This window comes from Nycticebus coucang, chromosome 9 (genome assembly GCF_027406575.1).
Source record: "Nycticebus coucang isolate mNycCou1 chromosome 9, mNycCou1.pri, whole genome shotgun sequence".
In the NCBI taxonomy this organism is placed as follows: Eukaryota; Metazoa; Chordata; class Mammalia; order Primates; family Lorisidae; genus Nycticebus; species Nycticebus coucang.
Genome location: NC_069788.1, coordinates 134,760,818 through 135,049,175, shown reverse-complemented (window position 1 = coordinate 135,049,175; position 288,358 = coordinate 134,760,818). Strand labels below are relative to the sequence as shown.

General features: G+C 38.3%; 3 protein-coding genes and 7 pseudogenes across 3 annotated transcripts; 1 reads left to right on the top strand and 9 right to left on the bottom strand.

The window, feature by feature from the left end:
* Positions 1-4,689: 4,689 nt before the first annotated feature.
* On the top strand, positions 4,690-37,571 carry LOC128594817 (laminin subunit alpha-1-like; annotated as a pseudogene).
* A 52,871-nt stretch (positions 37,572-90,442) lies between these two features.
* LOC128594023 (ankyrin repeat domain-containing protein 26-like) lies at positions 90,443-147,898 on the bottom strand. The gene is made up of 4 exons (XM_053602524.1): positions 147,830-147,898; positions 135,328-135,530; positions 133,937-134,023; positions 90,443-90,714 (listed from the first exon to the last, which is right to left on the bottom strand). The coding sequence occupies exons 1-3, from the start codon at positions 147,890-147,892 to the stop codon at positions 133,957-133,959; spliced, it is 333 nt and encodes a 110-aa protein (XP_053458499.1). The 5' UTR covers positions 147,893-147,898; the 3' UTR covers positions 90,443-90,714; positions 133,937-133,956.
* Positions 109,584-110,414, bottom strand: LOC128594816 (CAP-Gly domain-containing linker protein 1-like; annotated as a pseudogene).
* Positions 114,891-116,976, bottom strand: LOC128594022 (succinyl-CoA:3-ketoacid coenzyme A transferase 1, mitochondrial-like; annotated as a pseudogene).
* Positions 147,899-148,182: 284 nt separating the features above from the next.
* On the bottom strand, positions 148,183-159,116 carry LOC128594815 (ankyrin repeat domain-containing protein 26-like). Its single transcript, XM_053603666.1, has 5 exons — positions 158,280-159,116; positions 157,230-157,382; positions 149,873-149,943; positions 149,432-149,525; positions 148,183-148,320 (listed from the first exon to the last, which is right to left on the bottom strand). The coding sequence occupies exons 1-5, from the start codon at positions 159,114-159,116 to the stop codon at positions 148,183-148,185; spliced, it is 1,293 nt and encodes a 430-aa protein (XP_053459641.1).
* Positions 158,877-278,026, bottom strand: LOC128594814 (ankyrin repeat domain-containing protein 26-like). Its single transcript, XM_053603665.1, has 14 exons — positions 277,973-278,026; positions 276,109-276,190; positions 273,624-273,694; positions 270,283-270,376; positions 262,945-262,970; positions 262,778-262,859; positions 259,270-259,343; positions 242,880-242,973; positions 190,593-190,666; positions 179,988-180,154; positions 170,619-170,652; positions 170,024-170,165; positions 161,917-162,130; positions 158,877-159,197 (listed from the first exon to the last, which is right to left on the bottom strand). The coding sequence occupies exons 1-14, from the start codon at positions 278,024-278,026 to the stop codon at positions 159,161-159,163; spliced, it is 1,245 nt and encodes a 414-aa protein (XP_053459640.1). The 3' UTR covers positions 158,877-159,160.
* Positions 199,171-201,524, bottom strand: LOC128593948 (protein lin-54 homolog; annotated as a pseudogene).
* Positions 206,156-231,169, bottom strand: LOC128593836 (protein MCM10 homolog; annotated as a pseudogene).
* LOC128593835 (protein lin-54 homolog) lies at positions 235,187-237,537 on the bottom strand (annotated as a pseudogene).
* Positions 268,647-270,164, bottom strand: LOC128593834 (docking protein 4-like; annotated as a pseudogene).
* Positions 278,027-288,358: the final 10,332 nt, after the last annotated feature.

Below are 288,358 nucleotides of genomic sequence, written 5' to 3'. Positions count from 1 at the left end.
TTCTACTAAAAATAGAAAAACTGCCGGGCATTTTAAGCCCAAGAGTTTGAGGTTGCTGTGAGCTGTGATGCCACAGCACTCTACTGAGGGGGACATAGTGAGACTCTGTCTCTTTTTTCTTACACAGAGTTCCTACCAAGGAACTCTCCAGCAATTTAGTAATTGTAATGTGAAAAATGCCCCAACCCCACCCTATAGCCTTCTGATTTCATGATTGTTTTTAAGCACCAAAGGAGTTAAGAAAAGCATCATCTTTCCCTGCTGCAGCCCTTTTAATTAAAGGATTTGTTCTGTAGAATTTGGATTCAGTCCAAAGGCCACACTTAAGGATCTAGAAGGCCACAAGTTTCCCTAAGGTTGCAGGTTTCCCACCCCTGCTGAAACCTCACGGTTAGAAAGGAAAATTGTTAACAGCAGTTTCCTAATCAGAACATTTTAATGTTTCTAATCTGGAAAATGTCCCCCTACTTTAGCTGTTACAATGTCCCCTATTTTCATTGTCATCTTCAGGGTTATTTTGAATCCCCTGACCTCCAGTTACAGCCCTGAGTGAAGGTGATGGTTGCTGGCTCTTTTTGTCTTTTGTTGGAAGGAGGAAGTCAGTTTTCTGTGTGGTCAGTTTTGTTCTCATTGAGACACCTGCCCCACAGATTCCCACCCACCCAGGGCCTTTGACTGATGAGGAGGAGGAGGAGGGAGCCTGACATGCTGTGTCCTCCTGATAACACACGGCCTGGCTTGTGGATAGAGGGCAGCTGCCACACTCAGCTGGTGGACCACAGAGACTTATCAGCTCAAGAAAACTAGGACTTCATTAACCATTTGATACATTTTTATCACAGTGGTTAACATAGCCTTTCTGGCGTTATCTCAGTTACCGTGCCAAAACATTTACATTCTACATTTACCAAGTTTCGCAAATACCCCTGTAAGATGCACCACAGGTGTGATCCCACCGATCCCCCTCCCTCTACCCACCCCCGCCTTCCCACTTCCCCCTATTGTTAAGTTGTAGCTGGGTTATAGCTTTCATGTGAGAGTCCCAAATTAGTTTCATAGTAGGGCTGTGTACATTGGGTACTTTTTCTTCCATTCTTGGGATACTTTACTAAGAAGAATATGTTCCAGCTCCATCCATGTAAACATGAAAGAGGTAAAGTCTCCATCTTTCTTTAAGGCTGCATAGTATTCCATGGTATACATATACCACAATTTATTAATCCATTCGTGGATTGATGGGCACTTGGGCTTTTTCCATGACTTAGCTATTATGAATTGGGCTGCAATAAACATTCTGGTACAAATATCTTTGTTATGTTGTGATTTTTGGTCTTCTGGGTATATGCCCAGCAGAGGAATTACAGGATTGATGTGTCAAATGGTTTATGAAGCGAGTGTATGATGCCCCATGATCATATCAATGTATACAGTTATGATTTAATAAAAAAAAATACATCCAAGAACCAGGTCTTTGGAAAAAAACAACAAAATGTACAAAGGTCTCTTTAAAATTACAGAGATTACTAAAAAAAAAAATTAAAGAATAAAGTAGAAATAAGAAAAAAAAAGAAAACTAGGGCTTGGTGAATTGCACTTTTCTGCAGACTGAACAAGTCAGCAGGCTATTCTTGTGTTTATTGGCCAACATTTCCAGTAATTGGTATTTGTAAAGAATACCAGTTTGGTAGGACATGAATAGATAGCCTATAATAGATATCCTGATCACGAATGTTTTGGAAGCACTAAGTTAAAAAATTAAACTTTTTTTGCTGCAAGGCTATCTGAGCCTGTATTTATCATTGGTGTGCTAATATGCATGGTAACCCAGTCCTGAGGATAAGGTGGAGTTGCAGAATTTTCCAAATGAATCGACCCTGAACCCTTTTTTAAAAGGAGCATGCAGAAAATACTTTAGCAGGTACTGATATAGACACAGATGGGGGGCTTTGAGTCTGTTTGTGAATGGATTGAGCTGTCTTCATTATAAACCCCACTCCCTTCCCCTGACCTTAGGCAAAAACTTTAGAAGGAATAACAACCTAATTTTAATAATAATTCACTTTGGCTGACTGTGATTAGAATTCATTTTGCATTTTTCCTCTTTGTGTAATTTACCATTATGAAATCATGAGGGTGCTCCATTGATATCCTTTAGATTTTTTAAAAAATTTATGAGTGGGGCAGGGCCTGTGGCTCAATGGGCAAGGCGCTGGCCCCATATAACGAGGGTGGCCGGTTCAAACCCAGCCCCGTCAAACCGCAACAAAAAAAAGCCGGGTGTTGTGGTGGGCACCTGTAGTTCCAGCTACTCGGGAGGCTGAGGCAAGAGAATCACCTAAGCACAGGAGTTGGAAGTTGTTGTGAGCTGAGATGCCACAGCACTCAACTGAGGTTGACAAGGTGAGACTCTGTCTCTAACAAAAAAAAAAAAAAAAGTTTATTAGTGTTAACCCATAAGTGTAACTCACATAGCAAGTCAACATGCTGATTTCTTTTTTATTCCTCCTTGACTACATTTTTACACTTCTTTATGTAGGATCACTGTTTATAATTGTGAACAATCCCTTAAATTCTAAAAGGATATTATAAAATTAATCACTAATTCTAACAGTTCTCATTAAAATGAATATAGAAAAACTTTTTTATTTAGTTAATGGGCACAATTCTTGCATTACTTAAGAGTGGCTGTGGTGACAGTGTTGGCCACCAGCTGACCTTGGACCAGGGCCTTTTCTTAGGCACTGGCTGAGTCTACATCAGCCACACAGTCTGTCTCCTGGGATAGCTCATGGTTAGGGAAATGGCCTGTATACAAAAAGCAGCTGTGAGGGGCTGTGCCAAGGTGTGTGAAGGGCAGCAGAGGCAGCAGCCTGAACACAAGGCCCAGGATTATCTCACACCCCACATCACCCCCACACACTTGCTCTAAGGTCAACACAGGATTATCTGAATCTCAGGAATGACAAGCTGGAGATTAGGGAGGGCTGGTGAGTCCTCCAGACTCACAGGACTGATAGCTGGGTTTGCTGACTATGTGGCTCCCACATGTGCCCTCAGAATAATGGGGACATTTCCAAATTCAAGAACAGAGCTATCCACAAAGTGCTGTCTTATGTCCCTCAACTGGGCACAAGGCTGGAGCCATCTTCCTATGGCCCCCTTGGGTACAGGCCCCGGGGCTAACTGGAGACTCATTTGAGCCTCTGGTCATAGAACAAAATCCTGCAGTAGCCCCTGAGAACCCGGGGACGTGGGGAGGCCCCAGAAACATGACACTGCCCCCAGGGGAACGAGCCTGCAGACAGTCTCATCAGTCATCATTTTATGTGAATTCATCCTGCACAGCTGCCTGGCTTGAACAGGCCCTGTTGAGGGAAGGGCTCAGGACTCACCTTCCTGAGAAAAGATTGCTTTCAGGGTCTGGGAGAGTAGGTGTCTGCACAGGGACAAGACAGATATCCAGAGTTTTCTTTGAAACTTCAGTTTCTTGGGGTGTGTCTGTGGCAAGGCATGTAATCTTTGAGGTGGCTTAGCTTTTAATAGGCCTGATGAAGGGAGTGTAGGGAGGAGCTCGGAACGCAGCAGAGTCAGAAGAGCTCATGTAGTGTGAGCATCTGCTGGGGGCCAGGCACCGGTTCAAGAACTTTATGTATTCTAACTCATGCATAGCACTCCCAGAGAGGTTCTATTATTAGAAATTTTACAGATGAAGAGAATGGGACACTGGTTAAGTAACTTTTCTGAGTTCTTACAGCTAGTAAATTGGGAAACTGGGATTTGAACTCCAGGCATCTGGTTCTGGAGTCTGTGACTGCAGCCAAAGGTTTTAGCACAAAAACTTCAGAATCAAACCACACTGTTTTAAGAATTTATGCAGAGTGCATTTCCTGGGAATTACACCTCCTAAAAGAGATCACATGATGGAAGTTTTTGAAAAAGCAAGAATGCAGGTAGCTGTAAATGTGAAACCTCAGGCTTACAAAGCACTGCTGTTCTTTATTTTGTTTTGTTTCCTCAGCTTGGGGACTCTTTCTTCTCACTGGATGTCCTGTCTTGCTGGGACATGAGGCACTGGGTTTGGTTGTTACACCTTCACTTAGGGAGAAGGTGAATTCTTACCCCCAAACCATCCTAATCCAGATTTTACTCTAAAGCCCTATGTTACAGTCCAAAAAATATTTTTAAAACATAACTCTGTTGTGTCCCAGATGAATTACTCTCAATGAACAGTGAGTCCAGTCAGCCTTTTGAAGTATAGGAGGAAGACCAGGGAACACACTTAACTGAGCATTGCCCTGGCCCTCCGGTGCAGGTCTGGTGTGGAACACGCTTACCTGAGCTGTGCCCTGGCCCTCCGGTGCAGCTCTGGTGTGGAACACACTTATCTGAGCAGTGCCCTGGCCCTCCGGTGCAGGTCTGTGTAAGCCATACATTCACCCCACAAAGTAAAGCAGGTCTTTAAACTCATCAGGCAGATTTTTGAGGATATCTATGATTTTTTCTTGTTTTCTTTTGAGACAGAGTCTCACTATCTTGTCCTTGGTAGAATGCTGTGGCGTCACACTCAAACTCTTGCCTCAGCCTCCCGAGTATCTGGGACTTCAGGCGCCGCCACAACACCCGGCCATTTTGTTGTTGTTGCAGTTGTCATTGTTGTCCAGCTGGCCCAGGCCGAGTTCAAAACCGCCAATGTCGGTGTATGTGGCTGGTGACGTAACCACTGCACTACAGGTGCAAAGCCTCAGTGATTTTTTAAATGATCCTTCTGGTACATGTTTGTTTTCCATATAATACTATTTTACCTGATGTATTAGTTAAAACCAGCAGAGGGTGGCTGGGCGTGGTGGCTCCCACCTACAATTCTAGCACTCCGGTAGGCTGAGGTGGGAGGATCCCTTGAGCTTAGGAGTTCAAGACCGGCCTGAATAAGAAGAAACCCTGCCTTTTCTAAAAATAGAAAAATTAGCCAGGCATGATGGCAGAAGCCAGTAGTCACAGCTACTGGAGAGGCTGAGGCAGGAGGATCACTTAAGTACAGGAGTTTGAGATTGTAGGCTAAAGTATTTCCAGGGCAATCTAGCTTGGGGAAAGAGTGAGTCTCTGTCTCTAAATAAATAAATGAAGTGAGTTAAAAAATAAAATGGCACAAGATGATAAATGCCAATATAAAAATTGTTCTGTTGAGGGCACTGGAATTAAGAGAAGATAGTTACATTGAAGAAAACTAGAACAAACAAACAAATCTAAATAAGTAGAAATATTTATAGCATTATCTTCCTGTGAAAAACTTTCTTCTTACTAGAGTGAACACTGCCTACATTAACTTGCTTTTCCTTATAAAGCAACTGGCTTAAACTCAGGCAAGCATGTGGTAGTAGACCTTCTGTAAGTTGACCACTCAAGAGGCTGCACCAAACACGTCAACATACGGAGGTGGTCAACATAAAGACCTAGGCCTGTTATACATTGAGTACCTGTGATGCATGTCTGGTGTATGAAAATTAGGGCAACTTAAGGGAGTGGTCAGTGTAGGGAGGTGGTGGACCACAGGACATGCACCACATGTACATATCAGTATAGTAGGCCTAGTTTCTTATGGTGACCACCTCTGTATGTTGACCAATTTGTTACACTCCCTTGAGTGGTCAACTTCAAGAGGTTCTAATGTATGCTGGTTTACCTAATTAATGTGATCAAAGTATTAATGTTATCAATTTATGACTAATAGCTCTACCGTAAATTTTGTGAGGGAGAAATCAATAAACCTATTGTTTGTTCTCTTAACTGTCTTGAAAATGGATTGTATCTTGTCTCTTCTGCTTTGCAGCTCCCAGAATGAAGACTCTTCCTTCCATTTTGATGGGAGTGGGTACTCTTTTGTGGAGAAGACGCTTCGGGCGACTGTGACTCAGATAATAAGGCTCTTCAGTACCTTTTCACCCAATGGACTTCTTCTCTACCTGGCTTCCAATGGCACGGTAAGAGTCTGGGCACAAAGCCCTCCCATGTACACACGTTTGTATTGCTATGAATTTACTTTTGTTTAGTGAGGATTTTCTAATTAAATCATACATTTGTACGCCATGCAAGTTTATGAACATATACTAATATATAGGTATGTATGTCATACAATATCCCCATTTTGCATCATTTATTTATTATGTTAATATGAATTTACTGTAGAAAAGAGCTTCTCAACCTTCCTAATGCTGCAAACCTTTAATACAGTCCCAAGGGGTCTCAACCCATAGGTTGAGAACCACTGCTATAGAACCTTTGGGACTGGGCGGCACCTGTGGCTCAAAGGAGTAGGACGCCAGCCCCATATACCAGAGGTGGCGGGTTCAAACCCAGCCCTGGCCAAAAAAAAAAAAAAAAAAGAAAGAAAAAGAACCTTTGGGACGTATAAAAGAGCACCAAGTGGAAACCAGTCTTCCAGTCATTACACATATCAGTTAAACATTTGTTATTAAGTTTTGAGTTCAAATAATATATTTTGTTCTATGTTCACTGCAACCACAGGGACCTTATTTAAATTGCACTCATAGGAATGTCATGATCCCAGCTTCCTCTCATGTGCTGGTAATTTCCATCTCTCCGTCTTCTACTTTTATTTTTTAGGACTGGCCCATTTATCAGTCTGAATAAAAAAGATCCAAAGAGATTCCACTTCTCTTATGAAAATTGTAGATTTTCATAGCAATGAGGATGGTTTCATTCTTATTTGCATAGATTTTCATAGCAACAAGAGTGGTTTCATTCTTATTTGTGTAAATTTTCATAGCAACGAAGATGGTTTCATTCTTATTTGTGTAGATTTTCATAGCAACTAGAATGTTTTCATTCTTATTTGTGTAGTATTCCAGAAAACCTTCATGGACATTTTTAGTTTTATAGCATAGACGTCTGGTGATGGGGCCAGATCCAGTTTTCTGAGTTTGATTTTGGGTTTCTGCCATTCCCGACTTGAAGGGAAAGGGACACGTGGGATCCAGATATAGCCATGGGGAAATGTGTTCTTTTCTTTACAGAAAGACTATATCCATCGAGTTGGTCCACAGCAGAGTGAAAGTTACTGTTTACCTGGGTTCGGGACCCCTTGCTCTTATTACAGACAGATGTTACAGCAACATGACCTGGTACAAAATTGCCTTTCAGCGAAACTGGAAACAAGGTAGGTGCCCAAATGGATTTGGCTGCTGCCCATCAAATTCTTCTAAAAGCAGCAATCCTTATTCTACTTTAGTTTCCTAGGCATTCTTAAATAATATTCTAATTGAAAGCCATTGTCTTTGGTATATTAAGCAACAAAATTCACAGTTTGCGGGAGGAATAGTATAATAATTAGCTGTGGTTTCCAATTACATTTTTTTGTTGTTGTTGTAGTTTTTGTCTGGGGCCGTGTTTGAACCAGCCACCTCCAGTATATGGGGCCAGGACCTACTCCTTGAGCCACAGGCGCAGCCCCCACGTACATTATTTAACATTAAATGCTGAATTGAGATCAAACATTGAATCCATTCTGTTTTCCTCCACACCCGTACTGCTGTCATTTATCAACGTGTATATTGGATTTATTGACTTTGGTCAAGAAGATTTTTCACTTGTCTTTTAATAGCCCAGAACATCAGCTGGTCAAATTTGCAGAATTTAAAAGTTGATGTCTTCGTAAATGAACTTTGTCAGCAGATGTGTGCATTTTACTTTAATATAGAAAGTGATTTTCATTTCATTGCCTCTTCCTTTCAACCTCCTTTTTGGTCTCCTAGCGGTCATCACTAGTTGTACGGTCATCACGTACAACACTAGTTACAAAGAGACTAAGCAAGGCGAGACTCTGGGAGTATCTTCTGACCGCAATCATCTAGATAAGGATCCCATTTATGTGGGTGGATTGCCTCGGTCAAGAGTTGTAAGGTATGATGTTAAACTGCAGCACTTCTGTGTCCCTCATTTCTACAACAGAGTGAGACCCTGTCTCAAAAAACACCAAAGGAACAAACAGAAAAAAATTTAATCTCTCCCAGTTCCATTTTGACATCGAGGTGTTGTCAGGGCTTTGTCCCTTGGAGGACCGTGGGAGAGAACCCACTCCACCCTCCTGGCTTCTGGTGGCTTCAAGGGATCTTCAGCCTGTGGATGACGTTCTCTTTGTGGCTTCACCTCTGTGCCACGGTCCCTCTGTGTCTAGATTTCCCCTTTGATAAGGACTCCAGTCACCCCCAGTCATCCTGGATCAGGACCTACCCTAATTCCCTCATTTTTAACTTGAGTAATTCCTCAAAGACCCTTTTACCAAATAAGATCACAATCTCAGGTTGTGAGGGAATTAAGAGGCCAAAACTGCAACATCTTTTGAGAGGACACCATTCAATTCAATTCAATTCAGTTCAGACTCATAACCCATCATGCTTTTATTCAAAGTACTCTACACCATATTAATTGGCAAATAAAGCAAGCCTTTTGCAAAAACATTAATTATTTTATATTCATTGCCATTAGAATATCCTTTTTTTTGTTGCTGTTGTTGAAATAGAGTCTTATGACATGATTGCAAGAGGGACTTTACCTAACAATTGCAATCAGTGTAACTGGCTTATTGTACCCTCAATGAATTCCCAACAATAAAAAAAAAAAGAAAAAAAAAAAGAAATAGAGTCTTATTCTGTTGCCCCAGCTAGAGTGCTGTGGCATCAGCCTTGTTCACAGCAACCTCAAAGACCCAGGATCAAGTGAACCTGTCACCTCAGCCTCTTGAGTAACTGGACTGCAGGTGCTGCTACAATGCTCAGCTAGGTTTTCTATTTTTAGTAGAGACAGAGGTCTCGCTCTTGCTTAGTTGGTCTCCAACTCCTGACCTCAAACAATCTACCTGCCTCAGCCTCCAGAGTGTTAGGATTACAGGAGCCTGGCTGACCAGTAGAACAGCTAAATATTGTTTACTGTGCAATATTTGGGGACCCCACTTGTCATACTCCACTCCCTATCTGGACATTTTATTTTATTTTTATTTTTGTAGAAACAGAGTCTCACTTTATTGCCCTCGGTAGAGTGCCGTGGTGTTACATGGCTCACAGCAACCTCCAACTCCTGGACTTAGGCGATTCTCTTGCCTCAGTCTCCTGAGTAGCTGAAACTACAGGCACCCGCCACAACTCCTGGCTATTTTTCTGTTGTTGTTGCAGTTTGGCCAGGGGCTGGTTTGAACCCGCCACCCTCAGTATATGGGGCCAGAACCCTACCCTCTGAGCCACAGGCACAGCCCCTGGACATTTTAAAGTAGTAGAATCTCTCTCTCTCTCTCTCTTTTTTTTTTTTTTCCTTAGACAAGGTCTTACTCTGTTGCCTGGACTAGAGTACAGTGGCATCAGCCTAGCTCACTGAAAACTCAAACTCTTGGATTCAGATGAGCTTAGGAGCCTCAGCCTCCTAAGTAGCTGGAATAACAGACATGCATCACCGTGCCGCCTACTTTTTTTTCCTTTTTGTAGAGATGGGGGTCTAACTATTGCCCAGTCTGGGGTTGAAGTCCTGGGTACAAGGAATCCTCTTACCTTGACCTTCTAAACTGCTGAGAGCCACCCATGAGCTGCCATGGCCAGTACAGAATAACAGAACAGTATAATTTCTTTCTTTCTTTTTTTTTTTTTTTTTGAGATAGAGTTTCACTATGTTGTCCTCACTACTGAGGCATCACAGCTCACAGCAACCTCAAACTCTTGGGCTTAAGCGATTCTGTTGCCTCAGCCTCCCAAGTAGCTGGGACTAACGGCGCCTGCCACAACGCCCAGCTATTTTTTTGTTGCGGTTGTTTAGTTGGCCCGGGCTGCTACTCTCGGTGTATGTGGCTGTGCCATAACCACTGTGCTATCGGCGCTGAGTCAGAAAGTAGAATTTCATTACAGGAAAAAAGTAATCCTGCTTTCCGCAAACTTCTCTGGATTCCCCTTTTGTGAGCTAGAATGAATAATGTACGTGGAAGTTTAAAGTCCAGCATCGAGAGCCCGGATGAAATGGGGCAGGGGAGAGACAAGGAATCCTTTGTAACAGTGATTCACGTTTAGCTCTGTGACTTTAATGATTTACCTAAACCCATTTGTCATTTGTGTAAGTCTAGCAATCAAGGCAAGATAGCTTCCGGGGAGTAGAGTCATCAAATGTCCAATCTGGATCACCCAGCCCAGTGGCTTCCAAATTATCCATGGCAGTGCCTTGTCTTTAGACCCAGTTCTTTTACAAAAGGCCGATGTGTGACACAGAGGAGCAGCCATACAGTGGCCGTGAGCAGCCCAGGGTCCACTTCCCACTGTGCCCCTCCCCTCTGCCAGGCATCTGGAAAAGGGCTCAGGAGAAACAGTTTGCAACCACAGTCACTTCCTGGTCTTAGACGCGAATACTGGAAACCTCTGGGGAGCTGGTCACTTGCCAAGTCAGAGCCAGGACCGTGGATGTCTCTGAATCCCACCCCAGGTGTCATTCCCTGTTCCTTCTGTGGTTAGTTTAGCCTCGTGAGAGGTGGCTACAAGGAATCAACATCCGAGTCTTCATCAGTGTCACGTGTGTCTGTACTTTGCCCACACGGCACAGGGTAGACACTGGAGAAAAGGAAAGGAGTTCAGACCCCAGACGTTCATGTTAGAAGACACCTGAGTATCTTCGTGGCCCACCTCCTTATTTACGTTGGAAGAAACAAAGATCCAGAAAGGTTGAAATTTGCCCCACATCATGCAGTTGCTTAAAGGTCCCCAGCTGATTATTTAACATAGACAGAAAAAAAAAAAGAGCTGTCATTGTAAGAGAAAACCACCTCACTTCAAAGCTTTCTTGTAACTAGCTGATGCGTGAAGTTTGGAGATGGTCAGCGGTCTCCGTGTTTGGAAATGAGAGCCTGACCCCGGCCAGGCATGGGGCAACTTCTGGAAAGAAAAATATGCTTTTGAATTGGAGGCTAAGAAATAGGGTCTTGGGCAATCTCAGACTTTCCCAAATGCAATTATTTCCTTTAGGACAGACTTCATGGGTGCATAGCATGGACAGAAACTCGTGACGTCTTTAGCCTCTGATCCTAGCACCCCTTACACCTATCCTCATGAGAGGCAAATGTTCTATTCTACATGATAACTGGATTATAACCTGTGGGCTATAATTTCCTTATGACAATGCATTGCCTTTATTATAATTGGACTGTGTTTTCATGAGTTTATTTAAATTGTCACAACTTAAAGTGAGTTCCTCTTAAAATATTAAATGTATTTGTTTGTAGGCAGCCATCAAAGTGGCCACATTCACTGGTCTAACTAAGCCCTTTCTCTAGTCCTTAGGAGAGTATTCCTTTGACCTGAAGTTCTCACCATCAATACCATTATTAAAGAGAGGCCTAGATGTTTCTGCTGCGTGGCCCATGGAAACAGATTTTTTTATAAATATAGGTCCTTTTTTATTCCTTCTTTCAAAAGTGGCATTATGAAATCCAAATTTCCTTATGATTTTTCCACATCCTGCCCTGTAGGGAAGGAATCACCAGCAAAAGCTATATGGGCTGTATCAAGAACCTGGAAATATTTTTTTTATATATTACTTTTTTTTTTTTTATTGTTGGGGATTCATTGAGGGTACAATAAGCCAGATTACACTGATTGCATTTGTTAGGTAAAGTCCCTCTTACAATCATGTCTTGCCCCCAGAAGGTGTGGCACACACCAATCCCCACCCCTCTCCCTCCTTCCCTCTCTCTGTTTTTCCTCCCCACAATGACCTTAATTGTCATTAATTGTCCTCATATCAAAATTAAGTACATAGGATTCATGCTTCTCCATTCTTGTGATGCTTTACTAAGAATAATGTCTTCCGAGGCGGAGCATGATGGCGGACAGGACGGACGTGTAGCCCACCTCTCCCAAGCCACCAGGTGAGGAAAGGCAGTCTGGACCTTCCCTGTGTGTGGATTATTGGAGTGGACAGACAGCTGGAGAAGCCCAGCGAACTGGCAGTTTGCTATATATGACGGGTAATTTAAAATCACACACTCTGTTGTAGAGAATCTTCCCTGCTCGGCCGTGCCGGCCAGCAGGCCCCTCCCCAGCGGAGGTCAGCAGCTTGTAAATGCTGACAAAATCCAATTGACAAGTAATTAATCCTGAACTGAGGGAGGCATCCGAAAGGAGAGCCACTCAAAACCACAGGGAGCTGGGCAAACTGCTGGACAATTGAAGGGAAGGGATCCTGCCCGGGAAACAGACATTTTGAACTACCCAAAAGGGCAGGCACCTTTCCCCCAGGTGTTGGAGGGGGCTGGCAGTTCAGACTGTGCAGCGAACTGGTGGCCGCCCATCCAAAACTCTGAACCATAAAACTCAGAATAAATCCCACAAGCGCTCCAACCACGGAACGGCTTGAAGCCCAGGACCGGCTTTGGCTTCTGGGGCCGCGGAGCAACTGAAGCTGCGGGAACCAGCTACAGGAGACACCGTGGGAACTCAGCACCACTCCCCTTATGGCCAATTGCAGTCGCCAGTTTGCAGGGGAACCTGGGAGCAGAGTGGAGGAACTTAGGAAGCGTGGACACCTGCACTGAGTGGGAGAGTCGGTCGCAAGTGCTGTCCCGAGGAGAACAGCCGAGGTTGCACAATTCTTAGGCGACAAACTTTTACAGAAACTCCAAAATGGCGATCGGCCATGGAAGGTGGTTACCATGGTAACGGTATAAACTATAAACCAGGTATAAGTCTCAAAACCACTCTCAGAGCCACCTGGTGTCCAGAAAGTATATTGCAGTATGAATATATTCCTACGAAAGTTGATCCCTACAGCAGACATATAGACATTTATAGGTATATTTCTACCACAAGAATATTTTTGCAGTTGGTGCCTTTTTTTTGGTTTTCATGGGTTTTTTTTTTTTTTTGCTGTTGTTTTCTTTTTGTCTGATTTTTCCTCACCATTTTCTTAGAGGACATTTCGATAATTTTTTATTATTACATTTTATATAGATACATTTTTTATTTCTGTCTTCTAATTTTAATTTCTTCTTTCTTCTCACTTAACATTCCTTCTAACACCACTTTTTTCTCTTTTTTTTTTTCCTTTCAATTATTTTACGATTATCACTGTTTTTATTGCAGTTGTTCTTACATTGCTGTTGTCGTGGCTATTGCTTGTATGTTTATGTGTTTCCGTCTATCTCTGTATCTATGGGCCCCTGTGCCTGGTAACCTTTGTATCTGTTTATTTGTTCATTTGGACTCAATGAGCTTGGTGTTATGACCTGTAACCCTGAGCTCCTAACACCCCCCCTCCTCTCTCACTCCGTGATCTGGAGACCTGCCCCCTCAGGAGTCCAGATTCTTGGCTGAACTCTCAAGAGGTATAGACAGGACCTGGACTGCAGCTGGCCAGTGCTGACACTGTAGCAAAGGAGCAAGAAGACAACGGTCGGCTGAGAGGGAATTAGACTGGAGCGGTGGTGCCCCGAGGTGCAGAGCAACAGCCATCTTCAGCAACAACAAGGCCCACCCCCAGATATCCCATAGCCTCTCCTCCTGTCTTCCTGGGCAACCAGATGAGGCCGAGCATCTTCTCAGATGGCAACCACCATGGAACGGACCTGGGACTGAAACACAGGCCCCGTGAGTAAAGGGTTTTCCTGAGACGGTACCGACCTGGGTGGAACACGGGGACTAGAAAACACACCCGCAGAGCCGGGAAACTCCTAGGGTAGGGCTGATCCAGAGAACTGCTCTACTGAGCCTAAGACGCACCTGGCCCTTAGGGGATCACCAGCCCATAGACAAAGGAGGTCAAGAGGCTACAGCCAACAACTGATCGTGCTGCGAATACAAACCCGCAGGACTAAAGACAGGGCCTGAGACACAGGTTCTGGGAACTCAAATCAGCCTCTCTGCAGAGGAATCTGGCAAGGTCAGAAACAAACTCCCACAGGGTTGTTCCCTTCACCCAGTAACATAAACTAAGGGTGGGGCTGGAACTGAGTGAACACCTCCAGTCTCCATCAAGTGCCCGAGGTTGACAGGCCACACCACTCCCTACTGGATAAAGACAGAGAATAGTGGCCTAGTCGAGCAGACACAGACTACCCTGTGACTTAGGCAGGTGCAAACCCCTGGAGTATCTGCTTACTGCAGACAACTGACTGGGTCACAGCCCTGTGCGGCTAGCAGAGACTGGGTGTGACAGAGCTGCAAGGAGGGGAAGGAGGCATCATTCTTCCCAGACTGATCTATTTACTGGTGGCTCTTCCTGACTCCACGCAGCACTGGAGCAAGCCTTTTAGAGCAGCCACCAGACCCCTGTGACCCAGTTCCCAGGGACTTCTTGAACTCTCCCACCCGAGGAGCTGCTGACTGAGAAAATTGACTTGGACTTTTTGAACTGAGTCACTCACCTGGGGACTATCCAGGTGGTGCCCTGGGTGTGTGGTTGTAGGAAGGTTTGATTTTCCTTTTCCATTTGTTGCCTGTGGTGGGTGGGGTGACTTAATTGCTGGTATTTCTCCACAGCTGAGACTTCAACCCAGAGTAACTGTTTCACTAGGGTCACATAGAAACCAGCTGAAAACAAGTCAGAACCACTTAGCCCCTCTACACCAAACAGGGCCCCAGTTTCTCAGGCCACAGCACTGTACGGGTCCTCGACAAAACACTAGAGGAAAATCAAAGGGAGTAAAACAAACATGGGGTGGAATCAGCAGAAAAACACTGGTAACATGAATAACCAGAATAGATCAACCCCCCCAAGGAAAGATACGGCAGATGTAATTGAAGATCCCATTCACAAACAACTGGCTGAGATGTCAGAAATCGAATTCAGAATTTGGATGGCAAACAAGATTAACAAAATGAAATTAGGAATTCCTGGAGAAATTCAAAAGCTGTCTCAAGAATTTAACGAATTTAAAGACAAAACCACAAAAGACTTAGACACACTGAAACAAGAATTTGCAGCCCTCAAAGATATGAAAAATACAGTGGAATCCCTTAGTAACAGAATGGACCAAGCAGAAGAAAGGATCTCCGACATCGAAGATAAAGCATTTGTACGCTCCCAAACTCTCAAAGAGGAAGAGAAATGGAGAGCAAAAATGGATCACTCACTCAGAGAGCTCTGGGATAACTCGAAGAAGGCAAATATCCGTCTCATAGGAATTCCTGAAACAGATGAAGTGGCCTCACTGGGCACAGAGGCCTGAAATTATGAAAGAAATTATGCATGAAATTATGAAAGAGAATTTTCCAGACATGCCTAGAGAACCTGAAATTCAGATAGAAGATAGCTTCAGAACCCCAGCACGACTCAACCCCAATAAGACATCCCCCAGGAATATCATAATTAACTTCACTAAAGTTAATATGAAGGAGAAAATTCTCAAAGCTGCCAGGAGAAAGAAATCTATTACCTTCAAAGGGAAGAACATTAGAATGACTGCAGATCTCTCTGCTGAAACTTTTCAAGCCAGAAGAGGGTGGTCATCAACGTTTAATCTCCTCAAGCAAAATAACTTTCAACCCCGGATCTTGTACCCAGCTAAACTGAGTTTCATTTACGACGGAGAAATTAAATACTTTAATGACATACGTATGCTAAAGAAATTTGCCATAACCAAACCAGCTCTTCAGGATATTCTCAGACCTATCCTCCATAATAACCAACCCAATCCTCTACTACAAAAGTAAACTCACTCAGAAACTTCTGATCAAACTCTAACTTCCACAATGGCAAAAGGATTAAAAATGCCCACTGGACTTTCAAAAAACTCAATACCCCAAATTTCACCAAACTTATCAATGCTCTCCATTAATGTGAATGGCTTAAACTGCCCTCTAAAGAGACATAGGTTAGCTGACTGGATACAAAAACTCAGGCCAGACATTTGTTGCATACAAGAGTCACATCTTAACTTAAAAGACAAATACAGACTCAGGGTGAAAGGATGGTCATCCATAATTCAGGCAAATGGTATCCAGAAAAAAGCAGGAGTTGCAATTTTATTTGCGGACACAATAGGCTTTAAACCAACAAAAGTAAGGAAGGACAAAAATGGTCACTTCATATTTGTTAAGGGTAAGACTCAATATGATGAGATTTCAATTATTAATATCTATGCACCCAACCAGAATGCATCTCAATTTATAAGAGAAGCTCTAACAGACATGAGCAACTTGATTTCCTCCAACTCTATAATAGTCGGAGATTTTAACACTCCTTTGGCAGTGATGGATCGATCCTCCAACAAAAAGCTGAGTAAAGAAATTCTAGATTTAAATCTAACCATCCAGCATTTAGATTTAGCTGACATCTACAGAACATTTCATCCCAACAAAACTGAATACACATACTTCTCATCAGCCCACGGAACTTACTCCAAAATCGATCACATCTTAGGTCACAAGTCTAACCTCAGCAAATTTAAAGGAATAGAAATTATTCCATGCATCTTCTCGGACCATCATGGAATAAAACTTGAGATGAGTAACAACAGGAATCTGCATACACATACAAAAACATGGAAGTTAAATAACCTTATGCTGAATGATAGCTGGGTCAGAGATGAGATCAAGAAGGAAATTGCCAAATTTCTGGAACAAAACAACAATGAAGACACGAACTATCAGAACCTCTGGGACACAGCAAAGGCAGTTCTATGAGGGAAATTTATAGCACTGCAAGCCTTCCTCAGGAGAATGGAAAAAGAGGAAGTAAGCAACTTAATGGGACATCTCAAGAGACTGGAAATGGAAGAACAATCCAACCCCAAATCCAGTAAAAGAAAAGAAATAACCAAAATCAGAGCAGAACTAAATGAAATCGAAAACAAAAGAATAATACAACAGATCAATAAATCAAAAAGCTGGTTTTTTGAAAAGGTCAACAAAATAGATAAACCTTTGGCCAACCTAATCAGGAAAAAAAGAGTAAAATCTCTAATCTCATCAATCAGAAATAACAAAGATGAAATACCAACAGACTCCTCAGAAATCAAAAAAATCCTTAATGAATATTACAAGAAACTATACTCTCAGAAATACGAAAATTTGAAGGAAATCGACCGTTACTTGGAAACACGTCACCTTCCAAGATTTAATAAAAAACAAGTGGAAATGTTGAACAGGCCCATATCAAGTTCAGAAATATCATCAACCATACAAAATCTCCCCAAAAAGAAAAGCCCAGGACCAGATGGTTTCACGTCAGAATTCTACCAAACCTTTAAAGAGGAATTAGTACCTATACTACTCAACCTGTTCCAAAAGGTAGAAAAAGAAGGAAGACTACCCAACACATTCTATGAAGCAAATATCACCCTGATCCCCAAACCAGGAAAAGACCCAACAAGAAAAGAAAATTATAGACCAATATCACTAATGAATATAGATGCAAAAATATTCAACAAGATTCTAACAAACAGAATCCAGCAACATATCAAACAAATCATACATCATGACCAAGTCGGTTTTATCCCAGGGTCTCAAGGCTGGTTCAATATACATAAATCTATAAAGGTAATCCAGCACATAAACAAATTAAAAAACAAAGACCATATGATTCTCTCAATCGATGCAGAAAAAGCTTTTGATAACATCCAACATCCATTCATGATTAGAACACTTAAGAAAATTGGTATAGAACAGACATTTCTTAAACTGATAGAGGCCATCCACAGCAAACCCACAGCCAATATCATATTGAATGGAGTTAAATTGGAATCATTTCCACTTAGATCTGGAACCAGACAAGGCTGCCCATTGTCTCCATTGCTCTTTAACATTGTAATGGAAGTTTTAGCCACCGCAATTAGGGAAGAAAAGGCAATCAAGAGTATCCACATAGGGTCAGAAGAGATCAAACTTTCACTCTTCGCAGATGATATGATTGTATATCTGGAAAATGTTAGGGACTCTACTACAAAACTCTAGAAGTGATTATTGAATACAGCAGTGTCTCAGGTTACAAAATCAACATTCATAAATCGGTAGCCTTCATATATACCAACAATAGTCAAGTTGAAAAAAACAATTAAGGACTCTATCCCATTCACAGTTGTGCCAAAGAAGATGAAATACTTGGGAGTTTATCTAACAAAGGACGTGAAAGATCTATATAAGGAGAACTCTGAAACTCTAAGAAAAGAGATAGCTGAGAATGTTAACAAATGGAAAAATATACCATGCTCATGGTTGGGAAGAATCAACATTGTTAAAATGTCCATACTACCCAAAGCAATATATAATTTCAACGCAATCCCCATTAAAGCTCCACTGTCATACTTTAAAGATCTTGAAAAAATAATTCTTCGTTTTATATGGAATCAGAAAAAACCTCGAATAGCCAAGACATTACTCAAAAATAAAAACAAAGCAGGAGGAATCACGCTACCAGACCTCAGACTATACTACAAATTGATAGTGATCAAAACAGCATGCTACTGGCACAAAAACAGAGAAGTAGATGTCTGGAACAGAATACAGAACCAAGAGATGAATCCAGCTACTTACCGGTATTTAATCCTTGACAAGCCAATTAAAAACATTCAGTGGGGAAAAGATTCCCTATTTAACAAATGGTTCTGGGTGAACTGGCTGGCAACCTGTAGAAGACTGAAACTGGACCCACACCTCTCACCATTAACCAAGATAGACTCTCAGTGGATTGAAGATTTAAACCTAAGACATGAAATTATAAAAATACTAGAAGAGAGTGTAGGGAAAACCCTTGAAGAAATTGGGTTGGGCGAGTTTTTTATGAGAAAGACCCCCCGGGCAATTGAAGCTGCTTCAAAAATACACTATTGGGACTTGATCAAACTAAAAAGCTTCTGCACAGCCAAGAACACAGTAAGTAAAGCAAGCAAACAGCCTTCAGAATGGGAGAAGATATTTGCAGGTTATGTCTCCGACAAGGGTTTAATAACCAGAATCCACAGAGAACTCAAACGCATTAGCAAGAAAAGAACAAGGGATCCCATTGCAGGCTGGGCAAGGGACTTGAAGAGAAACTTTTCTGAAGAAGAAAGGCGCATGGCCTTCAGACATATGCAAAAATGCTCATCATCTTTAATCATCAGAGAAATGCAAGTCAAAACTACTTTGAGGTATCATCTAACTCCAGTGAGACTAGCCTATATCACAAAATCCCAAGACCAGAGATGTTGGCGTGGATGTGGAGAAAAGGGAACACTTTTGCACTGCTGGTGGGAATGCAAATTAATACATTCCTTTTGGAAAGAGATATGGAGAACACTTAGAGATCTAAAAATAGATCTGCCATTCAATCCTGTAATCCCCCTACTGGGCATATACCCAGAATACCAAAAATCACACCATAACAAAGATACTTGTATCAGAATATTTATTGCAGCCCTATTCATAATTGCTAAGTCATGGAAAAAGCCCAAGTGCCCATCGATCCACGAATGGATCAATAAATTGTGGTATATGTACACCATGGAATATTATGCAGCCTTAAAGAAAGATGGAGACTTTACCTCTTTCATGTTTACATGGATGGAGCTGGAACATATTCTTCTTAGTAAAGTGTCTCAAGAATGGAAGAAAAAGTACCCAATGTACTCACCCTTATTATGAAACTAATGTAGGACCTTCACATGAAAGCTATATCCCAGTTATAACCTAAGAATAGGGAGAAAGGGGAAAGGGAGGGGAGGGAGGGGGGAGGGAGGCGGAAGAAGGGGGACTAATGGGATTACACCTGTGGTGCATCTTACAAGGGTATATGTGAATCCTAGTAAAGGTGGAATGTAAAGGTCTTGGCAAAATAACTAAGAAAATGCTACAAAAGCTATGTTAACTAATGTGATGAAAATGTGTCAAACGATATATGAACCAAGTGTATGGTGCCCCATGATCATACTAATGTACACAGCTATGGTTTAATTAAAAAAAATAAATAAATAAAAGAATAATGTCTTCCACTTCCATCCAGGTTAATATGAAGGATGTAAAGTCTCCATTTTTTTTAATAGCTAAATAGTACTCCATGGTATACATATACCACAGCTTGTTAATCCATTCCTGGGTTGGTGGACATTTATAATAATAATAAAAGAGAGAAGTAGATATTGTAATATTTTATATTATTTTTATTATAAACTTCTCAGTGAGCACCAAATATTTATTGATTTACCTACAGAGAAAGTGAAAAGAATGAGGTGTTAATCATTCATGCAGAATGAATTCATAAAGTCATTCTCATTGTAATATATTTCCATTAAAATGAAAAGGTCTATTAATTTCGTTGAGCCTTCTTCTAGGTATTAGGTTTAGAAAGTAGAATGAACTACTTGGCATTGAAATTAATAGCATGTAGTACATCTAGGATTAACAATATGAAAATTTGTTGAAATTTTTATTTTTTCCTTTTCTTATCTCCTATTATCTCATTTTTACATTGAGGTGCTATATTAGAATAAAAATTTCATGCTTTCCAATTTGCATTTTTCCTCCTAAGTTTGTGATAAATTCAATTTTCTCTATTAGAACAATCGGAGCACTAAGTATAGTTAATAAAATAATAAATATGTAGAATATAAATTACATTTAATTTTTTTAATTTAATTTTTTTAATTTTAGATTTAAAGGGTACAATTAGGTTACATTATTTGCATTTGTTAGGTAAAGTCCAGGTTGTAGTTGTGCCCCTCCTCCAGTGCATAATATACGCTTACATTGTGCCTGTTACGCGAGAGCACACCAATCTCCCTCCATACTCCCCCCACCATCACTTTCCTCCCCCTCACTTGAGTTTAATTGTGTTTTTCTCTCATGTGCTCGTGTATTTGTTCATCTACGGATTTCATATTAGTATTAAGTACATTTGGATACTTGCTTTTCCATTCTTGTGATACTTTATTAGGGAGAATGTTCTCTGACTCTATCCAGAATAATTTCCATTTTAAATTAATATTATGTATATAATATGCCTTTAATGCTAATAACATTATGCTAAATTCAACTTAATTTTTCTTAATCATAAAATACTTTGAGGTATATAATTATTATTAATATCAAGGTCATTATAATTAATATTTTATACATTAAAATACCAATTACAGCTTGATTAACTGAAATAAAGATGAGGAAAAGTCCATTTAGAAGCTAAAATCCAAATTATAATCACATTGATTACAATATTGTACAGTGATTTAAATGTAAGTTTATCATACTATTACTCAATATTTAAGAATACATTTATTATGCAACAGAAAAAAACAAGAACCTGGAAATATCCAGGTCGACCTTTGATTTACTCAGAAATTCCTATGGAGTGAGAAAAGGTTGTATGTTGGAGGTAGGAAACATTTAATTGATGTTGGAATGAGTTTTTATAAATATCCACTGATGTAGCAAAATAATAACATAAAAAAATCTAAACCAGTGGGGTGGATAGAATGGAGAAAATGGGGAAGCCCAGTGGCAATGGGGAGTCGGCCTGTGGCTGGAAACTCACGGCTCCTCTTATCCCCTCTGACCAGCCCTTCTGAAGTGTTAGCCTCTTAAGAGGCAGCTATGTTGAGTTGCCATCCAAGTCTTTGACCCCAGAATCGGAATTGCTGGCCATATTTGCCACCAAGAACAGCAGTGGCATCATCCTGGCTGCCCTTGGCAGGGACGTGGAGCTTCAGGGTCCTGGGCAGGCCCACGTGGTGAGTAGTTCCCCTGCCGCCCAGCTGCATGCTCCTAAACTTTTGGTGTGTTCCTGGTTGTTTATGAGTATGTATTTTTAATAAGTAAAAGTTACATCGCTGAGTGCCATTCCCTTATGAATCAGTGATGTCCTGTGCTGTGCAATCCATCCTTCTTGTCCAGTGACTTAGGAAAAGATACTTGCCATCCACCTATAATTTTTGTGAAAACACGTTCGGCGAGCACACACTGAGTTGTCCTCCATGCGTCATGGTCCTTAGTTTTCATTCTAAGGTGAAACAGCAGTCCTTCAGTGCTGTTCAGATCTTCAGTCTACTGCTCTAAGGCAGGGTTTTCTTCATCTGCTATAGTAGTGATTTTCAACCAGAGTACTGTGAAAAATTTTAAAGATAATGAATTAAATTATTTCCCAAAGAAGTTTAAAACACAGTGAGTATATTCTCTTTCTTTACTTTTCTTTTGATCAACATAATTTCAGTATGCCGTGGAAGTTTAACTATAGGTTCAAGTATGACATGAGATAAAAAAAGGTTGAAACACATTGCTTGAACAATTTGAAAGGATCGAAAGAGCAGCAAGGGGCGGCACCTGTGGCTCCATGGGTAGAGTGCCGGCCCCATATACGAGGGTGGCGGGTTTGAACCCAGCTCCGGCCAAACTGCAACAAAAAAATAAAAGGGCTTTTGATGGGCGCCTGTACTTCCAGCTACCCGGGAGGCTGAGGCAAGAGAATCACATATGCCCAGGAGATGGAGGTTGCTGTGAGCTGTGACACCATGGTGCTCTAGTGAGGGCAATAAAGTGAGACTCTGTCTCTAAAAAAAAAAAGAAAGAAAGAGCAGCAAGAGAGTCATAGCCTGTGATGAGCACATTGAGCAAGCGCCAGGAGAGGAGCGAGGACAGGGTTCCATGTTCATGTTGCCATATTTATATTCCATTTTAGGAGCGTAGGTGATACTTACCTTACCCTCTGCTCAAACTTGCACCTGTCACATGATTTGGAGAAACTTAGAGATTGCTAGTGTATTGTGTTAACGAAGTGGAGCCTGTCTTAACCGCAGTGTACTGGGGACCGTCTTTACTGTACAAGACACTTTACAGACATTGCTGCATAAGGATTATAGCCACCTGCAAGGCAGATGCTGATGCTTACATTTTGTTGAGGAAGAAATGGATTCAGAGAGCCCAGTTTATGTGCCCAAGGTCACACAGCTGTTGTGACATCTGTTTATAGACGCCAAGCATGTCACAAGCCACTTGGCAAAGAAGGGCTGATAAGGACTAACATTGGTTTGGGACTCCATTGATCATTTCATTTTAAAATATTTTTTCAGTTCTTCTTTAAAAAGTTGAACTGAAAAACTTTTTTTTTGTTTTGAGACAGTTTCAGCTGTCACCCTGTGTAGAGTGCTGTGGCATCACAGCTCACAGCAACCTTCAACTTGGGCTCAAGTGATCCTCGTGCCTCAGTTTTTCTATTTTAGTAGAGACGGGGTCTCGCCTTTTGCTCAGGCTTGTCTCGAACTCATGAGCTCAAGCAATCCCCCCACCTCAGCCTCCTAGAGTGCTAGGATTACAGGCATGAGCCACCACAACCAGCCTGAAATTTATATAAAATTAATCATTGTAGAGTAAATAAGTCAGTATTTAGCACACCCACGGTGCCACAAGGCCACCTTCTCTGTTTATTTCTAAACATTTTCATCACCCAAAATAGCAGTCTGGGACCATTAAGCTGTCACTCCCTGTGCCCCTCTCTCCCCACCCCTGCGTTTTGTCTCTAAGGATGAATTTGCCTATTCTGGATGTTCCATATGAATAGAGTCACACCACGTGTGATCGTGTCGTTCACCTAGCCCGTCTTTGAGTATGTCCACACTGTCATATGTAAGGTCTTAATTCTTCATTCTTTTTTTTTGGGCCGGGGCTGGGTCTGAACCCGCCACCTCCAGCATATGGGGCCAGCACCCTACTCCTTTGAGCCACAGGCGCCACCCAGATCTTCGTTCCTTTTTCTGGCTGACTAGTATCCCACTGTGTGAACCTCTCACAGTTTATCATTTGCTTCCTTGATACATGGGATTATTTCTGCTTTTTGACTATTATGACTAATGCTGCCAGGAAGTGTTTGAGGCCTTGTTTTCAAGTCTTCTGAGTGCATACCTAGGAGAAGAGCTGTTGGTCATATGGTAATTGTATATTTGACTTTTGGAAGACCTGCCAGACTGTTTCTGAGCCAGCAAAAACAGAGTAGTATCGTCCAGTAGTAACAAGGGTATTGTGAAACACCCCCATTCCAGTTCTTCTGGTGGCATTATGAATTGTTATACCTATTTTCAATATGGCAAAATGATTTTAAGAGCTTTAAACATTGTCAAACTTTAGTTCCACTTTTAGAAATGTTAGAAACAATTTCATGGGCAAAAAAATTTAAATATTCATGTGGATGATAATAAACAATTATTAAATTGAAACTACTTTAAATGTTATTGATTAAAGTGACAAATTTATAATGTGTCTACTTATTGTACATAATGTAGCAATAAAGAATCCCTGTGATGGCAATGCAGACATGGAAACATGTGGTGGTATGTGTAGTGGTAACAGCATAAGGCAGAATGTAAATTACATGAAGGGATTAGAAAGTAACACGATAAATTTAAAATAGTTGTGTTCAATGATGAGAGTCTTAAGGAATTGCTTGCTTGATGTTAATATTCCCATGTTACCTTGGTAAGATGGAAATTTTTTAAATCCTATACTAATGAGCTTTTTTCTGGCTAATTCTCTGCACACTCCTGCCCCCAGCCCTTCTCCATTCTGCTGATTCAGGGCCATGTTGAGGTTCACATCAGTCTTGGGGACAGGTCCAGCCTGAGGAAAGCCCTCCTACACTCTCCCACAGGCACCTACAGCGATGGACAGCCACATTCCATCTCCTTGTAGGAATCGGAGGTACTGTCCCCACAGCAAGGCGTGTGTCATGAGGGGGTGGGGACCTCACCAGGGCTTCCAGCAGAAACATTGTCCTGGCACCCTGTGCAGTTAAATGACTGGCATGATTAGCATTCCAAATAGTTGTAGAAGCCAATCCTTGCCAGACAGCTCCTTATGAGATGTTTGTGCTATTTCTGTAATTGAACAACTTTATCCTTGCCCTTTTTTGAAACTCAATATAAATTATATTGGATTAATTCTGTGGCAAAGAACATTGTGGTATCAATAAATAGTATTATATCAATAGTAAATAGTACAGTAGTAAGTAGGTTATGTCAACATTCCTGTATATTTCCCTCCAGAACTCTAGAGCAAACATTTTAAAAGTATACTGGACATTTTCATCATAGGTAAAGAGGTAAAATTATACTGTTCTCAAAAAAGCAGTCAAATTCAATGATTTTTGTTAACATTGCACTCATTACTGAAGAATTTTCAGTTGTAAGTTTTAATCTTTAAGATTCACCTTTTGTTCTGACATGTCATATTTAAATTTGTCTTCCAGGAACTTTTATTATTCAGTAAGAACTTTGCTGGGATTGTGTGTTAAAATGGGCCATTGATTTATTATAGTTAAAGATTTTCGTTTATTTTCTCCTTTGATCTTTTAGAATTATCACTGTTAAATTGGCTGAGACCAATCCTGTGGAAATGAACTTGGGTCCATTAGCAGAAAGCAGAACTATAAATGTGTCCAACCTGTACATAGGGGGCATTCCTGAGGGTGAGGGGACCTTGGTGCTCAGAATGAGAAGCTCGTTCATTCCATGGCTGCATCAGAAATCTGATCTTTAACCTGGAGTAAGTGAAACTGTGCTCTCTGCATGTTTTTGCATTTTCTGACCTTCAACAGTGAGTGCTAACGCTAACCTGCAGTCTAATTTTGTTGTTTGAGACTGCCTAAAATTTTAAAAGTTCCTGAAGAACATACGAACCCCGTTTGTCTATCATAGAAATCCCCACAAATGGACTTTATTGGATTCAAATGATTGACAGGTACAGTCACCTTACTTTCAAATAAAAGATGGAATCTTAGCTCCACACACAATTATCCATAAATAGCTGGGGTTAAATATATTTTTGATAAGCACTTAAAAGAAGATAGATTTTGTAATACAAATTTCTGAATTGTTTTTACAATTAGGCTACTAGCAGCTTCAGATTATTAATGGTTCCCCTGAAAGCAATTACTGTATAATTAAGAACTGGAAGCCTCCATCCCATGTGTGGTGGGCTTGTGATGATTCATTCCTCCTTGCTGACCCTCTGCCCACGGTCAGCGTGCTGAGCAGACCCAACACATGCTCTGCCCTGCAGGGCCATTGTCTGCTTGGGGGAAACTGGATGTGAGCTGATGAGATTGGGATCTCTCCCGCCGAACCACTGACTTGCCACTCGATCTTTAGCAAGGACTTGGATCTTTCAAGATCACAACATCTTTCCCCATGAAATTACCTCTTACGGGTCCCTGAACCGGGCAAGAATACAAATGTATTCATGGATTTCAACATGATTACAATGTCGGAGCCTTGGTTTAGCTATTTCTATAGACTTATATTTAGTCACCTGTTGTCTATTTATTCTTTCCCTCACTGGAGAGTCATCTTCATGCTCCTTAAAGCTGTGAGGCTGTGGACTCCACATCTCTTGTGGTTCCCAGGCATGTCCAGGAAAGTGCCACAGGGTCACATGCAGGTGCAGGACTTGGTGCTAGAGCTGCGTAGTGAAGGGGCGTGTGACGAGGGAAGCCCACAACCTCCCTTGAGGGGACATCAGTGTTCAGCTGAGGTCACTATGCAGACAGGTAGAAACCAGAGCATGAACGTGGCCATAGGGCAGCCCAGTGAAGGCTGCAGGAAGTGTGTCAGCTCCGGAGCGGCTCTCGCAGGGCGCACAGGAAGGGCCTGGGGTAGTGTTTCAAGAAGCATCAAACAAGAAAGTACCGGGTGTCCCAAAAGTCACCATGCATAGGAAAAATGGAAAATCATAGCTAAATATACCTTTGCTTAGAAAATGTTCATTACAAAATTTTACAAAAAGGTGGCCAACATGTAGAGAATATTTTGTAAATATTTTGTAAAATTGTGTAATGAACATTTTATGAATAAAGATGCATTCAGCTATAATTTCCTTTTTTTTATGTTTGATGACTTTTGGGACATCCCTGTGTATAACATGATCTATCCAGACTCTCAGGCATGCTGAAGGATGGTCACTCTGATCACTCCAAGAGAAACAGATTCACTGTTTCTTATGGATTTTAATTGTACACTAATTACATGACACAGTTTCTGGTTTGTGATATCCTAATTTTGAAACTCTCCCTTGTTTGTGCCTAGACTTTTGGATTTCACCAGTGCAGTTGGCTCTGAACAAGCGGACTTGGACACCTGCTTGCTTGCACAAAGGCCTAAGCTGGCTTTTCTTGGCGAGGACGGGGAGCACATACACCAGGGCTGGTGAGTTCGAATCCAGCCCGGGCCTGCCAAACAACAATGACAGCTACAACAACAAAATAGCCAGGTGTTGTGGTGGGCGCCTGTAGTTCCAGCTACTTGGGAGGCTGAGGCAAGTGAATCACTAAAATCCAAGAGTTTGAGGTTGCTGTGAGATATGACGCCACAGCACTCTACCCAGGGCGACAGCTTGAGACTCTACCTCAAAAAAAAAAAAAGAATGCAATGACAACTTGACCAGTTTGGCACAAATGCCTTAATTATCATCCTGTCACTAAGGCAGCAGCACTTTTAAGCACCACTGGTTTTACAATGAATAGTACAAGTGTCAATATGGTGACATGGGCAAACAGCATAGGGAGTACTACCCAGCATTAAAGTAGTTTTAACCTTGCAGGCCACTGAAAATCACGTCTAGGGCTTCCCTTACCTGTCCACAGATACCGCTGACTTATGTGCTTCCTATATATCAGACCTTGTGACTTCTGACTCCACTTAAAACTTAAATTTGGTATTCACATTAGCGTTTTACTTCTTTATAAAACTATATTTTTCTCTCTGAAACTCTGAAGTCAGAAAAATTTCTTTCCCAATGATCTGGGTGTTGCTGAGTTTGATACGTTGTTCTTCTGGTCAAAATAATGCTTGAGTCCTAACACCTCATAGAATTGTTCTTTAATTAATTTATGCATCTTCCAACTCTCAGTTTTACAAACAGAATGTTAGCCTTATTCAAAGTGGGTTTTATCCCTCTTTTAATTCCCACAAAATGGGGAGAGTCTCATCTCCCAGGCACGCAGGGTGGCAGAGCTCTCCTGTATCTCTGGTCCCTTGAAAGCAGATGTGGCTTAAAACAGTTTGGTGGAAGCACTTCAGACATTTATTAATAAGTATAAATAAATGTTCTCTGAGCTTAAGAGAAACGTTATTACCTCAGAATGAAAAATTTCTCTTAAATTTCTAAAGAGAACGATTTCTAAACGGCCAAGGACACACTGCTTCTCAGGATCACACAGATGAATTCTCCAAGGAATTGAATAAAAAGATTTCAGCATTCTCATTTTTCAGTCTCAAGTGCATTAACAACAATTCCTTAATTGTAAAATGGAAGTCCCACAAAACCGTATTTTACTAAAAAGACAGACTTAATTTCAGAAAATACATAAACAAAAACCATTTCTTACACACTCCATGAATGCTCTTGACAGTGCTAAAACCACCCCATGGTGCAAATGGACAGGTAACTCATTTGTGCAGTTAAGAATATATACAGGACCCATGATTGCATGTACACAGCTATAAATATATATATATATATATATTAAACTCATAATAATAAAAAGTGACTATTATATTGAAAAAAGAAGAAGAATATATAAAGGAAACACAGGATTCTTGAGACAAGTCAGGAGCTTACACAAGATTTACACAGAACAACAGGCGGGAGGCAGTAGCGTGCCTGTTGGTTTGGGAATTTTAAAATGATCTAGTTAGGGATCTGAGCTAAAGAAGGGACCAGAAGGATCTCAGGCTTGAAGAGGACATCAACCCAGATGAAAGAGCCAGTTTTGTAATGAAATTTGTGACTTCATAGCCAAAAGAGCACAGATCTCATCATCGCTTTGGTTTTCAGGTTTCAGATCAACTAATGATTAATTTTCCTACAGTACTAACAGTCCTAGAGTTTTTCAGGTGGCAGAATTTAGTTTAATAGGTTCAGAAAATAATTTGATCTTATATTTTATAGAGTTATTAAGTATAGGAAGGATTAACTGAAATATTGAGTTAAACTTTCTTGTAATTTAGAGGGAAGTTGTCTATGGTGATCATGATTTAAGGTATTGAAAAAATTCTTACAAATGGCAAGGTGGTCTTCTTTGGGATACAGAGAAGAAAGTAAGTTGAATGTTTAAAGGCATCTCTCTCTTTGCCTCTTCCACCATAGGATGTGGGGATCTCCTGAGGAGATTATCTTTCTTTTTTTTAAAAGTTTCTCCCAGACTAAACTGTAATCTGATGACCTAGAATTACAAATAAGACATGCCCATTCAAAAGAGTAACTCTTTTTTGGAACTTGTCACAATCTGGGCAAAGCATAAATAGTCTTACAAAGTTCTTAGAATGCAGATAACATGTCTAGCACCTTAAGAAAAAAATTAAACATCTAAGATAGTAAATCACCTGTAGTGTTTTATCTAATTTACCCAATCTTTTTTTTTTTTTTTTGTAGAGACAGAGTCTCACTTTATCACCCTTGGTAGAGTGCCGTGGCGTCACACAGCTCACAGCAACCTCCAACTCCTAGGCTTAGGCGATTCTCTTGCCTCAGCCTCCCAAGTAGCTGGGATTACAGGCGCCCGCCACAACGCCCGGCTATTTTTTTGTTGCAGTTTGGCCAGGGCCGGGTTTGAACCCACCACCCTGGGCATGTGGGGCCGGCGCCCTACCCGCTGAGCCACAGGCGCCGCCCTAATTTACCCAATCTTGGCACTGGCAGCAGGAATATATACCCATGTATGACGTGCCTGAGTAAGAGATAAGAAAACAAAGCCCCCCAAGGCTCTCTGTATAACCAGGGAAACAGCACACACATGTATCTGTAGAAACCCTGAGTTGCCAAAGCAGGACAGGCAAAGTTGCAGATTTATGCCAAAAATTCCAAAGTGGGGGAAAAAATTAACTCCTAGATATCTCTAGGCCTTCTAGCTCCCTGCTGCATGGTTTTTTGCTCTTCAAAGTGAACACACTTCTGCAGAGATGCAGTGGCTTCTGCCTAGGGGTGAAGACGGCCCACAAGGTCATAGTCCTTGTCTTCCAATCCTCTGTCCTTGTGTTTGGTCAACCAGCCTCTGAAGACATTCTGACTCAATGAATGGAAAGATGGCTTTGGGGCTCAATATGTACAATTTTCCTCGTTCTATTCTTTTGAGAAATGTCAACATAGAGAAGGCAACTAGAAAGGAGCTGCAAAGCAACAAGTCTGAGTAACTACCTACAGTACAGGTGGGCCTGGTGCTGGACAAGGAGACGCAGATGCCCCGATCTGTCCTGGACAGGCAGACGCAGACGCCCCATTCTGTCCTGGCACACAGGTATGATGGCAAAGCATGGCCTTCTCAGGGCCAGAGAACACAACTGGCCTTCACCCAGGCTTTCTCCCAGCTGCTGCTCTCCCTTACAACACTGAAAGAAATAGCTATCGCAGTTTTGTCCTTAAAGGAACATATTAGTGGTCATCATGAAGACAGGCATACAAAGTCCCCAGGGTACCGACTGCTAAAAGTGAGATATGTACTCTGTGACCTAATCACATACAACTAATAATAATGTGGAAACAGAGCTGTTCTTGTTTGAGACTTCAGTGGGCAGGATCTTCGAGAAGCTCTATCAAAAGAGTAAGAACTATGCCTGTCCCTGCAACATGGGGGACCCACACTAAAGCATTACATTGACACCTATTATTTTATTCTTTTGGCATCCTGATTATCAAGAGTAAAAACATAAAAAGCACTCTTCAATTTTCCATTGATGTACTCTAATTTGATATCTTGGTGAATAACGGCCTTCAAAGGAATTTCCATGCTGAATCAGCTAATGAGTTAATGGAGCTTTCTTTTATAACAAATGGTAGTTCAAAGTACCTGTAAGTGTGGCCATGATGCCTCAAGGGTAGGTTCATCTTCTTCTGGATCAAATTCGTTGCTGTCACTAGGAGGGAGAGTTCTGAATATATTGCAAGATACCTAAAAATAAACAAGCAGCAGAGTTAGCTGGAAGCATCTTCTGGACAGCTTTACATAAGGTCCTGAGGAGCCAGCTAATGGGAACCCAGGTAATGGCATGAGGGGCACCCTCAACTGGAATAAGGGCCCCTCGCTCCAGGCTTTGCCACCAGGATCACCTGGAGGCCAGGTGGGAAGGGAGCAAAGCAGCCCCTCCTGCTGTCTTGAATGCTGCATGTCTTGTCTCTATTTGGCCCTTTCCACCTTAAGTCCTCATGATTCTCTACCTTCCATCAAAGCCTGCTCTTGCTTGCTTACCTGTCAAGCCTGCTTATAATTAGCCAATTTCCACTAAGATAAAAGTAACTGCAAGGGGCTTCATGTCCTTCCCTTCTCAGGCTTATTCATAATTTGCAAATTTATGGTTGAACTAATGGTGAAATTTTAGATATTCACAAAAATGAATCAGGAGAGATATTTTAGAACCTTTCTATTACCCTTAAAAATATTCCTGATCTGTCCTCAATAAGTTCATTTACAAAATGGCAGGCCACGATGCCCAGGGTAAGATTATGTTTGTGATATAAACCTCTATAGGCCAGGGCTCTAGGCATTCCGTTAACGTAGGCATCAAATTACATGCCACAACAGCCATGACTGGTAACTCTTCTAACTATGTGATAGAGAGATGAGGATTCATTACATTATCTACTATTTCTGTCTACTTATGACAAGATTTCTATAATAAAATGCTTATTTTTAAAATGTTGTTAGGCCAGGCGTGGTAGCTCATGCCTATAATCCTAGCACTTGGGAGGCCGAGGCAGGTGGATTGCCTGAGCTCACAGGTTCGAGACCAGCCTGAGCCAGAATGAGACCTCATCTCTAAAAATAGCTGGGTGTTAGCCGGGTGTTGCGGCCGGCGCCTGTAGTCCCAGCTACTCGGAGGCTGAGGCAGGAGAATCGCCTAAGCCCAGGAGTTGGAGGTTGCTGTGAGCTGTGTGACGCCACGGCACTCTACCGAGGGTAATAAAGTGAAACTCTGTCTCTACAAAAAAAAAAAAAAATAGCTGGGTGTTGAAGGGGGTACCTGTAGTCCCAGTACTTGGAAGAGTGAGCCAAGAAGATGGCTTGAGCCCAAGAGTCTGAGGTTGCTGTGAGCTGTGACACCATGGCACTCTACTGAGGACAACAAAGTAAGACTGTCTAAATACATACATAAATGAATAAATAAATTGTCATTGATGTTAGGGTGCCTTTTCGATTTGTTTCCTGCCGTACTTACTAATAACCCAACTTCTCCTAATGTCCTCAGGTCTAAAGAATAAAACAAGCAGGGCAGGAGGAGAGTGTGCAGAGAAGTAGAGAAAGGCAAAGGAGGGAGACACTGGCACGAGAAGCCTTTGATGGACTTTCATGTAATATGGAAAATACGAGCTATAATATGTTTCTCTCAAAGAGGAAAGAAAAAAGGCTTTGGGGGCTCCAGACAATCTACATCTGTTTATTCATCCAACAAATACTTATTGTCTATTCTATGTACACATTATTCTAAACAATGAGAAAACGGTAGTGAACAAAGCAGGTAAAAATCCATGTCCTCGGCTTGGCGCCCGTAACTCAGTGAGTAGGGCACCAGCCACATGCACCGAAGGGGGTAGGTTTGAGCCCAGCCCCGGCCTGCTAAACAAAAATGACAACTGCAACCAAAAAATAGCCAGGCGCCTGTAGTCCCAGCTACTAGGGAGGCTAAGGCCAGAGAGTTGCATAAGCCCAGGAGTTAGAGGTTGCTGTGAGCTGTGACACCACAGCACTCTATCCAGGGCAACATACTGAGACTCTGTCTCAAAAAAAAAAAAAAAATCCATGTCCTCAGGGATGTATTCTAGTTAAAGCTATAGTTATCCCCATTTCCCTGGCTATGGAAACCGAGCTCAGATGTGTAAGGAAAAAGACTCAATTTTAACTGCAATGGGAAGTCATTAGTGGATCTTACACAGGGAAGTCACGTGATCTGAGATCTATACAGAATAGACAGGAAAGGGACAAATTAGAAGGCCGAGTGGCAAGGGATGGTTTGGACTACAATGGTGGTAGGGAAGACAAATAGATGGATTCAAAACACATGCGTTCTGGAGACGGCACTTGCCGCTCGCTGGCTTGGAAAAGACGGAAACATCATGGACGAGTCACAGATCCGAGGCCATTTACTGAACATGGAGATTACAGAGGACGGGAACCTCTGTTTGCTGTTTTGGTGGACAGATGCAGAGACCAACTTAGAGATGGATTAAAGGAGTAACAGCTAAGAAGTAATCAGACTGGACTCTGGACTTCTGAGTTGCACAGGTCATATCTGGAGATTCATCAGGATATAGATGATACTGAAAACCATGGGACTAATGGATCACCTTGGAAAGGAATAAACAGAAAGATTAGAGGTTCTTGGCACCCAACATTTAGTAATTAAGTAGAAGAGCCAAGAAGAGAAAATGAAAAGGAGCAGGGGGTCGAAGAAAAGAATTAGAGTTTGCAGTCTCAGGAGCTAAATGAGAAGAGTCTTTAAGATGAAAGAAGGGTCAAGAGTAACAAAAGCTGCTCAGAGGTTGACAAAGATGAGCACAGTACAGTATCTGTATCTAACACAGCACAGTAGTGGACTGGGCGGCCTTATCAAGTGTGTGCTGTTAATATCCCAATTTACCACCAAGGACACAGAGATCTCCACAGTGTTCTAGAAGAGCAGGTAAACCAACCCTTTTGCTCTTTAATTTAGATGACAGAAAAAAAAGATCCTAGAATATGTTTTTGCTATGGCTAATGACAGCATGCACAATTCTATTTTCTCTTCCAAAGATAATTAGAAATTATATTGATGAAGAAACTAGCTACTTTTCAGATAACCATCAACCCATGACTTTTCTTCAACCAGCCAGCCATACCGCAATCCATTAAGTCAAAGGTCCTTTAATTATGCAACTTTGAATCTTCATTAAATTATACATGTATGTCAAAAACTCATTGAACTTTCATCCCAACTAAGTTACTTATATTTACCATGCTCTTTAACAAGTGTTATTTTTCCTCTCCAAAGACATAAAAGTAAACCATGAAAGGAAAAGAAAGGCCTCTCTATAGTAAAAAATCTGGGTAAACAGAAACTTTTGCTCCTTTCTATTTTCTGACATACAAACTCTCTTCCAGTGTCTGCCACATGCTGCACAACTATCTGTATATTTGTCTCTCCCCACTAATCAAGAAATAATCAAGAATAGGCAACACATTTGTTTTCCTAGAACATACTGTGTTCAAAAAATATTCAAAAATAGAAGTTTGGCTATATTAATAAAGCTGTGTACTATGGTTTTGCTTTAATCAAAATTCAGTTGCTGTTTTTGTTTGTTCGTTTGTTTGTTTTTTGAGACAGAATCTCAAGCTGTTGCCCTGGGTAGAGTGTCGTGGCATCATAGTTTACAGCAACCTCCAACTCTTGGGCTCAAGCGATACTCTTCCCTCAGTTTTTCTATTTTTAGTAGAGACGGGGTCTCACTTTTTACTCAAGCTGGTCTCGAACCTGTAAGCTCAAGCTATCCACCGGCCTCGGCCTCTCAGAGCGTTAGGATTACAGACATGAGCCACTGTACCTGGCCCAGTCAATACTCAATTTAAAGTTTTCTGGGTGATTTAAATAAATCTAGGTTATTTATCAGGATGTTTAACTTTGTGTATGTTTCTACTTCTCTGATCTTATCAGTTTCATGACTCAGTTACCATATCAGAAGGCCAATTTGGGTCAATAAACCAAACAGCAGATCATTCTAAAAACACCCACATCTCATTTAGCTATATACTGACATTTCTTCAAATTTACCTTTCTGACATGCTTTTTGTTTACTTCTAAACATTCACCAAACACATGTCTATCGGGTTAGATAATTCAGAGCTGACTTGACTGGTTAAGTATTTCTCCCATACACAGGGAAAGAATGGCAAACCATATCAAGTGTCACGGAAATAGCCAAGCCTTTGACGCAGCCTGATATATAGTAGCTACTTAATAAAAACATTAACGAATAAACCATTACTTCCATCCTTGGGTATCTACCCTCAGAAAAAACTAATCCAAGACAAGACTGAAAAAGCAACTTAAAATTGTTACTTTCAATGTTCTCCAAAAAGTGTAAAATAGGACACAGCATCTATGGCCAGCGTTAGAGAGGAACATCAACTCAGTGGAGTGTGGCGCAGCATTAGAGATAGCAGTCAGTTCCTTTTGCCCTCAGTAGACGTGGTGTGGTAAGCACGCTAGAGAGGCTGCTCCTGGCGTGAGTTTTTCAGACCTGGGGGTGGTGCAGACTGTTGGATCTGGGCTCAAGGAGTCCAGGCTGATAGGCTGAGCCTGGTCATGCCCAGCTGGGATATCCCAGAGGAACAGGAATTGAAATGCTTCATGGAAACACCACTCTGGCCTTCAAGTTCTGTCACAGTCATAGTTGTAGCCAACTCCAGGACTATACTGGGTACTTACATAGCCTCCCGGGTGGTGAAGAAGGTACCTGCTGGGCACCATGACTGGGATGCAGCAGCCTGCAGATTCCGGGAGTAGTTACTGGCTCAGCAGCATCAAATCTACAAGCTTTGAAATAAGGGCGGCATCTCGGTCTCAGCTGCCTCCAAGCTGTTGGCCAACAGGGCGCATCTTTACAAAGACATGGAGCTATTGCCGGCCTCTACTATGTGGATAGTGAAGGGAACTGGACCTCAGGGAGACACCTTCTCTCTGAGTTCTGGCTTTGTATATGCTTATGGGGTCATGGATCAAGGTTACTCCTATGATCTGACCCATTGAGCCATCTACCAAACCAACAGAGATGCCTGCGCAGGAGGTTTGATTGACCTCTTATCACACGCAAAAGGATGGCTGGGTCCGAGTCTTCAGTGACAATGTAATGGCTCTACAGTCTGAAGGAGGGTGGATGTGGCTGCTTGCATTTCCTGGGGAGAATGTCACTGGCAATATGGATACAGCATCCCATTTTATCTATAGAGGAGGGTTCCTCAATTGTATTGATACTTACCTTTTAAAGCTCTAGAACACTGACCCCTATGTTTTCCCAGTTGGTAATGAGCTGCTGCAGAGGTTTGGTTTACTTTCTTGTAAATTAACATTACACTAATATTTGACCCAAAAAAAAAGGAAAAAAAAAGATAACAGTCATATGGAAGCACAAAAAGTCTATAAATAAAGATTTAGATGGGGAGGCGAGAGAATACTATGTGATTATAACTATAAATAACGTATGCGGGTACTAAAAGGAAGCAAGAAGGCCACGGACAACAAGCCAGGGAGGTCGCTGTTGCTACGTGTTTCGCTTAGGACACACCAAGTAAGTCTTACATCTTTAGAAAGCACGTGCTAGAGACACACAGTATGTGAGATAACGCTTCTCATTTCAAGATGAAAATGGACTCTTGAATCTGTTTATATTAATACTATTATTGCTGTTTGGAGAGAGTTAAAAATCAGAGCCTCCCACAATACCTAAGCTTAGTTCATGAATGAATGATTTAAGAACTGAATGAACAGACCAGTTTAACTATACAGTTGAGGTCCAAAATCATGAATTTAAAATCTGGTCATCCATCAGTGAGAGGAGGACGTCTCTAAAATCCCCTGAATTATCTTCAACAGATAAGAGGGCTGGTTGCCTTCATCAGATTTTCAAAACACTTTCCAAATCTAAAAATGGTTAAAAAACACTACTTTAAATAGTAAATTTATTTCTATTAAAACTTCTATCATCACTGGCAGTCACTTTTGAGTTTATAGCCTAGGCTTAAATGGAGTATTAAACAGGTAATGGCCACAAGTAACCCCTGCCCTAATTCCCCACCACGTGGTAGTTTAGTGAAGCATACAAGGGACAGATCAAAACACATTTGAATATTTCCAATCTCACAAACTGCCTCTCTTATATATTAAAATACAAGGCTTTAGCTCTAAGCCTTCATTTTATTCAATCTGAAATGAATTATCAAAAATGAACAAAAGGAAATTTTAAAATATATTAGAAGGATTTATTTATCAACTGTTTATTTTAAACTACACTGGTGTCAGTGCAAAGAAAAAAAAAATAAGAAACAAATATCTTCGAGGCAGTCTGAACCATTTTCCTTGCAAAGATACTGAATATTGGGGTCAAACAAAGGGCTTGAAGTCACAGTTGTAACCTCCAAAAAGTGGCTGGAAGGACAGAGCAAGACTGAGGGAATGGGAGGAAGGGTATCAAAACCTGGATAATGCCTCTTCAAAGACAGAAAGCCGGGTGTTAGGCCTCTGTTGTGTGGACGGCCTGATAATCAGATCATGTCCGAGACTGTCTCAGCCAGCCCCTCATCTAACCAGTGAGGAGCCTGAGGTGCAGAGTCTGCTAGTTTCTCAAGGTAAGGAATCGCCACGCCAGGCACCGAGGGTTCTCAGGGCTCCTTCTCTGAGACACCACAACCGAAGAAAAAGGATGGACTCGACTCTTTCTCTCATTTTCCTCTAATTTCTCCCATTCTCATTTCTTTTTATCATTTTTATTACTCTCTAGTTTCCTCCTCTCTCCCTTCCCATCATCCACTCAAAGGCACTTGCAGGCGCGGTTTTCCGACCCGGATGGCGTCTGGGTCTAAACAAGCTGATGACCTTCCTCGGCATTGATAAGGCACTGTAACAATCTCCTCACCCCCACTGTGGCTCGGACCCCCAGCACCAAACACATAGATTCCCGTGATGTTTTCCCCTCTCTGGTGTTCTCTTCTCCACATCTCTTCCTTCTTGCCTCTCCCAGTTAGATTTTGAGACCCTCAAAAACTCCTTAATCATCCCTGAACCGCTTGGCATCTAATATAAAATAAATAAAAACTGCTATGTGGGGTGGCTCACACCTATAATTCTAGTACTCTAAAAGTCCAAGGCAGGAGGATTGCTTGAGGTCAGGAGTTTGAGACCAGCCTGAGGAAGAGTTATTAGCTAGGCGTGTTGGCATGTACCCAGAGCGCCAGCTACTTGGGAGGCTAAGACAGGAGGATCCCTGGTGCCCAAGAGTTTGAGGTTGTAGTGAGCTATGATAACACCACTGTACTCTAGCCAGAGCGACAGAGCAAGACTCTGTCTCCAAAAAAAGTGAAAATATTAAAATTTTTTTTTAAAAATAGAAATAACTATGGTGGTCAAATAAAAGACCAGACCAGACACAAGTTAAATGTGAATGGACTGGTGATGTAAAGAAATGACAAATAGGGCGGCGCCTGTGGCTCAGTCGGTAAGGCGCCGGCCCCATATACCGAGGGTGGCGGGTTCAAACCCGGCCCCGGCTGAACTGCAACCAAAAAAAAATAGCTGGGCGTTGTGGCGGGCGCCTGTCGTCCCAGCTACTGGGGAGGCTGAGGCAAGAGAATCACTTAAGCCCAGGAGTTGGAGGTTGCTGTGAGCTGTGTGAGGCCATGGCACTCTACCGAGGGCCATAAAGTGAGACTCTGTCTCTACAGAAAAAAAAAAAAAAGAAGTAAAAAAAAAAAAAGAAATGACAAATAATTTCTTGGGTATAATCCTGTCCCACAAAGTATCTGGGACAATGTTAGACTAAAAAAGTATTCATTATCTAAAATTCAAATGTAACTAGAACTAGGTGCCTGTATTTTATTTGCTAACTCTGACAACCCCAAAACAATACTAATAATAATTAAGACCCTCCACTAAAGAGTCTCAAACAATGATTTTCAACCAGTGTGCCATGAAAGGATCTTAGGAGTAATATGAAAATTGTTTTTCAAAAGAAGTTCAAAGCACAATAAATACATTCTTTTTTCACTCTTTTCCTTTTTTTCTTTTTTTTTTCTTTTTTTGAGACAGAGTCTCACTCTGTCCCCCTCAGTAGAGTGCCGTGCTGTCACAGCAACCTCAAACTCCCAGCCTTAAGCGATTCTCTTGCCTCAGCCTCCAGCGTAGCTGGGACTACAGGCGCCTGCCACAATGCCCGGCTATTTTTTTGTTGTAGTTGTCATTGTTTAGCAGGCCTGGGCCAGATTCAAAACCACCAGCCCCGGTGTATGTGGCGGGCACCCTAATCACTGAGCTACAGGCGACGAGCCATTTTCACTCTTTTTCTTGTTCAACATAATTTAAGTGTGCTATGGAAATTTAACTATGGGTTCAAGTATGCTCTGAGATAAAAAAAAAAGTTGAAAAATACTGATCTAGAACTTCCTGGCTGTTTACTCTGAGGGGCTGGCTGCTGTGTTATTTTTCAGTACTTTAATTAACTGCTGACTAAGTTTAACTATGGCACAAAAAAAATAAATTTCATATTCTTGGCCTAATGTGACAGAGCAGACTACAAAGTTTCCAAGTTCATGGCCCAATAAGCAAAAAAGGAAGAAGTGTTTAGATTAAACAAGTTATTACTTTTTGACTTGCAATAGCAAAATACATCTGTTACATTTTTAAACATTTAAATTACTACAGAAAAAATAATTCACCATTCCCTACCCCTTTATCTCCATAGAAACCATGAATTTACGCCACAGTTTGCACAGACATTTCTTTGTTGTTAAGGAAATGATGAGCACGTTAAGAAAGAACAGAGTGGCCAGAACCCAGTAGTTCCTCACTAAATACGTGGATTAAGATTAAGACAGAAAAAAAAAAAAGGACAACAATACAGTGAGAGTTATTTTTATAAAAAATTAATAAGTATTTTGAATTTCCTTTAGTTATGTATGTGTTGAGGCATGTAGTGTGAGCAGGGGACCAGGACCACTTGAACTACAGTTTAACACACTGACTTAATTCATCTTTCCTATGCTTTAGAATATACCTTCTAGATAGTAAAGTATCATCTCTCTTCGAGAAAAGTAGATCAACTAGTTCACCTCAAGCATATTTTCCCCTTTTTGCCTGTGATGCTATACACTTTCATATAATTAGGCGATACTACAAGCTTATCAATTCTAAGTACAAAAATAATGGCATTAGGATGGGTGTGGTGGCTCACACCTGTAATCCTAGTACTCTGGGAGGCTGAGGCAGGTGATCACCTGAGTTCAGGAGTTTGAGAACAGCCTGAGCAACAGCAAGACCCCATCTCTAAAAATAGCCAGGCATTATTTATAATTTAAATTACTACAGTTGGGTGCCTGCAGTCCCAGCTACTCAGGAGGTTGAGGCAAGAGAATCACTTGAGTCCAAAAGTTTAAGGTTGCTGTAAGCTATGACACCATGGCACTCTACCAAGGGCGGCAAAGTGAGACTCTGTCTAAACCAGGTGTCCTCAAACTTTTTAAACAGGGGGCCAATTCACTGTCCCTCAGACCGTTGGAGGGCTGGACTATAGTTTAAAAAACACAAAACTATGAACAAATTCCTATGCACACTGCACATATCTTATTTTGAAGTAAAAAACAAAATGGGAACAAATACAATTCACACCGCTTCATGTGGCCTGTGGGCCGCAGTTTGAGGACGCCTGGTTAAACAAACAAAAAAACAAAATAATGGCATCAGAGTTTTAAAATGAATTTCTTGAGATTACATCTAAAAGATACATTTTCAGGCGGCACCTGGGGCTCAAAGGAGTGGGGCGCTGGCCCCATATGCTAGAGGTTGCGGGTTCAAACCCAGCCCCTGCCAAAAACTGCAAAAAAAAAAAAAAAATTAAAAGATACATTTTCTAACAAAAAAGGACCATAGGAGTTCTTTCATCATTTGTATGATGTTTTAAAAAGAACATTCAAATAAATCAAAAGGTACCATTATTTCTCAAGTACTATTTTCATTAAGACCTAATACAAGTAACAATTTCAATGATATCCCTGAGTTTTCTCATCCAGTTCACTCATCATGTTTTAAAAAGAAACCAAAATAAGTTAATCAAGCATTTACAACCAGAGCGAGGACCCCGCAAATGCAGAGTTGACACTAGGTCACCAGGTATCATTCCCATAACACGCTGTTACAAAAGAGGAATCCAAGTACATGTCTTAAAACTAGGTCTTCATCAACATCAACGATTACTGCCACTTTAAAAAAATAATTATACCTGAAATAAAAAATAGAACATAAGCAAGATCTACTTTAAATCTCTCAGACACTTGAACACATAATGGTATTTTCAGACACAGTAGAATGTATATGAAATATTCAACTCCAGGAATAAAAACCAATATTCTAACAAAATGTGCTCACATAAAAATAATTAATAAAAAAATGTGTATCTCATTACTTTTGTTAACACTAAATTAAAAAAAAAAATTTTTTTTTTTCAGGCAGAGCTTCAAGCTGTCGTCCGGGTAGGGTGCTGTGGCATCACAGCTCACAGCAACCTCCAACTCCTGGGCTCAAGCCATTCTCCTGCCTCCATATCCCAAGTAGCTGGGACTACAGGCACCTGCACAATACCTGGCTATATTTGGGTTGTAGTCATCATTGTTGTTTGGTAGGCCTGGGCTGGATTTGAACTCCCCAGCTCAGGTGTATGTGGTTGGCGCCTTACGCACTTGAGCCACAGGTGTGGAGCCTAAATTTAAAAATTATTAACGGTCCCAATGATAACCTTTCAAAACTGACCCTCAGTCCCTTTGAATTAAATACAGATAAATAAGCAGTGATAAATAAGAACAGAAAGAATGATACCAAAGCATTTGTAATTACGCTCAAGGGCCTGAAAATCAGAACAGATAAATATCTTTTAAGCTGATGGATGCTTTGATCAGGAAACAAATGGCAAAAAGAAGAAAAATAATATATATATTTTTTGAGACAGAGTCTTACTATGTCACCCTCTGTAGAGTGTCGTGGCTCACAGCAACCTCAAAGTCTTGGGCTTAAGTGGTTCTCCTGCCTCAGCCTCCCAAGTAGCTGGGTCTACAGGTGCCCCCCACAATGCCCAGCTATTTTTTTGTTATAGTTGTCAATGTTGTTTATTAGGCCCTGGCCAGGTTCAAACCTGCCAGCCCTGTGTATGTGGCCGACACCCTACCCACTGATCTACGGATACTGAGGCAAATGGCAAAATTTTTAAGCTTTCATTAACACTTAACTTAATTTCACTGTCAACTTGTTCATTCAATAATTTGTTTCTAAAGCCAAACTATGTCTTTTAATTACCACAATAAATCTACTATAGTTTCCACTTCAGACGAAGTATAAAGTGAATTTTTCTACGTGAGTGAACATAGCTATTTAAGTTATCTGAACTTGTGAAACCATTAAAATCCCTTATTCTGGGTGGTGTCTGTGGCTAAGTGGGTAGGGCACCAGCCACACATACCAAAGGTGGCAGGTTCAAACCCGGCCCTAGCCAAACTGCAACAAAAAAATAGCTGGGCATTGTGGTGGGCTCCTGTAGTCCCAGCTACTTACTTGGAGGCTGACGCAAGAGAATCGCTTAAACCCAGGAGCTGGAGGTTGCTGTGAGCTGTGTGATGCCATGGCACTCTACCAAGGGCGATAAAGTGAGACTCTGTCTCTACAAAAAAAAAAAAAAAAAAAATCCCTTATTCTAGCAGAAACACATGCCCTCAGCACCTAATTCTAAGGAGCATGTACACCAGAACCTCCATAGCTCATCACCTCCCTACACTTACCACCTCCTTAAACTGACCTCACTATCATAGGCCAGACGTGCACCACACGTACATATCCACACAGGGGGCCTCATGTTGACCACCTCTGTGTGTGGACCAGTTTGTTGCAGTTCCTTACAGGGCTTCTACTGTATTTAAATTTAAATCAGTTTGATAATTTCCTAGATTATGGGCCATCCACAGTAGTTTTAACTTTATTCTCTAACATATTAAACATATAACTGTCATTGTTATATAATCTTATCAATACAATTATAATTTTCAGGCAAGAATTTTCAGAAGTTATTATTCCAAACATATGACTCCTTGAGCTCAAACAATCCCCACAAAAGCCTTGTTTGGCATGACCGTGGGTCTCAGCAGCACAATGAAGATCGTCTGAGACTCCATAATGTGTAGGTGTGACCAAGCCGCTATGGCAAGGTTGTCCACATCTTGATCATCCAACCTCCTTTGTGTACAAAGCTTTCCTTCGAGGAAACATTCACTGAACCAAACACAGGGCACTGTTTACATGTGACGAAGAAGCATGTACTTGTGACAGTTATGAGCTTGTTTTACAACACCTGGAAATCTAGAAGAGGAAAATTTGAAAGGAGATTTCAAGAGTGATTACAACCAAATTATTGTTACCCATTCACTGCCATACTTTAAATCTGTATTAGAAGCCTTTCTAGTAACTTTTCTAGTAAACCCAATTTCTGAAATGAGGCAGAAGGAACATCTTAAAATGGTAAAAAGCCTAATAGGCAACTTAAGAAAAGGAATAACAAAAATGTTTAAAAACTTAGACTGGGGCGGCGCCTGTGGCTCAAAGGAGTAGGGTGCCGACCCCATATGCCAGAGATGGCGGGTTCAAATCCTGCCCCGGCCAAAAGCTGCAAAAAAAGAAAAAAAAAACTTAAACTGCTCCAGTTAGAAGTTTTAAATATACAGCCAATATTCCAAAGATAAATATTAAAGCAATAGAAATCTTGGGCATGTACTATTTTCCTAACACACAAGGAAGACACTTTATTACTTCTACTTCTTTCATTATGTATTTCTTTTTCCCTCTACTGAAAATACTCACCGTACAGATTTACAAAGTCAAAAAAAAAAAATGTTCTCATTGTTACTACTGCAACGGCTGTTGGTAGTAATAAGAGCTTTTAGTTGGTAACTGTTCTGATGAATTTATATAAGGTATCTGCAGGGGTGGGAGACCCATGGCCTTCTGATTTCTGGATTGTTCTTTTTTAAGCACCAAAGGAAGGAAGAAGAGCTTCTTCTTTCTCTGCTGCACCCCCTTTTTAATATAAAAGGATTAGTTGTATAAAATCGGGATTCAGTCAAAAGGCCTCACTTCAGGACCTACAAGGCCACAGGTTTCCACCCCACTAGGTTTCTAAAAGATCAGAGCATTCTCAAGGAAGAAGGGAATTGTCCAAGAGACATCAAGAATAGAGAATCCGGAGACTTAAGAATTTTGTCGGGTGGCGCCTGTGGCTCAACGTGTAGGGCGCCGGTCCCATATGCCGGAGGTGGTGGGTTCAAGCCCAGCCCGGCCAAAAAAAAAAAAAAAAAAAGAATTTTGTCACTAGGCAGTGCCCGTAGCTCAGTGGGTAGGGCGCTGGCCACATACACCCAGGCTGGCTATGCAACAATGACAACTCCAACGAAAAAATAGCTGGATGTCGTGGCAGGTGCCTGTAGTTCCAGCTACTTGGGAGGATGAGGTAAGAGAACAGCTTAAGGCCAAGAGTTTGAGTATGCTGAGAGCTGTGATGTCACAGCACTCTACTGAGGATGACATAGTGAGACTCTGTCTCAAAAAAAAAAATGAATTTTGTCACAAAAAAAGGAAGGAAAGGAGGGAGGGGGAGAGAAAGGGAGGGGAGGACGGGAAGGGGAAAGGAGAAGAGAATCAACAGAATTAGAATAGAGATAAAATGAAAATACAGATAGGGTTCTGAGGACTATATAAGCATTTCATTATAAGGGGACAGAAAGGAGAAACTAAGTGAAAGAAAGACTTTTATCTTTTGTTCCACTCCCCTTGACCTGTGGGATGTTCATCAGAAGACAAGAGACACCCCAAAGACAGAAAAAGAGAAAAAGAAAAGAGATCGGGGAAGGGGCTGGAGACAAGGATTTTATAAAAGGAAGATTACTGAGCGAGCTGTCCCTCTCCATGTGAGAAAATTAATAAAAGAATTGACAATAGCTACAAATTGGAAGCAAACTATTATGTATATAATGGGATATTATTAATAAATAGCCATGAAAAAGATCAACTATAGCTCTTCACCCTAAGTTGCATGCCTCTCACACACATTACTGAGTGAAAGAAAATAGACCCTTTCTCCAAAAAATAAAAATAAAAAATACATACACTGTTTGTTCGATTTCCATTTATGTAAAGTTCAAAATCAGGTAAAACCAATTAATGGCATTATCAGGATAGTGTTAGCAGAGAGGATGCATACCCAGAAACTCTGTGCTCTTAATCACAGGGCCATATTCAGTCGTATTTTATTTTATTTTGGAGACAGAGTCTGAGATTATCGCTCTCAGTAGAGTGCCGTAGTGTCACAGCTCACAGCAACCTCCAGTTCTTGGACTTAGGCGATTCTCTTGCCTCAGTCTCCTGAGTAGCTGGGACTATAGGCACCTGCCACAACAGCCGGCTATTTGTTGTTGTTGTTGTTGTTGCTGTTTGGCCAGGGCGAAGTTCAAACCCGCCACCCTTGGTATATGGGGCCGGCGCCCTACCCACTGAGCCACAGGTGCCACCCTCAGTCGTATTTTAAATGGGGACCCTAACTAAGTGGGCTTCCCTGTTGTGGGACTGGCTGAGCAAATTCCTTACCACCATCACCCTTTCAGGCTCCCCACCCTCAAACTCCCCTTTGTCTTCTCCCCAGAGAGAATCCTCTGCCTCCTGGCTAGAGAGCATAAGGGCATATAGGAGCAGAATGGGTTGGGGCTCTCCTATTAATGTAGTCCACTACTTTCTGAAAGATCCCCACTGTCTCTGGCGTGACTGATGCCCCCAAGTGCAGATTCCCTCAGGCTTAGCTTCTCTGGAGAGTTAGCCTTCAGTCTTTTGCTGGGATTTGAGAGAATCAGTTATGTGGCTACCTGGTTTGGGGAAAGAGGAAATTGGATACGGAATTCTAGCTACTTCTTACGCAGACTTCAAAAGCACATCTGTCTTAGCCCCAGCACCCCCTGGAGCTGTGTGTGAGCCAGCTGGTTCCGACTCCCCTGCTGAGGCTTCCAGTCTACCTGCTGGACTGACTATACCAAAGCTCGCAGAAGAGACATCTGGTCGACCAACAGGCGCTAAGGTGACAAGATCCCCGGTCTAAGGTCGGCCACGGACGTCTGCTCATCCACGGGGCACTGTGGAGACCCAAGTTTCCTAACACCCACATGTGCCCTACGTGGGTGTCATGCATGCCTGCCTGCCTGGCAGGAGAAGCTGGGGTGCTCATTCTTAGCTAGCTCCCGTGTTTTATATGCAGGTGCGGGGTCCAGGGGAGGGGGGATGTTACGAGGGAAGGAGAGAAAGAAAAGGGAGAGGGAGTGGAGGACGGATGGATGTGTGTCGCAGCATCTAGTTTAGTAGTTCATAGGCGTCATGATCATATGTTAGAGCACTAGTGAGAGATGTGCAATGAGAGAAACAAGAGATAAAAGAAGAAAAAAGAAACCCCGAAAGTGGTGCCTTGGGACACGCAGTCAGAACAAATCAGCAACCTGCAGACACAGAAGACCGGCCCTCTCCGCAGCCAATTTGAGGACGACAAGAGGTCAGGAGCTGGGGTCTCAGCGGGGGGTTTGTTCAGTTCAGAACCGCGTGTGCCTGTGAGTGGGCGCAGCCCCTGGATCCAGGATTAGGGCGCCGGCCCGATATTATACCGTGGGTGTTGGTTCAAGCCCGGACTCCGCCAGAACTGGAAAGCAAACAAACAAACCCATTTTCGTGAGCTCAACTCAGTGAGCTGAAGCGATCCGCCCACCTAGACCTCCCAAAGTGCTACGATTACAGGCCTGAGCAGCCTCACGTCGCCCAGCCTAATTCGATTTAATTAAGTATCCTTCTCCCACACCTGGTTTCACTGTATCTGGAGAGATGTATGTGTGTGGGGGAAGCTATTGTTAAGTATAGAAGATAACGGGGGCGGGGCCTGTGGCTCAGGGAGCAAGGCGCCGGCCCCATATACGGAGGGTGGTGTGTTCAACCCCAGGCCCGGCCGAACTGCAACAAAAAAGTAGCCAGGCGTCGTGGCGGCCGCCTGTAGTCCCAGCTACTCGGGAGACCGAGGCAAATTAATCGCCTAAACCCAGGAGATGGAGGTTGCTGTGACCTGTGTGACGCCACGGCACTCTACCGAGGGCAGTAAAGTGAAACTCTGTCTCTACAAAAAAGGAAAAAGAATACAAGTTAACGGGTGGCGACTGTGAGTGAAAGGAGTAGGTTGCCGGCCCCATATACAGAGGAGGTGAGTGGCGAGAAAAACTGCCCCCTCCTCAAAATGATTAGGTTGAAAGAGTTCGCCTGCGAGCACCCCCGCCCTTCCCCCGCATATATTGGAGGTGGCGAGTTCAAACCAAGCCCCGGCAAAAAACTGGAAAGAAAAAAAACAAGAAACAACGAAGGAAGGAAGGGAGGGATGGAGGGAAGGAGAAAGGATGGGACGGAACGATGGAAGGAAGGAAGGAAGGAAGGAAGGAAGGAAGGAAGGAAGGAAGGAAGGAAGGAAGGAAGGAAGGAAGGAAGGAAGGAAGGAAGGAAGGAAGGAAGGAAAATGAAAGAGTAAAAGTAGTTCAGTGCCTGTTCCTCAGAGGAGTAGGGCAGCGGCCACAAGAACCAGAGGCAGTGGGTTGAAACCGGGCCCAAGTCAAACACCGCAGAAGAAGGAAAATATTTAATAAATAAATAGATAAATAAATAGGCTGGCGTGGGGTGGGGGTTGGTGCATAGCACAGTGGTTAAAGCACCAACCACATCCACTGAGGAGGGTGGCGGATTCCGGACCTGTCTGACAAGTTAAACAGCAATCACAACTGCAACAAATCAAAAATACCCCGGCGCTGTGGCGGTCTCATGCAGTCCCAGGTACTTGGGAGGCAGAGGCCAGACAAACGTTAACGCCCAAGAGTTGGAGGTTCTTGAGAGCTGTGACACCACACCACGGCAATCTATGGAGGGTGACTCAGTGAAGGTCAGCCTCACCAAAAAAAAAAAACAAAAAAATTAAACGGACCAAAAAATAAATTAATAAATGTTAAAATAAATCTACTAAAGAAGTAAATAGACACGTAGCACAGTTCCTGGAACAGAAAACCTTCCTCTCCCCCAACCCCCGCTTTCAATCCAGAAAAAAAATTCAGTAATGAATTAAGCGTTTTTTTTTTTTTTTTTTTTTGTAGAGACAGAGTGTCACTTTATGCCCTTCGGGTAGAGTGCCATGGCATCACACAGCTCACAGCAACTTCCAACTCCTGGGCTTAAACGATTCTCTTGCCTCAGCTTCCAAAGTAGCTGGGACGACAGGAGCCCGCCACCATGCCCAGCTATTTTTGGTTGCAGTTCAGCCGGGGCCGGGTTTGAACCCGCCACCCTCGATATGTGGGGCCGGCGCCTTGCCCACTGAGCCACTGGCGCCGCCCCCTCAGTTAAGTTTTCGACATTTATTTCTGATCTGTTCCGTTTTACAGAAGAGCAAAGCTGCCAAGCACAGAGGCGCTGACCTGACATGACCTGACCGGAGCCCAGGTTGAAGGGAAGAACTCCTAGGATCAGTCCCCGCCCTTCTCCTCACCGCCTCCCCACTGGGCTTTGAGAGGACGGATCTGCCCCCGGGGAACAGCTCCATACACACCCAAAGAAGTTACGGGGTCGGGGGCGGTTGAACTCCACTCTAATGCTAGCATTCTGGGAGGCTGAGGCTGGTGGAGACAGGAGACGACCGCCCCACACCCCACCATAGTCCCACCTGTTCGGGGGTCTGAAGCAAAAGCATCCCTGGAGCTCAAGAATTCGAGCGTGCTGTGACATGTGAATGGCGCCACTCCGCTCTTCCCAGTGAAGGTGGACTTAGGGTGTATGGCCAAAAAATATATAAGTAAATAAATATATAATCCCACACACATATACTGTCCTAGCTTGTTGTGTAGACCTGAATGAAGAAGAGTTTGGTTTTGTTTTTTTTTGTTTTTTTTTTATAGGAATGACACACCCCCTAGGCTCACACGCTGCCGAGTTGGCTCCTGAGCTCTAGTAGTTACACAGGAGGCAAGCAGTGCATATTGTCAGAGCAACCGTTTCAGAATAAAGGAAGAGTGACAACGAGGGGGCAGAGAGACGGAGAGGCGGGAGAAAGAGAGGGAGAGAGGGAGAGAGAGAGAGAGAGGGAGAGAGAGAGAGAGAAGACGAACACGAAAGAAGGAACACGGGGTTTGGAGGAGCGAGGCGAGTCTCAGAGCCTCAGTGGAAGCACAATTTATACAAGGCCGCCACCTGCTGGACTAAGTAGGCCAAAGCACGCAGAAGAGACATCTGGTCGACAAACAGGCGCTAATGTGACAAGATCCCCGCTCTAAGGTCGGCCACGGACGTATGCTCATCCGCGAGGCACTGTGGAGACCCAAGTTTCCTAACACCCACGTGTGCTCTACGTGGGAGACATGCATGCCTGCCTGCCTGGCAGGAGAACCGGGCGTGCTCATTCTTAGCTAGCTCCGGTGTTTCATATGCAAGTTCGGGGGCCAGGGGAGGGGGGATTTTACGAGGGAAGGAGAGAAAGAAAGGGGAGAGCGAGTGGAGGACGGAGGGATGTGTGTCGCAGCATCTCCTTTAGTCGTTCATAGGCGTCACGATCATGTGTTCCAGCACAAGTGTGAGATGTGCAATGAGAGAAACAAGGGATAAAAGAAGAAAAAAGAAACCCCGAAAGTGGTGCCTTGGGACACGCAGTCAGAACAAGTCAACAACCTGCAGACACGGAGGACCGGCCCTCTCCGCAGCCAATTGGAGGCCGACAAGAGGTCAGGAGCTGGGGCCTCAGCGGGGGTTTTGCTCAGTTCAGAAACGCGTGTGCCCCTGGCTCAAGGATTAGGGCGCCGGCCCCATATTATACGTGGGTGTTGGTTCAAGCCCGGACTCCGCCAGAACTGGAAAGCAAACAAACAAACCCATTTTCGGGAGCTCAACTCAGTGAGCTGAAGCGATCCGCCCACCTAGACCTCCCAAAGTGCTACGATTACAGGCCTGAGCCGCCTCACCTCGCCCAGCCTAATTCGATTTAGTTAAATATCCTTCTCCCACACCTGGTTTCACTGTATCAGGAGAGATGTATGTGTAGGGGGGAAGCTCTTGTTAAGTATAGAAGATAACGGGGGCGGGGCCTGTGGCTCAGTGAGCAAGGCGCCGGCCCCATATACCGAGGGTGGTGTGTTCAAATACAGGCCAGGCCGAACTGCAACAAAAATGTAGCCAGGCGTTGGGGCTGCCGCCTGTAGTCCCAGCTACTCGGGAGACAGAGGCAGGATAATCGCCTAAGCCCAGGAGATGGAGGTTGCTGTGAGCTGCGTGACGCCTCGGCACTCTACCTAGGGCAATGAAGTGAAACTCTGTCTCTACGAAAAGGAAAAAGAATACAAGTTAACGGGTGGCGCCTGTGGGTGAAGGAGTAGGGTGCCGGCCCCAAATACAGAGGAGGTGGGTGGCGAGAAAAACTGCCCCCTCCTCAAAATCATTTAGTTGAAAGAGTTCGCCTGCAGGCACCCCCGCCCTCCCCCCGCATATTTCGGAGGTGGCGGGTTCAAACCAAGCACCGGCAAAAAACTGGAAAGAAAAAAAACAAGAAAGAACGAAGGAAGGAAGGGAAGGATGGAGGGAAGGAGAAAGGTTGGGATGGAACGATGGAAGGAAGGAAGGAAGGAAGGAAGGAAGGAAGGAAGGAAGAAAGGAAGGAAGGAAGGAAGGAAGGAAGGAAGATGAAAGAGTAAAAGTAGTTCAGTGCCTGTTCCTCAGAGGAGTAGGGCACCGGCCCCAAGTACCAAAGGCGGCGGGTTGAAACCGGGCCCCAGTCAAACACCGCAGAAGAAGGAAAATATTGAATAAATAAATAAATAGATAAATAAATAGGCTGGCTTGGGGTGGTGGGGTGGTGCATAGCACAGTGGTTAAGGCACCAACCACATCCACGGAGGAGCCTGGCGGATTCCAGACCTGTCTGACAACCTAAACAACAATGACAACTGCAACAAAGCAAAAATACCCCGGCGCTGTGGCGGTCTCATGCAGTCCCAGGTACTTGGGAGGCTGAGGCCAGACAATCGTTAACGCCCAAGAGTTGGAGGTTCTTGAGAGCTGTGACACCACACCATGGCAATCTACGGAGGGTGACTAAGTGCAGGTCTGCCTCAGCAAAAAAAGAAAAAAATCAAATGGACCAAAAAATAAATTAATAAATGTTAAAATCAATGTAATAAAGAAAGAAATAGAGGGGCGGCGCCTGTGGCTCAGTGAGTAGGGCGCCGGCCCCATATGCCGAGAGTGGTGGTTTCGGACCCAGCCCCGGCCAAACTGCAACAGAAAAATAGCCGGGCGTTGTGGCGGGCGCCTGTAGTCCCGGCTGCTCAGGAGGCTGAGGCAAGAGAATCGCGGAAGCCCAGGAGATAGAGGTTGCTGTGATCCGTGTGACGCCAGGGCCCTCTACCCGAGGGCGGTACAGTGAGACTCTGTCTCTACAAAAAAAAATAAATAAATAAATAAATAAAAATAAATAAATAAATAAATAAAGAAGTAAATAGACACATAGCACAGTTCCTGGAACAGAAACCCTTCCTCTCCCCCAACCCCCGCTTTCCAATCCAGAAAAAAACTTCAGTAATGAATTAAGCGTTTTTTTTTTTTTTTTTTGTAGAGACAGAGTGTCACTTTATGCCCTTCGGGTAGAGTGCCATGGCATCACACAGCTCACAGCAACTTCCAACTCCTGGGCTTAAGCGATTCTCTTGCCTCAGCCTCCCGAGTAGCTGGGACGACAGGAGCCCGCCACCATGCCCAGCTATTTTTGGTTGCAGTTCAGCCGGGGCCGGGTTTGAACCCGCCACCCTCGATATGTGGGGCCGGCGCCTTGCCCACTGAGCCACTGGCGCCGCCCCCTCAGTTAAGTTTCCGACCTTTATTTCTGATCTGTTCCGTTTTACAGAAGAGCAAAGCTGCCAAGCACAGAGGCGCTGACCTGACCTGACCTGACCTGACCGGAGCCCAGGTTGAAGGGACGAACTCCTAGGATCAGTCCCAGCCCTTCTCCTCACCGCCTCCCCACTGGGTTTTGAGAGGACGGATCTGCCCCCGCGGAACAGCTGCATACACACCCAAAGAAGTTACGGGGTCGGGGGCGGTTGATCTCCACTCTAATGCTAGCGTTCTGGGAGGCAAAGGCTGGTGGAGACAGGAGACGACCGCCCCACACCCCACCATAGTCCCACCTGTTCGGGAGTCTGAAGCAAAAGCATCCCTGGAGCTCAAGAATTCGAGCGTGCTTTGACTTGTGAATGGCGCCACTCCGCTCTTCCCAGTGAAGGTTGACTGAGGGTGTATGGCCAAAAAATATATAAGTAAATAAATATATAATCCCACACACATATGCTGTCCTAGCTTGTTGTGTAGACCTGAATGAAGAAGAGTTTGTTTTTTTCTTTTTTTTTTTTTTATAGGAATGACACACCCCCTAGGCTCACACGCTGCGGAGTTCGCTCCTGAGCTCTAGTAGTTACACAGGAGGCAAGCAGTGCGTATTGTCAGAGCAACCGTTTCAGAATAAAGGGAGAGTGAGAACGAGGGGGGAGAGAGACGGAGAGGCGGGAGAAAGGGAGGGAGAGAGGGAGAGAGAGAGAGAGAGGGAGAGAGAGAGAAAGAAGACGAACACGAAAGAAGGAACACGGGGTTTGGAGGAGCAAGGCGAGTCTCAGAGCCTCAGTGGAAGCACAACTTATACAAGGCCACCACCTGCTGGACTGACTAGGCCAAAGCACGCAGAAGAGACATCTGGTCGACCAACAGGCGCTAAGGTGACAAGATCCCCGCTCTAAGGTCGGCCACGAACGTATGCTCATCCGCGAGGCACTGTGGAGACCCAAGTTTCCTAACACCCACATGTGCTCTACGTGGGAGACATGCATGCCTGCCTGCCTGGCAGGAGAACCGGGCGTGCTCATTCTTAGCTAGCTCCGGTGTTTCATATGCAGGTTCGGGGGCCAGGGGAGGGGGGATTTTACGAGGGAAGGAGAGAAAGAAAGGGGAGAGGGAGTGGAGGACGGAGGGATGTGTGTCGCAGCATCTCCTTTAGTCGTTCATAGGCGTCACGATCATGTGTTCCAGCACAAGTGTGAGATGTGCAATGAGAGAAACAAGGGATAAAAGAAGAAAAAAGAAACCCCGAAAGTGGTGCCTTGGGACACGCAGTCAGAACAAGTCAACAACCTGCAGACACGGAGGACCGGCCCTCTCCGCAGCCAATTGGAGGCCGACAAGAGGTCAGGAGCTGGGGCCTCAGCGGGGGTTTTGCTCAGTTCAGAAACGCGTGTGCCCCTGGCTCAAGGATTAGGGCGCCGGCCCCATATTATACGTGGGTGTTGGTTCAAGCCCGGACTCCGCCAGAACTGGAAAGCAAACAAACAAACCCATTTTCGGGAGCTCAACTCAGTGAGCTGAAGCGATCCGCCCACCTAGACCTCCCAAAGTGCTACGATTACAGGCCTGAGCCGCCTCACCTCGCCCAGCCTAATTCGATTTAGTTAAATATCCTTCTCCCACACCTGGTTTCACTGTATCAGGAGAGATGTATGTGTGTGGGGGAAGCTCTTGTTAAGTATAGAAGATAACGGGGGCGGGGCCTGTGGCTCAGTGAGCAAGGCGCCAGCCCCATACACGGAGGATGGTATGTTCAACCCCAGGCCCGGCCGAACTGCAACAAAAATGTAGCCGGGCGTTGTGGCGGCTGCCTGTAGTCCCAGCTACTCGGGAGACCGAGGCAGGATAATCGCCTAAGCCCAGGAGATGGAGGTTGCTGTGAGCTGCGTGAGGCCTCGGCACTCTACCTAGGGCAATGAAGTGAAACTCTGTCTCTACGAAAAGGAAAAAGAATACAAGTTAACGGGTGGCGCCTGTGGGTGAAGGAGTAGGGTGCCGGCCCCAAATACAGAGGAGGTGGGTGGCGAGAAAAACTGCCCCCTCCTCAAAATCATTTAGTTGAAAGAGTTCGCCTGCAGGCACCCCCGCCCTCCCCCCGCATATTTCGGAGGTGGCGGTTTCAAACCAAGCCCCGGCAAAAAACTGGAAAGAAAAAAAACAAGAAAGAACGAAGGAAGGAAGGGAAGGATGGAGGGAAGGAGAAAGGTTGGGATGGAACGATGGAAGGAAGGAAGGAAGGAAGGAAGGAAGGAAGGAAGAAAGGAAGGAAGGAAGGAAGGAAGGAAGGAAGGAAGATGAAAGAGTAAAAGTAGTTCAGTGCCTGTTCCTCAGAGGAGTAGGGCACCGGCCCCAAGTACCAAAGGCGGCGGGTTGAAACCGGGCCCCAGTCAAACACCGCAGAAGAAGGAAAATATTGAATAAATAAATAAATAGATAAATAAATAGGCTGGCTTGGGGTGGTGGGGTGGTGCATAGCACAGTGGTTAAGGCACCAACCACATCCACGGAGGAGCCTGGCGGATTCCAGACCTGTCTGACAACCTAAACAACAATGACAACTGCAACAAAGCAAAAATACCCCGGCGCTGTGGCGGTCTCATGCAGTCCCAGGTACTTGGGAGGCTGAGGCCAGACAATCGTTAACGCCCAAGAGTTGGAGGTTCTTGAGAGCTGTGACACCACACCATGGCAATCTACGGAGGGTGACTAAGTGCAGGTCTGCCTCAGCAAAAAAAGAAAAAAATCAAATGGACCAAAAAATAAATTAATAAATGTTAAAATCAATGTAATAAAGAAAGAAATAGAGGGGCGGCGCCTGTGGCTCAGTGAGTAGGGCGCCGGCCCCATATGCCGAGAGTGGTGGTTTCGGACCCAGCCCCGGCCAAACTGCAACAGAAAAATAGCCGGGCGTTGTGGCGGGCGCCTGTAGTCCCGGCTGCTCAGGAGGCTGAGGCAAGAGAATCGCGGAAGCCCAGGAGATAGAGGTTGCTGTGATCCGTGTGACGCCAGGGCCCTCTACCCGAGGGCGGTACAGTGAGACTCTGTCTCTACAAAAAAAAAAAAATAAATAAATAAATAAAAATAAATAAATAAATAAATAAAGAAGTAAATAGACACATAGCACAGTTCCTGGAACAGAAACCCTTCCTCTCCCCCAACCCCCGCTTTCCAATCCAGAAAAAAACTTCAGTAATGAATTAAGCGTTTTTTTTTTTTTTTTTGTAGAGACAGAGTGTCACTTTATGCCCTTCGGGTAGAGTGCCATGGCATCACACAGCTCACAGCAACTTCCAACTCCTGGGCTTAAGCGATTCTCTTGCCTCAGCCTCCCGAGTAGCTGGGACGACAGGAGCCCGCCACCATGCCCAGCTATTTTTGGTTGCAGTTCAGCCGGGGCCGGGTTTGAACCCGCCACCCTCGATATGTGGGGCCGGCGCCTTGCCCACTGAGCCACTGGCGCCGCCCCCTCAGTTAAGTTTCCGACCTTTATTTCTGATCTGTTCCGTTTTACAGAAGAGCAAAGCTGCCAAGCACAGAGGCGCTGACCTGACCTGACCTGACCTGACCGGAGCCCAGGTTGAAGGGACGAACTCCTAGGATCAGTCCCAGCCCTTCTCCTCACCGCCTCCCCACTGGGTTTTGAGAGGACGGATCTGCCCCCGCGGAACAGCTGCATACACACCCAAAGAAGTTACGGGGTCGGGGGCGGTTGATCTCCACTCTAATGCTAGCGTTCTGGGAGGCAAAGGCTGGTGGAGACAGGAGACGACCGCCCCACACCCCACCATAGTCCCACCTGTTCGGGAGTCTGAAGCAAAAGCATCCCTGGAGCTCAAGAATTCGAGCGTGCTTTGACTTGTGAATGGCGCCACTCCGCTCTTCCCAGTGAAGGTTGACTGAGGGTGTATGGCCAAAAAATATATAAGTAAATAAATATATAATCCCACACACATATGCTGTCCTAGCTTGTTGTGTAGACCTGAATGAAGAAGAGTTTGTTTTTTTCTTTTTTTTTTTTTATAGGAATGACACACCCCCTAGGCTCACACGCTGCGGAGTTCGCTCCTGAGCTCTAGTAGTTACACAGGAGGCAAGCAGTGCGTATTGTCAGAGCAACCGTTTCAGAATAAAGGGAGAGTGAGAACGAGGGGGGAGAGAGACGGAGAGGCGGGAGAAAGGGAGGGAGAGAGGGAGAGAGAGAGAGAGAGGGAGAGAGAGAGAAAGAAGACGAACACGAAAGAAGGAACACGGGGTTTGGAGGAGCAAGGCGAGTCTCAGAGCCTCAGTGGAAGCACAACTTATACAAGGCCACCACCTGCTGGACTGACTAGGCCAAAGCACGCAGAAGAGACATCTGGTCGACCAACAGGCGCTAAGGTGACAAGATCCCCGCTCTAAGGTCGGCCACGAACGTATGCTCATCCGCGAGGCACTGTGGAGACCCAAGTTTCCTAACACCCACATGTGCTCTACGTGGGAGACATGCATGCCTGCCTGCCTGGCAGGAGAACCGGGCGTGCTCATTCTTAGCTAGCTCCGGTGTTTCATATGCAGGTTCGGGGGCCAGGGGAGGGGGGATTTTACGAGGGAAGGAGAGAAAGAAAGGGGAGAGGGAGTGGAGGACGGAGGGATGTGTGTCGCAGCATCTCCTTTAGTCGTTCATAGGCGTCACGATCATGTGTTCCAGCACAAGTGTGAGATGTGCAATGAGAGAAACAAGGGATAAAAGAAGAAAAAAGAAACCCCGAAAGTGGTGCCTTGGGACACGCAGTCAGAACAAGTCAACAACCTGCAGACACGGAGGACCGGCCCTCTCCGCAGCCAATTGGAGGCCGACAAGAGGTCAGGAGCTGGGGCCTCAGCGGGGGTTTTGCTCAGTTCAGAAACGCGTGTGCCCCTGGCTCAAGGATTAGGGCGCCGGCCCCATATTATACGTGGGTGTTGGTTCAAGCCCGGACTCCGCCAGAACTGGAAAGCAAACAAACAAACCCATTTTCGGGAGCTCAACTCAGTGAGCTGAAGCGATCCGCCCACCTAGACCTCCCAAAGTGCTACGATTACAGGCCTGAGCCGCCTCACCTCGCCCAGCCTAATTCGATTTAGTTAAATATCCTTCTCCCACACCTGGTTTCACTGTATCAGGAGAGATGTATGTGTGTGGGGGAAGCTCTTGTTAAGTATAGAAGATAACGGGGGCGGGGCCTGTGGCTCAGTGAGCAAGGCGCCGGCCCCGTACACGGAGGGTGGTGTGTTCAACCCCAGGCCCGGCCGAACTGCAACAAAAATGTAGCCGGGCGTTGTGGCGGCCGCCTTTAGTCCCAGCTACTCGGGAGACCGAGGCAGGATAATCGCCTAAGCCCAGGAGATGGAGTTGCTGTGAGCTGCGTGACGCCTCGGCACTCTACCGAGGGCAATGAAGTGAAACTCTGTCTCTACGAAAAGGAAAAAGAATACAAGTTAACGGGTGGCGCCTGTGGGTGAAGGAGTAGGGTGCCGGCCCCAAATACAGAGGAGGTGGGTGGCGAGAAAAACTGCCCCCTCCTCAAAATCATTTAGTTGAAAGAGTTCGCCTGCGTGTACCCCCGCCCTCCCCCCGCATATTTCGGAGGTGGCGGGTTCAAACCAAGCCCCGACAAAAAAATGGAAAGAAAAAAAACAAGAAAGAACGAAGGAAGAAAGGGAGGGATGGAGGGAAGGAGAAAGGATGGGACGGAACGATGGAAGGAAGGAAGGAAGGAAAATGAAAGAGTAAAAGTAGTTCAGTGCCTGTTCCTCAGAGGAGTAGGGCACCGGCCCCAAGTACCAGAGGCGGCGGGTTGAAACCGGGCCCCAGTCAAACACCGCAGAAGAAGGAAAATATTTCATAAATAAATAGATAAATAAATAGGCTGGCGTGGGGTGGGGAGGTGGTGCATAGCACAGTGGTTAAGGCACCAACCACATCCACCGAGGAGGCTGGCGGATTCCAGACCTGTCTGACAACCTAAACAACAATGACAACTGCAACAAAGCAAAAATACCCCGGCGCTGTGGCGGTCTCATGCAGTCCCTGGTACTTGGGAGGCTGAGGCCAGACAATCGTTGACGCCCAAGAGTTGGAGGTTCTTGAGTGCTGTGACACCACACCACGGCAAACTACGGAGGGTGAGTAAGTGAAGGTCTGCCTCAGCAAAAAAAAAAAAAAAAAAAAAAATCAAATGGACCAAAAACTAAATTAATAAATGTTAAAATCAATCTAATAAAGAAGTAAATAGAGGGGCGGCGCCTGTGGCTCAGTGAGTATGGCGCCGGCCCCATATGCCGAGGGTGGCAGGTTCAAACCCAGCCCCGGCCAAACTGCAACAAAAAAATAGCCGGGCGTTGTGGCGTGCGCCTGTAGTCCCAGCTGCTCGGGAGGCTGAGGTAAGAGAATCGAGTAAGCCCAAGAGTTAGAAGTTGCTGTGAGCCGTGTGACGCCATGGCACTCTACCCAAGGGCGTTACAGTGAGACTCTGTCTGTACAAAAAAAAAAAAAAAAAAAAAAAAATAAATAAATAAATAAAAATAAATAAATAAATAAATAAAAGAAGTAAATAGACACGTAGCACAGTTCCTGGAACAGAACCCTTCCTCTCCCCCAACCCCCGCTTTCCAATCCAGAAAAAAAACTTCAGTAATGAATTAAGTGTTTTTTTTTTTTTTTTTTGTAGAGACAGAGTGTCACTTTATGCCCTTTGGGTAGAGTGTCACGGCATCACACAGCTCACAGCAACTTCCAACTCCTGGGCTTAAGCGATTCTCTTGCCTCAGCCTCCCGAGTAGCTGGGACGACAGGAGCCCGCCACCATGCCCAGCTATTTTTTGGTTGCAGTTCAGCTGGGGCCTGGTTTGAACCCGCCACCCTCGGTATGTGGGGCCGGCGCCTTACCGACTGAGCCACTGGCGCCGCCCCCTCAGTTAAGTTTTCGACCTTTATTTCTGATCTGTTCCGTTTTACAGAGGAGCTAAGCTGCCAAGCACAGAGGCGCTGACCTGACCTGACCTGACCTGACCGGAGCCCAGGTTGAAGGGAAGAACTCCTGGGATCAGTCCCCGCCCTTCTCCGCGCCGCCTCCCCACTGGGCATTGAGAAAACGGATCTGCCCCCGGGGAACAGCTCCATACACACCCAAAGAAGTTATGGGGTTGGGGGCGGTTGATCTCCACTCTAATGCTAGCATTCTGGGAGGCCGAGGCCGGTGGAGACAGGAGACGACCGCCCCACACCCCACCATAGTCCCACCTGTTCGGGAGTCTGAAGCAAAAGCATCCCTGCAGCTCAAGAATTCGAGTGTGCTGTGACTTCTGAATGGCGCCATGCCGCTCTTCCCAGTGAAGGTGGACTGAGGGTGTATCGCCAAAAAATATATAAATAAATAAATATATAATCCCACACACATATACCGTCCTAGCTTGTTGTGTAGACCTGAATGAAGAAGAGTTTTTTTTTTTTTTGATAGGAATGACACACCACCTAGGCTTACACGCTGACGAGTTCGCCCCTTAGCTCTAGTAGTTACACAGGAGGCAAGCAGTGCACATTGTCAGAACAACCGTTTCAGAATAAAGGGAGAGTGAGAATGAGTGGGGAGAGAGAGGGAGAGGGGGGAGAAAATGAGGGAGAGAGGGAGAGAGAGAGAGAGAAGGTGAACACGAAAGAAGGAACATGGGGTTTGGAGGAGCCAGGCGAGTCTCAGAGCCTCAGGGGATCCACAACTTATACACGGCCTCCTCCTGCTGGACTGACTAGGCCAAAGCACGCAGAAGAGACATCTGGTCGACCAACAGGCGCTAAGGTGACAAGATCCCCGGTCTAAGGTCGGCCCTGGACGTCTGCTCATCCGCGGGCAATGTGTAGATCCAATTTTCCTAACACCCACATGTCCTCTACGTGGGTGTAATGCATGCCTGCCTGCCTGGCAGGAGAACCAGGGGTGCTCATTCTTAGCTAGCTTCGGTGTTTCATATGCAGGTGCGGGGCCCAGGGGAGGGGGGATGTTAGAAGGGAAGGAGAGAAAGAAAGGGGAGAAGGAGGGGAGGACGGAGGGATGTGTGTGGCAGCATCTCCTTTAGTAGTTTATAGGCGTCATGATCATGTGTTCGAGCACAAGTGTCAGATGTGCAATGAGAGAAACAAGGGATAAAAGAAGAAAAAAGAAACCCCGAATGTTGTGCCTTGGGACACGCAGTCAGAACAAGTCAGCTCCTGCAGACACGGAGGACCGGCCCTCTCCGCAGCCGATTGGAGGCCGACAAGAGGTCAGGAGCTGGGGCCTCAGCGGGGGGGTTGATCAGTTCAGAAACGCATGTGCGTCAATTTTTAAGGCTGAATGGTAATCCATGGTACACATATATCACATTTTGTTAATCCATTCATGTATTGATCTGTCCTGGGGTGGATTCCACATCTTGACAATTGTGACTTGAGCTGCAATAAACCTTCTAGTGCAAAAGTCTCTATGTTAAAATGATTTTTTTGTCTTCTGGGTTGGAGTGGAATTGAAGGATCAAATGAAAGGTTTACTTTTAGTTCTTTCAAAATTCTCCATACTTCTTCACAAATAGGCTATATTAGTTTGAAATCCTACCAACAGCGTAAAAGTGTTCCCTTATCTCCACATCCATGCCAGTCTTAGCAGCTTTGGGATTTTATAATGTATGCTATTCTCATTGTTGTAGATTATATGTCAAAGTGCTTTGATTTGCATTTGTCTGATGATTAGGGATGGTGAGCATTTTTTTTTTCATGTATTTGTTTGGCCATTTGTTCATTACTGTTAACTTAGAACATTATATTTTATGGCTGAGTAACAGTCCATGGTATAGTAAACCCCAAGATGTTTATCCATTCATTTATTGATTAATATTTACGTACTTTTGATTTTGTCTCGATAATGTATGTTGTAGTCACCCTTATGCTGAGACTCTTTATCTACAGCCTGAGGAACAAAGATGTGAATGGAGCCCTGGGAAAACTCCTCAGAATAGCAGCCCTTGTCTGTGATTAATTAGAGCCTCAGAAGTACTTGAACTCTTTGTGCAACTAGGCCAATGGGTGTGTATTTCAATATCCTATGTCTTTTTCTCTCCCAAGACATGTTTCTTGTCTTTTTATTGCCAAAAAAAATTTTGACTTTGTTTTCACTTGTTTTCATGTTACTTTTATTCAAAACTCCCTGTTTTATTTCTTTCTGACGTTTGTTTCCTATATTTTGTCCAGAAAATTCCATCTTTAGGCCATCTGCAGTCCCTCATGCCTGTAGTCTTAGCACTCTGGGAATCAGAATGGGGAGGATCACTTGAGAATAGTATTTGGAGACTAGTCTGAGCAAGAATGACACTCCATCTCTACAAAACAAATTAAAAAGTTAGTTATGTGTGGTGGTGGAAACCTTTAGTGCCAGTAACTCAGGAAGCTGAGGGAGGAGAGTCACTTGAACTGAAGAGGTTAAGGTATCAGTAAGCTATGATGATGGCACTACACTCTACCTAGGGTGACAGATTGTTACTATGTCTCAAGGAAAAAGAAGAAACATAGAAAATTTCATCTTTTGCCAGTTTTCTGACAACCATTCCTGAAATTTCTGACACATTTATAGCACATTTTGCATCAAATGCAGACATGATTTCCTCAAACACTATTCTTGTCAATGTTAATACTCTTCACCTTAGCATTTTTTCTCCTTCTACCAAATGAAATAAAAGTCATAGTGTATCATAAGCAATGTTTACAATATCAGGACTGTTTTGTTGCTTTACATGTATGACTTTAATACTGAAAACATTTATTCTAGCTATTTTCTGTCATTTATCTTTCTATCAAAGAAAGATACTGAGATTCAGGTGAACTATATCCTGGGAAACTGACACTTTGCCCACACTCCTAACTTTGCTGTCCTGCTGTTCATAAGAACTCATGAAGTGACTTTCAACTTCAAATTCAGAATCTAGATTTGAAAGCTCACAGAGTCAGATGGTTCCTAGCAATGTACAACCCAGGATAGCTCTGACCTGGTATCTCTTTATGGTACAAGCAGAAGTCAGAGTTGTGGCCTCCAGGAGCACAAATTCCTCAATCACTCACTGTTGGTAATCTTTGTCAGTGCCACTTTTGTTCCAACTCTATTCCTGGACCCATGTATTCTATATATTGAGGACATAGCATGTTGCATTTTTTCACTCTTTGGAGTACACATACTGCATCATGCATTTATGTACCAAACCTTTCCTGTTAGTCAAATGCCTGCAATAAGTATAATCTCTTTGAAATAAAAGCATTTTTATATCTTCCATTAAATATATTTTCAAACTTTCCTTCAATACTTCATAATCCTTGAGGTTATATTTTACCCCTGCCCTTTCTTTCCCTGATAAACTTTACAATTGGTTTATATTTGTCACGTCTATTTCCACAATACTCATTCCTTTCTTTTTTCTTCTTCATGAGACAGACTCTGCCCCACCCTGAGTGCAATGTTATCATCGTAATTTTCTTCACTTTCAAGCTCCTCGGCTCAAGTCATTCTCCTACATCAGCCTCCTAAGTAGCTGGGACTACAGGCTTCCACCAGCATGCTCGGCTAATTTTTCTATTTTTGTGTAGAAACAGGATCCCCCTCTTAACTTATATACATTCTGCAACCCTTTCCACCTGAATTATTTTTGCCTCTACATTTCTATTTATTTGTAATTTTTTCCATTTCTCTTCATTTGATCATTTATGGGGTACAAGTGCCATTTTTTTGCATGGATATATTGTATTATAGTGAAATCAGAGCCTCAAGTGCATCTATCACTGGACCAATTCACATTGTATCCACTAAGCAACCTCCCATGGCATGACCCTTCCCAGCCTCCCCACTTCAAGTTTCCATTGTCCATCATGCAACATTCTCCTTCCACATTTACACATCGTTTAGCTCCCAGGTATAAGTGAAATCATGCAGTACTTGTTTTTATGTATCTGCATTGTTTCACTTAAGATAATGACCTCCAGTTGAATCCTTGCTGCTGTAAAAGACATTATTTCATTCTTTTTGTGGCTAAATAGTATTTCATTGTGTATATAGACCATATTTTTTTTTACCCAGCACTCCACTGATGGCAACTTAGGTTGATTTCATATCTTTGCTATCATAAACAGTGCAGTAATAAACATATAACTTCAGATGTCTTTTTATACATTGATCTATTTTCCTGTGGGTAAATGCACAGCAGTAGTATTGCTGGATTGTGTGGTATTCCTATTTTTAGTTCTTTGGGAAATATCTAAATATTATCCACATCCTGGCCAACATCTTTTTTTTTTTTTAATCATAGCCATATTGACTAATGTAAGATAGTATCTCATTGTTGTTTTAATTAAAATTTCTCTGATAACTCTGATGGTGACATTTTTTCATACGAATTTTGGCCATTTGTTTATCTTCTTTTGAAAAATGTCTATTCATGTCCTATGTCCATGTTTTTTTTTTTTTTTTTCTCTCTCTTGGGCTCAAGTGATCCACTTGCCACAGTTTTTCTATTTTTAGTAGAGACAGGGTCTGATTCCTGCTCAGGATGGTCTTGAACCTGTGAACTCAAGCTATCCATCCACCTCCGTCTCCCAGAATGCTAGGATTACAGGTGCGAACCACCGCGCCTGGCCTACTGTATTATTTTTAATTTGTATTTTTTATTTTTATTTTTATTTTTTTTTATTGTTAAATCATAGCTGTGTACCTTAGTGCAATCAAGGGGTACAATGTACAGGTTTCATATACAATCTGAAATATTCTCATCAAACTGTTCAATGTAGCCTTCATGGCATTTTCTTAGCTACTGTATGTAGGCATTTGTATTCTGCATTTAGTAAGTTTCGCCTGTACCCATTCCGAGATGCACCGTACATGTGGCCCCACCCATGACCCTCCCTCCACCAAAACCTCCTGCCTCCCTTCCCCTTCCTTGGCCCTTTCCCTAGTATTGTGCTATAGTTGGGTTATAGCCTTCATGTGAAAGATATAATTTAGCTTCATAGCAGAGCTGAGTACATAGGATACTTTTTTCTTCCATTCCTGAGATACTTTGCTAAGAAGAATATGTTCCAGCTCCATCCATGTAAACATGGATGTAAACAGCCCTCCCATCTGAGGGCTGTAAAGAGGTAAAGTCTTAGCAGAGAGTCTTAGCAAAGTCTTAGCAAAGTCATAGCAGAGCTGAGTACATAGGATACTTTTTCTTCCATTCCTGAGATACTTTGCTGAGAAGAATATGTTCCAGCTCCATCCATGTAAACATGGCTGTAAACAGCCCTCCCATCTGAGGGCTGTAAAGAGGTAAAGTCTCCATCTTTCTTTAAGGCTGCATAATATTCCATGGTATACATGTATCACAATTTGCTAGTCCATTCGTGGGTCAATGGACACTTGGGCTTCTTCCATGACTTAGCAATTATGAATTGGGCTGCAATAAACATTCTGGTACAGATGTCTTTGTTATATTGTGAGTTTTGGTCTTTGGGGTATAAACCTAGTAAAGGAATTATAGGATCGAATGGCAGGTCCATTTTTAGGTCTCTAAGTATTCTCCAAACACCCTTCCAGAAGGAACGTATTAGTGTGCATTCCCACCAGCAGTGTAGAAGTGTGCCCTTTTCTCCACATCCATGACAACATCTCTGGTTTTGGGATTTTGCTATGTGGGATACTCTTACTGGGGTTAGGTGGTATCTCAAAGTAGTTTTGATTTGCATTTCTCTGATGATTACGGATGATGAGCTTTTTTTCATGTGTTTGTAGATCATGCATCTGTCTTCTTTAGAGAAGTTTCTCTTCAAGTCCCTTTCCCACCCTGAGATGGGATCACGTGTTCTTTTCTTGCTAATACATTTGAGTTCTCTGTGGATTCTGGTTATTAGACCTTTATCGGAGGTATAACCTTCAAATATTTTCTCCCATCTGAGGGCTGTCTGCTTGCTTTACTCACTATGTTCTTGGCTGTGCAGAAGCTTTTTAGTTTGATCAGGTCCCAGTAGTGTATTTTTGATACTGCTTCAATTGCCTGGGGAGTCCTTCTCATAAAATATTCACCCAGGCCAATTCCTTCAAGAGTTTTCCCTGCACTTTCTTCAAGTATTTTTATAGTTTCATGTCTTAAGTTTTAATCTTTTATCCAGTGAGAGTCTATCTTAGTTAATGGTGAAAGGTGTCGGTTCAATTTCAAACTTCTACAGGTTGCCAGCCAGTTTACCCAGCATCATTTGTTAAATAGGGAATCTTTTCCCCACTGAATGTTTTTAATTGGCTTGTCAAAGATCAAATAACGGTAAGTAGCTGGATTCATCTCTTGGTTCTCTATTCTGTTCCAGACATCTACTTCTCTGCTTTTGTGCCAGTACCATGCTGTTTTGATCACTACCAATTTGTAGTACAGTCTGAGGTCTGGTAGCGTGATTCCACCCGCTTTGTTTTTATTGCTGAGTAATGTTTTGGCTATTCAAGTTTTTTTTCTGATTCCATACAACACAAAGTATTATTTTTTCAAGATGTTTAAAATATGACAATGGAGCTTTAATAGGAATTGCATTAAAATTGTATATTGCTTTGGGTAGTATAGACATTTTAACAATGTTTCTTTTCTTCCCAGCCATGAGCATGGTATGTTTTTCCATCTGTTAACATCTTCAGCTATTTCATTTCTTAAGGTTTCATAGTTCTCTTTGTATAGATCTTTCACAACCTTTGTTAGATATACTCTCAAATATTTCATCTTCTTTGGCACTACTATGAAAGGAATAGAGTCCTTGACTGTTTTTTCGGCTTGGTTATTGCTGGTATATATAAAGGCTACAGATTAATGGGTGTTGATTTTGTAGCCTGAGACATTGCTGTGTTCCTTGATCACTTCTAAAAGTTTAGTAGTAGAATCCCTAGTGTTTTCCAGATATACGATCATATCATCTGCAAAGAGTGAAAGTTTGATCTATTCTGACCCTATGTGGATACCCTTGATCGCCTTTTCTTCCCTAATTGCAATGGCTAAAACTTCCATTACAATGTTAAAGAGCAATGGAGACAATGGGCAACCTTGCCTGGTTCCTGATCTAAGTGGAAATGATTTCAATTTAACTCCATTCAATAAGATATTGGCTGTGGGTTTGCTGTAGATGACCTCTATTAGTTTAAGAATTGTCCCTTCTATATCAATGTTCTTAAGTGTTCTGATCATGAAGGGATGCTGGATATTATCAAATGCTTTTTCTGCATCAATTGAAAGAATTATATCTTCCTTATTTTTTAGTTTGTTTATGTGTTGAATTACATTTTTAGATTTACGTATATTGAACCAGCCTTGAGACCCTGGGATAAATCCGACTTGGTCATGGTGTATAATTTTTTTGATGTGTTGTTGGATTCTGTTTGTTAGGATCTTTTTGAGCATTTTAGCATCAATATTCATTAGTGATATTGGTCTATAATTTTCTTTTCTTGTTGGGTCTTTCCCTGGTTTGGGGATCAAGGTGATGTTTGTTTCGTAGAATGTGTTGGGTAATATTCCTTCTTTTTCTGTATTTTGGAAGAGGTTTAGTAGTATATGTACAAGTTCTTCTTTAAACATTTGGTAGAATTCTGACGTAAAGCAATCTGGTCCTGGGCTTTTCTTTTTGGGGATATTTTGTATAGTTGATGCTATTTCAGAACTTGACATAGGCCTGTTCAACATTTCCATTTCGTTCTGGCTAAGTCTTGGTAGGTGGCGTACTTCCAGGTATTGGTCTATTTTTTTCAGATTTTCAGATTTCTGAGAGTAGAATTTCATGTTTTAATGGGGTTACTTGTTTTTGTTGTTGTTGTTGTTGATGAGCTGTTTGAGTTACTTATAAATTCTGAATATCTTATTTTATCCCATTCTGAATATTGCCTTTTCACTCTGTTGGTTAATTCCTTTGCTGTGCAGAAGCTCTATTGTTTAAGTTCTGTTTTTCTGTATTTGTTTTTGTTGTCTGTGCTTTTGAGGTCTTAGTGATGAACTCTTTGCCTAGATAATGTCTAGAAGAGTTTTCTCTAGTATTTTTTATAATTTCAGGTCTTACATTCAAGACTTTAATCCATTTTGAGTTGATTTCCATATGTGGTGACAGATAGTTATCCAGTTTCACCCTTCTGCATATGGCAACCCAGTTTTCCCATCACCACTTACTGAAAAGGATATATTTTCCCTGGTCTATGTTCTTCTTGACTTTGTTAAAGATTAGTTGGCTGTAAGTATGTGGGTTTATTTCTAAGTTCACTGTTCCATTTCATATACATATATTTATTTCTCTTTTTTTTTTTTCTTTCTTTTACTTTTTAGAAACGGGTGTCTTGGCTCAGCACTTGTAGCTCTGTGGCTAGTGTGCCAGCCACATACAATGAAGCTTGTGGGTTCAAATACAACCCAGGCCAACTACAACTAAAAAAATAGCTGGGCATTGTGGTGGGCACCAGTGGTCCCAGCTACTTGAGAGGCTGAGACAAGAGAATCACTTAAGTCCAAGAGTTGGACGTTGCTATAAGCTGTGACACCACAGCACCCTACCAAGGGCAACATATTGACACTCTGTCTCAAAAAAAGAAAAGAAAGAAATGGAGGTCTTCCTCTATTTCCCAGGCTAAAGTGGAGTGTGATGACTATAGCTCAATGGAACCTCAAATGCCTGAGTTTAAGTGGACTTCCCACCTCAGCCTCCCAAGTAGCTGGGACTTCATACAACCACACTTGGTTGTTTTTTTTTTCTTTTCTTTTCTTTTCTTTTTTTTTTTTTTTGTAGAAACAGGAGCTCACTTTATTGCCCAGGGTGAATTTGAACTTCTGGCCTCAAGGGATTCTTCCACCTTTCCCCCCCAAAGTGGTAGAATTATAAGCATAAGCCACCACCCCTGACCTATACGTCTTTTTTATACCAGTTACTGTAGACTTATAGTATACTTTTAAATCAGGCAAAGTGATGCCTCCAAATATGTTCTTTTTCCTCAAGATTACCTTGGAAATCCAGATGTTTTCATAATTGCATATGGTATTTATAAATGTTGTCTCTAAATCTGTGAAAAATAATATTGGTATTTTGATGGAGATTGCACTGAACCTTGCTTTGGGTCATCTGGCCCTCTTAACAATATTGGTTTTTCCAATCGAGGAACATAAGATGGGTTTCCATTTGTGGAAACAATGGAAGCAATTTATTTTATAAGTGTTTTCTAGTTTTACTTTTAGACATCTTTTTCCTATTTTATTTAATATATTCCTAGTATTTTTTTTTCCTTTTTGCAGGAAATAAATTGTTTTGTTGATTTGTTTTTTGCTAGGTTGGTATACAGAAAGGCTGCTGGTTTCTCTACATTGATTTTGTATCCTTAAATTTTCTGTATTTATTTATCAGACCTAGAAGTTTTTTAATGGAATCTTTAGGATTTTCCAAGCATAACATCATTGAACAAGAATATTTGTATCATTTTTATTTTTCTTTTCTTCTTCTTCTTCTTCTTTTTTTTTTTTTTTTTTTTTTTTGTCTGATTGCCCTAGCAAGACTTCCAAATACTGTGTTGAATAACATTGGTTAAAATAGACGTCCTTGTCTTGTTACACTTTTTAGGGGGAAATGCCCTCAACTTTTTCTCATTAAGTATGATGCTGGCTGTGCATTTTTTTGTATATGGCACTTTGTATTTTGAGGTATGTTCTTTCTATGCTTAGTTTATTGGGGATTTTCATCATAAGCGATGCTGAATTTTTTCTTTTCTTATGTTTATTGTACATATTTGGAAGATGATGGCCATATCAATTTTTTTAACATTTTATTTTTTTTAATTCCTTTATTTTTTTATTGTTAAATCAAAGCTGTGTACATTTGTACAATTAAGGGGTACAATGTGCTGGATTCATATACAATCTGAAATATTCTCATCAAACTGTTCAATGTAGCCTCCAGGGCATTTTCTTAGTTATTGTATGTAGACATTTGCATTCTGCATTTAGTAGGTTTCACCTGTACCCATTCTAAGATGCACCGTAGGTGTGACCCCACCCATTACCCTCCCTCCACCCTGACTTCATATCAATTTTTTTTTTAATTCGTAATTATATTATTATTTTCCTGAGGTCCTAGGAACTCGTTATTTGTACACCCTAATGTGGTCAATTCATGTACGAGTGTATTTATAATACAGGGAAATTAGTTTGTAGAGGATATTTCTTACCACAATGACTATCCATTAATGAATTTTGGAAAGTTCATTTTACTTTTTAAACCTACTGGATTACTAGAGATGCTGAATTATATTGAATGCTTTTTTTTATCTATTAAGATGATCATATGGTTTTTGTCCTTAATTCTGTTTATGCGATATATCACATTTACTGATTTGCATGTGTTGACCCATCCTTGCATCCCTGGTATAAAAGACACTTGACCATGACATAAGATATTTTTGATGTGCTGTTGCATTTGATTTGCTAATATTTTGCTGAGGATTATTGTGTCTATGTACACTGGGAATGTTGGTCTATAATTTCCTTTTCTGTGCGTGTTTGTTTGATATTGGTATCACGGCAATCCTGGCTTTGCAGAATGAGAGATAACTCATTTTCCTCTCTCTTTTGACACTAAACTGTCAAAATGGCAATGGATGTGGATCTGCAGTCATAAATGGAAGCATGTTATTTAGGCAAGAAGCATGGTAATGTGGTATGCCCACATCTCAGCCTCATAATAGCTCATTGAAGGGCAGTCAATACTATCTTAAGGGCACTTAAGATAGCCTTGTTCCTCTGTCCCTCCCTGTCAGGTAGCAGCTTAAACCTCATTATCACAAACTTGGCCTGAGAGTGTTGCACAGTCGAGCATCAGTCTTGCAAAGTGGCACCTAAGGCCTTTGACCAGCGAGGGCATCTCTACCACCACAGTCATGCAGCATGTGCAAGAAACTATGAGAAGTGCAATCTACTTCTGTCTTAATCTTAACCACAGCCAGCAGCAAGGAAGTGTGACCCTTCCCAGAGGTGCTTGAAAACATATGGTCTTCCTTCCTCCTCCTCAAAGCAGTGTTGTGGCAGCAGCTAAATCTAAAGACCCCTTTCTCAATTCCTCTGTATAGCCCTACTTAGAGGTAATGTATGACACTCTCCCTAATATCCACAAAGGCTTCCATGACATTTGCCAAAATCAAAGGATATTTTTCAATCCTCGTCTTGTTAGTCCACTCACAAAGTACCCCACAACTATTAACCACTTTGATTTTATTCAGAAAGAGTCTTTTTATCATCCATAACACTGTGAACACTAGATGATATACAAAAATCTCCAAAGATTCTTCAAGAGAGGCACATTGTAAAGAGATAATTTCTTAGTTTGGTTCCTTATATAAATCATATACCAATGTATTTCTTTCTTTTTTTTTCATGATCAAATGGAAGGTCTGATTTTAGTATTTTTGAGAATTCTCCATATTTCTTTCCATAAAGGTTGTATTACTTTGCAATCCTACCAGCAGTGCAAAAGTGTTCCATTCTCTTCACATCTATGCCAGCATCTCCAGCTGCAGAATGTTGTGATGTAAGCTATTATCACTGGGGTTATATGATATGCAATATAGTTTTGATTTGCATTTCACTGATGATTAGAGATGATTAGAATTTTTTAATTTGTTTATTGGGCATTAATCTGTCATCTTCAGAGAAGTTTCTATTAAAGTCTCTTGCTCATTTATAAATAGGGTTGTTTGCTCTTTTCTTATGGATTAATTTGAGTTTTCTGTAGATTCTAGTATACAGGCTTTTCTCAGATTTGTAGCATGCAAAAACCGCTCCAAATCCCATGACTATCTGTTTGCTTTGTTTGTGGAGCCCTTAGCTCTGCAGAAGCTTTTTAGCTTGATCAAATACTATTTATTTATTTTTGATGTTGCTGCAATTGCCAAGGGTTATTCCTCATAAAATCTTTTCCCAAGACAATATTTGCAAGTGTTTTCCCCACACTGTCTTCTAGGATTTTTATTATTTGACATATTTTTTAATTTTAATTTTTTAATTTTTTTGAAGAGTAACATTCAGTGCCCATCATGTACAATTCTTTATGTAGTTTCTTTCTCTTTTTAATTTATTTTTATTAAATCACAACTGTGTACATTATGGGTTATAGTGTGATGATTTGATATACAATGGAGAATGCTTAAATCAAACTGATTAACATAAGCATCACTCACTTATTTTTGTGGAAAGACATTTATAATTTACTCTTAGTTGTTTTGAAATGTACCCTTGCATTGTGTTCATTATGTAAGATCCCACCAATTGCCCTCACTCCTCCCTCTACTTGACCTCCCTCCTCCTCTCTGCTCCCTCTTCTCCCTTCCTTCCTGCTGAACTATTATTTGTTTTATAATTTGTATTAATGTGTAAGTGATTATATACTGGTTTCATGATAGTGTTGAGTACATTGGATACCTTTTTTCCCCCATTCTTGAGGTAATTTACTAAGAAGAATATCTTCTAACTCCATCCAGGTAAACATAAAAGAGGCAAAGTCTCTATCTTTTTATAGCTGCATAATATTCCATGGTATACATATACCACAGTTTTTTAATTCATTCATGAGTCCATGGGCACTTGGACTGCTTCCGTGACTTGACAATCATGAATTGGGATGCAATAGAGAATCTGGTGCAAATGTTTTGTTGTAAAATGATTTTTGTTCACCTGGGTAGATACCTAGTGATGAAATGACCAGATCAACTGGTAAGTGGAGATACTTCTTTCCAAAAAGGCCTTATTACTTTGCAATCCCACCAGCAGTGTAGAAGTATTCCCTTCTCTTCACATGTATGCACGGTTTTGTGATTTTGTGATGTGGGCTAATCTTACTGGAGTTAGGTGATATCTCAAAGTGGTTTTGATTTGCATTTCTCTGATGATTAAAAATGATGAGCATTTTTCATGTGTTTGTAGGTCTTCAGAAAAGTTTCTGTTCAAATCTCCTGTGCACAAAAAAAAATGGGGTTGCTTTTCCTTTTCTTATTGATTGGAGTTCTCTGTAGATTCTTGTTATCAAACCTTTATTAGAATCATAACATGCAAAAATAGTCTCTCATTCTGAAGGCTGTTTGTTTTCTTTAGTTATAGTTCCCTTAGCTATGAAGAAGCTTTTTATCTTGATCAGATACCAGTAATATATTTTTGTGTTTTTTTAATTGACAGAGGAGTCCTCCTCATAAAAATTTTCCTGGGCAAACATTTTCAAGCATTTTCCCTGCATTGTATTCTAGTATTTTTTACAGTTTAGTGCCTTAAATTTAACTCTTTTATCCACTGAGAATCAATTTTTGTTAGTGGTGAAGTGTGAGGATCCACTTTCAATCTTCTACATTTTGCTAGTCAGTTCACCCAGCACCATTTGTGAAATAGGGAATCTTTTCCCCAGTGCATGGTTTTGTGAGGCTTATCAAAGATCAGATAATGCTATGTGGCTGGCTTGATCTCTAGATTTTCTACTCTATTCCATATATCTATCTCAATATTTTTGTGCCAGTACCAACCTATTTTGATCACTGTAGATTTGTAGTATAGCCTGAAGTTTAGTAAGGTGATGCCTCAATATTTGTTTTTATTTTTATGTAATGTATTAGCTATTTGAGTGTTTTCCTGATTCCATAGTAAATGAAGTATTAGTTTTTCAAGTTGTTTAAAGTATGACATTGGTGCTTTGATAGGGATTGCATTAAATATGTAGATTGCTTTGGGTAGTATGAACATTTTAACAATGTTCATTCTTCCCGGCCATGAGCATCATAAGTTTTTCAATTTGTTAACATCTTCTGGTATTTTTTTCGTCAGGATTTCATATATTTTTTTTTTTATTGTTGGGGATTCATTGAGGGTACAATAAGCCAGTTACACTGATTGCAATTTTTGGTAAAGTCCCTCTTGCAATCATGTCTTGCCCCCATAAAGTGTGACACACACCAAGGCCCCACCCTCCTCCCTCCATCATATTTTTTTTTAATAGAGATCTTTTGTGTCCCTTGTTAGATAAATTCCCAGATATTTCATCTCATTGGCACTACTGTAAAGGAATAGAGTCCTTGATTATATTTTTGGCTTCACTTTGTTGGTGCATGTAAACGCTACCATTTTGTAAGTATTGATTTTGTATCCTGAGAAACTGCTATATTCCTTGATCATTTCTAAGAGCTTTGTAATTGAGCTCCTAGAGTTTTCCAGGTGTAAGATTGTATCATCCATGAATAGTGAGAATTTGACCTCCTCTGACCCCACTTGAATACCCTTGATCCCCTTTTCTTACCTGATTGTGATGGCTAGGACTTCCAGTACTATTTTGAATACCAGTGGTAACATTAGTCATCCTTGTCTAGTTCCAGATATGAGTGTAAATATTTTCAATTTTACTCTATTCAATATGATATATAGTATCTCAGGAATAAAAAATATATATATCCAATGTACTCAGTACTACTGTGAAAGCAATTTATAATCACTCACACTTGCATATGAAAAATGAAACACAATTATAGCCTTGGATGAAGGAGGGAATGGGAGGTAGAGGGGAGGGGAAGGGGTGGGTTGATAGAGGGAGGGTTAGTAGGGGGACCACACCTATGGAGCACATTGCAAGTACAAGTTGGATCTATCAGGTGTAGAACACAAATGTCTTCATGCTGTAATTGGGTAAATGAGGTGTAAGCTATGTTGATTAGTAGGATGTAAGCACTCCAATTTGTACAAATAACCAACACATCAAATCCCATAATGGCATAACTATATTTATGATCTATGTAAAAATGACTTCATAAAAATATGATTTTGGCTTTGGGTTTGCTCTAAATGGCCTCTATCAGTTTAAGAAATGTCCCATCTAAGCCTATTTTCTTCAGTGTTCTAATCCTGAAAGGATACAGCATCTTTTTATCAAAAGCCTTTTCTGTATCAACTGATAGAATCATGAAGTCTTTGTTTTCAATTTTATTTATGTGGTGTGTTATTTTTACAGATTTACATACACTGGGATAAAACCAACTTGATTGTGATGCATAATTTATTTTGTTATTGTTTGTTTAGCAGGCCCAAGCCAGGTTTGAACTAGCCAGCTCAGGTGGACGGGGCCGGCACTCTAACCACTGTGCATGTGTGCCCAACCAAGATGTATAATTCTCTTGATGTGTTGTTGAATTACGTTTGCTAGGATCTTACTGAGTAGTTTTGCATTGATATTCATTAATGATATTGGTCTATAATTTTCTTTCTTTGTTCTGTCCTTTCCTGGTTTGGGGATCAAGGTTATATTTGCTTCATAGAATGTGTTGGGGAGGATTCTTTCTTTTTCTACGTTTTGGAAAAGCTCGTGGAATGTAAGTAGTAGTTCCTCTTTGAAGTTTTGGTAGAATTCTAATGTGAAGCCATCTGGTCTCAAACTTTTCTTTTTTAAGAGATTTTGCATACTTGATGGTATTTCAGCACTTGATGTAGATCTACTGAAAATTGGTAATTCTTTCTGGTTGAGTCTAGGAATGTGGTGTGCTTTCAGGTATTTCTCCATTTCCTTCAGATTATTATATTTCTCACAATAGAGGGGTTTTTGTAATCATTGAGAATTATTTTAATTTCTGTGGTATTTATTGTTTTATTCCTTTATTGTTTCTCATTGACATTATGAAAGTTTTCACTTCCTGTTTCTGTTTAAACTAGTCAACCATTTATGAATTTTATTAATCTTTTCAAAGAACCAACCTTTCGTTTCATTGATCTTCTGAATAATTCTATTGTTTTCACTTTCATTTAATTCTGCTATGAATTAAAAAGAGGCTATAATTTTAATATAATATTATCTGCTATAATTTTTGTTATTTCTTTTCTTCTGCTAGGTTTAGTGTTGGATTGTTCTTCCTTTTCTAGTTGCTTGAAATGACCCATTAGGATGCTGTCTTTCTCTCTTTCTGTATTCTTGATGAAATCTTATAAATTATAAATTTCCCTCTTAGGACTGCCTTTGCAGTAGCTACTGCTTTTGATAACTTGTGTTTCTATTATCATTTCGTTCAAAAATTTGATGATTTCTTTTTTAATCTCATCTTTGACCCAGTTATAATTCAGTCTAAGTTATTTAGTTTTCACAACTTTGTTTGAGTATGAAGATTTTTGTTCCTGTTGACTTCAATTTTTATGCCTTGATGGTTCCAGAAGATACAAGGAATAGTTACTATTCTTTTAGATTTGTTGAGATAAGACTTGTTTCATAAGATATGATCAATTTTGGAAGATGAAACATAGGCTGATGGGAAGAATGTGCAATCAATTTAATTCGGCTAAAATGCTCTATAGGTGTCCATTAAGTCCATTTCTACTAGGGTCACATTGAAGTCTATTATTTCCTTGTTCAGTTTTTCTTGAAGGGTCTATCCAGAACTGCCAAAAGGGTGTTAAAATCTCCAACTATCATAGTGCATGAAGATATCAAATTATTCATATCCATTAGGGTTTACTTTCTGTATTGAGCAGCATTTAGGTAGGGTGCCTAAATGTTAATTATTGAAATTTCTTCATTTTGAGCGTTTCCCTTGACAAATATGTACTGTACATCCTTGTCTTTCCTTACCTTTCTTGGATTAAAAACACTTGTATCTGCCAATAAGATTGCACTCCTGCTTTTTTTCTGATTTCTACTTGCCTATATTATAGAAGTTTATCCCTTTACCTTGAGTCTTTTTTTATCCTTTGAGGTAAAATGAATCTCTGGTATTCAACAGATACATGATCTGAGGTTTTGTATCCAGTCAGCCAACCTGTGCCTCTTTAGAGGACAATTTAAGCCATTTATACTAATGGGAACTGAATAGGTGTGGTAGTGTTTTGGCCATCATGTTTTTCAAAAGTCTAGTGAATATTTTTAATTCTTTCATCATGTGGAAGTTATGTTTTCTTTGATAAATTCTGGGTGAGTTTACTTTGGTGGTAGACCGTTGTGTTTGTCTTTATGGAAAAATGGGTCTGAGTATTTCCTGGAAGGCTGGTTTAGTTTTGAAACATTTCTGTAACATGTATATATTCATAAAATATTTGATTTCTCCATCACAAATGAAACTCAGTTTTTCTGGATACAGGATACTAGGATGAAAGTTCGTTTTCTTTAGAAGATTGAAAGTCAGTAACCATCCTATTCTAACTGGAAAAGTTTCAGCTGAAAAATCTTCAGTCCACCTTATATTTCTTCCTCTCTGGTGATACTTTTCTTATGTCTGGCTGTCGTAGGATTTTCTCCTTTATACTAACTTGGGGGAATGTTAATTACAATGTGTTTGGGAGATGCTTTATTTGGATTCAGTAATACTTGGGTTCTGAAACTATCTATCTGAATTTTGGTATCTCTTGCAATGTTTGGAAAATTCATCTCCATAATACCTTGGGGTAGAGAATCTGTGCCTTTAGGACCATCCTCTTCTCTTTCAGGAATTCCTAATAAGTCAGATTTTTGATATTTTGGAATGGTCCCCCAATTCTGTAAGGAAATGATTTGTTCTTGTTTTCCATTTATCTGCCTCTTTGAATGTTTGGGATTGATAACAGCCTTCTCTTCAATTTCAAAGATATTTTCTTCCACCTGTTCAGCTCTATTACTGAGGGATTCTACTGTATTTTGAAGCTCCTCAAAGAAACTTTTTCATTTCCTTGAGCTATGCTCTTTTCTCATTATGTCCATATCCTTGTTGATTTTGTCTTTGAATTCATTAATTCCTTGAGACAATTTTTTTAGCTACTTTTGGATTTCTTTTTCCATCTTTTCCTTCATTCTATTCATCTTATTTGTCAATTATACTCTGAATTCCGTTTCTGACAATTCAGCCACTTGTCTATGAATGGCATCTTCCATTGTAACTCTTTTTACTTTCTTCAGGGAGTTGATTTACTCTGATTATTCATATTACCACTGTTCTTCTACTGGTTCTGCTCCATGAATATCTTCTGCAGTTTGTCAATTAAAACTGGTTGGCTGAGGTTAGATTCAGAGCACCTTTACCAATGAGCTAGGACTGGTGATTTTGACTTATCCCATACAGCCTTATGAAGGTCCCTTTCAGAGCTTCAGCCAGAAACTCCGAGGATCGCTTAGTGAGATATCACACAAGCTGGCTCTGTCTTGTAGTCAGCCAGCCTCTACCCAATCCTAACGAGTTGTGGTGTTAGGTTGAAATATTAGTTGTGCATTAGGCTGGGAGTGATACAAGCAACTGTGGTGCCCTGTCATCCACCAGAGATATCTGGACATGGAGAATCAGTCCCTCCCCACTAGACAACAAGCACAGCTCAACCTCACAGGGTCTCCAGGTGGACCACCAAGGTCTAGGGTTCTAATCCGATTTTCCTGGACTGTACAATCAGTGCTCAACAGGGGGAGTTTAAAGGGTCTCCTGCCACCCAACAGTAGGAATCCACAGTCAGTTCTATCCTGCAAACCTGGGGGGCTAGAGCCTGGTTCCCTTATGTGAGCAACAGAGTCAGCACCCACCAAAGTCAGTCCAGGGACACCAGTGCCTCTGCCCTTGCCATGCACCATCACCAGCAACCTCTGGTGAGTGAGGGAGCTAGAAAAGTTCACCTACCATAGTCAGAATAGGATGTCCACACATGTTTACTGTGAATTCCTCTCTCCTGCAAATCCTTCACTCTCCCTAACCCCTGATTCCACTGGTGTCACTGTTTCCACACAGCTGTTCAACCGGCCACACAATCACCAGGCCTGTCAGAGAATTGCCATACACTCTGGGCTCTGCAGGGGTCAGACATTCAGACATCCAGGCAAGGGTTGAAAGGTGGACTGGAAGTTCAGGATTGTGGGGAAAAATATTTGTTCAATTTGATGTCAGGCAGGATGATACCTAAGCTTACAATTGGGATCTCCCTGGAGAAGGAGGTTTAGTGTTTCTCAACTCCCTCCCATAGTGTAAAATAATAACTGCTATTATTCATTGCTCACTTACACAGAGCATCCCACTTGGGGGAGGGTTTCTCTTTTTATTGGTGATGGGCTTACTTGGAATTTGCTTTCTTGGATTCTCTTCTTGGAGTCAGCTTGCCTCAGGAAAGATGATGTGCTCTTGTCTATCTTCTTTCTAAGTTCAGCTCCCCAACTTCGCCTTCACCGAGTCCACTTCTCTCCAGTATCTCTCTCTCTGGACAGGAGTCTCTGGAAAAACCTGCCTCAAATTGGCCAAATTCCTTCCTCCTCCTGTTTTATATCTTAAATTTAAATATTTTATTCTGAGATAATCAATGTCAATGTTGAGAGCTATGGGTCCAGTTTCAGTTTATTAAACTGGTTTAATTTATTAAACAGGAATTATTTTGTGCATGCTTTATTAAGTTTATCAAACAGGAATTATTTTGTGCATGCTTTATTAAGCTTATCAAAGATCAAGTGACGATAAGTGGCTGGGTTCGTTTCTAGATTCTCTATTCTATTCCATAGATTTATATCTCTATTTTGTGCCAGTTCCATGTTGTTTTGATGACTATAGACTTGTAATATAACCTGAAGTCTGGTAATGTGATGCCTCCAGATTTATTTTTATTTCTAGGAATTGCATTAGCTTTTCAGGGATTTTCCTGGTTCCATATGAAATGAAGTACTATCTTTTAAAATTCTTCAAAGCATGACATGTGTGCTTTGATGTGGATTGCATGAAATTTAAAGATAGCTTTGGGTAGTATGGACATTTAAATGATGTTTATTCCTACACAGCATGATATGTTCTTTCATTTATTCTTCCATGTCTTCTGCTATTTCCTTTTTTTTTTCAGGTTTTCACAGTTCTCTTTTTTTTAGTAAGTAATACATACATCGATCATGAATATATTTATGCCTTTGTGAGATTCAATGTGTTGATTATTTGTACAAATTGGAGTGCTTACTTCCTACTAATTAACATAGTTTTTATCTCTTTTACTTAATCACAGTGTTCAGACATTTGTGTTCTATACTTGATAGATTTGACTTGTACCCTTGCAATATGATCTGTAGGTGTGCTCCCCCTACTAACCCTCCTTCTATCAAACCACATCCCTTCCTTCCCATCCCCTCTCTATCCCTCCTTCATTCCAGTCTATAGTTGTGATTCATCTTTCATATGAAAGTGTGAGTGATTATAAATTGGTTTCATAGTACTACTGAGTACTTTGGATATTTTTCTTCCATTTCTGATATACTTTACTAAGAAGAATATTTTCAAGCTCCATCCAGGTAAACATAAAAAAGGTAAAGTATCAATCTTTTCTTAATGCTGCATAGCATTCCATGGTATACATATACCATAATTTATTAATCCATTCATGGATCAATGGGCACTTGGGCACTTCCCGATTTCGAAATTATGAATTGAGCTGCAATGAACAATCTGGTGCAAATATCTCTGCTGTTAAGTGATTTTTGGTCTTTTGGATACACATCTAGTAGAGAAATTATAGGATAAAATGGCAGGTCTACATTTAAATCCCCGAGTGTCCTCCAAACTTCTTTCCAAAAGGAATGTACTAGCTTGCATTCCCACCAGTAGTGCAGAAGTGTTCTCTTTTAATCTACATCCATGCCATCATCTGTACTTTTGAGATTTTGTGATGTGGGCTACTCTTACTGGAGTTAGATGTTATAACAAAGTGGTTTTGGTTTGCATTTCTCTGATGATTAAAGATGATGAGCATCTTTTCATGTGTCTGTAGACCATGTGCCTGTCTTCTTCAGAGAAGCTTCTGTTCATGTCTCTTGTCCACAATGAAATTGGATCACTTGTTCTTTTCCTATTAATAAGTTTGAGTTCTCTGTGTATTCTGGTTATTAGACCTCTGTTGGAAATATAACGTGCAAAAAATCCTCTCCCATTCTGAGGGCTGTCTACTTGCTTTACTTACCGTGTTCTTAGCAGTGCAGAAGGTTAGGTTGATCAGATCTCAGTAATGTATTTTTGATGTTGCTTCAATTTCCTGGGGAGGGTCCTCCTCATAAGGTATTCTCCGAGGCCAATTTTTTCAAGTGTTTCCCCTGCACTCTCTCCAAGGATTTTATAGTTTCATGTCTTAAGTTCAAGTCCTTTGACTAGTAAGGGGCAATTTTTGTTAGAGGAGAAAGGTGTGGGTCTAGTTTCAGTCTTCTACAGGTCGCCAGCCAATTCACTTAGCACCATTTGTTAGATAGGGAATCTTTCCCCCAATTTATATTTTTGATAGGCATATCAAATATCAAATGATGATAAATGTCTGGATTCATCTCTTGGTTTTCAATTCTTTTCCATACATCTAACTCTCTGTTTTTGTGCCAGCACCATGCTGTTTTAATCACTATGGATTTATAGTGTAGTCTGAAGTCTGGAAGTATGATTCCTCATGCTTTGGTTTTCTTTCTGAGTCATGTCTTGGCTATTTGAGTTTTTTTCTGTTTCCATATAAAACGAAGTATTAAATTTTCCAGATCTTTAAAGTATGACAGAGATGCTTTAAAGGGGATTGCATTAAATCTGTAGATTGCTTTTGGTAGTATAGACTTTTTAACAATGTTGATTCTTCCCAGCGATGAGCATGGTATATTTTTTCATTTGTTAACATCTTTAGCTATTTTTTTCTCAGAGTTTCATAGTTCTCTTTATAGAGATCTTTCACATCCTTTGTTAGGTACACTCCCAGATATTTCATCTTCTCTGGCATGATTGTAAAGGGAATAGAGTCCTTGATCGTGTTTTTACCTTGACTCTTGTTGGTATATATATATAAAGGTTACAGATTTGTGAGTATTTATTTTGTATCCTGAAACACGGCTGTATTTCCTGATCACTTCTAGAAGTTTTGTAGTTGAGTCCCTGGGGTTTTCCAGATATAAAATCATATCATCTACAAAGAGTGACAGTTTGATCTTCTCTGATCCTATTTGGGATACTCTTGATTGCCTTCTCTTGCCTAATTTTGATGCCTAATGCTTCCATTATAATGTTGAAAAGCAGTGGAGAGAATGGGCAACCTTGCCTGGTTCCTGTTCTGAGTGAAAATTATTTCAATTTAACCCCATTCAATATGATATTAGCTGTTGCTTTGCTGTAGATGACCTCTTTTGGTTTAAGAAATGTTCCTTCTAGACCTATTTTCTTAAGCGTTCTGATCAAGAAAGGATGCTGGATAATATCAAAAGCTTTTTCTGCATCAATTGAGAGAATCATATGGACTTTGCTTTATATTTTGTTTATGTGATGTATTATATTTATAGATTTACATGTATTGAACCAACCTTGAGACCCTGGAATAAAACCCCCTTGGTCATGGTGTATAATTTGTTTGATGTGTTGCTGGATTCTGTTTGTTAAGATCTTGTTGAATATTTTTGCATCAATATTCATTAGTGATATTGGTCTATAATTTTCTTTTTTTGTCTGTTCTTTTCCTGGTTTGGAGATCAGGGTGATATTTGCTTCAGAGAATGTTGGGCAGTATTTCTTCTTTTTATATGATTTGAGAAAGGTTAAGTAATATAGGTACTAGTTTGTCTTTAAAGTTTTGGTAGAATTCTGATGTGAAGCCATTTGGTCCCTGGCTTTTCTCTGGGGGGAGATTTCAAAGGAGTAATCAACATTTCAATAAATCAAAATGTTGTTTTTTTTTAAAAGGTCAATAAAATGGATAAACTTTTTTGAAAAGGTCAATAAAATGGATAAAAGAGAAAAATCCCTAATTTCATCAGTCAGAAATGATAAAGTCAAAATAATGACAGACTCCTCAGAAATTCAAAAAATCCTTAATGAATATTACAAAAAAACTCTATTCTCAGAAGTATGAAAATCTGAAGGAAATAGTTGAATACTTGGAAACACTCCACCTTCCTAGACTTAGCCAGAAAGAAGTGGAAATGTTGAATAAGCCTGTATCAAGTTCTGAATTAGCATCATAGTTCTCTTAACAGAGATCTTTCACATCCTTTGTTAGACATATTTCCATGTATTTGACTTGCTTTGGAGACACTGTAAAATTTGATTTTATTGTCGTCTTGACTGTTATTAGCATATATGAAGGCTGATGACTTATGGACATTGATTTTGTATCCTTAAATTCTGCTGTTTCCTGAACACTTCTAAGAGCTTGGTAGTTGAATCCTTGTGGTTTTCCAGGTAGAATATCATGTCATTCACAAGGAAGAAGTTATAGTTGTCTGCAATTGGACTATTGCAACTATTTTAAAATGTGGTAAACAAAAAAGTTTATGGGAAGATGGAGCAAGATGGCCAAGTAGAAACATCTTCTTACTAGGCACTTACAATGAGACAGGAAAAAGAGAACTCTGTCTGGGAGAACCTAACCACAAACATCATTATGGTGGCATAAGGAAGCAGTGGTGGACTACAGGAGCCAGTGAGGTGGTCTGGAGTTGAAGAAAACTACAAGGAGGCAAGTGCCTGGGTAAAGACAGGAACTGCCTAGCCAGCTCACCTGCAGAGGACTGGTGATAGAAAACGGCTGTCCTGCAGTTTTTTGAATTTGAACTAAAATTGCTGGACCTGCACTGGAAGGTTTAAACAAATGAATGGACTCTAACAGCATCCAACTTCCTGGATTAAATACTGGGTGAGGTGGAGCTCCCATTAGTTTGGTGCCACCATTGTTGAAAGGCCATACCAGAGGAATGGTCCAGACTCTCAGTGCATGGCTGGCTCTGGTTCATCTGCTGAGCTTGGGCAATTATCCTTGGGGTGAGCTGAGCAGTCCCTGCACCTTCAGGAAGGCTACTTTGTTGTCAGGGGGCTCTATTTGATGTACCTCCTAAGAAACCTGGCAAGATGTTTAAGACCCCGATCTCACAGGGACTGAATGCTGATAAAGTGACCAGGCCCGACTGAGGGCAAATAAGTCTGGGAAAGAAGATGAGATCTCCTCTATAAGTAGTCAGTGGCTTCTGAACCGCAAAGCCATTGTGTGTGTTCTCCATCTCCTAAAACCAAAATGTCACCTGGTGTCCAGGCAATATGTTATTAAAGACAACATATTTTATTTATTTTCACTTTTTTCTCTTTTTCCAAATTTGCCAATTTATTCCTTAGTTTTTTTCTCTCTCTCTCTTTTTTCTTGTTTTTGTTTGTTCATTTGTTTTGTTTTTCTCTTTTGTATTGATTTCATTTTTACTCTCTTCATTAGCCAAGACTCCTCCATTTTTGCTATGGTTTTTCAGACCCTTTTATTCTTTCTTTTTATTTCTTCTCTCCTTTTTCTCTCTTTTGGTAGAGATTTTTCTACCTTACTTATCTTTCCTACATAAATTTCTCATACAACAACTAACATATTCCCTATTGCCCCATATTTCTTTCTTTAACTTAGATAAAATTATTTTTAACATTCTTTATCAATTTTGATTACCTTTTTCTTTTTGTGTGTTCTGGGATGTCATAGCATTTGGCTGGTTTTCAGGTCACAGAATTGCTTTGGCTCAAAGAGGTCACGTGCTTACAGTCTAGGGTGTCCTTCTAGATCTGGCCTTTGGAAGGATGGCATTGGTAGGTCCTGATGGGTACATGCTGCCAATTTTCTTTTCCTTTTTTCTGTATTTGGAAGATAAGGAGTTTTGCTTTTCCTCAAGCTGGTAAGAGTTCCTTACTTCAAGGGATGCACCCAACCAGGTTCCCCAAAGTCCTAGATTGTGGGTGTGGGTCCAAGTTCCCTACCAAACACCACTATTTCTCCTGTCACTCTCTTTCTGTCCTTCTTTCCTTTCTTCAGTTCTTTTGCCCCAGCCCTTTTCGTTCTTTCTTTTTCTTTTTTCTTTCTTTCTGTTTTTCTGATTTTTACTGTTTCTCTATCAATGTTTACTTGGTCTACTGTGCTTCTCATAGTCGCCCAAAGTTTTTGACACAGTATTTGTTTAATTTTTGCTATCTGTGCATCAGTTCTGCTAATTACTGGCCACCCCAAGCTCTCTTCATCACTGATGTTTTCTCTTCCGCTGAAAAAAAGTTTAATCCATTTTCACCCTGTCATTTGTTTCATGGGATTATCCTTACAAACTTGAACTAAAATTTTCCTGATTTTACTTCCACGCTTGCCAATTTTAACAAGAAATGTAGTATTTGTTTATTGTTCTAATTCAAGCTCAGACATTCCGGCAATGGCACACAAAAACACACAATAACAATAATAAATGCCACCCAGCAAGACATTGCAAAACATTTACACAAAAACAGCTGTGAGACACTGATATACCAAGGTTATGACATCTTACTGAGTTGTTTGTACAGTGCTGCCAACATAAGTGCACAGTGGCAAGTTTGCAAACTTATTTGTCAGACCTTGTACGTTATCATAGGTATAGTTAAAAACAATAAATTTGTATACTCAGAAAATAAGGAAAGATAACATATAAACAGAATGGGGGAAATATTTGCAACACATATATATGATAAGGGTCAATTATCCAAAATATATAAAGAACTAGTAAAAGTCAGAACCAAACGTGCAAACTACTAATGAAAAATGAGCACAGACTTGAAAAGTCATCTCTCCACAGAAGATACACTAGTTGCCAAGAAGTTTATGAAAAGATGTTCACTTTGTCATTTAGGGAAATGTAATGCAAATGCACAAATACATGCCACTTCACACACACAAGGCAGATATAATCTTTGCAAAAAAGGAAAGCAACAAGTATGAGCAGAGATATGAAGACAGTGTAACACTCATACATTGCTGGGAGGTAAATTGTGCCAGCTGCAATAAAAAAAAAAGTTTGGCCTTTCCTCCACTTATCACCTGACAGAGCAGTCCCACTCAGATATGGCTCACAAATTTTTTTTTAAGAAATCAAACAAATAAATGTACAAGGTTGCTCAATTCACAACAGCCAAGAGAAAAAAATAACCAAAATATACATAAATGGATGAATGGATAAACATGTTTATTATACAGTGGAATATTATTCAGCCATAAAAAAGAATGGAGTAGGCGGAAGGGGGAAAGGGTGGGGAGGGAGGGGGGAAGAGGGTAGAGGGAGAGGCATTGAAAGGATCACACCTGTGGTGCATCTTACAAGGGTATATGTGAGGCTTGGTAAATGTGGAATTTAAATGTCTTAGTAAAGTAACTAAGACAATGCCAGGAGGGCTATGTCAACTAATGTGATGAAAATGTGTCAAATGGTCTATGAACCAAGTGTATGGTGCCCCATGATCATATTGATGTACACAGCTATGATTTAATAAAATATATATATGGAGTAAGGAGCATTAACCCACAAAATCCAAGGGGGAAATAGTGAGGAAGTAATAAATGGAAGAAAACAGAAAGAAAGGGAGAGTAGAAAGAAAAGAAGTAGGAAGGCAAAAACCAAGGATCACAGGAAGATAACATATCAGAATTATCCTAGGCTGTGATATGTATCATGTTAACGAACCAGCTTTCAAATTGTTTGAATGAACCAGCTTTGATATTGACAATCTCATTGCTATTCCTGTGAAAGCAGGACAGCAAAGGTAAAAGTGTGGGCTCATTGTCAGGGTAGTGCATTACTGCCAATTTTCAACTCAGTCTTTGAGACGTGTTTTCTCTGTGTCTGGATGTTCACCAGCATCTTAGGTATTGTAGTTGAAGTAAAGCAGATGTCAGCCAAGTATAGGTTGGAGAGGAAGAAGTACCTGGGGGTGCGCAGGTGGAAGTCAGAGAATATGGCCAGGATGATGAGCAGGTTCCCCAAAACCATGACCAGGGACATAGACAGGAACAACCCACAGAGAAGAGGCTGCAGTTTGGGACCTTCTGAGAGACCCAAGAGTAGAAACTGTGATACTTCTGTGTAGCTTCTGCTTCCATGTAGCTGGCATGTGCTGGGGAAGGAGGCAAATGGAATATCTCATGAAAAGCCAACTGGTATTTCAGCTAGTTGTCACACTACAGTGTCACCCATGGATGGGTATTCAAAGACTGAGATTCATCTAGCCAAGTGGTATATTATTTATATTTTAAATGTGAGTTGTTCAGATTTCCTTCCATTTAGCAGCAATGTCTTTATTTATCATCTATTCACTAGATTTAATTCTCATATATGAACCTATGTGCATTAACTAATTTCTTCTTGGATAGAATCTTTCCATATTATTGCAAATATATCTCATCTTTTCTTGATAATCCCTACACTTCCTTCATTCCAATGGGTCTACAATAGTGATTAGCACATGGATTTTCAACTCAACCTTCTTTCTGTTACTTGATATTTCCTGTTGTGACAGTTGCCTCTTTTTTTGTCTTATTTTTAAAGATATGATCATTAGTATTACCTTGTGTGTAAAGTTAAAAACTAATTTGAATAGTCTCAATAAATAGTATTTGTAAATATTATTATTAAACTTTTCCATTTAGGATAATTATTTTTGGAGGGTTTTTTTTTTTGTTTGTTTGTTTGTTTGAGAAAAAGTCTCCTGTCACCGTCAGTAAATGTTGTGGCATCATCATAGCTCACAGAAACCTCAAAACCCTGGACTAAACTAATCCTCTTGCCTCAGCCTCACAAGTAGCCAGGACTAGAGGTGTCTGACACTACACATCAGCTAGTTTTTTTTTTCTATTTTTAGTAACACTGTTTAACCAGGGGAGTAAGAAAAAAACAACTTTATAGGATGAGAGAGCAGAATGCTATAGTGCATGCCTCTCAGTGGGCTTCATTGTGGGGACTTGAGGGATAGTGAGATGGAGAGCAGGGGATGAAGGTCAGCATGGCAGAGGTGTGAGCCCCACAGTGAGTATCCCATGATCTACCTTATGTCTGTAATTTTATTTTCATTTGTGGGTCTGAGGCTGGGACTATTTTTTTTTTCATTATTGTTGTTTCTAGGGATGTACATAAACTTTGTGCATGTCAGATTGTATGGGGCCAAGAGATGCAAATGTTGCATGTGAGACCAAATGTATCAACAATAACACACAAAAAGAAATAGTGAAGCTCATCACATGCCTGAATATAGACTCAAAATGGAATAGTGAGGTTAAATAAAATGCATTCATTTCCATTTTAAAGAAGTAATGAATGATGATCAAGTAATACTTATTTCAGGAAAATTTCATGGTAAGATGTTTGTTAACATAGTACATCATAGCTTAGGTCCAAAAAAGTTTCATTATCACAAAGCAAAAAATATATTTACATATATTTGAGAATATGCAATTGTCAGTTCTGTGTTAGCAGCCAGGGGAGAGAATCTCCAGACACACATACAGAACAAGAACAACTTCTTAATCCATTACCCAGGAAAGATTAGTGGTTTGAAAACCACAGCCTGCAAAATATTATGCATTAACATACCAAAACATTTGTGTTAATTTTATGATTAGGTGAAAACAGACTACTCCAACACAAATGATTCAATATTCTTCTAACCATTTAAAGAGATTGGTGAAAACCAATCACGAAAAAGGAAAAAAGCTTGAGTGCCAACTGTCAGAAATAAATGCATTATTTGCATTATATTGTGCACACTGGAATGAAAAAATAAGGTGACAACAATAATATAGAACTTTTCAGTATGTCAGACCCACCAGCAGCAATGGTTGAGTAAATCAGAAATTCCAATCAAATGAAGAAGAAAATATTCAATACCTGATGCATGAGAGGTCTTTCATGAGAAGTGAAGGAATTATTGATTGGATAAAGGGAATCTAACAGGGACCTACAATATTTGGGAGACATTGGAGGAGCTGTGAAGAGTGCCCAGAAAATGTAGCATTCAAGAAACAGACATTTCTAACTCTTTCTGGAAGGAGATTATAGATTCAAGAAAGAAAAGGAAACCAAACAAGAGCTGGAAAAGACCAGTCTCAGTGGAAAGTAAATTACCCTCAACATTCAGGGATTTTACCCTCACAGATTAAATAAGTAGAGAACTGTCTTTGTTTCATTACTGTAAAGGCAAATCCTGACACCCACTTTCCTTTTCTCCTTCTCACCCTACCAGCCCCCCTGCTCATACTGTGTCTGATGATGTCACTGAAACTTTCTCTTCTCCAAGGTCTGACTCTTGGAAGCCCAGTACAGGTAGTGGGCAGCAAGGGCATGTTTAACATTTCTAATTTCTGGAGGGTTGAATTCTTTGAGCACCTCATGTGAAGAGTGGGGTGTGAGGTGGCAAGGCCCCCACAGCCTGGGAGATGTTCAGGGAACAACCTCTAGCTGCTTTACTCCTGCTGAGTTAACATGTTTTTCCTTCTCTTAAAACTACGTTTTTTTCCTTCTTATGTTTTTGCCATAAGTCAATTATCTCTTTCTTTACCTGGTTAATCTTCAGGAGCTATGCAGAAAACTATGTAACCCTTCCCTTTTTATTTCTTATCTTTCACATGGTAATGATGTTATGCAGTAGAAAACATTAACAAAATATATTTTTCATGATAAACTTATTTATATTTTCCAGTCATATTGTAAGACCAAAAATATGTTTGTTTGTTTGTTTGTTTGTTTTTGTTGTTGTTTATTTGTTTTTAGAGACAGCGTCTCACTTTGTTGCCCTCAGTAGAGTGCATTGGTGTCAGAGCTCACAGCAACCTGCAGCCTCCAGAGTAGCTGAGACTACAGGTGCCCACCACTGCCCCCAGCTGTTTGTTGTTGTTGTTGTTGTTGTTACAGTTTGGCCCGGCCGAACCTGCCACCCTCGAATATGGGGCCGACACCCTACTTACTGAGCCACAGGCATGCCCCTACAAATATGTTTTTTGTCTATGCTACTTCTTCATAAAAACCCTGCTGAGATACAATAAAATAAAGTTGATTTTACATTTTGGGGTTGGCTGCAGTGTGTCTGCTCCAGACCTCCTGATCCCATCCTTGTCTCTTCTATCTTTTCTCTCATTCTCCACGATTCCCATCCTGGTTCATTTTCTTTCATGCTCGTTTGCAATAACCTCATTAAATGAACTGTTCCATTGTCTCTGCACTCTGCAAAGTAGTTTAGTCCAAGGGAACATATGTTCAGTTCCTTTGGGCTATAAAGCAGCAGAATACAATCTTTTCAGTCACTTTTGTGTCTAGGGAGACTGCTGTTGGGGAACTTGGATTTATTTTCTCCAAGGAGAAACTCTTTGCTTGGTTTCTTTGAAATGTCACAAGGTTTGCCCTAAGGAAAGTTTAATTTCCATGCACAACAGCACTCAGGCATCATCTCTCTGTGATGTGCCAGCATTGAGGAAAGATTGAGATTTTTCACATCTCTTGGTGTCCACAGATTTACTAAGGCAAAGATGTTTTTTCTTCTTAAATGTTGTTCGTTAACTTTTAACCAGTTTATAGATGTGTGATTGAAACTTATAAAGCTGTACATATTTAATGCATCAGGATACATCTGTGAAACTATGGCCACCATCAGGCTAAAGACCTATCAATCACCTGATAAAGTTTCCTCCAGAATTCTTTATTATTTATTTATTTATTTTTTATTTAATCATAGCTGTGTACATCAATATGATCATGGGGCATATTTTCATGTATGATAAAATATTTAACATAAAATGCCAATTTTTGGTCAATTTTTAGTGCACAATATATTATTATTAGGTAAAGACACTAAGCTGTATAGTAGATCTCTAAGACTAATTTATTTGGCATCACTAAAACCCCACAGTTTTATATTATCTTCCCATTTTTCCCTCCCTCAGTCCCTGGCAATCATCATTTCACTCCAAAGAGGTTCTTTCTGATGGGCACGAAATTGGATACCATTTTTGTTCATTTGAAAAGGACTTCCAAATTTTGGAGAGGAAAATAGCCCTTGACATTTGCTATTTGCAAATGGGAGCCATTGTTGAGAATAGGGCATCATTTATTACTACTAAATAGAGGAACAGGGCAATGTAACCTGGGTGGAGGTAGTAAATAGTGAGTGCAGAGGAAACACATGGGGCAAATATGAACCAACTATAAAGCTGTTCAGGGATGGGGAAAAGAGAAATTAAGCATAGCCTAAAAGAAGTATGGAGGTTTGGCTAATGTTTTTAAGGTGATTTTATTGGTGTTTTAAGGTGTTTTGAAATATATGAGCATGTTTAATTTCAAGGAGAATAAATATAATTAAGGTATGCATTGGAATATATAGGAAATAACAGCTGAATAATGTGAAGAAAGTGATATGCACAGTAAATAAATTAAAAAGTTATACTGTGCTATATCTCCAATATTCAGAACATATGTGTGCAGAAAGTAAGCACTGGGGGCTGAGCGTCTCTGCCTGACATTACTCCTAGGTAGCCACTTAGAGGGCATGCACTTCTGGTCTCTGTAAGATTTAGAAGTCTTTGACTCTGAAAGGAATGGTTCTTCTAAAGACAGGGCAAAAGTCCTGCACCATGAAGCTATGTTGTTGCCTGGCCTTCAATAGTCTCATGCTAAGAAAAGGAGTCAATACCCTGGGGCCCAGAAAGGAGCATGCTGTGGTCAGTCAGTATCTGGGAGCAGCCTGGGGCAACCTTGGCACCAACAGAGTGGTGGTTGCAGGTGCCCATCAGTTAGTTATGCTCCCCATAGACAGATGTTTGAGTGCCGTGACCACAGTGAAGCAGCCTCCTTTAGTTGACATCTGTCAGATATCCATGCTGCCCAGGACTAGAATAATCCCCAAATTCTGAGATCTATTAGTGGGTGTTGCAGCATAGCACTCTTTCCCTCTGCAGATGATCCATCTGGATTCAGCATGTCAGTTCAGGCAGCAGCACCTTCATGGTTTCCTGGGCCTTTCTTTAGGGGAGAGAGGTCAATGGGGTGAATTTCTTTCTAGAGAAGTATCAGTGGGGTCAATGTGCAACTTCTTCTACTGAAGGTCATCTCAAGGTCATACTCATATGCAATTTGTTCTCCCTTTTTTCTGTTCTCAATTCCCCTCACCCCTGAATATCACCTCTGGTAGTCAGGATGACTGACATTGTGGAGTGAGATTGTTCCTCATTCCTGAATTTTCTGAGCCTGGCCATCATTTCCATATGTGCTGGCTGCTGCATTTCTCCATCTATGGAAAAAATTCATAAAGGGACCATCACGAAGTGCTAGGTCAATCAGCTGCATGCAAACACTGTCTCCACTTCTCCCATGATATGCCCTTATCATTTGGGGTGATGGTATGATTTATCACAAAGACATATGTTATTAAATGTCATTAGAATGTCTTAGGAGGAGAATCATGGTACTGGCCCCAGGATTCTAGAACAAGGCTATGTCCCCACCAGTCCTCTGCTGAGAATATTTATGTTTCATGGAAAATGACTTCTGGTTCATTACTGAGTTATGGATTTATGAGATGTTTGACTGTAGTGCACCTACTGACCTCATATCTGAAATTTCTCATTACAAGACTACTTTTATTGAACCTGCTAAGTCATAAAGTCAGACAGGTTCAGCACTTTTCCTTGGTGGAAATGTTACCTTTCAGATCAAATCTGAATAGGAAAAGAGGTGTGGGTAAGTGACACAACCAGGCATCCAAGATTCATTATAATTGCACCAACACTACTCCTTTAGCCTAAACCTGTGGCTTATTGAGGGCAGGTGGTGTCCTGCACTACTAACTGACAGAGAAGAAAAATATACAACTTTGTTTTTAGATAGATTGGTTTGGTTTATGGGTAGAGACCAAAAATGGACCATGGCTTCTTTATAGCCAATGTCTGGTATATGATTAAAATGTCAAGCATAAGAAAGATACTTGCAATGGGAGGAGGAATAAATGGCACATCTGGTTATCCTTTTGTGAGGAAGAACAAGTGGCTTGAGGTGGTGATACTCTCTGTTCAAGTTCCTTGAAGGGAAAGAACTGGAGGAGTAGAGACAGGTAAATGGGTGGACGCAGAAAAATGGACATGACTTATAAAATATTTTTCCCATGTCAAACAAGACCAGGTAAGCACTCATTTGAACAAGTAACATTTGCCAAGCATCACCACTGGTAACCGTATGGTGTGATGGGCAGAGGAACAGTCTCTGGACATATTGGCAGAGACTCCCACTGATGAAGACCCCCCTAGCTGCTTCTGCATCTGAATGTCCAAACCATCAGCAGTAGAGACAATAACTGACCACACAGATGGAACTGTCCTTGAGGTGACCAAGGACAAGGCCTGTGTGGTGAGGTGTCCACATATGTCTCCTTCTACCTTGGAAAAACCAGTAGTTTATCCTCACAAGCATAGTCACCTACCCCAGGTATCAGTTTGAATTTCCTACTTGTAGACCAACTCTCATCCAACAAGTAGGGCTTAGAGAATGCTGGATCCACAAAACTGGATCCACAATGCTGGATTCCATGCATGGAATCCCACAAAACAAAGCATCCCAGGGGTGTACCTATCTCATGATGAGGGAAATGTGGGGTAGGAATGCCTATATTAAATTGAGAGAATTCTAGCTTCCCTCTACACAGTATTTTGAGTTTTTATTGATTTATTTTGTAAAAAAACTTAATTTTTTATATTAATATAAGGGCACATATGATTAGGTTACATGGCTTTCATTTGTTAGGAAAAGTCCAAGTTGCAGTTGAGCCCTTCACCCAGGAGATGTGCCACATACATTGTCCCCCATAGGTGAGAGCTTACCACTCTCCCTGTCCCCACCATCTTCTTGAATTTAAATATGTTTTTCCTCTCATGCAGGCATGTAGTTGCTCCTTTACTGGTTTAATATGAAGTACATTGGGTGCTTGTTTTTTCATTCCTCTGATACTTTACTTTCAGTTGGCTGGGATGTTCAACTCCTAACCTAAAGTTACACCATCATATTGTAACTGAAACAGCTAGAATCATCATTTGATGGGAATAATTGACCTTGATAAGAAGAAGGGGAAGGATGATTTTTTACACTGTGATATCAAGGAGATATACACATAGGAACCATATGGTGGCCAAAAAGTTGGTTCTTTGAAAAGATGAATAATACTGATGAACCCTTGGCTAGACTAAGGAGAAACAGAAAAATAAAATATCTAATAACGACAATCAGAAATGATATAGGGAAAATACAGATGTCACAAAAATACAAAAGATTGTCAATTATTATTATGAAACACTCTATTCCAAGAACTATGAAAATGTAGAGGATATGGACCAATATCTGGAAGCACAATACCATCTGAAACTCAGACAGAAAGTGTCGCAACTGCATAAATGATCACAGGAGACACGGATTGACAGTACACGCTGCAAGAGGTGAAGCTAACCAGAGGTGCAGGATACCACTGAGCACATCTTGCAGAGTCCTTTTATTGAGAAGATACTTAATGGTCAGAAAGATAACTAAGCAAAGACATGCAGGGGCTGCGTGCTCAGGGACCATGTGTTTTAGGGGCTATGTGCTCAAGAAAATGATCTCATATGGATAAAAAAAAGATGGTAAAAAGTTATGTACTCAAGGAAATTATTTCCAAAAATAATTTCCAAAAAATTATTTCCAATTATTTCCTACATGCAATTCCCTTTATTAATTCTTCAAGGAACTGCCATAAAATGTTTGCTATTTAACATCAGCCTTACTAAATCAGGTTTGAGCTTTCCACCTCTGGGATTACTGAGTTACTTGGTGGCTTGCCTCCAAGTGATAAGAGATTTCCAGGCTTGCCAGGAGAATGTCTTATTCTCAAGAATTCCTCACATAAGTTATGAGATTGATGGCTGTTGTAGTAAATATGATTTTTAATCCTCTACAAGAAAGAGTTAGAAAGCTTCAATAGACAATGAGAAACACTGAAATAACATCAATTACAAAAAAGTCCCCCAAAATAAAAGCTCTGGACCAGATGGCTTCACATCAGAATTCTATCAAACCTTCGAACAGGAACTAGTTCCTATGATGCATAAACAATTCAAAAATATGGAAAAGGAAGAAATCCTACCCCAAAAAAATTATATGAAGAAAGTATCACTCTGATCCCCAAACCAGGAAAGGAAACAACAACAACAAAACAACAACAAACTTTAGACCAATAACATTAAAGAATATGAGTGGAAATATATTCAACAAGATATTAACAAGAATACAATGACACATTAAAAAGGTTATACACCATGATCAAGTGTGTTTTATGCCAGAGATACAAGGTTGGTTCAACATACATCAATCTATTAATATAATACACTACATAAATAGAATAAAAAGCAAAGACCATATGATTCTTTCAATTGATACAGAAAAGGCTTTTGATGATATTCAGCCTCCTGTCAAGTTAAAAACCCTCCAGAAAATAGGCTTAGATGAAACATTTCTGAAATTGTTTGAGGCCATCTACAGCAAACTCTTAGCCAATTTCGTATTGAATGGACTAAAACTAAAGGCATTTCCATTCAAATATGGAAACAGATAAGGATGCACCCTGTCTCTATTGCTATTTAACATGTGTTGAAAAAGTTTCTGCCATCACAATCAGGCAAGAGAAAGAGATCAAAGAAATTTGAATGGGGTTGGGGAGATCAAACTCTCCCTCTTTGCATATGACATGATCTTATACCTGGAAAACCCAAGGGACTCAACTAAAAAACTCTTAGAAGGGATCAAGAAATATAGCAGTGTCTTGGCATACAAAATCAATAGCCACAAATCAGTAGCCTTCATAAATGCCAACAATTGTCAAGGCAAGAATAAAATGAAAGACTATTCTTTCTATAAAATCACCAAAGACGATGAAATACCTGGGAATATATCTGACAGAAACGTGAATGATCCCTGTAAAGAGAATTATGAGACTCTGAGAAAGGAAATAGCAGAAGATGTCAACAAATGGAAGAATATAAAATACCCATGGCTGAGAGGAATAAACATTGTTAAAATGTCAAAGCTAACTAAAGCAATCTATAGATTTGATGCAATCCCATCAAAGCAACAATGTCATACTTCGAAAATCTTGAAAAAATAGTATCAATTCATATGGAACCAGAAAAATACTCTCAACAGCAAACACAATTCCTACATATTAAAAAAAATCTGGAGGTATCAGGTTGCCAGATTTTAGGTTATACTACAAAACTATAGTAATCAAAACAGTGTGGTATTGGCACACAAATAGAGACATAGACCTATGGAATAGAAAACAGAGTCTAGAGATGAACTCAGCCACATGTTGTAATTCAATCTTCAATAATCCTAACAAAAACTTGAACTGGGGAAAAGAATCATTATTTAACAAATGGTGCTGGGAGAACTTGTTATCCACATGTAGAAAACTCTCAACCTCTCATCACTGACAAAAATTGATTCTTGCTGGATATAAGATTTAAATTTAAGACTTGAAACAATAAAAATTCTATAAGAGAGTGTGGGGAAAACATTTGAAGATAATCTGGGAAAATAACTTTATGAGGAATTTCCCCCTGGCGATTGCAGCAACATCACATATAAATACATGGTATTTTATCAAGATAAAAAGTGTTTGCACAGCTAAGGGTACCACAGACAAAGAAAACAGACAGCTTTCAGAATGGTAGAAGCTTTTTTCAAGTTATGATTCTGCCAAAGGCCTGATAACTGAAATATAAAGACAACTCAAATTAAACAATAAGAAAAGTGCTAAGAACCCCCTCTATAACTAGTCAAGAGACTTGAATAAAATCTCTGAGGATGACTGAAAAATGGCCTAGAAACACATGAATAAATGCTCCTCATTTTTAATCACCAGAGAAATGGATGGTGAAAGGAAGATGAGAAACTGAAAGCAGCTTTTACCTGAGGCTCCTGTCCAGAGCTAGAGATATTTGACTGAAAGGGACTCAGTGAAGTCAAAGGTGGGAACTAAGCATAGAAAGAAGATAGACAAGTGTACATGATCACTGCTGAGACACGTTGTACCTCCAAGAATTAGATGGAAAGAAAACAAAGTCCAGATATGAAGCCCTTCACCAAGTGGATGGGAGATCCCTCCCCAAGCCAGAGACCTGTTTGGGGCTCTCTGTAAGTGAGCATGGAACAAAGGACCTCTCACATTGCCCCACAGAAGAAAGCCAGTAAAGCTGGTCCTTCTTCTTCAGGGATGTCCCATCTGTGAGCCTAGGTGTCAACCTGCCTGGAATAAAAGGAATGAAATATTTTCTCCACAATTCTGAACACACAGTTCACCCTTCTCCACTAGCCTGGCTGCCTGAATGTCTACCCCTTGCAGAATCCATAGTGTTTGGTGAATTCACCCAGAGGCTCAGGAATTGTGTGGGCTGCTGGTTACTAGCAGGGAAACTGATTCATGTGGCACCAGGGGTGTGCGGGGAGAGAGAAAAAGGCAGGAAAAGAGGGACATGAAGTAAGAGAAGGTTGCTTGGAGATGGTGCATAGTGGGCACTGGGGCACTGAAAACTCAGTTTTGACTTGGTCAGACAAACTTTCCTGACTTCCCTACTCCCCAAAGGGACCAAGCTTCAGCCCCATGGGTTTTTCAGGTGAAATGTCTGTGGATATCTACTTACTGGGCACTTGAAACTCTTTGAATTCACTCCTGTGAACAGTTATTGTACTGACTTGGACAATCTGTTAGAACTTTCAAACTGGGATGTCCACCTGGGGACCCTCCAAGGTTCAGTGGTGATTGTTTTGTAGTGGAGATGGACATATTTTCCTCCTCCAGGTGTTGCTAGTGGGGCCCAGATGAGACTTCAGCCTAGTACAGTGATTCATTAGGATAGGGTAGGGGAAGCCTGACATGAAGGCAGAGCCAAATTGTGTTATTTCAGCAAGAAAGACCTCAGAGTCTTTGACTGCAGCTCTGAAAGAGACCACTGCAAGGCTCCAGGGGAAAAGCCATAAAAGCACAAGCCCCAGCTCATTGGTTAGGGGCTGGTTAGATCCAATTCTTGGGACACCAATTCAGTCTCACCACACCAGTTTTAATTTTCTGCAATATAATTGTCAAATTTCAAAAAATACTCATGGGGAGGAACCATGGAAGAACTCTTACAACATAAATAAATGTTGCATGACCGGAGATGCGAATGAACAGCAGCTTTGCCGTGGGTGTAAACTCGCTTCTGTAATTATTAAGTCAAGAAACAGACTATACACCGTGGGATGGCATATAGCAAAATTCTTTATTCCAAGTTTTAGTTTTGTACTCTTCCAATCAGGTCCACACCTAATCTATTATCTATTAGTTTCATCATCTTATCTTCTTTTTTACATAACTGTAATTTAACTTGAAAGGAAATATTTATCATATCAATGCAATCACCTGTGTAGTAAATCTCTTCCTCTAAACAGTGACTAGTTTCCCAGCAGGTCACAAAGACGAAAATAGCCATAGGGGAACAGAGTTGATAGAATATCTTCAAGCATTCACTCAGTTCACTCAGTATGAAGTAATGACTGTGTCCTTCCTTCAGGGCAGAGTACCTATAGACTTCTGACAATATGTTGTTAACATATGTCAACCCTCTGGCCCGTATCTCTGAGGAAGGGCGGCATGCCCTTGGATCTCAGGCTTCACGGGGTGTACAGCTTCAGAGAAAAAGCCTAAGGAATTTTACAACTCCAAAAAAGCCTAACTCTGTGAGTAACCCAGGAGGTGTCCAGATCTCTTAAGCCTCAGAAAGAAAAGCAAGTGATTTTAAACTCACACTGAATTTACTTTGTGTGCTTGATGTAGGATATGTTTATTTCTAAATATTATCCTACAATAAACAGAATAGATCAACTTCCCCAAGGGATGACAAAGAAAATATAACAGAAATTACCATACATAGAGAAATGGCTGAAATGTCAGAAAGGGAATTCGGGCAAAAAAAAAAAAAGAAAGAAAATTCAGAATATGGATTGAAAATAAGATGAATAGAATGGAGAAAAGGATGGAAATAGAAATGCAAACAGTAGTTCAAAAGTTATCTCAAGAAATTAATGAATTCAAGGACAATGTCACCAAGACTATGGACATAATGAGAAAACATAGCAGAGATCAAGGAAGTACAAAAGTTATTCATAAAGTTTCAAAATACAGTAGAGCCTCTCAGTAATAGATTTGAGCAGGCAGAAGAAAGGATCTCAGAAATTGAAGACAAGTCTTTTGAATGATCCCAAGCATTTAAAGAGGCTGAAAAAAGAAGAACAAGAACAGAACATCCCATGAGAGAGTTGTGGGAACATTTCAAACATCCAAGTTGTAGGGATTCCTGAAGAACAAGAACAGAACATTCTATGAGAGAGTTGTGTGATCATTTCAAACATCCAAGTTGTAGGGACTCCTGAAATAGAGGATGATCCTAAAGGCACAGATGTTGTACTCCAAGATATTATAGAGGAGAATTTCCCACGCAATGCAAGAGGTACAGAAATCTAGATAGCACATAGTTTCAGAATCCTAGAATGACTCAATCCAAATAAAGTATTTCCTAGACACATTGTAATTAACTATGCCAAAATTACTATGAATTAAAAAAATCCTGCAAGCAGCCAGTCATAACAAAAGTCTTACCTACGATGAGAAAAATATTAGGTTGACTGCAGATCATTTAGCCAAAAGTTTTCAAGCCAGAAGAGGAGGGTCTTCAACCTTCAATCTTCTAAAACAAAACAACATTTAGCCAAGGACCCTGTGTTCAGCTAAACTGAGTTTCATTTGTGATGGAGAAATCAAATACTTACTGATGTCCACATGTTGAGGACATTTGCAATTCCTAGACCAGCTGTCCAGAAAATACTCAGATCCATTTTCCATAATGAACACTACAATGTTCTACCCCAAAATAAACATACCCAGATTTGAACAGCAAAATCTAGCTTTCACAGGGGTGATGAGAAAGGGTACCCAAGAAGGGTGAGGTCTAGAAGAACGGGTCTTCTCAAGGAGACCACAAGGATACACATGCAGGGTCCTCTCCATGGTGACTCAGCTATTGGGAATTTGTAAACTTAACTTCCTGAAACTTGGAAATTTTCAAGTTCTGTGAAAACCTGTAGTTCTGTAGGGGCGGGAATGCCATCTCCTGCTTGATTCAAACTGGCCAATGAGAAACGTACCTGTGGGGTGGAACTTTATGACTTTCAATAAAAAGGGAAAAACCAAGACAATTGGGGAGCATTGCCATTTGGAATTCTTCTATGCCATAAGCTCCCGGCTGGTGAATAAAGCCCTTCCTCTTATAAACGTGGTGTTTGGGTGCTCTTTCTCTCTGTTGGGCCTTGTCTTCCTGCAACATTTTTGGTTCCCTGACTGGGAAGCGAGATCACCCCTGGAGACAACAGGCACCTGGTAGTTGCCACCAATCCTCTGAACCCCCACGTGGGGGCCCCTAATCGGCCTGGGTGACGTGAACCACTGAGCGTGCCAGTGAGACAGTTTGGCCTCTCTGTGTGGACACCTCGACTGGGCTGAGAAAGGACCCTGTCAGCGTGGTTTCAAGGAGTCAAACACTATGAGGAACTGGCATGCAGGAACGGGTACCTACACAGGGAGACATCTAAAGCAAGGTATGATTGATCTGGGAATCCCACTACATGTGTGGAATGTGGTGTGACTGAGAGAACTCCAAGGGTGGAGTTGGACTCCCTTCACAGGGCCTAGGGGAGTGTTGTTTTGCCTCCTATGGCTAAGTGGCAGCTTCAGTGGGAAATCGAGGCTGCCCAGTTTAAGAAGTGAGTTGGAATTGTGTGTATGTGAGTGCTTTGAGAATGACTGAGATGGGTAACAACAGATGGGGTTCCCCACCCCCACCCTCCGCCATTCATGAGGTGAAAGGAATGTGTGAGTGTGCCCTTCTTCCCTGCTCCAACTTTGTCCCCCGGCTGTTCTGAGATAAACTGGAAGTTCCAGGTTTTCAGCTTTCTGTCTTTGGTGGTGGCCACGTGGCCATGTGGGACTTGGGAGAAATGAAAAGACATTAGAAAGGATGTTGGTGTAGTTTTGTTAATGGAATTTCTTCAGTGAGTGTTTGGTCTCAGGGATTTGAGAATTGAGCCCACAGGCCACAGATCAGTGATAAAATGGCATTTTGTTGGATTGAGGGGCATGCAGAGAGAGTGGGGGGTACCAGAGCTATTGGCAGAGGGGTTGTGCCTTGAAAAGTGTTGCGGTTGAAGAAGTCCAGTGAGCTCTGGATGGCCCTTGAAAATCTGGGGAAGAGAGTGTAAATCTCGTGCTGGACAAGGCTGTATCCATATAAGCAACAGGTCTCCAAGGTGAATAGCCCCTGGAAGGGAGGAGGAGGCCCAGATCAGAGGTTTCCTGCATAAGTCCTTTTTCTATGGGTAAATAATTGGTCCTGAGAGATATTTTGGCCAGGACTTGGTAGATGGAAAAATACCTTTACAAACTGAAGGGGTGTTCTAGCAAATGAATGAATGAAGTGCCTCACCTTGGACAAGGTTATTAGGTCTTTGCTGTAGTTTTTGTCTGGGGAGGGGATTAGGGTGTGTGCACCTTAGTCAAGGTGGAGCTGTCCAAAAGGTTTCAGGCTGATTTGTCCATGAGCTTGCTGGGGCTCAGAGGGTTTGTGCCTGGAGATGGGAGTCTGATGTCTAAGCTCACCTGAGCCTGAAAAATGGTGGTTCCCTGTCCAGCCCTGAGTGGGAAAATTCTGTATCAATGTTACATCTCATAAAATGTCTCTCATTTGTAAAATGTAATAATTTTGTTGTTTAAATTGTTGGGGAAACTGACTCTTTGTCAAAGGATAAGATTTTTGCCTTTTAAACCTTCTAGTTATCAGTTTGGCTGAGTGAATGGGTAACTTCATGGTAAATTGGGATCCTGTTTTGTGGGAAGTGAGTTTTTGAGAGTAAGAGAAATTAAACAGAAAGGAAAATGGTATTGTGTAAAGAAAGAATCTTGCGTGATAATTTTGTCCTAAAACAGCATGGTTGTGTAAGAAAGTGGAAGGCAGGGCAAACGTTAAAGAAAGTTTAAAATGCTTGTAGATGGTCTGTGCAGGTTAAAAAAGCGCATAAAAGAATTTGGGAAAGAATTTACATGTGACCCAGTTGACTATGCATTTCCTTTCAAATCTTTTGGCTTGTAATTTTGTTTAAAGAAATGTTTTAGGCCTTTGATATTTGAGGAATCTTCCAAAATAAAAACGCTAAATCTGAGCCTTGGTGCCTGTAGGGCAGTAGTTGCAATGCTGGGCCACATGCACTGAGACTGGCGGGTTCAAACTTGGCTCAGGCCAACAAACAAACAAACAAACAACGACAACAAAAAACAACTATAAATTTGGTCTTCTTGAAATATTAAGACCACTGAAAGTCACGGAAAAACAAATTAAACTTATTTGATTTATTAAAAATATATAGGAAACATTGTCAAATATGAAATGGTGATGAATTTTATGTGGATTATGGTTTTATACATATATATTCCAATATTATAAAGCATTTGTCTGTCCTAATGTATAAAGCATTGGTCTGTCCTAATGTATAAAACATTGCTCTGTCCTAACATATATGGTTGGTAATAATTTTAATTCATCTTAAAAAAAAAAACTATTTCTTATGTAACTGGCTGAATCCAAAGTTCATCCTAAAAAGAAAAAGAAATATTAAGAGAAGCTGATGAATTCTCTCAAATTCAAATTTCTGATGTCTTTGGAAATTGAATACCTTTGGACTAAAAAGCCGATTTTTAGAACTTTCCTTGGAAAGTTAACATGTCTATGAGTATTGCTAACATAACTTCAAAAGAACAGAAATCAGTTACATGGAACTTGTCTAATGTGTAATGGCTTTTTGCTTGAATGATTCTTTCTGTGTTCTGTTTTCCAGAAATCAAGAAAATCTTTTTTTGTCTTTTGAGCTATTTGTAGCTTTTCAAGAAATGTATATATACTTATGATCAGAGTTTGAAACATGTATTTTTCTCTCTCCTTGATTTCTCTGGAATTTGAAAGCCATTTGTAAGTACTCTTACTTTCTGACAATATAGTTATTTGCATAAGTTCAATAAGGATCTGTTTTGTTCTATAGGACATGATGAAGGGACTGGTTATTTTACCAAAGCTTTGGCTGGAATAGCATTTCCAGAGGTGTGCAGACTGCATTAAAGAATTAAGGTTGACTTTATAAGGCCAATAAAAAAGCCCTTTGGAAAACTGGCCAGATACCCATCAGTAACATTTCCTGATCTGTGGTACGTAATGACAGTCACTTGCTAACGGGTCTGGGAATTGAAATGTGCTTGGGAACTTCAAGAGAAGAGGAATTTACCCAATGCATACAGGTATCTAAAGGCACAGTTGAAACCTGGGTTCTGAAAGGATTTCAAAAAGTCCAGCCTGAGATTCCTTATAAGAGGTTCCAGCAAAGCCAATTTTAAAGGAAAGAAGAGCCTAGATGTCTAATAATTAATTATTCTTACTGCACTTTATGCAAATAATCAGACCCCGTATACTGAAGGTACAGTTTATTTTGGCAAATAAGTTAGTTCTACTATAATTTGCCTTTAGTAAAAAGAGAAATTGGAGAGATAAAAATAGTTTAAAAGGAGGAAAAAGAGGCTGTGGTCCACCTGTATTTAGATCCCAGCCTTGTCTGTACTGTCAACTCATAAAATGAGACCTAACTGTTTTACTAAATTGATCTGTTAAATGGGACTAAGAGACTGGCCAAAGAGTATAGAATTACATGCAGTAGTTATATTTACTCTGAAGCCTTAAGACTCCACAAAGGTCACCTGTTGGCTACACTGGAAAACTTGTGCAGTATTAAATGTTATCTAGAATTTCCCAGTAAATGGTGTAACTGTAAACACTGTATCCTACTCTGCTGAATCTGCTGCCAGCAGAAGCCAAGTGGCCCTCTTGTATGAACTTAAAAGAACCCTTCTTCAGTATAAGGCTGGCTCTGGGAAGCCTGAGACTGTTTGTTTTCCAGTGGGAGAGACCAGACATGGAAACAGTACACATTGACCAGGTTGCCACAGGGGTTCAAAACACCCACAATTTTTGGAGAAGGGCTGGCTTGTGACCTCCAGAAATTCCAGGCTGAGGAATTAGAATGTGTGCTGTTCCAATATGTCGATGACCTCCTTTCAGGACATTCTACCCAGGAGGCCTGTGCCCGAGGTATGGACTGTCTTTTATGACATCTAGAGGTATGTGGCTATAAATTATCCAAACAGAAGGCCCAGATTTGCCAGCAGCCAGTACATTATCGAAGATTTACTATCCAGCAGGGGTAGAGGTATCTAGGCATGAAATGGAGGCGGGTCATTAATTACCTCCTCAACCCCATGAGCCAAAAGCAGATTTAAAAATGCTTAGGCCCGGTTGGCTTCCATTGTCTTTGGATCCCTAACTTTGCCGTTTTAGCTAAGCCCTTGTATGAGGCAACTAAAGGAGAGGAGAGAGTGCCCTTGGAGTGGGGAGGAAAAGAGGAACATGCCTTCTCCCAGCTAAAGATGAGGCTGATGGCTGTACCTGCATTGAGACTGCCAAACTTGGCCAAGCCTTTTACTCTGTATGTCTCAGAGAGTGATAAAATGGCTGTGGGTATATTAACCCAGCTGTTTAGGTCCTTGCCAAGGCCTGTAGCCTACCTCTCTAAGCAGTTGGATAGAGTGGCAAAAGGTTGGCCACCCTATTTACAGGCTCTAGCTGCTACTGCTCTCCTTGTGCAAGAAGCTCATACGCTGACCCTAGGGCACGATCTCAGAGTGAAAGTACCGCACTCTGTGGTCAATTTAGTGGACACTGAGGGACACTTTTGGCTCTCTAATGCAACACTCTAAACCAAGCCACGCTCCTTCCAGTTAGTGGAAGAGAGACTGAGCATGACTGTACAGAAGTTATAGATAATGTGTACTCTAGAAGAACTGACTTGTGTGACCAGGCCTTGGACAGATGCAGACTGGGACTTGTATGTAGATGGAAGTAGTTACGTGACAGCGCAAGGTGAGTGGCGGGCTGAGTATGCAGTGGTTACCTTAACAGAGACTGTGGAGGCTAAGCCTCTACTTCAAGGGACATCTGCTCAGAAGGCTGAGTTAATTGCCTTGACCCAAGCCTTAGAGTTAAGCCAAGAAAAAAGTATAAATATTTACACAGACTCTAAGTATACTTTTTTGACTCTCCAAGTATGCAGGACATTGTAAAAGGAGAAGGGACTATTAAATTCTGGGGGGAAAAAAAGACATTAAGTATCAGCAGGAGATAACTTCAGTTGCTAGAGGCAGTATGGAAACCTCGGAAAGTAGCAGTTATGCACTGTCGTGAACTTCAAAGAGATGCTTCCACCATCACTAAGGGGAGCACCAGAGCTGACACTGAGTCAAAGAGGGCTGCCTCCCAGATGTAACAGGTGTCACGAGTGGCTCCCCTCATCCCATGGGTCCCTGTGATCACCCCTATCTACTCCTGGGAGGAGAAGAAATGGTTAGCAGCAGAGGGGAATCAGGAAGCAGAGGGAGGATGAATAAAGATGCCAGACGAATGAGTAGCAGTCCCCCAGATTCTAGGAGCCACCGTGGTGACAGGAATATTTGATGAAGTTGCTTGGCCAATACTTCTACATCTCCCACCTGGCAGCCCTGGCCAAAACTGTCAGTCTACAGTGTGTCACCGGCAGCCAGTTCAATTCGTGCCAAGAACCAGCGGTACCCCCAGAGATCCATTCGTATGGAGCAATGCCCTTCAAGGACTTCCAGGTAGACTTTACTGAAATGACCAGGTTTAGAGGGAACAAGTACTGGCTGGTGATGGTCTATCAGACTTGGAATAAGTAAAAGCCTTCCCCATCAGGATAAAAAGGACTCCTAAAGAAGTAAAAATATTTCCCAGAGAAATCATCCCATGGTTTAGGTAGCCACTGTTTTAAATTTGACAATGGGCTAGCCTTCATAACAGAACTAGGACAAATAATAAGCTAAAACTTTGAATAATTAATAGGCCTCAAAGCTTAGACTGGGTAAAGTGCATAAACAGTACCATAAAAGCAGAAATTGGTAAACTCTGTCAGGAAGCAAAGCTTAACTGGCAGGCCTTGCCACTGGTGTTATTCAAAGAGGCCTCTGTCAATTTTCTGCAATTAAGCCGGAACTCCTAAAAGAACTTGGAAAGACTGAACTGAATAGACAAAAACCCTATAAAGAGTAACAAGGAAAATCTCCACCGGGGTAATTAACTGTGTTCTGTTTAGTCATTTGCGTCTTTACATCTTTTCTCTCTGGAAGATCAAGGGGACCAAGTATAGGTCTGGAATCAGAACTTGGTCCCCCTGAAACCAAGGTAGAAAGGACTTTACACCATCATTCTGACCACACGCACAGCAGTGAAGATGGAAAGAATCCTCATCTAGAGTCATCACAGCTGGCTGAATAGGGCTTCCCGGACCCTTGGAAAGTAAAGGTAACTTTTAAGACAATCAACATACCCTGCGACAATCGACATGCCCTGCTCCAGGCACATACTGGGAGCTGGCTGGTCAATGCATGGCTGAAGCCTGAGGAAACTCCTTGAGGGACTTATCTTAATTGGACTTTGAACTTTGGGCAAAGGGGGGAAATGTCACAGGGAAAAGTAAAAACTCATATGTATATTAGCGCACCACCATGGTACTATTAAGGCCTGAGTAGAGAACCCACCAAGAGTCACAGTCCCTAAAATCTCAGTGCTGAAAAGTAATTAATATTTGCACCTGCAGAAACAAGCTGATATTGAGACCCCAAATTAAAATATATTGGAGTCTCAAAAAGGGGGAATGAGAGATGATACCCGAGAAGGGTGAGATCTAGAAGAACAGGTTTTCTCAAGGAGACCACAATTATACACATGCAGGGTCCTCTCCACAGTGACTCAGCTCTTGGGTATTTGTAAACTTAACTTCCTGAAACTTGGAAATTTCCAAGTTCTGTGAAATCCTGTAGTTCTGTAGGGGCGGGAATGTCATCTCCTGCTTGATTCAAACTGGCCGGTGAGAAGGGTACCTGTGGGGTGGAACTTTTTGACTGTCAATAAAAAGGGAAAGACCAAGACAGTTGGGGAGCATGGCCATTTGGAATTCTTCTATGCCGTAAGCTCCCGGCTGGTGAATAAAGCCCTTCCTCTTATAAACGTGGTGTTTGGTTGCTCTTTCTCTTCATTGGGCCTTGTATTCCTGCAACAGTTAAATAATTAAAAATATACACAGGACCTTTGAAAAACATGACAGCCAATACACTACTATACCTATCAATTCTTCCATAATGTGAATGGCTTAAATTCTCCTCCAAGAAACACAGGTTGGGTGACTGGATAAAAAACAAACAAACAAACAAACAAAAAACTCAGACCATATGTCTGTAGCCTACAGGAGACTAATCTTATCTCAAAGAAGAAAGAAAGACTCAGGATGAAAGGATGGGTCATTCATTTACAGGCAAATGAAAATCAGAAAAGCAGGAGTTGCCATCTTATTTGCAGATATAATTTGATTTAAGCCAACTAAAATAAGAAAAAATAAGGAAGATACTACATATTTGTCAAGGGAAACACTCACTGTGAAGAGATTTCAATAATTAACATTTATACACCCTACCTGAATGCTCCTCAATTTATAAAGAAAAGACTAACTGACATGACTAATTTGATATCTTCCTGCAGTATAATAGTTGGAGATTTTAACACCCCTTTGGCGGTTCTGGATAGACCCTCCACGAAGAAACTAAAGAAGGAAACAATGTACTTAAACTTCACCCTGGGGAAAATTTACAGAACATTTCATGTTAATAAAACTGAATACACATTCTTCTCTTCATCCCATGGATCATCCTCCAAAGTTGATCATATCTTAGGACACAAGTCTAATTGTATCAAATTCAAAAGAATAGAAATGATTCCTTGTCTTTCTTCGACTGTGATGACAGAATAAAAATTGAACTCAACAGTAGCAGAAATCTTCATACTCAAGCAAAGTCATGGAAAGAATGATAGCTGGATTAAATATGAGATTAAGAAAGAAATCATCAGATTTGGCGATCAAATAATAATGAAGACAGAAACTGTGGGATACTGCAAAGGCAGTCCTTAGAGGGAAATACATAGTATTAGATACCTTCATCAAGAAAACAGAAAGGGAGCAAGTCAGCAACTTATTAGGACATCTCAAGAAACTGGAAAAAGAAGAACAATCTAATTACAAACCCACCATATGAAAAGAAATAACCAAAATTAAAGCAGAATTAAATAAAATTGAAAACAAAAGAATCATTCAGTAGTTCAGCATAACAAAAATTTGGTTCTTTGGAAAGGTGAATAAAATCAATAAATCTCTGGCTAGACTAACCAATAAACAGAAAAGTAAAATCTATAATAACTTCTATCAGAAACAAAAAAGGAAATAACAACAGATAACACAGAAATTCAAAAAAAAATCTTCAATGATTACTGTAATAAAACTCTATTCTCAGAAATATGAAAATGTGGAGGAAATGGACCAATACCTGGAAGTACGCCACCTTCCTAAATTCAACCAGAAAGAATTAGAGATTTCAAATAGACCTATATTCTGCACTGAAATAGCAGCAAGTATATAGACTCTCCAAAAAAAGAAAATCCTGGGACCAGATGATTTCACATCAGAATTCTACCAAATCTTCAAAGAGGAACTAGTACCTACATTACATGATATTTTCTAAAACAAAGTTAAGGAAGGAATACTCCCCAACACATTCTATGAAGCAAATACCACCCTTATTCCCAAACCAGGAAATGGCCCAACAAAGAAAGATAATTATAGAATAATACCATTAATAAATATTGATGCAGAAATATTCAATAAGATCCTATAAAAAAGAATTCAACAACATATTAAAAAAGTTATACACTACGTTCAAGTTGGTTTTATTCTAGGGTTACCAGTTTAGCTCAACATATATAAACCTATAATTATAATATGCCATATAAATAAAATCAAAAACCATATAATTCTATCCATTGATACAGAAAAGGATTTTGATAATATCGTTTCATGATTAGCATACTTAAGAAATAGGCTTAGAGGGGCTATATCTTACACTGATAGAGGACATCTACAGCAAATGCAAAGCCAATAGTATATTGAATGGAGTAAAATTGAAAACATTTCCACTCATATCTGGAACTAGACAAGGATGCCCACTGTCACCACTGTTATTCAACACAGTACTAGAAGTCCTAGACTTCTCAATCAGGCAAGAGAAGGGGATCAAGGTTATTCAAATAAGGACAGAAGAGGTCAAACTCTCACTTTTTCAGATAATCTTATACCTGGAAAACCCCAGGGACTCAAATATGAAGCACTTAGAAGTGATCAAGGGATATAGCAGTGTCTCGGGATACAAAATCAATACCTGTGAATTAGTAGCTTTTATATATACCAACAATAGTCAAGCCAAAAATATGGTCAAGGACTCTATTCCTTTTCCAGTAGTGCCAAAGAAGATGAAATACTTGGAAATATATCTAGCAAAAGATGTGAAACATATCTGTAAAGAGAACTATGAAACCTTGAGAAAAGAACTAGACGAAGATGTTAATAAATGGAAGAACATACCATGCCCATGGCTGGGAAGAATCAACATTGTTAAAATTTCCATAATACCCAAAGAAATCTATAGATTCAATGCAATACCCATCAAAGCACCAATGTCAGACCTTTAAGATCTTGAAAAAATAGTACGTCAATTCATATGGAACCAGAAAAACCCTATTAGTAAATAAAATTCTTAGAAATAAAAAGAAATCTGGAGGCATCACGTTGCCAAATTTTAGGTTATACTCCAAGTCTATCGTGATTAAAACAGCGTGGTACTGGCAGAAAAACAGAGATGTAGATATACGGACTAGCATAGAGTATCTATAAAGGAACCCAGACACATTGTCACTTTTCCTTTGATAAGTGACAGATGGTGAAGGATATTCAGTTCTTTCCCACTTCAAAACAACCACAGCTCAACCTCAGAGAGACCCCAGGTGGACAGCCCATGTCTAGAGTTCTCAACAGATTGACCTGGACAGTACAATCACTGCCTGCTAGGGAGAGATCAAAGGGTCTCTTAATTCCTAGATAGTAGAAATCCACAGACATTTACAGCCAACATACACAAGAGGATGGAGACTGCCCCCTCCTGTGTATGACCAATTCTGAAAAGATCACTAGCCATAGTTAGGACTAAGGCATCAGCACCTCCAGCCTTGTAAGTCTGAACTGGAAATCAGTTCATTTACCCTTCAAAGTCCAAACATGGTGTCAGTGCCCAGCCCTTTAAAGTCCAAACCAGGCATCAATGACTGCACCCTTTGAGAGTCCACACTCCCACAGGCAAAAGTCCCAACCAGGAGTCAGTGGCTTCACCCTTGAATGTCCAAATCACGGTCAGCACCCCCACCCATTAAACTCCCAATCTGAAGGTTTTTACTTTGATAATATCCAAGTAATGTATTTTTGGTGTTGCTTCAATTGCCTGGAGGGGTCCCCTCATAAAGGATACTGCCAGGTGAATTTCTTCAAGGGTTTGCCCTGCACTCTCTCAAAGTATCTTTATAGTGTGATGTCTTACGTTTAAATCTTTTACCTAGATTTGTTGATGGCATCAAAAATTAACATATGAGGGCGGCGCCTGTGGCTCAGTCGGTAAGGCGCCGGCCCCATATACCGAGGGTGGCGGGTTCAAACCCGGCCCCGGCCGAACTGCAACCAAAAAATAGCTGGGTGTTGTGGCGGGCGCCTGTAGTCCCAGCTACTCGGGAGGCTGAGGCAAGAGAATCGCTTAAGCCTAGGAGTTGGAGGTTGCTGTGAGCTGTGTGAGGCCACGGCACTCTACCGAGGGCCATAAAGTGAGACTCTGTCTCTACAAAAAAAAAAAAAAAAAAATTAACATATGAGTTCTCCTGAAGTCTGTACACACAATGCTGGTGTTAAATTGCTTAAACACTAACACGCCTGAAAAAGCCAAGTTCTTGACTTGAGGCTTCATCAGAAGGTCTTGTGGTCATTGCAGTTGGCTGCCCAGTGGCCAAACATCTCTCAGATCTCACAGTATGGGCGTTCCTCACTCTGACTGCCATGGTGTGTAGAGTGGGGAGGGTCATCAGACATCTGTGTCTGGGTAGGACAATCCTCTGTGTCATGCAGCTCAAAGCAGTCACAAATGTCACAGAAGAGGCAAGACTTCTTCTTAGACTGTTTCTCCTGGTCATCACTGTCATAATTGTTGAGCTCATCCCCATTCCCATTGAGGGCTGCTTCTGACATCATCTCTACCTTCATCTTGAGATCTTGATTCTTCCTTTGACGGTCCACTATTACTGAATTTAGGAAATCAATCTGACTCTCCTGGGCTCTTTCATCCTCTTCTGCCTGAGTATCAGTATTACCTGAGGAGCTGTTGAGCTGCCTCTTGTTTTCTTTGAGTTGAAGCTCCAAGTTCTTTACCTTGAGCTCAAGCTTCACCTTATCGGGCTCTAGAGACTGAACAACTGAATGCAAGGACTTGGCAGAGGCGTTTTCTCTCCTGAGCACTGTGACCTCATTTCTCAGTTTTTCCAGCTCTGCATCCTTTTCTGTGAGTAAGGCACTAGTTATACTGATGGATTTTTGCAAGGAGGCTTTTTCTTCATCTGCATCTTTTATGTACTTGGATTCTCTTTTTTTCATTTCTAACAACTGATTATTGAACACAGATCTTTCCTCTTCCAGCTTTCGATGACTTGTGACTTCGTCTATGCTTCTCCCCAGCTCCTCGGCAAGTTTAATGTTCTCTTCTTGCAATGCTGACTTCTGTGTACAGACTTCAGGAGAACTCATATGTTATTTTTTGCTGCCATCAACAAATCTAAGAAAATATTTTTTTCTTCACAAATCACACTTTAGTCTCCCCTTATAAGTTAGATTGATAAATTAAATAATTAGTAGGTGAGTTTTCACCTCTTATTTTGTTTTCTTAAGTTTGAAGACATTGCACCAGATGCCATTACATTCTTTGTCCCTCATAAAAAAAAATCCCTACCCATACAATACCTTATTTAAAGTAACTAAATTATGCCGTTACTTTTCGTATTTGCACTAAAATATTTCCAGGCTGCATTTGTATATTTAGGTTTTTGGTTAAGCTTTGACACTGGAATGAGTTGAAAAAATGTGCCATTTTGCATTTTAATCTACTCATTTAAAAGTATTTTATTCAAAGAAATATCTGAGCTTTTTTGCACTACCTGTTATCAGTAGTGCCTTTATTTCAGGCTTGATAATACTTAGGTGTGATTATAAAATCATGAAACAGGTAAAGGGAGGGGGAAGCCCCCAACTGCTGTGGGGACATTTTATAATCTATATGCTGCATCCACTTTCTATACTGTGTTTTGTTTATTGGTTTTGCATAATTTTAGCTTATAGATATATGTATATATTTTTTTAAAAGCTATATTTTGGGAAAAACCATATACAATGTGTCTTTCTTTTCAGGTATTTACCTTTATGAAAATGAAAACACTGAAAACGATCATCTGAACATAAAAGACTAGTCCAAAAAATAGCATCATAAGGCTTTGCAATTATTTTTTCCTTTTGTTTTCATTTTGTTTCTTTACCAAATTCTAATAACTGGAAGAAGTTTCGCCAATACATTTTTCCTTCTCTAGCAGATATCCCCAGCAATAAATTAATTTAATAATAAGCCAGTATAAAAAACCTAAATTAACCAGTTAATCTATAATCTACCTTTACAAGTTTAACTGTTTTTAGATGAATGTATGATGAGAAATTCAATGTTAATAATTTTGGATTTTCTTATCACAAAAAATAAAATGAAGGACCTCAACCAACAGAACAGTCTGTCAGCCAGTTTGAATCTATTTATCTTCATTTGAATGTCTTTTAGAATATGTAAAAAGTAATAAAATGCATCTTCCATGCTACATGTATAGTAAGAACTTCTATAATTGTATATATGCTTTTGATGTATTTTCCCCTGAAGATTATCAACTGTGTTTGACAAGTGAATATTAAGTTAATCTGTTAATAATTGAAATTTGGGGTTATAAACATAATAGGAGTTGTTTCACAAACAGAAAACATGTAAAACAGTATTGAAATTTGAGAAAAGAAGTGTTCTGTATCTACTTTAATAAACGGTTATGGTAAAAAAAAAAATCTTTTACCTAGTAAGATTCAATTTTTGTTAATCGTGAAATGTGTGGATCCAGTTTCAGTCTTCTACATGTTGCCAGCCAATTACCAGCACCATTTGTTAAATAGGGAATCTTTGCCCCAATTTAAATTTTTGATAAGCTTATCAAAGATCAAATAACAATAGTATCTTGGTTCATTTCTTGGTTCTCTATTCTGTTCTATATAGCTACCTCTCCATTTTTGTGCCAGTACTATGCTGTTTTGATCACTATAGATTTATAGTATAGTCTGAAATATGATAGCATGATTCCTCCTGATTTGTTTTTATTTCTGAATAGTGTCTTGGCTATTAGATTTTTTTTCTGATTCCATATAAAATTAGGTACTATTTTTCCAGATCTTTAACGTATGAAAGTGGTGCTTTAACAGGGATTGCATTAAATTTGTATTTTGCTTTGGATAAAATGTACATTTTAACAAAGTTGATTCTTCCAAGCCATGAGCATGGGGTATGTTTTTCCATTTGTTAATGTCTTCAGTTAGTTCTTTTCTCAGAGTTTCATAGTTCTCTTTATAGAGATCTTTCACATCCTTTGTTATGAATTCCCAAATATTTCATCTTTGGCACTACTGTAAAAGGAATAGAGTCCTTGACTGTTTTTTTCAGCTTGACTATTATTGGTATATATAAAAGCTACTGATTTGTGAGCATGGTTTTTGTATCCTGAGACACTGTTATATTCCTTGATCACTTCTAAGAGTTTTGCAGTTGAGTCCCTGGGGTTTTCCAGGTATAAAATCATATTATCTGTGAAGAGTGAAAGTTTGATCTCTGAGCTTCTGCACAGCTATGAACACAGCAAGTAAAGCAAGCAGACAGCCCTCAGAATGAGAGAAGATATTTGCAGGTTATTTTTCTGACAAAGGCTTAATAACCAGAATCCACAAAGAACTTAAAATTATTAAGAAGAAAAGAACAAGTGATCCCATTTCATTGTGGGCAAGAGAATTGAACAGAAGCTTCTCTGAAGAAGACAAGCATGTGACCTACAGACACATGAAAATCTGCTCATCATCTTTAATCATCAGAGAAATGAAAATCAAAACCCCTTTGAGATATCATCTAACTCCAGTAAGAGTAGCCCACATCGCAAAATCAACAAACTACACGTTAGTGTGGATGTGGAAAGAAGGGAACACTTCTGCATTGCTGGTGGGAATGGAGGCTAATATGTTACTTTTGGAAAGAAGTTTGGAGAACACTTAAGGAACTAAAAGTAGACCTGCCGTTCCATCCTGCAGTTCCTCTACTAGGTATATATCCAAAAGACTAAAAGTCATTTTACAACAAAGATATTTGCATCAGATTGTTTATTGTGGCTCAATTCATAATTGGCAACTCATGGAAGAAGCTCAAGTGCCTTTGAATGGATTAATAAATTGTGGTATCTGTATATCCTGGAATATTATGCAGCCTTTAAAAAGATGGAGACTTTACCCCTTTTATGTTTACATGGATGGAGCTGGAACATATTCTTCTTAGTAAAGTATCTCAAGAATGTAAAAAAAAAGTATCCAATGTACTCAGTACTATTATGAAACCAATTTATAATCACGCACATTTTCATATGAAAGACAAAACAGAAATATAGCCCAGGATGAAGGAGGGGAAGGAAAAGGGTGGTTGGAGGGTGGGAGGGTAAAACAGTGAGACCTCGTCTATCATGCATATTGCAAGGGTACATATCAAATCCATTAAGTGTAGACTATAAATGTCTTACCACAATAATTAAGTGAAGTGAAGGCTTTGTTAACAAGTTTTATGTAAGGATTCTAAATTGTATATAAAGGAGCACATTATATCCCATTAATGCATTAATGTATACAGTTATGATTTAATAAAAATAAAGAAGGGGAAAATTTAAAATAAATAAAGTCCCAATTAGGTAGTAATGGCTCTGTCTTAACAGGGGTCAGTACCTCTGCACCAGCATCAGTGGCTCCACCCTTAAAGTCTGAAAAGAGGTTAGTGCTACTGCCCTCAGTGCAATGTCGCATGCATTTCTTTCTCCCAAATGTCCCTCTCTTCCCATTCCTCTCTGCCTCTACTGAAGTCACTGTTTCCCAGCTTCTATCCATATAATGAATGCCCAGACCAACATGGGAATGGCCACACACTCTGAGCTCTGCAGGAGGTAGACCTTCAGACTGCCAGACAAGGGGGAAAGCTTGGAATGAAAGTTCAGAATTGCAGGAAGAGTATTTATTTTCATGCTGAGCAGGATAATGCCTAGGCTTATGGGGGGGCCACTCTGGAGGAGGAAGAGGCCCAGTATTTAGCAGCTCTCACTCTCACTCAGGGGGTAAAATGAGAGGTCTTTTGTCCCCTTCTCACTTGCAGAGAAAACAATGCAGCATGCCTCCTGCTTTGGGGAGGAGACTCTTTTTCTCCTGGCAACAGGCTTTCTACCTGGAATTTGTTCATTAGCACCTCTTTCTTGGAATCACAGGTTTACACAGCTGGTATCATGTGTGCTTGTCTATTTTTTTTCCTATCTCAGCTCCCCTCTTTCAGTTTCAGAGGCCAAATCTGTCCAGAATCTCCCCTTCTGGTCAGGAGCCTCTGGGGAAACTTGCCTCTAGTGGGCCATCTTCCTGCCCACCTCTGTCGAGTACTTTTAAGAGAATAAATTCTAAATGGCTGCATAAAGCCTGAAATATTAGAAGAAAACTAATCAGGTACTGCTCGTTAGTATACAGTAAACCTTTCTAGTTTTTAGCCTTCTTCCTCTAGGCTGCCTGGAGCAGTTGAAACCTTAAATACAAAGGGTTTAAAATGAAAAACATCCAGCCTGGGACAGGTGTCCACATTTCAGTTTGTGATCTGTTTCACTGCAAGAGTTTTGCTGAAAGTGAAAAAGTCATACCTGGTGCTCTTCTGTGTGTCTTCCCGTCAGGCCTTCCTAGAGCCCAGAGTTAGCCCTTTCTTCTTGTCCTCATGGAACACAGCTTGTGTGTGAATCCAGATTTAAGCCTTAAAATAATTATGGTCTTCAGTTGATTGATGCTTTCCTCCAGGAACAAGACATCACTGGGACCGATGAACTTGCATTCTTGGATTGTTTGATGGATTCACAGATAACCTGGGTGATATTACTTTTCAGTAATAATGCAGTTGACACACTGCTTTCCAGTCAGTGGTAAGGTACATTTCTTCATGTTTTTATGTACATTTTCTTTTTCTGAATGCTCTTTGGTGACCACCACTTTGGTTTTGGCACTGGATGCTAAATCCATAGCACCACCATTCCTTTTATCATCTTCCCAGAAATTGTCCAGTTAGCCAGGTCACTTTATCTGGAAACCTGCATTGTTCCTATCATTGTTAGATTGACATTTCCCCCTCTAATCATTGCAAATGATTCATGGCTGGAGAAAAAAGACATGTTAATACGCTGTTTAGGATATTGCATCCTCATTGATAAGTGACATATGTTTGTAATTTCCCCCTTATAATAATATATTTTCTCCAATTTTATTTATTTTTTTTTTGTAGAGACAGAGTCTCACCTTATCACCCTCGGTAGAGTGCCGTGGCATCACACAGCTCACAGCAACCTCCAAATCCTTGGGCTTAGGCGAATCTCTTGACTCAGCCTCCCAAGTAGGTGGGACTACAGGCGCCCGCCACAACGCCCGGCTATTTTTTTGTTGCAGTTTGGCCGGGGCTGGGTTTGAACCCACCACCCTCGGCATATGGGGCCGGTGCCCTACCCGCTGAGCCACAGGCGCCGCCCTATTTTCTCCAATTTTAATATCAGGTGTACACAGATCAAGTAGAATGATCTTGAAGTATTTTTTCTTTTTCTATCATCTATAAGATTTGGCATGATCTGTTTTTCGAAATTATCTTTTACTTTTATTTATAAATATCAGTTGTCTATTTTTTGAGACTTAAAAAAAATAATAAATTAACTAATGATTCCATCCTGAATCTGAGTCAAAGCATTCTATTATAGACATACTCTTATCCGACAATGTGAATGTTACTTTCTTTGCATTATTATCATTATTGCTTAATATTTTGATGTAGCAATTGTCTGATTTCTTTTCTGAATGTATTTATGTTCATTCATTCTTTACGAGGTTTTTGTTTCTAGTCCTTATCTTAAACATTGTTATTGTTATTAAATTTTAAGCCTTTTTAATTTTGTGAAGGCAAAAAAATGGAAACCTAATAAACACATGTATATTATGTAAAAATAAACAAATAAAAAAAGAATAACAGCTGTTTCCCTGCCTGCATTGATTAGATCTTCATTGGCTTCGTGTTGTATTGGATATGGACCATGCCATCCTCAAACTCAAGAGCTGCCCACTCGATGATACGTTCCCTTATATCATCTCCAGGTTTCCCAAATTTGGCTTTTCCATTTACATCTTTGCGAATTGATAAACACTCAATTATTTTCTCATTGTTTTTTCCCTTTATAAGGTGAGATACCTAAATCTGAGGAATATGAATGTCTTCTGGAGCAAATGTGCCAATATCCACAATTTCTCCAACCTCTACCACTGTTATTGCTGCAGCTTTGCTCATTGGAAAATTGAAATTCCTCCTGATTTTCCTGAAAATTACATTTCCTGCTCATTCTGCCTTCCAGGCTTTCACCAAAGCTAAAACCCCTGTAATTGCTTCCTCCACAGTAAAGCACTGACCACTGAACTCCCTCACCTCTCTTGACCTGCTGGCAGTGATGATGCTGAAATCTTTTTTGTATTTGATTGGAATCCTCCTTCTTATACCAGGATCCCATACTTTGTGCTGGTGTTAAATACAGAAACCCCAGCCCCACCTGCAGGAATCTTCCCTGCAAGTGCACGCTGAGGTGTCAGCTCTACTTCTAATTCACCAGATAAGTACTGTCATTCCAATTCTGCGTTTTCTCCCCACTGGAGTAGACCATACATTTTATCTGCTTGTATCGAAGTCCAAAGTTGTCAACCTTTGCATGGTTGCTAACTGCAGCTAGTCCTTTTACTCCAGTAAGGTTCTCTGGAATTCCACACAGACCAAAACCACCAATCAGAACTGTTGCACCATTGGGTTTGTGTTTTACAGCTTCCACTGGAGTACTGGTAGAAAAATTGCAAACACGTCCCTGGGACCAGGCACTCCAGAGGCATGGGAAGAGGCACAGAACCACAGCCCACAGGAGAGTAGTTTTAAGGCAGCCATCTGTGAGCTGGAGCACGTCTGAGTATGTCAGTGTGCCTGGCCCAGGTTGCCGCCAAGTCACTGGGAAGGAACCGCCTACCAGGTGCTTGAATGTGCATCCAGTAACATCCTTGAGGCTGCCTGTACAAAGGGCCAGCCACACACTGCCTGCTGCTGGTTTATAAATAAGTGAGGCTGGGAGGGGTCCTCACTGGGGAGTGGAGGCTCTTGTCACAGTGTGGGATGGTTGCAAAGGTTCATGGCCTCATAGTGGCCGGGTACTCTCCTGGATCTTGATGTGTTTAAGGCAGCTGTGCTGAAGTGCCCTTGGCCCTGCAGCCCCTAGGCCAGCCTTTCAGCTTTGATGGGGTGCAAATGGCCATCTTCCACTAGGTCAGCAATGATCCTTGGCCTGGGGTTCAGTGTCCTCCAGGGATGGGGTGGGGGTGTCCTGAGGGGCTTGCTACTTTTCCAAGCCATTGTGCTGTGAATGTGTGAGCTGAGGAGGGAGCATGTTTTTCTTCCCATGCCAGTGCAGCATTTTCAATTCTCAAGTTGACCTAATTTTTATAGACTGGACATGTACCACATGGACATACTGGTACAGTAGGCCAAGTGCCTTATGCTGACCATCTCTATATGCTGCCCAGTTTGCTATAGTCCCTTGGCTGGTCAACTTACAAAGGTTCTATAGTAGTTAAAGTGAACACACTGCCTGAAGGAATTTACATGTTCAAAGCAATCCCTATAAAAATATCAATGTCCTTGTTCATGGAATTAGAAAAAGCAATTCTTAAGTTCATAAGGAACCAAAAAAGACAGAAAAGACAAAGCAATCTTCAACAAAAAGAAAAAAATTTGAGGCATCACATTGCCTGACTTCAAATTATACTAGAGGGATATAGTGGCCAAAACACTATGGGACAGTGCATATAAAAATAGTCATGTAGATCAATGAAACATCATGGTGAACGCAGAAATTAAGCCACATACAGCTAACTGATCTTTGACAAAATTGACAAGAAGAAACACTAAGGAATATTTGACACTCTTTCAACACATGGTGTAGGAAAATTGAATTCTCATATGGAAAAGAATGAAGTTAGACCTATGTCCCCACCATATACAAAAATAAATGAATAAACACTTGAATGGGAGACATGAAATTATAAAAATGGGAGAATAAAACCTGGGAAAACTTTTCTGGATGTTAGTCTAGGCAAATAATTCATGATTAAGACCTCAAAAGCACAGGCAATAAACAAAAATTTTAAAGTGAGACTTAATGAAACGATGAAGCTGCACAGCAAAAGAAATGATCAACCTAATTAACAGAAAACCTACAGAATAGAAGAAAACATTTGCAAACTATACATCTGACAGTGAACAAATATCCAGAATATACAAGGAACTCGAACAACTTGACAACAACAGAAAACTGTTACCCCCATTTAAACCCAGCCCTGGCCAAAAACTGCAAAAAAAATTAAAAAATAATAATAATAAATAAAAAAAGACAAAAGATTAACATGCCAGGGAAAATTTAGAGTAAAAAGAACTCTTATACACCATTGGTGGGAATGAAAATTATTGTAACCTTTATGGAAAACAGTATGGATATTTCACAAGGAACCAAATTAGAACTACTGTATGATATAGCAATCCCACTTTGGGGTTCCTTTGTCTTTTTATTAGATCATAACTGTGTACATTACTGCATTTATGGGGTACAATGTGCTAATTTTATATATCGTTTGGAATATTTACATCAAACTGGTTAACATAGAGTTCACCTCACTTATTTAATTTTTGTGATTAGACATTTATACTTTACTATTATTTGGCACGTACCCTTGCAATATGCACAGTATGTGAGGTCCCACTAATTACCTCCTGCCACCTATCCACCCCACCCCCTACCCTCGCCCTCCTCTTCTCTCCTTCTTTCTGGACCACAATTGTGTTTTATATTTTGTATGAAAGTGTGGGTGATTATATATTGATTTCATTATAGTATTGAGTACATTGTTTTTTTTTGTTTGTTTATTTTTTGTCCATTCTTGAGATATTTTACTGAGAAGAATATGATCCAGATCCATCCCTGTAAACATAAACCTGGTAAAGCCTCCATCTTTTTAATGGCTGCATAATATTCCCTGGTATACATATAGCATAATCCACTTTTGGGTGTCTTCCCAAAGAAAAAGAAACCAATACATTAAAAGGACACCTGCACTAATATGTTTATCCAACATATTGCCATTATAGTAGCAAAAATATGGAATCAACTAGAGTGTGCATCAATGGCAGATTGGATAAAGAATATGTGGGGTATATAAACAATGGAATACTATTGAGATGTAAAAAAAAAAAATGAAATCATGTCTTTTTCAGCCATATAGATGAAATGCAGGCCATTACCTTAAGTGAAACAACTCAGACACAGAAAGACAAATCCTGTATGTTCTCACTTGTTAAGTGAGAGCTGAATAATACATGTACACAGGAGCAGAGTGTGGAACAATGGATTTTGGAAGGGGGAGGAAGGTGGAGGATAGGAGGTTGCTTAGTGGGTACAATGTGCATTGCTTCAGTGACATGTATATGGAAAGCCCTGACTTCACCACAATGCATTATATCTATGTAACACAATTGTACTTATACCCCATGAATACATACAAATAACAATAAGTGGGAAAGAGTTAAAAATACAGTAAAATTGAAAAAGAAGACATACTGACTTCTTCAGTTCTATACTCACCATAGGTGAGATAGGCCTAAAGCCGTCAGAATCAGTATCCTGAGCAAAATGTCAATTCTAGCATAAATCCAAGGAAAAAAGCCTCAATAGAAGATAAAGAGCTTTATGCAGATCTTTGTAAGTTGATTAGTGAGTGCTCTCCTTCTTGCATTTGAAATTAGTATGTTTCCGACAGTGTTTGCCAAGTCCCTTTAGCCAGAAGTTATAAATTACCTATATGGCTGCTCCCCTTGTGCTTCCCATTGTGCAGACCTCCCTGAAGTGGGGTTTCCTTGTCCTTATTCCCTCAGGCAGGCAATATTCCAGACTTAGGTGCAATAAAATCCTAACCTGAAAGAAGGTCTAACGGGGTTTAAATTTGTCGAGTCTCAAAAATGAGTGTTGTCAGTTGGAAAAAAAATAGATGAAATAACCATGCGGTTAAACTATGAGTCTCTTACACATACACCAATGGTTTCACTGATTGTGAATTAAGACTTTCTGAAGACTCCCAATTATTAAAAATAAAACTTCATACCTTGTATTTTGGGCCAGGGCCAGGTTTGAACCCACCACCTCTTGCATACATGGGGGCCGCACCCTACTCCTTTGAGCCACAGGCACTGTCCTCATGCCTTACATCTTTTATCAGATTCCCAATGGTTGGAATTTATTTCCTTCCAACCTCAAAAACATGATCTTTTAGTATGATTCCAATTTGCTGGTCATTGTGTACATTCATCTCTCTCATACGAGACCATATGAGTATGTGTATAGACATGGTCTTAATTTCTTTTCACATTACAAACAAAATAATGGCAGCATACACATCTGCCTTTCAAAATTTCTGAGTAGAAGATGATGGAGGTTGACATATTTGGACATTAGCTCTTTTTTTGTTTCCAGATACAAGGCAAAAATAAAAATGGATGGCTTTCAAAATGATTTTTGAGCTAGTAACTTGATAATTTAACATGTATTTAACTTAAGTATATCACACACAAGTGTGCATAATTTATAAATATAAAACAGTGAATTTTTAAAAGAAAACATTCAGAAAACCCTTTACTATTGTCTCATATGTCTGCATGTGGTCATTATCCCCTTTCTAAACTTTAAACATTTTACATTACTTCTATTGCCATAAATTATCTTTGCCTATTTTGAAACTTTACATAAGTTGAGTTACAGGAAGTACTCTTTTATATAAGGCCACTTATAATCAACTTCACATTTGTAGAGGTTTTTTTTTTTTGTATGTTACATGTAGAAATGGTATATTGATATTTTTACTGTAAAATGGTATTAAAATTTGTTTCTATGACTATACCATGATTTCATTTATCTTTGGCTTTCTCAGTAAGCGGGCTGAGAAATAAAGGCTTCAAATATACATATATACATATACATAATATTTCTTTTACTTTTTAAAGAAAAAACTAAGAATTTTCTATGCAGATCTCAGTTTTCAATGCCTTGATTAAAAGGAATCCACAGACTAAATAAAGAACTTTGATAGCTAACATTTTAAACATTAATAAAGGTTTATTTCTAGTTCTGAAAGAGCAAAATTATTGAGTGAAGTCATCAAATACAGAAGTGAATGTCAATGTAACAATAATTGAATGGGAGTAAATTAAAAATAAAAGATTTAAAGACACAACAGAAAAACAAGCTCCTTTCACTTAACTCCATCTCTATCAAAACAAGAAAAAAAAAAACACATCTCAACCAAAGGTGTTGAATTCCAAATGTAGTATTTTCTCTTAATATAAAATGATAATTTGAAGAATTATTCTACACTTCATTCTGCCTCTTGTCTGGGCAACATTTCAGAGTGGAAGAGAATGACTTCAGTTCTGTCAAGGCCAGGCCAGTGCTTGATTCGTCTCTATAACTCCATTATCTACCACAGCGTCTTTGCCAGAGTGTTCAATAAATGCTCTGAGTGAAGAAAAAAAGTGTGTATGTGTGTGGATATATATATATATGTATCTCCATATATATATACACACACACACATATATATATACTTACATATTTTTTCCTTAAACATGCACATACATACTAGGGAAAAACTGATATAAGTATTTAAGCGTCTACTGTCAGCAATGGATACAAGACAATCTGCTTTTTATATTACTATAAAATTCTACTAATTCAGTATTAATCTGAATTTTAGTTATAATCTAATGATATTTGATATTTCACTCCATGTGGATCTCATTATAATTTAATAATTTTAGATTTTAAAATGAATGAGAATGCTTTAAGCACCTGTTTTTCTTATTATAGCTACTACCTGATCAGATCTAAAATTATTCTGGCTAGAATACAGTATATATAAACAAACATGTATTTGAGTGAGCCCTACAAACACTCATAGGTAGTTTAAAATTATTAATGGAACAGGCCCATTTAGGTTTGGAGGACATAGATAAATTCTAGCACCATAATATTTATATTTTGAAGGGAAGAGAATTAGTACTATGTACCAGGCATTCAACACACAAAAATAGAATTGTGTTAGCCTTCGTGTCTCATGTTCCATAATCACTTTACTTATTTACTCTTCTAGACCTATTTAGAAAGCTCAATGTTTAACTGCCCCTTGAAACCAGCAAAAGCAAAAAGAAAACTTTAAGACCACCAGAAAATCTAAAATACAGTAAATAAGTACTATAGTAATACTCTTCTAATAACATGAGGACTACTAAGATAATTTTCAGATTTAAATGAGAAATTTCATTCTAAGATGAGGATAGAAAGGGAGAATACAAAACGCAATTATTAAAAAAACATGAACCTTGATTCAGATATAATTGTTCTTTCAACAAGATCTGGACACTTTAATTTAAAATTAACTAATAAATCTCAAATCTGTATTGTTTTTAAGATTATTTTGTTTAAAAATAACACATTGCAGACTTGGTTCCTCCCCCTCTGCTGGAAGCTCCAGTGCTTTGTATTCCTTCTGTATTCCTTCTTTTTTTATTATTATTATTAGATCATAGCTGTGTACAGTAATACGATCATGGGGCACCATACACTGGTTTTATAAACAGTTCGACTCATTTTCATCACACTGGTTAACATAGATGTTGGCGTGGATGTGGAGAAAAGGGAACATTTCTACACTGCTGGTAGGAATGCAAATTAATACATTCCTTTTGGAAAGATGTTTGGAGAACACTTAGAGATCTAAAAATAGATCTGCCATTCAATCCTATAATTCGTCTACTAGGTATATACCCAGAAGACCAAAAATCACATTATAACAAAGATATTTGTTCCAGAATGTTTACTGCAGCCCGATTCACAATTGTTAAGTCATGGAAAAAGCCCAAGTTCCCATCGATCTACGAATGGATCAATAAATTGTGGTACATGTACACCATGGAATATTATGTAGCTTTAAAGAAAGATGGAGACTTTACCTCTTTCATGTTTACATGGATGGAGCTGGAACATATTCTTCTTAGTAAAGCATCTCAAGAATGGAAGAAAAAGTATCCAATGTACTCTGTATTCCTTTCTATCTAACAAATCCTATCTTAAAACTGAAAAAAGAAATAACACATTTTAGAATTAAAATTCCCATTGTGCTAAAAGGGAGATTGGGAAGGCCCTGAGAGGCCAACTAAGGTCTGTACAACTGGATAGAAGAAGAAATTGGGTTGACTCACCAAGCTCTGTCTCCTTAAGCTGGACCCTGGCTTTGCACAGGCCTGTCCCAGGCACTGTGGGGGAGCTATGCCTCATCATAGGGGTGGAGGCTGAGCAATCAGCAGCCCAGAAACCTTTCGGAAGGATTTTCTGAAAAGGAAGCCCAGGATATGGACCCCTAGAGGTGACGTCACTTCCTAGGCAATAGACCCCAGCAGAATCTGCAACCTTGGGAACCAGAAACTCACATTCCAGAGACAGCTCCCTCCCAGCTCCTTTGGCAGTTGTCGTCCAAGGGATGTTACTGCTCTTTCCTGACTGCCCAAAGCCCTGGGCTCAGGAAGCCCTGATGGGAGTCTTTTCTAACACTGAAGGTCGTGGCTCAGCTCTCACCCCTGACATCTCAGGTATTTTGGCAGATAGGGCCCAAGATAACACAGGATGGCCCAGGGCAGGCCAGGACAGATGAGACCACCTCTCTGATCTCACCTGGGAAGTCCCATCACATTTCCCTGTGAGAAGAAGTGGCCATAGGTGTAGCTGGTCCTAGGTGTGAATGGGCAGTTGGGGTTAGGGCCCTCGTGGCCCATCACGCTCGTGCCCAGTCATGGCTGGCAGGTAGGGGTGCTGGGTGCTGCTCTTCAGCCCTAATGCTCTTTCTGAGCCCTCACAGTCTTATTTTAATTCATTCTGGGTTGGATATCAGTACAGACTCAAATATGTCTGTGATCTGCAGAGCAAAGGGTAACATGTGCAGAAGCAGCAGGAATGAAAAAAAAAAGGGGGGGGAAGAAGAAGAAAGAAGGAAGAAAGAGAAATACCGGCAGACAGGGCCATCACTGTCATGCCTCCTGGACCAGCTGCAGGTCATCGTGCTTGCACAGCTCCAGGCAGGAGACTGTGCAGGAGCTGACTAGGGGGTCACCATCACCCACAGAATCTCCCTGGGTGACAGTCAGATACACCACACAGCCACCAGGAGTCAGCTCTGGCTCAGCCTCCTGCCAGATGCTATCCTGGAGATCTTAGTAACTCCAAGGTGTGGGGGAGTGAGGAGAATGTAACTAAATGTGTATTGTTCATTTGCCTTCATTTTGAAAAGGAAACAAACAAACAAACAACAACAACAAAAAGACACAGGGCAGGAACTACAGGAAAGCCATCTTAGGGAAGGTTTTATTTTATTTTATTTTTATTTTTTATTAAATCATAGCTGTGTACATTAATGTGATCATGGGGCACCATACACTAGTTTCATAGACCATTTGACATTTTTTCTTCACACTGGTTAACATAGCCTTCCTGGCATTTTCTTAGTTATTGTGCTAAGACATTTACATTCCATATTTACTAAGTTTCACATATACCCTTGTAAGATGCACTGCAGGGAGGTTTCATTTTAAAAATAAAGACATCAAGTTAAAGGGATTGGATGGGAAAGTAGCAGTGAGGGGCTAGGAAAGATGACACAATCAGTAATATTTTCCTACAGAGCAGGAAAGAGGGGAATATAGTTGGACAAAATCAAAGAGACAAGCTTTCAACTTAAAGAGATTTGTCCCTCGTGGGATTTACTCCAATGATATTTGTTGACTTTGTGACAGTAACTTGAAGCATTTCTTTAAATCACCAGGGTAGTAAGAGGTGAATCCACTTGAAAAAATTCATGGGGAATGTGAGAATTTACAAGATTCAAAAGTCTTGGGGCAACATCTGAAATTTTTATGAAGATAACAAGACATGTTAGGACACCAAATAAGTTTAAAGGTCATTGGGTGACTTGTGATGCTATAACTAAAACTGGCTGACATTCTAATGATGTTCTGTGACACAGCCATGGGAAGGGTGACATTTGGAGTCAGTTGGGACTGGAATCCTGATCACTGGAAATGGTGAAAATTGGAGAGGCATGATAATTTTGTTCTTCTACGTGTATGTCAGATGCATGTGAACCTGAGCAGAGCTGGGGGTAATGTGAGAGTGGTGGAGACACTACTCTGGTGGGGGCACATGGGCATCAGGAGTGACCATGTGAGGATGTATTGATGAGACAGGGTCTCTGATGGTTCATTTCAGAAGAGACACATTCAGGTCATACTTCTACTCAGTATCTGTTCCCTAAAATATGTGAGTGTGGATCTGAAATTTTGGGATGATAGAGCTAAGTTTATATTCTAGGTCTGTTACTGTCTAACATGAAACTTTGTTATATACACCTTCTGAATATTATTGACATAAAATGTTAAATGGATATCTAATTCATAACTGACCAGGTTATTATAAGGATTAATAAGAAAATGGATACATACCAGTCATAGTTTCTCAACTGATATCACTGGAATTATTTTCTCCATTTGGAACCTTGGAGTCAAAGGGTTATCATCCAAACCCTGCTCATGATACATTATTATTTCTTCCTTCATGCTATATATCTCATAATTAACACTGTTTCATAAAGGACTTCAGATATCAAAAATCTATTCATAAACATAAATTGTGAAATGAGGTAATAATCCTACTAACAGTCTTTTCCAGCTCTTCCAGTAGGAAGAGCTATATAAGTCAGTGCATAAAATAAAAAAAAAATATATTTGTTTGATGATACTGTAATGATTGTAATAAATCAAAACATCGACAATGGCCACAGTACTGGTAAACCAAAATAATGTCTGTTTAAATTTGAATCTATCATGGGCAATTGATTACTCCCTTGACTTGGCAATTATGAATTGGGCTGCAATAAACATTTGGCCATGGAATACCATGCAGCCATAAAAAGATGGTGGCATCACACGTTTTATGTTTACCTGATGGAGCTGGAACATACTCATCTTAGTAAAGTATCTCAAGAATGGAAAAAAGGTATCCAACGTATTCAATATTACTATGAAATCAGTATATAATAACCTACACATTCATAGGTATAGAAGGCACCTGTGAGAAATACTTTGGCAATAAGAGATTGGGGAAGGATTTAACATCATTGGGTCTCATTAGTGAGATGCACGAAAGCATGAAAGAATGCACATCATTGGTTAGATGTGCATAGGCGACCATAGGATTACTTCTATAAATAGCTTCAGGAGAAGTTAGCAAGGGCTCGTCCTTTGGCTCCTATTCTTGCTCAGAGGATGGCTGATCTGTGCTCTCCTACTAAGACTGCTGCTGAGATGCTCACTTCTGCTAATATTAACTGTGACTTCTAAGGTGCTTTGGCACTCAAGACCTGAACAAGACTTACCCTGAGTAAACTGGCACAGCAACCCACATCCAGACACTTAAGTGGGCTGGCTGGAGACCTAGGGTCTCGGCTCCTATGGCCCTAGGTTGGGACGAAGACACGGCATCTTGGGCTCCAACATATAGGATTGGTAAAACATAACTATAGTCCAGAAAGAAGGAGGGAAGAGGAAAGAGAGGGGAGGGGTGAGGAGGCTGGGAGGAAGAAGGGTTTTTGGGGGATCCAACCTAATGTGCACAAAGCAATGATACATTTCTATACTATTAAGAATAGAGTATGAATGTTTTTGCCACAACAAATAAGTAAGCAAGGAGACGGTTATGTTAATCAGTTAGATGTAAGCATTCCAAATTGTATATCAAATCAGCACATTGTACCCTGTAAATGCATTAATGTACACAGTTATGATTTAATAAAGAATTTTAAAAAATAAATTTGAATCTATTACTACATATTATACTAGCTATAAAATACAAATAACCTAACTCTCAACTCCACTGAAATATCAATGACAACTTGGTGGTTTGGTTGCTAAGCAGCCGGCATGAGGGCAGTTTGTATATGGAAACGCAGCAATACTGGTTTCAACTGCAAAATTCACTGAATAGTTAATAGGCCAAGAAACATTATTTAAAACATAAATAAATTTTTATTATAAAGATATGGTATAAATTATTTTCTTTTCGCAAAGATTCTCCCATGTGATACATTGAATGAAAAACAGTACACCATTTAAACAGCCCAGTAAGAACATTTTATCATCTTTCTGATTATGGAACTTTTTTCTGTAAAATTTGTATATATTCTCATGTGCTTTTCCAACTAGAACTTGGTTTACATTTAACACATCATATGATTAAAGGAGAAGATATGTCGAATCCAGATGCATATTCAGAAGCAGCTAGGAAATAAAAAAGAATTTTTGACTAAAAGATTTCATAATTAACTGAGTATAAGTCAGTAAAGAAGAATTAAGAAGTTATCCAATATTACAGAGGATTAAAACTATATCTGCACAGTTATGTTAATAATGAAAAATTATCAAGAATAATATGCCTAATGCTACATATTAATTATAAATTAATTATCACTGTGGTTAAATTATCAGTTTCTCCTTGTCTCATTCTTCATTCATCTATTCTACAGTCCTATGCTAAGGTACTGTGGCAAGCATTGAAATTACAAGATATAATATAGTCCATCCCTCAACAAATGTCTACAATAACCTGAAAAATGAGACAGGCCATTTCCAGAGTCACAGACACCATGACAGGCACAAATCAGGACAGTACTGAAACATGCACACAGAAGCCATCCTAGTTTTGTGTCAGCATTATAGGCTTTTTGGTGGAGACAATATGTAGGTTGCCTGAAGGACAAGGGAGAGGAAGAAGCTAACACACACAGCTGATGGGGGTGGGGAAAGAACATGCGGAATCCTAAGTGGTTTAGTTGAGCCAGTTGCTAGAAGACAGGGGCAGAGCACAGTAAGTCCTAAGAGATAAAGCTGAATAACTTCACATAAACCAAATTGATTTAAGTATTTTTATTCCCATGCTAAGGAATTTGGTACTTTTCCTAAGGGCAAAAGAAAACTAATGACAAGTAAATGACCAGACATTGAAAATGTCACCTGTCAAGTGACTGCTAATGAGCTATAATGGCTTGACTAAGTGTTACTACATGTGTCTGGGGACCTTTGGCCTTAAATCACTAGGTAAACCTGAGAAGTTGGTGAGTCCTTTGCTTTCCAGGAATAGCTTCAGTGTGCTGAGAATCCCTCAGAAATGGCAGAAGTGAAGGAAGTGTAAAGCCAGAGAAGAAGATGCATAGCCTTCCCTCCCAAGATGTTTAAAGCTGTGAAACATGATGCATTAAACGAAGCATGTGTACACTCTTCATGATGAGTGTCTATGTGTTCACAGTTTTCAGTAGATGTGTGTGAGAAAAAAAAAAATGTAATGTAGTATCCTTTGACCACACAATAAAGAGTGGTGCCACTTGCTCTATCAAGTTCATTTCAGAAATCAATAATTAATCTTAATTCATAAATGTTGGCAACAAATCCTAGATCTGAAAAAAGACAAATATTATTTATAATGTTTAATTTAAACAAGAGATATTATCATGGGAATGACATATTTCTTACAAAATGCGTCCTTTAAACAAAAAATTTAGAAACTAGATCTGACGAGCATTTTTAAATAAAAGAATAATCACATGAATGAAAATAAATTCCAGCTTATTTTAAGTTTACATACTAGAGAACATCAAAATGTAATGCTATTTATAATAATCTGATAAAATACAATTACCATAGGTTTACTATTGAATATACATCATTTCAGAGCCCTGATTTTTCTATTTATTAATATAAAGGTCAAACAACTGAAGTCATATTTTGTAATCTATGTATTTTTTTGTTAATTCTCAGCAAAACTCTGTTATTTATAAAAGTTGAATCAGTTTTTTCACTTTAGTTGATTTTCTCTTAAAAATGATCTTTGCACTCTCCAGTTTTAGAAAATTAGAATTTTAAGTATGTTCAAAGCTAATAACTTTTCATCTCAGAATCTTAAACATATACATGAAGTTTCATTGTCGTAATGTCCTATCCAAATTCTACTGACAAAAGATTAAGTGTAAATATTATGCCATCTGTGCTATTATTAACCTTTCCTTATTCATACAGATACAAAAACTTCAGAAAATTTGCTTGAAGAAAAGAATAAATACAGGTTAAAGCTCATTTTCAAACTTAGTTTCTTTGATTCAAGACTTTGTGTAACAGGATTAGACGCAAAAGTATAAATAACTTGTTAATCATAACTTTGTTTTTTTCAGAAATAACTACCATTTTTTAATATTAGATTAATTACAGTTGTTAGGTAAATTATTAAATGTGTGAAACAAACTATATTGCAAGTGTCTCCATCTTGAGTATCCTTATTTAACTCTTGTATAAAATGTGTTCTCTTACTAAGTGCCAAAAATAGGATCTCAAATACTCTACTGAATATAGTTAATGTTTTGTATTGATAATATAATATCCAAGGGATTTATAAATTATAGACATAAAGTCAATTTTTTTGAAATGTTATAAAACATTTTGTAGAGATTGGGGGTCTCACTATCTTGTACAAACTAGACTCAAACTCCTGGCCTCAAGTGATCAACCCACCTTGGCTTCCAAAAGTGTTGGAATCACAGGCCACTTTGCCCACACGAGATAAGTTAAAATGGTTTCCTAATATTTTCATAGATTGTTTTCCATAACATTTCTGTGATAATGTTATTGACAGGATTATAAAATACATAATGAAACCATACTAACTAGGTCTTATAAAAGTAAAACTTTAATACCAAATATAAAGAGAAGCTTTTACAGAATGAATACTCACATTACCATCAATAAAGACTATGTAAAATGTACATCCTTACATGACTTGAATTAAGGAACTACTAGTGTAATCTTATTAGCTTTCCCCAGGGAGCTGTTCTTTTAAATAATCGCTACATATGTGTGGATTTTTTTAACTCCTTTATGCCTGATTCACAAACTGTTTTATATACATTTTACTCATATAAAAATGAAATACTCTTCTCAACAGATTGCTTAATTCTGTGCTAAAGGAGTGTTTTCTCTAGATGGAGAATACTTTTTATATAACATATTTAAGGAGAGGTCATCTTTCCTCCTAACTCTTAGCACGTGGTCGAAGTAGTTGCTCTTATTCCAACCCTGGAATCAGTTCTCTTCCTGCCTCTCATTGGCTTTTGAATACTTTCCCACATAAGTGATGGCAAGGGCAACTGTCCTTGGGAAAGAGACACCAGGTCAGATGTGAGAGCTCACAGGGAAAGAGACAGACCCAGGCCAAAGGGAAGGAGCATCTCTGGGAGGGCACCTAAAAGCTTCAAGAAAGATCTTGATTTTTTCATATTTTATGTATTTTTTTATTAAATCATAACTACAATTATAAATTGTCAGTCCAATTCATAATTGCCAAGTCATGGAAGCAACCCAAATGCCCATTAACCCAGAAACAGATTAACAAATTGTGGTATATGTACGTTATGGAATAAGATCTTGATCTATGATGACTCCACTCTTGCACTAGATGATGGGAGGCTGCAGTTATTTTGTCTGTATTCACAAGTGAAAATTGTCAAATATTAAAGGACTTTTAAAAAGTCTCTCTCACTTCATTTATTTATTTATTTTTTTGTAGAGACAGAGTCTCACTGTACTGCCCTCAGTAGAGTGCCATGACATCACAGGACTCACAGCAACCTCTAGCTCTTGGGCTTAAGCGATTCTCTTGCCTCAGCCTCCCGAGCAGCTGGACTACAGGCGCCCGCCACAACACACGGCTATTTTTTGGTTGCTGTTTGGCCGGGGCTGGGTTTGAACCCGCCACCCTCGTTATATGGGGCTGGCGCCTTACTCACTGAGCCACAGGCGCTGCCCTCTCTCACTTTATTTTTATGTTCCTATTAAGTCATGTATTTTTCCTCATACTTCTCTTAATAGAAATGCAGAATCATTGTCCCCAAGTGAATTATTTAATACAGTGCCTGGTACAGATGACAAAAGTAAAAGGGGGAGAAAAATATCTCGGTGACATTGATCACTGACAAGGTACCACCAATGGTTTGTGAAGTGTGTAGAGCAATATCTTAGGAAAAACTGATGACTGCCAGAGGAAATAAAAAAGCTTAATGAACTGCTAATATTTTCATACATAATACTAAGTCAAAAGCTATCTTAGCTCCCTATGGAGTACAATGCACCAATGATTTGTAGGAAAAGCACTGCCCCTACTCCATGTTCTTTCTGTTTATTTGCAGGTGGAGATTAGGTTTCAGGTGGCAGGGGTAGCTTGAAGTCCAATATTAATATGAGGAGCACATTTGCAACTTTGTTTCTAATTTTTCATTCTTAAATATAGGAATATTGTAATATTATATACAGAACACAAATGTATCAGCAAATTTTAGCTAATTAAGAAGATTCTCTCATAACTGGTAACTTACAATCTATGTCCCAGGGAAATCTAAGTGTCTAGAGAGAACACTGTAGGATTAAGAGTCAAGGAAGTCACACCTAGAGAGGCACCATGCCTCCTTTAGCCAGACGACTGTGTTTCTGTTTTGTATAATATGGTTTCATGCATTTTTTAAAGAAAATTTATATTTGTAAAAAAATTCCAAAAACCCATAAAACTCATTAATGTAATCAACCCCCTAAATTCATATTAGAGGCAACACTGGGTCAGAGAGATTGTAGTTTGTCTAAAGTCAAAAAGGAAATTAGCTTCAGCCCGGGAATGGGCTTTAGGTCACCTTCTTGAACGTGGAGTTCTTTTTCAGCTACTTTCTGCACATTGATAAAACCACACAGATTTTTAAATATAACTCAGAGAAAATGCAAGGAATATACACATTTAAAATAAACATTCCTTTCCTTCCGAAAAATTATGGGAGAATATTTCCTCCAAAATCTTCCCTTTCACTGCATCTGTACTTATACATTCTTTCATCATTATTCTATAAAATGATACATTATCTGACTTTCCTGGTAAGAGCCAATGAGGACATTTTATATTTGCAGAGTATTTAACACTCATTTTCTTTTTATAACCAGTAGTTCAATTTCATGACTCGGAAGTACGTAGACCCTGATCATCTCATGTTTTTTTTTCTAAAAAAACAAACACTAAGTAAGCCAAATAATGAAGAAAAATTTGTAAGCTAGTATTTTGCCATTTAAGTATTAAAATCATCATGAAAATTAGTTGCTATTTGTTTTTGTTCAAACAAATGTTTTATGTTTTTTTGTAAATTCTTTTTGAGACAGGGCCATGCTATATTGCTCAGGTTGGAGTGCAGTGGCTATACACAGGGATGATCACCGCACGCCACAGCTTGAACTGCTTGGGCTCTAGAGCTCATCCTGCCTCAGACTCCCACAGGAATGTGTTCCTGTGAATGGCCTTTGTAATGTCCCCCAGATTAAAAATGGCCAAACATTAGATAAGCAATTTAAATCGGACAACACAGTTGAAGTAACTTTTTCTTTATGGCCTCTACAATTGACACAGCTTGTCATCATCAGATCTATTTTGAGATTTGCAGAAATGAATTCTTACTATGAATAAAATAAAATGGCTATAATACCAGGTTCTTGTTACATCTCCAAGAGAAATGGGAACCATGTGTTCCTTTACAAGAAATTCTGAGTAGGAGGAATTAATTGATTCTCTTTGGTTGTCATTGCTATTTACACATCTTTGATACTTTTGCCATCTTGGTCTTGGATCATTCAAGCAATGGTCAAATAGAGAGGCATGAGTAAACTTCATTTTAAAAGCTCAATTAGTTGCTTGATTTCACTATTTAAAAAGTATAATACAATTGCCCAGAAAGCTATACATTTTATGAAACTTGATACAAAACCGCCATAAGTTCAATGGTAATTAAGGACATATGGTTATGTAATAAAGTAAAAAAAAAAAAGAAATTAATTAGAAACAGAAATTAATATTTCTTTGTATTACAGGCTTATTGAATTCATAAAAAGTGTCTATGTTGGATTCCTATAGGTAGTAAACATCCTATGTGGTTAAAGTTTTGGATGGCAATCATTCCCTTGTGATTAGGGGTGGAACACTTTAGATGGTGCAGGAAACCTTGAAGTGTTATGAAACACAGTCACAGTGAAATCAATTACAAAGTAACTCAGAGCACCTATGGGTATTCATTCGATTATTAGGCAATAATGTTCAATGCCCTAAATGTAACTTAAATGTAGCTTTTTAGAAAATGTAAAATGCATACAGTAATGCATTTATGGGGTACAGTGCGCTGATTTCATACACAATTTGGAATGCTTACATCATACAGGTTAAGATCTATCTCTTTATGATTTAATAAAAAATTAAAAAATAAAAAATGTAAAATGCATCAGTTTAGTTATATTTATCCCATCAAGGTAACAAATGGGTATCTGTTGAAAATGAGAGCACCAGGGACTTAAAATAAAATTTCTGTTTCTTTTCTTAATTAAGGTAGATAATTATGATCTTTGCTTAACATGTTAAGTCAATTAAACAACTCAGCATTTCAACAAATTAAAAAGAAAAGTTACGTCAGAAATTTGAAACTCAAAAGAAAAAAGATAACATAACTAACTTTGGTTAGGTAGTTCACTAGGCTGTTATCTGAAATCTCTGGGCTTGAGGCAGAAGATCACCAAGGTTCCCTTCAAATAAACTTCCTGTTGAAAACTACACTTTTTAAATATTTTCAATACAAGTGAATCTAGAACTGACCTTATGGCAAGAGTGATACATCAAGATCTGTTACTCTTTTTTTCATCAAGCAAATCAGCAGTGTCTTCTGTTAGATTCTGATGAATTCTATGAAGATTGCAAAAGATGAGTGGTTAGTATTTCATTTTTCCTAAAGCATTCCTAAGTGGCTTGCAATTTAATATTAAGAAGTTGGCATAAGTGTAAATAAAATGTCCATTTAAACAGTGTTTTGTAACTGAAAATGTGTCTGGGCAGGCCTACTCTGTGCAACTCCAGTTATAAAAGCATTCTAAATAAGAAAATAGTTTCTAATAAGAAAATAGTTCAAGTGCAGAGGGGAGAGGTATGGCTGTCAATGATGCAAAGATCAACAGGGTACGCTCGCTGCCTTCTGTAATGGCTCTCTTTATAATAAACACTTGAGGGTATCATTAGAAATACTTATGTTTGGAAAGCAACTATGTGCAATAGGGAATATATCAATTTGCTTGACTATACTAAACATTCCACAACAAAAAAGTTAGAGAAAAACTTATTCTCTTAAGCCAGTACAAAGATTAAAAAAAAAAAAAAAAAAAGTTCCTCAAAGACTTCTTCAAGCACTTGCTTTTGCCACCCTTTTACATTTCACCTACTATATGGGGAAAGTTAAGTATTGGGCACTGAGAGATAATTCAGAGCAACAACTTCTAGGTGAGAATGAGATGGCTGAGTTGGTGATCAAGAAAAACTTCAGCAAGCACCGGTGGAAATTAGCTGCTAACACTGTTACCAAGGCATGAGTGGTGGGGCCTAACCTTTTTGTGTGTCTTCCATACCTCAGGCTGACCATGGCATTATTTTTAAGAACTTCGTGAATTATCCATTCCTTTATCTCTGTGTTAATCAAGTATGCAAGTTTTGCAAATATGCCTTTGTGTTGAGTGGAAAAACTATACCAGAAATTTTTTCTCAAGGTGCCCACTAGTGCCAAGACCAAAGATCACAGCCAAGAAAAGTTAATTTTCCAGGTGCCAGAAGATGCTGAAAGAATAGTTGTAGTACTTGACTATTTGGGTTTAAGTTGTAATCTTCATTAGATTAATGAAACTCATTAATATTTTTACCTAGTGGAATGGTGGCAAGAAATTTATAACAATATCACTGTCTAAATTATAAAGCTACAAAAATATCTAGCTGAAGGAATAAGAGATCAGGTTCACTACATAATAATTCATATGAAAAAATTTCATATAAAATCATAAAAAGGGAGAAAAACAAACTGCTCTGAATGAATATTTCAAAATTAAGTTCACTAAGACCTGTTTTTATTTCCAAATAATTTCATGAGCTTCCCTCCCTAAAAAATTATGCATTGAGGAAAATTAATGAACTTAATTTATTTTCTATGATTTTGTGTTTTGACCTACTCTCTTAGTTTTTTGTATGACAATTTTCTAATTTTCAATTCTTTTAGATAGAGTTGCTTGTATTTCCGAAATGTGGTTTCATTGATTTCTTCTTGAGAAGTTTCTGTTACAGAGATTTCAGATTCCAGATATGCAATACAGGATTTCATCTGAGCTCCTGCTGAAACAATATGCTCTAATTTTCCTTGAGATGATGCTCCAGTCTAAAACAAATTGAAAGGATACATTTTAAAGAATTATAATATGAATAGTTATTGTATATTTATTTTTTAATGTGTTGAGTCAGTGATGCCCTGAGTAAGTTTAAACATGGGGAGAAAGCATACATTGCAAATGTTCATCATCAAGATCAACTAAGTTGGCAAAGCATCTATAGCTCAGCAGCTAGGGTGCTGGCCACATACATTGGGGCTGGTGAGTTTGAACCCAGCCCAGGCCTGCCAAACAAGGACAATTATAACACACACACAAAAAAAATAGCTGGGCATTGTGGTGGGTGCCTGTAGTCCCAGCTACTTGGGAAGCTAAAGCAAGAGAATTGCTTAAGCCCAAGAGTCTGAGGTTGCTGTGAGCTGTGACACAAGGTTACTCTATTGAGTGAGACTCTGTCTCAAAAATAAAAACAACAAAAAAAGTAAGCTGTTAATATAATTCAATATTAAATATAATTATACAAAAGGAATCATTATGTTAGAACTCATGTAATATGATCATTCAAAGAATATTAGAATCAATTTAAATTTTAAAAATGTTAAATAGTGTATCTTAAGAACAATTCAAGAGTGTGGTCTAATTTCTAAATCACAGCTTTTTCTTTCCTGTGGATCTATGTTAACTTCTCTTAATAATCAAATGATTTTCTTTTTGTTTTATTTATCAAATAGTAACTGTGTACACTAATGCATTTATGAAGTAAAATGTGATTTGATAGACAACGTGGAATGCTTACATTTAAATGATTAACAGAACCATCTCCTCGCTTACTTATTTGATGTGGTAAGGCATTCGTACGCTTTTCTTAATAGTTTAGAAATGTCTCATTGCATTATGTAAATTAGGTTATTCTTCTTAGTAAAGTATCTCAAAAATGGGGAAAAAAGTATCCAGTGTATTCAATACTAGTATGAAATCAGTATATAATCACCTACACATTCACAAGGAGGTCAGGAGCAGTGTAGGACCAGCATGGAAAGCAGGTGCCTGCTTGCAGAGGCTGGCCGACCCTCTGGCAGAGGGGTAAAGACAGGGAAGTACTGTCCTGCAGATTTTTTGGACTTGGGTGCTCACCACAGCTGCCTTGGGAGAGCCTGCGTGAGAGAGTGAACTTGAATGGTGCCCAGTGGCAGGGATTGAACTACCAGGCAGGGTGTAACTTTGATTAGGTTGGCTGCCATCAGAGGGCTGTCATTGTGGGAGGGCCACTGGGAAGAAACAGCCTGCAGGATCCCAGCACGTGACTGGCTGTGGTGCACCTGATGAGCTGGGTAGCCATCCTTGGGGTGAGGTGGATGGTTCTCACATCCCAGAAAAGCCACATTGTGGCCAAGGGGCACTGTTTGGAAAGTTGAGGTGTGTATCCTAAAAAGTCTGGTAAAAGCTTCAGGCCCCCACCCTGCTATGCCTGAATGTTAATGAAACCACCATGCCCTGACTGAGGGATAATAAGTCAGAAAGAAGGAAGCGGGTTTCCTCAGCAACTAGACAGTGGCTTCCCACATCCATCTTATATAGCAGAATCAGCATGTTTGTTTTGCATCTCCAACCCCCAGAGTGCCACCTGAAGTCCAGGTAATATATTGCTATCTGAATGTATATTTAAAATTTTTTCCTTCTAATTTTTTTAAGTTTTTCTTTCCTTGTGTTTTATTTTTTCATTTTTAATTTCTTGCATAATAAGCATTCCATTTTGTGTTAGCATTTCTTTGCTTTTTAAACTTACTTTTCTATTTTTTCTTTCCTTCCTTTTTCTAGATTTTTCTCATCTTTCCTTCATAAATTTTTCAAATGAAATAAGGTATTCCTCTATCCCTACTTTTTCCCCCAAAGTTTATAATTTTATTTATTTTCTTAATTTTATTCTCATCTGTTTTGTTCTCTTTCATTCTGTATTTTATTTATGGGACAGAGCCTTGCTCTGGGGCCTAGGCTGGGGGTCCATGGCATTGGCATGGCTCAAGGAGGCCTTAAAACCTGGGCTTGGGTGTCCTTCTCACTTTAGACTGCCAAAGGACAGTATTAGTAGGTCCCCCCAGTGACACAAAGATGTTTTCCTTTTGTATATGGTGGAGGCAAGGTCTTGCTTTTGGTCAGGCTGATAAGGAGCTCTTGACTGTGGAGAACCCAAATTCCTTGGCCCCTCAGAGTCCTGAAATTGCATGTATGGGTCAATGCACCCTGTTGAACACCACTATTACTCCCGTATTTCTCTTCCTGTCCTTTCTTTTCTTTTTCTTTCACCCTTGTTTTCTGTTTCTTTTCTCACTTCTCATTCATTTCTCTTTTCTTCCTTTTGTCCCTGTACCAAAAGGCCACTCCAACATTCAAGCACAGAGACAAGAACATTTAAGAAGGAGGACGTGAGAGGAAAAAGTAGGGGAAGGATATGGATAAAGAAGAAAGCACATATGAGGAAAAACCAACAAGAAAAAAAATCTGGCAACACGAAAAACCAAAAGATCACCCCTAAACTCAAGGGACCATGAGGCAGCTACCATAGAGGATCCTACCTAGAAGGAAATTATGGAAGTAACATCAAGGGAATTTAGAGTATGGATGGCAAAAATGATGAAGGCAATTGAAGGGAAAGTGGATAATCAATGAAGGGAAATCCAAAAATTGACTTAAGAAGTGAATAAAAGATAGGAAAGAGGTACTAGACCTTAAAGAAATAAAGGAGTCACCCAGGGAAGTTGAAGATGCAGTAGAAAGTACAAATAACAGATTAGATCATGGAGAAAGAAGAATCTCAGAGCTAGGGGATATGTCTCTTGAGCTAACTCAGGCATTTAAAGAGGCAGAAAAGAGTAAAAGCAGAGCTTAGAGAATTATGGAAATTCATGAAGCATACAAATACACAAATTAAAGTGATCTCTGAGGGGAAAGGAAAATAACCCAAATGTATAGAAGCCCTTCTAGAGCATATTGTAAATGAAAATTTCCCAAGCATCACCAAGATTCTGACACAGTCCTCTTAGATGCATATCAAACTCTGGTTCATCTCAACAGACACATTGTAATGAACCTGTCCAAGGTCAAAATTAAAGGGAAAATTCTGCACGCAACCAAGAGTAAGCACCAATTTAATTATAAGAGCCAATCCATTAGGGTGACAGTGGACCTTTCAGCTGAAACTTTGTAATCCAGAAGAAGGTGGTCTTTGACATTTAACTTTCTTGAATACAACAATTTTCAGCCCAGGATTCTGTATACTAGGTTTTAAATTTGACAGAGAAATCAAATCTTTTATTGACATGCAAACATTGATGAAATCTGCCACTACACGTCCAGCTCTGCAGAAATACTCAGACCCATTCTCCATACTGACCATCACAATGGACCTCCAAGAAAAGTAGACACCCAGAAACTGAAGAACAAAACATAGCTTCCACATTGGTGCAAAAAATAAAATTAAGCAATGGACCTTCACAAAATAAGGTGAATAGAACTCCACAACACTTAACAATTCTCTCAATGAATGGCTTGGAATCCCCACTGACAAGGCACAGACTGGGTGACTGGATAAAAAAGCACAATCCATCTATATGCTGTCTCTAGAAACACACCTAATGTTGAAGGACAAAAGAAGACTCAGGGTGAACCAGCAGTTAAGTAAGCGAGGAGATGATTACCATTTGCCTGAATTATTGTTTTCCAGTCCTTCATCCTTAGTCTTGTTTTATCCTTCAACATGTACAATCACCACATTATACCCCATAAATGCATTAAGGTACACAGTTATGATTTAATGAAGGAAAATATATTTAAAATATTAAAAAACAAAAGGAAATCAGAAAAGGAGGGGTTGCAAGTTTATTTTCAGAGACAATTGTATTTAAAGCAAAAAAGTAAGTAATAACAAAGAGGGTCACTATATACTGGTCAAGAGAAAAATAGAACAAGAGGACATTTCAATTCTAAAAGTATATAACACCCAACTTATATGGTCCCAGATTTATGAAGCAAACACTAATTGTCTGAACAATATAATATCCTACAACACCACAGTAGCTAGGGACTTTAACATTCCTCCAAGAGAACTGGACAGAGCCACTAAACAGAAACTACACATAGAAACAAGGAACTTGAATGCTACCCTAGATCAGTATGCTTAATAGACATATATAGAACACACAACCCCAAAGCCAGTGAGAATATGTTCTTCTATCAGCCCATGGATCATACTCCAGCCCACAGACACAAATCAAACCTCAACAATTTTTTTTGAAAATTTGAAATAATACTTTGCATCTTTTCAGTCCACCAGGGAATAAAGATAGAAATCGATTGCAACAAAAACCTTCATCCACACACAAAGTCCTGGAAACTACAAACTTTATGCTACACGACAGTTGAATCAAGGAGGATAAAAGAAGGAAATTATTAGATTTCATGAACAGCATGACAATGAAGCCACAGATTCCCAAAACCTGTGGGATACTGAAAAAGATGTCATAAGAGGAAATTTCTTACATTAGATACCAACATAAGAAATATGGAAAGAGAGCACATCAACAGCCTAATGAATCATCTCAAAGAAATGGAGAAGGAAGAGTAATCCAATTGCAAACCTAGCAGAAGAAAAGAAATAACCAAAATTAAATTAGAAATAAATGAAGTTGTAAACAAAAGAATCATTCAGAAAATCAATAAAATGGAAAGTTCGTTTTTTGAAAAGATAAATAAAATCAATAAACCTTTGGCCAGATTAAATAGAAAGATAGCATTAAAATCTCTAAAACCTCAATCAGAAACAAAAAAAGGGGAAATAACTACAGATACCACAGAGATACAAGAGATTATCTCTGTCTACTACAAGCAACTCTATGCCCAGAAATTTGACAATGTGGACGAAATGGACCAATACCTGGAATCACACTGTGTCCCTAGACTTAACCAGGGAGAAATAGAGCTCTAGAACAGACAAATATCAAGCACTGAAATTTAAATAACAATAAAAAAGCTTCCAACAACAAAAAGAAAATCCCTAAACCACATGGCTTCACGAGAATTTGATCAAATCTTCAATGAAGAGCTTATACCTACCATGCAGAATGAATTCCAAAACACTGAGAAGAAAGAAACCTTCCCTAGCATGTTCTATGAAGAAAATATCACCCTGATACCAATACCAAGAAAAGACCAAACTAAAAAGAGAACAACAGACCAATTTCACTAATGAATATCGACAGAAATATACTCAACAAAATCCTAGAAAATAGATTTTATCTATACATTTAAAAAATTATATGTCATAATCAAGTCGGCTTCATCCCAGTGATGCTAAGATGAAGCTAGTTTAACCTACACAAGTCCATAAACATAATTCACCATATCAATAGAAGCCAAAATAAAGACCATAAAATCCTCTCAATAGATGCAGAAAAAGCATTTGGCAATATTCAGCATCTTTTTCTAACAAGAACACTTAAGAAAATAGGCAGAGATGACACATTTCTTAATTGGTTGAAGCCTTCTGGGACAAACTCACAGCCAATTTCACACTGAATAAAGTTTTGCACTTAGACCTGAAACTAGACAGGATGTACACCATCACCACTGGTATTCCACATAGCTCTGGAAGTTTTAACTAATGAAATCAGGAAAGAGAAGGACATTAAGTGGATACAAATGATGGCCGAGGAGGTCAAACTTTCACTCTTTGCCAATGTTATCATTTTATACTTAGAGAACCCAACTGATTCAACTACATGACTCCTGGAAGTGATCAAGATATAGAGTAATGGTGTGGAGTATAAAATCAATGTGCTCAAATCAGGAGCCTTTGTGTATGCAAATAACAATTAAAATGAGAGGAAAACAGGGACACAATACCCTTCAGAGCAGCTTCAAAGAAAGTGAAATACCTGGGAATATACTTAACCAAGGACATGAAAGATCTTTACAAAGAGAATTATGAAACCCTAAGAAAAGAAATAGCAGGAGACATGAATATATGGAAGAATATGTCATGTACACGACTGGGAAGATTTGCATTGTTACAATGTTTATAAAACCCAAAGTAATGTATGGATTCGATGTAATTACCATTAAAATACCAACATCATACTTTGAAGAAATGGAAGAAAGAGTTCTGCATGTTGTATGGAAACAATAAAAAACCCATAAAGCCAAGGAAATTATTAATAATAAAAACAAATCCAGAAGTATCACTCTACCAGACTTTACATTATATTGTAAATCCACAGTTATCAGAACAGCATGGTACAGGCACAAAAATAGAAATACAGGCATATAGAACAGAATAGAAAACGTAGAGATGAAACCAGCTTCTTATTGCTATCTGATCTTTGATAAACCAAACAAATAATCACTATTCAATAAATGGTACTGGCAGAACTGGATAATTCACATAAAAACTGAAAGTAGATCTGCACTTTTCGTCAACTTGCAAAAATTGAATTCAAGATGGATAAAAGTTTAAATCTAAGACATGAAATGATAAAAGTCCTAGAAGAAAGTGCAGGGGAAAACTTGATGATGTAGACCTGGGGAAAGATTTTATGAAGACTCAGTTGGCAATCCACGACAATACCAAAATTAAACAAATGGGACTTAATTAAGCTGGAAAGTCTCTGCACAGGTAAGGACACAAAAACTAAAGCAAGATGCCATTAATCCCCCACCCTCCACCTCCCTCCCTGCTCCCTCCCTCCTCTTTCCCCCTTCTCCGTATTATTACGTTGTAACTGGGTTATAGCTTTCATGTGAAGGTCCTACCTTAGTGTCAAAGGGTGAGTACATTGGGTACTTTTTCTTCCATTCTTGAGACACTTTACTAAGAAAAATATGTTCCAGCTCCATGCATGTAAACATGAAAGAGGTAAAGTCTCCATCTTTTTTTAAGGCTGCATAATATTCCATGGTGTACATATACCACAATTTATTAATCCATTCATGGATCAATGGGCACTTGGGCTTTTTCGATGACTTAGCAATTATGAATAGGGCTGCAATAAATACTCTAATACAAATATCTTTGTTATGATGTGATTTTTGGTCTTCTGGGTATATGCCCAGTAGAGGGATTACAGGATTGAATGGCAGATCTATTTTTAGATCTTCAAGTGTTCTCCGTATCTCTTTCCAAAAGGAATGTATTAATTTACATTCCCACCAGCAGTGCAAAAGTGTTCCCTTTTCTCCACATCCACGCCAACATCTCTGGTTTTGGGATTTTGTGATGTAGGCTAGTCTCACTGGAGTTAGATGATATCTCAAAGTAGTTTTTATTTGCATTTATCTGATGATTAAAGATGATGAGCATTTTTTCATACGTCTGAAGGCCATGTGCTTGTCTTCTTCAGAGAAGTTTCTCTTCAAGTCCTTTGCCCAGCCTGTGATGGGATCCCTTGTTCTTTTCTTGCTAATGCATTTGAGTTCTCTGTGGATTCTGGTTATTAAATCTTTGTCAGAGACATAACCTGCAAATATCTTTTCCCATTCTGAGGGCTGTTTGCTTGCTTTACTTCCTGTGTTCTTGGCTGTGCAGAAGCTTTTCAGTTTGATCAAGTCCCAGTAGTGTATTTTTCAAGCAGCTTCAATTGCCTGGGGGATCCTTCTCATGAAAAACTCGCCCAACCCAATTTCTTCAAGGGTTTTCCCTGCACTCTCTTCTAGTATTTTTATAGTTTCATGTCTTAGATTTAAATCTTTAATCCAGTGAGAGGCTATATTGGTTAATGGTGAGAGGTGTGGGTCCAGTTTCAGTCTTCTACAGGTTGTCAGCCAGTTCACCCAGCACCATTTGTTAAATAGGGAATCTTTTCCCCATTGAATGTTTTTAATTGGCTTGTCAAAGATTAAATAACGGTAATTAGCTGGATTCATCTCTTGGTTCTCTATTCTGTTCCAGACGTCTACTTCTCTGTTTTTGTGCCAGTACCATGCTGGGTTTTTTGTTTGTTTTTGTGGTTTTTGGCCAGGACTGGGTTTGAACCCACCACCTCTGGCATATGGGACCAGAGCCCTATCCCCTTGAGCCACAGGCACTGCCCAGCATGCTGTTTTGATCACTATTGATTTGTAGTATAGTCTGAGGTCTGGTAGAGTGATTCCTCCTGCTTTGTTTTTATTTCTGAGTAATGTCTTGGCTATTCGAGGTTTTTTCTGATTCCATATAAAACTAAGTATTGTTTTTTCAAGATCTTTAAAGTATGACAGGGGAGCTTTAATGGGGATTGCGTTGAAATTATATATTGCTTTGGGTAATATGGTCATTTTAACAATGTTGATTCTTCCCAACCATGGCATGGTATATTTTTCCATTTGTTAACATTCTCAGCTATCTCTTTTCTTAGAGTTTCATAATTCTTTTTATATAGATCTTTCACGTCCTTTGTTAGATAAACTCTAAAGTATTTCATCTTCTTTGGCACTACTGTGAATGGAATAGAGTCCTTAATTGTTTTTTCAACTTGACCATTGTAGGTATATATAAAGGCTACTGATTTATGAATGTTGATTTTGTAACATGAGACGCTGCTGTATTCCTTGATCACCTCTAAGAGTTTTGTAGTAGAGTCCCTAGTATTTTCCAGATATACAATCATATCATCTGCGAAGAGTGAAAGTTTGATCTCTTCTGACCCTATGTGGATACCCTTGATCGCCTTTTCTTCCCTAATTTTGCTGGCTAAAACTTCCATTACAATTTTTTTTTTTTTTTGAGATGGAGTCTTAAGCTGTCGCCCTGGGTAGAGTGTAGTGGCATCACAGCTCACAGCAACCTCTAACTCCTGGGTTTAAGCGATTCTCCTGCCTCTGCCTCCCAAGTAGCTGGGACCACAGGTGCTGGCCACAACACCTGGCTATTTTTTGGTTGTAGTTGTCATTGTTGGGCCTCTGCTTTGGATTTGAACCTGCCAGCTCAGGTGTATGTGGCTGGCACCTTAGCCGCTTGAGCCACAGGCACTGAGCCTACTTCCATTACAATGTTAAAGAGCAATGGAGACAATGGACAGCCTTGTCTGGTTCCAGATCTGAGTGGAAATTATTCCAATTTAACTCCATTCAATATGATATTGGCTGTGGGTTTGCTGTATATGGCCTCTATTAGTTTAAGAAATGTCCCTTCTATACCAATTTTCTCAAGTGTTCTGATCATGAAGGGATGTTAGATGTTATCAAAAGCTTTTTCTGCATCGATTGAGAGAATCATATGGTCTTTGTTTTTTAATTTGTTTATGTGCTGAATTACATTTATAGATTTACGTATATTGAACCAGCCTTGAGACCCTGGGATAAAACCGATTTGGTCATGATGTATGATTTGTTTGATATGTTTTTGGATTCTGTTTGTTAGAATCTTGTTGAATATTTTTGCATCTATATTCATTAGTGATATTTTTCTACAATTTTGTTTTCTTGTTGGGTCTTTTCCTGGTTTGGGGATCAGGGTGATGTTTGCTTCATAGAACGTGTTGGGTAGTCTTCCTTCTTTTTCTACCTTTTGGAACAGATTGAGTAATCTTCAAGGGAATATGTGAATCCTAGTAAAAGTGGAATGTAAATGTCTTAGCCAAATAACTAAGAGAATGCCACAAAAGCTATGTTAACTAGTGTAATGAAAATGTGTCAAACGGTCTACGAACCAAGTTTATGGTGCCCCATGATCATACTAATGTATACAGCTATGATTTAATAAAAATAAAAAAAAAACTAAAGCAAATAAAGAACCTTTGGAATGGGAAAAGATATTTGCAGGTTATTAATCTGACAAAGGGTTGATAATTAGAATCCACAGGGAATTCAGATTAATCAACATAAAAAGAATAAACAATCCCATCTATCACTGGGCAATTGTCATGAACACAACCTATGAAGAAGACAAATGAATGGCTAACAAACATGAAAAAAATGGTCTTAATCATCACAGAAATACAATCAAAATCATTTTTAGATATCACTTAACCCCACTCAGAATAGCTTACATCACAGGGTCCCAAATGAGATGCTTGTGCAAATGTGGAGAAAAGTGAACATCTTTACACTGTTGTTGAGATTGCAAACTAATAGAGTCTCTTTGGAAATAAGTAGGGAGAGTCCTCAAAGAACTCAAATTATACCTCCCATTTGATCCCACAATGCCACTACTAGGCATCTACCCAGAAGAAAAAAATGGCACCTTATCATAAAGACATCTGCATTTGATTATTGCTGCTCAGTTTACAATCACCAAGATGTGGAAACTACCCTAGTGCCCACCAACTCATGAATGGATTAACAAACTGTGGTATATGTATACTATGAAATACTACTTAGCCATAAAAAGATGGAGAATGTACATCTGGATAGTTAGAAAACATTCTTTTTAGTAAAGTATCACTAGAATGGAAAAGCAAGTATCCAATGGATTCAACAGTAATATGAAGCTGGTAGACCAACTAATACATGCCCCCACAAAACAAAAAGTCAATTTAACTCCAGTTGAGCTAAGGGGGGAGGAAAAAGGGGGAGAAGGGAAGGGGATCAGTGTGGTCCCACCTAATGGGCACATGTAAGAACATAGGGCACATCTCCCCAGAGTGAGAAACAATTATAATAGGGACTTTCCCTAACAAACTCAAAAACAAAACAAAACAAACCCCCACAAAGTTTAAGACTTCTCTATAATAAACATGCCTTTTCCCTGTTTCTTGCAGCTTTTCATTTATTTTTATTTTTACTTTCTATTTTAAATTTTATTTATTTCTGTTTTAAACTTTCTTTTATTTGAGCCAGGGTCTTGCTCTGACTCAGTACAATGCCATGATCATAGCTCATTGCAACCTCTAATATGAAGGCTCATGTTACTTTCTCACTGCAGCCTCTTGAATAGCTGGGACTATAGGGAAGCATCACCACACCCACACCTGGATAATTATTTTTTCTTTCTTTCTTTCCTTTTCCTTCCTTACTCCCTCTCTCCCTCCCTTCCTTCCTCAATTAAAAAAGAGGGTCATCAAGGCCATATCTTTCAGTCTTAGTTAGCTTTACCTCTCAGCACCACCTGCAGGTCCTTCCTTCCTTCCTTCTCTCCTTCCTTCCTTCCCTCCCTCCCTCCTTCCTTCCTTCCTTCCTCCTTCCTTCCTTCCTTCCTCCTTACTTCCTTTCTTCTTTCCTTCCTTCCTTCCCTCCCTCCTTTCTTCCTTTCTCTCTCTCTCCTCTCTCTCTCTTTTTTCTTTTCTTTTCTTTTCTTCCTTTTCTCTCTTTCCCTTCCCTCCCTCCCTTCCTTCCTTCCATCCTTCCTACCTTTCTTTCTTCATTTCTTTCTTCTCTTTCTTTCTTCTCTCTCTCTCTTTCTTTTTGTTCTCACATTACCTAGGCTTGTCTACAGCTCCTGGTTTCAAGCCTTCTACAGTGCTTAGATTACAGGCATGAATCACCTCTTACAGCTTTTCTATCATCCTGTTTCTCCCCTTGCTTTGAACTCTATTTTTTTTTTTTTTGAGAATAGGTATAACTTTGTCACCCAAGATCAAATACAGTGCTACCATCACAGCTTGATGAAGTCTCTAATTCCTGGGCTCAAGTGATTCACCTGACTGGGTCTCCAAGGAGCTAGGACTACAGTTCACCATGATGGGCTAATTGGTTTATAGTTTTTGTAGAGATAGGCCCAGGCTTCAGGTGATCTTTTTGCCTTGGCCTTTTTACTTTGGCCTCATAAAGTGCTGGGATTCCATGGCATAACTGTGTATTAATATTCCTTAATACAAGGTATCATCCAGAGATCTATTTTTCATCACTTTTTTAAACTAAAATCTTCTACAATCCTACACTTCCAATTAAAAAAGAGGGCCATCAAGGCCATATCTTTGAGTTTTAGTTTGCTTTACCTCTCAGCACTACCTGCAGGCACTGACTAGGCCCTTCCCTGTGCTCCTGGATGAGCATCTATCCTGAAATCTCCAAACCTGAAATCCAAAATGCTTCAAAATGTTATTCATCTTACATATAAAGATGACAGCACAAGTGGAAAATTACACATCTGAATTCATGTGACAGGTTTCATTGAAAACACACATCTTTGTTTCATGCAAAATTTAGTACTTAAAAATATTATATCAAGTTACATTCGGGCTTTGTGCATAAGTTGTTCATGACGCATTAATGAATATTGTGTTTAGACTTGGATCCCATCCTCAAGATATTTTATTGTGTATATATAAATATTCTAAAATCTGAAATACTTCTGGGCATTTGGGGTGCAGAATGTACAGCCTGTACTAGTAGAGAAAAAAAGTTCCTTTTAAGTATGATAGAAAGTAAGAGATTGACTTACTGAACTTGCAGATGACACGTACTTCTCAATGCAGTCCAGTGCCTTTCCAAAGTTTACTTTCATTTTTGAATTTTCTTTTTCAAGGCTAAAATACATATTATAAAATAATTCTTATCACAGATAAATTTTCAAAATGCCATAAAGCTTGTGAACAAATATCTAAAGGCATAATTAGAGAATTTCTCAAAGATTAACAAAGCAGATGATTTGGCAAAGGTATTTTTCTAGGTGTATTTTTGGAAAATGTATAAAATTTTGAAAAAATATACAAAGGCATGCATTTCAAAATAGCTTAAAGTTGAAACTTTCCTTGGCTTCACACAAACATACTTATTATCTGAACAGATACAATCTCATATTACACTGCTATTTGCTTTATGAATACTCAAGTTATTTTGTGTGCTGCTTTTAACCTTACCTTTCATGCGGTCTTCCATCATCCTTTTACATTTTATAGTCTCTGCTAACTGATCTTCCAGAGATTTCTGCACCTAATACAAAAGATTAAAAATAATTTACACTTGGAAAAACAAAATGTCCACCAATGGTTTAATGGATAAATGAAATGTGGTATACATAAAAATATTATTCTTGGGCTATGACAATGTTTTTATTAAAATCTTACTACCCAAATCATTAATTTTAAGAATTAAGTCAATTTCTTTTGTAAAGTCAAGGGGACAGGCACTACTTGCAATAAGTACTATCACTATGAAGGGGATAGATATTTTTATCAGAGACGTTTTTCATATTGTCTACCATATTCTTATACGCAGGTTGTCCCTGACTTGGGATCCTCCAACTTCCTATTGTGTGACTCCATAATGATGTGAAGCCCTTGCAAGTTTGACATAATGATGATGGCTACCTTAATTTTTTTGACTTTAAAATGATATGAAACACCCCAATTTCAATGTATGTTGAATTTTGATTCATGATCCTTCCCAGGCTAGCAATATGTGGTATGAGGGACATACAATGCTTTATTATAGACAGACTTATACTAGATTATTTTTCTTTTTTTTTTTTTTTTTTGGCCGGGGCTGGGTTTGAACCCACCACCTCAGGCATATGGGACCGGCGCCCTACTCCTTGAGCCACAGGCGCCGCCCAACTAGATTATTTTTTCAACTGAAGGCTAATGTAAGTGCTCTGAACATGTTTCAGGTAGGCTAGGCTAAGTGAGGATGGGTTTATTGGGATATAATCCCATTGAAAGTCAGTGAGCATCTGTACTACAGGTTGAGCATCTTAATATTAGAACCTAAAATCCAAATGCCCCCAAATCCTAATCACTTTTAGGGTCAAAATGACATTCCAAATGGAAAATTTGACATCTGACTTCATGTGCCATGTTGCAGTGAAAACATCTTTGCTTCATGCACAAAATTATAAAACATTACATAAAATTTTCTTCAGGGTGTGTGAATATGGTGTATATATTACAAATAAATTTGGGTTTAGACTTGAATTCCCTTCCCAAGATATTTCAATATGCATGTACAAATATTCCACAATCCAAAACATTTCTAGTCCAAAGCATTTTGAGTAAGATACACTCGGCCTATTCTGCCACAGAACTAAAATAAGAGATTAACTTACGAAACTTGCACTTGACAAGTCTTTCTCATACTGGTTGAGTTTTTCGGCTTGGTCTTTGACAGTAAGTTTTAATTTGGAATTTGCCATTTTGATCCTAAAATATAATTTTTAAAATAATTAATGTCAGATAATTTTTTTAAATATCATGCAATTTTTGAACAAACACTTGAAGGTATGTTTATGTGAATCCTTAGATATTTGAAAAGTAGATGATTAAGCAACTATATCATTTTTCTAGCAATGTCCATGCATAATGTGCAAAATTTAGAAACAAAGTAAAAAAAAATATGCATTTCAAAATATCTTAAAGCTGAAAATTTTCCTAAGATTCACACAGATATAGTTACTATTACAACTAGCACTAGTCTCAAACTGTAACACTTATTTTCTTTATAATACTCAAGTCTTTTTATTTTTCTTTTTTGCTGCTTGAAAGCATACTTTTTCCATTGGTCTAGCATCTTCTCGGCACGGTGTCCTTCCTCTTTGAGTTGATCCTCTACTTCTTGAAACTAAAACAAAGATTAGAAAAATGTTTACACTTGGAAATGACCCACATTTCCCTCACTGGATGGACAGCTAAAAAATATAGCATATAGAAAACAAGGTTTTTAGACTAACACACTATTTGCATTAAAAATAATAATGATCTAGTACAAATCTGCTCATCACCTGAAGAGATTTTTTAGCTAAATTTCATTGGAACCCTGACACACCCCTTCATTCTGCATATTATTTATAGATACTTTTCTGCCATCGCTGCACAGTGGAGCTGTTGCAACAGGAATCTTCTGGATCATAAAACCTAAAATATACTATTTGGCCCTTCACAGAGAAGGTTATCTACTCTTGTTATAGGATGAAAACACAACATTATTCTTGCTTTTACAAATTATATTGTATTATTATTAATTTTACAAATTATATTGTATTACATAAATACTATTAAATACTCAATAAATACACTATTCTTAATTTTACAAACTATATTGTATGAGATAAATACTCAAATTTATAAAATTGATAAAATGGGGAAAGAGATTACATTATGATAAGCATGTATATTTTGTATTCTAAGATCACAACATCAACTTTTATTATTTTATTTTATTCACATTTAATTTTATTGTAACAAGGCAACTTATATACTTTCAGCATCTAACACTCACCATCATCTTTTCTTTTAGGAAAAGAAAAAGGACTTTTAAAAATAAATGGGAAGAAAAGTACAACAGAGAATGTCAACCCCAAAGTTAAGTCGCAAGGCTTAAGTTTTCACTAGGAGAGAATTTAATCTAAATGTGTCGCCTTAAACTGTGAGGATGACTATTAAACTTTGCAATTAAACATGACAAAGGAGAGGCCATGATGTTAAAATTACCACTTAACCTACCCAGTCACGTCAAAGCTATGTTTTACTAACCATCGTGACCAGATGTTTATTTTATTTTTTTTCTTTTTGTGAACATGAGCAAGTAGACAGGCACAAGTTGGTAAATGCTAACTGTCCATATTCATAGACACATTGTAGTCTCTGAGCCAATTTACAGGGAAAATAGAGAAAAGGCTAGAACTTTGTGCACTGCTACACGGGGGACAGCACACTTCAGCTTCCCACAGAGCAAGGGGACCAGGTTTTCCTTTTTCTCTCACATCTCAGTTGTGTGTATGCTTCAGATGACAACCAGATGTCTCATGGAATAGTTTGAGAGGTGGACATTTACAGAGGCCAAAAGATCTGGGTTTGAGTACTGGCTCCACCAGTACTAGCTGTGTGACCTTTAGCAAATTAGCAACTTGGTTTCTTCATCTACAACATGGACAGAATAGCACTGATTTCCTCATGTGGATGTTGGGAAGACTGAACTGGGGAATACACGTAATGCACTTAGAAAAACGTGAGGCACATGGTGAGTGGCATATAATATTTACTATTAACATCTTGTTGTATTTTATGCTCTAATTTTATAGTTTAGGCAGGTGACATGCCAATGAAAATGGTCCCCGACAGCTGCACTCAACTATCTCCACACTACTGAAATGGGCAATAAATGCATAGCATGATGCCCACAACAGTCCCAAATTCTGTAGATAACAGTCACCAACTCCAGTAGCCAGCAGTGTTTTCGTCCACTCATAAGAATTAATGGCTTACTTGTCTCCATAGCAATCAGTGGGATGGATGACCATGCACTGCAGTGCACAGAGCATCTTCTAGAGTGAGTTGTATGGAACTTACATGACCCCAGGCAATAGCCTCAACCTGAAAACACTGTACTCCATTGATAAATCAAGGTGCCTTGATCACTTCATTCCCAGCAACTGGATATGATGGGCTGCACTAGCAAGCACTCTGATGATCAAGTTAAGGTCATGTGCTGTGGTAGATCAGAAAGGCCAGAGCTTTTCAGTTGGAAAGGCAATTATCAATCTACAAGTCCCAATTCTGACTTTGTAATGAAGGAGTACTAATTTAATTTTTTTTTCTATAGTGAGAATGATATGAATATATTTTTTTCCTGCTGGTTGCATCTACATTCACTTATTTATTTGGTTGAACACTTTCCTTGGAAATTAAATTAGTATTAGCAGGAAAGAAGCAGACTGGTTTGGCCCTAACTCATTAAAACAAACAAAGAAAAAAACAAAAAACAGAAAAATATTTTCTTGCTACTGTTGAAACAGCAACGAACAATAAGAAAGAACTACAGGAAATATTTCAAACTTTATCAATATTAAATAAGATTACATGAGGAGATAAGCAAAGACATAGAGTACTTTCCAGATGTATATCTTTGAAGGAGATAAGGAAATCAAAATATAATTCCTTGGTATAGAGAATATTTTCAATGAAAAGGCCATTTTTGATTAGAATGCACTAGTCTCTCCTCTATAAAACCTGAATAACTTGATTTAGAATCAGAAAAGGGGCTGCTGGAGTCCTTATCACATAGGCCTGGCCCTAATGTCCTTTGAAGCACTGAGACCTGTCTCTCAGGTTAAACTGCAACTCAGTCTGTTTCCCTCCATCTACCCATCATCCCTCGCAACCACTTGCTACACATATATTTTACAGTTTCTCTCCCCACTCCCTTCTAAAAGGCATCTTTAAAAGCCACTGACTATCACTGAAACATTGGGCAATCATTCATACCCCCCATGTGCATGGTATTTGGAAATAAACCTTTCTCTTATTATCTACTATAACTGTGAGTTGATCTTTTCAGCACATCAACCTAGGGGAAAAGGGCAAGTTTCCCTGAGACTCCCCTTCACCTTCTTTCCATATAATTTCCTTAATTCCCCAATTACAAACTTCATTGGGAATATATTGCAATGGATAAATCACAGCTAGACATATTTACAAAATACTTTTCACTAAATTCTGTTAAATACCATCTATTAATTATAAAATAACTTGGGAAAAGTCACTGAAATATATATCCCAAATAGAGAAAATTAGTAACAATAGCAAGAAAGAGTTTTTTTCTGTTTTTTTAATAAAAAAGTTCCAATTTTATATTTTATTGCTTAAAATATATTTAGAATAAAATTTTATTATATCAATTATCAGTATAGTATAAAGTATTTAATTATATTCTAACAAATGTTAATCTAAAACATTTTCAATTTATATAAGGATAACTTATAGGCGTATCAACTTTTGCTATTAAATCATAGCTGTGTACATTAACGCAATTATAGGGTACAATGTGCTCGTTTTATATACAACTTAGATATTATTCTCACCTTAAGCAAATTTATAATTGAACAAGATGACTCTTCATGAAAAAATAAAAGCCCTGAGAATGGGAGAAAATATTTGCAGGTTATACCTCCGATAAAGGTTTAATAACCAGAATCCACAGAGAACTCAAACGTATTAGCAAGAAAAGAACAAGTGATCCAATCACAGGGTGGGCAAAGAACTTGAAGAGAAACTTCTCTAAAGAAGACAGACACACGGAATACAGACACATGAAGAAAAGCTCATCATTCTTAATCATCAGAGAAGTGCCAATCAAAACTACTTTGAGATATCACCTAACCTGAGTAAGAGTAGCCCACATAACAAAATCCCCAAACCAGAGATCTTCGCATGGATGTGGAGAAAAGAGCACAATTCTACACTGCTGGTGGGAATGCACACTAATATGTTCCCTTTGGAAGGATGTTTGGAGAATACTTAGAGATCTAAAAATAGACCTGCCATTCGATCCTATAATTCCTTTACTAGGTATATACCCAGAATACCAAAAATGACAATATAACAAAAACATCTGTACCAGGATGTTTATTGCAGCCCAATTCATAATTGCTAAGTCATGGAAAAAGCCCAAGTGCCCATCAACCCACGAATGGACTAGCAAATTGTGGTACATGTATAACATGGAACATTATGCAGCCTTAAAGAAAGATGGAGACTTTACCTCTTTCATGTTTACATGGATGGAGCTGGAACATATTCTTCTTAGCAAAGTATCTCAAGAATGGAAGAAAAAGTATCCAATGTACTCATCCCTACTATAAAGCTAATTTATAGCTTTCATATGAAGGCTATAACCTAACTATAGCTCAAGAATATGGGGAAAGGACCAAGGGAAGGGAAGGGAGAGGGGAGGTTATGGTGGACGGAGGGTAAGGGCTGGGGCCACATCACGGTGCATCTTAGAATGGGTACAGGAGAAACTTACTAAAGGTAGAATACAAATGTCTACATACAATAAGCATGAAAATGCGATGAAGGCTATGTTGAACAGTTTGATGAGAATATTTCAGATTGTATATGAAACCAGCACATTGTACCCCTTGATTGCACAAATGTACACAGCTATGATTTAATAATAAAAAAATTAAAAAAAGCAATGCAAAATGAAGGACTAACTTATTCTGCACAGATTAGATATCAAGTACTAAAGAATAAAGTCAACGAAAGTCAGAACACTCAGAGAAAGTTTCATGAAGAAGGAAAAATTGTGCTCAGGTCTGAATGAGGTTAGATGATCAGAAGCTAAAAAAGCGGGAAGCACAGCATGAGCAAGGCAGAGAGATGGTCAAATCTGCTAACTAACTGAGGATGATAGTCAATGGCAGGGAAATGAAAACACGTCCGCTTGATATCATTTAAATTAATGTTCATGGGACTATGATGCATTGGTGGCAAAAAGTAGAAACAAACCTAAAGGTCCAGCAAGTGAAGAATCGATCACCAGTAGGACCACACAATAGAACAGTACCAGACCATGAAAAGAAATGAAGTATTGATCCATACTACAACGTGGATTCATCCTGAAAACACGCTTTGTGAAAGAATCCAGTCACAAAGGACTAAGTAGTATATGGCTCCATTTATAAGAACTGTCTACAAAACAGCATGGTACTGGCACAAAAATAAAGATGTAGATCTATGAAATTGGATAGAGAGTTTAGAGATGAACCTAGCCACATATCGCCATTTAATCTTTGAAAAGCCTACAAAGAGCATGCAATGAGGAAAAAGATCCTTATTTAACAAATGGTGCTGGAAGAACTTGTTATCCACATGTAGAAGACTGAAACTGGACCTGCACCTCTCACCATTGACAAAAAATTGATTCTTCGTAGATGAAAGATTTAATTATAAGACACAAAACAATAAAAATTCTAGGAAAGAGTGGGGGAAAACACTTGAATACATTGGCCTGGGAAAAAACTTTGTGAGACAGACCCTCTTAGCAATTACAGCAACACCAAAAATAAATACCTGGGACTTGATCGAGCTTAAAAGCTTTTGCACACCTAAGGCTATCGCAAATGAAACCAACAGCCAGCCTTCAAATGGGAGAAAGTTTTTGCATGTTATGAATCTGACAAAGGCCTGATAACTAGAACGTACACAGAACTCAAATTGAACCATAAGAAAGTATAAACAACCCTCTCTATAAGTGGGCAAGAGATTTGAACAGAAACTTCTCTGAGGATGACAGACGAATGTCCATCAAACACTTGAAAAAATGCTCATTGTCTTTTAATCACCAGTGAAATGCAAATCAAAACCACTCTAAGATATCACCTAACCCCAGCAATCCCAGAACTACAGATGCTATTGTGGATATGGAGAGAAGGGATGCTTCTACCATGCTGGTGGGATTGCAAAATAATACAGCCTTTTTGGAGAGAAGTATGGAGGATCCTCAAAAATCTAAAAGTAGACCTACCATTTTGACGCTGCAATCCCATTACTAGGTTTCTATCGAGAATAACAAAAATCATTTTACCACAAAGACATTTGCGCTAGAGTGTTTACTGTGACTCAATTCATAATTGCCCAGTCATGGGAGCAACCTAAGTGTCCATCAACCTATGAATGGATCAACAAACTGTGGTATATGTATACCATGGGATATTATTCAGCCATTAAAAAGATGGAGACTTTACATCTTTTACATTTGCCTGGATGGAATTGAAATACATTCTTTTTAGTAAAGTACCATAAGAATAGAAAAATAAATATCCAATATGAAATCCATACCTCCATACCTATATGAAATCAATATATAAACAATTACATGCTCATAAGAACAATAAAACACTCTTATAGTCCAGTTTGTGGGTAGAGTGAAGCGGGGTGGGGAACGTTTGGCAGAGTGAGGGAGGGCACGAGGCAAGATCTCACCTATTGTGCACATTGTGAGGATGTATAATATGTCCCTTGGAAAAAAATAAAATAAAATTTGATTGATAAAGTCTCCTTCCCCCCCACCCCGCCACCCCAAAAATGAACTGTCTAGATAAGCAAATCTATGGAGATAAAGGTAGATGGTGGTTGCCCAGGCCTGGGGAAAGTGGAGGGATAAGATTAGGGTGGAGGTTATGGTTATAAGATGTGGGGTTTCTTTTCACATTGATGCAAATGTTCTGAAATTGATTGTGATGATGATTCCACAACCCTGTGAATATACTAAGAGACATTAAGTGGTGAACTGCATGGTATGTGAATGAGACCTCAATACATTTGCTTTTAAAAATCCAATGGCAGGATCTGGATAATTTTCTTAATTCTTTATTTTGGATGTACCTCCTATCCAAGACCTGAATATTTCTGTGCTTTTACAATATAATTAAAGTGAAATGGAAATGAAGGCAATTAACTTTGCAAAGAGTTTATAAATTAACCTAAAACATTTTCATTTTATTTATTTATTTATTATTTTTTTTTTAGAGACAGAGTCTCACTTTATGGCCCTCTGTAGAGTGCCGTGGCCTCACACAGCTCACAGCAACCTCCAACTTCTGGACTTAAGCGATTCTCTTGCCTCAGCCTCCCGAGCAGCATTTTCATTTTAGACAAGAATATAAAGGCCTTTCTCTATGAGTTAACCTGAAATCCGTGAAATAAGTATACACAGATTTTGTATCCATTCACAAAATTGAAGATATGTTCTGGAACATTTCATTAGACATTACCCTGATTTAATCTGGCTTGCCTCACAATGGCAATAGAGAAATCACTGAAAACTACTGCTTAACAGGAAAAATGTCTCACAACTTCTGTGAAAAATGATGCATAATCCTCGACTTTCCTAAGGGCATATATTATAAGAAAATATGGTATATTTCTAAGTAATTTTAAGGAAAAGTGGAAGAATGAAAGTCAGAATTTAAGAAATAAGTACATGATAAAGATAATAAAATTGTACAAAACTACTCATAATGAAAATATAAAAAGAAAGCTGTCACCTGCAGCTAGTGTTCTAAAACACTTTATTTTATTGGATCAGCTCTAGATTAACGGGTGGCATGTTAATTATGTACATACTTGGTTTGTCATCTGACTTATTTTTCTCATTGAATGTTGGGTCTCATCTTCTAAATGAATGTGACAACGTGATGTAGTTTCTAGTAACGTCTCCGATCTGGATAGTTTTTGCATGGTATCACACAGTTCTTGGCGAAGTTGTCTCAAAACTGCCTGGTAAGATATTTTTGTTGCAGATATTATAAACACTTTATTATTAGGATGTGTTAATAATATTTAACTTTAACATATATACCTTGAAGATTATCATCACATACATTGCATTGACTCACCTTCTTTTCCTCCTGTGTACACATTCCTGTTGATCACTAAATTTGGCTAAGGACACTAAGGAAAGTGCTACCTCCCCGCCAAGTCAGTATTCTACTGCTCAGACAACAGATTCAGTCCTCTATTCATTCCTCCCCTCATGAATGTGAAATGCATAAGGACCAACTGAAGGCTTAAAAGGAATGTGAAATGCATAACAAAATTCATATGCATGTGGATGGGATAGTGGTGGCAAATTCTACCCTGTAAAATGGTTTCTTTCTTTTTGATTAGAAGCTCAGATCAGCCTCAAAGTTTCTCACAAATTCAGTCCTCTGCTCAAACTCTCCCAATAATCCCTATTTTAGAATAAAAGTAAAATTCCAATGGCTCCTGCAGGCCCTAAGTAAGCTGGCCTCCACCTCCCTCCCTAATCTCAACTCCTGCAAGTCCTACCCCTACTCAGCTTCCTACTCACTTTTTTCTGCTTCGGCTCTGTCTTAAAATGAGGCAACATAAAGACACTAAAATTATGATTTCAGCATTTTTACTCTATGTCTATTAACAATTTATAACTTAAACTCTTAAAATGTTGTAAGTGACACACTGTCTTTAGTCAAGGTAAAACATCTCTCAGCACTAACTTTTATTTGCTGGAAACAAGGTATGTTTCTAGGCTGATATCACAAATATAGATCTAGATAGTCTCACGTTCAACCAGATACGATGCTTAGTCACTACCAAATACCACTTCACTTTTCTTTTTGGAAGTTTGAAAAATGTTTATTTCTTGATACTTACTTCTCTTTTCACTTTCTCTTTTTTATATTGGTACTGCCTTTCTTTTAAGTGATTGCATTCATCAAGCAACTTCTTGTTTTCCTCTTCCAAAAGCAGACTGTACCTTTCATGCCCTACTTCAAGAGCCTTCACCACTGCAGCACACGGGCTGTCTCTGCTGTGTTTTGCCTTCTCTTTATCTGCAGAATCCTTGTGAACATCATCCAGCTGTTGTTGAAGTGACATAGTTTTACATTGCAGTCCGGACAGTCTCTGCTCTAAAGACTCCTGCTTTACAATGTACATACTCACTGTCCTTTGTTCACTTTGATACTTCAGTTGAATGTTCTGCTTTTCCAACTGTGCTTCCATCAGGTCTCTCTGTGCACCTTCTAGAGCAAAACTCTTCTCTCGAAGAGCATCTTTCATGTGACAAAACTCAGCTTGCAGGCAACTGAATTTCTCTTCTGCATCACAGAGTTGTTGGAAAAGGGTTTCGGCACGAGAGTTCATATACTCCAGTGTATCAGACCATTCTTCTTTTGTTCTCTGGACAATGAAGGCAAGGTCTCTTTGGGAGACCTGACTTTGGTGACGCTCACTGTTAGCATCTGCCAGTCTGAGACGGTGGGATTCAAGTTCTGCTTCTAGTTTTTCCTGGTTTTCTTTCGCTTCCTTCAGTTTGGCTTGTAGCACTTTATTCTCGTCTCGTAGTATGTTGAGCTGGCCATTATACTGGGCTGTTACTTTCATTAACCTTTCTTCACTGAGCTTTACAGCATTTTGAAGATCATCAGTCTTGTCTTTGATGATTTCCAAGTCCCGCAAGTGTTTCTTGTCTATCTCCTCATTGTTCATTTTCATTCTTTCTACTTTCAATCTTAGTCTGACAATTTCTTTGTTCAGGAGATCTCTTTCATGTTCATGCCTTTGACAATTCTAAGTAAAAGAAAGGAAACTTTTAGCTATCACTCAATAAAATATCACGATTTCCCCAGAAAGTAAATAATAACATGCACATTTATGAAATGAAAGGGTTGTAAAAAGCAGCTAACTGGGCAAAGAAGCTGGATCCAAACCTCAAACCTTATAGAGCATAAATTCCTTTAAGTTCAAAAATTTACATGAATGCAATGAATCTGTGAAAGCAAAAAAGAAATCAGTAAAGAATTTTTATGAATCTCCAAATTGGAAAAGGCTTTCTTTGAATGACAACAAATCCAAATGCACAAAACTCTAATAACTGTGACACACTAGAAAGTTGGGTGTACACTCTGGTGTCTAACCTACATCCCCCTCCATAGTAGGAGCCTCAGCTCTGCGTATACTAGAACAGGCAAAATTTGCCAACGTTCTTTAAGTTTTTTTTCTGAGAGCATTCTATAGATATTCTACTCTTCTAACATTTTTATCCTAAGTTATAACAATTGTATCTATTGATAAATGACAAATCTAGGCATTGTGCAAAGCATTTCTCTATATATCAATTAACTCAGTTACTGATCACAATTCTGAAAAGGATAGATTAAACGTATAAGCCCCTTGTAGGATTTTCCTCAGTCTTCTGATCCTAACCCATGAGGCTCATCTACCAAATCACAGTTACCTCTCTGGAATAAATAGATAAATGCAAAATAAGCCTTATATTTCAAAACACAAATGACAAATAAGATAAAATTTGCAGAGGTCTTCTTAGAAAATCATGAGATTACTTTAGATTACAATACATTTTGTTTCTTTCCTCTTCATAATGTTTGAAGTTGTAATAAATGTGAAATAGGGGAAAAATCACTGAACTATTTTACTAGGAACAAAACATCTAATAAGTCATCATTAAGTATATATTATGGTATATTATTTTAAAAAATTCTTTGTATTGAAATAAGATACTACTTGGATGCCAAGATTTATAATAAACAACTTTAGCTATAAATATCATAGTTAATTTTTAAGGCAAGATTTTGGTTTTTTTTTTTTTTTTTTTTGGCCGGGGCTGGGTTTGAACCCGCCATCTCCGGCATATGGGACCGGCGCCCTACCCGCTGAGCCACAGGCGCCGCCCGATTTTGGTTTGTTTTATAACAATAAGCATTGAATCAAAGAGACATCACAACTAATAGTGATGAAGTAAAATAATAAATGTGATGTTAACCAAAGATTAATTTACCTCCAGATTATTTCTAAGGGTCCCCAACTCCACATTTTGGGCTCTCAGTCTGTGTTCCAATTCTTCTTTTAGCGCAACTTCTTTTCTATGTTGCTCTATTTCTCTTGTTAACTTTTCCTTAATTTGTTCAAATGCTATAGAATCATTTTTTCTCATCTCTTCCATTTCTTTTAGTGTGAATCTGCAGTTAAATATACTTATCTTAAAATTCATTTTGTTAGCGAAAAGTTCATTTTGAGACCTGACTCTTCATCTAGTCATTGATTATCTAATAAAATGTCTGTTTTCTTGAATATTTGTTTTTTCTAGTTCTAAGGTTTTGAATATCTCACTTCATTTTCTCCCAAAAGACATGTACACATGAAAAGTAGATGTGAAAGAACATTCTCCTAATTGGTAAGTTTCTGTTAGTTTAGTTACTCTTGAAAAGGATATTGAAAATTTTCAAATGTATAAGTTGAAAATTACTTTTTTACATAGTCATAATTACTCCCAAACTGGGACAGATCATGGAGTGTAAACTAACCAAAATTTACCATTTATAAATAAGTTTATGAATTCACTGGAGGGAAATGTTCATCTCCACAAAACAACACAAGCATTCCTGAAAGTCACTGGCAGTGTAAGAGAACTCATTCCGATGTCTCTCACACAACATATAATTGCAGACTGCTAATTTTAATTTGCTACCCACGTGTTCTGTGTTTCTGTTTTGAGTGATAATTTCAAGGTACTTGTTGATGCTGGTATATATTATAAACAATTCTGAAATTCCTTTTGGGGAAAGACAAGGTCTAATATTTAATTAAACAATGAAGAATAATATATGTTTTCAACACAAAAGTTTAAATTAATTTTATCTGTGTAGGAGAGATGTTGAACAAGCGAATCAGTAGTCACTTTCCATTTTCCTTTTCATTCCCTGCATTATGAAAACAAACTATGTAATTTCCTTAAGAAACTTCTTCTGGGTTGAAAAAGGCCAATTGAAACTCTGTTGGTTGAGTTATAAATTTGCATAAACATTCCTGAGAACCATTTCAAAATATTGATCAAAGCCATTTTCATTAGATTACTTGAACCCAAGAATTCTATATTGAAGAATATGTTAAAGGCATATAATTTGAAAATTAAGACTTGTGTAAAAATGTTCATAACAGTATTAATTATAATACAAATATTTAAAATTCCAAATTCAATTTGTTAAATAAAAGGAGATTTCCCTAAGGTGAACTTCTAATATAGTTATTAGAATTATGATTTAAAAGAATATACATTTAATTATCAGTAATTGTAATTACAATTAAGAACTTATTTTATTATTTCCAAGAATTTTATACCACAGAAGACTAAGATGACTTCTCTCCTATTAAATACCAGATGATATGTCAGCAATGTCAAAAATTCTCCAATATATAAATAAATAAATATTTCAAATAAATAGTTCTAAATAAATAGTTCAAATGTTTCTTTAAAGCTAGGATTTCATACCTCAAACTGTGGAGTTTTTGCTCCCATTCACATCTTTGATGGTATAACTGTAAGTTTATTCCTTTCGTTTTAGATAGCTTCATTTTTAGAAAAATAATCATAGTTTCCAGTGCTTTGATATTATCTGTAAGTTTTTTATAATAATTTTTATTACGTTCTGCATGGCTCTTACAGGGAAGAGCTGTGTTTTGAATTTCCAATTGGTTAAAAGAATCTATATCAGTATAAAAAAAGAAAGAGAATACAGGAACAGTTTTTATATATAAAGGGCTTCACATTCTCACAGTCACTCACTCACACATTATACAGATATAACTCAGTGGGCACAGTGGCGGACATGTGATACTGAGCTCTGCAGACTAGACAGGACCTCTGCTCTTATTTAGCTTGAAGTAAAGTGAAAAAAAAAAAAAAGACAAAACAGTGACAATTATTAATTCAGATAGATTCTGTAAGAAAATTAGTCTGTTATGTAAGAGAATTTAATCTATACTGGGCCCAGGGAAGATTTCTCTGAGGAAGAGATGGCCATACTGACAAATGAAGGATGAGAAGCAAGCAGTAAAGTAAAGCAAGAATAAAAGCATGCTGGCCAGTCCATAGCATGTGCTGAAGTTCTACTGCAATCTCCTTCTAGCCAAGACAGAGGAACAGGTGTTAATTTTCCATCTTCCCCCTTACCCCCCCAAAAAAAAAACCCAGCCAAAACACATTAAACAGTTATTATTAAGACAGTAGAATTTAGGCAACAAAGACAAAGATCTTTGAAAAATAGAAAACAAGAGAAGGAAGCCTTGGGAATGCCCCAGATCCCTGTCTTAACAGAGTTTTCAGGAAAGCACACCTGGAGAAAAAAAATAAAAAAAAGAAAAAGCCTGACCTACACGCTACCAGACTCCCCTAATTGTTGTTGAGTAAGGACAGTCTGAAAAGACCAAAGCAGACAGTGATCACAGGATAGCAACTGAAGAGGAGAAAGCAGTATAGTGAAAGAATCCTGGAGATGTGTGGAGGTTCCCCTCTCAGGTATTTATCAGAATAGTCAACTGTGCATGTGTGCTAGGAATTATTTGAGACTAAGAGAAAAATTATCTAAACAACATCAAGGTAAACCAAGCCCGGTGCTCATATAGTGCCAGAAAGTGTCCATTCTCATAATGAAGGATGGAAAAACACAGACTGCATAAGATAATCATGAAATACATCTTGCCTCTTGCGTAGGGTATTATCTCAAATTATAAAAGCAACAGCAGAAAGGGACAAGCTGTTTTAAAGTAGTGCAACCCTATCCCTATGTAAATCTTAAGAAGATAAGTATAGACATGGAAGAAATTAAAAATTAAAAAAACCTGTACTGATAGACGTGTAAATTGTAATGTCAGAGAGGCAGACTACACCAGATAGGGAAAAAAAAAAAAAAAAAGATTAGATATCATGAAAGAAAATATTCACAAAACTGAGATATTTGTGATCTATGAGAAACCTTTGATGAAAAAATACTTCTAATTATCCAAAACTTCACAAAACCACCCAAAGGGAACTAGATGTCACTAGGTTCAACAAATACAGACATATCACAGATTTACTCACAGATTTATCCACCTAATGTATATACATATAATGTTAGAAGAAAAACAGAATATAAATATACAATACACATATAAAATAACATTGTAGATTGTTCTCTACTTCATAATAGTACCGTTCAACAGCATGCTGTGCATGTTGTTTTATTAATAATTCACAAACTTCTGTTACTTTTTATATTTCCATCAATGTACATCCTGTTTGTTACATATGAAAAGATTTCCTCTGCTATTCTAACAATTTTATTTTCATCTTTTAAGGCCTTAGACTGCTACATGAAGCCTTCATTGATTCCTGCTGTTTCGCCAGATAAATAGGCACCTCCATCCTCAGGGCTGCCTTAGTACTCTAGTGTCATCTCTACTGCAATGTTCCTACCTAAACTGTAAGTCGTTTCTTGCCATGTCTCTACCCTTTGCCCCTGGACTGTAAGCACAATATTTCAAAACTTCTGGAACACTCTTTATCTGTTTTACTGAATAATTATTGATGCTGTAGCTGGAAGGAATATAAATAAAACTGTCAAAAATGAGTTTTCCAGAGATCATGTCTGAGTTGACACTTAGATGAGCCAAATTAAAGGGCGTAGGGGCCAGGAAAGGATGAGAGCAGGAGAGGAAGCAGAAAGCGAGAGAGAAAAATTCCTGAAAAAACATATGTATATGTACTTGTCTACAGTAGAGGGATTGGTGAGCCAGGCATTCTAGAAGCTCAGGGATGCCAGCAAAAAATGCAGACAAGGAAGAGATAGCAGAAATCCTTCTATGAAATTTCATGTGCTTGGATATTAGTATTTCAAAGAGATATTAATTATCCCATTTTCACCGAAGTAAATCACTCTAAATTCTATATGGAAGATGAATTTCAGTAAAACACAAGTGAATGGCAGTAGATGAATTACAAGGAAATATTGGAAGATAAAGTCAATGTGGGCCTGAAATAAGTGAATGTTTCTTGGAAATATTTTGGATATCAAATATCAGTGCCCCATATAGGTTGGATGTTTTTACCAAATAAATAAACATATAAACCCTGGTTTTGTATTTTAATTGTTTCAATATTAATAAAAAACATAATAAATATCTGTGGATATGTCTACGTAATACAAAAGCCATTAGGAGTATCATAACAGCTTTCAAAGAGTTTGATGTTGCATTTATGTGATGGAATATTATAAAAAGCAAAATAAATTAAACCAAATATACTTGTGTCAATATGGATTGATCTCACAAATACTGAGCAAATAAAAGAAAGTCACAGAATGACATATGAAGCCTGACAATTAAGTTTACAAACTCACAACCGTGTGCTTATGTTGGTAGTACTGTACAAGCCCCTCATTAAGGTTTCACAACCTTGGTGTATAAGTGTCTCATAACTCTGTTTATGTTGACTGTCTTTCAGAATGGAGTTCATTATCAATGCTTTTACACTTTTGGTGGGAGTGAAAACTAATGCAGCCTCTTTGGAAAGAAGTATGGAGAATCCTCAAAGAACTCAAATCAGACCTTCCAGATATCCCACAATCCCATTACTAGGCATCTACCCTCATATTAATCTGAAATAATAAATAAAATAAGATGGCTCTAAAAGAAATGAAATCTTTAAAAAAATCTAAACTAAATGTTAACAAATAAAATTCAAAGATATATTAAAAGGATAATACCTTATAAACAAATGAGGTTTATCCTAGGAACACAGGGTTAATTTAACATTCAAAAATCCCTGTTATTCACCATATTACAAATCAAAAGTGAATTATAGGACCATCTCAGTAGACGGAGGCATGAGAAAAAATTTAATACTCATTCTTAATTTAAAAACACTCTCAGCAAACTAAGAATATAAAGGAACTTCTTCAGCATGACAAGGAGCACCTGTGATAAACTTTCAGCTAACAGATGTCATGGGGAGAACTGAATGCTTTCTCTCTAAGACCAGGAACAACACAGGAATGCTGCTTTCAGTGCTGTCATTCAGCATTGCACTGAACATTCTGGCCAGTACAGTGAGCCAGAAACAGGAATCAAAGGCATCCTAATTGGAAGGAAGAAGTAAAACGTGATCTTTATTTACAACCATGATCACATGCTAGGGTGAGTGAACTCCAACCTGTGAGCTAGCTTTGTTTTATGATAACGCAGATGTTCATTAATGTCTGTATTGACTGCTCTATGACTACTGTTATACAATAATGACAGAATTGATGAGCTACATCAGAGTTTGCTTTACAACAGGTTTAAAATATTTACAATCTTTTTTTATTTCTCAATAATTTTTTATTAAATCATAACTGTTTACATTAATGCATTTCTGGGGTACAATGTGCTGATTTTATATATAATTTGGAATGCTTACATCAAACTGTTTACTATAGCCTTCACCTCACTTACTTACTTATTGTGTTAAGACGTATTTATACTCTACTCTTAATAGATTTGACATGTACCCTTGAAATTACCTGCACCCCCAAATTACCTGACCCCTCCCCTCCCCTCACTCTCCTCTTTCCTCCTTCATTCTGGGCGATAGTTGTGTTTTATCTTTCATATGAAAGTGGGGGTGATTGCATATTGGTTTCTCAAAAGTACTGAGTACATTGGATACTTTTTCTTGCATTCTTGAGATACTTTACTAAGAAGAATATGTTCCAGCTCCATCCATGTAAACATAAAAGAGCTAATGTCTCCATGTTTTTTTAAGGCTGCATAACATTCCATGGTATACATATACCACAGTTCATTAATCCATTCATGGGCGGTTGGGCTTCATCCATGATTGGGCAATTATGCATTGGTTGCAATAAACATTCTGCAAATATCTTTGTTGTATAATGATTTTTGGTCATCTGGATATAGGAGAGGAATTGGAGGATCATATAGCAAGTCTACTTTTGGTTCCCTGTGTTCTCCAAACTTCTTTCCAAAAAGAATGTATTAGCTTGCATTCCCACCAGCAGTGCAGAAGTGTTCCCTTTTCTCCACATCCATGAAGAAAGTAGTTTGAGAAAGCAAAGCTTTGACAACATACAGTCCATTTAGAAAATCTCAATGAATCTATCAAAGAAGGTACTACAAGTCATAAATGAGTTGAGTAAGTTGATGATACAAAATCAACATATAGAAATCACCTGTATGTCCAAATACAATTAGCATTAAAATATAAAAGCAAAAATGTTTAAAATGTCATTTATAACAACATAAAATACAGATAAATGCAATAAAATAGGGAGGATGTATATACACCATAGCACAAAATGTTAGCTGAGAAAATTAAATATGACCTTCACAAATAAAGTAATGCACTTTATTCAGGAATGAAATAATTCATTATTGTTAAGAAGTCAATTATCTCCAAATTAACCTATAGAAGCATCATAAGCACAACCTAATTCCTAGTAGGCCAGTAAGTTGTTTTTTGTTTGTTTGTTTGCTTCTTTTTGTTTGTTTGTTCATTTTTGTAGAGACAGAGTCTCACATTGTTACCCTTGGTAGGGCAACAGCTCACAGCAACCTTCAACTCCAGGCCTTAGGTCAGTCTCTTATTTCAGCCTCCTGAGTACCTGAGACTACAGGCACCTGCCACAACTACTGGCTATTTTTTATTTGCAGTTTGGCCGGGGCCAGGCTGCAACCATCCTTTGAACACGCCACCATCGGTATATGGGGCTGGCGCCCTGCCCACTGAGCCACAAGCGCCACCCAGTAACTTGTTTTTAATTGACAAGCTATTCTAACATTTATGCACCAAAATAACCCTGAAAAATATAACCAAATTGAAGGGGTGCTTTTAGGAATTGTATGAACCCTTATTAACTAGAACAACATGAAACAGACACAGCTTGAGTGTCCCTTATCCAAAACGCTTGAGAGCAAAAGTGTTTCAGATCTTGAAACATACGTATACATAAAATAAGATCATCTTGGGGATGAAACCTAAATCTAAACACGAAATTACACCTAGGTTTTATATACATCTTGCAATAGTTTGAGAATAATTTTCTACAGGCTTTTGAATAATTTTGTGCATGAACAATGTTTGTGTACATGAGGTCAGGTATGGAATTTTCCACTTGTGGTATTATGTTGACACTCCAAAAGTTTCACATGTACAGCTTGGTGCCAATAGCACAGTGGTTATGGCGCTAGCCACTACACCGAGGGTGGCAGGTTCTAACCTGGCCCAGGCCAAGTAAATAACAGTGACAACAGCAACAATAATAGCCAGGCATTGTGGCAGGTGCTTGGAGTCCCAGCTACTTGGGAGGCTGAGGTACCTGAGAATTGCTTAAGCACAAGAGTTTGAGGTTGCTGTGAGTTGTAACGCTATGGCACTCTACTGAGCACAACATAGTGAGACTCTGTCTCAAAAAAAGGAATAAATAAAAAAATTAAAAAAAATTCAGATTTAGTAGCCTTTCATATTTCAGAGTTTTGGAATAGGGATGCTCAACTTGTATAATGGCAGCCAAACTTAAGATGGTTTGACTTAGAATTTTTCAACTTTTTGATGGACTTATTGGGGGCATTAAATGGATTTTTAATTATGATGGTTTTATCAGGACATAGCTGTATATTTGAGGAGCACCTATAGATTAGGGGAACACAACAGAACATCCAGAAACAGACCAGCATGTGTACAGACAACTTGTTTTCAACAAAGGTGCAACGTCAATGCACCAGAGCAACAATGGCTTTTTTGGCATATGAACAAACTGGAGTTCCACATCCCCAAATTGAACTGAAATCCATACCTCAAACCATGAACAAAGAGGAATTCAAGAAGGATTATAAGCTTAAATGTAACAACAAAAACTGTAAAACTTTTAGATGTATAGGAGAAGTTATTTGTGACCTTGCACTAGGTAGACCATTCTTAAATAGGACAAAACAAAAGCCATTATTAAACAAACAGATAAACCAGAATTCATTGGAATACTATTAAAAAATGAACACTGGGGTGTGGCCCCTGTGGCTCAGTGAGCAGGGTGCCGGCCCCATATACCAGGGTGGCGGGTTCAAAACCTGCCCCGGCCAAACTGCAACAAAAAAAAGCCGGGCGTTGTGGCGGGCGCCTGTAGTCCCAGCTACTTGGGAGGCTGAGGCAGGAGAATCGCCTAGGTCCAGGAGTTGGAGGTTGCTGTGAGCTGTGTGACGCCACGGCACTCTACCGAGGGCCATAAAGTGAAACTCTGTCTCTACAAAAAAAAAAAAAAAATGAACACTGGGAAACATTTTTTGGAACGTTTGGAAACATTCCTTGGAATGCAAACCAGGAAAGATTCCTTACAAAAAACAAAGCTAGTAAAGAAACTGTATCCAGAATATATAAAGAACTCTTAAAACTCAACAAAGAGAAGAACAGTCTAATTTTTTAAATGGCAAGAAATTTGCAAAGACAGCTCATTGAAGATGAACAGATGGCAAATATGCACATGGGCATGGGAGGATGCTCAACATTATGAGTCATTAGGATGCTGTGTATTGAAACCAAAATAGTATGCACAATGCATGCACATCAGAATGTCTAAAATTAAAAACAATGATATACTGAGTGTGAAGATGCAGAGAGAATGGAACTGTCATGGACTGCTGTCAGGAATGGAAAATGGTACAAATACTATGAATACTATGGAAAGTAATTTAGCAGGTTCTAAAATAAGGGAATGTAAAACGCCAGGAGGAGAGTGCTGTGGGTGATGAATATGTTAACTCTCTTATTATGGCCATGGGTTCACTTGTATATTTCAAAACTTATGATATTGCACATTTCTTCATATACTAATTACGCCTCTCTGAAGCCATTGAAAGCAGGAACAAACACCTAAGACAGTGGCTGAAACACACAAAGAAAGAACAGCCAGGCACAACTCTAGCAAGATAATGCTAGAGTTGAGATCTCTAATCTTATAATAAGGAGAAGTGGTAGATGTATTTTCAACAAGGATTTTTAACACGATGGGATCCTCATTTTTAAAAGTACAGTAGGCCCTCCATAGTTGACCACCTCCCTGCATTGACCACCTCAAGTTGACCACACATCCACCACACATACGTATCTGTACAGTAGGCCTAGTTCCTTATGTTGGCCATCTCCATGTGTTGACCAGTTCGTTATTGTCCCTTGAGTGGTCAACTCACAGAGGATTGATGATATATATATATAATGGTTGCAGAGTAGAGCATGGCCTCAGGAGATGGGGTTGTGAGGAAAGCAGTTCTAAGGTTACCCTAGCATTCCGAGTGGGAGATAATGGCAACCTGATCTTGGGAAAGTGTAAGAGAGAAGTAGGGTCAGCAACACACGTGGGTGCCATTTACGCTGAGAGAAGTACAGTGGGATTCTCAGAACTCTTTGACTGAGTTCATAACATAATGTAGTTCTCATTCTACATGAACATAAAGCCATTTCTGAGATTAATGTTACCATAATACATGTGTGCTCTATGGTGCAGTGCTAAGCAATGCATATGCTACTGTAGGACACATAAAAAGGTCTTACACTCATGCACTGGTCCTACCTTTATAGTGCTTTCCATGTTGTTTAGCAAGAAATGTCAAATTCTTATAATTAACAGAAGGCAACTCATAATCCTCTGAGTCTCCCTCAGATGAACAGGTTAAGTCATCATGGTCATCCATAGTGTGTATTTGTTTTTTCACCTATAAAATAAAGAACAGTGCTTCAAAATGTCCCCCAAATGTTTTCAGCATAGTCTAAATGTACAGAAGTGATAGTTATCCATTTTCTTTTCTTTTCTTGCTTTTTTAATAAGTTATTTGTACATAGATCATAAACACATTTATGCCATTTTGGGATTCAATGTGTTGATTATTTGTACCACTTTACTTCTTTTATGTTTACATGGATGGAGCTGGAAAATACTCTTCTTCGTAAAGTATCTCAGGAATGAAAAAAATTATTCATTTTTTATATGAGTAAAACCACAGATATTTTGTAAAGTACTGATGTGTGCTAAAAGGATGACACTTTTACCTATGGCTATGGTTCCTTAATCAGTTTTTAAAGGAAATGTCTTTATAGCAAACGACTCTATTTTTACTTTAACTTTATATTTTCAAATAATGACATATTTAATGATTTTTTAATAATACCTTGTTCTTGTTCTTAGATGTTCTCTTTGTAGGCCTAAAAACACAAATAATTCCTTTTAGCAAATAGGAAATATTCAAAATGCAAAATATCTAAAACAATTGCTGTTTAATAAAATATCTGCATTTGTCATTTATTTCTCCTACTTATAGAGTTTTTAGGGTTTTTAATACATAATGTAAAATCAATCATTTTCTACAAGAGGGATTGAAGTATAAACAGTAACATTAAGAGACAAAGAAAACATACTACATAACATCCTAACAAAGAATTACATTTAGATCAAGCCTTCTGAAAAGAGAAAGGACAATCATACTTCTTGCATTATTTGATAGAAATATACCAGGTGTTTGTCACTCTCCTTTTTAATAAATATGGTAATTTACAGGCACTAATACTTATTTTTATTTGCATTATCTTTCTAACATACTTATATGAGGGAAATTCTTTTTTTAATAATGTTAAATGTTTGTAATAATGTTAATAATGTTAAATTCAAGGCCAGAAGCTGTGGCTCACACCTGTAATCCCAGCACTCTGGGAAGCAGAGGCAGTGAACTGCCTGAACTCATGAGTACAAGACTAGCCTGAGCGAGAGTGAGACACTGTCACTAAAAATAGCCAGGCATTGTGGTCGGGGCCTGTAGTCCCAGCTACTTGGGAAGTTGACCAAGAGAATCGCGTAAGCCTAATAGTTGGAGGTTGCTGTGAGCTGTGACACCATAGCATTCTACCAAGTGTTACAAAGTGAGACTCTGTCTTAAAAAAAGAATAATAATAATAATGTTTTTCATCTGTACTTTCACAACTTACTATGTAATTACTATGTAGTATTTAAAGCACTGTATATGTATTTAATTAATGTGAATCCTTACAGAGCTCTGTGATGTAGCTACCCTTTTACAGATGTTATCATCCTGTATCGTTTTATAAAGGAGGAGACTAGGCTCAGAACACCAAGTAATTTGCCCAAGCACATACAGATGGTCAGTAGAGACCACACATTCAAACCCCAGAATTCTGGCTCCAACACATGAGCTTCATAGCCTGTTGTGAAAATCAAATTTATTGTCAACTGCTCTTAAATGATAGGATAGTAGATAAATCAATATAATCATTCTTTTTATGGCCATAATTATAAAGAAAATTTTCTAAATCTCACATATTTTTTAAAAACTAAAAGCCTTCATATCGTTGTATCTAGGCAATTAGAGAAACCTACTTTCAACAAGTTCAAAACTTATTTTTCTAAAGAAAATTCCTCATCAGCACTAAATTATCTATTCCACTGTTTATTCGTGTATTCAACAAATACTTATTGAGTATACAATACACGTCCATGACACTATTGGTACAAAGAAACGTGGTTTTCAAGCTTTATAAATTTATGATACAAAAAAGTGTTATCTGAGATAAACTGTCAATCATTTATTTTTCTATTGTACATAATCAAAATCTTCCCTTGTCTAGGCTATAAAGGTAATACCTTTGATAATTTAGAGTATCTCATAAAATCACAATGCTGCTATTGTTAATGTCATTATACTATGTATATTTTTATCTCCATGTAACACTAGAACTTCATTGAGATAAAGGAGTGTATAACCAAGAGGTACAGAAACACATCTCTCGGTTTACCTGCCAGTTTGGGGCCAAAAATTTCTGTGAAAGCTGTAATGTTGCCACAATACTATAGTGAGAACAGGGAAGACAATATTCTGGTTTTCCACTTAAACATCAATGTTAAATTTGGTGTCAAGCCCACACAACTGAACCATCTGTGCATGGGTTTTTGCTGGTGTCAGTCAGAAACAAAGGCAATCCGGAGTCCATCTTTGGCCTTTCCATAGCCACATGAAGAAAAAAAGATTGAGGCAAATGACGTTAGGGTTATTTGAGGCTATTTAGAAATTTGGCGTGTTCTCCTCTTGGTAACAAAATTTCTCCTCTGATATTTGGACCAGAGTTTTCTTTTAGCATTCCCTCCCTTTTTTTTAGAGGCCATGATTAATGCAGTGCTTGTGTGGGAGTCTGTCCCCACAGGGACACTTGAAAAACTTTTTCATGCCATTGAGCCAGTGGAGGTCGTGCTGCTCACTGACACAGGTCTCCAGCACATGGAGATGTGTGTAGGTGCCCATCTTGCATGTCACGACCAGACAATTCACTTCTCTGAAGTTTCTCATCTTTTCTTCCATTTGTTCTTTTTTCACCAGTGCCTCAAAATAGCATTTATGCAGCTCAGCCTCAGCCTCTTTCAGGACACCTGTGCACTTTGACTTTACTTTTAGAATTTCCTGAAATTACTCAGATACCAGTCAGGCAAACTGCTCTCTCCTTTTCTTCATGGCAGGCTCCAGTTCATCCTCAGCTTGGGAAGAAAACATGGTGTTCTTTTCTACACATTTCATCACTCCCACGGTATACTGGGAATCCTTTTGTATCATTTTGAGGCTAATTTGTTGTGTTTCTGTAAGAAGCTGGCCTTTGCTCATAATTTGGTGATAGCAGCCAAGTTTTTTTGTTTCTGCTAAAGCACTCAGTTTTGGTTTTGGTGGTTGTGACTCATCAGAAAAGAGAATGTCATTTCCTTTTGAGATGCCACACCCAATCTTGGGCATCCACCTGGTCAGGCTGCCTTCCACCCTGGGGAAATCAGTCCCCATCCATGAAGATTGGGCATTGGGCTATTAAGATGAGGATGGCAGAGCCAGGCTCTTGACTTCATTTCAGCCTTGGAGGAATTGTCTCCAAAAAGCTTCTGATTTCCTTTCCCTCATCTACAACATTTGCTGCTTCTGTTGTTTTAAGAGGTCCGATGCCAATACAGACTGCATGGCAGGTTTGGGTCTTCCCATGATCCCTGTAGTCATGGCCTTGACTAAATGCTACAGGCTTCTGGCTTCACTCAGTGGCAGATCCCTCAATTCTTTGAACTCCACAGAGCAAGACAAGCTCTTCTGGGGGCATTCTGAGTATTTGTTTTGTTTCCTGAATGATCAAGTCTGCACCTATGACAACCATATTGCTCAGAGTGGTTTGAATCATCTTCGTAGGCACAACAGCTGCTACAACTGAGGCCACATAGGACGCGGAAGAAACTCCTTAGTCGTAAAAACCATCTTGACATAGCCATTCTTCAAGGCTGGTGACTTTGCAGACAAACTTCTTTGGAATTTATCCTCTGGATAAGGTGGACTTTAGGTCAGCCTGTTGTGCACTGAGTTTCCAGTACTGAGCCTGGATGTGACACTCAAGTATTCAGAGTTTCACAAATTAACCATCTGTGCATGAGGTTCTCCATTCTTTTTCTTTGCTTTATAGGTTTCAAGATCAAGAGCTTCACCCATAATTAAGAGATTCTGGGGATGATCCATAGCTAAGGACACCTTCTCTGAGCCATCCTTGGGCTTCACGGGTGAGCATTGAGCAATCCTATAAAAGAACCTTGTTCTAACTTCAATTTTACTATTTATTCATTTATGTATTTATTTTATTTATTTTTATTGTTTGAAATTTATTAAGGGTACAAAGAATTAGGTTACACTGATTGAAGTTGTTAGGTAAACTCCCTCTTGTAATTGTGTTCCACCCCCAAGAGGTGTGCCATACACTGTGACCCCTTACCATACTGACTCCGCCCCTCTCCGCATTCCTCATTTCCCTACCCCCCACCTTCTATTAGACCACTTACAGCCTTCTTATTAGAATTGAGTACATTGCATTCTTTCTTCTCCACTCTTCTGATGCTTTATGAAGAGAAATGTGTTCCACCTCCATACAGGTTAGTAAAAAAGATGTAAAATCTCCATCTTTTTTAATGACACAATAGTATTTCATGGCATACAGAAACTACAGCTTGTTAATCCATTCCTCAGTTGATGGGCATTTAGGTTTTTTCCACAGTTTGGCAATTGTAAATTGAGCTGCAAATGTCCAGTGCAAATGTTTAGTACAATTTTTTTTTCCATGTGGCTAGATGCCTCATTAAGGAAATGCAGGACTAAATGGGAGGGCTAGTTTGAGTTCTTAGAGGATTCTCCATACTTCCTTCCAAAAAGGTTGTACTGGTTTTCAGTACCACCAGCACTGTAAAAGTGTTCCCTTCTCTCCATATCCACACCAGCATCTGCAGATTTAAGACTTTGTGATGTGTGCTATTCTCATTGGGGTTAGGTGGTATCTCAGGGTAGTTATGATTTACATTTCTCTGATGATCAGGGAAGATGAGCATTTTTCAGATATTTCTTAGCCATTTGTCTGTCTTTGTCAGAGAAGGTTCTGTTTGTATCTCTTGCCCCGAGGTAGATGAGATTGTTTACTCTTTTTCTTTCGATTAACTTGAGTTCTCTGTAGATTCTAGTTATCAGTCCTTTGTCAGATTCATGCCCTGGCAAATATCTTTTACCATTCTGAAGATTATCTTCTTGCTTTCCTTGTTGTGTCCTTAGTGATGCAGAAGATTTTCAGCTTAATTAAGTCCATTTGTTAATTTTTGTTGTTGTTATGATGGGCCCTAAAGTCTTTGTCATAAAATTTTTCCCTAGCTCAACATCATCAAGAGTTTCCCCCTACATTTTCTTCTAAGATCTTTATCATTTTGTGTCTTAGATTGAAGTCTCTTATCTATCTTGAGCCAATTTTTATAAGGGGTGAAATGTGTGGGGCAAGTTTCAGTCTTTTCATGTGGTTATGTAGTTTTCCCAGCACCATTTTTTGAAAATTAGTTATTTTCCACACTGTATATTTTTTTTTGTTTTATCAAAGATCAGATGGCAAGAGGAGATTGGTTTGATCTCTTGGTTTTAAATTCGGTTCCATATGTCTATGTCTCTATTTGTGTGCCAATGCCATGGTGTTTTGTTTATGGCAGATTTGTAATATAGCCCAAAGTCTATTAGGGTGATGCCTCTGACTTTGTTTTTATTACTAAGAATAGCCTTAGCTATATTGCTTGTTTTTTGGTTCCATAAAAAATGAAGTACTATTTTTTCCAGTTGTTCAAAATATGTCAGTATTTTAATCCCCATTGCCTCAAATTTGTAGATTACTTTGTGTAGAATAGGCATTTTGGCAATGTTGATTCTTCCCAGCAAAGAGCATGGTATGTTCTGCAATTTGTTAGTATCTTCTGCAATTTCTTTTCGTAGGGTTTCATAATCCTTTGTGCAAAGATAGTTCACCTCTTTTGTTAGGTATATTCTTAAATATTTAATTTTCTTTGAAGATACTCTGAAGGGAATTATGTCCTTGATTTGCTTCTCAATCAAGAGAAGCTGAACTTAGTTGTTACTGGCATATACAAGGCTACTGATCTTTGGAAATTGATTTTATACCCTGAGACATTTCTGTATTTCCTGATAACTTCCAGGAGTGTTTGGTTGAGTCTCCAGGTTTTCTAAATATAACAGTATATCAGCAGGAAAGAGGGAGAGTTGGACCTCCTCTGCTCCCATTGGGATGTCATTTATTTCTTTCTATTGCCTGATTGTATTGGCTAGAATTTCTAGAACTCTGTTGAGTAATAGTGGTGAGAGTGTGCATCCTTGTCCGGTTCCAATTCTCTTGGAAAAGCATTCAATTTTACACCATTCTGCATGATGTTAGCTGTGGACATATGTCTTCAATCATCTTAAGAAATATACCAAATATGCCTATATTTTAAATGTTCTTGTTAGTAAAGAATTCTGAATTTTAACAAATGCTTTTTCTGCCTCTATTGAGAGCATCATTTAGACTTCGTTTTTATGGATAGGATGTATTACATTTATGAATTTACATATGTTAAAACAACCTGCATCCCTTGGATGCAATCTACTTGATTGTGATGCATACTTTTTTTGAAATGAGTAGCTGTAATCTATTAGCTAAGATTTTATGGAGTATTTTTCCATCTATATTCATTAGTTAAATTGGTCTGAAGTTCTCCTTGTTTGTTAAGTCCCTTCCTGGTTTTGGAATCAAAACAAAAGTGATATTTGCTTTATAGAATGTGTTTGGGAAGGCTCCAGCCTTGTCAATGTTTTGAAATAGGTTCTTCAGTATAGATAGGAGCTCATCTTTGAAGGTGTGATAGAATTCTGTTGTGAAGTCATCTGTTCCTGGGCTTTTGTTGTTGTTGGTGTTAGAAGCTTTGTTATTGTTTCTGCACTCTCAGCATTTGATATCTGCCTTTTCAGGAGATCTATTTCTTCCTGGTTAAATCTAGGAAGATGGCATGATTGCAGCTATTGGTCCATTTCCTCCACATTGCCAAATTTCTAGACATAATTTCTTGTAGTAGACTGAAACTCGACCAATACCTTTCACCCCTTATAATAATTGACTTAAGATGGATAAAAGATTTAAATCTAAGACATGAAATGATAAGAATCTTAGAAGAAAGTGTGGGAAAAGTTCTTGATGATGTTGGACTCGGGAAAGATGTTATGACAAAGACCTCAGTAGCAATCACAACAACAAGTAAAATGAACAAATGGGACTTAATTAAGCTGAATAAACTTCTGTCCAGCTAAGGACACAACAGGTAAAGCAAATAGACAACCTTTAGAATGGTTTTACACATGTTACGAATCTGATAAAGGTTTGATAATTAGAATCTACAGAGAACTCAAATTAAATCAATATCAATAGAGTAAAAAAATTCCATCTACTACTGGTCAAGTGATATGAACAGAACCTTCTCTGAGGAAACCGATGAGTGGCTAATAAACATATGAAAAAAATACTCATCTTCCCTGATCAATAGAGAAACGCGAATCAAAACCGCCCTAGACATCATCCAACTCCAGTGAGAATAGCCCACATCACAAAGTCCCAACGTTGTTGATGTTGGTAATGGGGAACACTTTACACCCTAGCAGGAACTGCAAACTAATGCAAACTTTTTGGATAAAAATATGGAGAATCTTCAGAGAACTCAAATCGGAACTTTTATTTGATCCTCGAATCACTTTAATAGAGATATAACTACTCAGAAGAAAAAAAAATATTTTTTAATAAAGACATTTTCACTAGATTGTTTACTGCAGCTCAGTTTACATTTGCCAAGATTTTGAAACAACCTGAATGCCCATCAACTCAGAAATGGATCCAGAAACTGTGGTATGTGTACACCATACTTCTCAGTCATTTTAAAAACAGAGAGTTTACATCTTTGATATTAACCTGGATGGAGGTGAAATGCATTCTTCAGTAAAGCATCAGAAAATAGAAACACAAATATCCAACATACTCAATAGTAGTACAAAGCCAGTAGACAATCTAATACATGTCCACATAAGAGAAAATCTCATTTCAGTTCAAGTTGGGAGGAAGGGGAACAAGGGAAGGGGCAAAAGAAGGTTGGAGGGAGATTGGTGTGCTCCTACTTAATAGGCAGAATGTAAGGGTACATGGAACACCTCTTGAATCCGGGACACAACTACAAGAGGGACTCTACCTAACTAATGAAAATAATGTAATCTAATTGTTTATACCCTCACATTAACATGAAATTAAAAAAAAAGAAACAGGAAAAGAAAAGACCTGATTATCATTTTGTCCATGTATATAAATAAAGACCGAAGAATGACTGAAATTTCAAGGGAAGTATGTATTGTGTGATAAAAATCATCCAAATTTAGGATATTTTATACTCATTCACTATACAAAGTAAATATTTATGTTAAAATTTTGAATTCCATAATGGAAATAAAAGGGGAAAAATTGCAAAAACAATCTTACTGTATAAATAATGTAACATGAGATCTGTTGAATAATGTGATGTGGTTCATATTGAAATGCATAATCTTTTAAAAGAAGACTTGCTGCATTAGTAGTACTGGGTTTTACCACAAGTGTCAGTAAATTAACACGTGAGCCAAGCTCAGCCCACTGCCTGCTTTTGTCAGCAAAGTTTTATTGGATCACAGGCATGCCGGTTCCTTCATTTTCTATGACAGATTTTGGACTATAACAAAATCCATATGGCTCACAAAGTCTAAAACATATTTACTCTCTGGCTTTTTTTTTTATTTATTTTTTTTTGTAGAGACAGAGTCTCACTGTACCGCCCTCGGGTAGAGTGCTGTGGCGTCACACGGCTCACAGCAACCTCTAACTCTTGGGCTTACGCGATTCTCTTGCCTCAGCCTCCCGAGTAGCTGGGACTACAGGCGCGCACCACAACGCCCGGCGATTTTCCTGTTGCAGTTTGGCGGGGGCTTGGTCTGAACCCGCCACCCTCAGCATATGGGGCTGGCGCCCCACTCACTGAGCCACAGGCGCCACCTACCTACTCTCTGGCTTTTTAAAGGAAAATTTGGCCAAGACTAATTTTATTAGATTAAACGACCTCTGATGTAATCATTTTTACACTTTATTGAAATGTATATATGGAAAACGAGTGCCAATGTGCAATCATTTGCTGATATTCAGACTAATTTGAGGTTCCAATAGTTGAGCACTCATGTATTGAGAACAAAACCAAAAATATAATAACCTCCAACCTTCTTGGTTATAAGCTAGAATTCCAACAACATGTAGCTGCCTTTTGCAACCAGGCAGATATTTAAGCAATTCTATCAAAATTTGGTTATATGTATCACTAAACTAAATACTTTAAGCATACTTTCATTGGGAAATGATTAGTATACTACAGATTCACCTCATTTTAGATTAGTATACTACAGATTCACCTCATTAGTATACTACAGATTCACCTCATTTTAGAAAATAATTGCATGCAACATTACTTTATGGGTGTGGTGTTTAAGTATTTCCTTACTGACACGTATTTACACTATATCCAACTTTTGATTATGACAATGTTATAATAAACTTCTGTGATACACATATATGATAACATAGTTATATAAAAGTTCTTAACATACATAATTAGTACTATGTATTTTAACATAGGTTATATATATATTAGATACAAACATATTGGTTTATTTTATGTATATATCATAGATAACAAATGTTCTTAACATGTTTGTGTGTTTACATGGGTCATATTTTCCTGTAGGATCTAGCTGCAGAACTGGACCTCTTAGATTCAATGAATGACATATTTGAAATTTGATGCCCATTGCTAAATTACCTGTCAACGTGAATTTACCAGTTTATCAACAAATAGTGCATGACAATAAATTTTCTACACATTTCTCAGCACTGCTTTTGTTAAACAAAAATATCAGCATGACTGAAAACAATGATCTCCCATTGTTTGTAAATTGTTGTAAATTTGCATTGTTCTAATAGCAGGCAAAGGCTGAAAATCCTTAGGTTAAGTATACAACTTGTTAATTGTGAATGTTAGTCCAAATTAAAATTAGTTTTCTTGTACAGTAATAATTATCTACTATGAAACACTGCTACAGGCTCACCTGTCCCACTTTTCATTCTCCTTCCTAGAAAACTGCTGATTGTAGGTTTCTCCAGCCTTTCTTTTTTGAGTAAATCCATCATCATCACTGTCATCAGTTGCAATATCACAGAGGTATTTAGATACTTCTATCTCATTAGCTTCACACTTCTTCCTTTGTTTTTTAACCTTGATGAAAAGTTTAATAGAAGGGATAATTGTTACTACTTTAGTCCTTAAAAAGAATTTTTTTGTTTTGATTGATTTTATCACTTTACTTTGTTATGATTAGAGCCAGCAAAATATTTTGTTATTACTTTAATTTTAGCATTACATTTGAGTATTATCACATAATTGTGAGATATAATTATAACTTTGTTATTTAAATTGTTTGGAGAATCTGCTTTATATCACTTTGAGTGAGTCAAACAGAATTTTTCAAAATTTCAAAAAGGGCCATCCTTAACTTTGTCATTCCCTTTTCCTGTTGGTATTGAATGAATTTTCACCCCATTTGACTGTCAGAAATTGAGAAATAAAAAGACAAAAGACGCCACTTTCTATCCTTTCATTTATTTCTTTATATACTTATTTATCTAAAAGTATTATGGGGGTACAAATAGTTTGTTGACGTAGATTGCTTTTGTAATGTTTCAGTCATCGATAGAAGTATGTCTTTCACCCAGAGAGTGTTCACTGTACCTGTTAGATAGGTTTCTGCTTCCCCTCCCCCGTCACCCCCTTCTTCATTTCTATTGAGGTTTACTTCACATGTGTGCCCATCAATTTAATTCCATTTTAGTAGTAAGTACATGTGATATTCATGTTTTCATTCTTTAGATACTTCACTGAGGATAATCGTCCCTAGTTCTAATGGTCCCTAGTTATATCCAGATTGTTGCAAAAGACATTAAGTCATTCTTTGACGCTTAGTATTCTATGGAATACATGAACCATGTTTTATTAATCTACTCATGAATTGATGCGCATTTTGGTTGATTCCCCATCTTTGTAATTGTGAATTGTGTTGCAATGAACACTTGAGTACGGGTATTTTTTGATAAAATGACTTCTTTTACAAATTTGGAGGCATCACATTACCACCTTCAAACTATACTACAAGTATAAAGTAACCAAGACAACACGGTTTTGACACAAAAATGGAGACACAGGCTGATTAAACAAGACAAAATACCCATATACAAAACCATCCACATATAGCCACCTGATCTTTGACAAAGCAGGCAACAACATATGTTGGGGTATCTCTCCCTTTCAATAAAAGGTGCCAGTAATATTGTATTTGTATAGCCATATGCAGAAGAATAAAATAGGATCCATACTTCTCACCACTCAAAAAATTAATATAAGATGAATCTTATTTGATCATAATGTATGATTTTTTTTCTTTTTTTATTAAGTCTTTTGTACATAGATCATAAACACATTAATGCCATTTTCAGTGTGTTGATTACTTATACAAATTGGGAGTGCTTACACATCATATTAATCAACGTAGCTTTCACCTCATTTACCCAATTATATTATAAGGACATTTGTGGTCTACACATGATAGATCCAACTTGTACTTGCATGGGTGCTCCATAGGTGTGGTCCTCCTTCTATCCCCTACTATCCCTCCCACTGCCTCCCTTCTCCTTTCCCTCCCCTTCCCTCCTTCATCCTAGGCTAAAGTTGTGTTTCAATTTTCATATGCAAGTGTCAGTGATTATAAATTGGTTTCACAGTAGTACTGAGTATATTGTATACTTTTATTTTCATTCCTGAGATACTTTACTAAGAAGAATATTTTCCAGCTCCATCCATGTAAACATAAAAGAGGTAAAGTCTCCATTTTTTTTACTGCTGCATAGTACTCCATGGTATACATATACCACAATATATTAATCCATTCGTGGGTCCATGAGCACCTGGGCTTCTTCTATGAGTTGGCAATTATGAATTGAGCTGCAATGAAAAATCTGGTGCAAATATCTTTATTGCCAAATGATTTTTGGTCCTTTGGATATACACCTAGAAGAAGAATTGCAGGATCAAACGCTAGGTCTACATTTAGATCCCTGAGTGTTCTCCAAACTTCCTTCCAAAAGGAACATAATAGTTTGCATTCCCACCAGCAGTGCAGAAGTCTTCCCTTTTCTCCACATCCACGCCAACATCTGTTGTTTTGGGATTTTGTGATGTGGGCTACTCTTACTGGAGTTAGGTGGTATGTTAGAGTAGTTTTGATTTGAATTTCCCTAATGATTAAAGATGATGAGCATTTTTTTCATGTATCTGTAGGCCATGCATCTGTCTTCTTCAGAGAAGCTTCTGTTCATGTTTCTTGCCCACAATGAAATGGGATCACTTGTTTTTTGCTTAGTAAGAAGTTTGAATGGATTCTCTGTGGATTCTGGTTCTTAGACCTTTGTCAGTAGTATAACTTGCAAAAACCCTCTCCCGGGCGGCGCCTGTGGCTCAGTGAGTAGGGCGCCAGCCCCATATGCCGAGGGTGGTGGGTTCAAACCCAGCCCCGGCCAAACTGAAACCAAAAAATAGCCGGGCGTTGTGGCGGGCGCCTGTAGTCCCAGCTGCTCTGGAGGCTGAGGCAAGAGAATCGCGTAAGCCCAAGAGTTAGAGGTTGCTGTGAGCCGTGTGACGCCACGGCACTCTACCCGAGGGCGGTACAGTGAGACTCTGTCTCTACAAAAAAAAAAAAACAACCCTCTCCCATTCTGAAGGCTGTCTATTTGCTTTACTTAGTGTGTTCTTGGCAGTGCAGAAGCATTTGATTTGATCAGATCCCAGTAATGTATTTTTGATGGTGCTTCAATTGCCTGGGGTGTCTTCCTCATGAAGTATTCTCCCAGGCCAAGTTTTTCAAGCATTTCCCTTGAACTTTCTGTAAGAATATTAATAATTTCATGTTTTAATTATGAGTCTTTAAACCAGTAAGAGTCAATTTTGTTAAAGGAGAAAGGTGTGGATCCAGTTTCAGTCTTCTACAAGTTTCCAGCCAATTCATCCAGCACCATTTATTGAATAAGGAATCTTTCCCAAAATTTATATTTTTAATATGCTTATTGAAAATCAAATGACAATAAATGTCTGGGTTTACCTCTTTTCTTTTCCCCTTTTATTTATTTATTTATTTTTTATTGTTAAATCATAACTGTGTACATTAGTGCAATCAAGGGGTACACTATGCTGGTTTCATATACAATCTGAAATATTCTCATCTAACTGTTCAACGTAGCCTTCATGGCATTTTATGGTTATTGTATATAGACATTTGTATTCTACCTTTAGTAAGTTTCACCTGTTCCCATTCTGAGATGCACCGTAGGTGTGGCCCCACCCATTACCCTGCCTCCACCATAATCACCCCCCTCCCTTCCCCTTCCTTGGTCCTTTCCTCATAGTCTTGTGCTTTAGTTGGGTTATAGCCTTCATGTGAAAGCTATAATTTAGTTTCATAGTAGGGCTGAGTACACATCTACTTCTCTATTTTTGTACCAGTACCATGTTGCTTTAACCACTATCAATTTATAGTATAGTTTGAAGTCTGGAAGCATGATACCTCCCAATTTGTTTTTATTTCTGAGTTATGTCTTGGCTATTTGAGTTTTTTTTCTGTTTCCGTATAAAACAAAGCACTAATTTTTCCAGGTCTTTAAAATATGACAGAGGTGCTTTAATAGAGATTGCGTTAAATCTGTAGATTGCTTTAGGTAGTATAGACATTTTAACAACATTGATTCTTCCCATCCATGAGCATGATACATTTTTCGATTTGTTAACATCTTCAGCTATTTCTTTTCTCAGAGTTTCATAGTTTTCTTTATAGAGATATTTCACATCCTTAGTTGGATACACTCCCAGATATTTCATCTTCTTTGGGACTATTGTAAAGGGAATGAAGTCCTTGATTTTTTTTCCCTGTGACTATTGTTGGTATATATAAAGGCTACAGATTTATGAGTGTTAATTTAGTATCCTGAGACCTTACTATATGCCTTGATCACTTCTAGGAGTTTTGTCGTTGATTCTCTTGGATTTTTCAGATATATAATCATATCGTCTGTGAAGAGTGACAATTTGATCTCCTCTGGTCCTATTTGGATCCCTTGATTGTCTTCTCTAGCCTGATTGCGGTGGCTAAAACTTCCATTACAATGTTAAAAAGCAGTGGAGACAGTAGGCACCCTTGCCTGGTTCCTGATCTGAGTGGAAATGATTTCAATTTTACACCATTAACTATGATATTGGCTGTGGGTTTGCAGCAGATGGCCCCTATCAGTTAAGAAATGTTACTTCTATACTTATTTTCTTTCTTTTTTTATTGTTAAATCATAGCTGTGTACATTTGTGCAATCAAGGGTTACAATGTGCTGGTATCATATACAATCTAAATTATTTTCATCAAATTGTTCAACGTAGCCTTCATGGCATTTTCTTAGTTATTGTATGTAGACATTTGTATTCTGCATTTAGTAGGTTTTGCCTGTACCCATTATAATATGTACCGTAGGTGTGGCCCCACCCATTAACCTCCCTCACCCTGAATTCCCCTCTCTCTTCCTCGCCTATGGCCCATTCCCCAAATTCTTGTGCTACAGTTGGGTTATAGCCTGCATATGAAAACTATAAATTACCTTCACAGTAAGGCTGAGCACATTGGATACTTTTTCTTCCATTCTTGAGATACTTTGCTAAGAAGAATATGTTCCAGCTCTATCCATGTGAGCATGGAAGAGATAAAGTCTCCATCTTTCTTTAAGGCTGTATAATATTCCATGGTATAAATGTACCACAATTTGCTAGTCCATTCATGGGTCGATGGGCACTTGGGCTTCTTCCATAGCTTGGCAATTATGAATTGGGCTGCAATAAATATTCTGGTACAGATGTCTTTTTTGTATTGTGATTTTGGGTCTTCTGGTATTTACCTAATTAAGGAATTATAGGATTGAATGGCACCTCTATTTTTAGGTCTCTAAGTGTCTTCCAAACATCCTTCCAAAAGAAACATATTAGTGTGCATTCCCCCCAGCAGTGCAGAAGTGTGCACTTTTCTCCACATCCATGCCAACATCTCTGGTTTGGGGATTTTGTTATGTGGGCTACTCTTACTGGAGTTAGGTGATATCTCAAAGTAGTTTTGAGTTGCATTTCTCTGATGATTAAGGATGATGAGCATTTTTTCATGTGTCTGTAGTCCATGCGCCTGTCTTCCTTAGAGAAGTTTCTCTTCCATTCCTTTGCCCACAGTGAGAAACTGGCTGGCGATCTGTAGTAGACTGAAATTGGATCCACAACTTTCACCATTAAGTAAGATAGACTCTCACTGGGTAAAAATCTTTAAACTTAAGACATGAAACTATAAAAATACTGAAAGAAAGAGCAGGGAAAGCTCTTGAAGGGATCGGCCTTGGTGAATATTTAATGAGGAGGACTCCCCAGGCAATTGAAGCAGTATCAAAAATACACTACTGGAACCTGATCAAACTGAAAACCTTCTGCACAGCCAAGAACATAGTTAAGTATAGCAAGCAGACATCCCTCAAAACGGGAGAAAATATTTGCAGGTTAAACCTTTGACCAATGTTTAATAACCAGAATCCACAGAGAACTCAAACGTATTAGCAAGAATAGTTGTCTATTTTTTGAGACTTTGGAAAAAAGAAAAAGAAGTTAACTGATGACCCCATACTGACCCTCAAAGTCAAAGCATTCTATGATAGACATACTCTTATCTAACAATATGAATGTTACTTTTTTTTGCATTCTTATTATTATTGCTCAATATTTTCTGGCAGCAATAATCTGATCTCTTCTATGAATGTTTTTATCTTTGCTTGTTCTTGATGACATTTTTGTTTGTAGTGCTTATTTTAATCAATGCCATTGTTTTTAAATTTTAAGTCTTCTTAATTTTGTGCAGGCAAAATTGGAAAGCAAATAAACACATTTATTTGTATGGAGAAAATAAAAGAATTAATGGAGTTGATAGAAAGGGAATTTAAAATATGGATGATAAAGACACTAAAAGGAATGGGCAAGAACATGGAAAGAAAGAACCAAAACTCTGATGATTGATATGTAGAACATAGAAAGGATAAGGTGGAGATTAAGGAAATGAAGGAAACAATCAGGGAATGTAAACCTGCAGTGAAAAATATCAAAAATAGGGTAGACTATGTAGAAAAAAGAAGCTCAGAGCTACAGGATAAAGTTTTTACTTAACCCAGAGAGTTGATGAGCAGAAAAGAAGAGAAAGAAAGCATAACATGCGCTTAGAAAACTACAATACTCCATGAAGTATTCAAATATATGAATAGGGATTCCTAAAGGGGAAGAAGATTGCCCCAAAGGAATGGAAGCCATTCAGGAGACTATCATAAAGGAAAACTTCCCAAGTTTCACTAAAGACCCCCACACACCCCTTTCAGATGCATATCAAACCCTGGGTAATTTCAATGCTAACAGAGCCTCTCCAAGACACATTGTAATGAACCTGTCTGAAGTCAAGATGAAAAAAATTCTTCAAGCAGCCAGTAGTAAGCATCAATTGATCAAATTAGAATTCCAAGCAGTAACCCAAAAGATGTCTCAAGAATTCAGTCAATTCTATACCTATTTTCTTAAGTGTTCTGATCAAGAGAGGATGCTGGGTATTGTCTAAAGCTTTTTCTGCATCAATTGAATCATATGGTCTTTGATTTTTAATTTGTCTATGTGATGTATTGTATTTATGAATTTATGTATACTGGACCATCCTTGGGACCCTGGGATGAAACACACCTGGTTGTGGTGTATAATGTGTTTGATGTGTTATTGGATTGTTTCCTAGGATCTTATTGAATAGTTTTGCATCAATATTCATTAGAGATATTGGTCTCTAATTTTCTTTTCTTGTTGGGTCTTTTTCTGGTTTAGATATAAGCATGATATTCACTTCATAGAATATATTGAGAAGTATTCCTTCTTTTAGTATGTTTTGGAAAAGATTAAGTAATATAGGTACTAGTTCCTCCTTAAAGGTTTGGTAGAATTCTGATGTGAAGCCATCTGGTCCTGGGCTGTTCTTTTGGGGGAGATTTCTTATACTTGATGCTATTTCAGAGCTTGTTATAGGCTTGTTCAACATTTCCACTTCTTTCTGGCTAAGTCTAGGAGGGTGGCATGTTTCCAAGTATTGATCTCTTTCCTTCAGATTTTCATACTTCTGAGAGTAGAGTTTTATGTACTATTCATTAAGGATTTGTTGGATTTCTGAGGAGTCTGTTGTTATTTGGCCTTTATCTTTTCTGATTGATGAATAGGGGATTCTACTCTTCTACTTCTTGTTAGGTTAGCCAAAGGTTTATCTATTTTATTGACCTTTTCAAAAAACAACTCTTTGATTGGATGATCTGTTGTACGATTCTTTGGTTTTCAATTTCGTTTAGTTTTGTTCTAATTTTAGTTATCTTTTTTTTCTTCTGCTGGATTTAGGGTTGGAAATTTCTTCCTTTTCCAGTTGCTTGAGATGTCCCATGAAGTTATTGACTTCCTCTCTTTCCATTCTCTTGAGGAAGGCTTGCAATACTATATATTTTCCTTAGGACTGCCTTTGTGGTATCCCAGAGGTTCTGATAGTTTGCAACTTCATTATTGTTTTGTTCCAAAAATTTGGTAATTTCCTTCTTAATCTCATCTATGACCCAGCTATCATTCAGCATGAAGTTATTTAGTTTCAATGTTTTTGTATGCATGTGAAGATTCCTGTTTTTACTGAGTTCAACTTTTATTCCATGATGGTCTGAGAAAATACAAGGAATGAATTATATTTTTTAAAATTTGCTGATGTTAAACTTGTGACCCAAGATGTGATCAATTTTGGAGGATAATCCCTCGGCTGATGAGAAGAATGTGTATTCAGTTTAATTAGGATGAAATGTTCTGTAGATGTCTATTATATATAAATGTTGAATGGTTAAGTTTAGTTCTAAAATTTCTTTGCTTAGCTTCTTTTTTGTGTGAGGATCTATCCAATACTGCCAGAGGAGTGTTAAAGTCTCCAACAATTATGGTGGTGGGGAAATCAAGTTGCTCATGTCAGCTAAAATTTCTCTTATAAATTGAGGTGCATTCTGGTTGGGTACATAAATGATAATTGAAATCTCATCATGTTGAGTGTAGCCCTTAAGAAATAAGAAGTGACCATCATTATCTTTTCTTACTTTGACTGGTTTAAAGCCTATTGTATCTGAGAATATAATTGCCACACCTACTTTTTTCTGATTTCCATTTGCCTGAATTAAAGGTGACCATTCCTTCACCGTTAGTGTATGTTTATCTTTTAAGGAAAGACGAGACTCTTGAATGCAGCAGATGTCTGGCCTGAGGTTTTCTATTTAGTCAACCAACCTGTGTCTCTTTAGAGGGCAATTTAGTGACCAATTATTACATAAATTGGATTTAATTTTGACCAAGGTACATTATTTGAACATTAATTTTTTTTTATTAAATCATAGCAGTGTACATTAATGCAATCATTGGGCACCATATACTGCTTTTATAGACTGTTTGACACAAATTCATCACACTGGTTTACATAGCCTTTCTGGCATTTTCTTAGTTGTGTTAAGGCATTTATATTCTACATTTACTAAGTTTCACATGTACCCTTGTAAGATGCACCACAGGAGACCACCAATCACTCTCCCTCCACCCATCCTCCTCCTCCCTCTCCCCCTTTCCCATATTCTTAAATTATAACTGAGTTATAGCTTTCATATGAAAGCTATAAATTAGTTTCATAGTAGGGCTGAGTACATTGTATACTTTTTTTTCCATTCTCGAGATACTTTGCTAAGAAGAATATGTTCCAGCTCCATCCATGTAATAAACATGAAAAAGGTAAAGTCTCCATCTTTCTTTTTTTCTGTTTTTTGAATATAGGCTTCTAAAGTGGTATTTTTTTTCTGCTTTTGCTGTATCCCACAGTTTCTTTTTAACTTGTATCTTCATTGTTGTTATACTCAAGGAAGTTAATAATTTCCTTTTGTATTTCTTCCAGCACCCAACTGTCATTCAGCATGAGGTTGTTGAACTTCCATGCGTTTTTGTGAGGTTGAACGTTTTTGTTGAAGTTGAGTTTGACTTTTAGTGCCTTGTGCTCTGAGAAGATGCCCGGTAAAATTTCAATTCTTTTGATTTTGTTGAGTGTCATTTTTTGTCACAGGATGAGATGATTTTGGAGAATGTTCCATGGGATGATGACAATAATGTATATTCTTATTTTGGGGATGGAGTGGTCTATATACATCTATCAAGCACAGTTTTTCTAGGGTCTCATTTCAATCTCTTATATCTTTGTTTAATTTCTGTTTAGAGGATCTGTCCAGCTCTGAGAGAAGTCAACTAATTATTTATAGATGGGGTCTTCTGCAGTAGGTGCCTCATGGTTCATTGCGGGGGATTCTCTGTTCTTATTTTTCAGTTTGCCTGAATTTTTCTATTGGTTCCTCCTCATGTGTTCTTTCTTCTTGTTTACCTCCTTATGCTCCTTTTTACTTCTCACTACCTCGTTTGTTTTAAAGAGAAGTCCTTGCTCTGATGACAGTATGTTGCATGATGACGGTATGTTTCTGGGGCATCAGGTCGTGCTGTGGGTTCTTTAGGAGACAGAGAGCACAGCAGCAACCTCTATCATCCTAATTCCAAAATTATTGCCTTGGGCAATCACCTGATTGTTTTCTCAGCATTCAGATGCTGCTGAGTTGGGATCTTAAAGCTGGCTAGAATCCTTCAGGGGCAGGTTTCACAGTGCCCCCTGACTCTAGTTCCTGTAGGTTGCAGGAGTCCCTCAGCCTGCCCCAATAGATGAGTTCTGATCTTGGCAGAAGGAATTAAGACAACAGTGCTTTAGGCTCCTGCTAAGACCTTGTCAGGACTTCCCACAATGGCAGCCACCTGGTGACCGACAACTTCTCATTATAGCTGCCTCACCAGGCACAAAACCTATGGCACATCCACTCCAACCAGAATTTGAATATGGTTAGGCTGTTTACTGTTTGAGCTTGCCTTCTCTTCCAAGCTTTCCACTCAACACACAGCTTGCCCCAACAACTGAAAGTTCAAGAAAGGCTTCCTTCCACAGAGGTTTGTGACAGCTGATCCCAGCCAGTCAAAATTACTTACCTAATTCATCAGATTTCCACCTCTCCAGATCATAAGCTATATCCATCTCACCACCTCCTCACTGTGCTCCCTTAGCTAGGACTCTGGGTAAGGTCTTCATGCTAGGTACAGCTGGTTTCTCTCTTTTTCCCCAGTCGTTCTAGGAGAACTCAGCTGAATGAGTTTTCTGGTTCCCCAACTTGCTCCATCCCAAGCCCAGAAATTCTTTACCTCTATTCCAAAGACAAAGGCTATCTGAGTTTTCAGGATTTTTAAATATTTTAACTAGTTAAGAATATATTTTAAAGAAAATATTAAATTGTGACCTATTCAGTATAAGATGTTAGTCCAAAAGATATTTTTATTTGGACTATTCTACATTGCAAATACCATTCAAAATACCATTGCAAAAGAAAGCAATATTAAATCAGAAATCTAAAATTAAATTGTTTCATACCTGTGACTGTTTATTTTTATTTCCTTCATGACTTTCTTTCTCTTCATCTGATGACATCTGCAAGGCTGGCTCTACTGATAGACCATACATTTAGTTAAGTGGACCACAGTTCAACAAAATTGACATTGTTTGATAAAAAGGGGTAAAAAAGTAATTTATGTGTAAATTGAGAGTTTATGTTAAGCTTAATCTTTAGCCAAATATTTACTTCCATAAAAAAAATAAAATAAAATACTTCTAATTATCCAAAACTTTGCAAAACAACCCAGAGGGCACTAGATGTCACTAGGTTCAACAAATACAGACATATCACAGATTTACTCACAGATTTTTCCACCTAATGTATACACACATAATGTCAGAAGAAAAACGGAATTTAAATATACAATACACACATATGAAATAACATTGTGGATTGTTCTCTATTTCATAATAGTACCTTTGAAAAGCATGCTGTGCATGTTGTTTTATTAATAATTCACAAATTTCTGTTACTTATTGTATTTTCATCATTGTGCATCCTGTTTGTTACATGTGAAAAGATTTACTGTGATATTATAACAATTTTATTTTATCTTTTAAGGCCTTAGACTGCAACATGAAGCCTTCTTTGATTCCTGCTGTTTCTCCAGATAAATAGGCATCTTCTCCCTCAGGGCGGCCTTAGTACTCTAGTGTCATCTCTACTTCAATGTTTCTACCTAAACTGTAAGTTGTTTCTTGCCATGTCTCTACCCTTTCCCCTGGACTATAAGCACAATATTTCAAAACTTCTGGAACAATCTTTATCTGTTTTACTCAATAATTATTGATGCTGTGGCTGGAAGGAATACAAATAAAACTGTCAAAAATGAGTTTTTCAGAGATCATGTCTGAGCTGATACTTATAATGTTAGATGAGCCAAATTAAAGGGCATAGGGGCCAGGAAACAATGAGAGCAGGACAGAAAGCAGGAGAGAGAGGAAACAATTCCTGAAGAAACATATGTATATGTATTTGTCTGCAGTAGAGGGATTGGTGAGCCAGGCATTCTAGAATCTCAGGAATGCCAGAAAAAAATGCCGACAAGAAGGGATAGCAGAAATCCTTCTATGAAATTTCATGGTGCTTGGATGTTAATATTTCAAAGAGATATTAATTATCCCATTTTCACTTAAGTAAATCACTCTAAACTCTATATGGAAGATGAATTTCAGAAAAACAAGTGAATAGCAGAAAAACAAGTGAATGGCAGAAAATGAATTACAAGGACATATTGGAAAATAAAGGCAATGTGGGCCTGAAATAAGTGAATGTTTATGGAAATATTTTGGATATCAAATATCAGTGTCCCATATAGGATGCATGTTTTTATAAAATAAATGAACATATAAATCTTGGTTTTGTATTTTAATTTTTTAAATATTAATAAACAATACAATAAATATCTGTGGATACACCTATATAATACAAAAGCCATTATGACTATCATTCATATATATATATATACACACTATATGAATATATATAAAAAAGCTTTCGAACAGTTTGATGTGGAAAGCAATATGACAGAAATAAACAAAGAAAAGTAAGTGAACATACATTTAGTACAACATCCACTTAAGATTTCTAAAGTATTTCAGAGGAAAACCACTCAAACACGGCAGTGCACATATGGCAATGTGAATGGTGTCTTTAATCAGAGGAGCAAATCATACCCCTGAGAGAACAAATGACAAGATTGATGGCAAGAAGCCTTTAGCATAGCTTTAATGCGACACAAAAGCATCATTTATGCACGTAAGTAATCATCTGATCTTTGTTTTGTTATTTATAAAGGACACACTTCTAATGACAGTAGGGTTGAATCTATAATATATTTCTCTTAGAGAAAGTATTTTTAATAGAGCAGCATGGATGTACACTTGTAGAATAATAGTTAATATAAACATTCTCTTTGTTCCATATCCATGTAAGCTGCAGATTGCCGCACCCTCGGCACCAAGCCGCAGCGAGGTGGCGCTGTCCGCGTTGTAAAACGAATGGTTAGGAGGTCTGTGCTCCCCGGAGCGAAGCCCCCAGCACCCCCAGTGTGCGCAGCGACAGAAATGTTGCCCAGCATACTGTTTTTTGACGCAGAAAACCTAAAGGGTATGGCTTAGTAACTTGTATGTAATGTTGAATGCTTGTTTGTCCTGTCTAAGTAATCAATAATGAACATAGTGATTTACTGATCCAGATTAAACACGAAAAGAATGGCTGTGCCAGACTCAGTGGCTCCAAGAGAGCCTGCACAACAGCACGTCCCTACCATAAATGTCAGTGACTTGAGACAATGCAGGAACAGCAAACAAGATGTTCCAACATGACATGCACTATCACCACCTGCAGTAAAACTTTACTTAGAAAAACATCTTACTTCACTAATTTTCATAGGTAATACAAATCAATAGAGTAGTTTAATGTTTGACAAACAATTAATTATGAATCAAAATATAGTTACTAATAAGAGTAAAAATATATAGAAAATATATATATAGAAGTAGTCAAGCATTATACGTAAAAAAATATGTTCAGCTGTTTTTAAAAGAGATTATAAGAAACTGAGAACAATTACAGAGCTAAGAGAAGTCACAAGCCTTGACATTCCTAGATAAGAGGAAGTAACCAGGTGTTAAAAATAAACCACCTCCCTCCGAAGAGCAAAACCTTGAAAACATGTAATGCATGATAAACCGCATATGCAGACACAAAGATAATTTATAAGCATAAGCAAAATGAAGATTACATTGTTTGAACCTTGGAAAGAAAATGTATAAATACCAACCTATATTCTCAGTAAAATTTGCAGCTGCTTACTTCACCAAGTGCTGTGTGCAGACTGTCATTTTCCTGCGTCGACCTCTCAACCAACCTGTACCGTTCTCCCTGAGCACCCTCGGACTGAGGCCCATCGACCGGCGGTCCGCGGCAGCAGATACACCTACATTTCTTCTACCATCTACTTTTGCCATCTAAGAGTTTCATTACCCACTCACCTAAGGACATATAAAATACATCAAAGAAATTATGAACAATACATTTCAAGTATCAAAACATTTATCCAAAAAGAAAAAAAATTGAGATCTCACAGAATTATATGAAATTAATAACCTTTTACATTTCAAAATAAAAGCAATATTTGGTAAAAATAAGAAAGTTTTGAAAAAAACATGAATACATAAATATATATACACACATATATATTTAATTAAGCCACTTGTACATAGATCATAAGTACATTTATGCCAAATGGGATTCCATGTGTTGATTATTTGTACAAACTGGAGTGCTTACATCCTACTAATCAACATAACTTTCACCTCATTTCCCCAATTGCAGCATTAAGACATTTGTGTTCTACACCTGATAGATCCAACTTGTACTTGCAATATGCTCCATAGGTGTGATCCCCCTACTAACCCTCCATCAACCCATCTCCCTCCTTTCTCTTCTCCCTCCCCTTTCCTCCTTCATTCTAGGCTAAAGTTGTGTTTCATTTTTCATATACAAGTGTGAGTGATTATAAATTGGTTTCACAGTAGCACTGAGTACATTAGATTTTTTTTTCCATTCCTGAGATACTTTACTAAGAAGAGTATTTTACAGCTCCAACCATGTAAACATAAAATAGGTAATGTCTCCATTTTTTTTTTTAATGCTGCATAGTATTCCCTGGTATACTGGCTGGCAACCTGTAAAAGACTCAAACTGGACCAACACCTTTCTCCTCTAACAAATATTGACTCTCACTGGTTAAAGGACTTAAACTTAAGACATGAAACTATAAAAATTTCATTGAGAGAGTGCAGGGAGATGCTTGAAAAAATTGGCCTGAAAGAATATTTGATGAAGAGGACACCCCGAGCAATTGAAACAACATCAAAAATACATTACTGAGATCTGATCAAATTAAAAAGTTTCTGCACTGCCAAGAAAACAGTAAATAAAGCAAATAGCGTCAAAATGGGAGAGGATTTTTGCAAGTTACATTTCTGACAAAGGTCTAATAACCTGAATCCACAGAGAACTCAAACATATGACTAAGAAGAAAAAAAAAAGTGATTCCATTTAATTGTGGGCAAGAGACATGAACAGAAGCTTCTCTGAAGATAGGCAGATGGTCTACAGACACATGAAAAAATGCTCACCATCTTTAATCATCTGAGAAGTGCAAACAAAACTACTTTGAGATACCATCTAACATCACAAAATCCCCAAACTCTAGATGTTGGCGTGGTTGTGGAGAAAAGGGAACACTTTTGCACTGCTGCTGGGAATGCAAGCTAGCTTCCTTCCTTTTGGAAGGAAGTTTAGAGAACACTCAGGGATCTAAATGTACACCTGACTTTTGATCCTGCAATTCCTCTTCTAGGTGTATATCGAAAGGACCAAAAGTCATTTGGCAATAAAGATATTTGCACCAGATTGTTCAATGCAGCTCAATTCATAATTGCCAACTCATGGAAGATAATTACATTTTTATAAAATTAGTTTCCTTTGGTATATCCTATTAATCTTTTAAGATCTTTGGAAAATAGTCATTTTATAGAACAAAAAATCTGTATTAAAAAAGCAGCCACTGCTTGTATGCAAATTAGTCTTATTTGATAACGTAATATCAATGCAACATGCATCTCTGATGCCTGGCATTTGTGAAGAGGAGACATGCATCTCTCTGCTTTACCCCAATTCCAGCACTCTCCTGCTTCTAGTGATCTCTGGGGCAGCAACAATCTATCTTGTGTGACTGCCAGTTTCCTAAATCCACCTTGGTCAGTACTCTCAAGTTTCCTCATCATTAACTACAAAATTACCTAGTTAATTTTCTTCTTTCCACTCTCTTTCCCTACCCAGAATGTCTCTTCCCTTCAAAAAGTATTCTGTAACCCTGTGGTCTTCCATTGTTTTCATGGATTATTTCTGCCATTTCTTCCATCTTCATTTAGCAAAACGATCTCACATTTATAACTTGATTTCTTTGTTTCTTTGCTCCTTCTTCTCCAGCTAAACTCATGCTCAGAAATAAGAGCAAAATAATGCCTTTTCTTGATCCTGCTATGGTGAAACTGTTCTTCCAGGCTTTTTTCCCAGATTTCTCTATAGGCAAGTGTATACCCTTGCTACTCATGGGGATCCAAGGACCAGCAGCCTCAGCGTCACTTGTGTGTGTTAGAAATGAAGATACCTAGACCTACTGAATCACAAAGTGCATTTTTAACCAGGTATCCAGGAGATATCAGAAAGTTTGAGAAGCTTTGGTCTGCAGTGATTTGCGTCCACATTTCCTTACCTGAGCTTCCCCTTTAGAATCTCACCACCAGTCCCTCTGTGTAACATACTCCAAGATGAAAAGGCATCACAAATCATCAAGTTTCTGATGGACTTTTTATCAGGCTATACTTTCCAATATATCTTCATAACTAACCCTCTTCTCTCCATTCTAGCTTCCTTATTGTGAAGTTTATGATACTACTGTTCAGTAAAGTAAAATAGTTTATATGCCACTGAATTATAGACATTTGTGCCTGACCCTATGCTTCCTTTCCTCTGTGTTAGATGAAACACGCCTCTGCATGATCAGAGACTTCAGTCTTTCATGCCTCCCTAACAGTGAGGAACATGGGAGCAGCGAGGGTATGTGCTCTCTGTCTCTGACACATTTTGAAACTGGGAGCTCACTTTATATTCTTGCCACCTTTGTAATGCCCTGTTCCACTTTGCACTAAGAAATTATTTTTTTTCCTGTGTACTCAATTTTAATTTAAGGACAATTAATGAAATTAAGGACATGGTGGGGGTAGGGAAAGTGGAGAGCAGAGAGAGAAAGGAGAGAGGTGTGGGGAAAACAATAGTAGAAGCGGGGAGGAGGGGGAGGTGGAGCCTTGGTGTGTGCCACACCTTTTAGGGACAAGATAGGATTGCAAGAGGGATTTTGCCTAACAAATGCAATCAGTGTAACCTGGTTTCATGTACTCTCAATGAATCCTCAACATTAAAAAAAAATGAAATTGATTTCTTTTAAGACAGTATAAAAGTTAAATTTTTTTGTATTACTAATTGGCTGTCCTGTTTCTACAGTGTAGAAAATTGTATTCTTCGAATAGCTCTAACAAATATAAATTTAATCTTTCTACTTTGTGATAGAATTAGAGCTAAAAAATTATATGCCCGACCCTCTTCAAGTATTTTTTAAAATTGTTGAATTAATATAGCTATTTCTTTTGTTCAGCAATTTGATGCAAATGCTTAGATACAAAATGTTCAGTACAGAGGAAGGAAATGGCTTAGTATTTTACAAAGCTTCTTGAAAATCAGAAAAACTGGTAGCATTTGATTCCACCTCAAAATTTCTATAAGCAAACACTCTTAAACAATGCCACCACATATAATCTACAATTGAAAACAAAATTTCACATTTTCTTCACACTGTATAGAAATACACATCACAAATGTGCAATTAGAATTAATACAGAATATTTGCAAAATGAACAAAATTTAGGCCTAGACCAAAAACATATTCCGATTTGTTGAAAATAAGTTGACTAGACATTATTTTATCATCTTACGCTAATTTACATTTATAAAAATTTTAATTAAACATACTAGATTGAGGTGCTAAGAATGTGTGCACTATCTATACTTAAAGTCAAGGCCCTATAATTTTATAAATCCAAATTTCAAAAGGAAGGATTCTGTTTATTGAATAATGGAATCCTCTTTTGGATCACTTAGTTTCTACTGCCTATATCAGGCCCGTTCATATGAATGTATATTCTCACTACATACAGAAACACTATAGAGTCCCTTTAGGAACTGCAATAATCATACATGAATAATTACCTAACAAAATTACTGAATTCCAACATGGTCTTTTTATTGTTATAAACCAAGAGTCCCATTACAACACACTCCTAAATTCAGAGTTTTAGAATTACTGAAAATGATTTAGATTATTTGAGTAATTATACTCATACCTTCCGCTTACCCAAATAACTGAGTAAAATCATGCTACATTAAACTTCCATTATAAAAACAAACCAATATAACAATGGACAACATGCCTGACTACTGTTATAAAAAGAATTTTTCCCATTATAATTTTGAAGGCTTTGTTGGGAAGCCCATTTCAGTAAATCAAGTAAGAGTCATGTATTGATTTGAAACTTCTTAGTTCAAAAGTTTACAAAGAGAAATATTTGTATAGATGAAAAATCCTTCTCCAAATTCATTTCTTACAGCTTCCTTATTCTTTATTTCTTCATCTAGGCCAAATTTTATACTTGATAATTATGTGAGGTTCTATATAATCACTACATGATAAGTTTACTTCTACTTATACACACCTCTTATTTGTATAGCACTCAGTAATCACTTTGACAATTTATTATTTCAAATACATGCCAACTCTTTGAGAGAAAATGGAATCTTTGTTGGCCATTCCTTATCATAGAAACACATTGTTAATTCTCTAAGTATCATTTATCATTTACTGTCTTTTTTAATTTTTTTTTTTTTTTAGAGAAAGAGTCTTACTTTTCACCCTCTGTAGAGTGCAGTGGTGTCACAGCTCACAGCAATCTTCAGCTCTTGGGCTTACGTGATTCTATTGCCTCAGCCTCCAGAGTAGCTGGGACTACCGGTGCCCATTACAATGCCGGGCTATTTTTTTGTTGCTGTTTGGCCAGAGCCAGGATTGAACCTGCCACCCTCGGTATATGGGGCCAGCACCTTACTCAATGAGGCACAGGTGCTGCCCCCCTTAATATTTTATATGTTTATTTTTTTCTTATTGAATCATAGCTGTGTACATTAATGCAACTATGGGGTACAGTGTGCTGGTTCTGTACACAATCTGAAATACTTTCATCAAACTGGTTAATATAGCCTTCACCACATTTTCTTAGTTATGTGTTTAGACATTTATACTACCCTCCCTCCACTCACCCTATCCCTCTCCCCCTCTTAATTTTAAGAGTGTGCCTGAGGGTTCCCTTCTGACATTTCCAAATTAACAACAAGATATTATTATTCCAGAATCCACCTTAAAACTTGATTTTTTCTTTAAAATATGGTGCTTTCTAAACACAAAAGGCCATCTGAATGTTTCTCAAGAATTTTTTAAGTTAGAGATTCTGTCTGAATACGCTCTAAATCTATACTCAAAGGATGACTGGTTAACAACCACTGGTACTTTGACTTTCTCTACCAAGAAAAATCATGTGACACCACACATTGTAAATTATAGTAATTTATAAATATTCTTTGACAATAGAATCAGAAGGATAGACCATCTAACTGTTTAAAAACCTAAGCCAATGAAAAATCTATATAATACAAGAAAGGAAAGTTTAATTTAGGCCATAAGCAGATTTAACTAAGATTTAAAATGTACTAATTTCCTCATTTTAAATCTCTTCCCTTTCAATGTTATAATTTGAAGTCTCTTAAAACAAGAAGTGAATTAAAACACAGTAATTGTTAAACCATTTGCCAAAACATCAAGTGTCCCTGCACCTTAAATTTTCTGTACTGTACCATCAGTCTTTTGTACAAGAGCTAGCAATTCATGGCACAGGGGTCATATTTTGCTTTTCCTGCTAAGTTAATGATGCTCATCAAACCTCATCCAAATCCTTTTCTTTTTTTATTTTTGGGGATTCATTGAGCGTACAAACATCCAGGTTACACTAATTGCATTTGTCAAGCAAAGTCCTTCTTATAAATGTGTTCCTATTACTCTTTCAGCTGCTGCTTTTTATTTTCCCTCTTGTCTGCCTGCTCTGTCTGGGCAAGAAGGTAGTCACACATGGCTTCAGCTACTTCCTTAGTCACGACTGTAAACAACAATTTTCCTCATCCACTATTCAAAGTTGGTTTGGCCTACTAAAGTAGTCTGAAATTGGGGAAGACAACTTAGTTTTGCTGCTGTTTGTTGCTGTACTCTTACTTCAGCTGCCTCTGCCAAGTGCATCAATGTCTTTCTTTCTGGGCTTTCTCAAAATTTTACACCCATTATATTTGTATATTGAGGAACACATTATTTTTGCCTCATAGCATTCACAATAGTTTTTAAGACAGCCTGATCATTTGCAATTACATCCTTTGCTATGATGTCAATCTGATTCTCCCTCCTTTCCTTTCCCTATCTTAGGCTTGAAGCCTTCTGGATTTCTGTCAAGGCATGCTTTTATTGCTTTTTGCCTTTCATTTTCATGTTCCAAATTGTTATAATAACTAGTACAATTGCGGTTGTTGTAAAATTCACTATTTGCAAAGCAATCAGAATATAATGCCAAACACAGTGATATTATACACTTACAGGGCTTTCTAGGCCCAATGGAAGACACAGATGGGATTATGCCTTTGAATGGAAGCCTCGACTGGATCTGGATACCAAATATTCCAACGAAGTTAGAATAGCTTGCTATAGACACGTATGAAGACTACTGTAGCTGAGTAAAGTACTGAGCTGGAAGCACAGCATAGCCCACAATCCCTGTTCCCAGAGTTGGGGCCAAGACACTGCCAGGACAAGGCCTAGTGGTCCATTGGTGAGGTTGGGCTGAATCTGTGGCAGTGTTGTGGCTGGCATGATAAGCCGGTCCTGTGGGTGGCTGGTAGTTATGATTTGTGAAGTTGGATTGATTGGTTGGGAGCAACTTGTTTGACAACCTAAGGCAAGATAATTGGAACGGACATCTGCACTGTGGTAGTATTCACAACCAATGGCTTTGCTTGCTGAAAAGGTCAAGTGTTTGTACTGGGATTCTGACTAACTGGCTGGGGTGAGCTACTGGTTGTGAGGCAGTAAGAAGTCAGATATAATAAAACTTGTTTCCAGGTAACTGAATCTTCCGGACATTGAGAGCAGTTTCCAGAGGTGTAATTGCTTTAAACTTTGATGTGCTTACTCCCCTAACAGTGATGGTCTGCACAGTTGATTCCACTGCCTTATTTGGTGATTTCAAAGGAGATATGGCTATTTGCTTTAGTGTCTGTGTTGTATAATTTAAAGGCGATCCAATAAAACCACTTTCAGATATTGTTGTGGTCTTTGATGGAGTTCTGGGAATAGACTGTGAAAGAACCCTACCTGCAATGACTGGAGGTGATACTTGAGTTGTCTGTCCTGTAACTGCTTTCCTATTACTTGGTTTTGCAAAGATCAGCTTCTTGATTACCAAACCAGAGGTTGGTATTTGAGGCTTCTTAGCAATCTGTAGTGTTTTTTACTGTTTGGTCTATAACACCAAGGACATGTGTTACATGTCATCTTTTAACTTCCTGGGGTCAGTGCTGAGACTCCAATGACAGGTTTCACCTCTGGCCTTCTTCCCATAATTAACTATTTTAATTTGCTACAGTGGTAACTTAGTATCTCATGATTGGGCCTCAGTTGTAACTTTCTGAGTCTGTGGTAGTTGGCTATGGGGTAGTGCTAGAACGAGACTTAACCAAAGTGGTTAAAATTAACTTCTGTTCATCTGGTTTAAGTTTCTGACTACCAGTTTAACATCAGCTGTCTGTGATACTTTGTTTAACATAATATGATGGACTGATATAGTCATAGGAGTCTGAGCACCAAATTTGTGAATGCCACTTGGAAAAGCTGGTTTCACTGTGGTGTTACAATCTGCCTTTGGAATTATGGCATTCGCTGTAACTTGGTTAGTGTGCTTACTGTCCACTGTGATTGGTTCCGTGGAAATAGGCATGGCTGTAGAGCCACCAGTAAAATTTATGTTGACAATTTCTTCCACTTCTGTCTCTATGGGAATTGGGTCTTCCCCAGCTTCAATACTATGGTCACCAACTGAAGTTATACTAGTGTCCATTATCTCCTCTGGAAGCAAACCTTTCACTTTGGCAGTGACCACCTCCATTATCATTCTCCTGCTAGAAAGTTAATCAGGCACAAACCCAGCAGCTCTCTGGGCTCCCACTATCTGTGGCAGCAGCAGTAGCTGCCTTGGAGACTCAGGGCAGGGACTGTTCAAATTCACTCGCCCAGAACCATTCTACCGCTTCACCCCATAATACGTAGGCCCTTGCCACCCATGCACCCTCTCCAGAAATTGTATCATTTGACCAACCTGAATCATGCCACCTAATCCTTTTCCCTTAATGTACTTCCTCTTCCAGGGAGGTCCCACCTATGGGCTTAGGTGCCATCCTACTGGTCATAAAAGCAATCAAATATTTTCCCTAAAACTCTGAATGCACAGTTAACCCTTTGCCCAGAGCCTGGCTGCCTGAAAGTCTACCCACTGCAGAGCTCAGAGTGTTTGGTGAATTCCCAGAGAGCCCCAGGCATTGTGTAGACCTCTGGATGGCATCACAGACAGTGACTACTGAGGAAGCAGGGGGCTGCAGAGAGAGAGTGGTGTCTGGAGAGAGAGGGATGTGGAGATGCCATAATTAAACAAACAGATAAAACAGAATTCATTGGAATACTATTAAAAAATGAAAACTGGGAAACAGTTTTTGGAATGTTTGGAAATATTCCTTGGAATGCAAACCAGGAAAGATTCCTTGCAAGAAAAAAAGCTAGTAAAGAAACTGTATCCAGAATATATAAAGAACTCTTAAAACTCAACAAAGAGAAGAACAGTCTAATTTTTTAAATGGCAAGAAATTTGCAAAGATAGCTCATCGAAGATGTACAGATGGCAAATATGCACATGGGAGGATGCTCAACATTATGAGTCATTAGGATGCTGTGTATTGAAACCAAAATAGTATGCACAATGCATACACATCAGAATGTCTAAAATTAAAAACAATGATATACTGAGTGTGAAGATGCAGAGAATGGAACTGTCATGGACTGCTGTCAGGAATGGAAAATGGTACAAATACTATGAATACTATGGAAAGTAACTTAGCAGGTTCTAAATTAAGGGAATACAAAACGCCAGGAAGAGAGTGCTGTGGGTGATGAATATGTTAACTCTCTTATTATGGCCATGGGTTCACTTGTATGTTTCAAAACTTACGATATTGTACATTAGAAATGTGAACAGTTGATCATATACTAATTACGCCTCTCTAAAGCCACTGAAAGCAGGAACAAACACCTAAGATAGTGACCGAAACACACAGGAAAGAACAGCCAGACACAACTCTAGGAGGATAATGCTAGAGTTGAGATCTCTAATCTTATAATAATGAGAAGTGGTAAATGTATTTTCAACAAGGATTTTTAACACAATGGGATCCTCATTTTTAAAAGTACAGTAGACCCTCCATAGTTGACCACCGCCCTGCACTGACCACCTCAATTTGACCTCAAGTTGACCACACATGCACCACACATACCTATCTGTACAGTAGGCCTAGTTCCTTATGTTGGCCATCTCCCTGTGTTGACCAGTTTGTTATAGTCCCTTGGGAGGTCAACTCACAGAGGCTTGATGATATATATAATGGTTGCAGAGTAGAGCATGGCCTCAGGAGATGGGGTTGTGAGGAAAGCAGTTCCAAGGTTACCCTAGCATTCCGAGTGGGAGATAATGGCAACCTGATCTTGGGAAAGCGTAAGAGAGAAGTAGGGTCAGCAACACACCGGGGGTGTCATTCACACTGAGAGAAGTACAGTGGGATTGTCAGAGCTCTTTGACTGAGAGTTCACAACATACCCTAGTTCTCATTGTATATGAACATAAAGCACATTTCTGAGATTAATGTCACCATAACACTTCTGTGCTCAATGGTGCAGTGCTAAGCAATGCATATGCTACTGTAGGACACATAAAAAGGCCTTACACTCATGCAATGGTCCTACCTTTATAGTGCTTTCCATGTTGTTTAGCAAGAAATGTCAAATTCTTATAATTAACAGAAGGCAACTCATAATCCTCTGAGTCTCCCTCAGATGACCAGGTTATGTCATCATGGTCATCCATAGTGTGTATTTGTTTTTTCACCTATAAAATAAAGAACAGTGCTTCAAAATGTCCCCCAAATGTTTACAGCATAGTCTAAATGTACAGAAGTGGTAGTTATCCATTTTCTTTTCTTTTCTTTCTTTCTTTTTTTTTTATTAATTCATTTGTACATAGATCATAAACACATTTATGCCATTTCGGGATTCAATGTGTTGATTATTTCTACCACTTTACCTCTTTTATGTTTACATGGATGGAGATGGAAAATACTCTTCTTCATAAAGTATCTCAGGAATGAAAAAAAAATTATCTATTTTTTATATGAGCAAAACCACAGATATTTTGTAAAGTACTGATGTGTGCTAAAAGGATGACACTTTTACCTATGGCTATGGTTCCTTAATCAGTTTTTAAAGGAAATGTCTTTATAGCAAAAGACTCTGTTTTTTACTTTAACTTTATATTTTCAAATAATGACATGTTTGATGATTTTTTAGTAATACCTTGTTCTTTTTCTTAGATGTTCTCTTTGTAGGCCTAAAAAACACAAATAATTCCTTTTAGCAAATAGGAAATATACAAATGCAAAATATCTAAAACTATTGCTGTTTAATAAAATATCTGCATTTGTCATTTATTTCTCCTACTTATAGAGTTTTTAGGGTTTTTAATACATAATGTAAAATCAATCATTTTCTACAAGAGGGATTGAAGTATAAACAGTAACATTAAGAGACGAAGAAAACTTACTACATAACATCCTAACAAAGAATTACATTTAGATCAAGCTTTCTGAAAAAGAGAAAGGACAATCATACTTGCATTATTTGATAGAAATATACCAGGTGTTTGTCACTCTCCTTTTTAATAAACACGGTCATTTATAGGCACTAAGACTTATTTGCATTATTTTTCTAACATACTTATATGAGGGAAATTCTTTTTGTAATAATATTAATAATGTTAAATTCAAGACCAGAAGCAGTGGCTCACACCTGTAATCCCAGGACTCTGAGAAACAGAGGCAGTGAACTGCCTAAACTCATGAGTACAAGACTAGCCTTAGCGAGAGTGAGACACTGTCACTAAAAATAGCCAGGCATTGTGGTCGGGGCCTGTAGTCCCAGCTACTTGGGAAGCTGAGGCAAGAGAATCGCATAAGCCCAATAGTTTGAGGTTGCTGTGAGCTGTGACATCATAGCATTCTACCAAGTGTTACAAAGTGAGACTCTGTCTTTAAAAAAGAACAATAATAATAATGTTTTTCATCTGTATTTTCACAACTTACTATGTCCTTACTATGTAGTACTTAAAACACTGTACATGTATTTAATTAATGTGAATCCTTACAAGAGCTTTGTGATGTAGCTACTGTTTTAGAGATGTTATCATCCTGTATGGTTTTATAAAGGAGGAGACTAGGCTCAGAACACCAAGTAATTTGCCCACCACATACAGATGGTCAGTAGAGACCACACATTCAAACCCCAGAATTCTGGCTCCAACACATGAGCTTCATAGCCTGTTGTGAAAATCAAATTTATTGTCAACTGCTCTTAAATGATAGGATAGTAGATAAATCCATATAATCATTCTATTTATGGCCATAATTATAAATAAAATTTTCTAAATCTCACATATTTTTTAAAAACTAAAAGCCTTCATATTGTTGTATCTAGGCAATTAGAGAAACCTACTTTCAACAAGTTCAAAACTTATTTTTCTAAGAAAAATTTTTCTAAGAAAATTCATCATCAGCACTAATTTATTCAACTGTTTATTCATGTACTCAACAAATACTTATTGAGCACACAATACACGTCCATGACACTATTGGTACAAAGAAACGTGGTTTTCAAACTTTATAAATTTATAATACAAAAAAGTGTTATCTGAAATAAACTGTCAATCATTTATTTTTCTATTGTACATAATCAAAATCTTCCCTTGTCTAGGCTATAAAGTTTATACCTCTAATAATTTAGAGTATCTCATAAAATCACAATGATGCTATTGTTAATGCCATTATACTATGTAAATTTTTATCTCCATGTAACATTAGAACTTCACTGAGATAAAGGAGTGTATAACCAAGAGGTACAGAAACACACCTCTTGGTTTACCTTCCCGTTTGGGGCCAAAAATTTCTGTGAAAGCAGTAATCTTTTATTTTTCTATTGTACATAATCAAAATCTTCCCTTGTCTAAACTATAAAGGTTATACCTCTGATAATTTAGAGTATCTCGTAAAATCACAATGATGCTATTGTTAATGTCATTATACAATGTATATTTTTATCTCCATGTAACACTAGAACTTCATTGAGGTAAAGGAGTGTATAACCAAGAGGTACAGAAACACACCTCTTGGTTTACCTTCCAGTTTGGGGCCAAAAATTTCTGTGAAAGCTGTAATGTTGCCACAATACTGTAGTGAGAACAGGGAAGACAATATTCTGGTTTTCCACTTAAACATCAATGTTAAATTTGGTGTCAAGCCCACACAACTGCAGAAATAAGCAGACAAGGCTTATGGGCTTAACCAGCATGGGTTTTAGCTGGTGTCAGTCAGAAACAAAGGCAATCCGGAGTCCATCCTAGGCCTTTCCAGAGCCACATGAAGAAAAAAAAGATTGAGGCAAATGACTTTAGGGTTATTTGAGGCTATTTAGAAATTTGGCGTGTTCTCCTCTTGGTAACAAAATTTCTCCTCTGATATTTGGACCAGAGTTTTCTTTTAGCATTCCCTCCCTTTTTTTTAGAGGCCATGATTAATGCAGTGCTTGTGTGGGAGTCTGTCCCCACAGGGACACTTGAAAAACTTTTTCATGCCATTGAGCCAGTGGAGGTCGTGCTGCTCATTGACACAGGTCTCCAGCACATTGAGATGGGAGTAGGTACTCACCTTGCATGTCACGACCAGACACTTCACTTCTCTGATGTTTCTCATCTTTTCTTCCATTTGTTCTTTTTTCACCAGTGCCTCAAAATAGCATTTATGCAGCTCAGCCTCAGCCTCTTTCAGGACACCTGTGCACTTTGACTTTACTTTTAGAATTTCCTGAAATTACTCAGATTCCAGTCAGGCAAACTGCTCTCTCCTTTTCTTCATGGCAGGCTCCAATTCATCCTCAGCTTGGGAAGAAAAATGGTGTTCTTTTCTACACATTTCATCACTCCCACGGTATACTGGGAATCCTTTTGTATCATTTAGAGGCTGTTTTGGTGTGTTTCTGTAAGAACCTGGACTTTGCTCATAATTTGGTGATAGCAGCCAAGTTTTTCGTTTCTGCTAAAGCACTCAGTTTTGGTTTTGGTGGTTGTGACTCATCAGAAAAGAGAACGTCATCTCCTTTTGAGTTGCCACACCCAATCTTGGTCATCCACATGGTCAGACTTCCTTCCAGCCTGGGGAATTCAGTCCCCATCTACGCAGATTGGGCAGTGGGCTATTAAGATGAGGATGGCAGAGCCAGGCTCTTGACTTCAATTGAGCCTTGGAGAAATTGCCTCCAAAAAGCTTCTGATTTCCTTTCCCTCATCTCCAACATCTGCTGCTTCTGTTTTTTTTTTTTTTTTTTTTTTTTTTGTAGAGACAGAGTCTCACTTTATGGCCCTCGGTAGAGTGCCATGGCCTCACACAGCTCACAGCAGCCTCCAACTCCTGGGCTTAAGCGATTCTCTTGCCTCAGCCTCCCGAGTAGCTAGGACTACAGGCACCCGCCACAACACCCGGCTATTTTTTGGTTGCAGTTTGGCCGGGGCTGGGTTTGAAACAGTCACCCTCGGTATATGGGGCCAGTGCCTTATTCACTGAGCCACAGGTGCCGCCCTGCTTCTGTTGTTTTAAGAGGTCCGATGCCGATACAGACTGCATGGCAGGTTTGGGGCTTCCCATAATCCCTGTAGTCATGGTCTTGACTAAATGCTACAGGCTTCTGGCTCCACTCAGTGGCAGATCCCTCAATTCTTTGAACTCCTCAGAGCAAGACAAGCTCTTCTGGGGCATTCTGAGTATTTGTTTTGTTTCCTGAATGATCAAGTCTGCACCTTTGACAACGAGATTGCTCAGAGTGGTTTAAATCATCTTCCTAGGCACAACAGCTGCTGCAACTGAGGCCACATAGGATGCAGAAGAAACTCCTCAGTGGTAAAAACCATCTTGACATAAAAATTCTTCTAGGCTGGTGACTTTGCAGGCAAACTTCTTTGGAATTTATCCTCTGGATAAGGTGGACTTTAGGTCAGCCTGTTGTGCACTGAGTTTCCAGTACTGAGCCTGGATGTGACACTCAAGTATTCAGAGTTTCACAAATTAACCATCTGTGCATGAGGTTCTCCATTCTTTTTCTTTGCTTTATAGGTTTCAAGATCAAGAGCTTCACCCATAATTAAGAGATTCTGGGGATGATCCATAGCTAAGGACACCTTCTCTGAGCCATCCTTGGGCTTCATGGGATTAGCATTGAGCAATCTTATAAAAGCACCTTGTTCTATCTTCAATTTTATTATTCATTTATTTATGTATTTATTTTATTTATTTTTATTGTTTGAAATTTATTAAGGGTACAAAGAATTAGGTTACACCGATTGCAGCTGTTAGGTAAACTCCCTCTTGTAATTGTGTCCCACCCCCAAGTTGTGTGCCATACACTGTGACCCCTTACCATACTCCCTCCGCCCCTCTCCCCATCCTTCATTTCCCTACCCCCCACCTTCTATTAGACCACTTACAGCCTTCTTATTAGAATTGAGTACACTGAGTTCTTTCTTCTCCACTCTTCTGATGCTTTATGAAGAGGAATGTGTTCCACCTCCATACAGGTTAGTAAAAAAGATGTAAAATCTCCATCTTTTTTAATGGCACAATAGTATTTCATGGTATACAGAAACTACAGCTTATTAATCCATTCCTCGGTTCGTGGGCATTTAGGTGGTTTCCTCAGTTTGGCAATTGTAAAGTGAGCTGCAAATGTCCAGTGCAAATATTTAGTACGATTTTTTTCCATGTGGCTAGATGCCTCACCGTGGAAATGCAGGATCAAATGGGAGGGCTAGTTTGAGTTCTTAGAGGATTCTCCATACTTCCTTCCAAAAAGGTTGTATTGGTTTTCAGTACCACCAGCAGTGTAAAAGTGTTCCCTTCTCTCCATATCCACACCAGCATCTGCAGATTTAAGACTTTGTGATGTGTGCTATTCTCTTTGGGGTTAGGTGGTATCTCAGGGTAGTTATGATTTACATTTCTCTGATGATCAGGGAAGATGAGCATTTTTCAGATATTTCTTAGCCACTTGTCTGTCTTTGTCAGAGAAGGTTCTGTTTGTATCTCTTGCCCCGAGGTAGATGGGATTGTTTACTCTGTTCTGTTGATTAACTTGAGTTCTCTGTAGATTCTAGTTATCATTCCTTTGTCAGATTCATACCCTGGCAAATATCTTTTACCATTCTGAAGATTATCTTCTTGCTTTCCTTGTTGTGTCCTTAGTGATGCAGAAGCTTTTCAGCTTAATTAAGTCCATTTGTTAATTTTTGTTGCTGTTATGATGGGTCTGAAGTCTTTGTCATAAAATTTTTCCCTAGCTCAACATCATCAAGAGTTTCCCCCTATGCTTTCTTCCAAGATTTTTATTGTTTTGTGTCTTAGTTTGATGTCTCTCATCTATCTTGAGACAAGTTTTATAATGGGTTAAATTTGTGGGGAAAGTTTCAGTCTTTTCATGTGGTTATGTAGTTTTCCCAGCACCATTTTTTGAAAATTAATTATTTTCCACACTGTATATTTTTGTTTGGTTTATCAAAGATCAGATGGCAAGAGGAGATTGGTTTGATCTCTTGGTTTTAAATTTGGTTCCATATGTCTATGTGTGTCAATGCCATGGTGTTTTGTTTACGGCAGACTTATAATACAGCCCAAAGTCTGGTATGGTGATGCTTCTGACTTTGTTTTTACTACTAAGAATAGCCTTAGCTATATTGCTTGTTTTCTGGTTCCATAAAAAATGAAGTACTATTATTTCCAGTTCTTCAAAATATGATGTCAGTATTTTAATCCCCATTGCCTTAAATTTGTAGATTACTTTGTGTAGAATAGGCATTTTGGCAATGTTGATTCTTCCCAGCAAAGAGCATGGTATGCTCTGCAATTTGTTAGTATTTTCTGCAATTTTCTTTCCTGGGGTTTCATAATTCTTTGTGAAAAGATAGTTCAGCTCTTTTGTTAGGTATATTCTTAAGTATTTAATTTTCTTTGAAGATACTCTGAAGGGAATTATGTCCTTGATTTGCTTCTCAAATCAAGAGAAGCTCAACAGCTTAGTTGTTACTGGCATATACAAGATCTTTGGAAATTGACTTTATACCCTGAGACATTACTGTATTTCCTGATAACTTCCAGGAGTTTGTGGTTGAGTCTCTTGGGTTTTCTAAGTATAAGATTATATCATCAGGAAAGAGGGAGAGTTTGATCTCCTCTGAAGCAATTTGGATGCACTGTATATCCTTCTCTTTCCTGATTGTATTGGCTAGAACCATGTTGAATAATAGTGGTGAGAGTGTGCATCCTTGTCTGGTTCCAGTTCTCTTTGGAAAAGCTTTCAATTTTACACCATTCTGCATGATGTTAACTGTGGACAGATGACTTCAATCATCTTAAGAAATATACAAATTTGCCTATTTTTTAAATGTTCTTGTTAGTATAGAATTCTGAATTATAACAAATGCTTTTTCTGCCTCTTTTGAGAGCATCATATAGACTTTGTTTTTACGGATAGGATGTATTACATTTATGAATTTACATATGTTAAAACAACCTACATCTCTTGGATGAAATATACTTGATGGTAATGCATAATTTTTTTGAAATGAGTAACTGTAATCTATTAGCTAAGATTTTGTGGAGTATTTTTCCCTCTATACTCATTAGTTAAATTGGTCTGAAGTTCTTGTTTGTTAAGTCCCTTCCTGGTTTTGGAATCAAAACAAAAGTGATATTTGGTTTATAGAATATGTTTGGGAAGGCTCCAGCCTTATCAATATTTTGAAACAGGTTCTGCAGTATAGGTAGAAGTTCATCTTTGAAGGTGTGATAGAATTCTGTTGTGAAGCCATCTGGTCCTGGGCTTCTGTTGCTGCTGTTGGTGCTATAACCTTTTTTATTGTTTCTGCACTCTCAACATTTGATATATGCCTTTTCAGGAGATCTATTTCTGGTTAAGTCTAGGAAGATCTCATGATTGCAGCTATTGGTCCATTTCCTCCACATTGCCAAATTTCTAGACATAATTTCTTGTAGTAGACTGAAACTCAACCAATACCTTTCACCCCTTAAAATAATTGACTTAAGATGGATAAAAGATTTAAATCTAAGACATGAAATGATAAGAATCTTAGAAGAAAGTGTGGGAAAAGTTCTTGATGATGTTGGACTCGGGAAAGATTTTATGACAAAGACCTCAGTAGCAATCACAACAACAAGTAAAATGAGCAAATGGGACTTAATTAAGCTGAAAAACTTCTGTCCAGCTAAGGACACAACAGGTAAAACAAATAGACAACCTTCAGAATGGGTTTATATGTTATGGATCTGATAAAGTTTTTATAATTAGAATCTACAGAGAACTCAAATTAAATCAACATCAATAGAGCAAAAAAATATCCATCTACTACTGGTCAAGTGATATGAACAGACCCTTCTCTGAGGAAGCAGATGAGTGGCTAACAAACAAATAAAAAATTACTCATCTTCCCTGATCAACAGAGAAATGCAAATCAAAAACACCCTAGATATCATCCAACTCCAGTGAGAATAGCCCACATCACAAAGTCCCAAAATTGCTGATGTTGGTAATGGGGAACACTTTTACACCCTTGCAGGGACTACAAACTAATGCAGCCTCTTTAGAAAAAAGTATGGAGAATCCGCAGAGAACTCAAATCGAACTTTTATTTGATCCTGCAATCCCATTAATAGAGATGGAACTACTCAGAAAAAAAATATTTTTTAATAAAGACATTTTCACTAGATTGTTTACTGCAGCTCAGTTTACATTTGCCAAGATTTTGAAACAACCTGAATGCCCATCAACTCAAAAATGGATCAAAATACTGTGGTATGTGTACACCGTACTTCTTAGTCATTTTAAAAACGGAGAGTTTACATCTTTGATATTAACCTGGATGGAGGTGAAATGCATTCTTTAGCAAAGCATCAGAAAATAGAAACACAAATATCCATCATACTCAATGGTAATATAAAGCCAATAGACAACCTAATACATGTCCACATAAGAGAAAATCTCATTTCAGTTCAAGTTAGGAGGAAGGGGAACAAGGGAAGGGGCAAAAGAAGGTTAGAGGGAGATTGGTGTGCTCCCACCTAATAAGCAGCTTTTAAGGTTACATGGAACACCTCTTGGGTGTGAGACACAACTACAAGAAGGACTCTACCTAACTAATGAAAATAACGTAATCTAGTTGTTTATACCCTCACATTAACATGAAATTAAAAAGGAAAAAAAGAAACTGGAAAAGACCTGATTACCATTTTGCCCATGTATATAAATAAAGACCAAAGAATGACTAAAATTTCAAGGGAAGTATGTATTGCGTGATAAAAACCATCCAAATTTAGGATATTTTAGACTCATTCACTATACAAAGTAAATATTTATGTTAAAATTTTGAATTCCATAATGGAAATAAAAGGGGAAAAATTGCAAAAACAATCTTATTGTGTAAATAATGTAACATGAGATCTGTTGAATAATGTGATGTGGTTCGTATTGAAATGCATAATCTTTTAAAAGAAGACTTGCTGCATTAGTAGTACTGGGTTTTACCACAAGAGTCAGTAAATTAGCACATGTGAGCCAAGCTCAGCCCACTGCCTGCTTTTGTCAGCAAAGTTTTATTGGATCACAGGCATGCCGGTTCCTTCACTTTCTATGACAGATTTTGGACTATAACAAAAACCATATGGCCCACAAAGTCTAAAACATATTTACTCTCTGGCTTTTTAAAGGAAAATTTGGCCAAGGCTAATTTTATTAGATTAAACAACCTTTGATGTAATCATTTTTACACCTTATTGAAATGTATATTTGGAAAATGAGTGCCATGTGCAATCATTTGCTGATATTCAGACTAATTTGAGGTTCCAATAGTTGAGTACTCATATATTGAGAACAAAACCAAAAATATAATAACCTCCAACCTTCTTGGTTATAAGCTAGAATGCCAATACAACATGTAGCTGCCTTTTGCAACTCAGCAGATATTTAAGCAATTCTATCAAAATTTGGTTGTATGTATCACTAAACTAAATACTTTAAACATACTTTCATTGGGAAATGATTAGTGTACTACAGATTCACCTCATTTTAGAAAATCGTTGTATGCAACATTACTTTATGGGTGTGGTATTTTAAGTATTTCCTTACTGACACATATTTAGACTATCTCCAACTTTTGATATGACAATGTTATAATAAACTTCTGTAATACACATATATAGATAACATAGTTATATAAATGTCCTTAACATACATAAATACTATGTATCTTAACACATATTATATATTAGATACATAAATATTGGTTTATTTTAAGTATATATCACAGATAACAAATGTTCTTAACACGTCTGTGTGTTTAGATGGGTCAGATTTTCCTGTAGGATCTAGCTGCAGAACTGGACCTCTTACATTCAATGAATGACATATTTGAAATTTGATGCCCATTGCTAAATCACCTGTCAAAAGGATTTACTGGTTTTATCAACAAATAGTGCATGACAATAACTTTTCTGCACATTTCTCAGCACTGTTTTTGTTAAAAAAAAAATGTCAGCATGACTGAAAACAACGATATCCCATTGTTTGTAAATTTGCATTGTTCTTATAGCAGGCAAAGGCTGAAAATCCTTAGGTTAAGTATACAACTTGTTAATTGTGAATGTTAGTCCAAATTAAAATTAGTTTTCTTGTACAGTAATAATTATCTACTATGAAACACCGCTACAGGCTCACCTGTCCCACTTTTCATTCTCCTTCCTGGAAAACTGCTGATTGTAGGTTTCTCCAGCCTTTCTTTTTTGAATTAATCCATCATCATCACTGTTATCAGTTGCAAAATCACAGAGGTATTTAGATACTTCTATCTCATTAGCTTCACACTTCTTCCTTTGTTTTTTAACCTTGATGAAAAGTTTAATAGAAAGGATAATTGCTACTACTTTAGTCTACAAAAAGAAATTTTTTCTTTTCATTGATTTTATCACTTTACTTTGTTATGATTAGAGCCAGCAAAATATTTTGTTATTAATTTTAGCATTACATTTGAGTATTATCACATAATTGTGAGATATAATTATAATTGTTATTTAAATTGTTTGGAGAATCTTCTTTATTTCTCTTTGAGTGAGTCAAACAGAATTTTTCAAAATTTCAAAAAGGGCCATTCTTAACTTTGTCATTCCCCTTTCCTCTTGGTATTGAATGAATTTTCACCCCATTTCACTGTCAGAAATTGAGAAATAAAAAGACACACAAAAGATGCCATCTTCTATCCTTTCATTTATTTATTTATATACTTATTTATTTATCTAAAAGTATTATGGGGGTACAAATATTTTGGTTATGTAGATTTCTTTTTGTAATCTTTCAGTCATCATTGGAAGTATGTCTTTCACCCAGAGAGTGTTCGCTCTACCTGTTAGATAGGTTTCTGCTTCCTCTCCCCCTGTAACCTCCTCCTTCATTTCTATTGAGGTTTACTTCACATGTGTGCCCATCAATTTAATTCCAATTTAGTAGTAAGTACATGTTGTATTCGTGTTTTCATTCTTTAGATACTTCACTGAGGATAATCGTCCCTAGTTCTAATGGTCCCTAGTTATATACAGATTGTTGAAAAGGCATTAAGTCATTGTTTCTGGTTTAGTATTCTATGGAATACGTGTACCAGGTTTTATTAATCTACTCATGAATTGATGCGCATTTGGTTGATTCCCCATCTTTGTAATTGTGAATTGTGTTGCAAAGAACATTTGAATACAGGTATTTTTTGATATAATGCTTCTTTTACAAATTTGGAGGCATCACATTACCACCTTCAAACTACACTACAAGGCTATAGTAACCAAGACAGCATGGTATTGACAAAAAATGGAGACACAGGCTGATGAAACAAGACAAAATACCCATACAGTAAACCATCCACATATAGCCACCTTATCTTTGACAAAGCAGACAACAACATACATTGGGGGAATCTCTCCATTTTCAATAAAAGGTGCAGGTAAAATTGTATTTGTATAGCCATATGCAGAATAAAAAAGAATCCATACTTCTCACCACTCAAAAAATTAATGTAAGATGAATCTTATTTGATCATAATGTATGATTTTTTTCTTTCTTTTTTTATTCTTTTGTACATAGATCATAAATACATTAATGCCATTTTCAATGTGTTCATTATTTGTACAAATTGTAGTGCTTACATCATATTAATCAACATAGATTTCACCTCATTTACCCTATTATATTATAAGGACATTTGTGGTAAACACATAATAGGTCCAACTTGTACTTGCAATGTGCTCCATAGGTGTGGTCCCCCTACTATCCCTCCCACCCCCTTCCCTCCCCTCACTCTCCCCTTCCCTCCTTCATCCTAGGCTAAAGTTGTGTTTCATTTTTCATTTGCATGTGTGAGTGATTATAAATTGGTTTCACAGTAGTACTGAGTATATTAGATACTTTTATTTTCATTCCTGAGATACTTTACTAAGAAGAATATTTTCCAGCTCCATCCATGTAAGCATAAAAGAGGTAAAGTCTCCATTTTTTTTTTTTTTTTACTGCTGCTAGTACTCCATGGTATACATATACCACAATTTATTAATCCATTCATGGGTCCATGGGCACTTGGGCTTCTTCCATGAGTTGGCAATTATGAATTGAGCTGCAATGAACAATCTGGTGCAAATATCTTTATTGCCAAAAGATTTTTGGTCCTTTGGATATACACCTGGAAGAGGAATTGTAGGACAAATGGCAGGTCTACATTTAGATCCCTGAGTGTTCTCCAAACTTCCTTCCAAAAGGAAAATACTAGTTTGCATTCCCACCAGCAGTGCAAAAGTCTTCCCTTTTCTCCACATCCACACCAACATCTGTTGTTTTGGGATTTTGTGATGTGGGCTAGTCCTACTGGAGTTAAATGGTTTCTCAGAGTAGTTTTGGTTTGCATTTCTATGATGATTAAAGATGAGCATTTTTTCATGTGTCTGTAGGAAATGTGTCTGTCTTCTTCAGAGAAGCTTCTGTTCACATTTCTTGCCCACAATGAAATGGGATCACTTGTTTTTTGCTTAGTAAGAAGTTTGAGTTCTCTGTGGATTTTGGTTCTTAGACCTTTGTTGGTAGTATAACTTGCAAAAATCCTCTCCCATTCTGAGGGCTGTCTATCTGAGGGCTTTACTTAGTGTGTTCTTGGCAGTGCAGAAGCTTTTTAATTTGATCAGATCCCAGTAATGTATTTTTGATGGTGCTTCAATTGCCCGGGGTGTCTTCCTCATGAAGTATTCTCCCAGGCCAAGTTTTTCAAGCATTTCCCTTGCACTTTCTCTAAGAATATTAATAGTTTCATGTCTTAAGTATGAGTCTTTTAACCAGTAAGAGTCAATTTTTATTAGAGGAGAAAGATGTGGGTCCAGTTTCAGTCCTCTACAAGTTTCCAGCCAATTCATTCAGCACCATTTATTGAATAAGGAATCTTTCCCAAAATTTATATTTTTAATAGGCTTATCAAAAATCAAATGACAATAAGTGTCTGGGTTTACCTCTTTTTTTGCCTTTTATTTATTTATTTTTTATTTTTTTATTGTTAAATCATAGCTGTGTACATTAGTGCAATCAAGGGGTACAATGTGCTAGTTTCATATACAATTGAAATATTCTAATCTAATTATTCAACGTAGCCTTCATGGCATTTTCATGGTTATTGTATGTAGACATTTGTATTCTACCTTTAGTAAGTTTGGCCTGTACCCATTCTAAGATGCACGGTAGGTGTGGCCCCACCCATTACTCTACCTCCACCATAATCTGCCCCCTCCCTTCCCCTTCCTTGGCCCTTTCCTCATAGTCTTGTGCTTCAGTTGGGTTATAGCCTTCATGTGATAGCTATAATTTAGCTTCATAGTAGGGCTGAGTACACATCTACCTCTCTATTTTTGTACCAGTACCATACTGTTTTGATCACTATCGATTTATAGTATAGTTTGAAGTCTGGAAGCGTGGTACCTCCCAATTTGTTTTTATTTCTGAGTAATGTCTTGGCTATTTGAGTTTTTTTCTGTTTCCGTATAAAACAAAGTACTAATTTTTCCAGGTCTTTAAAATATGACAGAGGTGCTTTAATAGAGATTGCATTAAATCTGTAGATTGCTTTCGGTAGTATAGACATTTTAACAACGTTGATTCTTCCCAACCAAGAGCATGATACATTTTTCGATTTGTTAACATCTTCTGCTATTTCTTTTCTCAGAGTTTCATAGTTTTCTTTATAGAGATATTTCATGTCCTTAGTTGGATACACTCCCAGATATTTCATCTTCTTTAGGACAATTCTAAAGGGAATGAAGTCCTTGACTGTTTTTTCCCCTTGACTATTGTTGGTATATATAAAGGCTACAGATTTAAGAGTGTTAATTTTGTATCCTGAAACATTACTGTATGCCTTGATCACTTCTAGGAGTTTTGTAGTTGATTCCCTTGGATTTTCCAGATATATAATCATATCGTCTGTGAAGAGTGACAATTTGATCTCTTCTGGTCCTATTTGGATCCCCTTGATTGTCTTCTCTTGCCTGATTATGGTGGCTAAAACTTCCCTTACAATGTTAAAAAGTAGTGCAGACAGTAGGCATCCTTGTCTGGTTCCTGATCTGAGTGGAAATGATTTCAATTTTACTCCATTCACTATGATATTGGCTGTGGGTTTGCAGCAGATGGCCTCTATCAGTTTAAGAAATGTTACTTCTATACTTATTTTCCTTCTTTTTTTTTATTGTTAAATCATAGCTGTGTGCATTTGTGCAACCAAGGGGTACAATGTGCTGGTTTCATATACAATCAAAAATATTCTCATCAAACTGTTCAAAGTAGCCTTCATGGCATTTTCTTAGTTATTGTATGTAGACATTTGTATTCTGCATTTAGTAGGTTTCGCCTGTACCCATTCTAATAAGCACCGTAGGTGTGGCCCCACCCATTACGCTCCCTCCACCCTGACTTCCCCCCTCCCTGACTCTCCCATGGCCCATTCCCCATATTCTTGTGCTACAGTTGGGTTATAGCCTTCATATGAAAGCTATAAATTACCTTCACAGTAGGGCTGAGTACATTGGATACTTTTTCTTCCATTCTTCAGATACTTTGCTAAGAAGAATATGTTCCAGCTTTATCCATGTAAGCATGAAAGAGATAAAGTCTCCATCTTTCTTTAAGGTTGCATAACATTCCATGGTATACATGTGCCACAATTTGCTAGTCCATTCGTGGGTTGATGGGCACTTGGGCTTCTTCCATGGCTCAGCAATTATGAATTGAGCTGCAATAAATATTCTGGTACAGATGTCTTTGTTATATTGTGATTTTTGGTCTTCTAGGCATTTACCTAGTAAAGGAATTATAGGATCGAATGGCATCTCTATTTTTAGGTCTCTAAGGATTTTCCAAACATCCTTCCAAAAGGAACGTATTAGTAGGCATTCACACCAGCAGTGCAGAAGTGTGCACTTTTCTCCACATCCATGCCAACATCTCTGGTTTTGGGATTTTGTAATGTGGGCTACTCTTACTGGAGTTAGGTGATATCTCAAAGTAGTTTTGAGTTGCATTTCTCTGATGATTAAGGATGATGAGCATTTTTTCATGTGTCTGTAGTCCATGCGCCTGTCTTCCTTAGAGAAGTTTCTCTTCCATTCCTTTGCCCACCCTGAGAAACTGGCTGGCGATCTGTAGTAGACTGAAATTAGACCCACACCTTTCACCATTAACTAAGAAAGACTCTCACTCAGTAAAATCTTTAAACTTAAGACATGAAACTATAAAAATACTAGAAGAAAGAGCAGGGAAAACTCTTGAAGGAATCGGCCTTGGTGAATATTTAATGAGGAGGACTCCCCGGGCAATTGAAGCAGTATCAAAAATACACTACTGGAACCTGATCAAACTGAAAACCTTCTGCACAGCCAAGAACATAGTTAAGTATAGCAAGCAGATAGCCCTCAAAACGGGAGAAAATATTTGCAGGTTAAACCTTCGACCAATGTTTAATAACCAGAATCCACAGAGAACTCAAACGTATTAGCAAGAATAGTTGTCTATTTTTTGAGACTTTGGAAAAAAGAAAAAGAAGTTAACTGATGACCCCATACTGAACCTCAAAGTCAAAGCATTCTATGATAGACATACTCTTATCCAACAATATGAATGTTACTTTTTTTGCATTCTTATTATTATTGCTCAATATTTTCTGGCAGCAATTATCTGATCTCGTCTATGAATGTTTTTATCTTTGCTCGTTCTTGATGACATTTTTGTTTCTAGTGCTTATTGTAATCAATGCCATTGTTTTTAAATTTTAAGTCTTTTTAATTTTGTGCAGGAAAAAAGTGGAAACCAAATAAACACATGTATATGTATGGAGAAAATAAAAAAAATAATTAATGGTGTTGATAGAAAGGGAATTTAAAATATGGATGATAAAGACATTAAAAGGAATGGGCAAGAACATGGAAAGAAAGAACCAAAAATGAGACAAGAGATATGTACAATACAGAAAGGATATGGTGGAGCTTAAGGAAATGAAGGAAACAATCAGGGAATGTAAAGCTGCAGTGAAAAGTATCAAAAATAGGGTAGACTATGGAGAAAAAAGAAGCTCAGAGCTACAGGACAAAATTTTGACTTAACCCAAAGAGTTGATTAGCAGAAAAGAAGAGAGAGAAAGCATATCATGTCCTTAGAGAACTACAATACTCCATGAAGTATTCAAATATATGAATAGGGATTCCTAAAGGGGAAGAAGATTGCCCCAAATAAATGGAAGCCATTCAGGAGACTATCATAAAGGAAAACTTCCCCAGTTTCACTAAAGACCCCGACACACCCCTTTCAGATGCATATCAAACCCTGGGTAATTTCAATGCTAACAGAGCCTCTCCAAGACACATTGTAATGAACCTGTCTGAAGTCAAGATGAAAAAAATTCTTCAAGCAGCCAGTAGCAAGTGCCAATTGATTGAATTAGAATTCCAAGCAGTTACCCAAAAGATGTCTCAAGAATTCAATAAATTCTATACCTATTTTCTAAAGCGTTCTGAGCAAGAGAGGATGTTGGGTATTGTCAAAACCTTTTTCTGCATCAATTGAGAGAATCATATGGTCTTTGTTTTTTGTCTATGTGATGTATTATATTTATGAATTTATGTATATTGGACCATCCTTGGGACCCTGGGATGAAACACACCTGGTTGTGGTGTATAATGTGCTTCATGTGTTATTAGATTGTTTGCTAGGATCTTATTGAATATTTTTGCATCAATATTCATTAGAGATATTTGTATCTAATTTTCTTTTCTTGTTGGGTCTTTTTCTGGTTTGGATATCAGCATGATATTTGCTTCATAGAATGTATTGTGAAGTATTCCTTCTTTTAGTATGTTTTGGAAAAGATTAAGTAATATAGGTACTAGTTCCTCCTTAAAGGTTTGGTAGAATTCTGATGTGAAGCCATATGGTCCTGGTCTTTTCTTTTGGGGGAGATTTCTTATACTTGATGCTATTTCAGAGCTTGTTATAGGCTTGTTCAACATTTGCACTTCTTTCTGGCCAAGTCTAGGAGGGTGGCATGTTTCCAAGTATTGATCTATTTCCTTCAGATTTTCATACTTCTGAGAGTAGAATTTTATTATATAGTATGAATATTATATAATATATATTATATAGTATTCATTAAGGACTTGTTGGATTTCTAAGGAGTCTGTTGTTATTTGGCCTTTATCTTATCCGATTGATGAATAGGGGATTCTACTCTTCTACTTCTGGTTAGGATAGCCTAAGTTTTATCTATTTTATTGAGCTTTTCAAAAAACCAACTCTTTGATTGGTTGATCTGTTGTATGATTCTTTGGTCTTCAATTTCATTTACTTCTGCTCTAATTTTAATTATTTCTTTTCTTCTGCTGGGTTTAGGGTTGTAAACTTCTTCACTTTCCATTGCTTGAGATGTCCCATTAAGTTATTGACTTCCTCTCTTTCCGTTCTCTCGAGGAAGGCTTGCAATGCTATACATTTTCCTCTTAGGACTGCCTTTGTGGTATTCCAGAGGTTCTGATAGTTTGTGACTTCATTATTGTTTTGTTCCAAAAATTTGGTAATTTCCTTCTTAATCTCATCTATGACCCAGCTATCATTCAGCATGAAGTTATTTGGTTTCAATGTTTTTGTATGCATGTGGAGATTCCTGTTTTTACTGAGTTCAACTTTTATTCCATGATGGTCTGAGAAAATACGCGGAATGAATTATATTTTTTAAAATTTGCTGATGTTAAACTTGTGAACCAAGATGTGATCAATTTTGGAGGATGATCCATCAGCTGATAAGAAGAATGTGTATTCAGTTTAATTAGGATGAAATGTTCTGTAGATGTCTATTATATGTAAATGTTGAATGGTTAAGTTTAGTTCTAAAATTTCTTTGCTTAGCTTCTTTTTTGTGTGAGGATATATCCAACACTGCCAGAGGAGTGTTAAAGTCTCCAACAATTATGGTGCGGGGGAAATCAAGTTGCTCATGTCAGCTAAAATTTCTCTTATAAATTGAGGTGCATTGTGGTTGGGTGCATAAATGTTGATAATTGAAATCTCATCATGTTGAGTGTAGCCCTTAAGAAATAAGAAGTGACCATCATTCTCTTTTCTTACTTTGGTTTAAAGCCTATTGTATCTGAGAATATAATTGCCACACCTACTTTTTTCTGATTTCCATTTGCCTGAATTAAAGGTGACCATTCCTTCATCTTGAGTCTATGTTTGTCTTTTAAGGAAAGATGAGACTCTTGAATGCAGCAGATGTCTGGCCTCAGTTTTTCTATTTAGTCAACCATCCTGTGTCTCTTTAGAGGGCAATTTTGTGACCAATTCTCACATAAATTGGATTTAATTTTGACCAAGGTACATTATTTGAACATTAATTTTTTTTTATTAAATTGTAACAGTGTACATTAATGTAATAATTGGGCACTGTATACTGGTTTTATAGACCGTTTAACACACTTTCATCACACTGGTTAACATAGCCTTCCTGGCATTTTCTTAGTTATTGTGTTAAGGCATTTATATTCTACATTTACTAAGTTTCACAGGTATCCTTGTAAGATGCACCACAGGTGTAATCCAACCAATCACCCTCCCTCCGCCCATCTACCCCCTCTCTACCCTCCCTCTCCCTGGTCCCCATATTCTTAGGTTATAACTGAGTTATAGCTTTCATATGAAAGCTATACATTAGCTTCATAGTAGGGCTGAGTACACTGGATACTTTTTCTTCCGTTCTTGAGATACTCTCCTAAGAAAAATATGTTCCAGCTCCATCCATGTAAACATAAAAAAGGTAAAGTCTCCATCTTTCTTTTTTTCTGTTTTTTGAATATAGGCTTCTAAAGTGATCATTTTTTTCTGCTTTTACTATATCCACAGTTTTTTTTTTTAACTTGTATCTTCACTGTTGTTATACTGAATGAATTTAATGATTTCCTTTTTTATTTCTTCCAGCACCCAACTGTCATTCAGCACAAGGTTGTTGAACTTCTATGCCTTTTTGTGAGGTTGAACGTTTTTGTTGAAGTTGAGTTCGACTTTTAGTGCCTTGTGGTCTGAGAAGATGCATGATAAAATTTCAATTCTTTTGATTTTGTTGAGTTTTATTTTCTGTCATAGGATGTGATAATTTTTGAGAATGTTCCATGGGATGATGACAATAATGTATATTCTTGTTTTGGGGATGGAGTGTTCTATATACATCTATAAAGCACAGTTTTGCTAGGGTCTCATTTCAATCTCTTATATCTTTGTTTAATTTCTGTTTAGAGGATCTGTCCAGCTCTGGGAGAAGTCCACTAATTCTTTATAGATGGCGTCTTCTGTAGTAGGTGCCTCATGGTTCATTGCGGGGGATCCTCTGTTCTTATTTTTCAGGTTGCCTGAATTTTTCTATTGGTTCCTCCTCATGTTCTTTCTTCTTGTTTACCTCCTTATGCTCCTTTTTACTTCTCACTACCTCGTTTGTTTTAAAGAAAAGTCCTTGCCCTTGATGACAGTATGTTGCATGATGACAGTATGTTTCTGTGGCACCAGGTGGCGCCGTGGGTTTTTTAGGAGACCGAGAGCACAGCCAGCAACCTCTATTTTCCTAATTCCAAAATTATTGCCTTGGGCAATCGCCTGATTGTTTTCTCAGCATTCAGATCCTGCTGGGTTGGGATCTTAAAGCTCACTAGAATCCTTCAGGGGCAGGTTTCACAGTGCCCCCTGACTCTAGTTCCTGTAGGTTGCAGGAGTACCTCAGCCTGCCCCAATAGATGAGTTCTGATCCTGGCGGAAGGAATTAAGACAGCCGTGCTTTAGGCTCCTGCTAAGACTTTCTCAGGACTTCCCACAATGGCAGCCTCCTGGCCACTGAGACCTTCTCATTATAGTTGCCTCACCAGCCACAAACCTATGGCACATCCACTCAAACCAGCATTTGAATCTGGTTGCTGCATGCTGTTTGAGCTTGCCTTCTCGTCCAAGCTTTTCACTCAACACACAGCTTGCCCCAACAACTGAAAATTCAAGAAAGGCTTCTTTCTGTCCCAAGCCTCTGTGGGTGGCCAGCTGATCCCAGCCAGTCTCAATCACCTACTTAATTCATCAGATTTCCACCCCTCCAGATCATACACTATATCCATCTCACCACCTCATCACTGTGCTCCCTTTGCTATGACTCTGGGTAAGGTCTTCATGCCAGGTATAGCTGGGTTCTCTCTTTTTCCCCAGTCCTTCTAGGAGAGCTCAGCTGAATGATGTTTCTGATTCCCCAATTTGCTCCACCCAGAAATTCTTTATCTCTATTCCAAAGACAAAGGCTATATGAGATTTCAGGATTTTTAATTATTTTAAGTATTTGAGAATATATTTTAAAGAAAATATTAAATTTTGACCTACTGAGTCTAAGATGTTAGTCCAAAATATAATTTTATTTTGGACTATTCTACATTGCAAATACCATTCAAAATACCATTGCAAAAGAAATCAATATTAAATCAGAAATCTAAAATTAAATATTTTCATACCTTTGACTGTTTATTTTTACTTCCTTCATGACTTTCTTTCTCTTCATCTGATGACATCTGCAAGGCTTGTTCTGCTGATAGACCATACATTTAGTTAAATGGACCACAGTTCAACAAAATTGACATTGTTTGATACAAAAGGGTAAAAAAGTAATTTCTGTATAAATTGAGAGTTTAAGTTAAGCTTAATCTTTAGCCAAATATTTACTTCCGTAAAAAAAAAAAAAAAAATACTCCTAATTATCCAAAACTTCGCAAAACAACCCAGAGGGCAGTAGATGTCACCAGGTTCAACGAATACAGACATATCACAGATTTACTCACAGATTTATCCACCTAACATATACACACATAATGTCAGAAGAAAAACAGAATTTAAATATACAATACACACATATGAAATAACATTGTGGATTATTCTCTACTTCATAAAATACCTTTCAACAGCATGCTGTGCATGTTGTTTTATCAATAATTCACAAATTTCTGTTACTTTTTCTATTTTCATCAGTGTACATCCTGTCTGTTACATGTGAAAAGATTTCCTCTGCTATTCTAACAATTTTATTTTATCTTTTAAGGCCTTAGCCTGCAACATGAAGCCTTCCTTTATTCCTGCTGTTTCCCCAGATAAATAGGCATCTCCTCCCTCAGGGCTGCCTCAGTACTCTAGTGTCATCTCTACTGCAATTTTCATACCAAAACTGTAAGTCGTTTCTTGCCATGTCTTTACCCTTTGCCGCTGGACTGTAAGCACAATATTTCAAAACTTCTGGAACAGTCTTTATCTGTTTTACTCAATAATGATTGACACTGTGGCTGGAAGGAATATAAATAAAACTGTCAAAAATGAGTTTTTCAGAGATCATGTCTGAGCTGATACTTATAATGTTAGATGAGCCAAATTAAAGGGCATAGGGGCCAGGAAAGGATGAGAGCAAGACAGAAAGCAGAAAGAGAGAGAGAAAAATTCCTGAAGAAACAAATGTGTATGTATTTGTCTGCAGTAGAGGGATTGGTGAGCCAGGCATTCTAGAATCTCAGGAATGCCAGAAAAAAAATGCAGACAAGAAGGGATAGCAGAAATCCTTCTATGAAATTTCATGGTGGTTGAATATTAATATTTCAAAGAGATATTAATTATCCCATTTTCACTGAAGTAAATCACTGTAAATTCTATATGAAAGACGAATTTCAGAAAAACACAAGTGAATGGCAGAAGATGAATTACAAGGAAATATTGGAAAATAAAGGCAATGTGGGCCTGAGATAAGTGAATGTTTACAGAAATATTTTGGATATCAAATATCAGTGTCCCATATAGGATGGATGTTTTTATAAAATAAATAAACATATAAAACTTGGTTTTGTATTTTCATTTTTTCAGTATTAATAAACAATACAATACATATCTGTGGATACACCTATATAATACAAAAGCCATTATGACTATCATTCATATATACATATGGATATACGAGATATATATATATATATATATATATGTATATATATATCAGCTTTCGAAGAGTTTGATGTTGCAGCATTTATGTGATGGAATGTTATAAAAATCAAAATAAATTAAGCCAAATATACATGTGTCAATATGGATTGATCTCACAAATACGATACTGTGCAAATAAAAGAAAGAAATATGTCACAAAATGACATATGAAGCCTTGACAATTAAGTTCACAAGCTCACAACCGTGTGCTTACGTTGTTAGTACTGTACAAGCCCCTCATTAAAGTTTCATAACTTTGGTGTATCAGTGTCTCATAGTTGTGTTTATGTTGACTGTCTTTCAGAATGGAGTTCATTATCATTGCTGCATGATTGTGTGCTGTTATGAGAATTTCAGAACCTGAATTAGAGCGATGAATAAATGTTAATCTTGTTAAACTTAGCAAGCATGAAAGGGAAGTCAGGGACATGTTAGTTTGCAGATAATGCCACAAAAAAATAAGCAGTTTGCAAATAGATTAAATAGTTTTCTGAAGGGATAAAAAGCAGCATTGAAGAAGAGAGGTAAGGGTGCCCAGTAATAAGAATGAAAGTCATGAAAACCTTACAAAAATTCATTGAATTTTGCATCAAAACTATTAGCTGACTGTGAGAAGCATAGCATATCAAGTAAACATCAAGAGAGAAACAGGTAGGAAAGTCTTTTTTTTAATTTATTTTATTAGATCATAACTGCAGACATTACTCCATTTATGGAGTATAATGTGCTGATTTTATATACAATTTGGAATGTTTAAATCAAACTTGTTAACACAGAATTCACTTCACTTATTTAATTGTTGTGTTTAGACATTTATACTGTACTATTAAATATTAACACTACTCTTAAGTTTTGTAGACATTTTTAATCTACTATTAGTTAAGCATTAATACTATTAAATATTAAGGATTAATTAAATATCAATACTATTAAATATTAATACTGGTATTAAAATTTGTAGACATGTATATTCTGCTATTAGTATTAAATTTAATATTTTATTAATAGTAGAGTATAAATGTCTAAACACAACAATTAAATCAGTGGGTGGTGCCTCTGGCTCAAAGAAGTAGGGAGCCAGCCCCATAGACCAGAGAGGATGGATTCAAACCCGGTCCCAGCAAAAAACTTAAAGAAAAAGAAAATAAATAAGTGAGGTGAATGCTATGTTTTTTTTTTTCTTTCTTTTAGTTAGCAAACTTTTAATTATGTAAGAAGAGTGTAGCATTAGATAAATGTAGTATAATGTGTGTTTGAAAGGTCAATATACACACATACGTCTGTCATATCAATAGTTGGGTTATATGGATTAATGGAATCACCCGGGAAAATTTTTTTTAAAATACCCAAGTCAAACAGGGGAGGGAAGGAGGGGAGGTGAATGCTATGTTAACCAGTTTGATGTAAACGTTCCAAATTATATATAAAATCAGCACACTGTACCACACAAATGCAGTAATGTACACAGTTATGATCTAATAAAAATATCAGGAAAATCATACTGGAAAATCTTGACAAGAAAAAACTTGAACAAAATGATTCCCAAAGTAGATCACCAGTGGAAAAAAAATGAAAAGGAGAGTCAAATTTTCACAAGACCTCACAGAGAAGCAAGTTTTGAGCCATGTTATCACTGGTGATGAAACATGGACATACCAACGTGAACTGAAGAAAAGCATCAAAGTGCACAATGAAAGTCAGTCTTCTCCACAACCAAAACATTCCTTTAGTTCAAACAAAATGTCAAAATGATATTGCTAACCTTCTTGATATCAGAGGGATTGTTCATTAGGAATTTTCAACAACTGCACAGTTAACAAAGTTTACTATTTGAAAGTGCTGAAAAGGCTACATGGAAAAGTTAGATGAAAATGACCTGAACTTTTTGCCAAATCATGGCTCTTGCATCAGGGGGGCAATGGCTCTTGCTGTGTGACAATGAACCAAGTCACACAGCACCGTCTGTGCGGAGTTTTTACTCAGTAAACTAATAACTGTATTAGAACATCCTCCCTACTCATATAATCTGGCTCCCAATGACCTTTTTCTTTACCCAAAGATGAAGGAACATTTTAAAGGAAGATATTTTGATAACATTTAGGACATCAAAGATAATACAATGTCAGTGCTGATGGCTATTCCAGAAAAAAAGTTCCAAAATTGCTTTGGAGCCTGGATTAGGCACTGGTATTGGTGCACAACTTTCCAAGGGAAGTACTTCAAAGGTGACTGTGGTGATATTCAGCAATGAGGTATGCAGTGCTTTTTCTAGGATGAGTTCACTTCATCATCTTATTTTGTACACAGTGTATATATCATTTATATGAAATTTTAGGACATGGAAACAAATTATGATTGTACACCTATGTCACCTATAAAGTAAAACATTTTCAGAGTATGAGTTCATAGTAATAACATACAGCTAATTCTAGGTGTTGGATACTTCCACTCAATTATTTGTAATAGTTTGAGAGGACCCTAAAGCCAAAACATTTAGTACTGCCATTTTAAAAGACTATGTCTTTCAAATAGCCATGGAAGGATAATTTATTATTTTCCTTGTTTTTAATAATTAATGATGACACACATGCACATAGGTTCTGCTAGTCAGACATTTATTGCCTTAATATCATCAGTGTAACAATAGGATAAAATAACTAAAGTTAAAAGAAGACCAACTTGTTAGTATAATGCATTCCATTATGTGAAGTCAGAATTTCACAAATTCTTTGAATTACTAGAAAATTGTGTAGTTTCATAGTTCATCTCTGTCCACTCCCTAACAAAAACAGGAATTTTAAGTTGAAAATTAAAGAAGGAAGAAAGATCCCTTCACCCCAGGATTTTGAAGTTACAGTGAGCTATAGTCACTACACATAGCAAGAACATGTATCCACTTTCCCCCTGAAAAATTACCTGATCTGGATAGCTGCACATTCTTCTGTTTTACTGCTTTCTTGCCATGGGAATCTTCCATCTTAATGGCATGCTGAGTGGACTTTAAAACAAAGGGTTTCATAAGTAATGTATATTTCGTATGACACACAGTGAATAATTCCAGATAAAAAAATAAATGTGGTTACCTTCAACTGGCAATGTTTCTCAGAAAACCCTAAAAAAACAAAAAACACAGACAATCAATGTAAATGACAATATAAATGTAAATACGATAAAGCCAAACGTGCAGTTATGGAGAGTTAATATTGAGCTTAATCCTCAAGTTTGACTTTGTACATGATTATTTTAGCTCTGAAGTTGTTTTCCTTTTTCTTTTTTTATTGTGGACAGCAATATGACAGAAATAAACAAAGAAAAGAAAGGGAACATACATTTAATACACCGTCCACTTAAGATTTCTAAAGTATTTCAGAGGAAAACCATTCACATACAGTAGTGCACATATGGCAATGTGAATGGTGTCTTTAATCAGAGGAGCAAATCACACCATTGAGAGGATAAATGACAACGCTTATGGCAGAAGCCTACAGCATAGCTTTAATGAGACACAAAAGCATCCTTTATACATATAAGTATTCATCTGATCTTTGTTTTGTTATTTATAAAGGACACACTTCTAATGACAGTACAGTTTAATCTATAATATATTTCTCTTAGATAAAGTATTTTTAATAGAGCAGCATGGATGTACACTTGTAGAATAATAGTTAATATAAACATTCCCTTTGTTCCATATCCATGTAAGCTGCAGATATACCTATATTTCTTCTACCATCTACTTTTGCCATCTAAGTGTTTCATTACCCACTCACCTAAGGACATATAAAATACATCAAAGAAATTATGAACAATACATTTCAAATATCAAAACATTTATCCAAAAAGAAAAAAATTGAAATGTCACAGAATTATATGAAATTAATAACCTTTTACATTTCAAAATAAAAGCAATATTTGCTAAAAATAAGAAAAAGTTTTAAAAAAAACATGAATACATACATATATACACACATATATATTTAATTAAGTCATTTGTACATAGATCATAAGTACATTTATGCCATTATGGGATTCGATGTGTTGATTATTTGTACAATTTGGAGTACTTACACCCTACTAATCAACATAGCTTTCACCTCATTTCCCCAATTGCAGCATTAAGACATTTGTGTTCTACACCTGATAGATCCAACTTGTACTTGCAATATGCTCCATAGTTGTGATCCCCCTACTAACCCTCCCTCTATCAACCCATCCCCCTCCTTTCCCTTCTCTCTCCCCTTCCATCCTTCATCCTAGCGTAAAGTTGCGTTTCATTATTCTTTCTTTTTTTTTTTTTTTTTGCAGTTTTTGGCCAGGGCTGGGTTTGAACCCACCACCTCTGGCATATGGGGCCGGTGCCTTACTCCTTTAAGCCACAGGCACCGCCCCGTGTTTCATTTTTCATATGCAAGTGTGAGTGATTATAGATTGGTTTCACAGTAGCACTGAGTACATTAGACTTTTTTTTCCATTCCTGAGATACTTTACTAAGAAGATTATTTTCCAGCTCCATCCATGTAAACATAATAGAGGTAAAGTCTCTTTTTTTTTTTTTTTTTTAATGCTGCATAGTGCTTCATGGTATACTGGCTGGCAACCTGTAAAAGACTCAAACTGGACCAACACCTTTCTCCTCTAACAAAAATTGACTCTCACTGGTTAAAGGACTTAAACTTAAGACATGAAACTATAAAAAATTCGTAGAGAGAGTGCAGGGAAATGCTTGAAAAAATTGGCCTGGAGAATATTTGATGAGGAGGACACCCCGGAAAATTGAAGCAACATCAAAAATACATTACTGAGATCTGATCAAATTAAAAAGTTTCTGCACTGCCAAGAAAACAGTAAATAAAGCAAATAGGCCATCAGAATGGGAGAGGATTTTTTCAAGTTATATTTCTTTTTTTTTTTCAAGTTATATTTCTGACAAAGGTCTAATAACCAGACTCCACAGAGAACTCAAAATTATGACTAAGAAAAAAAAACAAGTGATTTCATTTAATTGTGGGCAAGAGATGTGAACAGAAACTTCTCTGAAGAAGACAGGCACATGGTCTACAGACACATGCATGAAAAAAATGCTCACCATCTTTAATCATCTGAGAAATGCAAACAAAAACTACTATGAGATACCACCTAACTCCAGTAAGAGTATCCCACATCACTAAATTCCCAAACTCTAGATGTTGGTGTGGTTGTGGAGAAAAGGGAACACTTTTGTACTGCTGGTGGAAATCCAAGCTAGTACGTTCCTTTTGGAAGGAAGTTTGGAGAACACTCAGGGATCTAAATGTACACCTGACTTTTGATCCTGCAATTCCTCTTCTAGGTGTATATCCAAATGACCAAAAGTCATTTGGCAATAAAAATATTTGCACCAGATTGTTCATTGTAGCTCAATTCATAATTGCCAAGTCATGGAAGATAATTACATTTTTATAAAATTAGTTTCCTTTGGTATATCCTATTAATCTTTTAAGATCTTTGGAAAATAGCCATTTTATAGAACAAAAAAATTGTCTTAAAAAAGCAGCCACTGCTTGTATTCAAAATAGTCTTATTTGATAATGTAATATCGATGCAACATGCATCAATGCAAATGCATGTCTGGCATTTGTGGAGAGGAGACATGCATCTCTCTGCTTTACCCCAATTCCAGCACTCTCCTGCTTCTAGTGATCTCTGGGGCAGCAACAATCTATCTTGTGTGAGTGCCAGTTTCCTAAATCCATCTTGGTCAGTACTCTCAAGTTTCCTCATCATTAACTATAAAATTACCTAGTTAACTTTCTTCTTTCCACCCTCTTTCTCTACCCAGAATGTCTCTTCCCTTCAAAAAGTATTCTGTAACCCTCTGGTCTTCCATTGTTTTCATGGATTATTTCTGCCATTTCTACCCTGTTCATTTAGCAAAACGATCTCACATTTATAACTTGATTTCTTTGTTTCTTTGCTCCTTTTACTCCAACTAAAATCACGCTCAGAAATAAGAGAAAAATAATGCCTTTTCTTGGTCCTGCTATGGTGAAACTGTTCTTCCAGGCTTTTTTTCCAGATTTCTCTATAGGCAAGTGTATACCCTTGCTACTCATGGGGATCCAAGGACCAGCAGCCTCAGCGTCACTTGTGTGTGTTAGAAATGAAGATACCTAGACCTACTGAATCACAAAGTGCATTTTTAACAAGGTATCCAGGAGATATCAGAAAGTTTGAGAAGCTCTGGTCTGCAGTGATTTGCTTCCACATTTCCTTACCCGAGCTTCCCCTTTAGAATCTCACCACCAGTCCCTCCGTGTAACATACTCCAAGATGAAAAGGCATCACAAATCATCAAGTTTCTGATGGACTTTTTATCAGGCTATACTTTCCAATATATCTTCATAACTAACCCTCTTCTCTCCATTCTAGCTTCCTAATTGTGAAGTATATGATACTACTGTTCAATAAAGTAAAATAGTTTATATGCCACTGAATTATAGACATTTGTGCCTGACCCTATGCTTCCTTTCCTCTGTGTTAGATGAAACACGCCTCTGCATGATCAGAGACTTCAGTCTTTCATGCCTCCCTAACAGTGAGGAACATGGGAGCAGCGAGGGTATGTGCTCTCTGTCTCTGACACATTTTGAAACTGGGAGCTCACTTTATATTCTTGCCACCTTTGTAATGCTCTGTTCCACTTTGCACTAAGAAATTACTATTTTTCCTATGTACTCAATTTTAATTTAAGGACAATTAATGACAATTAAGGACATGGTAGGGGTAGGGAAAGTGGAGAGCAGAGAGAGAAAGGAGGGAGGTGTGGGGAAAAGAATAGCAGAGAGCAGGGAGGAGAGGGAGGTGGAGCCTTGGTGTGTGCCACACCTTTTAGGGACAAGATAGGATTGCAAGAGGGATTTTGCCTAACAAATGCAATCAGTGTAACCTGGTTTCATGTACTCTCAATGAATCCTCAACATTAAAAAAAAAAGAAATTGATTTCTTTTAAGACAGCATAAATGTTAATTGTTTTGTATTATTAATTGGCTGTCCTGTTTCTACAGTGTAGAAAATTGTATTCTTTGAATAGCTCTAACAAATATAAATTTAATCTTTCTACTTTGTTATAGAATTAGAGCTAAAAATTATATGTCCAAACCTCTTCAAGTAGTTTTTAAAATTGTTGAATTAATATGGCTATTTCTTTTGTTCAGCAATTTGATGCAAATGCCTAAATACAAAATGTTTAGTAAGTACTACAGAGGAAGGAAATGGCTTAGTATTTTACAAAGCTTCTTGAAAATCAGAAAAACTGGTAGCATTTGATTCCACCTCAAAATTTCTATAAGCAAACACTCTTAAACAATGCCACCACATATAATCTACAATTGTAAACAAAATTTCACATTTTCTTCACACTGTATAGAAATACACATCACAAATGTACAATTAGAATTAATACAGAATATTTGCAAAATGAACAAAATTTAGGCCTAGACCAAAAACATATTCCGATTTGTTGAAAATAAGTTGACTAGACATTATTTTACCATCTTACGCTAATTTACATTTATAAAATTTTAATTAAACATACTAGATTGAGGTGCTAAGAATGTGTGCACTATGTATACTTAAAGTTAATGCCCTATAATTTTATAAATCCAAATTTCAAAAGGAAGGATTCTGTTTATTGAATAATGGAATCCTCTTTTGGATCACTTAGTTTCTATTGCCTATATCAGGACTGTTCATATGAACGTATATTCTCACTACATACAGAAACACTATAGAGTACCTTTAGGAACTGCAATAATCTTACATGAATAATTACTGAGGATTAAGGTACCTAACAAAATTACTGAATTCCAACATGGTCTTTTTTATTGTTATGAACCAAGAGTCCCATTACAACACACTCCTAAATTCAGAGTTTTAGAATTACTGAAAATGATTTAGATTATTTGAGTAATTATACTCATACCTTCCGCTTACCCAAATAACTGAGTAAAATTCATGCTACATTAAACTTCCATTATAAAAACAAACCAATAGAGCAATGGACAACATGCCTGACTACTGTTATAAAAAGAATTTTTCCCATTATAATTTTGAAGGCTTTGTTGGGAAGCCCATTTCAGTAAATCAAGTAAGAGTCATGTATTGATTTGAAACTTCTTAGTTCAAAAGTTTACAAAGAGAAATATTTGTATAGATGAAAAATCCTTCTCCAAATTCATTTCTTACAGCTTCCTTATTCTTTATTTCTTCACCTAGGCCAAATTTTATACTTGATAATTATGTGAGATTCTATATAATCACTACATGATAAGTTTACTTCTACTTATACACACCTCTTATTTGTATAGCACTCAGTAATCACTTTGACAATTTATTATTTCAAATACATGCCAACTCTTTGAGAGAAAATGGGAGTTTTTGTTGGCCATTCCTTATCATAGAAACACATTGTTAATTCTCTAAGTATCATTTATCATTTACTGTCTTTTTTACTTTTTTTTTTTTAGAGAAAGAGTCTTACTTTTCACCCTCGGTAGAGTGCAGTGGTATCACAGCTCACAGCAATCTTCAGCTCTTGGGTTTAGGTGATTCTATTGCCTCAGCCTCCAGAGTAGCTGGGACTACCGGTGCCCATTACAATGCCCGGCTATTTTTTTGTTGCTGTTTGGCCAGAGCCAGGATTGAACCTGCCATCCTCAGTATATGGGGCCAGCACCATACTCAATGAGGCACAGGTGCTACCCCCCTTAGTATTTTATATGTTTAATTTTTTCTTTTTTTATTGAATCGTACCTGTGCACATTAATGCAACTATGGGGTACAGTGTGCTGGTTCTGTACACAATCTGAAATACTTTCATCAAACTGGTTAATATAGCCTTCACCACATTTTCTTAGTTATGTGTTTAGACATTTATACTACCCTCCCTCCACTCACCCTATCCCTCTCCCCCTCTTAATTTTAAGAGTGTGCCTGAGGGTTCCCTTCTGATATTCCCAAATTAACGACAAGATATTATTCCAGAATCCACATTAAAACTTGATTTTTTTTAAATGTGGTGCTTTTCTAAACACAAAGGGCCATCTGAATGTTTCTTAAAAATTTTTTATGTTAGACATTCTGTCTGAATATGCTCTAAATCTATACTCAAAGGATGAATGGTTAACAACCACTGGTACTTTGACCTTCTCTACTGAAAAAAATCATGTGACACCACACATTGTAAATTATAGTAATTATAAATATCCTTTGTCAATAGAATCAGAAGGATAGACCATCTAACTGTTTAAAAACCTAAGCCAATGGGCGGCGTCTGTGGCTCAGTCGGTAAGGCACCGGCCCCATATACCGAGGGTGGCGGGTTCAAACCCGGCCCCAGCCAAACTGCAACCAAAAAATAGCCGGGCGTTGTGGCGGGCACTTGTAGTCCCAGCTACTCGGGAGGCTGAGGCAAGTGAATCGCTTAAGCCCAGGAGTTTGAGGTTGCTGTGAGCTGTGTGAGGCCACGGCACTCTACCGAGGGCCATAAAGTGAGACTCTGTCTCTACAAAAAAAAAAAAAAAAAAAAAAAACTTAAGCCAATGAAAAATCTATATAATACAAGAAAGAAAACTTAAATTTAGGCCATAAGCAGATTTAAGTAAGATTTAAAATGCACTAATTTCCTCATTTAAAATCTCTTCTCTTTCAATGTTATAATTTGAATCTCTTAAAACAAGAAGTGAATTAAAACACAGTAATTGTTAAACCATTTTTCAAAAAATCAAGTGTCCCTGCACCTTAAATTTTCTGTACTGTTGCATTTATCAGTCTTTTGTGCAAGAGGTAGCAATTCATGGCACAAGGGTCACATTTTGCTTTTCCTGCTAAGTTAATGATGCTCATCAAACCTCATCCAAATCCTTTACTTCTTTTATTGTTGGGGATTCATTGAGCGTACAAACATCCAGGTTACACTAATTGCATTTGTCAAGCAAAGTCCCTCTTATAAATGTGTTCCTATTACTCTTTCAGCTGCTGCTTTTTATTTTCCCTCTTGTCTGCCTGCTCTGTCTGGGCAAGAAGGTAGTCACACATGGCTTCAGCTACTTCCTTAGTCACGACTGTAAACAACAATTTTCCTCATCCACTATTCAAAGTTGTTTGGCCTAGTAAACAAGTCTGAAATTGGAGAAGACAACTTAGTCTTTGCTGCTGTTTGTTGCTGTACTCTTACTTCAGCTGCCTCTGCCAAGTGCATCAATGTCTTTCTTTCTGGGCTTTCTCAAAATTTTACACCCATTACATTTGTATATTGAGGAACACATTATTTTTGCCTCATAGCATTCACAATAGTTTTTAAGACAGCCTGATCATTTGCAATTACATCCTTTGCTATGAAATCAATCTGATTCTCCCTCCTTTCCTTTCACTTGAAGCCTTCTGGATTTCTGTCAAGGCATGCTTTTATTGCTTTTTGTCTTTCATTTTCATGTTCCAAATTATTATAATAACTAGTAAAATTGTGGATGTTGTAAAATTCACTATTTGCACTGCAATCACAATATAATGTCAAACACAGTGATATTTTACACTTACAGGGCTTTCTAGGCCCAATGGAAGACACAGATGGGATTATACCATTGAATGGAAGCCTCGACTGGATCTGGATACCAAATATTCCAACAAAGTTAGAATAGCTTGCTACAGACACGTATGAAGACTGCTGTAGCTGAGTAAAGTACTGAGCTGGAAGCACAGCATAGCCCACAATCCCTGTTCCCAGGGCTGTGGCCAAGACACTGCCAGGACAAGGCCTGGTGGCCCGTTGGTGAGGTTGGGCTGAATCTGTGGCAGTGTTGCGGCAGGCATGATGAGCCGGTCCTGTGGTTGGCTGGTAGTTATGATTTGTGAAGTTGGATTGATTGGTTGGGAGCAACTTGTTTGACAACCTAAGCCACGATAATTGGAACGGACATCTCAACTGGGGTTGTATTCACAACCAATGGCTTTGCTTGCTGAAAAGGTCAAGTGTTTGTACTGGGATTCTATCTGGCTGGGGTGAGCTACTGGTTGTGTGGCAGTAACAAGTCAGACATAATAAAACTTGCTTCCAGGTAACTGAATCTTCCGGACATTGAGAGCAGTTTCCAGACTTGCAATTGCTTTAAACTTTGATGTGCTTACTCCCCTAACAGTGATGGTCTGCACAATTGATTCCACTGCCTTATTTGGTGATTTCAAAGGAGATACGGCTATTTTCTTTAGTGTCTGTGTTGTGTAATTTAAAGGCGATCCAATAAAACCACTTTCAGATATTGTTGTGGTCTTTCATGGAGTTCTGGGAATAGACTGTGAAAGAACCCTATCTGCAATGACTGGAGGTGATACTTGAGTTGTCTGTCCTGTAACTGCTTTCCTACTACTTGGTTTTGCAAAGATCAGCTTCTTGATTACCAAACCAGAGGTTGGTATTTGAGGCTTCTTAGCAATCTGTAGTGTTTTTTACTCTTTGGTCTATAACAAGGGCTGTGTTACACTATTCATCTGTTGGCTTCCTGGGGTCAGTGCTAAGACTCCAATGACAGGTTTCACCTCTGGCCTTCTTCCCATAATTAACTATTTTAATTTGCTGCAGTGGTAACTTACTATCTCCTGATTGGGCCTCAGTTGTAACTTTCTGAGTCGGTGGTAGTTGGCTTTGGGGTAGTGCTAGAATGAGACTTAACCAAAGTGGTTAAACCACTGTTCATCTGGTTTAAGTTTCTGACTACCAGTTTAACATCAGCTGTCTGTGATACTTTGTTTAACATAATATGATGGACTGATATAGTCATAGGAATCCTAGCACCAAATTTCTGAACGCCACTTGGAAAAGCTGGTTTCACTGTGGTGTTACAATTTGCCTTAGTAATTGTGTCATTCCCTGTAACTTGGTTAGTGTGCTTACTGTCCACTGTAATTGGTTCCATGGAAATAGGCATGGCTGTAGAGCCACCAGTAAAATTTATGTTGACAATTTCTTCCACTTCTGTCTCTAGGAGAATTGGATCTTCCCCAGCTTCAATACTATGGTCACCAACTGAAGTTATACCAGTGTCCATTATCTCCTCTGGAAGCAAACCTTTCACTTTGGCAGGGACCACCTCCATGATCATTCTCCTGCTAGAAAGTTAATCAGGCACAAACCCAGCAGCTCTCTGAGCTCCCACTATCTGTGGCAGCAGCAGTAGCTGCCTTGGAGACTCAGGGCAGGGACTGTTCAAATTCACTCACCCAGAACCATTCTACCGCTTCACCACATAACACGTAGACCCTTACCACCCATGCACCCTCTCCAGAAATTGTATCATTTGACCAACCTGAATCATGCCACCTGATCCTTTTCACTTAGTGTACTTCCTCCCTGTCTTCTTCTTCCCGGGAGTTCTCACCTGTGAGCTTAGGTGCCATCTGACTGGTCATAAAATCAATCAAATATTTTCCCTGAAAATCTGAATGCACAGTTAACCCTTTGCCAGGAGCCTGGATGCCTGAAAGTATACCCCCTGCAGAGCCCAGAGTGTTTGGTGAATTCACAGAGAGGCCCAGGCATTGTGTAGACATATAGATGGCATCATGGACAGCAACTAGTGAGGAAGCGGGGGCTGCAGAGAGAGAGTGGTGTCTGGAGAGAGAGGGATGTGGAGATGGTGTGCAGCCAGCAGAGGAACTGACACCCAAGTTCTGACATTAATGGGCAACTTTCCTGACTCCCTTACTCACCAGAGGGGACCAGAGTCTAGCCCCATGGGTTTGCTGGACAGAATGCCTGTGAATTCCTAAATCCGGATGCTTGAAACTCTGAACTCTTTCTCGTGAACAGTGATTGTACTCCCTGGGACAATCTGATTAGAACTTTCAACCTGGAATGTCTACCTGGGGACCCTCCAAAGTTGAGTTGTAGTTGTTTTGTAGTGGAGAGTTATAGATTCTCCTCCTCTAGTTGTTACTGGTGTGGGGGATGTGGGGCAACACAGATGTTTATATAGTTCTACAGCTGAGATTCAACAGGATTGACCTTTCACAATGGTCAAAGGCTGTAGGGGAAAAGCCACAATCACAAGCTCCAGGTCACTGGTAATGGGCTGCTTAGCACCAGTACCTGAAGCCACCAAACCAAACTTGCCCCACAAGTTTTAAATGCAATATTGTAGAAAATACTCCTGGGGAAGAACCAGTGGAAGAACTTTGGCAACATGAAAAATCAGTGAAGATCACCTACACCAAGGGATGACAAAGGAGATACAACAAAAGATACTATTCATTGAGAAGTGGCTCAAACGTCAGAAACAGAATTCAGAATATGGTTGAAAAATAAGATGAATAGAATGGAGGAAAAGATGAAAAGAGACATCCAAAAAACTGTTCAAAAGTTGTCTCAAGAAACTAAAGAATTCAAAGACAAAGTCACCAAGGATACGAACAGAATGAGAAAGATATAGCAGAGCTTAATGAAATGAAAAAAGTGTTCTAAGAACTTTGAAATACAGTAGGGTTCCTCACTAATAGAGTTTAGCAGGTAATAAAGTGTATCAGAAATTAAAGACAAGGCTTTTGAGTGATACCAATTATTCAAACAGGCAGAAAACAGGAGAATCAGAACAGAACATTCTCTGAAAGAGTTGTGGGGCCATTCCAAAAGATCAAACATCCAAACTATAGAGATTCCTGAAGAAGAAAATGATGATCCTTAAGGCACAAATGCTTGACTCCAAGATATTATGCAGGAGAATTTCCAAAGCATTGCAAGAGATACAAAATTTCAGATAGTAGAAAGTTTCAGAACCCCAGCACAATGCAATCTAAATAAACCATTTCTTAGATACATTCTATTTAACTTTGCCAAAATTAATATCAAAGAAAAAGTCCTACAAACAGCCAAGTGTAACAAAAATCTTACCGACAAAGGGAAAAATATTAGGTTGACCACACATCTTTTAGCCAAAACTTTTCAAGGCAGAAGAGGATCATCATGGACCTTCAATCTCCTAAAACAAAATAACTTTTAGCCCAGAATCCCATATCCAGATAAAATGAGTATCATTTGTGACGGAGAAATCAAATACTTCACTGATACCCACATGTTGAGGAAATTTGCCATAACAAGATGAGTTATCCAGGAAATACACAGAACCATTTTCCGTAATGACCAGCACAGTTGTCTACCACCCAAAGAAATACACCCAGAATTTAAACAACAAAGCCTAGATTTCACAATGGTCAAAGGGTTAAAAATATGCACTAGACATTTGAAAAAGAAAACAACCAAAATACTACCATACCTATCAATTATCTCAATTAATGTGAATAGCCTAAATTCTCCCCTAAAGGCACAGAATGGCTGACTGGTTTTAAAAAACTAAGGCCAGTAATTGTTGCCAATGGGGTCTCATCTTACCTCAAAGGACAAAGAAAGACTCAGAGCGAATGAATGGAGATCAGGCAAATGGACATCAGAAAAAAGCAGGGATAGCAATCTTAGTTGCAGATATAATTGAATTAAAACAAAAACAAATAACAAAATACAACGACAGATACTAAATATTTGTCAAGGGCAACAATCAACATGAATAGCTTTCAATAATTAACATTTCTGTGCCCTTTCTGAATGTTCCTCTATTTACAAAACAAACCCTAATGGATCTGAACAATATGATATCTTCCTGTACTATAAATAACTGGACATTTTAAATACCCCTTTAGCTATTCAGGATAGATCATCCAAAAAGAAACTAAGAAATAATGGTGTTAAACTTGACCCTCGAAAAAAATGGACATAACCGACAACTACAGAATCTTTCATCCTAATAAAACTGAATACACATTTTTTTCATCAGCCCACAGATCATATCTTCAAAACTGATCATATCTTCAAACACAAGTCTAACCTCAATGCATTTAAAATAATACCAATTATACCTTCTAGCAAAAGAAATATACATACTCAAAGTCATGGAAGTGAAATAAGCTTAGTATAAATGGTAGCTAGGTCAAAGATGAGATTAAGTAAGAAATCATCAGATTTGGGGAACAAAATGATAATGAAGACACAAACTATCAAAACCTGTGGGATACTGCAAAGGCAGTCCTAAGAGGGAAATTCATAGCATTAGAAGTCTTCATCAAGAAAAGAAGAGGAGAGCAAGTCAGCAACCTAATAGCCTATCTTAAGCAACAGGAAACGAAAGATAAATCCAACTGCAAACCCAGCAGATGAAAAGAAATAACCAAACTTAGAGCAGAATTAAACAGAATTGAAAACAAAAGAATCACTCAGTAGGTCATCATAACAGAAAGTTGGGTTTTTGAAAAGATTAATAAAATTAATTAACCTTTGGCTAGACTAAGCAAAAGAAGAAAAATAAAATCTCTAAGAACATCAATCAGAAACAGTAAAGGGGGGGGGAACCCAGATACCACAAAAATTCAAAAAATTCTCAATGACTACCACAAAATAACTCTATTCTCAGATACATGATAATATAAAGGAAATTGACCAATACCTGTAAGCATATCACCTTCCTAGATGGAACCAGAAAAGAATTAGAAATTTTGAATAGACCTTTATCAAGCACTAAACTATCAACTATACAAAATCTCCCCAAAATAAAAATTCAAATGGTGCACATCAGAATTCTATCAAACCTTCAAAGAGGAACTAGTACCTATATTACATAACCTATTCCAAAACATAGAAAAGGAAGAAATCCTCCCCAACACATTTTACAAAGCAAATATCACCTTGATCCTCAAAACATGTAAGGCCCCAACAAAGGAAGAAAAATATACATGAATATCATTAATGGATATCGATGCAAAAATATTCAATAAGATCCTAGCAAACAGAATTCAGTGACACATCAAAAAAGTTTTATACCATGATCAAGTTGGTTTTATCCCAGGGTTATGAGTTTGGTTCAACATACATAAATCTATAAATATAATATAGCACATAAAAAATAAAAAAATATATCACCACATGATTCTATCTATTGATGCAGAAAAGGCTTCTGATAATCGAGCATCATTTCATGATTGGAACACTTAGGAAAACAGGGTTAGATGGGACATTTCTTAAACTGATAGAGGCCGTCTACAGAAAACCCAAAGTCAATATCATATTGAATGAAGTAAAATTGAAAACATTTCCACTCAGATCTGGAACTAGACAAGGATAGTGTCTCCACTGCTATTCAACATCCATTTCAATCAGGTAAGTGAAGGAGATCAAGGGTATTCAAATGGGGACAGAAGAGGTCAAACTCTTGCTTTTCACATATGACATGATACCCCATTATACCTGGAAAACCCCAGGGACTCAACTACAAAACTTTTAGAACTGATCAAGGAATATAGCAGTGTCTCAGGACACAAAATCCATACCTAGAAATCAGTAGCTTTTATATATTCCAATGATAGTCAAACTGAAAATATAATCAAAGATTCTGTTCCTTTTACAGTAGTGCCAAAGATGATGAAATATCTGAGAATTTATCTTACAAAGGATGCAAAAGAGCTTTTTAATTATACCATGGAAAATATTCAGCCATAAAAAAATGAAGACTTGGTGGAACAAAGTTTTCTTAGTAAAGCATCAAAAGAATGGAGAAGCAAGAATCCAATGTACTCTATTCCAATATGAAGGCAGCCCCTAATACAGGGGCGGGGGCTAAGAGAATGAGCAAGTGGGAAGAGGGGTGGAGGGAAAGGGCTGGGGTGGCAGGGTATGTTACACCTCTTGTGCGTGGGGCACAACTATAAGAGGGACTTCATCTAACAAATGCAATCAGTGTAACCTTATTTTTTGTACCCGCAATGAATCACAAACAATAAATAAACAAATAAGTGAATAAATGAATTAAAATGGAGACTTTACATCTTTTATTTTTACCTGGATGCAGTTGGAACATATTCTTCTCAGTAAAATATCTCAAGAATGGAAACAAACAAACAAAAAAAAGTGTTCAATGTACTCAATACTATTATGAAACCAATATATAAACACTTATACTCTCATAAGAATGACAAAACACAAATACAGTCTAACAAGAGGAATGGGAGATGGGAGGGGAAGAGAGAAGGTGATAAGTGGGAAGAGGGAGGTTATTTGCTTGGATCTCACCTAAAGTACATAATGCAAATGTATACTTCAAAATAACTGAAGAGTAAATTTTGTCTTACCATAAAAAATAAATGAAGTGGTGGTTATGTTAATCAGTTTGATTTAAGCATTCCAATTGTATATCAAATCACCACATTATGCTCCATAAATGCATACAGTTATGATTTAATAAAAAAATTAAAAGAACACGCACAACTTATCACCATTTCACTTCTCTTTCTTCTCCTTGTATGCATGCAATTGGTGACTTTCCTTGGCTCTTACAATATATCAATGCATTTTAAGCAAATTCTGTGTCAAATAGCTTTTTCAGAAATATATAATTGTTACCTTCGACTTGTTCATTTACTGTATTTTTTCCTTTTTGATTAGAAGCCTCAGATGAATACCCAAGATCCTTCTTTTTAAGATTCTGTGAGATGCTCTGTGAAAATTAATAACAACATTGAGTTTGAAATAAATTAAAATACTAAGGTCCTTGAAGATTTCCTAATCACTACCTTAAAGTATTAAGGTTCGTGAAAATTTCCCAATCAGAATTTTTTATGAAAAAGCAGTTATAATAAAAGCAGTATCTGTTTAAAAGGAAAACACTGCAATTGAAGACTTCATATTTGGTCTCCAGATGAAGCCTGTATTACATCTGTTTTTCATGACTGATTCTGTGAACTAAACAGGGAGCTAAAAAAAAAAAAAGAAAGAAAGACCCACCTAATATTCAATGGTTAATTGAGAAAATATAAATTTATATGCCTATGTCAACAAGGAATTTTCTTCAAAATACATAACTCTAATCTTCACTCCCCACCAAAAATAAGTGAACATTATAAGAACATACAATATACTGACTATAATACTTACAACATTAAATACATTGATATTCCTTATTCTAGAAATATGTTGGTGATAAATTAGTATTGGCCAAATGGGAACCTTTGGAGTATGTCATTATGAACATAAACTGAACATTATCCAAGCTTCTTTATTTAGGTAAACAATACTTTAAAACAAATTTATATTTTTCAAACTTTAGATTGATATGAGGGCATAAACTTTTAGATAACATTGTTTTCATTTCTAAAATAATTTTCAATTTTTAGTTGAGCCCTTCACCCAAGAGACATGCTGAACACTTTGACATTGTGCACATTAGATCGGATCCCACCAATCACCCTCCCTTCATCTTCTCTCCTCTCTGCCTCCTCTCTCCTCCATCTCATGAGACTAGCATTTTTGTTAGATGTGGGCTTGTAGTTGTTTATATATTGGTTTCATATTAGTATTGAGTATATTGGATACTTGCTTATCCATTCTATTTTTTATTATTTATTAAATCATAGCTGTGTACATTGATATGATCATGGGGCATCATTCACTAGCTTCACAGACCGTTTGACAAACTTTCATCACACTGGTTAACATAGCCTTCCAGGCGTTCTTTCAGTCACTGTGCCAAGACACTTACATTCCACATGTACCAAGTTTCACATATACCCTTGTAAGATGCACCGCTGATGTAATCCCACCAATCCCCTTCCCTCCACCACCTTCCCCCTCCCTCCCCTCCATTTCCCCCTTCTCCCTATTCTTAAGTTGTAAGTGGGTTATAGCTTTTATGTGAAAACCCTAAATTAGTTTCATGGTAGGGCTGAGTACATTGGGTACATTTTCTTCCATTCTTGAGATACTTTACTAAGAAGAGTATGTTCCAGCTACATCCATGTAAACATGAAAGAAGTAAAGTCTTCATCTTTCTTTAAGGCTGCATAATGTTCCATGGTGTACATATACCACAATTTACTAATCCATTCGTGGATCGATAGGCACTTGGGCTTTTTCCATGACTTAGCAATTATGAATTGGGCTACAATAAACATTCTGGTACAAATATCTTTGTTATGTTGTGATTTTTGGTCTTCTGGGTATATGCCCAGTAGAGGGATTACAGGATCGAATGGCAGATCTATTTTTAGATCTCTCGTGTTCTCCATATCTCTTTCCAAAAGGAATGTATTAATTTGCATTCCCACCAGCCATGCAAAAGTGTTCCCTTTTCTCCACATCCACGCCAACATCTCTGGTCTTGGGATTTTGTGATATAGGCTAGTCTCACTGGAGTTAGATGATAACTCAAAGTAGTTTTGATTTGTATTTCTCTGATGATTAAAGATGATGAGCATTTTTTCATGTGTCTGAAGGCAGCACACGTATCTTCTTCAGAGAAGTTGCTCTTCAAATCCCTTGCCCAGCCTGCGATGGGATCCCTTGTTCTAGCTTTGCTAATGCATTTGAGTTCTCTGTGGATTCTGGTTATTAAACTTTGTAGGAGACATAACATGCAAATATCTTCTCCCATTCTGAGGGCTGTTTCTTGCTTTAATGTGTTCTTGGCTGTGCAGCTTTTTAGTTGGATCAAGTACCAGTAGTGTATTTTTGAAGCTGCTTCAATTGCCTGGGGGGTCCTCCTCATAAAATACTCGCCCAGACCGATTTCCTCAAGGGTTTTCCCTGCACTCTCCTCTAGTATTTTATAGTTTCATGTCTTAAGTTTAAATCTTTAATCCACTGAGAGTCTATCTTTGTTAATGGTGAAAGGTGTGGGTCCAGTTTCAGTCTTCTGCAGGTTGCCAGCCAGTTAACCCAGCACCATTTGTTGAATAGGGAATCTTTTCCCCACTGAATTTTTTTAATTGGCTTGTCAAAGATTAAATAACGTTAAGTAGCTGGATTCATCTCTTGGTTCTCTATTCTGTTCCAGACATCTACTTCTCTGTTTTTCTGCCAATACCATGCTGTTTGATCACTATCGATTTGTAGTATAGTCTGAGGTCTGGTAGAGTAATTCCTCCTGCTTTATTTTTACTTCTGAGTAATGTCTTCTTGGCTATTCGAGGTTTTTTCTGATTCCATATAAATGAAGTATTGTTTTTTCAAGATCTTTAAAGTATGACAGTGGAGCTTTAATAGGGATTGCATTGAAATTATATATTGCTTTGGGTAGTATGTACATTTTAACAATGTTGATTCTTCCCAGCCATGAGCATGGTATGTTTTTCCATTTGTTAATATTTTCAGCTATTTCTTTTCTTAGAGTTTCATAGTTCTCTATATAGAGATCTTTCATGTCCTTTGTTAGATAAATTCCCAAATATTTCATCTTCTTTGGCACTACTGTGAATGGGATAGAGTCCTTAACTGTTTTTTCAACTTGACTATTGTTGGTATATATAAAGGGTACCGATTTATGAATGTTGATTTTGTAACCTGAGACGCTGCTGTATTCCTTGATCACTTCTAAGAGTTTTGTAGTAGAGTCCCTAGTGTTTTCCAGATATACTATCATATCATCTGTGAAGAGAGAAAGTTTGATCTCTTCTGACCCTATATGGATACCCTTGATTGCCTTTTCTTCCCTAATTGCGGTGGCTAAAACTTCCATTACAATGTTAAAAAGCAATGGAGACAATGGGCAGCCTTGTCTGGTTCCTGATCTGAGTGGAAATGATTCCAATTTAACTTCATTCAATATGATATTGGCTGTGGGTTTGCTGTAGATGACCTCTATCAGTTTAAGAAAAGTCCCTTCTATACCGATTTTCTTAAGTGTTCTGATCATGAAGGGATGCTGGATATTATCAAAAGCTTTTTCTGCATCGATTGAGAGAATCATATGGTCTTTGTTTTTTAATTTATGTGCTGGATTACATTTATAGATTTACGTATATTGAAATAGTCTTGAGACTCTGGGATAAAACCGACTTGGTCATGATGTATAATTTGTTTGATGTGTTGCTGGATTCTGTTTGTTAGGATCTTGTTGAATATTTTTGCATCTATATTAATTAGTGACATTGGTATACAATTTTCTTTTCTTGTTGGGTCTTTTCCTGGTTTGGGGATCAGGGTGATGTTTGCTTCATAGAACATGTTGGGTAGTCTTCCCTCTTTTTCTACCTTTTGGAACAGCGTGAGTAATATAGGTACTAATTCCTCTTTAAAGGTTTGGTAGAATTCTGACATGAAACCATCTGGTCCCCTCCCTTTTTAGGGAGGTTTTGTATGGTTGATGCTATTTCCAAAGTTGATATGGGCCTGTTCAACATTTCCACTCGATTCTGGCTAAGTCTTGGAAGGTGATGTGCTTCCATGTATTGGTAAATTTCCTTCAGATTTTTGAGAATAAAGTTTCTTGTAATATTCATTAAGGATTTTTTTTGATTTCTGAGGAGTCTGTTGTTATTTTGTCTTTGTTGTTTCTGATTGATGAGATTAGAGAGTTTTCTCTTATTTTCCTGATTAGGTTGGCCAAAAGTTTATCTATTTTATTGACCTTTTCTTTTTTTGTGTGTTTTTTTGGCTGGGGCTGGGTTTGAACCCGCCACCTCTGGCATACGGGACTGGCACCCTACTCCTTGAGCCACAGGCGCCGCCCTTTATTGACCTTTTCATAAAACCAGCTTTTTGATTTATTGATCTGTTGTATTATTCTTTTGTTTTCAATTTCATTTAATTCTACTCTAATTTTGGTTATTTCTTTTCTTCTACTGGCTTTTGGGTTGGAATGTTCTTCCTTTTCCTGTTGCTTGAGATGTCTCAGTAAGTTGTTAACTTCCTCTCTTTCCGTTCTCTTGAGGAATGCTTGCAGTGCTATAAATATCCCTCTTAGAACTGCCTTTGCGGTGTCCCAGAGGTTCTGAATGTTTGTGTTTTGTTCCAAAAAAATTAGCGATTTCTTTCTTAATCTCATCTCTGACCCAGCTATCATTCAGCATGTTATTTAACTTCCATGTTTTTGTATGAGTATGCAGATTCCTGTTGTTACTCAACTCAAGTCTTATTCCATGGTGGTATGAGAAGATGCATGGAATAATTTATATTCCTTTAAATTTACTGAGGTTAGACTTGTGACTTAAGATGTGATCAATTTTGGAGTAAGTTCCATGAGCTGATGATAAGTATATGTATTCAGTTTTGTTGGGATGAAATGTTCTGTAGATGTCTGCTAAATCCAAATGTTGGCTGGTTAGGTTTAAATCTAAGATTTATTTGCTCAGCTTCTTTTTGGGGGATCGATCCAATACTGCCAAAGGAGTGTTGAAATCTCCGATATTATGGAGCTGGAGGAAATCAAGTTGCTCATGTCTGTTAGAGTTTCTCTTATAAATTGAGGTGCATTCTGGTTGGGTGCGTAGATATTAATAATTGAGATCTCATAATGTTAAGTATTACCTTTAACAAATATCAAGTGACCATTCTTGTCCTTCATTAATTTTGTTGGTTTAAAGCCTATTGTATCTGCAAATAGAATTGCAACACCTGCGTTTTTATGATTACCATTTGTCTGAAATATGGATGACCATTCTTTCACCAGGAGTCTGTATTTGTCTTTTAAGTTAAGATGTGACTCTTGTATGCAACAAATATCTGGCCTGAGTTTTTGTATCCAGTCAGCTAACCTATGCCTCTTTAGAGGACAGTTTAAGCCATTCACATTAATGGAGAATATTGATAAGTCTGGTGAAGTTTTGGGTATCGAGTTTTTCAAAAGTCCAGTGGGCATTTTTAACACTTTCGCCAGTGTTGAAATTGGAGTTTCATCCGAAGTTTATGAGTGAGTTTACTTTTGTGGTAGAGGATTGGGTTGGTCATTATGGAGGATAGGTCTGAGAATATCCTGAAGAGCTGGTTTGGTTATGGCAAATTTCTTCAACATATGAATGTCATTAAAGTATTTAATTTCTCCATTATAAATAAAACTCAGTTTAGCTGGATACCAGATCCGGGGTTGAAAGTTATTTTGCTTTAGGAGATTAAAAGTCAGTGACCACTTTCTTCTGGCTTAAAAAGTTTCAGCAGAGAGATCTGCAGTCATTATAATATTCTTCCCTTTGAAGGTAATGGTTTTCTTTCTCCTGGAACCTTTGAGAATTTTCTACTTCATATTAACTTTAGTGATGTTAATTATGATATGCCTGGGGGATGTGTTATTGAGGTTGAGTCATGCTGGGGTTCTGAAGCTGTCCGCTATCTGAATTTCAGAATCTCTAGGCATGTCTGGAAAATTCTCTTTCATAATTTCATGCAGAAGGGCCTCTGTGCCCAGCGAGGCCACTTCATCTGTTTCTGGAACTCCAATGATTCGGATATTCGCCTTCTTTGAATTATCCCAGAGCTCTCGGAGAGAATGATCCGTTTTTGCTCTCCATTTCTCTTCCTCTTTGAGTGTTTGGTAGTGTTCAAAGGCTTTATCTTCAATGTCAGAAATCCTTTCTTCTGCTTGTTCCACTCTGTTACTGAAGAATTCTACTGTATTTTTCATATCTTTGAGGGCTGCAAGTTCTTGCTTCAGTGTGTCTTTGGTGGTTTTGTCTTTAAATTCGTTAAATTCTTGAGAATACTTTTGAATTTCTCCTCGAATTCCTAATTCCACTTTATTAATCTTGTCTGCAATCCAAATTCTGAATTCGATTTCTGACATCTCAGCCAGTTGTTTATCAATGGGATCTTCAATTAGGCCTGCCATATCTTTCCTTGGGGGGGTTGATCTATTCTGATTATTCATGTTACCAGAGTTTTTCGCTGATTCTGCCCCATGGTTGTTTTACTCCCTTTGATTTTTCCCCCTGGGGCTTTGTCGAGGGCCTGTACAGTGTTCTGGCCTGAGAAACTGGGGTCCTGTCTGGTGTGGTGGGGCTAAGTGGTTCTGTCTTGTTTTCAGTTGGTTTCTGTTCCACCCTAGTGAAACAGATACTCCGGACTGAAGTCTCAGCTGTGGAGAAATATCAGCAATTAAGTCACCCCACCCCACATTGGCAAAAAATTGGAAAAGAAAAATCAAACCTTCCTACCACTGTGCACCCACGGCACCACCTGATTTGTCCTCAGGCGATTGGTACTGTTCAAAAGGTCCAAATCAGTTCTCAGTCTCCACCTGTTTCAGGTGAGAGAGTTTAAGAGGTCTCTGGGAACTGGATCACAGGGGTCTGGTGACTACTCTGGTGTGGCTTGCTCCAGTGCTGCGTGGACTCAGGAGGAGCCACTCAGCCAATAGTTCAGTCTGGTAAGGTTGCTGCCTCCTTCCCCACCTTGCACCACTGTCACACCCAGTCACTGATAGCCCTGCAGTTGGCTGATACAGTTGCCTGTAGTGAACTGGTACTCCAGGAGTTTGCACCTGCCTGAATCACAAGGAAGTCTGTCAGGCCGCTGCGCTCAGCCTCTCTCTAGCTGGAGGAGGTGAGGCCTGACAACCTCGGATGCTTGATAAATTTTGGGGGGGTTTTCACTCAGGTCCAGTCTCACCCCTGATTAATGTTACTGACAGAACAGAACACACCAAATTTTCGGTTCCCCTGCAGAAGAGAAGCTGAATTGAGTTTCAAATCAGCTTGTCTTTGCTCTTGTATTATCTATAGGCAGATGATCCCCTGAGGGCCAGGTACGTCTTAGGTTCAGTAAAGCGGAACTCTGGGTCAGCCCCGCCCTGGGAGTTTCCCTGGTTTGCAAGTTGGAGTTGCCTCAGGCAAATCCTATACTCACAGTCTCTGGTTGCCCAGGGAGATGGGGGTGTGGCTTCAGAATATTCAGTAGTGAGCTGTATTGCTAGCAAAAGAGGGCTGCTGTTTTATGCCTCACGGAACCGCTGCTCCAGTGCAGCTCCCCTCTGGCCAACTGTCCTCTCTCTGCTCCCATGCGCCAGAGTCTGCCCCAACTGGCTGCAGCCCAGCACTGTCTACACCCCTCGAGCAATCGCCCAAGAGTCTGGACCCATGGGGGACAGGCCTCCAGACCTTGGAGCGAGAGCAGAGGGGACCACGGGGAGCAATGGGAGCCTGGGGTTATGGGCAGAGAAAACACACAGTTTTATGCCTGGCCATATTGTCACCAAAAGATGGCTGTTGCACTGTGCCTCAAGGGACTGCTGCTCCGGTGCGGTCCCCTCTCCGCCGACCGTCCTCTCCTCACTCCCGTGCCCACAGCTGGTGCTGACCAGCTGCAGTCAAGGCCTCGTCCACACCCCTTGAGAAATCACCTTAGACTCTGAACTCCTGGGGGACTGGCATCCAGACCTCAGTGTGAGTGGAGGGGAGCGCTGGGAGCTCAGAATTCCAGGTAGAGACTATACACAGTTTTATACAGTTTTATGCCTGGCAGGAGAACGCTGTGGCACCCTAGTAGGGGAGGTAGGTCCAGTTTTAGAGGGTCTGTCCCGTGGAGTGTAGTAGGAGGACCTTTGAACTCTGCCCGATTGTTTGTGGGGCACTCTGATCCGTTCTAATGGGGGAGGGGACTCCTGTTCACATGGTGATGGATTTTGTACTTTTTGTTTATATGTTGAGGTCGCAGCTCACCTCAGCGGGGTTGATGTGCATTCTTCAACCTTCTCTCTTAGTGCAGCTCAAATCCACTAGGTTACTTGCTGAATTTTTGTCCTTTAACTTTCCTAATGGATGGGAGCCTCTGTGGAAAGCTGGCTTCAGTCTGCTTATCCATTCTTATGATACTTTACTAAGAAGAATGTGTTTCAACACCATTCAGGTTAACGCAAAAGATGTAAAGTCTCCATCTTTTTATGGCTGAATAGCACTCCATGGTGTGTGTGTGTGTGTGTGTGTGTATATATAAATATATATACACATATATGCTGTATGCATCTCTTTCTCAATTAAGATATAAATTCAATAAACCATAGCAAGACAATAAAAAGGGAAGAATAAGAACATTTGCTTTTGAAGCATATAAAACATGCCAAGCACTTACTTGTATTTTGTCTTCTCTACACATTATAATAATAAAAATAAAAATCATGGTGACCCCAGGTTCTGCTTTCTGGTCATTTCAAGAAGTTCAGAATAAAATGGTGAATAGATGTGATTAATACAACATGCAAAAGTGGAAAATCAGAATGGACCAGAGAACTGAAAAAGGATAAAAGCAGCAGTGACAAATGAACATCTACTTCATTTTGAACTTGAATTTTTCTTCTCCAAAGGTGGGGATTCTACTGGTAACATGTCATCCTCATTCTTACCCTTTTGCATATCCTGCTATATTTCTTCCTTTATAAACACACGTGCTTTTGATGATCTGTCACTATGTGGTGGGGAGGGATGCATATTTTCTGATTCAGGTTTCATGGTTTGTACTTTTCAGCATCTCTGTCCTCATCTAATGCCTCAGGAACACGTACAGTATGTACTGGTTTTCCTTCATTATTAGTGGATATAGCAGCAGAAATACTGCACCTTTTTGTTTGAAGCACACACTTCATTTCCTTATAAGCCACAAATTTTGGATTTCTTGACTGAGGTACATTTCTGATGTCCAATTTCCAAAAAAAAAATTGTTTTGGCCATTTCAAAATCAAACTTCTTAGTGTTCCTTTGTTTCAACTGTATCTTCTGAGCTCCTTGCTTTTTTAGTGTGTGTGTCATTATAATATTCTCCTCACATGCCCAGTGCTGGGACAGGGACAAGATGGCTGACTAGAGGCAGATTTTGTGGAAACTCTCATCCAGAAGGAGGGGAATTTTAATGAAGTAACCCAGAGTAGTGTAATTGGGGGCTAGATTGCAAGAAGAATCAAGGGGTTCAGTAACCCTGCAGAGACAAACTGCGAGGACCAAGATGAGTAAGAGGAAGGAAGAGAACTGAGGAGAGTTAGAGTGGATCAGTCTAGAGGATTCCTGAAAACAGAAGGGTAAGGGTGAGCCTTCTCCCACCTGCAGGTCTTTCTGCAAACAGCAAAACACACCATCACTTGCCTGATAAGGAAGTCCCAAGAAGGATAAAACATCCCACTATTTTTGCACCAAGTCATATCTGCTTCTGAGTCTGTATCGTGCCTGGCAGAATAGAGAGCAATTTTGGCACTAGCTTCCTTTCAACACCAGCCCATACCCTCTCTTTTTTGGGTTGCCCAACAGTCTGCCCTCACTGCAGAACTCTGCTTTCCAGTGTCAGAAACTAGGAGCGCTAGCCCAGCCCAGACTGGAGGGCGGGTTGACCCACCCCCGGCAACAGCAGGTGAAAGTGCTTTGGACCCTACCCGCCCCTCAGAGCAACTGAGGGAGCGAGGGTTTACAGAGGTTGCTTTCTCTGTCACCAAGAATCATCAGGGTCTTTATCAGGCCATGTGGACTCTGAGAGACCTCTGCATTGTGTGGCCCAATGAACTGAGCATGCCTCAACCCTGTTGGAGGAAATGGTGGCTTGGCTGCACTGACAATGCATGACAAAGTCCCTCCTAAGCCTCTATCCTGCTGGGGGGATCTTTCCCTACCCATTGGAATGGTATTGTCTAGCATCTGTGCCTAGCAGGCCCCTCCTGGAGGTTTGGCCCCTGACTCCACTCCTGCCAAATTGAAGGTGGATGGGCCTAGTCTCTGACAGGCAACCCAATCCGGGAAAGCCTTGGAAGCAGATGGTAGGCCCAAGATCTCCCTTCCCTACCATAGTCAAAAAGCCTCCTCAGTTTGAATCTGTCACAGCTGGGACTTCAGAGAAAAAGAAGAGTTTGTTTGAATAGTTAGGTGTAAAGTAGAGTGAGGAACTCCACACACAGGAGTCTCTGGATCTGACTTCTGCCCACCAGATTTAGTTTTAGTCACCAAGGATCTGGACACAATTATAGCAGTGCTTAAGAAATGGAAAGAGGCATTCAAGGAGATTCAAACAGTATGGAGTCTCAGCAGTAGAACAGAACATGGAGAAGAAAGAATCTCAGAAATGGAAGACAAGAATTTTGAACTAACCTAATCATTCAAAGAGACAGGGGAAAAAAGGAGAATAAAAACAGCTTTCTCTGAGCAAGTTATAGAACTACTCCAAAAGATCAAGCATTCAAATCATTGGGATTTCTGAAGGATAAGAAGAGAGTGAATGGTAGGAAAAAAAATATTTCAGGCAAATGGAAATCAGGAGAAAGTAGGGGGTACAATTGTATTTTTAGATATTATGAGATGTTTATTAGATTTAAACCAATAAACAAAAACAAAGATGGATGCTATTCTCTGGTCAAGAGAACAATATAACAATGAGACATTTGAATCCTAAATATCTATGCACACAACTGAAACACTCCCAGACATTTAAAATGAACCCTAACCAATTTGAACAACATGATATCCTGTGAAACTATATTAAGTGGGCATTACAACACGCTTCTGACAAAACTGTACTGACTCTCCAAGCAGAAACTAAACAAATAAACAAGGGAGTTAAATGTGTCCCTAGAACAATAGGGTTTTACGGAAATATACAGAACATAAATCCAAAAACTACTGAGTATGCGTTCTTCTCTCTAGCTCATGGATTATATTCCCAAAAAATGGACACAAATCAAACCTCAACAAAATCTAAAGAATAGAAATTATATCTTGTATCTTTCCAGATCATTAGGGAATAAAGGCAGAACTCAACTGAAAAAAAAGATCCTTATGCCTGCATGCCTGTACAAAGTCATGGAAATGAAGTAACCTTAGAGCAAAGAACTGGGTCAAGGAGGAGATAAAGAAAAAAATCATTATCTTTCATGAAAAAATGACAATGAAGCCACACACTATCAAAACCTGTGGGATACTGCAAAGGCAGTCCTAAGGGTGAAAGTTATTGGATTAAATGCTGTCATTCAAAAAAACAGAAAAAAATGCAAATCAGTAACCCAATAAACCATCTGAAGCAACCGGAAAAGAAAGAATAATCCAATCTCAAGCTTAGTAGGAGAAAAGACATAAACTAAAATCAGAATTTAATGAAATTGAGAACATAAGGACCATTCAAAAGATCGGAGAAAGAAAAAGTTGTTTCTTTTAAAATATTAATAAAATCAAAGTACCCTTGGCCAGACTGACTAGCAACAGAAAAGATCTCTAATAACTTCAATCAGAAATAAAAGAGGGAAAATAACAATAGAAACCACAGAGATACAAAAAAATCTTCAGTGACTGCTACAAAAATCTATATGCTCAGAAATTTTAAAATGTAGAGGAACTGTACCAAAATGTGGACTCATATCATCTCCCCTAAGCTCAACCATAAAGAACTAGAAACTCTAAACAGACCAGTATAAAGCACCAGAACTGCAATAACAATAAATCTTCCCTCAAAAAGTCCTGGACCAGCTGGTGTCACACCAGAATTCTACCAAACCTTCAAAGAAGAGCTTATACCTATATTGCAGAAACTATTCCAAAACATAAAGAAGGAAGGAAACTTCCCCAACACGTTCTATGAAACAAACATCACCCTGATTCCAAAACCAGAGGAAGAGCAAACAAAAAAGGAAAACTACAGACCGATATCATTAATAAATATTGATTCAAAAATATTCAATAAAATCCTAGCAAACAGAGTACAGCTACACATTAAAAAATTACACATCATGATCAAGTGAGTTTTATCCCAGGGATAGAAAGTTGATTCATAAATCCATAAATATAATTCACTATTGAAATAGATTCAGAAGGAAAGACCATATGAGTCTCTCAATAGATGCAGAACAAGCATTCAACAAAAGTCACCATCTCTTTCTCCAAGAACACTTAAGAAAATAGGCATAAATGGGACATTTCCTAAACTGATCGACGCCACCCCACAACAGACCTACAGACAATAGCATACTGAATGGGGGAAAACTGAAAGCTTTTGCACTTAGAATTGGGACCAGACAAGGAGGTCCACTATCACCACTGCTACTCAACCTAGTGCTGAAAGATCTAGCCAATGCAATCAGGCAAGGGATGGATATTAATGGCATTGAAATAGGAGCAGAGGAGGTCAAGATCTTCCTCTTTGCTGATCATACGATTTTATACTTTGGAAACCTCAGGGACTCAACTACAAGGTTCCTGGAAGTGAGCAAGGAATCAAAAGTTTTAGTACATAAAATCAAGGTCCACAAATCAGGACCCTCCAGTATAGTATGCCAGTAACAGTCAAGGTGAGAACAAGGTCAAAGACACATTATTCCTTCACAGTAGCTTAAAAAAAACAATGAAATGCTTGGGAATATACTTAACAAAGGATGTGAAGAATTTCTACAGAGAGAACTATGAAATCCTGAGAAAAGAAATAGCAGAAGACATTAACAAGTGAAAGAACATACCATATTCACTCACAGTTGAGAAGAATCAACATCATAAAATGTCCATACTACCCAAAACAATCTACAGATTTAATGCAATCCCCATCAAAGCATCAATGTCATATTTTGAAGATGTAGAAAAAATAATACTGTGCATCATATGGAACTAGAAAAAAAAAAACAAATAATAAATGCAATTCTAAACAATAAAAACAAATCTGGAGGCATTATAGCACCAGACTTCGGGTAATGCTACAAATCTACAGTGATCAAAACAGTACGATTCTGGCAAAAAAATAGGTACCTATGGAAGAAAACAGAGAACCTAGAAGTGAACCCAGCCACTTACCATCTGATCTTTGATAACCAAACAAAAGCATACACTGGGAAAAAGAATTCATATTTAATACATAGTCCTGGGAGAACTGGTTAGCCACAATGGGAAGACTAAAACTAGACTTCTCACCACTTACAAAAAGTGACTCTCATTGGATAAAATATCTAAATTTAAGACACTAAATGACAAAAAATCTGGAAGAAAGGGTGGAAAAAACTCTTGGCAAAATCAGCCTGAGAAACAGCTTATGAACAAGACCCCCTTGGCAACTACAGCAATATTAAAAATAAATAAATTGAACATAACCATACTAAAAAGCTTCTGCACAACTAAAGGCACAAGAACTAAAGAAAACAGCCTATGAAATGGTAGAAGGTATTTGCACACTATGACTCGGACAAAGAGCTGATAACTGGAGTTTACAGAGAACTCAAACTAATACACAAGAAAAGAAAAAACAATCCTATGTCAAAAGTGGACAAAAACTTCTCTGAAGAAGATAGATGAATGGCCAACAAACACATGAAAAAATACTTATCATCAGATAAATGCAATTCAAAGCTACATGAAGGTATTACCTAATCCCAGTGGAATAGCCCACATCACAAAGTCCCAAAGATGCAGATGCTGGTGTGGATGTGGAGAGAAGGGAACACTTCTACACTGTTAGTAAAACTGCAAACAGATATTTTCCATAGCCTCTGTGGAAAGAATTATGGAGAATTCTCAAAGAACTAAAAGTATACCTTCTATTTGATCCTGCAATCCCTTTACTAGGTATCTACCCAGAAGAAAACAACATTTTACAATAAAGACATCCACACTAGAATCTTTATTGCAGCTCAATTCATAATTGCCAGGATGTAGAAGAAACCCATGTGCACATCAACCCAGAAATGGATTAAAAAATGGTGGTACATGTATACCATGGACTCCCTTTCAGTCATAAAAAAGAAAAAGATGAAAACTACATATTTTGCATTTACCTGGATGGAGTTGAAAAGCATTCAACTCCATCCAGGTAGCAAAGTGTGCATGAATAGAAAAGTATCCAATATACTCAAAAATAATATGAAACAATTACATAAAGAACTACACACCCACAGGAGAGAAAAAAACAATTGAGTTGAAATGGGAGGGCTGAAGGAGAGTGCATAGTGTGCACATTTGCTCTCATCAAATGTACACAATGTGAGGACACACAGCACACTCCGTGGGTGAAGGGATCAGCTCCAACCTGAATTTTACCTAAGATATGCAAACAATGTAACCTAATCATTTTTACCCTCATAGTAATATGAAATTAAAACAAAAACCAAAAAACCCAGCAACAACAACATACCCAGGGTCTGCCAGGGCTGTTCTCATATTCCCGATATACTGTGTTTTCTTTTAAATAAAGCTTAGAAGATAAGTGTCAAGTTTATTTCAGGGACACTAAGTAGAAATGGGATGAAAAGACATTTCTGAGACTGATGTGCTTTTGTTCAGAGAATGCATGAAGTATTTTAGAGATGGACACTTCAGGTGGATCTATTATCCTCACAATCAGGAGGAATCTGTAATTTTGCCAAATTAGAGGGTTTTTTTTTCTTTTTAATATAAGCTTGCTACTCTTTTAGAGTTGTGTAGTCACTCTGCCTAAGGACAAACTGGACTTTTGTGTTATATGTATTCACAAATTTAACCAAACCTTTGGTTTTACTCATTTTTCTTAAATTTTAATTTATTTCACCACTCTACTTTGCCTTGATCTATCCACAATTACTCTAACTTTTGCACATAAGGAAATCCATAATACACAGTATATCCCCTCTTTCACAAACCCTATGTATTTCTAGTTTTTGAGAACTGTTTGCAGATGCAAACATAAAAGATTAATGTGTTTATTTTGTTACTTAGTTATGTTTTCTGTCAGGGTACAGGTTTTCAAAATGATGTGATCCTCTCACCCAAATATGGGCAAAGATATTCAGAAAATAAATAAACTTTAACTAACACATTTCTTAAATCTGTATTTAGCTACTTCCAAATCCTGGACTGCAACTAACAAGTGAAAAATAGTTTTCCTCAGCCTCCAATAGGAACTAGACAACTTTATCACTCTCTGTTTGAAATTAAGTTAATTTATTATATTTTCAATCTACCAAAACTGAATAAGCAGGTAATTTTGTAATATTACAATGACTTCCTTCCTCACTTAAAATGATTTTACCTAACTTCAATAGTAAACCTCTACACTGTACTTCAGTACTGTTCTAAAGGGCAACATTTGGAGACTTGGAAAGCTTTATGCTATTAGCAGTCTAAATCAATGCAATCAGACATAAAAGTCAATTATTTAGCTTTAATTAAAATTATATAAAATAATATGAAAGTGCTATGTTGTGACACAGCCTAACTGCTTAAGTCTAGGTCTAATACATCCTAATGTCCTCTAATGACAGTGAACAAAATCATTTTGATACTGTTTACTGATTTACTACATGTAAATATGTTATAAGCTTGCTATTGTTACCCCAAGAATAATGAGCCCCGTTACCAAAGGCCTCATTCTTTTTTTTCTTTTTTTATTAAATCATAGCTGTGTACATTAATGCAATCGTGGGGTACAATGTGCTGGTTTTATATACAATTTGAAATATTTTCATCGAACTAGTTAACATAGCCTTCATGGCATTTTCTTAGTTATTGTGTTCAGACATTTATATTCTGCATTTAGTAAGTTTCACCTAAGGCCTCATACTTTATGATACAAACTCTCTTCATAGACACAATGTTTATGACTCAAATCTCTCCTTCAATATAGACACTGAAGTGAGTTAGGGATCACTAGGCATAAGAAATATTTAGCCTAAGCATTACTGACTGGCAACATAAAATTGTAAATTTGGAAACACTGTGAATGATTATTCTTTTAATGTACTCAGTGGCCACCACTGTAAAATTGTTCATAAATTCTATTGCTTAGCAATATGATTAAACAGCTGATGTTACCTTCCTTATCACATAAGAAATTTATAATACAAGGAATATAATTATAAAAATTATAAAATACACAAAATCCCAGAAATCACTTGCCTCTATACCAATGGCAAATTTATCTATAATTTATTATTTCTTTTAAAAAATGTTTTAAACTTTGCAATAGTTAAATGGCTTTTTAAAATTTAATATCAAATTATAACCTATCAATTCTTAAATGCTAGTCCAAATTTTAATTTCTTTTCAACTATTCTATTGTACCAATGCAAATAAAACCATAATTAACCCGAAATTAAAATTTCAATTTTTTATACCTGTGGATGATTATTTTTGCTTCCATCGTGCTTTTCTTGCTTTTCCTCTGATATTACCATAAAGTCTTGTTTTGCTGTCAAAACCATAAATTTAGTTAATATAATCTACTTAGAATGATCCAAAAAAAGCTATAGCGTTTATAAAAGAAGAGAGAATTTTTTTCATTTTATAAATTGATAGTTTAAATGGAAGTTAATCTTTAGAAGAGTATTTACTTTCGTATAAAAATTTTCAAAATACACTCAGGGAGGCATCAGATGTCCCCAGATTCAAGGCATACCAACATCTCAAATATTCATTCTTCCATTTGTCTACCCAACATAAATGAACAAAATTTAAAATTATCATAAACATATGAAGTATTACTGTATACTAGTCTCTACTTCATAATTGTATGTTCAAAAACATTGCCTGTGTGTTCTTTATATTAATGGTTCACACAGTTGGCGTTGCTTTTTATACCTTCATCAGTGTATATCCTGTTCCTATGTCTGTCATGTTCTCGTCTATGACAAACCCATGGCTAATATTATACTAAATGAAGTAAAAGTGAAAGCTTTTCCACTCAGCAACTGGAAGAAGACAAGGTTGTCCTCTATCACTACTAATCAGGATGAAAGTCCCAGCCAAAATAATCAGGCAAGAGAAGGAAATAAAGGGCATTCAAATGGGGACAGAGGAAATGAAACTCTCCCTCTTTGCTGATGATATACTTAGAAAACCCCAATGCCTCAACTACAAGATTCCTAAAAATGATCAAAAACACAGTAATATTGCAGGACAAAAATTCAATATCTGCAAATCAGTAGATTTTGCATATGCCAATAATAGCCAAAATGAGATGTAAATCAAGGAAATAATTCCCTTCACCAAACTTCAAAGAAAATGAAATACCTTGGAATATACCTACCAAAAAGATGCAACGCCTTTTAAAAAAATTACAAAACTGTATGAAAAGAAGTAGCAGAAAATATTAATAAATGGAAAAACATACCATCTCATAGCTGGGAAGAATCAACATTGTTAACATTTCTATACTTCCCAAAGCAATCTACAGATTCAATGCAATCCCCATTAAAATAACTTTGTCATACTTTACATATTTGGGAAAAATAGCACTTCATTTTTTATGGAACCAGAAAAAATTCCAGATAGCCAAGGGGGAATTCTTAGTAACAGAAGCAAAGTCAGGGTATCAACCTACCAGACATTAGGCTATTCTACAATGCCATCATAATGTAAACAGCATCTTACTGGCAAAAAATAGAGACATAGACATCTAGAACCATATAGCAAATCATGAAATGAAACTAATATAGTATAGCCACATGATCTTTAATAAACCATACAATCACATATACTGGGGAAAAGAATCCCTATTCAATAAATGGTGCTGGGAGAACTGGATATCCACATGTAAAAGACTGAAACTAGACCCGCATCTTTCTCCACTCACTAAAATTGATTCAAGATGGAGAAAGGATCTAAATATAAGGCATGAAACAATAAAAATCCTTGAAGAAACTCTGGGGAAATCACTTGCAGTTATGGCCCTGGGGCAATTGCAACAAAAGAAAAACAAATGTGACTTAATTCAACTGAATAGCTTCTGCACAGCTAAGGAGAAAACAACCAAAGCAAACAGACAACCAGCAGAATGGGAAAAGATATTTTCATATTATGAATCAGACAAAACCTTGATAAATAAGTTGGGCGTTGTGGTAGGTGTGGTAGTCCCAGCTACTCGGGAGGCTGAGGCAAGAGAATCCCCTAAGCCCAAGAGCTGAAGGTTGCTATGAGTTGTGACACCACAGCACCCTTCCAAGGCAACAAAGTGAAACTATGCCTCTTGAAAAAAAAAAAAAAAGAAACAAAAAAAATACTTTGATAAATAGACTCTACAAAGAACTCAAATTAAGCAACAACAATAAGAGCCAACAATCACTTATATCAGTGGGCAAATGAGATGAATAGAACCTTCTCTAAAGAAGATAGATGAATGGATAAGAAAGATGAAAAGATGCTCATTGTCTAAAATCATCAAAGAAACGCAAATCAAAACCACTCTGAGATATCATCTAACCCCAGTGAGAATAGCCCACATCACAAAATCTCAAAGATGTAGATGCTGGTGTGGAAGGGGAGAAAAGGAAACACTGTTCCACTGCTGCTGGGACTGCAAATTAATACAACCATTCTGGAAGGAAGTATGGAGAATCCTCAAATAACTCAAACTACACCTCCCTTCGATCTTGCAAACCCATTACTGGACATCTACCCAGAAAGGAAAAAAAAAATAATTTTATCATAAGAACATTTACACTAGACTGCTTACTGAAGCTCAATTTACAATTGCCAAATTGTAGAAACAACCTAAATGCCCACCAAACCAGGAATAGATTAACAAGCTGTGGTACATGTACACCATAGAATACTATTCAGTCACTAAAAAAGATGGTGACTTTACATCTTTTGTATTAACTTGGAGTTGAAATACATTCTTCTTAGTAAAGCATGACAAGAATGGAAAAGAAAGAAAGCAAGGTCCTCAATTCTATATGAGGACAATTAATTATGGGGTGGGGGATTTTGGGGGTGGGGGAGTTGGGGAACAGAGAGAAGGAAGCGGGGAGGGTGTTGGCAGCTCACGGTGCGTGACACACCTCTTGGGGGCGGGGCACAATTATAAGAGGGACTTTACCTAACAAATGCAAGCTGCATAACCTGGTCTTGTACCCTCCATGATTCCCCAATAATAAAATTTTAAAAATGAATAAAAAATAAAGGCAAGGGGTTAAAAAAAGAACCTGTAGCAATTTCTTTCTTTCTCTTTTCCTTTGCTTATTTTTTTCTTTTTTCTGTTTCATTTTTCCTACACTTTCTTTCCTCCATCCCTTCCTCTCTCTTTTCTTTCCCTTCCTCCCTCCCTTCCTTTTCATTACAGATGATGTGAGAAAGCCACCACAACTAGTTGTGTAGAGTTTTCACAATGAATTTGTTCAGTAAATATGAAACAACCATTTAATTTTTCTCATACTGCTGCTTTTATTATTATGAATCTCCTGCTTTATATACCTAAAATATGTTAGAAGAGCAATCTTAAAAAAATATTTACTGAGTTTTTGTTTTACTCACTAGAGAAGAGTAAGGATGATCATCTAGTGAGAACTATACAGTGTAAAAAGGTTTTTCAAAACAGAAGACAACTAACAAATGCATTTTTAAAACTAAATTTCTATAAGACTCAATGAACAGTAAATAATGACATTTTATAAAAGATTCCCTGTGTACAGTTATGCTTAAAGTCTTTTAAATGGGGATTTTATCCATATATTAAAATGTCATGGCCTATGGAATTTAAAAAAAAAATGTTAACATTTGTTATTAGTAACACTTCAATATTCTAACAGATATTTTAATAAAAATAATTCATAGTAAACATGGCTATATAAACTTTAAATGCTGTACTGCAATGAAAGGATTTTTATCAAAGAAAAAAACAATTACCTGATCTGGATATTTTCACATTCTTCCTTCCTACTGCTTTCTTCACACTGGAAACTGTCATGTTAATAGTGCTCTGAATAGCCTTGAAAACACATTGTAACATAAATAATGAACATTGCACACAATGTGCCATGAATAATTCCAGATGAAAAAATGAATGCTATTACCTTCAATGGATGTTTCTTAAAAGACCCTAAAAAACAAAAGGAACATATAATCAATTTAAATGACAGTAGAAATGCAAATATGACAAAGCCAAACATACATTCATGGAAAGTTTCTATTGAGCTGAATCCTCAAGTAAGAAAATAATTTAATTACTTTAGGTTTTGGATCATTCTATTATTGTTATTATTTTTCTTGCTGCTGACAGAAATGTGACAGAAATAAGTAGAAGAAAAATAGGAATATAATAAGCAGCTAAGATTTCAAAAGAAAGATTATGTTTCAAATAAGAAAATTTAAATAGAAAACTGAACATATGCCAATGTGAGCAGTGATCTTTAATCAGAGGAACAAACTATAACCCTGAAAGATAAATAACAAGGCTGATGGTAGAAGCCTATGGGATATCTTCAGAGCAACACATAAGAATTGTTTATACCATTACACTATAAGTTCTTCAGTTTGTCATGTTATTTAGGAAGGACACAGTTGGGATCACAATTTAGTTGAATGTATACTGTGTTTCGTGTTTTTAATTGGCAAGCATGTATATATTCTTGTAGAATAACAGTAGAGAAAAATATTCACATTTTCCCATGCTCATGTGAACTAAGAATAGAACTACATGTCTTATGTCCTCTAGTTTTGTCATTTTAAAGACTTTCATTGACCCAATCAAGCGGTATATAGGATATAATGGAGAAATTACATAAAATAAGCTGTCATTATTAAAATATTTATCAAAAAGGAGAAAATGAATACCATAAAATTACTACAAATTTCATTAATAACCACAATTCAAGATAAATGGAAAATTAATTGAAAATAACAAAAAATTCAAGAAATAACCTATATAATTTTATCTTTTCTAAAATTAGTTTAGTGGAGTAGACATCACTTTAATGGCTTAATGACTATTTCTATGTCTTAATGACTTAATAGTTATTTCTTTTTAAAGTTTAAAAATTAGCAAATTTTCATAATATAAAAACATCAGCAATCTCCCAAACTCACGTAAATCTTAAATAAGAAGAATCATAAATAGGATTATAGATTATATGTAATACAATATTAAGGGAATCCGTACGTTTGAAAAATACTTTGACATGCAGTCAGATGAATATTTTCTAGATTGAATTAGATGATATCTACCTTAAGCAATGTCTATTATTAAAAAAAAGATTTAAAATAATCACAACACCGGGCTATTTCTTATAAGAAGATTAAAGAAAAAACAAAGTTATCATTTGGTCAGCAAGTGATCTTCCTACGTACCCTCCTAATGGAATGGAAATCCTACGCAAGATAATAGCTAAGTCCTTTTTATGATACCATAAGTTCATATTTTTTGTTTCTTCTTTAGCTATCTTACAAGTCCTTTCCTTGTAGAAGTCATATAAAGAGGGCTGACACTTACAAGACTAATATCATCTGCCACATTGTGTTCTGTGTTCTTTAAAGTGATTGCAAGTTGGGAGAGAAATTGTGCTGATAAATTCCAGGTTTTGAATATACAACCACTTATCTACATTTGTTAAGATCTTTAAGGAATTTCATCTCTAAAATTGCCCTAAATGAGCATTTATGTACATTCAGGTTAATTTGCGTGTTTGTACTTGATACACACACACAGAAAAGATGCTATATCATCCACATTTTGTGCATTCTTGGAACTGAGTTTCTTCTGTCTTCCATGAAATTCTGTTAAATAATATTGCCTTTAATTACATCTGCAATTATCTTAAGGACTCTACCATAAAGAGCGTTGTGTCAGGCATTGAAAATTTCATTAATTTTAGTCAAAGTTAATATTCCTATACTAGTATAATTTTTATTAAATCATAGCTGTGTATATTAATGATTTATAGGGTACAATGCCTTGGTTTTATATATAATCTGAAATACTTTCATCAAATTGGTTAATATAGACTTCATCATACTTTCTTAATTGTGTTAAGATAGTTATACTCTACACTTAACAGATTTCACATGTATCCTTGTAAAATGTACCATAGGTGTGGTCCCACCAATTACCCTCCCTCCACTTGTCCTTCCCCCTCCCCTCCCTTTCCCTTCCTCTTTTCCCTTCATCTTGGGCTGTAGTTGGGTTATAGTTCTCATATGGAAGTGTGGGTGCTTATATATTGGTTTCATAGTAGGGTTGAGTGCATTGCTATTTCTATAAAATAGCTATTTTATAGAAAAAATAGCTAGTTCTGAAAATAGTAGTCAATGCTTGTATATGTAAATTAATTTCCAATTAAATACTATTAATGAAACACAGATCTCTAATGACTGATAGTTATGGAGCAATGAAATGGGTTATTGTGGTTTGTCCCAAATCTAGCACTCCCTCCTGCTTCTAGAGATATCTGGAGCCTAATCTTACCTCTGAGTGCAAATCTGCTGAATCTATCTGCAGTGAGTTCTCTCCTGTTTTCTCATCATTAACTGCATTGTTACCCAGATAACACCCTCTAGCCTCCCTCTGTCCCATTTAAAATGCCTATTCCTTTGCACAGTAACCTTCAGATTTGAGGTCTCCATTCTCCTGCTGGATCATCTTCATCATGTCTTTTCTCTTAGCAGAAATATATGATATCTATTATTTCAAAGACTTCATTTCTTTGTTCCGTGCCCTCTAGCTGGAAACATGCTCAGACATAACAGAAAAACAATGCTTTTCCTTGATTAACACATCATGAAAGTGCTCTCCAATGGCTCTCTCTACAGATTTCTCTACAACAAAGTTTGCACACTTGCCACTCAGGGTGGCCCAACAACCAGCAGCACCAACATCACATGTATAAAAAATGCAGAAGCCCATGCCGACTAAATCAAAATGTGCATTTTAAACAAGATTCCCAGCACAGTTCTAATTTGACAGTTCTGATCTATACTGAGTGGGTGTAACACATAACTTACCTGAATTTACCTATTTAGAGTCTAACCTCAAGTTCTTCCCTATCACATCCTCCAAATAGAAAGGAAATAAAAAATAATACAGATTTCAGTGCAATCTTCATAAGGTGAGAGATGCCCTGAGCACTTGATAGATACAACTACTGTATTCTTCCTGCTTCACAAACCTTCAATTACATGATAAAATGCTATGAAGTACCAAGTTCTGTCACTTTATATGACATGAAATTGCATACATGTACGGCTCACCTTCTCTGCTTCCACTCCTCCACACTACATCCAACAGCTCTGCAGGACCAGGGCCCTCAGACCTTAATGCCTTCCCAACAGGGAGAAACATAGGAAGAACAGGGAAGTTTGTGCTACTTCTCTGAGTCATTTTGGCACTGGAAGCTCATTTTATTATATTCTTCTCACCTAACACCTTGCTTTACCTTTTTAATTTTTTTTGAAAAGCAATTGCTTTAATTGCATTTCAGCAGGGAGCCTCAACACCATGTAGGGAGGAGAAAATGGGAAGGTCTTGGTTTCTGAGTGCTTTTGGCTGGCCAAGTGTGGCTAGACACTGGGCAGAGGGCCTCCCTCTGCTGGGGCATTGTCTACCCCTGGTCAGTGACGGAGGGCAGCAGGAGTGCTCTGTAACCTTCCCGCCCGGCCTGGCCCTGGGAAGAAACAAGCTCTAGCCTTCCTCAGCAAGGCTGAGGTAATTGACACCCCACCCCAAGGGCATCTTCTCAGCCTACTAAGCAGGAAAGTGTTTGTGTGCAAATTACATTGTAAAAACAGATTTTCACCTGAGGCAAACACAGATATCCCCTCTGCTTAACATACCAAGCCCAAGACTGGCAAGTAGCACAGAGGAAGGTTAGGTCCTTCCTGTGCCATTCTAGGCCCAGAGAAACTGAGAAGCCACCTGTTATCTGGCCCCTGGGCTGTTCAGAGTGCCAGCCTGCCTCAAGTTCTGACTGTCCCCCTCCTCTGGCCCTCACAGTTCAAACAAGGCCTGGCAGAAAGAGGGTTGTGTTCAGTTTCAGGCATACACATACCACAATTTATTAATCCATTCATGGGTGGATGGGCACTTGGGCTTCTTTGATGACTTGGCAATTATGAATTGGCCTGCAATAAACATTCTGGTGCAAATAACTTTGTTATAAAACGATTTTTGGTCTTCTGAATATATACTTAGCAGAGGAATTGCAGGATCGAATGGCAAGTTTACTTTTAGTTCTCTAAGTGCTCTCCAAACCTCTTTCCAAAAGGAACATATTAGCTTGCATTCTCACCAGCAGTGCAGAACTGTTCCCTTGTCTCCATATCCATGCCAACATCTGTAGTTTGGGGGATTTTGTGATGTGGGCTACTCTTCCTGGAGTTAGATGATATCTCATACTGGTTTTGATTTGCATTTCTCTGATGATTAAAGATGACGAATATGTGTTTATTTGTCTGTAGGCCATGCACCTGTCTTCTTCAAAGAAGCTTCTGTTCAAGTCTCTTGCCCACAATGAAATGGGATCACTTGTTCTTTACTTATTAATAAGTTTGAGTTCTCTGTGGATTCTGATCACCAAACCTTTGTTAGGAACATAATCTGAAGATATCTTCTCCCATTCTGAGGACTGTCTATTTGCTTTACTAAGTGTGTTCTTGGCTGCGCAGAAGCTGTTTAGTTTGATCAGTAATATATTTCTGGTGTTGCTTCAATTCCCTGGGGGGTGCTCCTCATAAAGTATTCTCCCAGGCCAATTAACATATTGTTCTTAGTATAGTATCCCAAGAATGGAAAAAAAAAAGTATCCAACTTACTCAGTACTATTAGGAAATCAATATATAATCCCCCACACTTTTACACAAATGATAAAACACAAATATAGCCAAGATGACAGAGGGAAGAGGAGGGAGAGGGGAGGGAAGGGGGGATAATTGGTGGGACCTCACCTATGGTGCATATTGCAAGGGTACATGTCAAAGAGCTCCAACATATTCTTCTTAGTAAAGTATCCCAAGAATGGAAGAAAAAGTACCCAATGTACACAGCCCTACTATGAAACTAATTTGGGACTCTCACATGAAAGCTATAACCCAGCTACAACTTAACAATAGGGGGAAGTGGGAAAGGAGGGGGTGGGTAGAGGGAGGGGGATCGGTGGGATCACACCTGTGGTGCATATTACAGGGGTATTTGCGAAACTTGGTAAATGTAGAATGTAAATGTTTTGGCACAGTAACTGAGATAACGCCGGAAAGGCTATGTTAACCACTGTGATAAAAATGTGTCAAATGGTTTATGAAGCGAGTGTATGATGCCCCATAATCATATCAATGTATACAGTTATGATTTAATAAAAAAAAAAAATTCCAGAAAAATCAAGGAGAGAGAAAAAAAAAATGTAGAGTATAAATGCCTTAACACAATAATTAACTGAGGTGAAGGCTAGGTTAACCACTTTGATGTAAGCATTCCAAATTCTATATAAAATCAGCACATTGTACCTAAAATAAAACAAAACAAAACAAAATAAAGTCATTGAGAGAGAGAGAAACAGGTGTGTGCCATGGAGGCAATGGAAACTGCTGCCCTTATACCCCAAATCAGCATCACACATGCTCGGGTGGTGTGGCCAGCCCTTTCCCTTGGTCCAGTCTCCCCTTTGGAGGCAAGGAGCGGGACCGCTTCCTCCCTTTCTTCAGGCTGTTGGCCAACAGCCCCTTGAGGCTGGCTGTCCATGGAAGGCTGCAGGCTGCCCCCTGCACCCTTCTCTTTTCACCAGCACAGCTGTCACAGGGAGGGGGTCTTGGCCTCGCTGCTGTCCCCCTGGCTGGGTTTTGGCTTAAGCAAGATGAATCTGTAGAGGAGGTCCATTTCTGAACTCGCCTGGGCTGCTGCATAACCCTCAGGAGTGTAGCTGGAGGCTTCAGCCATGTTCTGCTAATCTGTGTTGTGGTGCCAGTAGCATGCGGGGCAGCAAGGTGGTGGGTGTGTGAGGACACGAGTAATGTTCTGTTTCCTTGTTAAGCAGCCTCACATTCTTCTCCATCTCCAGCAAGACCCACTTGTGATGCTTGGCGATGGCCAGTGTGGCACTGTGGGCCCGCTGGTAAATCCACTCCGGTTCCTGTGTCTAGAAGGTGCAGAGCTCTTCTCCAGTGCTGCACAAGCTGCCAGCCTCAAAGGTAAAGCATGTTGCGTCCCAGTCATAGAGATGCAATGAGACTAGCTTCAGACTGCTGTGTCCCAGAGGAAGAAGCTGTTCTCCTGGGTGATCTGCAGTTTGCACTCACCAGACACGTCCAGGTGGGGGCATTGAGGCAGGAAGATACCATGCGCCCCTGGGGCCAGGAGGTCAGGCTCTCCCTGACTGGTGTCATTCAGCCGACTCCAGACACTCCACAGATAGTGTCTTGCACCACTCTTCAGCCTCCAGCTCTGGGTCCCAGGTGAAGACTTGTGCCCAGTCATTGGTAAATGTGATGGCTGCTGCCTGCCGCTAGGTCTCCTTGGGAAGCCATGTCACATACTTGACACTGCTGATGTCAGTCACCTTGGGGCAGCCTCGGAGGTGCACTGACATCTCATCTGGATACTTCTCCAGCCACAGGGGCCCCTTGTTGGAGGATTTGCAGAACACCAGCCAGCACCTCCGGTAGATTCTCAGCTTCCTGCTCTTCATCATGTGGCCTTGCTTGAGAATGTGACTGAAATCAGTTTCAATGGTTTTTCCCCCATCCCTGGGCACCAGGCTTGGTGAGCTGAGGGGAGGGATGTCCAGGGCCCGGCTTGGGGCACCTCAGATCACCACTTCCAGATACTCCTCTTGCTGGCCACTCCTGACCTCCCCGCCTCATTATTATTCTAGCAGCTCCTTCACCAGGCGCCTATTGGGCTCCAAGCCGGGTCTGGAGCCTGCTGGGTGAGGCCTCAGGGCAGGAACATGCCCGCCTAACTGCTGGGGACTGCCAGAGCAGGCAGGGTAGTTACGGAGATGCAGCCGCAGGCTCACACTCCAGCTGAGACTCCTGCTCTACCTTTTATTTAGGAAGTATTTTATTGGACCACCCTGACATTACATCCATCTTCTCCTTTTCTCTCCATGTACTCCCTGTACTGTCTGCTTTCCCTATTCTTCATCCCCTTTTGTGAACCTGTCCTCTTCCTGATTTCCTGACTTTGCTGAGCTCTCAAATTGTATTGAGATGGGACTAAAGCTTCAGCACCTTTAGTCATACACTGTATTTCATCTTCACCTGTTGCTAACACCTGAGAAGAGATACAATTTAACACTATTCGCTTCTTCATTTTTTTTTTTACTATACATTTAATAGGTCATTTTCCTTGGCATTTAGAATATGTTGGTGCTCATGTTTTTCAATAAACATTTTTTCAAATGACTTTTTCAATAAAATGTACTGCTTACCCTTTACTTGTTTGGGTACTGTCTTGGTTCCATTTGAATTGCCACTCCCAGAAGAACAACCAAGATCCTCCTTGGTAAGATTCTCTGATAAATTCTGTTAAAAATAACATCAGTATTGAGTTTCAATTACAGTATAATTTAATATGTGGCACCAAGATTTCCTAATCACTTCCTTCAAAAATGTCTGAAATTTCTACTCTAAAAACAATTAATTTTACCTTTAAATAAAAGAATGTCTTGAAAACCAAAGCATTGCAATCTTACATATGCTCTCTAGATGAACCTTACCTTCCACCTGTGTATGGCTACTGATTCTGTAAATGGAGCACAGGCAGCCAAAGGAAACATTAACTCATGTCATATCACAATAAGGAACTATCTTCACCTTCCATAACATTACTTTGCATTCTCCACCAACACAAACAAATGTTGCAAAAAGTTTAATACATGGGCTATCATACTTCTGGCATTACATCATTAAAATATTTCTTACTCAAGAAATATTTCAGTGTTAACACTAGATACCAGCATAATGGGCAACTTTGGAGTATGTCATGTTGAGTATAGGCTCAACAATAAGGACTTGAAGACATCTGAATGTTTTGTGGTACAATTTTTACTGATAGGTAAAATTGCTGAAGAAACAGAAAACCTATGATAAGCAAAACTTGCCTTATGGTTTATGTTTAAGTAAAAGCAAAAGAAGTATATATACCATGTAACTCCTTCCCAATTAGGAAACACCTTTAAGAAAGTATGGCAAGGCTTAATAAAAATTGAAGGATGGGAACAGAGAAGACGTCTTCTGGAAACTTCTAAAGTGTTCCAGTCACTTACTTGTATGTTTTCTTCTCTACACATTATAGTAATGAAAATAAAAATCATGATGAAGATGGTGACCCCAAGTTCTGCTTTCTGGTCGATGTAGGAGATAAGAGTAAAATGGTAAAAATATGTGATTAATACAGTGTGACAAAGTGGAAAATCATAATGGACCAGGCAACTGACCAAGGACAAAGCGGCAATGACAAGTGAAGCATCCACCTCATTTTGAACTTGAACTTTTTCTTCTCCAAACATGGGAATTCTACCGGTAACCTGCCTTCCTCATTCCTGACCCTTAGCATCTCTTGCTGTATTTCTTTCTTCATAAACACCTATGCTTTTGATGATCTGTCTCTATATGGTGGGGAGAGATGCAAGTTTTCTGATTCAGGTTCATGGCTTATACATAGTAGCACTGTTGTCCTCATCTAATGCCTCAGGATCACGTGCAGTATGTACTGTTTTTCGTTCCTTGTGTCTGTAGCAGCAGAAGCACTGTGTCCTTTCACTTGAACAAGCACACACTTCATTTCTTTGTTGTTATCAAGTCAGATTTTGCATTACTAGACTGAAGCATAGTTCTGATATCTAATATCCAATTAATGATATCTGGGCACCTATTTCTTGCCACTTCACTACCAAACTCTCGGGGTCCCTTCATTTCAACTGTGACTTCTGAGTTCCTTACTTCTTTTGGTGTCTGTATCTTTTTCACATGTCTCCTCACCTATCTTAAACACATGCCCAGAGTCTGTCTCCATTGTTACAATATTCACTGTATCTTTTTTTTTTTTTCATTTCCATAAAGTTCAGAAGTTGAGTGTTGAGTATACTTCAGGGACACAAAGTAGGCATGAGATGGAAAGATATTTTTGTGACTGAGGCCTTTTTCTTGAGAAATGCCTGAAACACTATATCGATGGACACTCCAGGTGCATCGGCCTTTTTCTTGAGAAAATACCTGAAACACTATAAAGATGGACACTCCAGGTGCATCTTTTCCTTCACAATCAGCTATATTATTTTTCAAAATAAATGGTGCTTTTTAAAAATTAAATCTTTTTCATCTTTAGTTTTTTGCTTCTATACTCTGGTACAGGACATGTATGATTTTTTTTTTTTTATCACTAACCATGTGGCTTAACTCATTTGACATGGGACTTACCTAATTTCTTTATTTTCCTTTGCCTTGTTTGATCTGTACTTTCTCATACTTGTTTACACAAGGACAGATATACAAGTATATTCTCTCCACCATAATTCTGATTAATTCTTATTACTTGAAACAAGTTTTCAGATGCAAACATGCAAGTTCAATGTGCTTATTTTGTTACTCAGTTGTATTTTCTATCAGGGAACATTTTTTTCCCAAATAAATATATCCTTACCAATCATGTGTCCACCAAGTTAGAAAATAAAACAGAAAATTCAAAAATGGAACAGGAAAACACCTCGGATCTATATTTAGCTACTCCCAAATCATTGGATTGCAAATAAAAAGTTAAAAAAAATAATTTTCCTTAGTCTACATGACAGAAAAGTGTGAACTAGTAATTCAGCATTTTCATTCTTTGCCTATAATTCACTGATTATCTATTAAACCTACTAAAATGTATTAGCAGAAGACTTGTAGTACTGCAAAGCCTTCCTCAGTTGAGAAACTTTCATGCATATATCTTTGATAGCAGATCCCTACATTGCTTCTCAGTACTTTCTCTAAAGGTTAACAATGAGACACTGGACAAACTTTACTTTGCCAGCAAAGAACATCAACAACAATCAGAAAGATAAGTGAACTTTCAAATTTTAATTCAAATAATATGACATAATATGACCGTGTTATGTTCTGACACAGACGATCTGCTTAAGCCTACGTCTAATAGATTCTAATGTCCTCATAAAACAGTGGGTGAAGGAACCTTGATACCGTTTAAAGATTTCCACAGGTAAGTGAGTTACAAACTTGCTGCTGCATCCTCACAACAAAGTCCCATTCTGCAAAGTAGGATTCTCCTCAGAGGCACAGTCTAATGACCCCATTCCCTCTCTCAACACACACTGAACTGAGTTAGAAGCCACAAGGAGGAAGAAGTACACTAGCTGGCATGAATGACTGATGGCTACAGTTTGGGACATTGGGAATGGTGACTCTTTGGACATGAGTCCAACTCAGTGGCCATCATGGTGAAATTACTCATATTTTCTCTTGCTTAGTAATATGATTCTTTACTTGGCATTACCTTCCTTATCATGTAAGGTTATAAAATTGCAGAACAAGGAAAACACCAGAAACCCTCTACCTCTATTCCAAGGGCAAAGATTAGATGTAAGTTATTCTTTACTTTTGGAATCTTTAAGTTTTAAACTAGTGAAAAAACTTCTTAAAATTAAATATTACCTTCAGCATATGGATTATAAAATTCTATCCCAGTGGAAATGTCCCTTGGACTATGTTACATTACTCATGTAAAGAAAATAATATTAAACCAGGAACTGAAATTAAAATTTGTTGATACCTGTGGGTGGTTATTTTCACTTCCTTTAAGCTCTTCTTGCTCTTCCTTTGATATGGATACCGACTTTAGTACTGTAAATTTCATATATTTAGGTAAATGAGTTGCTTAGAATGATTTCATAAAAGCTATCATCTTTATAAAAATTGATAGAAAGCAAAATTTATTTTTATTTTATAAATTGAGGGTTTAGATGAAGGTAAATCTTTAGCAGACTACATACTTCTTTTTAAAATATGCCTAATTAGCTTACACATTTTTTTTATTCATTTTTCTTTTCAGACAGAGTCTCATTCTGTTCCCTTGAGTCGAGGTCCATGGCTTCCGAGCCCACAGCAACCTCAGTCCCTTGGGCTCAAGCCATCTTCTTGCCTCAGATTCCCAAGAAGCTGGGCCTACAGGAATCTACCACAATGCCAGGCTAGATTTTGTATTTTCAGTAGAGATGGGGTCTTGCCCTTCCTTAGGGTGATCTCAAACTCCTAGCTTGAGTGATCCACCTGCTTTGGCCTCTGAGTATTAGGATTACGGGCATGAGCCACCATTCCTGCCCTAACTGTCTAACACTTTAAAAACCACTGAGAATGCTACTAGATAGCTTTTATGAGGATAAAAGCCACAAATATCATAAATTCATCCACTCAATAAAAATGGCAAAAAATTCATAAACAAAGCAAGATTTACAAATCTAGTAAAACATAAAGGTATCACTGTATACTCTGGTCTACTTCAAAATAGTACCTGTAACATAGTGTGCATGTTGTGTCACACTTTATGGGGGCAAGACATGATTGCAAGAGGGACTTTGCCTAACAATTGAAATCATTGTAACCTGGCTTATTGTATCCTCAAGGAATCCCCAACAATAATAAAAAAATAATAATAATAGTTCTCAAATTTGCTATTAGGTTTTATTCCTTTATCAGTGTATGCCCTGCTCCTTACATGCGAAATGCTTTCCTCTAATATTCTGACAAATCACCTTGCACTGTTAGACTGCTTTATCAAGCCTTCACTGATTCTCGCATTTTCCCCAGATGAACAGGTATCTAGCCTCTCTTGGGGCTGCCTTACTACTTAGATTTCTCCTCTGCAACTTTTAATCCTGAACTGTGGTTCATTTATTTCCTTTTTCCTTCACAATATAATTTAAATGAATTTATTTTCTTTTTAATTTTTTTGATTTTTTGTCTTGTCTTTATCTGTTACAGAAAATTATAGGGCCATAAAATTATTGGTTATTTAAATTGCTTTTGAATCGTTTTTTTTTTCCATTTCTATCCCTTTGTCTTATAAGCCATTTAAGGGTGAAATCTTCCAAAGTCCCCTTAGACCAATAGTCTGAATCTTGTTTTATGTGGCTATTATTGGCTCTAAGTTTAATAATATGTACATAAAATGCATCAAGGTTGGCTTTTCCAGAAGTCATGTCTGAGCTGAGAAGTAAAGGGTGAGATGAGCAAGGTGAAAACGTGAGGAGGCCAGGAAAAAGTGAGAGCAGGACAGAAAGCAGCAAGAGGAAAGAGAAGCCTGGAATAGGGTGTGCATTTGTCCAAAATAGAGGGATTGGCTCAGAGGGCACTCCCAGAGGTTTTTCGGTAGTGCTAGAGTAAGGCAGACACACAGGGAAAGGGCTAAAATGGAGAGTTGAGAACAAGTCAGATTACAAAAGCCTTCTGTGAAACTTAAAAGTACTAGGATTTTACTAATTTAAAAACATTTAATCATCCTACTGGCCCTGGAGAGAGGCCACAGTAAATACTGTCAGGAAGATGAATTCTAGGGGCACATGAATAAATAGAAGATGACTTACAGGCCACATAGCAAAAAAAATGCACTTCTGAAATATATGAATGTTTCCAGAAATGCTTCACATAGTGTCAGTGCCCAGTGTAATGTGGATTTTTATTGAATAAATAAAAGAATCTGGGTTTGGTATTTCATTTTTTTTTCAATTTTGAAGCACAGTGTAATACTTAATTACACTAAGTATTTATGTTTACAACCCATGGTATACAAAAGCTCCTAATGATCCCAATCACTTTTACTTGCATTTGCCCCCTTTTTAATCTGAACTCAGAGGGTTAAGTGTGGTACACGTATGTTGGAATGGTATAGAAAGGTTAAATTAAACAAGGGCACTAGGGTCAATCTCGACAGATCCAAAAAATGTAATGTTGAGAAAGTAAAGAAGTTGCAGAATTTTACTAATAAGGATACACTCTCACACGTACACAGTCTGCTAATTGGATCATCTGATTTCAGTAAAATCAGTAAGATGGAATAATTAAAGTTAAAACATGACTGACGTGTTAACATGAAGTGTTGCTCTAAGTAAATATTTGAATTTCAATAAGCACTTGAAAAATTGTGGAGTTACAAAATTCACCTCAGTCAATTCCCTAACAAGGAAAGGGATGCCAAATCAGAGAACTATGTGAGGCAGAATAACCAAAACCAGAAGAACAACAAAAGAAAAGAAAATTACCTGTTGTGGCTTCTTGCACTTTAATTGTTTCTACTCCTTTATCTGGAGTAGCAGCGTCTGTGTCACAGGTACTTACAGTGAACTTTGAAAAAAAGTATATCATAAGTAATGCATAATTTCACAAAATATACAGGGAATAATTCAAGACAAACAATGAATGTTGTTACCTGAAACTGAGGTTCTACCTTAGAATCCCCTAAAAAACAAAGAACACATGCAATCGGTGTAAATGACAGTGTAAATGTAGATATGATGAAACCAAGCATACAGTTGAGGAGAGTTCCTATTGAGCTGAACCCTCCAGCTTGGCTTTAAAAGTAATTACTTTAGGTTTGGGTTTGCTTTTTCCCTCTTGTATTGATTGTTTTATTGATTGACTGATTTAGGGGTAGACAGGAACATAACAGACAAAAACTGAAGACAATAGGATATAATTTTAATATCATGTTCAGTTCAAACTTCAATAGTGGCATTAGCTTTCACTCAAATGAAACATAAATAAAAAAAACATTCAAATGCAAAAGTGCACACACAGCAGGGTGAAGAGTGGTCTTTATTCAAAGGAGCAAATCATGATCCAGAGAGGATAAAGGACCAGGCTGATGGAAGAAGCTTACAGTATGTCTTTAGTGCAACCCACAACATCATTTATACCATATGCTGCAAGGATCTGACATGTTATGCAGCCTGTGCTCCATTTCAGAAGGAACACAGGTGTGATGACAGTTCAGTGGAGGTTATAATCCATTTCTCATTAGAGAAAGGGTTCAATCGATCTACATGGATAGATCCTTGTAAAATAACAGTTTTAAAAATGTGATTTTTTTCCATACCCATAAATACACAAGTATACCAATATTTTTTGTGTCCTCTACTTTGTCATATTAATTTTCTTCCTCAACTCACATAAGAGGTATGCAAGAAATTATATATACTGACCTATCAATCATGAACTATTTATCAAAAAGGAACACACTGAATGGCCACAGAATTATGAGGTATAAATGAAATTTTATATTCCAAAATCACTAGACTATTCACTGGACATGACATTAAAATTTATAAAAGTCATACATAAGCTTTTAGGCAGTTTTTCACATTTTTAGAATATTAAGGGATACGTATTTTGTTTACCTACTTTCCTCTTATACAGATTTAATCAAGTGATAAGTGTTTTGTTTCTAAAATTAGTGTCCTTGGGGTTGTCACATTAATCCATTAAGGGATTTTAGGAAACAGCTGCTTTATAGGAAAAAATAGCATTTAAAAGCCAGTCATCTATTTTCAAAGTAACCTCATCTGATTAACTAGTATCAATGAAAAACATATCTCTGATGCCTGATAATTCCAGAGAAAAGAAATGCATCTCTGTGGTCTGCCTCAATCCCAGCATTTCTTCCTCCTTCCAGTAATCTCTGGGGCTGCAATAATCCAATCTTCTATGTGTGTGCCAATTTCCTGAAGCCACCTGAACTGAGTTCTACCACGTTTGCGCATCAGGAATGAGAAATTACCTAGCTAACTTCTTTCTTCCCTGCCTCTGTGCCCACTCACAAACCCTCTTGCTTTGCAAAAAAAAAACTTGAAATCTGACATTCTGACATTTGCATTCCTTTGATGGATTATTTACACCACCTTTTTCCTCTTTATTTAGCAATAACATTTTATACCTAGAATTTCAATCTCTCTATAATTCAGTGTTATCCTCCATCTGGAAACATGCTCAAAAATAAAACCAAAACAAAGCTTTCCCTTGATTCTAGGTTGGAAGTATTCTTCAATGGCGCCTCCTACAGGTTTCCTACAGAGAAGTCTATACCCTAGTTATTCAAGGTGGTGTGAGGAACAGCAGCCCTGGACTCACCTGAGAATGCATTAGCACTGCAGAATCACAAACCTGCTCAATCACAATGTGCATTTTAACATGGCCCCCACTGATGTCTTTATGTTTGAGAAGCTCTGGTCTCTAAAGAGTGGGATATACATTCCTTTCCCTGAAATTATCCTTTGGAATATAGACTCCAGTTCCTCTCCATCACATATTCCACACGGAAATGGTATTTAAAATCACAAAGTTTCTAATGGAATGTTAGAGGTTTATAGCTTTCCTGGCCTCTCCACAACTAAGCCTACTGTCTTCCATCCAATTCCATCCAATTGAACCATATGTTATGAAGAACCATCACTTTATACGACATGAAATTGCATACATGTAACATCTCCACTCTCCATCAGACAGCTCTGCATGACCAGGGGCCTCAGACCTTAATGCCTTGCCAACATTAAGAAACACACAGAAAACAGGGAAGTTGGTGCTACTTCTCTCACTCCTTTTGGCACTGGAAGCTCATTTTATTATATTCTTCCCACCTGTATAACACCTTGATCTACCTTTTATTTAGGAAGTATTTTACTGAACCACTTTGCCATTACATCCATCTGCTCCTTTTCTCTCCATGTACCCCCTGTACTGTCTCCTTTCCCTTTCTTCACTCCCTTTTGTAAACCTGTTCACTTCCTGATTTCCTGACTTTGCTCAGCTTTCAGACTATATGGAGATGGGATAAAGATTCTGCTCCTTTAGTGATACTCTCTGTTTCATCCTCACTTGTTCCTAACACCTGTTTCGCTTTTTCATTTTATTTTTTTTAATTGTACATGTAATAGGTGGTTTTCTTTGGCATTTATGATATCTTGGTGCTCATGTTTTTCAATAAACATTCTTTCACATGACATTTTCCATAAGATGCAGTCCTTACCATTTACTTGTTCTGGTACTGTCTTGGTTCCATTTGAATTGCCAGTCCCAAAAGAATGACTCTGTTAAAAGTAACATCAATATTGAGTTTCAATTACAGTATAGTAAGTGGCACCAAGATTTCCTAATCACTTTCTTCAAAAATGTCTGAATTTTCTACTCTAAAAACAATAATTTTACCTTTAAATAAAAGAAGAATTTCTTGAAAATCAAAGCTTTGCAACCTTACATATGCTCTCTAGATGAACCTTATCTTTCACCTAGGTATTGCTATTGGTACTGTCACCTCACATGGACAGCCAAAGGAAACATATTCAAATGCAAAATCTTAACTCATGTCATATTGCAACAAGGAACTTACTTCTCCTTCCATAACATTACTTTGTATTCCCTAACACAAGTGAATGTTGCAAAAGATTAACACATGGGTTGTCATAGTTCTGGCATTACATCATTAAAATATTTTTAACCCTAGAAATATTTCCATGTTAACATTAGATACTGGCATAATGGACAACTTTGGAGTATGTTGTGTTAAGTATAACCTCACCATTGTCAACACTCCTCTATTTAGCTGAACAATTCCTTGACTACATCTAAATATTTTTGATAAAATGTTTGCTCATAGGGAAAATGCTTTAAAGAAAGGAAACCCTATGAGAAGAAAAACTTGACGGGGCAGAGCATGACAGTGGATGGGAAAGACATTTAACTGAGCTCTCCTGGAGAAGGCCAGACCATTGCCAGCATGGAATATTGGCATGGAGTGGTAATTCAGGGTGTATGGTGATGTGGTGTACTATTGCATTTGCCGGAACAGTAAAGCCCCACCACAACAGGCAAGTTTCTGTGAGTCCACTCTGGCTTCAGTGGAGGCTGAGTCACCAGCAGTGGCCTCCATGACATCCAGCCTCCCCACAGCTGTCCCAGAAGAAGCCTTTCATGGTTTTTGGTTCTTAGGGGAAGATGGGCATTGAGTGAAAAGATTGTAGTGTGTACTCCTGAGCAGAATTTGGTGGTCACATTAGGGTGCTATCTAGCGCAGTTCTGCTGCAGTTTGGCAGTGGGTGAAATATTCTCATGGGGAAAGTCCCCATATAGAATGCCACCATTGTCATAAAGGGCACCAGATGGTTGTGGGGGGACCCTCTTGCTGGGGGCCTATGATGTGGTAATCTGTGTTCTTCCTGTGAGGAGTGGACCTACACTCATGAGGGGCTCCCAAACTCCATGGGAACTGTTGTAGAAGAAATCTGTCAGACCTGTGGCTAAAGAATTTTTGAGAGCTGTGGAATCTCAGATCAGCAGAGCCTGAGTGCTGAGCAGGTGAACATGCGATCACCAACAGCTAACCTGGGAAACAGCTCTAAGCCTGAGGACCAGAGAGAAGTTAACAGTTGTGTTGTTTGTCCCCCATATTCACTGCACCATCAGGTGTTCAGGAAGTACATATTGCAACATAAATGTATTCCTACTAAAGTTGTATCCCTACCTCATATACATGTGTATGTTTATATACATGTACTATATAAACAAGCTAAAATCCTGAACCAAAAAAAAAAAAAAATACAGGAACCCTTGCCCTTGTTGAATGTAAATATGGAAGTTAGTTAAAGAATCAGCCACACACACACAATTTCTTTGGGTTGATATCATTGTTTCTTTTATTTCTCTTCTTTCCTTCCTCTATTGGTTGCTGAGATTGCTTACATCAGGCTATTTGAGCTTCTTTCCCCCCCCCACTTTATCTTATTTCAATGTATTTTGTTTCCTGTTAAGTTGTTTGGCTGATTCTTTAACTAACTTTCATTTTTACATTCAAAAAGGGCAAGGTTTCCTGTATTTTGTTGTTGTTGTTGTTGCAGAATTTTAGCTTGATTTTTTCTGTCCCCACTTCACTCCTCAGCATTCTCTCAGTTGATAGAGACTCTTCTCTATCACCTCTCCCAAAGTGCTTCTGCATCAGCTAGGATATTCCCCTCCCACATTTTTTTTTTCTTCTTGGTGTGTTCTCTTTCTTCTTTATTTATTTGTCTCCTCTCTCTCTCCTTTGATTAAACAGTACACTTAATTTTATGTATCTATTCTCATATTGTATTTTTTTTTTCTTCTTTTTCCATCCTTTCTTTGCTGAGGGTGGGTGTGACACAGCGGTGGTCTGGCAGGTAGATTTCAGCAGTAGTCTGGCTCAAAGAAGCCAGGAAAACTTTCTAGTGTTGGCCCCAGGAAGATAGTATTAGGAAGATCATGCTGTAAAACTTTCCTATTTTGCTATATATTTTTTCTTTCTTTTTTCATCCTTACTCAATTTTTGCTTCTTGGTTTCTGGGTTTGTTGTTGTTGTTTGTTTGTTTTTATTAATGGCAGAGGAAGAGTCAGGCTGTGTTCAAGCTGGTAAGGAGTGCCTGAACTAGAGGAATCCACCCAGCCCAGATCCACAAAAACCTTGAGCTATAGGCTTGGCCATAACATGCCTGAAATATAACCTGCTGAAAAATAACATTTGTGCTATCACTCTCATCCTCCCTTCCTATTCTCCTTTTCACCTGTTCTTCAATTTTCTTCCATTATTCCCCCTCCACACGTTGGCTTTTTTTTTTTCTTTTGTGTTCCTTTCTTTTGCTTTTCTCTTACTCTTTCCTTCTTTTTTCCATCTTTTTTTTCTCTTTTTCTTTCCTCTTGCCTCTCCTTGCTTACTCCTACTCTCCTCTGCCTATTGACCCCACAACAAGAGGCCTCTTCACCACCTAAAATCTGAGACAAGGTAACTTGAAGGAGAGGAGGAAGTGAGAAGGAGAAAGGAGCAAAAAGAAGTGAACAAGAAGAGAGCACAAATGAGGAGGGACCAAAAGAAAACTCAGGCACCATGAAGAACCAAAATAGAGCAACTCTTTTTTTTTTTTTTTTTTTGTAGAGACAGAGTCTCACTTTATGGCCCTCGGTAGAGTGCCGTGGCCTCACACAGCTCACAGCAACCTCCAACTCCTGGGCTTAAGTGATTCTCTTGCCTCAGCCTCCTGAGTAGCTGGGACCACAGGCCCCCGCCACAACGCCCGGCTACAAAATAGAGCAACTCTTCCAAGGGACTGTCAAGAAATTTTTAAGGAAGACTCTTCCTATAAGGAATTAATGGATTTAACAGAAAGGCAATTTGAAAATATGGATGATTGAGACACAAAAGGGATTGAATAAGAAAATGGAAAGACAAAACCAAAGGTCAGATGAGAGATAGGTAGAATATAGGATGCAGATGAGCTGAAATAAGTGAAGCAGACAATCAGGGAATGTAAAGAAGCAGTCAAAAGTATCAAATAGAGTATACCACAGAGAAGAAAGAACATCAGAGTTAGAGCATAAAGTCTGAGTTAACACAGGATGTTACAGAGTCAGAAAAGAAGAGAGAGAAAGCAGAGTAGGAGCTTATAGAACTAGGAGATGCCATGAAGCATTCAAACATATGGATGATATGAATACCAAAAGAGGAAGAAGACTGACCCAAAGGCAAGGAAGCCCTACTGGAGACTATGATACATGAAAACTTTCCTAGTTTTACTAAAGATCCTGACACACACTTTTCAGATGGATATCAAACCGGAGTCATCTCAATTCTAACAGAGCCTCTCCAAGACACAATTTGATCAACGTGTCACAAGTCAAGATGAAGGAGAAAACTCTGCAAGCAGCTAGGAATAAGTGCCAATTGACCTACAAGGTCAGTAGGTTGATAGCAGACTTTTCAACTGAAACGTTCCAAGCCAGAAGAGCATGGTCATACACCTTCAACATCCTTAAACAAAATAATTTTCAGCCCAGAATCCTGTGTCCTGCTAAACTTAGCTTCAAAATGGATGGAGAAATCCAATCTTTTGCTGATATACAAGCACTGAGGAAATTTCTCACAAGAAAACCAGCTCGAAAGGAAATACTTAGACCTATTCTCAATACTGCACACCACAGTGAACCACTAACAAAGAAAATACCTAGAAGCCAAAAACCAAAGCTTAGCTTCCACAATGGCAGAAAGGATAAAATTACACAACAAACCATCTCATAATGACATGAATAGACTTCTACCACTCTAATCAACATTCTCAATAAATGTAAATGGATTGAATTCCCCACTGAAGAAGCACAGGCTGGCTTATTGGATAAAAAGACAAACAAAAACAAACAAACAAACAACAATAATAAACCCCAAGACATCCATACGCTGTCTCCAGGAGACACACCTAGCCCTGAAGGACAAATCAAGCCTCAGGGTTAAGGGACAGAAAACAGTGCACCAAGCAAATGGAAATCATAAAGGGTTGCAATTATATTCTCAGATACAATCAGATTCAAAGCATCTTTAGTTAAGAAAGAAAAACAAGGACACTTCATAGTTGTAAAAGGAAGAAAACAACAAGAAGAGACCTCAATTTTAAACATTTATGCACCTAACTTAAATACTCCCAGATTTATACAACAGACCTTGACTGGTCTCAGCAATGTGATATCCCAGAATATCTTTTTTTTTTTTTTTGTAGAGACAGAGTCTCATCGTACCACTCTCGAGTAGAGTGCCGTGGCGTCACACGGCTCACAGCAACCTCCAACTCCTGGGCTTAAGTGATTCTCTTGCCTCAGCCTCCCAAGCAGCTGGGACTACAGGCACCCGCCACAATGCCCAGCTATTTTTTTGTTGCAGTTTGGCCGGGGCTGGGCCAGAACCCGCCACCCTCGGCATATGGGACCGGTGCCCTACTCACTGAGCCACAGGCGTCGCCTATATCCCAGAATATCTTAACAGTCAGGACTTCGACACCCTTCTGACAAAATTGGACATATCCTCTAAACAGAAACTAAACTAGGCTACAAATGACTTAAATATGACTCTAGAACAAATGGGTAGAATACACCATCCTAAACCAAAAGAATGTACTTTTTTTTTTTCATCAGCTCATGGCACATGCTCCAAAATAGATCACATCCTATGATACAAATCAAATCTCGGCAAAATTAAAGGAATAGAAATTATATCATGCTTCTTCTCAGAACACAAGACTGTAATACTGATGATCAACTCCAACAAAATTGTTCATGCCGACACAAAGTCTTGTAAACTTCACAACCTTATGCTGAATGATAGTTGGGTTCAGAAAGAGATAAAAAAAAAAAGGAAAGGGTTAATTTCTTCAAACATAACAACAGTTATGACACAAGTTACCAAAACCTCTGGGATGCAGCAAAATCTATCCTGACAGGAAAATTTATTGTGCTACAAGCCCACCTTCAAAAACCCAAAATTGAGTGCATCAGCACACTCACAAATCATCTTATGGAATTGGAAAAAGACCCTAATCTCAGCAGAAGAAAAGAGATAGCCAAAATTAAATCAGATGTTAATGAAATTGAAAACAAAAAAAAAAAAAAATTCAGAAAATTAATGAAATAAAAAGTTGGATTTTTGAAAAAGTAAATAACAGATAAACTTTTGACCACACTAACTGGAAACAGGGAAGTAAAATCTCTAGTCACCTCAATTATAAATGATAAAGGTGAAATAACAACAGATGCTACAGAGATATAAGAGATTATCACTGAATACTTCAAGAAACTCTATGCCCAGAAATTTGACAATGTGGAGGAAATGGATCAATACTTGGAAACATGCCCTTGTACTAGACTTAAGAAGAAATAGACTTTCTGAACAGACCAATTTCAAGCACTGAGATCAAAGAAGCAATAAAATATCCCCCCGCCCTAAAAATGCCCAGGTCAGATGGCTTGACACCACAGTTCTATCAAACTTTCAAAGAGCAGCTTATACCCATACTGAAAAAATTATTCCAAAAAATTGAGGAGGAAGGAATCTTCACTAAAACATTCTATGAAGTAAACATAACTCTGATACCAAAACCAGGAAAAAATCCAACTAAAAAGGAGACTACAGACCAATTTTACCAATGAATATAGTTGCAAAAATTCTCGATAAAATCCTAGCCTGTAAATGACAGTTTATCATTAAAAAATTCATACATCACGGTCAAGTAGGATTCAGCCCAGGGATGCAAGGCTGGTTTAACATATACAAATCCATAAATGTAATTCACCATATCAATAGAACCAAAAACAAAGACCATATCATGCTCTCAATAGAAGCAGAAAAAAAAATTTGGTAAAAATGAAACATCCTTTTCTAATTAGAACTCTGAAGAATATAGGCATTGGTGGTGTATTCCTTAAACTGCTTGAAGCTATCTATGACAAAGCCACAGCTAATATTATACTCAATGGGATAAAACTGAAAACTTTTCCACTCAGAACTGGAACAGACAATGTTGTCCTCTATCACCACTACTATTCAAGGTAGTGCTGGAAGTTCTAGCCAATACAATGAGGCAAGAGAAGGAAAGAAAGGGGATCCAAAAGGGGGCAGAAGAAGTGAAGCTCTCCCTCTTTGCTGATGATATGACCTTATAGTTAAATAACCATAAGGATGCAACCAGAAGACTCCTGGAAGTGATAAAAAAAAAATACAGTAATGTCTCAGGATATGAAACCAATGTCCAAAAATCAGTAGCTTATGCAAATGCCAATAACAGCCAAGATGAGAAGGTAATTAAGGACATAATACCCTTCACAGTAGCTTAAAAGAAAATGAAATGCCCAGAAATATACATCACCAAAGAGGTGAGCGACCTCTACAAAGAAAACTACGAACCCCTAAGAAAAAAATAACAGAAGATATTAACAAATGGAAGAACAGACTATGCTCATGGCTGGGAAGAATCAACATTGTTAAAATGTCTATACATCCCAAAGCGAACTACAGATTCAATGCCATTCTTATTAAAGTACTCGCTGTGCTTTCAAGAGCTGGAAAAAATAATTCTTCATTTTGTATGGAACCATAAAAAATTCCATATAGCCAAAGTAGTTCTTAAGGGTAAAAACCAACCTGAGGGCATCAGCATACCAGACTTTAGGCTGTACTACAAGGCCATAGTGGTCAAAACAGCATGACACTGACAAAAATAGAGACATATACATTTGGATTTGAGTAGAAAACCAGGGAATGAAACTAACATGGTACAGCCACCTAATCTTTGATAAAACAAACAAGAACATATATTGGAGGAAAGAATCTGTAATCAATAAATGGTGCTGGGAGAACTGGATATCCACATGTAAGAGACTGAAACTGGACCCACACTTTTCTCCACTCACAAAAAATGATTCAAGATGGAAATAAAGACCTTAATTTAAGGCATGAAATGATAAAAATCCTCAAAGAAAGCATTGGAAAAACACCGGAAGATATCAGCCTGGGGAAAAGACCTTGTGAAGAAGACTTACATAGCAATTGCAACAACAACAAAAATAAACAAATGGGACTTAATTAAATTAAAAAGCTTCTGTACAGCTAAGGAGACAAGAACCAAAGCAAATAGATAACTTCACAATAGGAAAGGATATTTCCATATTTTGAATCAGACAAAAGATTGATAACTAGGATCTACAGAGAACTCAAATTAATCCACAAGAAAAAAGCCAACAATCCCATAAATCCCTGGTCAAGAGAGACGAATATAACCTTCTCTAAAGAAGATTGACTAATGGCTAACAAACATATGAAAAAATGCTCATGATCTCTAATTATTAGAAAAATGCAAATCAAAACCACCCTGAGAGATCATCTAAACACAGTGAGAATAGTACACATCACAAAATCTCAAAACTGCATACACTGGCATGAATGTGGAGAGAAGGGAACACTTCTACACTGCCAAAGTAATACTAACTTTTTGGAAGGCAGTGTGGAGAACCCTCAAAGAACTCCAGGCAGACCTCCCATTTGATCCTGCAAACCCATTACTTGGTATCTACCCAGAAGGAAAAAAAAATCCTTTTCCCATAAGGACACTTGCACTAGACTGTTTACGGCAGCTCAATTTACAATTGTCAACATGTGGAAACAGCCTAAATGCCCCCAAACCCAAGAATGGATTCATAAGCTGTGGTATAAGTATACAATGGAATAATATCCAGCCATTAAAAAAGATGGGATGAATATTTTCTGATTCATGCCTCAGGAACACGTGCAGTATGTACTGCTTTTCCTTCTTCATAAGTGCCTGTAGAAGCAGAAGCACTGTGCCCTTTCACTTGAACAAGCCCACACTTCATTTCTCTAAAGTTATCAAGTCACAAATTTTGCATTGCTAGATTGAACCATAGTTCTGATATCTAATATCCAATTAATGGTGTTTGGTTCCTATTTCTTGCCACTACACTTTGAAAGTCATGGTCTTCCTTCATTCCAGTGGTAACTTCTGAGTTCCTTCCTTCTTTTAGTGTCAGTATAATTTTCACATTTCTCCTCATGTTTGTTAAATACATGTCCAGGTTCTTTGCACATTATTAACATTTTCACATTATACTTCTTTTCATTTAAATAAAGTTCAGAATGGGAGAAGATATTTGCAGGTTATGTTTCTGACAAAGTTTTGATAACTAGAATCCACAGAAAACTTAAGCTAATTAATAAAAAAAGAACAAGTGATCCCATTTCATTGTGGGCAAAAGATTTGAATGGAAGCTTCTCTGAAGAAGACAGGTGCATTGCCTGTAGACACATGAAAAAAACTGCTCATCATCCCTATTCATCAGAGAAATGCAAATCAAAACCTCATTGAAACATCATCTAACTCCAGTGAGAGTAGCCCACATCACAAAATCCCAAAAGTGCAGATGTTGGTGTGGACGTGGAGAGAAGGGAACACTTCTGCACTACTAGTGAGAATGCAAGCTGAAATGTTCCTTTTGGAAAGAGGTTTGGATAACACTTAGGGAACTGAAAGGAGACCTGCTATTTGATCCTGCAATTCCTCTACTAGGTCTATATTAGATGACCACAAATCATTTTACAACATAGATATTTGTACCACAATGTTTATTTAAGCCCAAATCATAATTGCTCAGTCATGGAAGAAGCCTAAGTGCCCATAGACCCATGAATGGATTAACAACTTATGGTGTATGTGTGTGTGTATGTGTGTGTGTGTGTATATAATTGAATATCATACATCCATAAAATGATGGAGACTTTATTTATTTTATGTCACATAGATGGAGCTGGAACATATTCTTCTTAGTGAAAAGTATCTCAAGAATGGGAAAAATGTATCCAATGTACTCAGTACTATTATGAAACCAACATATAATCCCACACACTTTTACACAAATGATAAAACAAAAGTGTAGCCCAAAATGACCAGAGAACAGGAGAGGAAGGGCAGGGGTTCGCCATGTAGATGGAGGATAATTGGTGGGACATCATCTATGGTGCATATTAAGGGTACTGGTGGGACATCATCTATGGTGTATATTAAGGGTACATGTTAAATCTATTAGGAGTAGAGTATAAATGTCTTAACACAACAAATAATTAAGTGAGGTGAAGGCAATGTTAACCAGTTTGATGTAAGCATTCCAAATTGTATATAAAAT

Coding starts and splice junctions, on each gene's coding strand:
- LOC128594023 (XM_053602524.1), bottom strand. CDS start 147,892: ATGAAAGTAAACTTTGGAAAGGCACTGGACTGCATTGAGAAGTACGTG. Junction 135,531..147,829: donor ACGTGTCATCTGCAAGTTCA/GTAAGTCAATCT, acceptor AATTTGTTTTAG/ACTGGAGCATCATCTCAAGG. Junction 134,024..135,327: donor TCATACAAAAAACTAAGAGA/GTAGGTCAAAAC, acceptor CAATCTTCATAG/AATTCATCAGAATCTAACAG.
- LOC128594815 (XM_053603666.1), bottom strand. CDS start 159,116: ATGAACAATGAGGAGATAGACAAGAAACACTTGCGGGACTTGGAAATC. Junction 157,383..158,279: donor AAGAGAAAGTGAAAAGAGAA/GTAAGTATCAAG, acceptor ATATCTTACCAG/GCAGTTTTGAGACAACTTCG. Junction 148,321..149,431: donor ACTTGTCAAGTGCAAGTTTC/GTAAGTTAATCT, acceptor CTTTTGTATTAG/GTGCAGAAATCTCTGGAAGA.
- LOC128594814 (XM_053603665.1), bottom strand. CDS start 278,026: ATGCACATTGTGATTGAGCAGGTTTGTGATTCTGCAGTGCTAATGCAT. Junction 276,191..277,972: donor CAGTGCTAATGCATTCTCAG/GTGAGTCCAGGG, acceptor TTTTTTTCAAAG/TTCACTGTAAGTACCTGTGA. Junction 190,667..242,879: donor AGTAAATGAACAAGTCGAAG/GTAACAATTATA, acceptor ATGGTCTATCAG/TAGAGCCAGCCTTGCAGATG.